Source organism: Lemur catta, chromosome 10 (assembly GCF_020740605.2).
Source record: "Lemur catta isolate mLemCat1 chromosome 10, mLemCat1.pri, whole genome shotgun sequence".
Classification (NCBI taxonomy): Eukaryota; Metazoa; Chordata; class Mammalia; order Primates; family Lemuridae; genus Lemur; species Lemur catta.
In genome coordinates this window covers 37,609,035-37,835,755 of record NC_059137.1, presented here as the reverse complement: position 1 = coordinate 37,835,755, position 226,721 = coordinate 37,609,035, and the positions used below count along the sequence as shown (strand labels likewise).

At 41.7% G+C, this 226,721-nt stretch overlaps 4 protein-coding genes, 1 long non-coding RNA gene and 6 other non-coding genes across 13 annotated transcripts; 3 read left to right on the top strand and 8 right to left on the bottom strand.

Annotated features, from left to right (window-relative positions):
- Window positions 1-1,427: 1,427 nt before the first annotated feature.
- Window positions 1,428-7,308, bottom strand: AQP3 (aquaporin 3 (Gill blood group)). Its single transcript, XM_045562971.1, has 6 exons — window positions 7,113-7,308; window positions 4,029-4,155; window positions 3,534-3,671; window positions 3,068-3,186; window positions 2,535-2,752; window positions 1,428-2,447 (listed from the first exon to the last, which is right to left on the bottom strand). Exons 1-6 carry the CDS (start codon window positions 7,218-7,220, stop codon window positions 2,279-2,281), a joined length of 879 nt encoding a protein of 292 aa, XP_045418927.1. The 5' UTR covers window positions 7,221-7,308; the 3' UTR covers window positions 1,428-2,278.
- Window positions 4,515-20,665, top strand: LOC123646210. Its single transcript, XR_006737822.1, has 3 exons — window positions 4,515-4,639; window positions 18,599-18,786; window positions 20,650-20,665. It is a non-coding gene; the product is annotated as an uncharacterized LOC123646210 (long non-coding RNA).
- NOL6 (nucleolar protein 6) lies at window positions 16,029-27,978 on the bottom strand. Of its 3 annotated transcripts, XM_045562968.1 has the most exons (26): window positions 27,812-27,975; window positions 26,569-26,775; window positions 26,367-26,483; window positions 25,093-25,272; window positions 24,569-24,737; window positions 24,173-24,307; window positions 23,924-24,087; window positions 23,722-23,842; window positions 23,446-23,504; window positions 23,256-23,357; window positions 22,959-23,074; window positions 22,618-22,795; window positions 22,317-22,439; window positions 22,034-22,182; window positions 21,839-21,914; window positions 21,526-21,666; window positions 21,260-21,377; window positions 21,024-21,178; window positions 20,718-20,881; window positions 20,278-20,430; window positions 19,955-20,052; window positions 19,075-19,199; window positions 18,879-18,968; window positions 18,300-18,494; window positions 18,087-18,188; window positions 16,029-17,876 (listed from the first exon to the last, which is right to left on the bottom strand). In XM_045562968.1, exons 2-26 carry the CDS (start codon window positions 26,770-26,772, stop codon window positions 17,727-17,729), a joined length of 3,384 nt encoding a protein of 1,127 aa, XP_045418924.1. In that variant the 5' UTR covers window positions 26,773-26,775; window positions 27,812-27,975; the 3' UTR covers window positions 16,029-17,726. The 3 variants fall into 3 exon arrangements, with proteins under 3 accessions (XP_045418924.1, XP_045418926.1, XP_045418925.1); XM_045562970.1 differs by lacking the exons at window positions 16,029-17,876; window positions 18,087-18,188 and having other exon boundaries at window positions 18,369-18,490; window positions 27,812-27,978; XM_045562969.1 differs by lacking the exons at window positions 16,029-17,876; window positions 18,087-18,188; window positions 18,300-18,494 and adding an exon at window positions 18,602-18,791 and having other exon boundaries at window positions 27,812-27,978.
- A 7,258-nt stretch (window positions 27,979-35,236) lies between these two features.
- On the top strand, window positions 35,237-127,339 carry UBE2R2 (ubiquitin conjugating enzyme E2 R2). Its single transcript, XM_045562967.1, has 5 exons — window positions 35,237-35,996; window positions 95,061-95,147; window positions 111,282-111,379; window positions 123,266-123,400; window positions 126,206-127,339. The coding sequence occupies exons 1-5, from the start codon at window positions 35,820-35,822 to the stop codon at window positions 126,423-126,425; spliced, it is 717 nt and encodes a 238-aa protein (XP_045418923.1). The 5' UTR covers window positions 35,237-35,819; the 3' UTR covers window positions 126,426-127,339.
- Window positions 74,071-74,177, bottom strand: LOC123646845. Its single transcript, XR_006738076.1, has one exon. It is a non-coding gene; the product is annotated as a U6 spliceosomal RNA (small nuclear RNA).
- Window positions 81,527-81,633, bottom strand: LOC123646718. The gene has a single exon (XR_006737980.1). It is a non-coding gene; the product is annotated as a U6 spliceosomal RNA (small nuclear RNA).
- A 3,402-nt stretch (window positions 127,340-130,741) lies between the features above and the next one.
- UBAP2 (ubiquitin associated protein 2) lies at window positions 130,742-216,198 on the bottom strand. The gene is made up of 29 exons (XM_045562965.1): window positions 216,106-216,198; window positions 193,203-193,342; window positions 186,839-186,916; window positions 184,924-185,034; window positions 183,382-183,538; window positions 181,993-182,070; window positions 171,678-171,732; window positions 170,184-170,290; window positions 166,376-166,441; window positions 161,648-161,700; window positions 160,687-160,754; window positions 158,425-158,614; window positions 154,650-154,863; window positions 150,947-151,221; window positions 150,141-150,310; window positions 147,963-148,176; window positions 144,815-144,854; window positions 142,588-142,744; window positions 141,631-141,700; window positions 137,348-137,543; window positions 136,430-136,521; window positions 136,048-136,095; window positions 133,235-133,313; window positions 132,829-133,034; window positions 132,435-132,534; window positions 132,244-132,351; window positions 132,019-132,086; window positions 131,746-131,937; window positions 130,742-131,661 (listed from the first exon to the last, which is right to left on the bottom strand). The coding sequence occupies exons 2-29, from the start codon at window positions 193,308-193,310 to the stop codon at window positions 131,566-131,568; spliced, it is 3,396 nt and encodes a 1,131-aa protein (XP_045418921.1). The 5' UTR covers window positions 193,311-193,342; window positions 216,106-216,198; the 3' UTR covers window positions 130,742-131,565.
- On the bottom strand, window positions 143,398-143,478 carry LOC123646801. The gene has a single exon (XR_006738049.1). It is a non-coding gene; the product is annotated as a small nucleolar RNA SNORD121A (small nucleolar RNA).
- On the bottom strand, window positions 158,219-158,301 carry LOC123646802. Its single transcript, XR_006738050.1, has one exon. It is a non-coding gene; the product is annotated as a small nucleolar RNA SNORD121A (small nucleolar RNA).
- On the bottom strand, window positions 173,583-173,689 carry LOC123646730. Its single transcript, XR_006737991.1, has one exon. It is a non-coding gene; the product is annotated as a U6 spliceosomal RNA (small nuclear RNA).
- Window positions 216,199-226,447: 10,249 nt separating the features above from the next.
- LOC123646768 lies at window positions 226,448-226,507 on the top strand. The gene has a single exon (XR_006738021.1). It is a non-coding gene; the product is annotated as a U7 small nuclear RNA (small nuclear RNA).
- The last annotated feature ends 214 nt before the right edge of the window (window positions 226,508-226,721 follow it).

Genomic DNA, 226,721 nt, shown 5'->3' with positions numbered 1-226,721 from the left:
GTGTTGCCCACGCCTGGCCTCAAGCGATCCTCCTGGCCCCACCTCCCAAAGTGCTGGGATTACAGGTGAGCCCAGCCTCAATGACCTTTAGAAAACAGCCCTCAGCTTCCCTCCTCTACCCCTACCTCCCCACCCCCATCTCTGGTTATGTAGGAAAAATCAGGAGATAACATTTATTGAGTATTTACCACCCACTGGTCACTGTGTTAAGTCCTTTTCATGAATTATGTTCCATTATTTTCTCCTCTCGGTATCCCCCATTTCACAAATAAGGAAACTGAGGTCCAGGAAAAGAACATGACCACCCCAAGGCCATACGGCTGGAGAGAGGCCCAGCTGGGCCTGGAATCCAGGTCCAATTATCCGTTACTCGCAGTACCAGAAGGCCTACCAACACCCGCTGCGCTGACTGGTCAGGGCCAACAGCAGGATTGGAGAGAAAGGGAGGGCAGCAGGGTGGGGGCACCACAGGTGGGACTGGTGTGGCCAGAATGAAACTCTGCAGCCACATTCTCCTCCCCAGGTTTAGCCTTCCTCCCTCGAGTGCCTGGGAAGGGGACACTCCCTCTGGCTCAAGTCCCTCCCACATTCCAGACACGCCTCTTGGGAGATGGGGACCAGGAAGGGGTAGAGACCTGAGCTGGAATTGCATTTTCCCACCCCCACCTCCCCAGGCGGAGTCCTGGCTATGTGACCCTGTGTTTGCCACCCCACCCTCTCTGGACCATGGTCTCCTCATCTGTGAAGGTTGGGGAACAAGAGCTGGCTCAGCATCTAAGAACCACAATTGTCCTACTGGACTCAGGGATCCAGCGGCTCCCATGGAGTTAACTCTAAGACAGGAACTGGGTAGGGGATGCCTTCCCTTGTATTCCCAGTGAAAGCTGAGGAGGATCTGGTAAGGAAGCAGAAAATGAGAAGAGCTTCCTGGGCTCAGGTGTGCAGAACCGCTTGCTTCCCTACGTGAGTCAGGGGGCCAGAGTCAATCAATCCAATCCCAGCCCAGTGGGCACAGAGGTGCCTCAGACTGAACAAGTGAAGCAAAGGGGAAGATAGGGATGAATGAAACTGTGGTCTCAGGGCTTCGACAACTGACTGTAGAAGATAGTGGGAAAAGCAGGGACGACTTCCTGGAGGAGGAGGCATTAAAGCAGATCAGGAGGACTTTAATGAACAAAGATGTGAGTTGGGACTTTGGAGCAAAGGTTTGAAGTTTGGAACTGCTCAGTTCAAGCTGAGAGGCTTGGTGAAGAGGCTCTCAGTGACTGACCCCTGCCCACCCTGGCAAGGCCAGAGTATGACCCCCAGGGTACGCAGACCACGTTAGACACCCAGCTGGGCACTGACGGTAACTGCGGCCAGACACACTGAAGCTCCTTAACTGGCCCCAGAAAAAGAGCAGAACAAGCAGAAAGATACTTGCACAATTAGCAGTTTCAGGCATACATTTTATTGTTTTTTTATAAAAGGCAAAAGAGTACATTTTTGAGTAGAAGATTAAAGGAGTGAAGACCCTTTTTAAAGAGGGGTCTTCCAACCCCCATCCCTAAGATTGTAACATCTGCTATACATGTTAAAAAACAAAAACAAAACAAAAGCAAACATGAAACTTATGACCTGGACTTCACCCCACTCCCTTATGCCTACACTATGACAGAAACATGTTATGCGGCTCCTACTATGTCCAGCCAGAGCTCCAAACCTGAGCTGCGGCCCCTCCTCCCGGCCCTACACACATCCACCCCACGTCCCCAAAGCCTATAGAAGCCCCTGCTTAGAAAAAAGGGCAGAGACACACACACACACACACACACACACTCAGAAACACATTCATCCAGACCTACTCCATAGGGAGCCCCTGACACATGCGCACTCTGGCACCTTCCTTGTTCACAGAGGGACACGCCATCTTCTCTGTCTCTGGGCTCCCCTTATAGTTAGAATCCTCTCTGCTTGGTCCCTTGCCCTGAATATCTGGGACACCACACACACACACACACACACACACACACACACACACACACACACCCCTGATGCCCATTTTCTCCCTTTGGGAGACAAAAGGATGTATTGACCCTACCTCCTGTTCCACCACAGCTTAAGGGCAGTGGCCTAGGGTCCTATCTGGGCAGGGTCCAGTGGAAATCCTGAAGGGGGCTGTCGGGTGCAGGTAGGTAGGGAGTGTCGTAGCCTGAGGGGGATCGTGAAGGGGGCTTCTAGGGAGTGGCCCCTGCACAGTCAGTGATGCTCAGGGGTCGGGGGATGGCCCCCTGGACACTCAGACCTGCTCCTTGTGCTTCACATGGGCCAGCTTCACATTCTCCTGCTCGGTGGAGGGTGGGGGCTGCTCCAGGTGGCAGCCAATCATAAGCTGGTACACAAAGACGCCCGCGATGGAGCCCAGGAGTGGAGAGACAATGGGCACCCACCACCAGTGCCGGCCGGTCCTGGGGGACAGACACATGTGTTCAGGGGGCGGTGGGGCGGGGCAGGGCAGAGGCAGGCTGGGCTAGGCTGGTGGGGGCTGTACTCACGTGAAGACTTCGGAGCCCCAGCCAGCGATGGCAGTGAAAAGGCGGGGGCCAAAGTCCCGGGCAGGGTTGACAGCATAGCCAGAGTTGAAGCCCATGGAAGTGCCAATGACCAGGACCACCAGGCCCACGGTGAAGGCCTCCAGGCCACGGGGGACGGGGTTGTTGTAGGGGTCAACAATGGCAAGCACACACACGATGAGGGCGGCTGTGCCTATGAACTGGGAGTGGGGAGAACAGGGTAAGCAGCCGCTCCCTCCCCACACTCCCTTCTCTCCTGGCCTCTGCCTTCCCTCTAGCTCTGTCTCCCCTGCTCTGCTCTCTGAAGCAGTGGCGCTAGAATGTTTGTGTGCATAAGAATCTACGGGGGAGCTGGGTGTTTTATGAGCACCTGCCACCGTGTTCTGATGGAGGTGTCCCCATAAATTGAGAAACCCTGCTATCGTCGAGGCGTCCTGTCCCCCACCCAGCCCATGAGCAACCAGGGCAACTTGGTCTCCCTCCCTGCACTCCCCTCACATGTCTCCTGCCCATACCTGGTCGAAGAAGCCATTGACCATGTCCAAGTGTCCAGAGGGGTAGGTGGCAAAGATGCCGGCTGTGCCATTGGGGCCTGAGACTATAAGCTCATTGTTGGCGAAGCTCCAGATTGCATCTAGTGACAGATTGGACCCAGAGTGGGTGGAGGCAGAGGCCTGAGTCCAGCCTCCCCTCTCAGGCTGAGCTCTCCCCCGCTCCCAGGGGTCATGGGCGAATATCTTCACTGCTGTATTACTCTGGAGGCAAATGGGGTGGAGTGGCGTGGGGCGGAGGGCCTGAGACTCTTGTTGCCCAACTTGTTTCTTTCCTCTCGTGCCCCCCACCTTGGGCCTGTGCGTGAATGAGTGAGTCATGAGCCCAGGGCCTGGGCAGGCCCCAACTGCCTGTCATCAAAAGGCCTGGTGCCAGCAGGTCCCGAGCAGAAGCAGGGGGGCAGTGAAGGGCAGGGTGGGAAATACTTACCATAATACAGCCCAAAAATTATCCCAGCACCCAAGAAGGCTCCCAGTGTCTGAGCCAGGGCGTAGATGGGCAGCTTGATCCAAGGCTCACGAGCCAGGAAGCACATGGCAAAGGTCACAGCAGGATTCAAGTGGGCCCCTGGGCAGAGGGGAGACAGGACCTATTAGCTACAGCCTGCCACAATGGGGAGGCCCAGGCCCCCCACATATTGCCCCTCTCTGGCCCCAGTGAGAAGGGTGCAGAGAAGAGTTTCTTGTACAGGATAGTGGTTGGACTATGTAACAGGCCATCTCTGATAATCTCTGATTCTGAGGTGAGAGTCAAAGGTTCTAAGTGTCAAGTTCCTGCTCCACTCTCTTCTCCCAAGGGCCCAAAGCTGAGGCCACAGCTATGACCCGCCCTGGGAAATGTCCCACCACCCCATTCCCCAGTGGGATACCTGGTAGGAACTTCGCTGTTGAGGGGCCAGGACTGGGGGTGGGATTAAGGCCTTACCAGAAACCTGGCCAGCAATGAGGATGCCCAAGGTGACAGCAAAGCCAAAGGCCAGATTGATGGTGAGGAAACCACCATGGGTGCCTCGGCTGAGCACAACCTGGGCCACGGAGCCACAGCCAAACATCTGTGTCAGGAAACAGAACAGGGAAGGGAGGGTGGGGATCAGCAACTCTCTCCAGAAGGAAGGGGTGAAACCAGGAAGGGCAACCTCTGCCTGCCACCGTTGGGAGGACTGGAGGTCCTTCCTGGAATCCAGCCCAAACCCCTTCTGCTGCAATTGCACTCCCCAGAAAAGAGAGACTTGCCCTCCTGCACCCAACGTCCCAACTCTAATATAAAAAGGCCCTGTGGAAGGGCCTGGAAGCTGGGTCTGTGACAAGGAGCCCAGAGGTGGTTGAACCATCTTCACTGATTTTCCTTGAATCCCAGGAGTGGGGTGTAGGGGAACAGCTTTCACCACCTTAACAGAGTTTCTCCACAGCCCTTCAGGCCTGGCCCCTAAAGGAAGGAAGGCTTTCACTCATCCCCCAGCTGTCCCAAGAAGAGCTCAGGTGGTGGTCATGGTGCTGACAGGAAGCGCAAGTAAGCAGAGAGGAGGCCAGAGTGAGGTGAGTCCACTTCTGAATCCAGGACGTCAGAGCCACGTCCCCCTCTCAGCACCCTCACTGCTCCACCCGCCTGCCCTCTGCTGTCCTGGGTCTAGCTTCCCCACTAGGATTTGGAGGTCCCGAAGACAGGGATCTGAGTGGCTCCTCTCACTGCCCCCAGTCTGGGACTCAGGGCAGCGGAAGTGAGGAGATTGGTTCTAAATTTTCTGCCAGGGATGGGGGGACTAAAGGGGACTATGGTCCCTGGTGTTCTGCACGTACAGGACATACTGTGTGCCTGCCTGCCTTGTTCACATGGGAGAACGCTCTGCAGGGGCTGTAAAGAGCTGTTGCCCCGAGTCCCCAGAGTGTCCACCAAAGCTGCTCCAGCCCCTGCCCCAGGTGTCCTCTCCCACCTGCCGGTAACTAAAGGTTTTATGCCAACACAGCAGGTAGTCTCCAGGACCTATGCTAAGGGCCCTGTTCACTCAGATGGGTCAGTGCCTGTTGTACTAGGTTGTTAGGCATCTTGATTATTATCGCTCAGAAAGACCAAGAGATAGGGGGGAAGCCAGCGGCAGTGATGCAGGCAGGTGAGAGCAAAGATCAGAGATTGTGAGTGTGAGGAGGGGTGGTGGGAGGCAGGCACGTGGGGGTCTGGGGCTTGGCAGGCCTTGGCCTCAGCTCCTAGCCTGCCTGCCTGAGGCCCAGACCTGGCTTCATCCCAGGCCGCCCAAGGCGCAGCTGTCAGAGCCAGTTCCACCACCTTGGGGCTAATCTTCCTCTTCCTCCCCCACCCCCCTGCCCCATGTTTTTGGCCAGCCCCTCTCCACCCTACTAGGTACCCCAAAGAAAGGGGCTTTCCTCACCCCAAAGCCAACCCTCCACAGAGGTATGCAGGTGCCCTTCACCTGCCACTCAGGGGTCCCCCAGGCCTGGCCCTCCTGTTCAGGCAGTCCTTGAGGTTCTCCCTTTCACTGATACTCAATGCCTCACATGCACCTGAGCCTGAAAGCCTCCTCCACAACCGTGACACCCTCCTTTTGTGGTCTGGGATAAGCCAAATGGTCCTGAGGCTCAATGTGAGGACTGACTGCTCCTTTGTGGGGGGACGCAAACTGAGACATGGGAGGAAATAAGGAGCCCCCCCTATGAAAATGGAGGACACCCTCCCCTGTCCTGGCTGCTCTGGCAAATCAGGTAGAGAGTGGGGGCTCCAAGGCAGGAGGGTGATAAACACGGCCTCCCATTCCCTTCTTGGCATGGGAGAGCAAGGTGGGGATGACTAGCAGAGCCACTAGTCTTAAGAGGGGCTGTGGATAAAATGCCCCATGTGGCTTCCCCCTTCCTATTGTTGGAAGCCAGAGGTGAGTCTCAGCCTTCCTCTCCCCACAGTCTGCTCCTCCACCACCACCCATTTGGGGTGGGCTTCCCCAGCCCTACTTGCGCCCTGTTAAGCTTCCTATCCGCAGGGGACCAACTGATCTGTATTACCTGGGGCTGGGGCTAGGGCAGGAAGGGAGTTACCCACCCATTGCAATGGAGCGACTGAACTCAGAAGTAACCAAGAGGAAAACAGGTGTAACCACATGAGCGGCTGAAAATGAGACAGTAACTGGGACAGGAAATGAAGAACATAACTGGCGTGTCTGCCAGACCCAAGAAGTGCAAACAGAGTCACCCAGGAACAAACGGGCGAAACTGGTGTAACCAAGGAGTAACTGGGACTGAGAAGTAACCCAAGCAGGGGAAATATCTCACTCAGAGAACCCACAGAGTAACTCAGAGTGCTGGCAGTGTTCTGCACAGCCCCTGACAGCGTCTGTCTGACAGCATCTGTCAGGGTCTGGGAGTCGCTCAGCACGAGGGGAGCAACTTTAGACACCCCACGTCCTCTGTTTGGGGCCCAGCTTCCTCCCGTAGCCTCCTATCTTCAGGCACTTCCTTCTCCCCCCCTTTGCTGTTTGCAGCCCCCTGTGGCCTCCGCCCTCTGCCTCCACCTGTGGCAAACTGTCCTCACTTCACTGCAACTTTTGGACTTTCTGAGGCTTAATTATTCATTAGGAACCAGACACCCAGGACCCAAATAACCTAATGGGGCCCATTTGCCTCTGCCCCCTCTCCTGCCTCCCAGGGCTGGGACTCTGGGAAGCGGGTGGCCGGGGGAGGCAGGAGAGAGGCTGGAGGTCCTCAGACTGCAGGGTGACCACAGCCCCCAGCCTGTGGGGGTCACTGGTGGGAAGGTTAAAGGGTCACAGCTGTCACGGGGGAGTCACAGCTGTCATTCGGGCAAGAGTCAGAGCTGTCAGAGATGGAGTTACAACTATGGGGAAGGGGACTTTGGGGGTCAGCGTGACCCTCCGGGATTAAGCCTGGAGGCAGAGCTGGGGAGGTGGGTCAAGGCTGTCTTGAAAATCACAGTCCCTGGGCCGAACAGAGGGATTGGGGAGGGTGGGGCTGCGGGAGAAGGGCTTCGCGGGCTCCCTCCACTCACCACGAGGATGAGGGTCCCCAGGCACTCCGCCAGCGCCTGGCGGAGCAGCCGGTAGCGGATGTGGAGCATCTCCCCGCAGCGGGACACCAGCTCCTTCTGTCGACCCATGGCGGGGGCAGGCGGCGGCGCTGTCCGGCAGGCGGGGGCGGCGGGCGAGGAGAGCTGTGGCCCCGAGCGCCGGTGCCGCCCTTTATAGGCGCGCGGAGGCTCGGCCCCGCCCGCCCCGCGGTCCCGCCCGCTTAGCCCTGCTCCGGGCGGGGAGGGGACGGCCGCCCCCAACCTGGCCTGGGGAGGCTGGTCGGGACGCTGGGTGGGGGAGCTGATGAGGAAGGTCGAGGGACATGGAGTGTGAGGAGCTTTGAGGGTGGGGTGGCTCTCAGAGGGCACTTAGGTGAAGGGGGCCCAGAGGATTAGGGGGGCCCAAGAGAGGATTACGGGGATCTGCGAGCCGATGGAGGGGGTGGTATAGGCAGTGTACTGGGCCATGGCTGGGGAGAATGGAGCTGCCAAGGAAAGAGACCCCCCTGGGCCCCCTCACAGGGAGCCCTGTGGTCATCCCACCACGGTGGGGGCGGGAGGAGACATGTCCGAAGGACACTGGCCCGGGCTCTCCAGGATGACTGCACCCAGCAGGTCTTCAGTCAGGGGACTGGAGCGAGGGGGCTGTGGGCCCCAGGTGGGATGAGGCCTTCTCACAGTCCAGACCCAGGTGGGCCCACAGAACACATGTGCTGAGTTTCAGCCAGAATTCATGGGCCCTTCTTGTGCTGAGAATGCATGTCACATGTTGCATGTCCTGGCCAGCTGTGTCCACAGCTGTGTCCACGCATGGTGCATATCCTGGATGCCTGACCAAATGGCTGGGCATTCCTCACGGCTGTGCATATGTCTGTTGAACATGGTTAGATCAACTGAGCTTGTCACACGTGTACCTGCGTGCATTGCTCACATGGCTCCAGAGGCTGATCTGCAGTTGTCCTGACATGCCACATGCCACATGCTTGCCAGGAGGGTGAGTCCCAGCTGTTTTTAACCGTCTTTTCTCCCATCTGGCTAATCCTTGGCCAAGGAAGAGTCTGTTTCTTTAAAAAATTAAGCTAGCTAAATTGTAGGGGAGTCAGCCCCATCTGAGGGGGATCATGGGGCATGCTCTTCATGCTGCATTTAATAATAGGGAAAGTTGGCCAGGCACACTGGCTCACCCCTGTAATCCTTGCACTCTGGAAGGCCAAGGCGGGAGGATCGCTGGAGGTCAGGAGTTCGAGACCAACCTGAGCAAGAGCGAGACCCCCGTCTCTACTAAAAATAGAAAGAAATGATTTGGATAGCTAAAAATCTATATAGAAAAAAATTAGCCAGGCATGGTGACTCATGCCTGTATTCCCAGCTACTCGGGAGGCTGAGGCAGGAGGATAGCTTGAGCCCAGGACTTTGAGGTTGCTGTGAGCTAGACTGATACCATGGCACTCTAGTCCGGGCAACAGAGTGAGATTCTGTCTCAAAAATAATAATAATAGGGAAAGTGAGATCTGGTGGCCTGGGCCCTGCTCCCATGGGACTGGCAGCAAAGAAATGCCCTCACCCCAAGTCTCTATGGCAGCATTTCTAGAGGAGATCGAAGAAAATACATTTTCCAGAGGGACTTAATCCAGGTGTTCTAAGGACACTGGAGACTTGTCCCTTGAGGAATGGCTGTCAGAAATAAGGACTTCCTAATCCCAGAGGTGGTTCATGCCCAAAGAGATGAGGTTTAGCAATCACATAGAGCAGATTCACATGTGCTAATGTGTCCCCCGACACACACACACACACACACACACACACACACACACCATACAGCTTGCAGTGACACACTCACCTGTAGACACTGAGCTCATGGGATCCCATTCACATGGGAGCCTGGCCATGGACTCACACACATATAGAACCCACACGCGAGGCCTCTCTTGGCCCTTGGCCCAGAGTGATGCACCCCACCCCCGAGGCCCCCATGGGCTGGGAGGCCCCATGGTGAATCAGGGAGCCATCACTGAGTACCTGCCCACTGGCCTCACTGCCTGCTTGTGACTCAAGACAGAACCACAGACTCCTGCTGCCAGAGCCCAGACCGAAGGCTGTGGGAGAGGGGAGCACCCCTGATCATGCTGCTTGCTCTTCTCCCCACCCTACAGTGTGCTTCTCAGGCCCCTCACTGCCTCAGGTGGGGCTGCAGAGGCAGTATGGGGTAGGAACTGGCAAGGGACTTCACAACACTGAAATAAAATGGGGAACCCCAGCCCACATTCCCCCGTCCTGGACCTGCTGGCAGCCAAATTTGGCCTGGGAACCAGAGCAGGGGAGAAAAACAGGGGCAGCTCTACTGCCAGCAGGCATAAGCAAGGCCCTTGCACACAGATCTGTTTGTACTCGGCTCACATAAGTGTTCACGTGGGTTGCACCAGGAGGGAGAAGGTCACACACACAACCGCATATTTTTATATCTTGTTTATATTAAGCAACATTTATTTACACATGTGCAGCTACATGCACTCACCCATCTGTGCATGCATGTATGTGCCTATCTGTAATCCTGGAGCTGCAGCTCACTGTGGAGCATCTTTGGGACTCCTTCCAGTCAATGCAGCCCCACAACAAGGCCCATGGTTTGGCTAGTGGGACAAGGGCCGGGTGTCAATGCCCTTTGTCCCCTTGCCTTCTGGGTTGGGACCCAACCTTCACACCTGACCCCATGTACTCCCATCACACTCGTTCATATTCGTAACTGGTGTGTGCACACGTTTGTACATTGCAAAGGTTAGGGTCGGAGCTGAGAAGATATAGGTAGGTGTTCACGCTGCTTAGTGGATGTGAGAGGACCCTGCCTGGAGGCGGGGAAGGATGCAGTGCCTTCCAAGGGCCCCTTATTCCTGTCAGCCCTCCTTGGGTCACCTGGGGATGGAGAGGAGTCAAGGGCTGAGGATGTCTGTGCAGATGTGCCAGGCTGGCCTGAGTGTGGGGGACAGAAGCTGACTGCCTCACTGTGAAACTCAGGGGCATCATTCTCATTGTAGTCAGTGTGATTGGTGCCACCGAGAGCAGATGGCAGAAGAAAGAGTGGCTTCAGAGAAGAGAAGAGACCGAGCTTGGTGAGGCCATTACCCTCTGAGTCATACCTTATCCAGAACCCTCTGGGTTTCCTCTTGTGCTTTGGGAAGGAAGCCAGGGCTGAATGCCAGCCCTCCTGGGCGCTCTGGGAGGAGGCAGGTGGGGAGGTCCCACCTCGTGCCAGGGCATCTTGAGCAAGCTCTGTGTCTCACCTGGGCGGGGGGGCTGAGCCAGGGAAGGGGCCTGAACAGCCCATCCACCCTGTGGGAGGCCATGACTTCTTTAAGGTCAGAGCTGGGGGAGTGGGTTCCCAGGCAAGGGAAGGGCTAAAGATGCAAGTCCCAGCCTGCTGGACCAGAGGGGCTGGCTGGGGCCCTTAAGGGGTGGGGGTGCCACACCTTTCATTTCCTGACCCCAGACTTTCTGCCTGAATGGGAACAGCCTGAACCAGCAAAGGAGACATGGGCCTTCCTTGCTGTTCGTGAGTCAGAGGTAGGGGTGGAGACCTAGAAAGCTACTCACTCTAGAGTACTCCCACCTCCCCAACCCCCCTCTTCCAGATCATTGGAGTGGGGTAGGGAAGGCGGGTAGCAAAACAGACATGCAGACATTTTCAAGTTTGGAAAGCATTTTGCCCCAATTTCTAAAACAACCCCTAGAAGTGGGTGTATTTTCCCCATTTCACAGATGGCAAAACTGAGGTTTGGAGAGAAGTCGCCTGCTACGGCCACTCAGCCACTGAGTGTTGAGCTGCAATTCATACCCCGTGGGCATGAGCAGGACAGGTGAAGCAGGTAGACCAGGGTGCCACAGGGGAGCAGGGAGCAAGGGCGCAGGGACCCACTGAGTCCCTCCACACTTGACCCCTCTTTCCAGAGTGTGCCTCCACTCTCAGGCCACTGTGGAACACTCTTCCTGCTTTTAGGCTTCAAGGGTGGGGGTCCAGCTCTGGACTGGAATGCGGAGTGGAGAACAGATGGGTCACCCTATCATGAGCATCCCCAGATGCACCTGTGCCAACGCAGTCCCCCCCCCCCCCCCGTCTCCAGACAGGCGACATGGCGGAGAGCCTATAAATACAAACTGCCCTCCTTGGGCACCTCCAGCCAGCTGTCCAGATGGACTTTGAGAAAATCTACCTTTTGATCCATCTCCTGGGCACTCTGGGTGTCTCTGAGCTGCCCTCAGGGACACCAGAGGGTCATACTGAGGATGCAGCAGGTGGGATGGAGGCCCAGACCCCTCGCTGGGGAAAGGGCCAGAGCAGCCGGGATGAGGCTGCTGGGAACAAAGCCCTCCTGCAGACACAGAATCTGACTGGTCAGGTGACCTAGACAGCTCTCTTCCCTCACCCCTAAGGGTCTCAGTTTCTTCATCAGTCACCTGGAGGTTTTGGTTGGAGGAGGCCCTCCAGGAACTTTGTAAGAATCTAAGAAGTTGCAGACGTTTCAGGCTTTGAAAACTGTATTACACAGTCAACAGGAGAAGAAAGGTTCTTGCCAAAAGCTGTTTCCTTAATCAGAGGCACCTTCCCTCATGTGTAAATGTCCATGTGCATCCATGTGCATTTTTAGCTGTGTGTGTGCATGTGTGTGTCCACAGGGGCCTGTGTGCATATCTGTGTGTGGCCCTGTCTGGGCCTGGCTGTGGGTGTGGGTCGAGTGTTTATAAAAGCCAGAGATAGGAGATGAGGATCTGTTGAGAGTTCTGGAGATAAATTGCTGGACATCTGGGCCTGCCCCATGCCAGCCATGGGAGGTGGGGGGAGTTAGTGACATGGAGTTGACACAGACCAGGCCATCACTGTGAACAGGCCTAGGGTATCTGGAGGGCTCTGATTCACACCTCAGGGACCAGATCCCTGGAGCACCTAAATTTTCTGATTTCCCATCTCCCTCTTCACTGGCAAGAAAGCTTCTGGAACCAGGATAAGGTTGCCTCAGAGGATGAGGGGTCAGGACCAGTGGTCACAGAGGGAAAGAAAGTTCACAGAAATCCTGGGGAGCCTAAACCAGGGTCCAGTGTTAGCCTCACCCCTGCAGCCAGGAAGGGAACATGGAGCATCCTTCAGGCTGGGGCAACCAGAGGGCTTTCTGGAGGGGGAAACATTTGGCTGGGGATTTTGTGGGGGGTTTTCCAAGTGAATGACTTCCAGACCAGGCTGTCGCAGGGATGAGTGCCTGCCTGATCATGAAGAGAGCAGCAGCAGTGAGGCCAGGGAAAAAGACCGGCAGTATAGGAAGGGCCTTAGGTTCTATGCCTGGACCTATTCTAGGGGCCAGAGGTATTCGAGCTATACTTCTCTAACGCTCATGGCTCTGAGGAAGCTTTATGGAGACTGCTGCAGCTGGAGGTAGGGAGAAGAGAGCCAAGGGGGCAGAGCCCTGGCCCCACCTCCTGCTTCAACCGAAACATTTTAATCATTTTGTATCAGTGTTCTGGTTTTTTGTTTGTTTATTTCTTTGTTTTTTGAGACAGAGTCTCACTCTGCTGCCCGGGCTAGAGTGCCGTGGCGTCAGCCTAGCTCACAGCAACCTCAAACTCCTGGGCTCAAGCAATCCTCCTGCCTCAGCCTCCCGAGTAGCTGGGACTACAGGCATGCGCCACCATGCCCGGCTAATTTTTTATATATATTTTTAGTTGTCCAGCTAATTTCTTTCTATTTTGTTTAGTAGAGACAGGATCGCACTCTTGCTCAGGCTGGTCTCAAACTCCTGACCTCAAGCGATCCTCCCACCTCGGCCTCCCAGAGTGCTGGGATTACAGGCGTGAGCCACCGTGCCCGGCCTGTATTGGTGTTCTGAATAAGATTACAGTTGCCAAATGTGCCACCACTTAGAACAGTGGCTGATGGGAGCCCTGAAGGTTTTAAGCAGGGGAGTGATGTGGTCTCCATTTACCATTTAGAAGTGTCCCTCCAGCTGCTGAGTGGAGGATGGGTTGGAAGAGAGAGACCGAGGCTCGAGGCCTGGGAGGAAGCCATGGGGGAGGAAAAGAGGGCAGACACTGGGCAATGGCTGGAGGGAAGAAAGTGTGAATTTGGAATTTAGGAGGTAGAGTGAGGAGGGCAAGTCAGCAAGAAGCTGAAAGTGGGCAGAATTGGGTGGACAGGAGCCTGAGGTGGGGCCCAGGGGCCAGCAGGACAACTGCTCTCTGAAGGGCCTGTGGTCCAAGGGCAGGGGACAGGTGGCAGGGTCGGGGGAGGTGGCAGAAGGAGGCTCTGTATTTGGCATTCCAGAAAGGTGAAGGGTGTGCATAAGCCCCAGTATACTCTACCTTCATGCCACCCAGTCTGACAGCTAATTACAGTGCAGCCACCAGCTGCTGCCCTAGAGGAGAGGTGTCATGGGGAAGGTTGAGGGCGGGGACATGCTGCAGCAGGAGACTCTCCAAACCTCAGGAATAACTTCCTGAGGGTCTCTAGTCCTGGCATAAGTGGGAACTGGGCTCTGGGGGGACACCGTAGGTTGGGAGATGGGGCCAGGTTTTGTGGAGGGAGACTGGGGAAAGGCCAGGATGCCATAACTGTCTTTTTCATGCACACTGTTGGTTGTCAAGTGGAACAAGAACTGGATCTCGTACTGTCTTCCCCATTGATCAGGATCCAAGCTGGGCCTCCTGTCTTTAGGAGACCCAAGCCCTGTCCTGTGGAGGCTTTCCTGTCTGGGAGACTAGAGGAGAGCTGGGCACTGCTTTTGAGGAGCTCCCAGGTTGGGCAGCAGAGGAGACTCAGGATTGGGCTGAGGTGGACCAGAGTGCTCGTCATCCACCCTACTCCTCCCCTTGACCCTGCCCTCCGGGCCGCTGTAAACAGCTGCATTCAAGGCCGTGGCAGGGGAGGCAGGGAGACTAGCTGGCAGCCCAGAACAGGGGAGGCCGAGCTTCTCCCTCCTCCCCTGCCCATTGCAGCGATCTGCAGCTCAGGCCCCTCTACTCCTTTATTCCTCCACGCCCCACCCTTTGGCCCCACAAAGCCAGGCTCAGCAGCAGGTGGCTTGCCTGGAGCCAGGACGCCTAGATCCTCTGTAGCTCTGCTCTCCCACTCCCTGTCTGACCCCAGACAAGTTCCTACAACTCTTTGGGCCTCATATAAACCAGAAAAACTATCCTCCCCATCCACCTCCCAGAAACTGAAATGGGAAAGGAAGTCTCCCTGTGGGTTTGAAACACCCCTCTTCTTGGTCCCCCTTAGTTCCCTGAGGCAGTCTGAGATACCTCCTTTTCCTCCTTCTGGTAGGGAGCAGGTGTAGGAAGGGCAGACTGGCCTTTCCTGTGCAGAGTAGGGGTGACTCACGTGCCCCGGGCCTCCCCTCCCCCTTATCACTCACCTGGATTAATCTGTGACTCACAAAGCAAGCACCGGATGTTGCGGGGGGTTACATGTATGTTTAGGGGAGGGGGGCTGGCTAGCCCAAATCTCACTTCACAGGTCAGCGATTAAGCAGCCCTCAGGACTTCACTGAATGTAGCCTGCTGCATGGACCCCTAGGTTTTGGGGTCTTGCTCTTTTTCCCCAAAGTAAGGAGCCAGGCAGAGGAAAAGTCTTCAGCTAAAAGAATTCTGGATTAGAGGAGGTTGTCAGATACCACACCCAGAAAGGAGGACCCTTTGAGAGTTCACTAAATGAAATTACATAGAAAGACTTAGGTCAGTCAGAACTGGGGAAACTGAAACCCCAAGAAAGGGAAAGATTTATTTTATTTTAACAAAAGACCTAATAAGTTGAAAGGGAAAGCTTTATTTAAAGCCGCAAGAAGAAATCCAGGGTTCCTGCCTCCTACTTGAGAGCTTTTTCTGACCTGCTCTCCAAAAACAGAGATTTCCCCTTTTGCAGCAAACCAGAGCTGGAAGTGAAGACACACATAAAGACTAGCGCATACAGATGTGTGCATTCAACACACAGAGCAGACAAGTCATGCCACACATCAGATACAGACTCCCACTCATCCACATCCACCTGCAAAGTTAATTGCAGAGGCAGGCATGCCCATGTGATTGCATAACCTGCATCATCCCGTGCACACTTGCTCACACATAAGGCTTCCTGCTAGGCTGTTCTCCTTCCCTTCCCTTGAGGTTCCAGCTCACAACCACACATCCCCAAATCCCCTCCCTGGCCCCTCAGCTAGAGCCTGAGCACCTCCCTACTCTGGGCCCCAGCCTGAGTGGCCAGACAAGCACCATCCTGGGCTGGAGCACAGGAGCCTCCTCAGCTGCTTCCCAGAAAACAGGTTGGAGCTGCAATGTGAGGGACTGAAACTAAAGCCTGGGCTTCCTCCCCTCCCACCCCCAGTTAAGCTGGAGTGCAGGGATGGTGCAGTTCCTTAGGTTTCTGAGTTCTCAACCCTCTTCTCTGGACGCATGGGACACTGGGTCCCTGACAAGGCTGTTATCATGCCCATTCTCTAAGTGGGGAGACTGAGCCCAGCCAGGGGAGGTGAACTGCCCAGGATCCCATGAGGCAGCAGAACCGGGGCCCATTCCTGATTGGGGCTGGTAACTGCTGTAGTCTTGCTTAGGGGAACCCCCCCACCCCACCCCACTCCAGAGCTGGGTTGGTAAGGGCCTGAAGCTCCAGGCCTGCAATTGACCTTGGGATGCAACAGAATGGTTTGAAACCAGCCAGCAATCCTGGCCCTCCCCAGAGGCCATGGAGACTGTGGAGAAACCGTCCAAGGGATCAGGGAAAGGGAAGACAGAGGCAGAGCCAAGGACAACTCATGACCATGGATCCGGGGATGGGATGACATTTCATTCTGTGCAAATAAAGCCCGGCATGCTGATGGTTGAAGTTGATGAATAGACAGCACACAGAGAAATGTAGACTCCAGCTCACACAGCTAACCAATTTATTCCCTGTTTTAATTTCAGCCCTGGGCTGAGCTGTCCCATGAGAGACAGCAGGGACAGGCAGAGATTCACAAAGACCAAGAGCTGAGACAAAATTGGAGATGACAGTTCCCACACATGGTTTCTCATCATCTTAAGGATGGGGCTTGCTAGCCAGGCATCAAAGACCCTCCACAGGAGGCCCCTCCACCGAGCCTGTTCCCTCATTCAGAAAATGAAGGCAACTAATAAAAGTACCCACTCCATAGGGCTAAGATCCAATTTCCATACATAAGATATGGAAAACAACACGTGACACCTATTATCTCCTAGGCTTTCTTTCACTGTCACCACCTACCTGTTCTAGGCAGAGTTCACAAACTCTGATTCGGCTTTCCTCAGTCTTCTGGTGGCCTTCCCTGCCCTCCATCTCCCTGGGCTGGGTGCCCCTTGAGCACAGCAACATACCAGGTGCCATGAAGGACACCAAACAATCTATGTTCAAACATACTCCCTGCCCTCAAGAAGCTTACATACAGACCAGGTCAAAACCAGTAGAAAGGGACAAGCCAAGAACATGGGGGGAATTAAACAATTTAAATCAGAGTTCAAGACAATAGAAGAATTCACACCACCGTGTGTGCCTGCCAAGTGAACTGAACAGGCAGTAATTGCTTTAATAGTTCAGAGGAGGGAAAGAGCACCTCAGGCTGGGGGCGAGGGATAGGCTTAAGGAGGGGCACGATTTGAGCTGAGTCTGGAAAAACAGCCAGGATTAGGGGAGGCAGAGATTCGGCAGAGGCTGCCAGGAAGGGGGCGTGGACCAAACCGAAAGGAGGCAGCATCCCCCGCCCCCACCCTGGGGCCCTGGGAGCTCCTGGAGAGCTGGACTTGGGTCTTGCTCAGCTCTGCAACCCTGCAGGGGTGCAGAGGTGGTAGTTTGTGGCACAAATGGGCAGCCAGGGCAAATGCACAGAGCTGGTGGGACTCAGAGAGGCCAGGGGACTGCACGAAGTGCTTTTTGCATCTGTCCTGGACTGGGGGACCACCAGCCCCTCTGACCCCTTCACCCATCCAGCCCCTTCCTGTGCTCTGTCCTTTTCCACTATCTCCACCCTGGGAAATAGCACCAACAGAGGAGGGCATTGTGCTCCTTCAGTGTGGTGTATTCATACACACAGCCCCTTTCCACTGCTCAGTGCCGGTGCTGTGACCCTCAGGAAGTGCCACACCTTTGCTGGTTCCCATCCAAAGGGCTGATGCTGCAGTGAAGGGCACACTGAGACCTAGGCACACATCCTGGCAGTGGAAGGGGACAGAACTTCCACCTCAGACACATGCCCCCTTCTCCAACTGCTTCTGGGAGAAGCCTAACAGGGGAAAAAACTCCCAAACGTCCAGGCCCAGGGAAGAAAGACGGATGGATCTCCTGGATTCGGTTCTCTGCACTGGCTCCCACTCCTCTTCTGGGAATTCAGACAGGCCCAGGAGACTCTACAACACACCATGTCCTTGCCCCAGTGCTAGAGCATCAGACAGAAAACTGGGGCAGGGCTTTTGTTAGGGACAATTCCGTGTTTTCAGCCAGCAGGCTCTCCATGGAGGGTCCATATGCAATGAGGATGGAGATCATCCCACTGATGTCTTGCTCCCGAGGTCAAAAGTCCTCCTGTCCATCTACAGCTTGCTCCGGGGCTGGGATCACACAGTCCACCTCTCACTTCGGGGTTCCACAGCCTGCACCAGGCCTTCACCCAGCACGGCAAAGTCCTCCAGGATTGCTTCTACATTGGGCACCATCACCAGCTCCCTGCCTTTGGACACTACCATGCGTCCCTTTGCACTGGAGGCCTAAGGAAATAAGAAAAGAAATGTGGGTTGAGACATCACAAAAGCACACCCAGAGACACCAGGGTGGGGCAGTAGAGATAGACACACAAGCCCACACACTCCACACCTGACACAGGGTCACTCACGGAGTAGACTACACAAAGACACACACACCCACGTGGAACCACATGTACACACTCAGGAACACACAGCTGACACCAGCCAGCGCACCTTGAAGGACTGAGGCTGGAAGCTGGTGGGCTTCCAGAGGACGCCAATCACCTCTCCGCCGTGCTGGTCGTAGAAGAAAAGGGCCAGATCCCCAAAGGCCTCCTAGGAAGGGACAGAACAAAGATTACACATGGGCACCTGAGAGCCTCCTCCATGGCCCCAGCTTCACCTGAAAGTCCCCTCCCCAGGCTCAATCAGCTGTTTAGGACCTACCCTGAGCTGTGCCAGGTAGAGCTGAGGAGGATCGTAGCCCAGCACAGGCATTAGCGACGAGGGCCCTGGCTCATTGAGCAGGCCACGGCAAAAGGAGGCAGGTGGCCAGTCCACAGCCTGGCGGTGCCGGGGGATATGGCGGGGAGACAGGTGGATCAGCACATCGTACATGTCCAAGGGTGGCCGGAACACTGTCTGAGGAAGGCGGGAGGAGTTGGGAGCTGGACAACAAACCTCTCCACGTGCCCACCTTGGTTCCCCACTTCCCCTTCATCTGACCACCCATTATGGACCTGCAGGCCCATTTGAAGCCGGGAACACCAAGATGGACACAGGAAGCAGCTGGTGTCAGCTCAAGTCCAGCAGCAGGAGCACAGGCTAGAAGCATGAGGCCTAGAGCACAGGTTCTCCAGGCTGCATCACTTCCAGGCACCATGGCAGCTTCAATGCCTTCTCTGGATTCAGTCTCACCAGACAAGTGGACCAGGTATCCTGTGAGGGGCCCTTGTATGCTAAACTTCCACGGTTCAAAGACAGAACCCCCAGAGCCACTGGAGTTGCTGGGGGTCAGAGGCTTACCCTGATATCCCCAGGCCCCTGGGGATCCATTAGCTGCTTCTCTAGGACAGGCAGGGCTTCGGCTGCCAGGACCACAAGTTGCTGTAGGATCTGGGGAGTAGAGATACTTCAAACTAGGGCGTCTCCTAACTCAGGCTGGCCTTGCTTTTTCCTTAAGGAAGAAAACCACACATTTGGGGGCAGGTGGGGGGTTGACCTGGGCTGAGGGTCCATCCTGTGTCCACACAGAGTTTTTGCGGTCCTGAGGAGTAATGATGACCATGACGGGGAGTTGTGTCCGAGCTGCCAGGAAGCCACTGCGTATCTCCACCTGTTCCTCCACTAGAGAAAAGAGGGGGTCCTGGGTCAGCCTGCACCTCCCCAAAGACCCCTCTACTGCCCCAGGTCCTCCTACTGTGGCCCCGACAGCTGCTTATCATAGGCATTTTCCAACATCCAACCCCCAACTGGCAAAGGCAACAAAAGGGACACTGCATTTGCCTCAACTGGGTGGGTTGTTAATCTCCCAACCCTAGCTCAGAGGTGGAATTTTTCCACTGCCTGGCACCCCCAGTCTGGTTTCTGGGCCTGCACAAGCTGGGGCTTGCCCCTGGCCCCCTCCCACGCTGGGCTCTTACACACCTGGGGAATTAGGAATCTGATACCCTACTCTCTGCTGAGACCAGAAGCTCCTCACGTTACAACCAGAAATCACCATTCCCACTCCAAGACGTCTGGGCATCTATTCTAAACTCCCTAGCTCTTCACCACAAGACTTCTCACCTGGCGTTCAGGATCCCCTTTCTACTCTCCTTTCCCCTCCCCCTTCCACAGCCCCCAGGTAGCTTGCTTACCACCCCCAGTGACTGTGTCTCTGACCATGACATGGACAAACCACATCTCTAGTCAGCCTTCACATGGACCTCTTCCTCCTGACAATTCTCTACCCCAAGGTAGTCAGCATCAGGCTTAGCTATCTGGGATGGAGGAAGCACAGAGAAAACCTAATAGACTGACAGGGAAAACCCTTGCCTGACCTACTCTGCAATCCATAAAGGGTAGTTTTCCAGCACTCTGGCCCCAGTCCTGCCACTTACCAGTGAGCTCATTGTTGAGGTTGACAATGAGGGGGTTGTTCTTCCAATCAAAGGTTGATACCAGGAAAAGGAACCGAAGAAAGCCAACCTGGGGGGAGCTGAAGGGCAGGAGTGAACAAAGAATCTAGAGCCCAGCCCTGGGCTTCCCACAATCTGGGGAGCCCAGACCCCTTAGTGTGGATGGGTGGGGGAGGGGGACGTCTTAGAATCCCTTTGTCACTTGCTCAAACACCCTCTCCCATTTAGACTGAGGGTGCAGCATGAAGGTTAAAAGCTGGTGCCCCCGGGAACTTCCTGGATAGGGAAAAAGCAGAGGGAATCACCTGGGAGGGGTGAAGGGCTCAGGGTGCAGGAAAAGGGCAGCAGCCACCAGGTCCAGGCTCTCGTCGGTGAACCCCTCACCCAGAAGCTGGGCACGCACCCACCGCTTGGCCAGCCGAGCCACACCCGAGAAGGCTGGGTGCTGTTGTTGAAGTCTGGGGGAAGGAGGGTAGTGGCAGTGAGACTCAGGCACCCTGGGCCCAAGAACAGTGTCTCAGCCCCACTGCCACTGTTTATCCAGCCCGTACCCAATGGCAGCCTCTGTGCCAATGTGTTACACGGGATGCAGTCAGTAAGTGGAAAGGCCAAGATTCCAGAAGCTGCCTGGCTCCAGAACTCTAGCCCTAACTACCACGCCATCTGGCCTCCCACAGACAGACAGCCAGGAGAGCAAAATGGGGGCAGGGAAGGGCCTAGCAACAGGAAGACCAGGTGGCCTTACCCATGCAGGGAACTGGTGAGTAGGGGCAACTGCCTTGTATCTCTTTCAAGGCGGAGGGAGGCAGGTGTGTCTCTCAGTGAGATCATCCCCTCGGGGCTCCGCATCTCCCTCAGGATCTGGGGCTCCCGCTGATAGGCCACACGAACCCGGAACACAAATCCATCCTGTTGGAAAAGGTATGGGATGGGACCCTGGGGGTGCTCTGCTGTCTATACCCCTGGTCCCCAACCCGGTGCCCACGGGGTATTCTCTTCCACACCCCGACACCCCTCCCCAGGGGATATACCTGTCCTGCCCCAGCCTAACCTTGAGGACGTCAGTGTGCGTGGTGGTGGCACGGCACTGCAGCCCATGCTGTTGCGACAGCAGCTCTGCCAGGCGCAGCTGGAAGGCGGCTCGGACCCGCCGCACGGCCTCAGCATCCTGTGGCCACTGACCGCTGCCCTCCAGGTGACAGACCACTGAGGGAGCACAGGAAATGTCTCGCACTGTGGCCTGAAGCAGGAACCGTCCCTCCCACTCTCTCCCAAGGGCCCTCTTACCAGTCATGGGCTCCACGTAGGCCGGGCAGGGCTTACTGAGCCGGGGCAACAGTGAGGCTCGCTCTCGCAGGTGCTCATAGAAGGAGTAGGCTGGTCGGACCGGGGTTGGCGGGAACACCTGTGGAAGAAGGGGGGCTGAGGAAGGGGCCTAGCACTGGCAGGGAGTGCCCGGGGTCAGGAGTTGGAAGTGGAAAACACTGGGTGACTGGAACAGAGGTGGGGGGGTCACCGGGCAGAAAGGGTTCCCTGCCCCCCGTGCACCTCACCTCTGTGTAGCGCAGCACTGGGTGAGCCCCCTGAACAGCAGACACAGTCAGCGGGAGACCCTCCAGCCCCCACAGCAGGTGGCTGAGGTCATCATAGCAACGCACTGCCACTGCCAGGGCCTCCTCACCTGTGCTGGAGGTCTGAGAGGGAGAAGACAGTCAGAACCACCTGGGATTCTGCCTGGCTCAGGCTGCAGCAAGGCCAGCTCGCCCCCTGCTGGACACGCCAGGAAGTGCAGTCTGGCTGGGCTGAGAGGGCTCTCGCCCCTACAGGTCACTGCACAGTTGCTACCCTTGACCCCAAGGTCCTTACCTCTTTCAGGCCTTGTATCAGGACATCCACGAGGCCCCCCACATAGTGGACACAGGTTTCTGGGATGTCAGCATGTCTGGAGAGGCACACACACAGGGCATTATGGGCTATGCTCACCCGACAGCCTGGGCCTGATCCTCCTAAAAGGCTCCCCAGCCCACAGCTGACTCCTGGCCTTCAGATGCTAACACTCACAGTGCCAAGAGGTGGGTGACCACCTGGTGGGGAATAAGGCGCTTCTGGGACATAGAGGCTGCCTCCCAGACCACAGCTTCCCGAATGGCTCCGTCCTGGAAACGCCGAAGCTCTGAGCGGGATCCCCAGAAGTGGCGGAAGTCAGCGGCCTAAGGAGAGGCAAGGAGTGCTGGGAGAGATCAGGACAGAAGCGTTCTCCTAAAGTCTCCCTCCCAGGATTCAATCCAGGGGGCATGAGGATGGTCGACCCCATGCTTTCCAACACGCATGCTGGGGTTCTCACCTCGGGCTGGTCGGCCTCTGGACCCAGCTCAAGGACACCGGTCAGTCCCTCAGGCCGGAGGAGAAATCCCAGGCTCAGGGTCCCACAGTCTTTGTGCTTTGGTGGATCTTGGCTGATGTCCCACTGTAGGGTGTAAAAAGGCTGGGCTGAACCCAAGAATCCCTCAGCCTGGCCTGGAAACTATTTTCTAGCTAGCTAGAAAGGTCTAGCTAGAGGGATGGTATGCCCTTTCTGTCCCTTGGGACCCAGGATCCACCCCCCCCACTCAGAGCCCCAAACACTCCAACCTGCTCCACCTCACCTCTGGGACCGGAGGCCGAGAGTGGGCCAGCAGGTGCAGCCGGGCCCCGAGGCCCTGCTCCAGGAGGGTGGTCAGTGGGCCCAAAGCAGCTGAGACATAATCCCCACCATTGTCTTGCAGCTCTGCCCAGAGCTTCAGCTGGTGACACGCTGCCTGCAGGCGACTCAATGGACGGAGACTGGGGGTAAAGAGGGCCAAAGAGGGGGAATGAGGGTCTGCTGGCTCCCCGTATCACCTCCTCCCTGGAAGGGAGCACCTGCCTAAAGACCTTTGCCCCAACACTGTAGCCCCAGGAAGACAGGACCTGTACCCACCAACATACCCTGTTACCCCAAACTCACTGCAGGACGTGGTCAAAAGCCCGGATCATGGGTTTCGGAGTCATCAACAGCAGCTGGAACCCATCGTCAGCTTTGCTGTCCAGCAGCGCCATAGACAGCCGTGCCTCATGCTGCACCTGGAGCCAGAGGGTAAGAAGGGACCACCTCAGCACCCTTTATTGGCCCGAGGGCTCAGACCAAGAGACATGCCTGACCTTAGCTCTCTGGAGAGGAGTGTCTGCAGTTCTGGTGTTTCCTGAAGGGACAGAGTTTAGGCTGGGACACCAGGGGAATCCAGGAGTAGAGGCCCATTGATACCTGGTGGTAAGTGGAGGCAGTGACATCAGCACAGAGGTTGAGACGGCCCGAGGAGTCCAGGAAGACAACAGGGAAGGCCTGGTGGAAGTCGGCCAGGGCCGGCTTGGGGGGCATAGAGAAAAGCCAGTCAGGATTGGGGCCTTACCTTCAGGCTCCCTCCTGGCACAGACCCGGCCGTTCCCCAACTCACCAAGGAGGGATCAGAACTGAGACATAAACTGATCCCGTTGACTGTCAGATCCGTGGTGGCTGGAGTGAACGAGAGGAATGTGTCAGAAGGTATCCCACCTCTCTGGGGACCCAACCCTAACAACATCCTCCTTTGGCCTGGGTGGCTGCAACTGCCTGCCTCTGGGATTCAGTTTGCTCATCTGTCTAATGGCAAGGAAGCAAAGGACCCGTGAGGGGGTGACAAGATTCCTGGGATGAGTGGAACTCCTGGCCTTTCCCCATCTAGTTGCCTCACCCAGAAACTGCAAGATGCTTCTCAGGACCTGGTAGCCGCTCATGGTGGTGTGGATTTTGCGTGTGGACACGAGGAAGGCAACCAGCATGGAGACATGGAACCCAGTAAACCCACCCAGACCCTGAAAGAGAATAAAGGGAGAGGCCTGAGCTCAGAGCCAGCCCACTCATCGAGGCAGGGAAGCTGGGCCACCCTAACTCACCTTATCCAGCTCCCGCTGCCGCAGCCAGACCTTCAGAAGTGCCACACCATCCTTCAGCCCTGGGGCTGAACCGAGCATGGTTGACAGGAGCTGCAAATGGGACTCAAGAGCTATATCCTGCAGGACCCATGTGTTGTAGTGGGGGGTAGGGGGCTCTGGACTACCTGTGGGAAAAAAAGGGAAGCCATGAGAGAAGTCTCCAGAATACCCCTTCCCTTCAGCTCCACCTCAACACCAGTGCCTGCTCACCATTCCCTGGAGAACTTCGCCCTCGGTACCAGGCAGAGCGCACATTGTTCTTGGTTGGCAGCAAGCGGCATGGGCGGAAGAAGTCAGGGGGAGGGCAGGGATGCAGACGTACGGTGACCAAACTCTTGTCCTTCCCTAGCAGACAAAGAGGGTGTTGAGACTCTACAGCCCCTGGAGCCAGAGGGGCCCCCACACCACCTTCCTCATACTTGAGGGTCCCATGCCTTCTCACTTTAGAATTTGAGGTCTCTATACCTTTCCCTCAAACTTGAGGCCCATGCCTCTCACCTTGGACTTGAGATCCCTGTCCCTATTCCCCAAGACTTGAGGCCCTTGTGCACCCCCTCCAGATTTGTCACCCCATACTACGTCCTCAGCCCAGTGTGTGCTTCCCACCATTTGGCCGCAGCAACAGCAAGGGTTTCAGGTGGCAGCCATTGGAGTAGGAGAAGCGGACACTGCCAAAGAGGGGATCTTGAGCCAGGTGGTGAGCCAAGTGAGCCAGGTAGAGAGCACGCTTGCGGAAGTAGCGCTGGTTCAGCCCATCCTTGTCCTGTAGGATTTCCTGGAGAGGACAGGGGACAAGAGAGATGACCAGGCATGTAAGTGCTTGTAGAGCTTGTGGGCCAAGATGAAGCCTAGGTGAGAGTCCCAGGGCATCTCTACAGACAGAAGTGCCTGAGCCAGGGCTAGCAACACCATACTCAATTCTCAGATGAGAAAGGCAAAGCTCCAGAAGGACAACAACTGGCCCAAGGGCCCATGTAAGCTGCCTCAGGATGAATGCAGTGGTCTTCTGCTCTTTTGACTTTGAATTCAGATTTCAACCCACTGTCAAGTGGCAGGTAAGAGAGAGGGATCCAGAGACTTATAGATGTTTAAGTAAGGGGCCCCTCTATTCACCAAACCCTGGCCCTTACCCTGGGCATGGTCAGTGCCACATCCACATTGATGTCTGGCCGGATGCAGGTGCCCAAAAGGTAGCTGCCCACAACAGTGACCTGGGCTGGAGGCAGGAAGCGGAAACAGCCTTTCACGGTATAGGGTACTTGATGAAGGGGCACTCGAACCCCAGCTGGGAGCCATGCCTGGTCAGTGAGCTGTAGGAGCAGAGGCAGTGACACATACTGATTCAGCTACCTTCCTCCCATGGCCCCTTGGCGTCTAGCAGACATCTAACATCAGTATGTTTGAAACCAAACTCCCAATCTTCCCGTAAACATGTCTTTCCCACTAAGGCAACTCCATACTAGTTGTTCAAGCCAAAAACATTTAAGACACCTTAATTCATCTCTGTTAAGAACAACCATTTTACTATTGAAATGTATCCAGAAATGGATCCTTCTCTACTTTACACCCTAGTTTAGGGAACCACCATTTTTCAGCACACAATAGGTTCCTAACTAGTCTCCCTGATTTCACCTTTGTCTCCTTCATTTTACTTTCAATATAACAGCCAGAGTAAACATTTTAAGACTGAAAAAGTAACTTTTAGAAGTTAGAAGGCATCACTGCTCTGCAACATGAACCCAGCAGTGGCTCCCCATTTCACCCACAGCAACAGCCAAAGTCCCTATTTGGGTGTACAAGACCCTGCATGATATGCCACCTTCCCCAGTACCTTTCTGAATGCATCTCCTTCTATCTTCTGCTCATTCATTCCAAGGAATGTAACAGGAACATTCCTGCCTTTGAGCCTTTGTACTGGCTGTTTCCCCTTTCCTGGAATGCTCTTGTTCCCTTATGTAGTCATTTGGTTGACTCACCTACTTCAAACCTTTACACAAATGTCACTTCAGTAATGCCCACCCTGAATACCCTGTTTAAAATTATAAATCATTCCCATCCCCTAATATTCCCAATGCCTTACCTCGTCCTATTTTTTCCTTTTCCATAACGTTTACCATCTTTTAATATTGCCATACAGTTTACCTGCCGTGCTTATTATTTGTTATTCACACCCCAACATTAGAATATAGGTTATTTTGTTTACTGATGCTTCCTAAGAGCACAAACACTGCAAGGCACATAAGTACTACCCGAGTACATGAATGACTGTACTCCCAGCTGAACTTCCTTGCAGTGAAAATGAGCTCCCTATAATCCCCTCAAGAGAAAAGCAAGGCCCCTGTTGGAAATGCCCTCACTGAAGGCTTCTCCTGGGCTTCCCAGTTCCCCAGGCCACCTGCCTTACCTCTGCCTCAGGGATTGAGGGAACCCTCATGACCCGCTGGTTAACGTCCCGGAGGAAGGTATCAATCCGATCCTTCTTCTTCTCTGACAGCCTTACTTCCTTTAGTAGCTCCTCTACCTGTAAAAGGGAGTAGGGGAGAGTCCATCACCCTGCAGGTCCCAGGTCTGCCCCTCTAACCCAAGCCCGAGCCACCCAACAGTACCTGTAAACGGAGCAAGCTGGAGTGGAACAGGATCTCAGTCTCCCGAAGGCGATTCAGCTCCTCATTGGTAGGCTCCTTGTACAGTTCTGCCCTGCTGAGCTTGACTGGCTGCAGCAGGCCCTCCGCTGGAGACCTAGTCACTGTTCGCTTCCTTGAAGATGCTTTCTTCCCCCCCTCACCTGTGCCTTCCAGGGCTGGTTCCATCACCTGTGACCAGAGAGGGAGAAGCCAATGTGGGGTCATAGGTATCTAGCATCTGCTGTCTTAAGTGTCACCACTATAGATTGTGGGTAAAGGCTTCACCTGCTTGTTTCCTCTTTTGATGGGAGTCATGTTATGTAAAATTCGTGATAATCATTACTTGGAGGAACACTACTAAGCTCTAGATTAAAAATTGCTTGAGTTGAGGGCTCCCCGTGTACCTGATGGAACAAGCATAGAGCTCTCCTTGGAACTGGTAGGGGCAGAACCTGACCACGCCCTGCTCTAAGTAACTCCCAAGCCCCTTATAGTTTCAGGTACCGTGAATCCAGGAGTTTCCTCTTCTGCTGTTATAGGCCTGGGACTTCTCAAATGGCTTTATCTGCTGCTCTATCCAAATCATGCCAGGTTCCACGTCCTCTAGCAAGCCCTGACTGTATCAGTACACATTAAGTGCTCACTGATGGGAAGAGTTAGAACCTACGTGCCCCTAGAGACTATATTCAGTATATATTCCATCGCTTCAACAATTCTTTTTAGACACTCGAAGGAAGTCCCATCATTCACTGTAGGTTCCATAGTTGTAGATTCCATCAGTACAATGAGCAGGCTTCAAACCCAGGTCAGCAGGATCACAAACCTCTTCCCCTACAGCCCTGCGGAAAGCCTTACTGGAGTGCTCCAGGAGAGCTACCGTGTGCCCTCGCTCACAGCGGGGAAAACAGAACTAGATACAAGTTCTGTGGAGGGAGGAAGATACCGCTCAATGGCAAGGTGGAGGTCCCGGTCAAGAAAATGACCCAAGCTATGGGTCGCTCAACAGGCTTTACTGCTTCTATCCAAATACTACCCGGTTCCATTGTCCCCAGCAAGCCCTGACTGTCTCAGCGCGACAGAGTGGAAGCATCGCGGGAACGGACTTCCTCCAAAGAGAGCTGACCTCGTGTGCCTCACCGGTGAGTGGTAAGGCCCTGCCATCTCGTGCCCTGTAACCAAGGGAGCGCCCATTGAGCCTCTCTTCCTCCCAGATGGCTCAACTCACCTCTGGCTCCCCAGCTGCTCCGCGCAGGTGCTCTCCAGCAGGTGCCGGCCCCACCACTCCGCACCCAGGTGTCGCTCCCGCACTTCGAACTCAAGCCGGGCCCACACACTGTAGCTCCCCATGTGGGCGGAAATGCCGAAATTCAGGGCGCGAGTTCGAGCAAGCCCAATTCCTCAGGACTCCACCCATTCCAGAGCCATTGGGTTATTGCTACACGAGTCTCTCCCCATTGGCCTGTCACTCTACGGGACCGCCCACTGGGGCGGGGCCAAACGGCGTTCTCGATTTACGACCTCTTCACGACGCTACACCGGAAGTCTGCCGGTAGCTTGACCGTCGTTTCTTTCTCCTCACTTCCTCCGTTTGAGACGAAACGGGAAGGGCGGAGCTAGTTTGGACTGTCTGGTCGGGGATTGTTTATTTACACCAGTGATTTGTTTTTCCTCATGCATTAAGTCTTGTCAATGAACAAATCCTGTCCGTCCTACCTCCAAAATATATTTTGAATTTATTCATTTTTCTCTGTCTTTACTGCCAGCTTTAGTCTTCATATTATGTTGGGTTTAGGTTATTCTAATGGCTTTTCTCCAGCTTTTACTTAGATTACTAAAATTTAAAACACAAAAACGTTATAAAAAGAATATCATGAACGCCCACATACCCTTCACCTAGATTCACTTAGTGTTATGCCAAGTTTATCTTTCCCTATGTATTTTCATATTATTTTGCAAGCCTTTTGAAAATCAATTGCACACATCTCTAAATACTTTGACATGTATTTACTAAGATCAAGGACTACTTCTTACATAATCATAGTCCAATTGTAACACTCAGGAAATTTGACCTTGATTCAATACTATTATATAAGTTGCACATTCAAATTTTGCCAATTATCCCACTTTTATTTTATTTCCTGACACAGAATCATCTAAATTCAACTAGCAAATTTGTTGGTCATGTTTATCTCTTCTCTTAATCTGGAACATTTACTGAGCTCTCCCTTTTTTGGTGTTTTATGATGACATTTTTGGAGAATACAGAACAGTTTCATTCAACAGCTTTTTTTCTTTTTAAAAATTTTTATTGAAGTAGAATACACATAAGGAAAAATTCACATAAGGATACAGCTTGAATACTCACAAACCAGACATATCCATGTAACCATCTCCCAGAAAAGAAAACATTTTCTGCACCTTCAGTATCTCCCTTCATGCTGCCTTTTAGTAATTACCCTTGAACGATAATCACTATCCTGACTTCAAACAGCATAGATTAGTTTATGGAATAGCTTTTTAAGAAACTTTCTCTCAAGAATGGTCTTGTCCATCTTCAATCCATTTTCCACACAGCTGCCAGAATTTTTTCTGAAACAGAAATTCTATCATGCCATTTCCTTTTTAAAAACTCCTCAATTGGGCCAGGCATGGTGGCTCATGCCTGTAATCCTAGCACTCTGAGAGGCTGAGGCGGGAGGATTGCTTGAGCTCAGGGGTTCAAAACCAGCCTGAGCAAAAGTGAGAGCCTGTCTTTTTTTTTAATTAAAAATTAAAACTAAATAAATAAAAAATCCTCAGTTGGCCAGTGCAGTGGCTCATGTGTGTAATCCTAGCACTCTGGGAGGTGGCCAAGGTGGGAGGATCACTTGGGGTCAGGATTTTGATACGAGCCTGACCAAGAGTTGGATCCCATCTTTACAAAAAAACAGAAAAATTAGCCGGATATGGTGGTGCATGCCGGTAGTATCAGCTGCTTGGGAGGCTGAGGCAAGAGGATTGTTAGAACCCAGAAGTTTGAGGTTACAGTGAGCTATGATGATGCCCCCACTTCACTCTAACCTGGGCAGCAGAGTGAGGCCCTGTCTCGAGGGAAAAAAATCTCTTCTTTAGTTAGGCCTTCACTAAAGCCTTAAAATATGTTTTCTATTTAATAAAATGTTTTATCTTTTCTCATCCTCCAATTTATTTACCCTTTAGCACTTTTTCCAATTTTAGATTATCAATTGTCTCTCTTTGCCCTTGACTGTGAATCCATGGAAGCAAGGACCCAAGGCCTACATTGGCATGCTCAATGCCTAGAACATTGTAGGTACTCGATAAATGTTTACTGAATGAATAAATGTGAGCACAATCTTCCAGCCTTTTCTCTAACCATTGTCTCCTTCAAATTTTATGCCCAAGTTTATTGAACTACTTGGGAGTCTCCCTACTCTGTCTTCTTTTCTTGTCCTGGGCCTTTGACCTTGCTGCCATCTTTGTTCAGAATGTTTTGATTGAGGCCGGTATAGTGGCCCATGCTTATAATCTCAGCTACTTGGAAGGCTGAGGTGGGAGGATGAGGATCGCTTCAGACCAGGAGTTTGAGGCCAGCCTGAGCAACATACTGGAACCCCATCTCAAAAAAAAAAAAAAAATATATATATATATATATATATATATATATATATATATATATATATATATATATAAATTAGCTGGGTTAGCTGAGAGTGGTGACTCCCAGCTACTCAGGAGGCTGAGGCGGGAAGATCACTTGAGCCTAAGAGTTTGAGGCTGCAGTGAGCTATGATCTTGCCACTGCACTCCAGCCTGGGCAATAGAGTGACACCCTGTCTCTTAAAAATAAAAAAAAGTTTTAAGTAACATTTCTTGGAGGAGATGGGATTGTGCTAAATCTGGAAGCATGATTTGAATTTGAATTGACAAAGAAGAGGAACTAGCATCACTGAAGTCTGAGAAAGACCAAAGAGGTGAGAGATGAGTTGACCATTCTTTCGACTCCTGAGAATGGTCAAGCCCTGCGCTTGGTGTCCATGATAGATAAATAAGACATGATGATCACAAGCCAGAAGCTTGGAAGAACACTCTTACTCTCCTCACATTTCACAGATTAATTCCCTGTATCTATTTAAATGTAACCTCACAGAGGCTTCTCCTGAACCCCATTTAAAATTGCATCCTGCTGAGAGGCTGAGGCGGGAAGATTACTGGAGGTCAGGAGTTCGAGAAAGAGCGAGACCCTGTCTCTACTAAAAATAAAAAGAAATTATCTGGACAACTAAAAATTTATATTAAAAAATTAGGTGGGCATGGTGGCGCATGCCTGTAGTCCCAGCTACTTGGGAGGCTGAGGCAGGAGGATTGCTTGAGCCCAGGAGTTTGAGGTTGCTGTGAGCTAGGCTGACACCACGGCACTCTAGCCAGGGCAACAGAGTGAGGCTCTGTCTCAAAAAAAAAAAAAAAATTGCATCCTGCCCCTACATTTTCAGTCTTATGCACCCTTTCAGTCACCTTCATTGGTACACACCAAAACTTTTAACAATATTTTTTCATTTATTTTTTTTTCTTTATTTTATTTTATTTTATTTTTTGAGACAGAGTCTCGCTCTGTTGCCCGGGCTAGAGTGAGTGCCGTGTCGTCAGCCTAGCTCACAGCAACCTCAAACTCCTGAGCTCAAGCGATCCTCCTGCCTCAGCCTCCCGAGTAGCTGGGACTACAGGCATGCGCCACCATGCCCAGCTAATTTTTTCTACATATATTTTTAGCTGTCCACATAATTTCTTTCTATTTTTAGTAGAGACAGGGTCTCACTCTTGCTTAGGCTGGTCTTGAACTCCTCAGCTCAAACAATCCGCCTGCCTTGGCCTCCCAGAGTGCTAGGATTACAGGCTGAGCCACCAGCCAGCCCACTTCTTGTTATTTTAATGTAAATTCTTGGCAACAATGTGGAAACTGTTTCTTCTTTTTTCCTTTAAAAATTCACTTGTTACTGTTGCTAGTGGAGTATATATTCAGGGAAACTCGAATCTATACTCCTGGGTTGCAGTCTTCAAACTTAGCCCAAATAAACTCTGTACTTATATTAATTTGGCCTCAGTTTTTTTCCCTTTAGGTTGACAACAGGTTGATGGTTAAGAGGAGTCGCACTGCGTGGGATGGTTGAGGTGAACTCCAGGTTCTGCCATTTGCAAACTGACTTTGGGTAACTTTTTAAACCTCTCTAAGCCTTAGTTTACTCAGTAAAATGGATATTCTAGTAATGACCATGTCATGGATTTTTGTGAGGATTAAATGAGAGGCTGCATGTAAAGAGCCTGTCAAAGAGTGATGCTCAGCAAATGTTAGCTATTAATTTTAGAGGAAGATTGTGGCTCCTTAAGAGCAGTGTCTTACATATATGTTAACATGCTGAATGAAAAAATATTGGCACCTTAAAAACAGTCATTCTTTAAGGTCAGAATTAACCTTCCTAAACCAAATACCTCTCCCTCTGTTTATCTTACCAAGACTTCCATATCTTTTCTCTTTGGAAGAAAGATAATCTGTTCTTCAGAAGTGCCCTGGTTGGAGAGTATCAGGTGACGCCTTGGAGACAGAGAGGGTAGCTGTTCTGTTTTCTTTACCACCAGAGGGCACTAATTAGTCGACCTGCCATTATGAAACAGTATGAGAAAGCTCTAGGAAGCTGTTTCTGCCATTCATTCTTTAGTCGAGTATGTTTTGAAAACCTAATACGTGCCAAACATTGGAGTAGCTGGTATATGGTTTTGGAATTTATGGTCTTGAGCACCTACTGTGTGCTTGAGAGAACCTATTAGACATGAGGGTGGAGGGTAGGGTTCAACTTGTGACTTTGTGATTACTGCTTGTCTTCCTGCCCTTGGCTGTGAGGCTCTGAGAACAATTACTTAGTGTCTATTTTGTGTCAGATGGTGCGCTGGATACTGAGGATTCAGGGATGAATAAGACACAGTTGCAGCCTACTAATAAAAGATGTCTTACTGGCTGGAATAAAAAGACATAAGCTAGTTCTATGGAATTCCAGTTCCTCTGACCTGAGAATGAAGAGCCTCGAGTACAAAACCCATCCTCCTAGCTTACAGCCAAGCCCACAGTGGATACTTAGAGTGAGTTTGTGAACTGTTTTGAGCCCAGGGAACACCTTCTGGCCTGGGTGCCAGGTGTATGTTCCAGTGGGTAGGCTAGGGATCTATTATCCTCTAGGTCAGGGTGGAGCTGTGATGAGTTTTACGTGGGTGAAATGCTTTGAAGATGAACTTTCTGCCTATTTGTCTACTCATAGGCTTGCTATTAAAGGTGTCAACATCATCTCCCACGTTTCCAGGTCAACAATCTTCTTGTCGCAAAATTGAGTGGTGGAGGAGGGAAAGAAAGATTCAGGCATAAGCCATCATATTGGGAGGAGGTGGGGCATCGATTAGGATACTCCCTCTCTTCTGAGGGAAGCTCTAATTCCTCTGGATTTTGGTCTCAAGACCTTCATCTTTGAGAAAAAGAGGACTAAAAAATGAAGGGGCTCCTTAAGTGTGGATTGTGCATAGTGGTTTCCAAACAGTACAGTAAAGAAAGGTGGGAGGGGAAGAGTAACTTTAAAGTGGAGAGACCTGGCATACTACCTCACCCAGGTGATCAAGGTCAACATCAACATTGCCAAGTCATATTGCTATTATGTGCTCTTGATATGATGTGATGAAAATGGCATTTTATCTCTGTGATCTTCTCAAAAACCCATAACCCCAGTCTAATCATGAGAAAAACATCACAAATCCCAATTGAGGGACATTCTATAAACTACTTGAGTAGTGCTTTTCAAAAGTATCAAGGTCATCAAAAACAAGAAGTCTAAGAAATTATCACAGTGAAGAGGAGCCTAAGGAAATATGAAAATGAAATGTAGGTCTGGTATCCTGGATGGGATCCTCGAAGAGAAAAAGGACATTAGGTGAAAACTAAGGAAATGTGAATAAAGTATGAACTTTAGTGAACAGTAATGTATCAATATTGGCTTATTGCCAGGCACAATGGCTGAAACCTGTAATCCTAGCACTTTGGGAGGCCAAGGCAGGAGGACCGCTTGAGGCCAGGAGTTCCAGACCAGCTTGGGCACCATAGCAAGGCCTTGTCTCCATAAAAAATTTAAAAATTAGCCGTGTATGGTAGGATGATCCTGTAGTCCCAGCTACTCAGGAGGCTGAGGCAGGAAGATCCTTGAGCTAGGAGTTGGAGTTTGCAGTGAGTTATGATCTGTACTTCAGCCTGGACGACAGAGCAAGAAAACTATTGTAAAAATAAGAGAAAACTATTGTAAAAATAAAGTCTTAAAAATGAGGGTTGTCATCCAGAATACAGCTATGTCTTAAATCTTTTTCTTTCTTTAAAGTTCCTATTCATGGATTATTTACTGTGTGCCAGTCACTATGCTAAATGCTGTATATCGATGATTTCATTTAATCATTACAATTGCTTGTGTTAAGTATAATTAATCTCCTTTTACAGAAGCTTATGAAACAGGGAGAGGTAATATAAATGACAGAGCCACGGTTGAACCAACATCCTGATTCCAAAATTGTGTGTGTAGAACTCTTATGGATTCCTGGCTTTTCTAGGAAAAAGTTTAGGCAGTTATCATAGGACATGCCTTCCAAAGAGAAAGGAGTACTGTGTTCTATTTTTTTTCTTTTTTTTGCCCTACTCTCCTTCTTCCTCCTTCTCCTGCCCAGGAGTACTGTATTCTCAATTATGGGGACTGTAGGCTGTCTCCATGTCTTACTTCAGTCATGATTATCTAAAAAGTCCCTCAGTTCCAGGTTGGACATTCAAGCTGAAAGGACCTCTAGGGAGTCAAAGTCCAGCCACGGTACTTTATTTTACAAATGGGTAAGCTGATGGTTAGCCAGAGCACTTGGCTCAAATCACGCTGAGAAGGAACTGACTCAGGTTCAGTTTGTTATTTTATTTCTCTGTCTTTCCCCATAACTTCCTCTTTGTAGTTAGGAAGGGAAGTAGGGAGCTGTCCTAGCTACCTTCCCCAATTTCTTGTATGGGAAACTGCGCCCCCCCCCCCCGCCGCTCCCGTGGGTGACTTGCCCAAGGGCACACTGGCCTGAGGGGAGATGTCGGGAAGGCTAGTTGCCCCGTAAGACCCACATTCTCAGCACATCCTAATCAAGCACCTATTAGGTGCAGGGCCCTCAGGCTGGGTGTCACAGAGAGGGGCCTGCAGACGACCAGGGCTCCTCTGCGGACGGCTGCAGAGGCCCTTGGATGTGCATAGGGGGAAGGCGCCGAGAGGTGTGGGACCTGAGGTCCCTTCCGGTGCACGCCTTTGGAACTGCAGCGTCCAGCCGCACAACCGTCACTTTGGGGCCCAGGTGATCCCGGCAGCCCGCCCAGGGCCCCACTGCCGCTTGGCCCTTTAAGGGCGGGGGACACGCGCTGGCGTCACAAAGCGCCACCACAGCTGGGGCGGGAGGAGAGGAGGCGGGGAAGGAGGAGGAGGAGGAGGAGGAGGGCGAGGCGGGCGGGGGAGGGAGGGGCGCGCGCACGCGCGTCGGGCAGCCAGCCGCCGAGAGCCGCCCCGCTCCCGGCGTGCGCCCCTCCTCCCTCCCTCCCTCCCTCCCTTCTTCTCGGCTCCGTCGCTCCCGCGGTGCGAGGCGCTCTCGCTCTCCTCCTCCTCCTCCTCTGCCGTCGCCCCTCCCCCCGCGCAGCCGCCGCCGCCGCGAGACCCCAGCGCGCCGCGCTCCCCCCTCCCTCTCTGGCCCCGCGCGCCCTCCGGCCCCTGCGGCCCCCGAGGAGAACAAGAGGGCGAGCGAGCGCGGCGCTCCCGGGCCGGCCCGGCCCCCTCCCTTCACCATCGCCGGCCCTCCGCCGCCTTCCGCCGCTTCCACCTTCTCTCCCCCCCCCCCAAGTTGAGGCCCCCTCCGGGGGGGGGAGGCCCGGGACCGGGAGCGAATTCCCCTAACTCCCTCAACCCCTTCCCCCGCCCGGCCGGAGTGTGACGAGCAGGGCCCGGCCCGGCCCGGCCCGCGTCGTGTGTGAGGAGGACCCCGGGCGGGCCCACGGGCCGTCTGGGGCCTGGTCCGGCCCGCCGGCTGTGTCGAGACAGGCGCCCGGGGCGGCCCGGCCCGAGGGCGAGCGGAGGGGAGGGGCCTGGTCCGGCCCGGCCGGCGCGTGAGGACTGGGGCCCCGGCCCGGCGCCGTCACCGCCGCGATGGCCCAGCAGCAGATGACCAGCTCTCAAAAGGCCCTGATGCTCGAGCTGAAATCCCTGCAGGAGGAACCGGTGGAGGGCTTCCGGATCACCCTGGTGGATGAGTCCGACCTCTACAACTGGGAGGTGGCCATCTTCGGACCCCCTAACACCCTCTACGAAGGCGGCTACTTCAAGGTACCCCCACCCCCATTCCGGACCTGGCTTCCCGGCCGAGGCCTCTGCTTCCCTTCGCTTTCGGCTGCTTTGGGGCCAGGAGTGTGAGCACGGGTGAATGGAGGGGGCTTCTCCCCTAGGCAGCCCCCTCCCCCATACGTGGAGGCAGGAAGGCCTTGCTCACCAAGTCCCTTTTCTTTGTCATGGGGGCGGGGGCGGGGGCGGGGGCGGGGGCGGGAGGGCAGACTGCACCGAGAAATGGGAAAGCCTCTTAGGTTAGGGTAGTGGCTGCTGGAGGAGGGCTGTCTTTGTTTCCCCAGCTGTGGGAGAATGGAAAGAGAGGTGGTCTGTCTTTCATTTCTCGTCTTCCTTTCCGAACCCTCCCTGCGCAGGCTGGAACTGCCCCAGAGGGCAGGGTGACCTGCACTTACGGGATTGGACTTTTGTTTTTGGGGGGCTGAGGATCGGGGACAGGCATTAGTGTCATTCCAGAAGCTGCCTAGTGCCCTGACATTTTGAGGATTTGTTGGGCTTCCTGGTTGTTGGTATTGCCAACTTTGCATTCCAATGGGCGGTAGTGAAGAATAGGACCCTAGGGGTGGTTAAAAAAAAAAGAAAAGAAAAAAAAAAGGGTGCCAGCGTCTCCTTGCCATTATCCACTGGAGGGAACTTTATTTTAGCCCTCTTTCTGTCCTCATTCTCCATTTACCTCTGTCAGTGCTTCTTTCAAAATGCCCTTTGTCCTCACCCAGCTACCAACTTTACTAGCCTTTTTTTCCTACGTGTAGAAATATCCAAACAGGGTGGAACGTGTCATGTGGAGAGATTGATAGTTTCCCACTTGAGGGAGACAAAATTGAACCCTTTGGCTCAGGTGGTTAACTCTAGCAAATGGGGTGGTCTTACAGGTGAAAAGTATCATCTGAGGTGAGGTGGCTTCTCAGTGTGGGATGGCCCCTTAGCGACCACAGACATTGTTTCTATTGATTTCCATGATTTTAGAACAGTGGTTATCATTACAGAATACAGTGTTTTGTTTTTGTTGTTTTGTTTTAATTCCAAAGTAGATAACTTGGAGATGGATTTTTTTGTTTTGTTTTTGCTTTGGTGTTTTTGTAGGGAGGAATCATACAGATTGAAGACTCGAATGTTTTAAATGGTGGGGGCAGAGAGAAAAGAAATGAATGCCTAGGAATCCATTTAATTTTATTTTTTTTGTTTTCAAAATTAAGTAAAATAGGCCAGTGAGTCAATTTTAGTTTGTTTTGAAGGGAGGGGTTGTCTTGGCACAAGTTTTAAATGAGTATCTTAGTCATGTAGTTGTGATGTGTATTTTTAGGATTACCCAATTACTTAACTCTTGTTTTCTACCCTTCTAAAGGTAGAAACCTTAGTTTCAGGCTTGAAATTGGGTCAGCTTTGTAGAAAATGGGATTGATACAGGAATGTTTAATATTCATGCCTGTGATAGTCACTGACTACCTAGTAAAAGCAAATTTTTAGAATGTTATGTAAGAGCAATACCCTTACCAACTGTTAAACTTCATCTTTTATATTAATAGTTAGCAAACACTATACTTTTCCCATGTAGATATTTAAAATTATTAAGTAAACAGACAAGTTATTAGTGACAAACTGCAAAAGGTATTGTGTGTCCATGTTGAGGCAAATTCATATGTCAAATACAAATTTTCAGTTGTAGATACTGGGAAAATTAGTTGTACAAAATAGAATTTATGTGGTAACTTTTCTAGCAAAGCATTGTTTAGCAAAATTTACCGGGTAACTTTAGTGGAATGAAGTTTAATTTCCAAAAAGTATCATTGTTTGGTACAACTGATAGTTAAGGTAAATGGATATTAGTTAGAATAATCTCACTCCAAGATTTGTTAAAAAAAAAAATACAAACTGTATATGAAAGAAAATAATGGTTGCAAATTGTAATATTTTTGTCTAACTGGGAGAGGAGTGTGGAGAACCCTCTGTTTGGAATAGGTAGTATTTATTGAAGGATTCCCTGTAGTATACACTGATTAAATTAAATGCTTTTTAACTTCAGTCCTGTTTGAAAGAATGATTTTAATTTCCAATTTCGTTGTATGTGTAGATTTCTTCATTTTTGAGTGTTTTTACCTTAAATTCTGTATGAAAATTCGTAAACAGGTTTTATGTTTCAGTCTTGTGTGAGAAGTTTGTTCAATTGCATTTTCTTCTACTTTTTCCCTTATTGTATGGCCTTTTGTCCCATTAATCCGTCATTGGAAAAAGGCAAATTTATGGTCATGAGCAGTTAGCACTGGGGATAAGTCTAAAACCATTGTTTTTTATTTCACTGCTTTTGTCTTAAAACAAGGCTTTTAGTGTGTTCCACTACAGCTGGAGTTAAAAGTTGGCACAGAGCTTTCTCTACCACTCTTCTCCCTTTTCAAATGTTAGTCCTTGAACATTTAGTAAAATTTATTTTAAAGTTAAACTCTTTTCTCTATTTGGCATAATCATTTCTGAAGGCAGTGGGACTGCCAGTCATTCTTTAAATGTTTTATAATATAACACCTTTAACTTTTTACATACTGATAGGTTTTTAACATCTTTTTCTCCCTGGATTAATTGGCTCCAGAATGTTTTAACCACAGGATCTGCGTTGGAGACATGAGACCTGTATTTCACAAATTTTTTTTTTTTTTTTTGCTTTGTCCTGCTTTTGCTTATTTAACATCTGTAATCTGTGGGATTGTTAGCTTTGGGGAGTATGGATGTAGGAGTGGCAAAGGTAGTTTTTTCCTGTTACATGTATTATAGAATCTGTTTTGGCCTTGCTATCTTTTTGTTCAGTTTATTGATCTGATTGACATACTATCTGAATTTCCTTGCTTCTTTGAATTTTTCCTCTAGGGGTCAATCGCTCACAAGAGACAAAGTAGGAGATGACTTAGAACACTGAGAATACCTCTGAACTTATTTTGCTATTGTGTCAATTTTATATTACAGTAAAAATAAATTGTTGATCAAGTCAGCAGTTAATGAAGACTTTTTAACAAATTTACTTCCTTTCCATTAATAGGAACTGTCTTTTCAAATAACTCCTGATAATGACCATAACTTAGTGTGGGTGTTTTGGTCCTTGGAACTGCAGTATTTATCTAAAACCATCATAGCAGTGAGTATATATAGAGTCAGAAACCGGGAGTGCCTGTTTCATGATATGCGTAATGTAAAAATTTAAATGGTATAGAAAGCTTAAGCTATTTCAGTTAACTTTTTGTAGTTTTGATTTTATTCTGATTAAGGTAATGAAGTATAGGTGTGTTCCATTTTTTAGTGAACCCCAAACTGATAATTCAGAAAGTATTTGTTATACACTCAAAAGTATTCCTTATTAGAACACTTCTTTATTAGACTTAACCCTGACTTATATTAAAGAAATTCTTAATTTTTTTAAAATAAGGAAATATGCATGATTTCTTAAGCTTCATTTGTTCAGGAAAAAAAAAAATTAATCTATTTTCTGTCGTCTGACCTCCTCAAAAAGACCCACACCAGACTTAACCTACCTGCCAATGTCATTTAGATTTTAGTATACTCTATTTTATGGCTCTTTAATTCTTTTTTTTTTTTTTTTTTGGAGACAGAGTCTAACTCTGTTTCCTGGACTACAGTGCCATGGCGTCAGCCTAGCGCATAGCAACCTCAAACTCCTGGGCTCAAGCGATCCTCCTGCCTCAGCCTCCCAAGTAGCTGGGACTATGGGCCTGTGCCACCATGCCTGGCTAATTTTTTTTTCCTTCTATTTTTAGTTGCCTGGCTAATTTCTTTCTGTTTTTAGTAGCGATGGGGTCTCACTCTTGCTGAGGCTGGTCTCAACTCCTGAGCTCAAGTGATCTTCCTGCCTCAGCCTCCCAGAGTGCTGGGATTACAGTATGAGCCACCATGCTGGCCAGTAATTTTTTTTTTTTTATAACACTAGCATCACTGTCTTAGATTTGATAAAATAAGGGTTATTTCTTGCTGGAATAAGGATTATTTCTTACTGGAATAAAGGATTTGAGCCCTAATTAATACTTTACAGCATGTTGAGTCCCCTTTCTTCAGATTTGTTGTTAGAAAACAGTATCTATTGAGCACTTATTAACAGCAAAGCATTTATAGGAAAATTGCTCCCTTACAGATAGTGAGGTAACATATTAGGACACTGATAACCTTAGAGCTTTTATGAATGATATTTATAAAAATCTCTGAAGACTTTAAAATATAGAAATGTGAGGTGTAGGTGTTATTGATGCAATTGTAAATGGTAATTAAAAGCAAAGCTTTTAAAGCTTTAAGGGTGGTTAGAACATTGGTCAACATAACCACTATTCAGCATGATGAAGTGTTCTGCTCCATCTTTCCAACTTACTGTTAGTGATCCTAGTCTAAGGTTCCATGTCTATTGAAGACAGGTAAGATAAAGGAGGCCATCCAGCAAATTGGTCCACCTTTGTCAATTTAGTTATAGGAAAATAACAGTGAGGAAGAGTTATAAATTCAGGGTTTAGGACTACAGAACTCTAACTTGCTTAAAGATAATTTTCAAAAGGTTTAATTCTTTATATTCTTGGACTTCTTTTGGACTGTTTTACATACAGCTACCTAGATGTCTGAGTATGCTTGAGCCTCCTTGGTTGTGTTTTGTCAACACAGGACTAATTTATTTCAACTTTATTCAGTGAGAAATTGTTATTCAGAGATTATGCTTACATGTCTCTGAGTTGATAGTGAATGAAATGGTAGATATTAAATTGAAGAAGTAAATTTAATTCAGATTGCCCAGGTTTGGTATTGTTTAAAAGATCTTCCAGCCAGGCGTGGTGGCTCATGCCTTTAACCCTAGCACTCTGGGAGGCCCAAGCAGGAGGATCACTTGAGCTCAAGAGTTCAAGACCAGCCTCAGCAAGAGCAAGACCACATCTGTACTAAAAATAGAAAGAAATTAGCCGGACAACTAAAACTGGAAAAAATTAGCTGGGTGTGGTGGCACAGGCCTGTCGTCCCAGCTACTTGGAAGGCTGAGGCAGGAGGATCGCTTGAGCCCAGGAGTTTGAGGTTGCTGTGAGATAGGCTGATGCTACGGCACTGTAGCCTGGGCAACAGAGTGAGACCCTGTCTCAAAAGAAAAAAAAAAGATCTTCCATATGAGAATTGGAAAATCCAGATGTTGGAATATATATTTAAGATGGAGAGTGAATAGTCCACTTTAAATATCTTTATTTGATTTGTTTTAGTAACAAATACGTATAAAAATATTTTGGTTATTGTCTTAGTTTAGGCTCTTATAAAAAACTACCATAGACTGGGTGACTTGTAAACAATAGAAATTTATTTCTCAAAAGTTCTGGAGGCTAGAAGCCAGAGATCATGATTGGGGCCCTCTTCTGGGTTGCAGATAACTTTTCCTTGGTGGAAGAGGGGTACCTGGTTCTCTTCCTCTTCCTACATAAGTACACTAATCTCATGAGGAGGCTTCACCCTCATGACCAAATTACCTCCCAAAGGCCTCACCTCCTACCATCCTGTTGGGGGATGGGGCACAAATATGCAGTCCATAACAGTTATAATACAAATAATAAGTTAAATTTCTGTTGTGAACTTACTAGCAAGGTAAATAGAATGAGCACTTAAAAAATGCTAAAACTTAGAATGCCATATCTATAGTGGATATATGGTACTACCTTTAGGATAGTAATGTAGGTGTCGATAGCCAACATTTATTAACTCCTTACCATGTGCCACATTGTTTACTGAGAATATCTTATGTAATCCTCCTGTGAGGTGGTTACTTTTACTCTGATTTTATATTTAGGGAGCTCCTTTGGCCTGCCCTTGGGTCTTCAGCTAGAAAGTTGCACAGGTAAATCAAGTTTTTACACCAGACTGTTTGAGTGCCAGTGCTATTAACTGAGACCTTTGACCATTTAGGATGATGTTTGAGGTTACAAAAGTGGAGCTTTAAGAAACTCAAATTCATGGAGTGTTTAATAAAATGCTGTTTTAAATTTTACTTAAGTTTAAAGGTCACAAGGGTAATTCTCTGCCCCTTCAAATTATGGGGAGAGACCGTTTTGATGACTTTGGTTCATGTCTCTTAAATCTAGAAAAATTGGATTTTTAAAGTCTTGAAATGGAAAAAATTTAAAAATCTTGGACTACTTGAGTAAGAGAATGATAAATCACATTACAGAAGGATTTTTTTATTAACAAATTGATTTCTTTCTTTCTTTTTTTTTTTTTGAGACAGAGACTTACTCTGTTGCCCAGGCTAGAGTGCCGTGGCAGCATCCTAGCTCACAGCAACCTCAAACACCTGGGCTCAAGCGATCATCCTGCCCCAGCCTCCCAAGTAGCTGGGACTGCAGGGATGCGCCACCATGCCTGGCTGATTTTTTCTATATATATTTTTAGTTGTCCATATAATTTCTTTCTATTTTTAGTAGAAACGAGGTCTTGCTCTTGCTCAGGCTGGTCTTGAACTCCTGAGCTCAAACTATGCACCTGCCTCGGCCTCCCAGAATGCTAGGATTACAGGCGTGAGCCACCGCACTGGCCCAAATTGACTTCTTTAATAGCAACATTCCTGTTACTTTAAGGGGAGAGTGGGGATGGTGCTAGTGTTCAGAAATATAAGTCTAAGAAATTGGTTTGGGATTAAAAAGGATGATAAAATACCTTTGAAGTGAAAGGATGATAAAGGGAGTTACATTTCTGAATACAGTATTGGTTTATGCTTTCAAAATAATAATGGCTTGATACTTTTCTAAATATATTTAAGCACCATAGGGGAAACCTGAGCACAGGAAAATGTTTCTTGGTATTATTTCAGTTGAATCTAGTGAGTGGTATTTTTTACCTCTATTATAGCATCCTTAGATCAGTGCCATAGTTTTAATCTAGTTTGTATTTTGATTTCCAGATTTCATAATTCTTTAGTTATCTGTTTCGCTTATTTGCTGCATGGGCAGCTGATGTTTAATTTGAGGGATAAATCTCATAAAATAATTCAGATTGTGTGGCTTCTTTAATGACATGCGTAGTTAGACTTTGAACATTGAGTGATTATTACCTGGTTGAAAATAACCATGGTTCCATTTACAAGATAATATTTAGAATTGGCAAAGTTATAAAAACTTGGAAAATATGTAGTAGTGTTCTATAGAAATAGAATGGCTTAGGAAAACAGATTCCATACCCCCGCCTGCCGCAGGGTCTCACTCTGTTGCCTAGGCTAGAGTTAAGTGGCATCATCATAGCTCACTGCAACCTCCAACTCTCTGGGCTCAAGTGATCCTTTTTGCCTCAGCCTCCTAAGTAGCTGGGACTATAGACACGTGACCATACCTGGTTGATTTTTGTTTATTTTTTTAGAGGTGGGGTCTCCCCATGTTGCTCAGGCTGGTCTTGAACTCTGGCCTCAAGTGATCTTCCTGCTTCAGCTTCCCAAAGTGCTAGGATTACAGGTGTGAGCCACCTTGCCTGGCCAGAAAACAGATTTTTAAGTTTGCTCATAACCATATCTGATACATAATAAGGCAAAACAAAAAAAGGTTGGTTACTGAAAAGAATGTTTTCCTCCATATAGTTTAAAACTTTTCTTTCGAAATTGTTGTCAGAGGCATAGGTAAACTTTGTCTAATACTTTATATGCATGTGTCATTTTTGACTAAATAATAGTATTAATCAGATTATTAACTTTATTCACAAGAATTGAATCTGAATCACTTTCAGATGATAAAAAACAAAACAGAGTCCAAACTAAAGCAATAAGGATTTGCCACTAATTAAAACATTAAGAAGAATGTGGGTCGGGCACGGTGGCTCATGCCTGTGATTCTAACACTCTGGGAGGCTGAGGCGGGTGGATTGTTTGAGCTCAGGAGTTTGAGACCAGCCTGAGCAAGAACGAGACCCTGTCTCTAGTAAAAATAGAAGGAAATTATATGGACAACTAAAAAAAGTATACAGGAAAATATTAGCCGGGCATGGTGGCGCATGCCTGTAGTCCCAGCTACTCGAGAGACTGAGGCAGGAGGATTGCTTGAGGCCAGGAGTTTGAGGTTGCTGTGAGCTAGGCTGATGCCACGGCACTCTAGCCCGGGCAACAGTGTGAGACTCTGTCTCAAAAAAAAAGAAGAATGTGCAATATGCTCTGATGGCAGTTCTCAAAACAGGAATACTGAGTTGTATTGAACAATGGCAGTGCGGCACTTGTTGAAGGGAGTGTATAGCCAGCCTTCTGAGGTGTGTACTTGAAAGGGGGCAAAGGTCATGTGAGTTCTGGTAGTTGGGTTTAAAAAAACAAAACAGACTAGGGAGGATTGCTTGAGCCTAGGAGTTTGAATCTAGACAAGGCGACATTGTGGGACCTCATCTTTAAAAGAAAAATTAAAAAACAGAACACTTATTACTTAAGAAGGCTCATCTTAGTCTTGCCACTTAAATGCTCTTTACTCTGTTGGCTGAACTGGGATAAGAATAATGATATATTTAAGCCATTGAGAACTAACCACTGAGGAAAAATTTCAGTGTTTGTTTTTTTTGAGACAGAGTCTCACTCTGTTGCCCAGGCTAGAGTGCCATGGCGTCAGCCTCACTCACAGCAACCTCAAACTCCTGGGCTCAAGCAATCCTCCTGCCTTCAGTGTTGACATTGAAAAAATAATGCTGGGCACAGTGGTGAGCACCTGTAGTCCTAGCTCGAGTTTGAGAATAGCCTGAGCAAGAGTGAGACCCCATATCTACAAAAAATAGAAAAATTACCTGGGCGTGGTGGCACACACCTGTAGTCTCAACTACCTGGGTGGCTGAAGTAGAAGGATTGCTTGAGCCCAGGTGTTTGAGGCCAGCCTAGGCAACATGGTGAGACTCCAGTCTCTACAAAAAGTTAAAAAAAAAACTAGCCGGGCGTGATGGTACACGCCTGTAGTCCTAGCTACTTAGGAGGCTGAGGTGGGAAGATCTGTTGAGTCTAGGAGTTCAGGGCTGCAGTGTGCAGTGAGCTGATTGTGTCACTGCACTCCAGCCCTCCAGACTGGGTGACAGAGTGAGATCCTGTCTCTCAAAAAAAAATCCGCCCCCCCCCCCCCCCCCCCCCCCGCGAGATGGAGTCTCACTCTGTCACCCTGGCTAGAGTGCAGTGGTGTCATCAGAGCTCACTGCAGTCTCTCACTTCTGGGCTCAAGTGATCCTCCTGCCTCAGCCACCCAGGTAGTTGGGACTACAGGTGTGTGCCACCATGCCCAGGTAATTTTTCTATTTTTTGTAGAGATAGGGTCTGGCTCTTGCTCAGGCTATTCTCAAACTCTTGACCTCAAAGGATCCTCCTGCCATGGCCTCCCAGAGTGCTAGGATTATAGGTGTGAGCTTTTAAAAATTTTTTTAAAAAGGAAAAAAGTATAATAACTATGCCCTCAGGGCTCCTAAGCTGAACTTATTGGAATTTGTTAATTGTTTTAACATTTATTTTAAATACAAATGACAAAAAATTTGCTAGACAAAGAAAGTAAAGTTTTGAAAATACGAAAATTCTGTAGAACTTACATTAATTTAAGTAATCATGTGTTAACAGGGCCTTAAAATAAGAAGAGCACTTCCTGAGTTTTAAACTGATGTCTCAATCTTTTTATGCAAACATTTTTTCTGAAGTTGCTCTCTTATTGGTAAATTGTGGCATAAGTTATGTATGGAGAGATTCCCTAGATAAAAACAGTACAAGTGAGTGGGAAACTGGAAAAGAAGTTACATGAGGATATGTAAGTACTGTATTAAGGAAACTGATTGTATATAGCTCAGAAATTTTTTTTTATTGTGACTGAACCTAGTAGTTTGTGTTTTTTGTTTTACAGTTCATACGGAAGAAACAAAATGTGAGTTTATATAAACTTTCAGAAATGAGCTCTTTAAAAAATACTGATGGGTCTTATCTTTGAAGTACTTTAGCATTTGGGTATAGGACCTAAAGTAGTTGATACTTAATCTTTTTTTTGGTCACATCCTTTGAGACTAAACTCTCCTTTTTCGACATTCTGCATGCAATTTCAAGGAATTACTAATGTCTGAATTTTCTCTACAGACCTCAGATGATTTCGCCCCCAGTCTAGAATATAGCAGTAGACTAGTGACTAAATATTTACTGTTCAGTTCCTTCAGTTGTGCTATCCCTTTGCAGAAGAAATTGGATTTTATTTGGGGGTTTTCTATTAGTGACATTTTATCTAGTTGCCAGGTTCCCTCAAGTAGAACGAATGTTCCTGGTGACTGAAGGTTTAGCTAAAAATTAATTATGACTGAAATCTTGGTTATATAGTTAATATAGAAAATTAAGATCTTTATGTAGGGCTCTTCCTGTAATTAAACTTATTTAGGGGAAGGTTGAAATTCTAGAGCAGTGATAATGAGAAACATTAACAGAACCTGCCAGCAGTAGCAACCTTGACTTGTTGTAGTCCCATGAAGATAAAGATTGCTTAACCTCATTTGGAATATCTAATGAACAAAACATTGGACAAGTCTTAACCCAACAAAAAAAGAAAAACCACTCGGGTGGTTGAGGAGGGAGGATGGATCCCTTGAGCTCAGGAGCCTGAGCCACATAGCAAGATAGCGAGACCCATCTCTTAAAAAACTTATTTATTTATTTTTTTTTTTGGAGACAAGGTCTTACTCTGTTGCCAGGGCTAGAGTGCAGTGACGTCGTCATAGCTCACTGTAGCCTCAAACTCCTGGGCTCAAGATCCTGCTGCCTCAGCCTTCCAGAAGCTGGAACTACAGACATGTGACACCATGACCAGCTAATTTTTTCTGTTTTTCTTAGAAATGGGTCTCCATCTTGATCAGGCTGGTCTTAGTCTCCTCACTTGAAGCACTTCTGACCTCAAGTGATCCTCCCACCTCTGCCTCCTGAAGTGCTAGGATTACAGGTGTTAGCCACCTTGCCCAGCGCCGCCCCCCCCCCCCCCCCCCCCCGCAAAAAACAAAAAACAACTTAAAAAGTATACTAGAAGTGCATTTTAGAAGGTAAGTGCAGAATGTCTTACAAAGCAGAGAATTTTAAAATAGTGATTGTAAGTATTATGAATATTCTACTGGTTCTTCATATGTTAAATGAATTATAATGGTTAGAAAAGTACTTTTTTTTTTTTTAGCACCATGCATTGTGCATTCAAGAAAAGGACATTTTTATAGCTGTACTTGGGCTTTGATAATACTCTGCAGGCATTCATTTTGTTAAAGAAGATTCTTGGTGAAGTTCATCTAAATGTGTTTTTCTTCCATCTGTAATGTATATATAAAGTCTCGGTAATTATAGAAGTTAACTATATCTTGCCCATTCCTTTTACCTATTTCCATTGGGTGAATTAATTGTTATTAATAAAACTGTAATCTGACCTATCCATGTCAAAAATTTAAAAAAAAGAAAAAAGCTATCAGTTCATCATCTTCTGCAATATTAAGTACAAATTCCTTTGTGTGGCATAGAATGCCGTTTATGATCTGTTCTTGCTTACTTTTCCAACTCTATTTGGTTATTGCCTCATAGGTAGTCTTTGAAGGTGCCATTGCCTAAGCTATTTTCTGTCTGGAATGCTTTTTCCAATTTTTCTCATGCTCCCTTTAGTCTGGTGAATGCCATCTTATATTTTAAGACCTGATTCACTGTGAATGACCTCTTGAAAACTTCTTGGGTTCTTCTCTACTATTCCCCCTCCCCATTAGATTGTTTTAAAACAAACCCCAGACATCATATCCTTTCATCCCTAAATACTTCAGTCCCTAAAGATAAGGACTCTTTTTAAAAAACATTGTATTATTCTTAACACTTACTAAAAGAAACTGTAATTACTTAATATAATCTAATATCCAGTCAGTGCTTAGACTCCTCCAGTTGTCTCATAGATATACTTTTAAGTTCATTTGTTTGAATTAGGATGCAAAATAAGATCACAATTGCATTAGGTTGATATGCCTCTTAAGACTTTCTTGCTCTGAAAATTTCCCTTCCCTCTTTTTCTTTTTTAAATAACTGGTTAATATATAATTCACATACCATACAATTCACCTATGTAAATGTATAATTCAGTGGTTTTTAGTGTACTCCCAGAGTTCTATGACCATCACCACAATACATTTTAAAACATTTTCATTACCCAAAAAAGAAACTTAATACCCATTAATAGTCACTCCCTATTTCTCCTCAAGCCCTAGGCAACTACTATTTTTTTTTTTTTTTAAGAGATGAGGTCTTGCTATGTTGCCCATGCTGCAGTACAGTGGCTGTTTGCAGGTGTGATCATGGTCCACTATACCTGAAACTCCTGGGCTCAAATGAGACTCCTGCCTCATGCTCCTGAGTAAGCTGAGAGCACAGGCACGCACTGCTGCACCCTGCTCTGCCAGTCTGCTTCCTGTGACTATAGATTTGCCTGTTCTGGTTATTTCCTATAATTGGAATCAGATAATATGCTCTTTGTGATTGGCTTCTTCTACTAAGCATAATGTTTTGGAGGTTCATTCATATTGTAGCATGAATCAGTACTTAATTTTTATTAAATTTCCATTATGTGGACATTTTATCCATTCATCAGTTGGACAGTTGAGTTGTTTTCCATGTATATAGGTATTAGTGGGGACGTATGTTTTCATTTCTCTTGGGTATTTACCTAGAAATAGAATTGCTGGGTCAAATGATAAGTCTGTTTAGCCATTTGAGGAACTGCCAGACTCTTTTTTTTTTTTTTTTTTTTGAGACAGAGTCTTGCTCTGTCACTTTGGCTGGAGTGCCGTGGCGTCAGCCTAGCTAACAGCAACCTCAAACTCCTGCCTCAGCCTCCACGAGTAGCTGGAACTACAGGCATGTGCCACCACACCCAGCTAATTTTTTCTATTTTTAGTTGTCTGGCTAATGTATTTCTATTTTTAGTAGAGAGGGGGTCTTGCTCTTCCTGAGGCTGGTTTTGAATTCCTGACCTCAAGCGGTCCTCCCCCCTTGGCCTCCCAGAGTACAAAGATTACAGGTGTGAATGTGTGAGCCACCACACTCAGCCCAGACTCTTTTCTATAATAGCTCTATGATTTTACATTTCCATCAGCAGTATATGAGGGTTCTAATTTCTCTACATTCTCACCAACATATCCTCTTTTTTTAAAAAATTAATTAATGTGTTGGCAATTTAATGTATTTAACTGCTGAACTGCTGTTTTCAGTTTTAAGGAATTCACTGTTGGACTGGTCATCATTTTTTTTTTTTTTTTTTTTTTTTTGGAGACAGAGTTTCACTCTGTTGCCCGGGCTAGAGTGCCGTGGCATCAGCCTCGCTCACAGCAACCTCAAACTCCTGGGCTTAAGCCATCCTTCTGCCTCAGCCTCCCGAGTAGCTGGGACTACAGGCATGCACCACCATGCCCGGCTAATTTTTTTTCCTATATGTTTTTAGTTGTCCAGATAATTTCTTTCCATTTTTTAGTAGAGACGGGGTCTCACTCTTGCTCAGGCTGGTCTCGAACTCCTGACCTCGAGCAATCCTCCCTCCCCGGCCTCCCAGAGTGCTAGGATTACAGGCCTGAGCCACCATGCCTGACCTCAATTCTTTTTTTTTTTTATAATTTATTTCTTTAATTTAGAAATAGTTGTCCAGCGAATTTTTTTCTGTTTTTAGTAGACACTGGGTCTCTCTGAGGCTGATCTCGAACTCCTGACCTCAAGCCATGCTTCCCGCCTCACCCTCCCAGAGTGCTAGGATTACAGGCCTGAGACACCAGCTTTAGAATAGAGCTATTTAAATTTAGGTTAGTAGATTTGGTGAGGAAAACTACCAAGATCATGATGAAGTTGATCTGTCATGCAGCTTTACATAGAAATTTCGGTTTTATAATATTAAAAATGGAGCCAGATACAGTGGCTGACCGTTGTAATCTCAGCAACTTGGGAGGCAGAGGTAGGAGCATTGCTTGAGCCCAAGAGTTTGAGGCTGCAGTTTGCTTTGATTGTTAAACTGCACTCCAGCCTGGATGACAGGAGACCCTGTCTCTTTAAAAAAAAAAAGCAATCTGAGGACGTTTATTATATGGATATTCATTATTCATTTATTGTTGTTCTTTAAACTAGTTTAGAAAAAAAATTCCAGCTGTATGAAAGTCTCCCTTTCCCCTGAAAATCACTTCACGGTTTAGTATGTAATCCTCCAAAAATGTTATATGCATACACAAATATCTAAGTACTTAAAAAATATAAATGTGATTACCATACAGGTATTTTTCTGTATTTTGCATTTTTTTCTCAGCAATTTTATCTTGATCTTTCTGTTATCAATATTTATGGATTACCTCATATTTGTGACTTCTGCACAGTATTCTAGTTGTCAAGGATATACTTAATATATTTATAATAATTATTCCCATATTGATGGAAAATTGTTTACAGTTTTTTACTCTTACAAGCAAACCTGAAGGGACATACTTTTACATATCTTTTTATACTTTAGTGGATTTACTGGATTAAAGTGTATGTGTATTTAAATTTTATTAGTCAAATTCTCTTTCAAAAATTATTAATTTATATTCCATAATGTAACATATGTAGGTATTCTCAAACTATGGTTTTACAAGTTTGATAAATCAGCCTTTATGATGATGTTTTTAATAGTAAATGAAATTTCTTTATTTGATTGTTTTTAAAAGTTTTATAGAAACAGGGTCTTGCCATGTTGCCCAGGCTGGTCTTTTTTTTTTTTTTTTTTTTTGAGACAGAGCCTCCTCTGTTGCCTGGGCTAGAGTGCCATGGCATCAGCCTAGCTCACAGCAACCTCAAACTCCTGGGCTTAAGCAATCCTCCTGCCTCAGCCTCCCGAGTACCTGGGACTACAGGCATGCGCCACCATGCCTGGCTAATTTTTTCCATATATACTTTTAGCTGTTCACATAATTTCTTTCTATTTTTAGTAGAGACGGGGTCTCTCTCTTGCTCAGGCTGGTCTTGAACTCCTGAGCTCAAATGATCCACCCGCTTCGGGCTCCCAGAGTGCTAGGATTACAGACGTAGCCACTGCGCCCGGCCCCAAGGCTGGTCTTGAGCTCCTGGGCTCAAGTGATCCTCTCGCCTCAGCCTACCAATGTGCTGGTATTACAAGCATGAGCCACCATGCCTGGCCTTAATTGTGAATGAAATTTAATTGTGAGTGAAATTTAGCTTCCTTTAATGTTATCAGCCATTTATAGTACTTATACGAGTTTTCCACACTTATGCCTTGCCCATTTTTCTTTTGGTTGCGTTTTATATTTTTAGACTAGATTAAAGGCTCCTTGTATAGAGGAGTTAGTCATTTGTCATAGTATCACATGTTGCAAATACCTTTTCCCTATGTATCACTCATTAATGATATAATTTAAAATATTAACTTGTGCTTGCAATTCTGTTCAAACTTAAACACAAAGACAAACATAGAAAAAATTGTGTTATTGTCATGACAGAATAGAAGAGTTTGTAGGCTTCAGAGTAAGCCCTCCTAAAACATTGTCACATGGGTTATTTGTATCCTTTGAACAAACTTAATGTGCAAGCTGATACAGAGGTACCTATATTGTTCTGTATAAGTGGTAATAACAGTTTTTTTTAATAAAATAAAATGTTGATCCTCAGTTATAAGCTCACACATCTGTTGTAGAAAATTCTAAAAGTTCTTAAAGCTATGAGGGAAAAAAGTTATTTATGATGATGCTATCCAGGCTGGCTGCGGCGGCTCACATCTGTAATCTAAACATTCTGGGAAGCTGACGTGGGAGGATTGTTTGAGGTCAGGATTTCAAGACCAACCTGAGCAAGAGCGAGACCCCATCTCTACTAAAAATAGAAAAAATAAGCCAGGCATTGTGGTGCGCGCCTGTAGTCCAGCTACTCAGGAGGCTGAGGCAGGAGGATTGCTTGAGCCCAGGAGTTAGAGGTTACAGTGAATTATGGTGACAATACTGCACTCTAGCCTGGGTGAGACAGCAAGACTCTGTCTCAGAAAAAAAAAACAAAAAAAAATGCTATCCAGAAATACTTTAAATATTCTGAAGTAGGTTATATTTCGTCAAAAAAATTTGACGTGATAATCCATTTTTAAAGTTAACAGCTTTTTCAGTATTTTTCCAAATATCTATACTTTAACCATTTCTCTTGTGTTCGACTCTGGAGATTATTTATTTATTTATTTATTTGAGACAGAGTCTCGCTTTGTTGCCCAGGCTAGAGTGCCATGGAGTCAGCCTAGCTCACAGCAACCTCAAATTCCTGGCTCAAGCAATCCTCCTGCCTCAGCCACCTGAGTAGCTGGGACTACAGGCATGCACCACCGTGCCCGGCTAATTTTTTCTGTATATAGTTTTAGTTGTCCATGTAATTTCTTTCTATTTTTAGTAGAGACGGGGTCTCGCTCTTGCTCAGGCTGGTCTCGAACTCCTGAGTTCAAACGATCCACCTGCCTTGGCCTCCCAGAGTGCTAGGATTATAGGCATAACCCACTGTGCCCGGCCGAAATTATTTATTAAGTTTACTGTTTTTTTTTTTGAGACAGAGTCTCGCTCTGTCACCCAGGCTAGAGTACCATGGCAACAGCTTAGCTCACAGCAGCCTCAAACTCCTGGGCTCAAGTGATCCTCCTGCCTCAGCCTCCTGAATACCTGGGACTACAGGCGTGTGCCTTCACACCTGGCTAATTTTTTCTATTTTTAGTAGAGATGGGGTCTTGTTCTTGCTCAGGCTGGTCTTGAACGCCTGAGTTCAAGTCATCCTCCCACCTCAGCCTCCCAGAGTGCTGGAATTACAGGGGTGAGCCACCATGCCTGGCCTTGTTTTGCTTTCTAAACAATGCTATGGTGAACATATTTTTGTATGTGTAGTTATGTGTTTCTTACATAAGTTTCTCATGCTAGGTCAAGGGTTATGAACGTCTGCATGTTATGTTTAGAGAACTGTTGTTGACAAGGTAAAGTGCAACATTAAAAATGCTCATTTTCTGGAGAGCGAGGAAACCACTAAAGAGGTGGCTACTATGGACAGACAGCTAAAGGAACTAGCATAGCCAAAACAGTTTTGAAAATGAACAACAAAGTTGGAAGACTCAAAGTACCCAATTTTAAGATGTACTGTCTCATGCCTGTAATCCTAGCACTCTGGGAGGCCGAGGAGGGCGGATTGTTTGAGCTCAGGAGTTCGAGACCAGCCTGAGCAAGAGTGAGACCCTGTCTCTACTGAAAATAGAAAGAAAATTATATGGATAGCTAAAAATATTTATAGAAAAATTAGCCAGGCATGGTGGCGCACGCCTGTAGTCCCAGCTACTTGGGAGGCTGAGGCAGGAGGATCGCTTCAGCCCAGGAGTTTGAGGTTGCTGTGAGCTAGGCTGACTCCACAGTACTCTAGCCTGGGCAGCAACAGCATGAGACTCTGTCTCCAAAAAAAAAAAAAAAAAAAAGACAGTGTGGTCTTGGCTAAAGGAACAGAACAGAATAGAGAATCCAGAAATACAGTTACCCAAAGTCAGCTGATTTTTTTTTTTTTTTTTTTTTTTGACAAAGGTCCAAATGTAATTCAATGGAGAAAAGAGAATTGGTGTTGGAAGAGCTAGACATCCATATGTAGAAAAGTGAGCTTCATTAGCTGGGTGGGTAGTGCACAATTGTAGTCTCAACTACTCTTGAGACTGAGGTGGGAGGATAGCCGGAGTCCAGGAGTTTGAGTCTGTAGTGTGCAATGATCACACCTGTAAATAGCTGCTGCACTGTAAGCCTGGGCAATATAACAACAAGACTTCCTCTCTTAAAAGAGTGAAAGATTTAAATAGATGCTTCACTAAAGAAGGTGTTTAGATGGCCAATAAGTATATGCAGAGACGATCAACATTAGTCATTAGGGAAATGTAAATCAAAACTACAATCAATGAAGGACAATTTACATACTTATTGGAATGGCAGAAATAAAAAATGCCATACTGACTGCCACATGTTGATGAGGTTGTGAATTAACAGGAACTCATACTACTGGTGGGAATGCAGAATGGTACCAGGTAATCTGGAAAAGTCTGGCAGTTTATTACAGAGCTAAATGTACAATTGCCATATATCCCAACAATCCCACTTCTAGGAATTTATTTTAGAGCAACTTAAACTTAATGTTCACACAAAAATCTGTACCCAAATGTTCATAGTGGCACTATTCATAATTGCTAGAAACTGGAAGCAACCTTAATTTTTTTTCGGTTGGTGAATGGATAAGCAAACTAGTATATCCATGTTGTAGAATACTATTCAGCAATAAAAAGGAACCAAGTATTGATACCTCAGTAACATGGATAAGTATTCAGAGGCATTATGGCAATCTCATAAAGTTACATTCTGAGTGATTCCATTTACTTAACATTCTGAAAAAGACAAAACTGTAGGGACAGATAACGGATCAGTGATTGCTAGGCCTTAGGAGTTGTGGGAAGAGTTTTACTGCAAAGGGGCAGTGCCAGGGGATTCTTTGGGTTGTTGGAATTGTTTTGTATCCTATTTATGGTGGTTACAAAAATCTGTGTACATGTTAAAACTTGCAAAAGTATACCCCAAGAAAATGAATACTGCTATAAGTAACTATTAAAAGTAAAAGAAATTGCAGAATGGTTTTGTTATATTTTCTGAGGGCTTACATAGCTGCACCAGTTTCAGAGATTGAACAAAAAGTTTAATGTTGGGGACTATTTAAGGAAGCTACTATCTAGGCTACTGCTAGGATCAGCATTCATTCAGTCATGTGTCCTGTGTTTACATCTACGATTACTCTCTGTCAGGATCAGCATTATGAATATCATGAAGAGGTGAAATTTTATTAAACCCTTGGTTTTCAGTTAAGAAAAAGATTCTGGGATTTTAAACATTGATAATGCTTATTAGCTAACTAGAAAATAAACAAAATGCAAAGAATACAGTGCTGAGGTTTTATTGTGTTTTAAAAGTGCCTTGCAGTCTAACCTTATGTAAGAACCAAAATTAGTTTATGGTGTTTCATATAGTGTTTATAGTTTGAAGAGACCATAGTGATCATCTAATTTTACAAATAAGGACATTAAAGCCTAGGGAAGGAATAAGGGCAGAGGCATTGTTGTAGAGCTAACCATACAACTCAGAAATTTCTAAATTCCTGTATAAAAATTAGAAAATGTCAGGTTTCCTTATGCTTGATTCATTGAATCAGTGATAGTAATCACTGATCAGAAATTATTTAATACCCTTTGGTTGAACTTTAAATTCTTTTGTAGTTTTTTAAAAGGCAAGTTCATGGAGATATAGTTTACATACAATAAAATTAATCATTTTTAGGTGTACACTTGTATGAATTTTGATAGATGCATGGTCATACCCAGTTTTTTTGTTTGTGGGGAAGAAAAAGTGACTGAAATAGGCTGGGCAACAGGGGGGCTCACACCTGTAATCCTAGCAATTTGGGAGGCTGAGGCAGGAGGTTGTCTTGAGGCCAGGAATTTCAGACCAGGCTGAGCAAGAGTGAGACCCTATCTCTATTAAAAATAGAAAAAAATAGCCAGGCGTGGTAGTTCGTGCCTGTAGTCCCAGCTCCTGGGGAGGCTGAGGCAGGAGGATTGCTTCAGCCCAGGAGTTTGAGGTTGTAGTGAGCTAGGCTGACACCTGGGCACTCTAGCAGGATGACAGAGTGAGACTCTCTCTCAAAAAAAGGACTGAACCAGTAGGGCAATTTTTATATCATACTTGTGTGTGTGTGAAAACAAAGCCAGATTGTTTTTTTCTCCTCAAAATAGGAGGAAAAGGCTCTGAGGATTATTTAAAAGTTATTAGTTGTGTAGTACAGTGAATCCACATTAATTTGAATTTTACATACATGAAATTTATGACAGTTTCTAACAAGAGCTCAATGGTTCACTTCAGCATTACTTATAATAAAAATGTTTTCTAAGAATGGAAGATTATGGGAGAAAAGATATTTACACTTCATTTATCACTTTTCAGATACCTTTAAAAAATTATTTATTTATTTTTATTTTTTTGAGACAGAGTCTTGCTCTGTTGCCCAGGCTAGAGTGCCCTGGTGTCAGCCTAGGTCATGGCAACCTCAAACTCCTGGGCTCAAGGGATCCTCTTGTCTCTGCCTCCCGAGTAGCTGGAACTATAGACACGTGCCACCATGCCAAGCTAATTTTTTCTATTTTTAGTTGCCTGGCTAATTTGTTTTCTATTTTTAGTAGAAATGGGGTCTCATTCTTGCTCAGGCCGGTCTCATTCTTGCTCAGGCTGGTCTCGAATTCCTGAACTCAAGCAATCCTCTGGCCTTGGCCTCCCAGAGTGTTAGGGTTACAGACATGAGCCACCTTGCTCAGCCTCCTTTCAGACACATATAATGACATAATAGCTTTTTATTTTGATTGTGGTAAAATGTAACATTTACCATTTTAACCATTTTTAAAAGTACAATTTAATGACATGAAATAGTACATCTGCAGCATAGTGTAATCAACATCATTATCCGTTTCCTGAACTTTTTCAGCATTCCAAACTGAAACACTGAACCGATTAAACAGTAACTCCCAGGCCGGCGCAGTGGCTTGTGCCTGTAATCCTAGCACTCTGGGAGGCCAAGGCTGGGGGATCATTTGAGCTCAGGAGTTCAAGACCAGCCTGAGCAAGAGCGAGACCCCATCTCTACTAAAAAAAATAGAAAGAAATTAGCCGGCCAACTAAAAATATATAGAAAAAATTAGCCGGGCATGGTGGCACATGCCTGTAGTCTCAGCTACTCGGGAGTCTGAGGCAGTAGGATCGCTTGAGCCCAGGAGTTTGAGGTTGCTGTGAGCTAGGCTGATGCCAGGGCACTCTAGCCCAGGCAACAGAGTGAGACTGTCTCAGAAACAAAACAAACAAAACAGTAACTCCCTATTTTCCCTTTGTGTATTCTAGGAACCTCATACAAGTGGAATCATGTATTTGTCCTTTCATGTCTGGGTTATTTCACTTAGTATAGTGATTTCAAGATTGATCCCCTGTTGTATCATATCACAGAATTTCATTCCTTTTTATGGCTTAATAACATTCAATTGATTGTATAATTCATTTGTAGATGGATGTGTGGGTTGTTTCCACCTTTTTTTTTTTTATGGTGAATAATGTTTTTCTCTCTTAGATGTTGCAAGTGTTTGATTAGACTCCAGAGTTCCAAAATAGTTACTTCAGAGAGATCCTAACAGCTTAATAGTACAATATTTAATAGTTTGGGTGGAGGGTCAGATTCCTGGAGCTGCTTATTCCACCATCTTCCATGACATCGTCATCATATTAGTTATTAAATAGTTACTATTTAACATTTAATTATACTTATGATACATGTTCATTATGAAAAGTTAGAAAATGTACATAAGCAAATAGAAAAAGAGAAATTACCCATGATCCCATTTTCCAGAGTAATGTTTCCAAATATATATTGGGATCATACTACAGAAACTATTTTGTAATATGGTTTTTAACTTACTACGTTGTGCCCGGGTGCAGTGGTTCACACCTGTAATCCTAGGACTCTGGGAGACCAAGGCAGGATGATCGCTTGAGCTCAAGAGTTTAGGACCAGCCTGAGCAAGAGTGAGACTCCATTGCTACTAAAAATAGTAAAAAAAAAAAAAAAAAAATTAGCCAGATGTGGTGGTGTGTGCCTGTAGGCCCAGCTACTTGGGAGGCTGAGGCAAGAGGATCCCTTGAGCCCAGGAGTTTGAGGTTGCTGTGAGCTAGGTTGAGTAGTGTAGGTATTTAATGCCAATATCTTTCAGGTGAATCTTCAGTTATGTAGAAATTAGAGGCAGGAGAAAAAGTAAAGGGAGGCAGATTTCATTCAGTTTAAGTAGGGATGCCCAATATTTAGTGCTTTCCATAAAGATTAAAATATTAATATTTTTGGGAAGTTATGAATTTTTTGTCCCTAGTGATGGTCAAATGCATTTTGGATGACACTTAGGGGCAGTGTTCTGAGAATGTATTAAGCATCTGATGAGTGGTTACACGACTTTAGAATTATGTGTGAACTTTTAAAAAATACAGGTTCCTGGGCTTCACCTCACATTTTATAGAGTCAGAATCTTATGGTGGTAGACTGGGAATCTCTAGGTGATTCTTAAGTTCATGAAGCAAGGTTCCTATTCCTGGGATTCAGTATTATTCTATGATTTGCTTTATTTTGTGAATAGAATGCCTTGTGTTCCAAAGATGTGTACTGTACCTGTAAGTTCTTTTCTAGTTTTGTTTTTTTTTTAAAGACAGGGTTTTGCTCTGTCACCCAGTTTGGAGTACAACGGGCTGATCATAGCGCCCTGTAATGTCTAACTCCTGGGCTCAAGCAATCCTTCCACGTCAGCCTCCTGAGTAGTTTGGGACTACAGGTGTGCTCCACCACATTTGGCTAATATTATTATTATTATTATTTTTTTAAACAGTCTAGCTCTGTTGCCCTGGCTAGAGTGCCGTGGCCTCAGCCTAGCTCACAGCAACCTCAAACTCCTGGGCTTAAGCGATCCTGCTGCCTCAGCCTCCCGAGTAGCTGGGACTACAGGCATGTGCCACCATGCCCGGCTAATTTTTCTATATATATTTTTAGCTGTCCATATAATTTCTTTCTATTTTTAGTAGAGACAGAGTCTTGCTCTTGCTCAGGCTGATCTTGAACTCCTGAGCTCAAATAATCCGCCCACCTCAGCCTCCCAGAGTGCTAGGATTACAGGCGTGAGCCACCGCGCCTGGCCTTGGCTAATTTTTAAATGTTTTGTAGAGACGAAGTCTTGCTGTATTGTACAGGCTGACACCATAGTTTAGTTTTATCTATTTTTCAAGTGCATATAAGTGAAATTACTTCATTTCCTTCTTTATTAGTTTGTTATAATTCCTGTAATTATTTTAGTGATTTCAGGGTTCCTCATACTAAGCACATTTGTGGCAGATAATTCTTTGTTGTGCAGGGCTGTCCTGTGCGTTGTAGGATGTTTAGCAGCATCCTTTGCCTCTACCCATTTGATACTGCCAGCACCCCCTACCAAAAATGTCTTGAGATATTGACAAATGTCCCCTGAGGGAGCAAAATCACACCTGTTTTGGGATCACTGCTCTTGATATTTCATTTCTTTACGTTTTCTTTTTCTATTTTTTTTTTTTTTTTTTTTGAGACACAGTCTCGCTCTGTTGCCCGGCTAGAGTGAGTACCGTGGCGTCAGCCTAGCTCACAGCAACCTCAAACTCCTGGGCTTAAGGGATCCTACTGCCTCAGCCTCCCAAGTAGCTGGGACTACAGGCATGCGCCACCATGCCTGGCTAATTTTTTGTATATATATTTTTAGTTGTCCAGATAATTTCTTTCTATTTTTAGTGGAGACGGAGTCTCGCTCTTGCTCAGACTGGTCTCGAACTCCTGAGCTCAAACAATCTGCCCGCCTTGGCCTCCCAGAGTGCTAGGATTACAGGCGTGAGCCACCGCGCCCGGCCCTTTTTCTATTTTCTTTAAAGAGACAAAAAGTCTTGCTTTGTTGCCCAGGCTGGACTTGAACTCCTGGGCTCAAGTGATCTTTCTGCCTCAGCCTCTTGAGTAGCTAGGACTATAGGTGCATACTGTCACGCCCAGCTACTTTTTAAGTTTTTATTTATTTTTGTAAAGGACAGGATCTTGTGTTGCTCAGGCTAGCCTCCAACTCCTGGCTTCAAGTGAGCTTCCCGCCCCAGCCCTGCAAAGCTCTCTGATTATAGGCATGATCCTCAGCACTAAACCTTTTTTTTTTTTTTAAAAAAAAACATCCTTAGCAAACATCCACACTCCCAGGTCAAGAAATAGAACTTTTGCTGGGTGCAGTGGCTCACACCTGTAGTCCCAACACTTAGAGAGGCTGAGGTGGGAGCCTCACTTGAGGCCAGTCTGGGCAACATAGCAAGACCCACAAAAAAACAAAAAAATTAACCAGGCAGGGGTTGCACACCTGCATTCCCAGCTGCTCAGGAGGCTGAGGCAGGAGGATCACTTGAGCACAGGTGTTTGAGGTTATAGTGAACTCTGATTATGCTATGGCACTCCAGCCATAGCATAGGGCAACAGAGTGAGACCTGTCTCTAAAAAAAAAAAAGGAAAAAAAAATTCTCATTAATTTCTCCCATATTACACAATAGTCTCAGAATAGTGGTGCTAATGTTACCACTAACAGTATGATTACTAAGAATAGTTGCATAAATTCTTTGCATATGCTGTCCCCATCCCCCTTATATCTGTACTGTATCTATATTGTCAGATTCTATGGTGACTACATACCATTTTCTCTTTTAACCTTTTTTTTTTTTTAGTTCTGTAGGCAATTATATGGTTCAGTGATTGGCATATTTTTTTCTGCAAAAGGCTAGGTGGCCGATGCTTTTAAGTTTTGTGGACTGGCCAGGCGCGGTGGCTCACGCCTGCAATCCCAGCACTCTGTGAGGCCAAGGTGGGCAGATTGTTTGAGCTCAGGAGTTCGAGACCAGCCTGAGTAAGAGTGAGACCCCGTCTCTACTAAAAATAGAAAGAAATTATATGGACAGCTAAAAAAAAATATATATATATGTGTGTGTGTATATGTTATATATATATATGTATATACACACACACACACACACACACATATATATATAGAAAAATTAGCCAGGCATGGTGGCCCATGCCTATAGTCCCAGCTGCTCGGGAGTCTGAGGCAGGAGGATAGCTTGAGCCCAGGAGTTTGAGGTTGCTGTGAGCTGGGCTGACACCACGGCGCTCTAGCCCGGGCAACAGAGTGAGACTGTCTCAAAATAAAGAAAAAAAAAAAAGTTTTGTGGACTAAGAGGCAAAATGAAATATGTTTTAATATTACAAGTGAGAACAAATTTCCACAAATCGTTAGTGACAAAATTGAGAATACAGATAATTGAATATATATTCTTTGTAATGCAGGTTTACTAATGAGAATAATTAATTTTGGGGTGATGGATAATGTTGCACTTAATAAAGTTATCTATTTTCATTAAAATGGATTGCTAATGTCGATTTCTGATGAGATTTCCTTTTTGGAAATGTTTTTTTACACATATTTTGTACTGCCAAATACAGATACTAGTACATGGGCCTATGGTTTTCTTTGGGATATTTATTGCTTGGAAGGCAGCTATAGAATTCTGGTACATTTTCCCCTTGATATTTGCCTTTTAGCATGTCATTATGATATAGATTAATCACTTCCTATTGAAGGTTAGATGGAAGCTCCTTAATTGCACAGTTAACTGGATTTTGGTGTATGTAAATTGGCTGTGTACTTGGCTAAAGATCCGGAAAACACGGTTGAAATTGCAGTTTGAGCTCAGAAAATACATCCCTAGTAAATTTAGGTGGCAATGGACACTTCTTGATTTAACCTTTGTTTAACACAGGAAGTGTATGAAGCTGTTTGACATTACTTATGATTCAAACAATGTTGGTTGTCATCCAGATATTTTAGGGTTTACCGTAGTACAAGTTTTGTATGCAGGGCTATTTTGCCTTAAAATTTTTGTTTTAAATTTGTTAAGAAACATTATCAAGTTGGCAGCAAAAGCTAATTTCCAAAGCCATTTAATGTTCTGTTAGAGGTTAATGAGAGTGGTTCTTCTCCTTTAGAAAAATTTACCTTGGCCCTGAGCTCAGAAAAATCTCTATTAAAACATTTTCCCTTGTCAAACCATTGAACCTGCTATGTGATGGGGCATGTCAGGATATTGTTTCCACTTGGGAACTACTGATGGCTAAATCCACAGAAGTGAATGAAATTCACCTTTTGGCACCACTAATCAGTAACACATAGATGCAGATTTTCTGCAGAGTACCTGCTGATGAATAATACAATGAAGAGCTTGAAACACTTCATTATGTTTTACATTTTCACAAATTTTGTTAATTTGTCCAAATAATAAGCCCTTTCCTGTTCCACACATATTTTTTACCACCATCAGTTGTAATGTTTCTTTAGCAGATTCCACTTAAGGTTGTACTGAATTAGTGTTTTCTTAAGTTTGAAAATATTCTTGCCTGTAGTTGTTCCAAACAGATATTCATTAGGGAGGCTAATTATTCACTCACTTCAAACTCTGTATTGACTGCTCAAATAAACAACTGAGCATTATCAGTAACATATGCTGACTCATCTAGAGCCAAGGAAAACCACTCAATCATTTGCCTTGTTTTTTAATTGACTATTGATGTTGCTTTCAGTATCCTGAACTTGCTGAACAAGTGTTCTCACTAAAAAGCTAATCTTAAACGAGTTTATTTTTTCGGGACACATTTCCTTGACCACTACATAATCAATCAAGTATGATTTAATTAACTTACTGTCAGTAAACAGCTCTCCTTACTAGGCTAACAGATGAGCTACTCACTAACCTAGTTTGGTTGCAGTTTCATTTTCATTATTTTATGAAGAAATTTTGCTGGGATGAGATCCTCAATATTTAAAATTTTTGGCCGGGCAAGGTGGCTCACACCTGTAATCCCAGCACTTTGGGAGGCTGAGCTGGGAGGAACAATTGAGGCCAGGAGTTCGAGACCAGCCTGAGCAAGAGCGAGACCCCATTTCTACTAAAAATAGGAAAATTAGCCCGATGTGGTAGCGCATGCCTGTAGTCCCAGCTACTTAGGAGGACTGAGGCAAGAGGATCACTTAATCGCAGGCCTTTGAGGTTGCAGTGAGCTATGATGATGCCACTACACTCTAAGCTCTTTGAGACAGAGCAAGACCCTGTGTCAAAAAAAATTCTTTTTTTCTGACTATTTTCCTGTGTATTAGGTACTGTCGTGATGAGTACAATCTGGTAATGTCTATATATAGTATATTCTTTCTGCATAATTATAGTGTCATTGCATAATAAAGACAATGCTTTGTCATCTAATTTGATGACAAAAAACACTGCCCTATGCCTAAAAGTGTCACATTTGAAGTCCGTTTTTCTCTTTAGACTTTTCTTGTTTTTACATAATGTGGTGTTTAATCACAGTAAAAATAAATTAAAAACATCCCAGTACAACAATATGTGTTGCACTCAAAACATGGTAGAATGTAAGTATATCACTGTAATTTGTAGTATACCATGCAGCAGTGTGAAGCCGTGAGAACAGAGAACATATGGTCTCTGTTACAGCTACTAAACTCTGACATTCTAGCATTAAAGCAGCCACAGGTAAATTATAAATGAATGAATGTGGCTGTGTTCCAGTAAAACTTCATTTTTGGACACTGAAATGTGAATTTTGTATAATTTTTTGTGTGTCACAAGTATTATTCTTTTGTAATTAACCACATATTTCCCTTCGCATTATTTATTCCTTCCTGCAGTTGTACTTTTATCTGAGATATTTTCCTTTAGCCTAATGAACCTTTTTTTGTTTGTTTTAATTTTTTTGTAGAGACAGAGTCTTGCTATGTTGCCTAGGTGGGTCTGGAACTCCTGGCCTCAAGTGATCCTCCCACCTCTGCCACCCAAAGTTCTGGGATTACAGGTGTGAGCCACCACAGCTGACCAGGAGTCTAATCTTAACATGAGAAAATTGTTTACTTCAGAGAACTACAAAGATAAGAATAGCTCCTGTTACTGAGCGACTAACATGTGCTAAGGGTGGGGAAATAGCTTTATATATATTTTTATTTATTTTTATTTTTTAATACCTTTATACATATATTTTAGATGTCTATATTGAGAGAAAGAGATATCTATTTTATGTAGGTATTAATAATATCCAGCCACCATTAATTACTTAGCTGTGTGACCCCTGTCCAAGTTTCTGAAACTCTTTGTATTCATTTTCCTCATTTGTAATGCAGGTTTTGATGATACTAACTGCCTCATGGTTGTTTTAAGAATTAGAGTTACCACATGTAAAGAATTTAGAACAGTGCTTAGCACATAGTAAGCACTCAGCGAATGAGAGCTGCTACTCCTGTTATGAATACAGCAACCCAATGAAATAAGTATCACTGACCCAGTTCTATGTATGTGGGGAAACTAAGGCTCACAGGGAGTTAAAGAGACTTGTCCAAGGTTACAGAGATTAATTTTCATTCATGGTTTTTCAGCTTATTAAGTTTGCCTTCACTGTATTTTGCCCTGCTTCCCAGAGCACATCATAGATACTTGGATGTTCAAATAGGGAGATTTAGCAGGTAGTTGTCTGGTAAGAGAACAGACAGACCCTTGATGCTGGGTTAGAGTTTCGGACAGAGTACATCCTTCAGGAAGAGACATTGGCCATGACAAGGAGAAACTAAATACACTTTTAGAACAAGAACTTTGGAATTATAGTTAGGGCACACAGTGGTATTAAGCTCAAGGAAAGAGGTTGGAATCCAGTAATTAGACCACTCAGGATGGAATTGAGGCTGAGGATCTAGAACTTTAAAAATCAATTCAGAATTTCTCCTGGGAATTAGGGGTGCACTGAATCTATGGGTGTGTTTAAAGTGCCAGTAGCTACAAAGAGGATTGCTACAGAGACGAGGAATGAGGATATCATTAGTTGCTTCATTTCTCAATCATCTGTAACCACTCTGCATCCCATGATACTAGACCAGCTGCGCCCTGATGCATCAGTTGAACTCATGAGGTACTGAACTCATGGTTTAATATCCTTTGCAATACCAAGTTTCATCTATGTTCTGATGACGAATAACTGACCTGCCTGTGTGGCTTCCTGACTTCTGGCTTAATCTTAACTTCTTCAAATTTGCCTGCCCATCCAAATCCTGCCACTCCAGATTCTTGACTGCCTTTATATGACTAATTTGATACTTCTTTCCTCTTTATTAAATGTAATTTTTTATTTATAAAAATTAGTTCATTAGCTGAGCATGGTGGCTCATAGCTGTAAGCCTAGAACTCTGGGAGGCTGAAGTGGGAGGATCACTTGAGCTTAGAAGTTTGAGACCAGCCCGAGTAAGAGCAAGACCCCGTCTTTCCTAAAAAGAAAAATTAGCCAAGCGTTGTGGCACACACCTGTAGTCCCAGCTACTCAGGAGGCTGAGGCAGGAGGATCGCTTGAGCCCAGGAGTTTGAGGTCACTGTGATACCACGGCACTCTACCCAGGGCAACAGAGTGAGACTCTGTCTCAAAAAAAAAAAAAAAAAAGTTTTAAAAGTTAAATGTACTGTAAGATTTATAAGGAACATTAGTCCCCACTGTCCAGTAGCAACCTCTTTCAGCTCTTTTAGAAATGGAGAGAAAGTGAGTCTTGTTACTTTCTGTGGTTACCTGCAGCATAAAGCCACAGCTAAGGTGAGCCCTGTGCCCAGACTCAATCACGTGCCAATATTTACTTAAACCAGTTTTTTTGTTATGATTTCTAGGGTTGGGTTAATAATCATACTAATCAATTTATGGTTCCTTATCATTATTTTGGCCATTCCAGGCCTTTTCTTGTTTCTGTGTGTGTGTGTGTGTGTGTGTGTGTGTGTGTGTAGGTATGTCTGTATATTCATTTCTTTTTATTCCCATTCCCACTTTTATTCCAATTAGGCAACCATTGTAATATGTTTGTTTATATCCTTTGGTACTCTTTTTAAAATAATTAAACTTTTTTTTAAACAATCATAATCTTAGAGACAAGTTCAAAGAACATTTCCTGAACTGTTTGAGGATGAGTTCCCAACTTTTCCTACCATTCGTCTGAATATATTAGAGTGTATTTCCTGCAAACAGGGGGATTCTACATGATCACAATTATTATCAACAATCAGGAAATTAAAGTTGAAATGTTAGTACTATCTAATTCTCACACCCATTCAATTTTGCCATTTATCTTAATGTTCTTGGTAGCAGAAGAATCCAGTTCAGAATCAATTGCTTTTAGTTCACTCTTCCTGTCTGTAATTGTTCCTTGGTTTTGTCCTAGACTTTCATGACCTTTATAGGTTTGGCAGTTACAAGTCACTTATTTTGTAGAATGTCCCTCAATTTGGGTTTGTAAAATTTCCTTATGTTCCCCTTACTCATTTCAGGTGGCACATGATTTTGATTTGTCTCATTACTTTTTTTTTTGAACATCACTCAGACAATGAGACTTGTCTCATTACTGGTATTCACTTCATCACTTAGGAGGTGTTTGCCAGCGTTCTGCCCTATAAAGTTACTCTTTAGTAATTTATGAGTATTTTCTGGGGAGGTATTTTGAAACTTAAGCATTCTATTCCTATTCTACTTTCAATCTATTCATTTCTGTATAGACTTGTTTCCTGTTTCATTAAATGGGTGATATGCATTCAAATAAAATGTATTATTCTATATGCATGTATAGTACATTGGCATAAATGGTATTAATTTTATTTTAATATTTAACAGTATATATTAAAGTACTGAATATGATCTAAATCCAGAAAGTCAAATTCTAGAATATTCAGGGTGATTGTCTGATTGGTAGTAAGTAAAACTCTACCATAAAGAGATAAGTGCGGTTCAAAAAATATAATCAGGCAAAATAGGAGCTCCTGTTATTTCTACCTGGCCTGGAGTCTCGGGAATCCAGTTGCTTGATCCAAATCTGACCTGGTCCAGGCTGCAGTTTGCTGCCATCTTGTGGCAGTTGTTCACTGCAGTATAAATATAAATAGGGACAAATCCGGCTAAGAGTTCCAGACATTGGCAGCATTGGGCGTGATTAGTTAATGCCAGCATCTTTGGCACAATCCTGGGAGATTGGGCCAGCAGAATACTGGGAACAAGAAAGACCCATTCTTTACCTTCTTGCTTTCTAAGACAGGTGGCCTGCTTTTTTATTTCAGGCCTTGCCCTTGCCTCTGTGAGGGTGGAATGAATAATATGGGTAGAGTGTTTACTGTTCTACTGTCCTGTTGATGACTTTGTTTTTTCTCTCTAAAAATCTGTGTTTTGGCCGTGTGCAATGGCTCACGCCTGTAATCCTAGCACTCTGGGAGGCCAAGGCGGGTGGATCATTTGAGCTCAGGAGTTCGAGACCAGCCTGAGCAAGAGCGAGACCCCATCTCTACTAAAAATAGAAAGAAATTAGCTGGACAACTAAAAATATATATAGAAAAAATTAGCCGGGCATGGTGGCACATGCCTGTAGTCCCAGCTACTTGAGAGGCTGAGGCAGAAGGATTTCTTGAGCCGCAGGAGTTTGAGGTTGCTGTGAGCTAGGCTGACACCACGGCACTCTAGCCTGGCCAACAGAGTGAGACTCTATCTTAAAAAAACAAAAAACTCTGTGTTTTTGGTTTTCTTCAAATAAGTATGAATAAAAATTATGATTAATTTTTAATAACAAAAATGAGTTAAGATGGCAGACCCAGGTGTCTTGGGAATAATTTATATAGGAACTATTATCTAGCACTTAAATAAATATTTCTTTAAAAAAATTTTTTTAAGGCCTACTATCAGTACTTAGTTCTGACTGTGTAAAAATTCTCTATTCCAAAGCAAGACTTATCTGGCTTCACCTTTTCTATTTAAGTTCTATTATGTATTACCATTTTAAAATTTTTGCTAATTCACTTATCTACCCACAGACATTTTAATTCTGTTTTAGATTTCAGGTGGAGAGGGTTAAGTTAATCATAGTCCTCAGTTTATGGCTGATATTGTTATTAGTCTATGCAAGCCACCTTTCTTATGTTCCTTCATTCCTTTCATCCCCAAACCCCTCTTTCATTTCTCTCCTCTTGCCATAGGCAACTCTGATGTGTATTTTTTTACTTGTACTTGTTCCTACAAAATTTATTGTTGGTCTGTATTTATGTAATTGAGGTGTTTTTCATATTTCATTCCATTTTTTCCCCACTGAGCAGTATAAAAGTATATATTAAAGATCCATCCATGTTGTTAATGTGTACATCTTTTCTATTTCTTATAACTATTTTATAATATATGGTGTGCTTACCTGACAATTTACCTGTCCATTCTCTGTGATAACCAACAACAGTGTCTTCAGCTTCACTTCGTGATGATCAGTGCTCTAGTGAACATCCAGCTATGGCTCCTCCTATGTACTTTTGTGAGAATTTGTTTGGAATATAGACTCAGGAGCAGAATTGCTAGATTGTAAATGATATAGGTTTAATTTGACTAAATAGTGTAGGGTTGCTCTCTAGAATCTTAAAGTGCTTATTTCCTTTATCTTTACATTCCAGCCAACACTTGGCAAGATGTACCTTCTTGTTTTTAACCAATTTAATAAGTACAAAGTATCTCAATTTTTAAAATGTTGTCTTTGTCTAATAGTAACTGGTTTGAGCATATTTTCACATGATTGTTGGTAAATTTCTTCTTTAATGAAGTTCCCCTTTTTTGGCCCATTTTTTGGAATGTGATTATTATTGTGTTTTCTTGTTGATCTGTAGGAGGTTCTTTGTATATGAAATATCTTTTTGTAATCTCTTTATCTGAAATATCCTTTGCAAAGAATCCCTTTAATTTGACTAATCCATTTCATCAAATTAAGAAATTCTTTACCTTATAGTAATGTGCTTTTTTTTTTTTAATCGAAGTTCTTCTTTTAACTTTTTTTTTTTTTGGAGACAGAGTCTTACTCTGTCCCTCCAGCTAGAGTGCAGTGGCGTGATCATAGCTCACTGCAACCTTGAACTCCTGGGTTCGAGGGATCCTCCTGCCTCAGCCTCCCAAGTAACTGGGACTAGAGGCATGGGCTATGATGCCTGGTTAATTTTTCTATTTTTAGTAGAGATGGGGTCTTGCTCTTGCTCAGGCTGGTCTGGAACTCCTGAGCTCAGTCTTCCCGCCCCAGCCTCCCAGAGTGTTAAGATTATAGGTGTGAACCATTGTGCTGGCCTTCTTTTAACTTTATTGTTTTAGCTTTTACATTTAGGTCTTTAATCCTTCTTGAATCCGTCTATGCAGGTTTGACAGGGATCCAGTGTTACCTTGTTATAGAGAACTAGTTTTCCTAGTGCCATTTATCAGACTCTCCTTCCTAAGATGATTTGTAGTCCCACCATATTAAGTTCCCAGTTGGGTCTGAATTCTCTATTATATTTCATTGTCTGTTTTTGAGCCAGTATCAAATCATGCTGCTTTTATTTACGTTTTATTATTTGGTGGGACAGTGTTATCTCCTACCCCTTATTCTCCACTCCCTGATACCCCTAAGGTAACCTTAGTCTCTTTTCTTCAATAAAATTTTTAGAGTAAATTTGCTGAACTAAAAGGACCCAAAAAAAAAAAGAAACACAAAAAAGTAAAACAAAACAAAACTTGAATCCTTAATGAGATTATATATTGAATTCATAGATTAATTTGGAGAGAATAGACTTTTCTCTATATCCTTTATTCAAGTTTTACATTTTGTCTGTAGAATTATTAAATTAACCAAGAGTATTTAATTTTTAGCTACTTTATAGTTTGTGTTGCTATTGTGAATATCATCTTGATCATTTTGTTATATTTTCTAATTGGTTATTGCTTGGGTAGTCATCTGATTGTGATGTTTATAGTGTGATCGTGTATTTGTTAATCTGGTTATACTCTTTGTTCTAATGATATACTGATTTTTATTTTTATTTTTTGATATATATATTTTTGAGACAGGTTATTGCTATTTTGCCCAGGCTAGAGTGCAGTGGCATCATCATAGTTAACTACAGTCTCAAACTCGTGAGCTAGCTTACTGTGTATCTAGGGCTACAGACGTGCACCACCAGACCTGGCTAATTTTTCTATTTTTTTGTAGAGATGGTGTCTCACTATATTGCCCAGCCAGGTCTCAAATGAACTCCTGACCTCAACCGATCCTCCTGCCTCAGCCTCCAAAAGTGCTGGGATTACAGAAGTGAGCCACCCCACCCATGCCGACTTTTGTTCTTTTGTTGTTTTGGAAACAACTTGTATAAAGTAGGACTCGGCTAGCTAGCTGTTCCTTGAAACTTGGGTAAAACTTTCTCAGGTAAAATCATCTAGGCCTGGAGTTTTTTGAGGGGGAAGATGAGAAGTTTCTACCACATTAATTTCTTTCATTCTGTTTGTTTATTTAAACTCTCTCTCTCTCTTTTTTTTTTTTTATTACCAGTTTTGGCATATTGTATTTCTCTGAATAGTCCTCCCCTTCCTCCACATCTTTTTTCTTTTTTTTTCTTTTAAAAGAAATGGAGTCTTGCTCTGTTGCCCAGACTGCAGTCTAGCCTATTTCTTCACTTTTACCTAGGTTTTCAGGTAATTACTATAAAGTTATTCATAGTAGTCTTGTTTTTAATTATTCTAGTTATATGTTTATATCTGTACTTATTTTTATTTCCCCCTTATTCTGGTTCTTTTAAGTGTGCTTCTCCCCCCAAATCCATTTTCATTACTCTCAATTGAGGTGTGCTTATTTGATCTCTTCTCAAATCACCTTTTGATTTTGTTAACTTTATTTTTTGTTGTTGATTTCTATTTCTTTGATTTCTGCCCTTTATTATTTTCTTCCCTTTTATTTCTTTCAGTTTGTTATGTTCTTTTTCAGGTCTTTCAAATTCAGTACTTTTCTTGGTTTTTGGTGCATGTATTTAAAGCTGTAACTTTTTTATGTATTGTTTTAACTGTGTCCCAGAAAATGTAGTATTTTAACATTCAAAGTATTTATTAATTTCCTATATTTTTCTTTTTAACACAAGTGTTTTAGTTTCTAAATATATTGGATTTTTAAAAACTCCCCTTTTGATGTTACTATCTAATTTTATTAAATTGTTGTTAAGGAACATAATCTCTGTGACATCGATCCTGTGGATTTTAAGGAAGCTTCCTTTATGGCCCCAAACATATGCTTCAAAAGACTTTATTGTCTTTCTTTGTGTATAGAGTTCTATATACTGTCTATTTGATTGCTCAAGCTTGTTAATTGTACTGTTCAGGTCTTCAATATTAATACCTTTTTTACGTGATCTATCAGTTTCTCAAAATGGGGTGTTAAAATCTCCAAATTCAATTTTTTTTTTTTTTTTGAGACAGAGTCTCGCTCTGTTGCCCAGCTAGAGTGAGTGCCGTGGCGTCAGCCTAGCCCACAGCAACCTCAAACTCCTGGGCTTAAGCGATCCTACTGCCTCAGCCTCCCAAGTAGCTGGGACTACAGGCATGCGCCACCGTGCCCGGCTAATTTTTTCTATATATATTTTAGTTGGCCACATAATTTCTTTCTATTTTTAGTAAGACGGGGTCTTGCTCTTGCGCAGGCTGGTCTCGAACTCCTGAGCTCAAACGATCCGCCCGCCTCGGCCTCCCAGAGTGCTAGGATTACAGATGTGAGCCACCGTGCCCGGCCTCAATTGTTAATTTTTATATTTCTGTCTGACTTTCTCCCATTTGTTACTTGATATATTTCGTGGCTGCATTTTTAGGTGCATACATGTGGTGATGGTTATATCGTTTTGTTCTATTATTCCTTTTTTTTTTTTTTTTTTTTTTTTTTTTTTTTTTTGAGACAGAGTCTCACTTTGTTACCCGGGCTAGAGTGAGTGCCGTGGCATCAGCCTAGCTCACAGCAACCTCAAACTCCTGGGCTTAAGCGATCCTACTGCCTCAGCCTCCCGAGTAGCTGGGACTACAGGCATGAGCCACCATGCCCGGCTAATTTTTTTGTATATATATTTTTAGTTGGCCAGATAATTTCTTTCTATTTTTAGTAGAGACGGGGTCTCACTCTTGCTCAGGCTGGTCTCGAACTCCTGACCTCGAGCGATCCACCCGCCTCGGCCTCCCAGAGCTAGGATTACAGGCGTGAGCCACCGCGCCCGGCCTTCTATTATTCCTTTTATCAGTACATACTGTCCCTCGTTGTCCCTTATGGCATTTTTTTGTCTTGAGTTCTGTTTTATCAGATTGCCTCTCCAGCTTTCTTTTAGTTTATTTTTTTTTTCCTGTTATATTTTCCTCTCCATCTATTTTTTTCGGTCTTTTTTGTATCTTATAGATGACATACTGTTGGATTTTGGAACAGATGGACCAGGAACTTAAAATTAGCATGAGAACATATTAATATTTAAGAAAATAAGGGATTCAGAATGATATATGTTATCTAGTTTTTGTCTCTCTTACTACAGTTATATGGACTCTTCATGCAATTAATTATTTTGGTTCATAGTTTCTTTTCCCTGGGGTTTTCAGCTATTAATGCTATGGTTTGGTAATGTGTTATTGGGAAATAATGGAAATCCATGTTCAAGTCTTTGTCCCTTTCCTGGAGGAGGATGATCCCCGTCTAACACAAAATCAGCGGTGATCATTTTTGTTTGCTGCCACTTCACCATTGCAGCAACACTGGACAAAATTTTACATAGAGACTCACAGGCAGAAGGAGGAGGCCTTCTTTTTAAATTTATAATCTAAGAAGATTAGACCTGGGACTTGGATGGGGAAAGACTGGAAGAATGAATGCTCAACACCTTAAGTAGCAGAACTGTTGCACAGGCCTGGTTTTTACACTGCAACCTGCAGTGTGGCTGTTGATTTATTTGGAGGAAGAGACAGGTGATGATTTTCCTAAAGCATAAGTGGGTGAGAACCAAGAACAGAGTGTAAAAGCTTTTCTTCACCCTATCCTTTCACGCCTTCTCTCCCAGGTAGCTCATCTCCTCCCAGGCAGCCTAAAGTTTTTCGTTTTACTTTTATCAGAGTAATACTTAACTGAATATGTTCATAGTTTTAAAGATCAAAAAATACTTCTAGGATTATGTTGTTGAACAGTAGTTCCTAGCTTTACTTATTCCCTCCCCCTTTTCTTCTCTTCAGTCCTGTTTGTTTTCTGGTAATTACTTACTACTAGATTTGTAAATAGTGTGCCTGTACTGCTACTTAATGATTTTTGAATTTTTAGCACTTTCTATTGACATGTTATTATGGGACATTAGTTTAGTCCTCTTATACCACTTCCTCTTGCCACCATTTCCCCTTCCTTTGTCTTTCCCAACATAGTTATAGCAATACCTAGTGTTTACCTTATTTTGAATATATATAAATATATATAAATATTGTGTTGACCCTGTCCCAAGTTGCGTACTATGATTATGTTTCCTTCTTGGAAAATCTTTTGTTTTTCCTGGAGTTGTCTTGTTCTTATTTTTCTTTCTTTCTTTTTTTCTTATTTTTCTTTGTTTTTCTATTTTAGTTGGTTTCCATGACTCTTGTGTATGATTCTAAAATTTTTGACAGAATTATAAGAATACTATTTTCCATATGGTCAAATAGATTAGGTATTCTCATTTTCATTTTAGGTCTTTTATCATTTATTATACTTTGAGGCTTCTTACAGTCTTGAAACTCCAGTCCTTTAGTTGTGGGAAATTATTTCTTTTCTTTTTTTTCTTTTTTGTCACCTAGGCTAGAGTACAGTGGTGTCATCATAGTTTATGCAACCTCTCAACACTTGGGCTCAAGTGATCCTCCTGCCTCAGCCTCCCAAGTAGTTGGGACTGCAGGCATATGCCACAATACCCAGCTCATTTTTTTATTTTTTGTAGATACGGGGTCTCACTCTTGCTCAGGCTGGTCTCAGACTTCTGGGCTCAAGAGATCCTTCCTTTGGCCTCCCAAAGGAAATTATTTCTCTAATTCTCATTCTTCTGTTTTCTCCCCCTCCCCCCGTTTTTGGAACTCCTGTTATTTGGATAATGAATCAGGTTGATTCTCTAATTTTCATGTTTGCTTTTTTCTTGTATCTTCTATATTTTTGTCTTTTTCTTCTACTCACTAAGATAATTTTCTGAAGTTTATTCTTTGCAATCTTTTTTTTTTGTTTTTGGAGATAGAGTCTCAATCTGTCATCCTGGGTAGAGTGCAGTGGCATCATCGTAGATCACTACAACCTCAAACTCCTGAGCTCAAGTGATCCTCCCACCTCAGCCTCCCAGAGTGCTAGGATTACAGGCTTGAGCCAGCACTCCTGGCCTCTCCCCAGTTTCTTAAAGCAAATTTAGACATCATGTCATTTTATCCATAAATAATTCATTATGCTTTTCTAATTGTCATTATCTTATAATATTAATTGGGATACATTGTTTTTATTTTTATTTTTTTATTTTATTTTTTTTAAATTTTATTTATATGGAACGCTTCACGAATTTGTGTGTCATCCTTGCGCAGGGACCATGCTAATCTTCTCTGTATTGTTCCAATTTTAGTATATGTGCTGCCGAAGCAAGCACGGGATACATTGTTTTCCTATTAGTTTTTCCTTTCATAACTTACTCTTGTTTTATGAAATCTCTCTCTGAGGATATTAGTAAGTTATAGTGTTTTCCTTGCATTTGTCTCTATTTTTTTCAGGTTGCTTTTTACTTTTTTTCGTCTACATTTGTCTTTTTTGGAAGTTGTCATCAAATTTCTGGCTTTCTTTGGCCCTTGATTCATATTTGAGTGAGTCACTAGAAGTAGCAACTGGGAAAATGTGAATACAGCTTGTTATTAGTGGATCTCAGCAAGTGTAGAACAAATTGAGGCTTAGGCCTTTTATGGGGAGCCCCCAAATATCAGTATATGTAGACATTTTCTCTTTTTTGGTATGTATAGTATATATATTAAATATATATTTAATTAATAAATATATATTTATTGATTTTTAGAGCAATTTTAGGTTCAAAGCAAAATTGAGTGGAAATACTGAGTTTTCATACTCCCTGTCCTGCCCCCGCAACAACACAGCCTCCCCACTGTTGACATCCCATACTACAGTGGAACCTTTGTTGTAGTTGAACCTGCATCAACACATTATTATCACCCAGAATCCACAGTTTACATTAGGGTTTACTGTTGGTGTTGTACATTCAATGGGTTTTGACAAATAATGACATGTATCCACCACTGTACTATATTATACAAATAGTTTCACTGCCCTAAAAATCTACTGTACTCTGCCATTTTCTCTTGAGTGAGCAGTTGCCTGGAAAAGAATCCTCTAATCTTCCATTTGAGGGATAAAAGATTGGGTAGACGAGTGAGACAGGCCTGTGGTTTTAGCATTCATTCGGGTACAGGCTTAATCACCCTGTTTTCATTACGTATATCTCATGTCTGTTCATAGCTAGAAGTTCTCTTGTTTAACCTTTCCATAGTATAAAACCTTTAGTCTTCTGCAGTGTGGGAGTAACCACCTGACTGAAGGGCTGGAGGAAAGATTTGGTTGCTTAATTGTTGTTAACTTTATTTAAACATCTTTCATCCTTTTATTTTTCAGCCCCACTTCACACCTTGACTTTCAGAAGTACCATCTGTTCAGTGCCTAAGCCTTTCCAGGTTTCTCTATACACATGAACTTGCTTCAACCTCTCTTTTCCCACCTCCCATACACTTAGGTTTCAGCCTTCTGAGGTATGCTAAATTCATATTTCATATTGCAAAATTCTCTTTATCTCATCTACTGTCTTGTCCTATTTTCTTTTTCGTTATGAGTTTTTTTATTCCTTATGCTGTCATTTTCAGCAAAGAGTAGAGATGGATACTTATGTTCATTGTTCTGTGTTTAAACCAAAATTAATACTGACTTTTAAATGATTTTAGACTAGAAAGTGTTACTTTGATAACGTATACTTAAAAGCCATATTTAGTTATTTAATTTGCTGGGCAATGATGTTTAGCTCTTGTGTGTGTGTGTGAAACAATTAAGCTAGCTGATCAGACTGGCGAGATTTTTAACCTTTTGTGCTTTAATTGTTGAATGGCATGTCAGCTGTTTTGCCTGTAATAATATACAGTGCCTTGACAATTAGTTGTTCTTCACTTGTTCCTTAATAATGGCTAAAGCCCTGAGGAAATAAATTATGTTATTTCATTTATTACACATAAATTAGGAAGTATTAGGTCATATTCTGTTTTATACTACTATAAGGCCAAGGTGCTGCTTTCATTGGCACTAATTCCTCCTCATTTACAGTTTTTTTCTCCCACCCACGTGATAATTGCATGTAGTAAAAGCTAAGTTATCCATTCTAGAAAAAAAAACTTATTCACTTTTTACATATTTACATATAGTACGTTATTGAGTGATATAAATAACAGTTTTGATGTAGTTTTTGGAAATATTTTCAGAATCCTCTCAGGAAGTTTGTTAGAATCTTAAGGGTAGTTTGCCGTTATCACAAGATAGTACTCCTTACTCTCCTAGATGATGTCTTACCTTTACATTCTAATAGGAGAGTAAGAAAATTTGACGTTGTTTACCAGGGGAACAGGTGAGTTCAATTAATTTTGTTAGGCTTAGTTCTTTGTTTTTTTTTTTGAGACAGTCTCACTCCGTTGCCCGGGCCAGAGTGAGTGCTGTGGCGTCAGCCTAGCGCACAGCAACCTCAAACTCCTGGGCTTAAGCAATCCTGCTGCCTCAGCCTCCTGAGTAGCTGGGACTACAGGCATGCGCCACCATGCCCGGCTAATTTTTTGTATATATATTTTTAGTTGTCCATATAATTTCTTTCTATTTTTAGTAGAGACGGGGTCTCACTCTTGCTCAGGCTGGTCTTGAACTCCTGACCTCGAGCGATCCACCCGCCTCGGCCTCCCAGAGTGCTAGGATTATAGGCGTGAGCCACCACGCCCGGCCAAGCTTAGTTTTTTGAAAATTGGTGATCTATAATCTGGTACAGATGTATATTTTTTTTTAATTAGAATCATTGCTAAAATATTGCATTCCACTCTAGGACTATGCCTAGTAATAATCTAATTTCTTCACATTTCAGTTTATGGAAGAGCTCATTTTAATATTTTTAAAAAATTGGCCAGACATTGCCCACGCCTGTAATTTCAATACTTTGGGAGGCTGAGGCAGGAGGATTGCTTGAGGCCAGGATTTCTCGACCAGCCTGGGCAGCATAGTGAGACACCTATCTCTATAAAAAAAGTTTAAAAATTATCTGAGCATGGTGGCTTTCACCTGTTGTGCTAGTAGCTACTTGGGAGGCTGAGGCGGGAGGATCGCTTGAGCCCAGGAATTCAAGGCTGCAGTGAGCTGTGATTGTGCCACTGTACTCCAGCCTGGGCAACAGAGTGAGACCCTGTCTCTTAAAAATATATATATGTATTATCAATTATGGTTTCTGTATTTGGAGCAGTAATGCAAATATTTTGAAATCCGTTAAACCTTTACACAATTTTAGTTTCAAAATTGTTCATTATCTCATCCATATTTGCTACCAGAAAATGCTACCATAGTTTCTGTTGATGTATTTTATCTTTGGTAGATTAAGAATGCTCTGGAAAAATAAACAGACACATTGAAGTTGGGCATAGTGGTCCATGCCTGTAGTCCTAGCCACTTGGCAGGCTGAGGCTGGAGGATCATTTGAGCCCAGGCATTCAGGTCCAGGCTGAGCAACATAGTGATTGTGAGAACCCGGTCTCTTTAAAACAAAACAAAACTCTGATATCTGCCCAAAGCTGACACATTCAGATACTCATGAAAACTAAGCTGAGCTAGGAAGGATGGTTTATATTTAAATTTATTTAGGCTCATTCCCCAAGTTTCGTTTAGAATCCCTGCCTGAAAGTTTTAGACCCCAGAGAATATCCGTTTTAACATGGCAGGTTATATTTTCACAATACCCACAAGAATGATTTATGTAAAGTATTAAAATAGACTTGTAAAATCTTCAGACTGGGATGGACTATTAGATACTATTTTTCTTTCTTACATCTTTATTTTGCAAAACTTATTAGAAATAGGATTATTTACCCTTAAGTAGCTAAGGTAAAATTTTAAATATGTCTTTGTTTGACATCAGGAACCTTGAGACATTTAAGGTTATTTATTTATTTTTCTGAGCCCATCCCCAACCCCTTTCCTGTTCTGTTTTTCAGAATAATTTTGGACTTAATAAAATATGATTTATTTAAATGTAGGTTTAATGTTTAGTATGTCATCACTGTGGATGTCTAAGCTTTTTTTCTTTAAAAAAATTTTGATATGATTGCATTTTAAGAAGGCACATTTCCCAAGTAATTCTATAAAAGGAAATTTTTATGATTGGGAATAAAACTTTCCCAATATGTCAAATATTGGTAAAGAAGTGTCTTTTTCTCCTGACATCTTAGCCTTTGGTGTAGCTCAGGTGACCTCTGCCCTCAACCTGCCAAGTAGCTGGAACTACAGGTGCGCACTAGAGGGCCCAGCTAGTGTACAGGTCTTTTGCTTTTAAATTCATTCCTAAATTTTTTATTCTTTCCGATACTATTATAGATAGAATTGCTTTCTCAGTTTCTTTTTAGAATAAGTTCATGTATAGAAAGGCAGTTGATTTTTTTTTACATTAATTTGAGTGTTTTATCTCCTGTCACTTTGTTGAATTTATTATTTCCAGCAGTTTGTGTGTATAATCTTTTCAGGGTTTTCTATGAATAACATGTCTTCTGAAAACAGATAATTTCACTTCTGTCTTTCCAATTCATATGCCTTTTCTTTTTCTTGCCTAATTACTCTGGCCAGGACTTCTAGGATAAAGATACTCTTTTGTTTTCTTCTAGAAACTTTATAGTTTCAGTTTTACATTTTGGTCTATGATCCATTTGTAAATATGTGAGACCAGGGTCAGGTTATTTTTTTCTGTGTGGATATCCAGTTGCTACAGAGGCATTTATTGAAAAGGCTATCTCCCAATGAATTAGAGTGGTGCTTTTGTTGTAAAATGGTGACCTTATTTATGTGTGTCTATTTCTGGATGCTTTCTTCTGATCCATCTGGCTGTTAGTTTATCTTTGCACCAATTACACAGTCTTAATTACTATGGTCTATGATAAATCTTGAAATCTAGTAGTGTGTGTCCAATTTTGTTCTTTTTCAAGTCTTTTTTGGCTATTCTATGTCCTTTACATTTCCATGAAATAAATACATATTTATAAATTTTAGTATCAGCTTGTCAGTTTTTATAAAGAAAACCTAGAATTTTTATTAGAATTGTCTTCAGTCTACAGTTCAATTTGGTAACAATGGATATCTTAATATGGAGTCTTTCAGTCTATGAATACGTTATGTATCTCTCTACCTATTTGGGTCTTTTTAATTTTTCTTATCAGTATTGTTTTCAGTGTAGCGATCACACACATATCCCTGAAGATTTATTCCTAGTTATTGTTTTATGCTACTGTAAATGATATTATTTTAATTTTTAAAATTTTCTAAATATTTGTTGTTAGAATATACATATACAATTATTTTTGTATATTTAGCTTGAATTTAGTGACTTTGTTGAATTATTTATTAATCTAATAGTTTATATATTCTTTCGAGTTTCTTACATAATTATGGCTTTTTTGTGTGTCCATGCGTATGTGTGTGCATGTTAAGTATTTGTTACAGTAGCTCACAGGAAAGGATGCCATTAGGAAGCAATATTGAGACCTGATGTGTTTGAAAATACTCTTACTTGCTCTTTATAACTGAATGATAGTTTTGCTGACTATAAAGTCAGTTGAGGTTGAAGTAATTTTTGTTCAGAATTTTAAAAGCATTGTCTTCTTGCTTCCAGTGTTGGTATTGAGAAGTCTCATTTGATAAGGTTTTTTTCTCTGTGGAATCTTAGAGACCCTTCCCTTTGTTCCAAAGTTCTGAAATTTCACAAGGATATGCTCTGGTATGGTGTTTTTTTTTGTTTGTTTGCTTTGTTTTTTACCCATTGCAATTGGCATTAATGGGTTCTGTCTGCTTGGGTCCTTCAATTAAAGGAATTTTTCTTGAATTATTTTCTTGATAATTTCCTCCCCTTGGTTTTGTCATTTTTGAACTCCAGTTATATGAATGTTGACCCTCCTGAACTGGTCTTCTAATTAAAAAATTTTTTTTTCTCATTTTTCATCTTTGCTTTTATTGTTGTTTTCGTATTGTCAGTTCTGTCTTACAGATGGTACATTTGTATGTGTACGTGCATGTGTGTATGTCCTCTTTGCTATCATTCTTTTAATTTTTTAAAGTCTCGTCTTTTTGTAATTTGAATGCCTCCTCTCCTTGGCCTCCTGTTCATATTTTTTGGATTCCATATCTTTCCTTAACATTCTGAGAATATTAATTATATTTTTTGAGGTTTTCTTTTGCTACAAGATGTTTTGTTTTCCCTTTGTGTTTGCCTGTAGGCTTTTCCCAAATGTCTGGAAATCTATCCTGTCTGCTCATGTTTAACAGTGATGTCCTAAAAAGCTGATTGAAAGCTCAGCTCCATGTGCGAGGGCAAAATTTGTGTGAACTCTTTGGTGTTACTGTATGATGATCTGGCTAGCCTTATCTGATTGGAGAATCCTCACCTATTATATCTTTTAAGTTTTCCCAGTAGGGGATGGTCAGCTACCTCAGAGAGGAATCATTTTTTCTACCTGGCATGTATAGGCTTGGTTGCCAGCATTCTTTGAATCTGGTGAGAAAAAGTTCAGGATTTTACCATTCAGTGGGTAGATTTTATTTTCCCTTGAGTTTGCCCACACTCAGCTCTGTCTGATGACCCCAGTGCCTCTGGGTCAACCATGACAAAGAGTAAACCTCCAATCTTCTGGTAGTGTGGTGTGGACTGACTACTGATCAACATGGCGTAGACCCTCTGGGGATCTGACTACTCTTTGTAAGTCCTTTGACCAGTCCTCTTATTTTCAGCATCAATTGCTGTCAGCACCTCCAGTTTACTATTAGTTTTTCTGTGGTTGTACGTAAACATGCTCCTGAGTTTCTTCATCACCGGACTGGGTTTAAATTTTCTCTGGTCTTCTAAATTAGTTGCTACTTATTCTTGTGTTTTCTAGCCTCCAAAATTTTGTGTCCTCCCATTTGTGCTTATGGGTTTATGACTTTACAGAAAACCCCTTTTCTGTAAATTTAGTAAACTTAGCTTGTGAGCAAGCAGTAAATGTGTGTTGACGCATTTTAAACCAAAAGACCAGTTGTTTTCTTCTACTATTCTATTACCCTGCTGATGGTATTCCTCTACCATTTGTTTTGGGGGGAAATGGCTTTACATGTCCCAAGCTGAAAGAAACATTTTAAAATTATTGCATTTAAAAAAATACAGAGGACCATTAGTATTAATATTGAGAACACAATAAAGACTCCTGTAAGGTCTGAAGTTTACTTTTTTTTTTTTTTTTTTTTGGAGATGGAGTCTCAACTCTGTCGCCCAGGCTGCAGTGCAGTGGCCTCATCATAGCTTACCGTAACCTCAAACTCCTAGACTCAAGCAATCCTCCTGCCTCTGCCTCCCCAGTAGCTGGGGCCATAGGTGCACACCACCACACCAGGCCTATTTTTCTATTTTTTGTAGAGACGGGTCTCACTCTTGCTCAGGCTGGTCTTGAACTCCTGGCCTCAAGCAATCCTCCTGCTTTAGCCTCCCAAAGTGCTAGGATTACAGGTGTAAGCCACCGTGCCTGGCCTGAAGTTTACTTTTTAGAATCTAGTTAAGAACACAGGAATTTCCTGTTATTTATATCTCATCTTTATTTTAGGATAATTATATTAAGTATTATAGTAGTTGTAAATTAAACCTTTTAGATTGGGATTTTATTTTTAATTTCAGCTTATTATGGGGGTACAAAGAATACGGAACGCTTCACGAATTTGCGTGTCATCCTTGCACAGGAGCCATGCTAATCTTCTCTGTATCATTCCAATTTTAGTGTATGTGCTGCTGAAGTGAGCACTAGATTGGGATTTTTAATCAATAAAGACTTAATTTGAGTGTAAAGCCTGTAGCACATTATATAGCACCGTTGGGTATAACCACTTACTTTGTTCCTCACGCCCTATTAATGAACAATTTATAAATTTGTAGTGGTGATTGGCAAACTTTTGAAACTTTCAACAGGTTAATAAGAAAACATTTGATTACTTTTGCTGATGTCATGTTGTAAACATATCTTATGGCAGATGTGAGCTGATGACATAGCATAAAAATTTAGCAGTTGGGAGTGTCCTAATTTTACACTAGATCCAGGCAAATCCAAAAACAACAGTAAACACTCTACATTTGCTATCAACTGAGCTGTTTATTACCAAGTACAGTGTGTTTAGGACTGTGAAACTTTTTCTCTACCAATTTAATAGTATCTTAGTAAACAAGGAGCAGGAATAATAGGGATAAATTTCTTTATTCATAAGTAATTGTTTTTGTCCTTGCTGAAATCCCACATGAAAATAGTAGGATAACAAAATTACTTTAATACTGCACATTAGGGGTTATCAAAATTTTGCTCTAAGCCAATGTATACTTGAGTTTACGATTTTCATACATCAGTTTTTTTTTAATGACTTTCGGTTATACATTTTAGCGTATATCTTTCTTTGCCCAGGTATTTTTGGTTTTTATAATGTATCACATCTGGGGAAGAATAGGGAAGGAACCTAGGAAATTTATGGTGAAAGCACATTAAGTTAAAAAATGGTTCTTGGGAGAAGCGATGGAGTATGGGAAAGAGTAGGCAGAAAAGTTAGAGCACAAGGAGACAATTAAATTGGAAAAACCTAGGAAATAGCAGTTCAGGAAGACAAAATAATGAATGGGAAAATGCTTTTTGGTAGTCAAAGTTGACTAGAAAATAATCTATTCCTCAATAGGTCATACACATTCTGTGTCTATACTGTCTCACCTATTAATTTCAGAACTGAATAATGAAATGATGCCGTTAGCCCAATGCCTGACACATAGTAAGCATTTTTTATAGGTATTACTTAATACCACTTTCATCTGTCATTGTTCACCTATTTCCTCAATACAGAAAACTGAGAGGTGTCCTTGAATTGTCCTTTCCCCTTAATCCCAGTATCAGATCAATTACTAGGTCTCATTGATTATACTTTCTATATGTCTCAAAATAAGTCTTCTCATGTACATTCCTGTTGTCTCTGCTTTTGCTTCTCTGTGTAAGCCTTTCTGCACATCTTGAGAGTCTCTTTTCACCTTGGCCTCAATTACCCTTTTCAAAATCTTCTCTATCTCAGCCAGAATTAGACCTTTCTTTTCCAGTGCTCTCTTAGCACCTAGTAGATATCTACTTTAAGGCACTTAAGTTGTAATTATTTATTTGCATGCCTGTCTTTTCAGTTAGTTCATAGCCATTCAGGGATAGGGAGGGAGAATGTTCTCAATATCTTTGTTTCCTACCTCCTGTATTGGTATGTTGCAACATAATTGGTTTTCAGTAACAATATAATGAATGACTGAATAAATGAAAATATTTACATAAATGCTCAGTATTTATATAACTAAAAATAGATGTCTAGTCAGTTCAGTGATATCATTAAGGGTACACTTACGAGTGAGCTAAGTGTACCCTTAACCTCCCTAATCCCTAAGTGATTTAGGGGGGGATATGTATGGTAATGGTTCAGAAATTACTTTGGAGGTATTTGTTCTTACGAGTTTGCAAACTAGTCAGAAAAGATTTAAGGAGTTGATTGAAAAAGAGCCTCTCAGGTTCTAAATTACTTCTATAATAATTGTGTGGTATTAGGTATGACTTCTTAGATTTAGTTTTTGATAAAGCTTTACAGGAATACAGGTCAAATTCAAAATTATACCTTATGAATTTTTTTTTTATTTGCATGAGGAAAGAGAAAAGAAGAAACAAGAGAAAAATGAGAGGTGAGAGAGTAAAGAAGGAATCTTTTTTCTTTTTTTTTACTGAAGACTTTATTAGAGAACTTTTTAGGTTAACCATAAAATTGAGAGGAAGGTACACAATAATTTTTTAAATGGTGACCTTCAGATATTTAAATTTGATTTTGTGTATATGTGAATTTAGTTAGCAGTTATACTCTAGTACACTTAAAAGTTTCAGAAATACCTAGCACTCTGGGAGGCCGAGGCGGGAGGATCGTTCGAGGTCAGGAGTTCGAGACCAGCCTGAGGAAAAGCGAGACCCCGTCTCTACTAAAACTAGAAAGAAATTATCTGGACAACTAAAAATATATAGAAAAAATCAGCTGGGCCATGGTGGCGCATGCCTGTAGTCCCAGCTACTTGGGAGACTGAGGCAGATGGATTGCTTAAGCCCAGGAGTTTGAGGTTGCTGTGAGCTAGGCTGACGCCACAGCACTCTAGCCAGGGCAAAAGAGTGAGACTCTGTCTCCAAAAAAAAAAGTTTCAGAAATAAATGGATAAGATCTAATATTATAGACACTGCTTTCATTTAGCTGGACCCACAGATAAAGGAAAGTAATTTTTCTCCTTAATTGTATCTTGTTGTTTGTGTTCTCCCCTCCCCTTAGTCCCTTAGTACAAGAGTGGTGAGCTGTGTGTCTCCTAGGTCATTTAGAGCTGGATAACCAACTGTAGTTTCTAGATATAATGAACTGTTACTAACATATTATTTTTACAGTTTATTCACAGATGGCACAGACAGAACCAATGCTTATGTATATGCAGTGTATAATGGCAAAGTAAAGATGGTAATTCCACTTGGTGACCCACACATACAAGATTGTGAGGATATCAGACTTCCTAAGGAAGTTAGTTATGGCTCATAGATTTCATGTACACATGATTTGGAATGCAAAATACTGTATTTTTCTATTATAGTAAAAATTTTATTTGTAAAAAATTACTGGATTCTCCCTATTTCTTGAAGATTTAGAAGACCCACTGTACTTCAGTCATTTTAACTTAAATATTTTATACATTTATTCACAAACCTAAAGCTTTTGCATATATCATTACAAATGTCAATTTTCATTGTAAAGTAGGTATACAGGATTGTATAGAAGATTCATGAGTGAAAATCTTCAGTTTCTTTTTTCAGTTTATGAAAAATTATACATGTTCATTGTATCAGTCATGTAGAAGTTCTTGTAATGATCCATTCTCACTCCCCCCCTCCCTCTCACCACTACTGTGTTCCCCAGAGATACTCATTTTTAATGGTTAGGAATGTATCTTTTCAATCTTTTAAAAAATATATACACTAATGTATATGAAAATACATATACACACATTGTTTTATATATAATTATTTTTATTTATTTTTTTGAAAGACAGGGTCTCACTCTGTGTCTAGGCTGGAGTGCAATTGTCTATCACAGCTCACTGCAGACTTCAATTCCTATGCTTAAGTGATCCTCCTGCCTCAGCCTCCCAAAGTGCTGGAATTAGAGTCATGAGCCACCATACCCAGCCTATAATTATTTTTAAATAGTAACAACCTACATACTGCTTTCCCATTTTCACTTAACATGTCTTAGATATATTTGTGCTGGCATGTATTAGTCTAGCACATCTTTTATAAAGGCTATGGAGTGTCAGGAGGTAAGACCACTACTTAACATTTGAAAAGCAATGCTGAGTTTGCTACTTAAGTAGAGAGAGCTTTGCTGGTCAGTTGGTCTCTCTAAGTAGACCCAGACTGCTGATCTTACATAGGGTTTTTAAGAAGCATGAAGTTCAGGGATTGGTGGATTTTTTTTTTTTAAAGACACATGAAGTTCAGAGATTGATGGATTACAGGCATCGTAGATTGGCATCAGTTGTGGAAGCATAGTTACTTGGGTGAGACAGTTATTGATTGGTTGGCATTCAGAAGTAGTATATGTTTATTGAAGGGAGTGTGTTTCCAGTTGGCTAGCTTTCAGAAACGAGGTACTATCACTGATAGGTTGGTTTGCAAAAACATGTTTACTGAGGCAAGCTATTTTTTTTAAGTGGATTTAAAGTTGATTCTTGTTCTGTAGCTATAGAGCTGTCAGGTATTGATTAGGCAATTTTAAACTGGTTCTGATTGGTTATATGTTACTGTGGCTGTGGAAGAATTTCTATGCAGTATACTAGTTTATTCTTGGAGAGATCAAGAATTGTTCAGATCTTTACCCCGTTAATTCTCCTTGAAGATGAGGTTTGATATTTTTGTTGTTGAAAGTGAGGTCTGATTTGTCAATTCATGTGTCCATAAGCATCTTGATCCCTTCACTGAAAGTGAGAATAATTTTTGCCTACATTATTTGAATCCTTTCCCTGCTTATTTGAAATGTCATTTTTATTGTTTTCTAAATAAACATGTTTTGTTATGTAGCATTCATCTGCCTGTCACTTCCTTGTTATAGGATGCTTTTCTTTTTTTTTCTTTTTTTGAGACAGAGTCTTGCTCTCTTGCCAGGGCTAGAGTGCCATGGCATCAGCCTAGCTCACAGCAACCTCAAACTCCTGGGCTCAAGCAATGCTTCTGCCTCATCCTCCCAAGTAGGTGGGACTACAAGCATGTGCCACCATGCCTGGCTAATTTTTTCTATATATTTTTAGTTGTCTGGCTAATTTCTTTCTTTCTTTTTTTTTTTTTTTTTTTTGAGACAGAGTCTCACTCTGTTGCCCGGGCTAGAGTGAGTGCCCTGGCGTCAGCCTAGCTCACAGCAACCTCAAACTCCTGGGCTTCAGCGATCCTACTGCCTCAGCCTCCCAAGTAGCTGGGACTACAGGCATGCGCCACCATGCCCGGCTAATTTTTTTCCTGTATATATTTTAGTTGGCCAGATAATTTCTTTCTATTTTTAGTAGAGACGGGGTCTCGCTCTTGCTCAGGCTGGTCTCGAACTCCTGACCTCAAGCGATCCACCCGCCTCGGCCTCCCAGAGTGCTAGGATTACAGGCGTGAGCCACCGCGCCCGGCTAGATATTTTTGTTCTCACATGAACTTTATAATTGCCTTATCAGGTTTCCATCATGATTGCTTGGTTAATAGTGACACCTATTGCATCATAATGCTATGATTATGCTGGTTATGCAGAACACCCTAAACTTTATAAAATAATTGTGTATTGGTCGTGTTTTTAAGCTTGTTATATCTTTGAAATTTTCCATAATATGAAAGGAAAAATAGGACTATAATAAATTCCTGTGTACTTATCACTCAGCTTCCATAATTAACTCATGGTAAATCTTGTTTTACCTTTATCCTACCAGCCGCCCTTTATTATGAAACTAATTTTAGGTATCCTATCATTTCATTTGTGACTATTTCAGAATGTATTTTTTATTGATTGATTGATTGATTGATTGACAGACAGAGTCTCGTTCTGTTGCCCGGGTTGTAGTGAGTGCTGTGGCGTCAGCCTGGCTCACAGCTACCTCAAACTCCTGGGCTTAAGCGATCCTACTGCCTCAGCCTCCCGAGTAGCTGGGACTACAGGCATGTGCCACCATGCCCGGCTAATTTTTTGTATATATATTTTTAGTTGTCCAGATAATTTCTTTCTATTTTTAGTAGAGACGGGGTCTCACTCTTGCTCAGGCTGGTCTCGAACTCCTGACCTGGAGTGATCCACCCGCCTCGGCCTCCCAGAGTGCTAGGATTACAGGCGTGAGCCACCGCGCCCAGCCCAGAATGTATTTTTTAAATATATTTTTGAAGACGAACTGTAATACTTTTATCACAGCTGAAAAAGTTAGTAATTCCTTAATATCTAGTCAGTGCTTACATTGCCCTTGTTCTCATAAATTTAGTTTGTTCACATCATACCTTGAGATTACTAGGATTGGGAATGGATAAGAGCAAGTTTTCTAATTTTTTAAATTTTAATTTTTTCACCTTTTACTTCTTTTGTAAAATACATAAAAATTTTTTAATGCTCCTGAATACAATGAAAATAGCGTAACTTTGATTTGATGATTTAAGATAATGTGTCTTGAAGCCGGGCACATTGACATGCAGCTGTAGTGTGGCTACTTGGAAGGATTGCTTAATGCCAGGGGCTCGAATCCGGCCCAGGCAACAAGGACACCATCTTTAAAAAATTAAAAAAGATCATCTATCTTGAGATGGGTTTTTGAAGGTTCTTTTAAAATTTGTGTATAATCCTCATGATAATTGTGCATGGTCGGTGTTTTTTCACCATTTTATACAAAAAGGAAATTGAAATCTAGAGATTTAAATAAATTTTATTTTTTATGATTTATTTATTTTTCTTTCTTTTTTTTTTTTGAGACAGCGTCTCACCCTGTTGCCCAGGCTAGAGTGCTATGGCATCAGCCTAGCTCACAGCAACCTCAAACTCCTGGGCTCAAGCGATCCTCCTGCCTCAGCCTCCCAAGTAGCTGGGACTACAGGCATGCACCACCATGCCCAGCTAATTTTTTCTATATATATTTTTAGTTGGCCAGATAATTTGTTTCTATTTTTAGTAGAGATGGGGTCTCGTTGTTGGTCAGGCTGGTCTCGAACTCCTGACCTCGAGCGATCCACCCGCCTCGGCCTCCCAGAGTGCTAGGATTACAGGCGTGAGCCACTGCGCCCGGCCAATAAATTTTATTTATTTAAAAATGAATAGTGCTGGAGCTAGAACCCAGGACTAGTCATTCCAGTATCTTCTTTTCCTTTTCTTCTTTCTTCTGTGGTTATATAGTTTTGTGAATATAATTGAAATGGTATGAGATCTCATATTCAAATGTTTACAGCAAATTATGTCTTATACTTTGCTTTATTTAATAAAATTTCAAGCAGGAAATAAAATTCAGTGACAAGTTGCATTTTGTTTCCTGATACTTGATTTTATTTAGGAGGAGAGGATTATGTCATATATATGTTACTCTATAGTTTTTGTTTTTTTTTTTTTAATCTTCTCTGTATCGTTCCAATTTTAGTATATGTGCTGCCGAAGCGAGCACTCTATAGTTATTTAGATTATCCATTATGTGCAGTTGCTAATTGTGTAATACATAACATAATTTAGATAACTGTAGATAAGCATATACATATGAAATAATATATTGAAATTATTAGGTTCTGAAAAATAAGTAAAGCAATAGAGATAAAACTGCATCATCTCAAGTAAGCACTATAGCAGGATATTCCCTTGGATTTTAACTTTAGATAAATAATTGAGAATTACAAATTGCATTCAGGGAGTTCTTATGGGAATTTAAATAGTCTTACCAAGGGCACACCACCCAATATTACCTCTTTCTGTTGTAATATAAACACAATTTTAGTATGACACTTAAAAATTAATCAGAAGTAGTTATAACTTTATCTTTGACTTTATTCTGGGGGTATTTTAAAAAATTATGTGGTAGATAAGTAGTGTTCAAGGTACAGATTGTTAAAGCTGAAAGTTCAAGAATAAATAATTCAAGTATTTATTAATTAATATTTCTGTAGAAAATAATTAGGTTTGGTAAGGCTCTAAGAGAATTGGTCCGTAAGATTCAGGTTCTTCAGGTTGGTAAGAATCTCTCCGGTTGTCTTTTCTTTTTTCTTTTTCTTTTTCTTTTTTTTTTTTTTTGTTTTTTGAGACAGAGTCTCGCTCTTTTGCCCTGGCTAGAGTGCCATGGCGTCAGCCTAACTCACAGCAACCTCAAACTCCTGAGCTCAAGCGATCCTCCTGCCTCAGCCTCCCAGGTAGCTAGGACTTACAGGCATGTGCCACCATGGCCCAGCTAATTTTTTCTATATATTTTTAGTTGTCCAGATAATTTCTTTCTATTTTTTTAGTAGAGACGGGGTCTCGCTCTTGCTCAGGCTGGTCTCGAACTCCTGAGCTCAGACGATCCACCCGCCCCGGCCTCCCAGAGTGCTAGGATTACAGGCGTGAGCCACCGTGCCCGGCCCAGTTGTCTTTTCTAAAGCTGGTAAAATAATCTAATCTACAGACAGGTAGGTAAAAGATAAAACGGTGAAAATTAACAATCTATAAGAGGGGCTTTATGACTCCTGCCTATTTAACTTATATTTTTAAACAAAATCTTACGTCTTTTATTTGTTGTGTACAGTGCTAAGCATTTTACAAGCATTAACTCATATAGTCATTCAATCAAGCCATTTAAGAAGTACTTGTAGCCCCATTTTACTGATGAGGAAACTTGAGGTACAAGTTAGGTAAAATTGCTTAAAGTAACAGCTATCATGAGTAGCAGAGTCAGGATTTAAACCTAGGCAGTCCTGGCTTGTCCACCCCCCACCCCGTGTATCCAATAGAAGTCCTGGCTTCTTGCTTCAGTGTTCTTTGCTATAATACTATCCCATGTTACCTTTTACGTTCATGCGTATCATACATTCTATATAAATTTTTGTGCAGCTGTTCCTAGTTACTCTGCAAAGATTTCTCTTAATATCTTAATCTTCAAGCAAAACATTTTTTTGGACCTAAAGATTTGACTATACAGAGATCACTAAAATTTATTGGTTATTTCTGTTTCTAAAGGACAATGTCATTTCCCCATAGAAATGTGATATAGCAGGACCAGATTCCCAACATTTTTTTTTTTTTTTTTTTGAGACAGAGTCTTGCTCTGTCGTCCTGGCTAGAGTGCACTGGCATCACCATAGCTCATTGAAACCTCAAACTCCTGGGCTAAAGCAATCCTCCTGCCTCAGCCTCCCGAGTAGCTGGGACTACAGGCATGCACCATGTCACCCAGCTAAATTTTCTGTGTTTAGTAGAGAATGGGGTGTGACTTTTGCTCACGCTGGTCTTGAATGCCTGAGCTCAACAATCTCCCATGTTGGCCTCCCAGGGTGCTAGGATTATAGGCGTGAGCCACCGCACCCGTCCAGGATGTCCTTTTTCAAGTTAAGGAATTTCACTTGTATTCCTAGTTTGTTGAGTTTTTATCACAGAGATATGTTGAAATTTTGATTCATTTTTTTAGTGGTTTCTTAGTTATTACCCTGGGGCTTACAGTCAACATCTTAATTTACAACCAGTTAGTTCAAATTAATACCAACTTTATTTTAATAGTATACAAAAATTTTGCTCCTATATTGCTCTGTTCCCTCTCCCTTGACTTCTATTACTGTCATGCTTAGGGTGTCTTTATATATTTTGTGCGTGTAAACACAGATTTATAATGATTTCTTTGTGTTTATCTTTTAAGTCAGATAGGAGGAAAAGAGCTAACGGCCAAAAAAACTTTCTTGTGTTACTATGTCTTCATTATTATTATTTCTGAGACAGAATCTCACTCTGTGCCCCTAGCTAGAGTGCAGTAGCACCATCATAGCTCACTGCAACCTCAGGCTCCTGGGCTCAAGCAATCCTCCTGCCTCATTCTCCCAAGTAGATGGAACTACAGGCATGCACCACCATGGGAGGCTAACTTTTTTCTGTTTTTAGTAGAGATGGGGGTCTCGCTCTTTCTCAGGCTGGTCTCAAACTCCTAGCCTCAAGTGATCCTCCCACCTCGGCCTCCCAGGGTGCTAGGATTACAGGTGTGAGCCACCTAACCCAGCCATATTTTTAATGGTGTTCTTTCGTCATATTTTAATGATGTCTATTGTCCTTTCATTTCAGTGGCATTTCACTGAAGAAATCCCTTTAGTATTTTTTGTAGGGAAGGTCTGCTAGTCATAGATCCTCAGTTTTTGTTTATCTAGGAATGTCTTAATTTGCCTTTGTCTTTGAAAAATGGCTTTTCTGGACACAGAATTCTTGGTTAACAAGTGTTTTCTTTTAGTACTTAAAATATGTCACTGCACTGCATTCTGGCTTCCTGTTTTCTGATGAGAAATCAGCTATTTATCTTAGGAAGGATCCCTTGAATGTAATGAATTGCTTCTCTTGCTGCTTTCAACAGTATGATTATGTGTGCTTAGTTGTGGATCTCTGAGTTTATTCTACTTGGAGTTTGTTGAGCTTCTTGGATGTGAAGGTTAATGGTTTTTCATTGAATTTGGGAAGTTTTCAGCCATTGTTTCTTCAGGTATCCTTTCTGCCCCTTATTTCTCTCATCACATTATTGGTGTGAGTGATAATGTCCCATGGGTCTCAGAGTCTGTTAATTGTTTTTTATTTGTGTTCCTCAAACTGGATAATCTAAATTGACCCATCTTCTAGTTCACTAATTGTTTCTTCCACCTGCTCAAATCTGTTACTTAACCTGTTTAGCAAGTTTTCATTTCAGTTTTTTGGAGACAGAGTCTCACTCTGTTGCCCGGGCTAGAGTGCTGTGGCGTCAGCCTTGCTCACAGCAACCTCAGACTCCTGGGCTCAGGCAATCCTCCTGCCTCAGCCTCGCGAGTAGCTGGTACTACAGGCATGCGCCACCATGCCTGGCTAATTTTTCTATATATATTTTTAGCTGTCCATATAATTTCTTTCTATGTTTAGTAGAGACGGGGTCTTGCTCTTGCTCGAGCTGGTCTGGAACTCCTGAGCTCAAACGATCCGCCCGCCTCGGCCTCCCAGAGTGCTAGGATTATAGGCGTGAGCCACCACGCCTGGCCTCATTTCAGTTTTTAAAAAATATTTTTTTTTCAGTCATCAAAGGGAATGAATGGTTTTTGTACTTTGCAACTCCAGAATTTCTATGTGGGTGTTTTAAAAAATAATTTATCTCTTTTCTCATACTCACTATTTGGTGAGAAACTGTTCTCATGCTTTCCTTTAGTCTTTTGAAATGTTTAAAATAGCTGATTGAAAGTCTTTGTCTAGTAAATTCAGCACCTCGGCTTCTACTTCCTATTTATCTCCCCCACCTTATGGGCCATAGTTACAATATTTTGTCAAAAACTGAATATTTAAGTAATACATAATGGCAATTTTGGAAATCAAATTCTCCCCTTCCCCAGGTTTTGTTGTTGCGGCTGCTACTTGTTGTAATTATTATTTGCTTACTTAGGACCTTTCTTACCTAATTTTGTAATTTCTGTATTCTTTGTTACATGTGGCCATTGAATTCTCCACTCGGTTTGTGGTCAGGTAATGATGGGACAGAGATTTTCTTTTTTCTTTTTCTTTTCTTTTTTTTTTTTTTGAGACAGAGTCTTGCTCTGTTGCCCAGGCTAGAGTGAGTGCCATGGCGTCAGCCTAGCTCACAGCAACCTCAGTCTCCTGGGCTTGAGCGATCCTACTGCCTCAGCTTCCCGAGTAGCTGGGACTACAGGCATGCGCCACCATGCCCGGCTAATTTTTTGTATATATATTTTTAGTTGTCCAGATAATTTCTTTCTATTTTTAGTAGAGACGGGGTCTCACTCTTGCTCAGGCTGGTCTTGAACTCCTGACCTCGAGTGATCCACCTGCCTTGGCCTCCCAGAGTGCTAGGATTACAGGCGTGAGCCACCGCTTCCGGCCGACACAGATTTTCTTGATGGAATCAGTGAGCCACTTGGATTTTGTAGAGGGCTTCTGTGTGAATGTTGGGGCATGCCTTTAACACTCAGCCAGCCAGTTACAGTCTCTTAGTCTTCACTTCCTGTCTACACAGATCCTCGGGCTAAGCCAGAGATGTGAGTTTAGGGCCTTCTCAGGTCTTTCCTGAGCATGCACATAGCCCTGGGCATGTACACAACCCTGCATATTGGCCTGGTCTTCTAGACTGATGGCCATTTGTCAGAGCTCTTCAAAACCGTAATGTTGTGGTCCCCAACACTGGGACCAGGAATGGGTACCTGTCCGTGGCCTGTCAGTAACCAGGCCACACAGCAAGAGGTGAACTGTGGGAGCCAGCGAAGCTTCATCTGTATTTGCAGCTACTCCCCATCATTTGCATCACTGCATAAATTCTGCCTCCTGTCAGATCAGCGGCAGCATTAGATTCTCACAGGAGTACAGACCCTACTGTAAACTGAGCATGCGAGAGATGTAGGTTGCAAGCTCCTTATGAGAATCTAATGTCTGATGATGAGCTGAGGTGGAGCTGAGGCGGTGATGCTAGCTCTGGGCACTGGCTGGAAATACAGATTATCATTATTGGAGAGGTTTGACTGCACAATAAATGTAATGCGCTTGAATCATCCCAAAGCCGGCTCCCCCCTGCCCCCCAGAAAAATTGTCTTCCATGAAACTGGTCCCTGGTGCCAAAAAGGTTGGGGACTGTTGCCCTATTGGACATCTCTTACCCCAGCTTTTCCTTGTAAATTTTCTTGTCAGTCTGTTATTTTATCTGTTTTCAACTTTTTCAGGCAGCTTTGAAGTTAAATAATTGTACTTTCATTGTTTTCAACCATTGCTGCCAAGGAAAATGTTTTTACATGGGCCAAACTCCAAATCAGATTACATACAGACATCCTTGCAAGTGGGGTCTTCCAGAGAACCACCAGAAAGGTCAAGTATTGACAATTCTCTGGGAGTAGGGCTTTGAAGAAGTTCCAGTCCATTCTGTCCCTTCTAATGCCTGCCAGGTTCCTTGGCTTTTACTTCAAATGTGAGCTATTGTTTAAGGCAGCTGCAGCACTGGAAGTGTAGGAGATTAAATTAGAGTAAGTTAAAACTGCAAGTTTGCTGTTCTTATTGAGGTGCCACTATTTTTCTTGAATACATGCTCCCTGAATTACAAGCCCTTGATTATTTTCTATAATTCTGAAAAAGTTGATATTCACAATTTTTGGCAATTTTCTCATTGCTTTTATGGATGAGAGAATGTTTGAGAGTCCGTTTTGTTTTCTGGATTTTTTCATATTTGAAACATTGGATAATACCAAGGACATTCACTGCAGCAGTATTTGTAATAGCAAAAGAGTGAGAAAATGCCCAAAAACAGGGAAGTAGTTTTTTAAAATGGTTGATCTGTGTGTGTGTGTGTATATATATTGTGGAATATTATGCAGATACTATCATACATGTAGAGAACACTTTATGACATGAGAAAATGTTTATGATATGACAAACAGGTGAAAAAAGTACAAAATGCAGTATATTCAACTTTTAAAAAATAAGTTTTGTAAGGAAATAAGCAATATTAGCATTTCTTATTTTTGAGTGATAAGATGATAAATTATGTGAATAAAAAGGAAAAACTGTTTTGTACAAGGTTATGTTAATTTTTTGTCATAAAAATAAAATATACCTGTGTATAGTACTGTTTTTCACTCACATGAGTTAAATTAAAAATTATGTGTATAAAAAAATGATGTGTCTGTGAGAGAGAAAGTGTGTTTTGGTGCTTAAACAGAGAGTAGGTATGTGTCAGAGAGTATGTGTGTTTTGGTGCTTTAACATAGCCTTTTATAAATTTTTGAAGGGATGCTATAAGAACATGCTAATAACCCTGGCACTGGGGATAACAAAGTATGTATGAGCTATTTTAATCTCAAGAGTCTACTCTATAGAAAGGATCTTTGTTTTTCTAAAGTGTAATAGGGTGAATTATTAGACAGATGAGTAAGTTGTAGTCTCATTTATTAGTGTTTCATTTTTTTTTTCTTTCCAGGCGCATATTAAATTTCCTATTGACTACCCATATTCACCACCTACCTTCAGATTCTTGACCAAAATGTGGCACCCCAACATTTATGAGGTAAGAGACATGTATCATAAATTTCTCTGAAGAATTATTTTTCACATCAATACTTTAAAATAGCCTATATATCTACACTTTGATAGTTATTCCTTAGCCACAGAGAAAATATTCATGGTTTTGTATAATACTTAGCAGTCTCTGGTTTAATTATTTAAAATCAAGAGTGTTGTATAATACCGTGTGTATATTCTTGTTAAAGATTGAGGCTTTACATTCTTAATGCTCATTGCTAAGATTATAATGCACATGTATTAACATTTGCATTTTAAAAATTTAGTAGATAGTGTCATAAATTTGTGTACCTATCTAACTTTACAGCAAGAGTCACTGTTGGCTATGATCAGAGATTCTACTTTTTGGAGGGGATTTATCCCAGTACATTTGGAGTGGCCTCCTTTTAGGAGTTGCTGAGCGTTTGAGAACCTTTTTTGGAATAAATCCAAGGTGAGGTTCTAATGTACAAGTCCAGGTGCCTGGAGAAAGCATTTTTAGTTTTGTTGATGAAACAGACTAATGCTTATCTTTGGGCTAATCCATAAGGATGCTAGCCAGAATAATGCATTATGTTTGTCAGGGTGATATGTGTTACATCAGTGCCCAGTCCTTACTATTCTGTAATTTTTTGTTTTATAGACTTGATTTTTAAAAAAACAGTTTTAGATTAATAGCAAAATTGAGCAAAAGGTAAAGAGATTTTCCATATACTTCCTGCCCCCACACATGTATAGCTTCCTCCCTGATTATAGCTCCCACCAGAATGGTACACGTGTTATAACTGAAGAACCTCACATTGATACATGATCATCACCTAAAATACGTAGTTTACATTTTGGTCCACTCTTGGTATTGTAAATTCTATGGGTTTAGACCAATGTTTAATGACATGTATCTCCAATTATAGTATTATACAGAGTAGTTTCACCACCCTAATGATCTTCTGTCTCTGCCTGTTAATCATCTCTTTTTTTCTCCACAATCCCTGACAACCACTGATCTTTCTACTGCCTTGATAGTTTTGCCTTTTTCAGAATGTCATAAAGTTGGAATCATTCAGTATGTAGCTGTCATAATTTTTTTCCTTGTTGCTTATGACAGAATCTCTGAACCTGGGTAATTTATAAAGAATAGAAATTTATTTCTTACATTTATGGATGCTAAGAAGTCCAAGGTCAAGGGATCACATCCAGTGAGGGCCTTTTTGCTTATGGGGACTCTGCAGGGCAGAATGTTGTAAGACATTACATGACAAGTGGATTGAGTATGCTAGCTTAGGTCTCTTTTCTTCTGTATTTTTATTTTTTTTATTTTTTTATTTTTTTTTTGAGACAGAGTGTCACTCTGTTGCCCGGGCTAGAGTGAGTGCCGTGGCGTCAGCCTAGCTCACAGCAACCTCAAACTCCTGGGCTTAAGCGATCCTACTGACTCAGCCTCCCGAGTAGCTGGGACTACAGGCATGTGCCACCATGCCCGGCTAATTTTTTTTCTATATATATATATATTTTTAGCTGTCCATATAGTTTCTTTCTATTTTTTAGTAGAGACGGGGTCTCGCTCTTGCTCATGCTGGTCTCGAACTCCTGAGCTCACACAATCCGCCCGCCTCGGCCTCCCAAGTGCTAGGATTACAGGCTTGAGCCACCTCGCCCGGCCTTCTTCTGTATTTTTAAATTTTTTTTTTTTAGAGACAGGGTCTCCCTCTGTCACCCGGACTGGAGCTCAGTGGGGCGATCATAGCTCACTACAACTTCAAAACTCCTGGCCTCCAGTGATACTCCCCCCTTAGCCTCCCAAAGTGCTAGAATTACAGGGATGAGCCACTGTGCCCGGCCTCTTCCTCTTTTTATAAAGCTGCTAGTTCTACTCCCATGATAACCCATTAATCTTTTAACCCATTAATCCAGAAATGAATCCATTCATCAGGGCAGAGCCCTCATTACTCAGTCACCTCTTAAAGGCTCTACCTCTCAATTACCACCACATTGGAAATTAAATTTCAACATGAGTTTTAAGGGGGACAAATAGTTCAAACCATAGAAGTAGCCTTTCCAGATTGCCTTCTTTCAGTTAGTAATATTTAAGTTTTCTCCATGTCCTTTCTTGGCTTGATAGCTCATTTCTTTTTAGTGCTGAATAATATACCATTGTCTGGATTTACCCCAATTTATCCATTCATCTGAAGGACATGTTGGTCTTTCAAAGTGGTTGTACCATTTTGCAGTTCCACTAGCAATGAATGAGAGTTCCTGTTATTCTGCATTCTTGCCAAGATTTGGTATTGTCAGTGTTCTGGATTTGGGCCACTCTAATAAGTATGCAGTGGTATTTCATTGTTTAAATTTGCATTTCCCTAATGACATATTATATGAAGCATTTTTCATACGCTCATTTGTCATCTGTGACAACTCTTTGGTGAGATGTCTATCTACTAAGGTCTTTGGCCCATTTTTTAGTCAGTTTCTTAATTTTCTTATTGTTGAATTTTAAGAGTTCTTCGGTTATTTTGGACATTCTTTATCAGCTGTGTCTTCTACATATATTTTCTCCCAGTCTGTGGCTTGTCTTTTTTTTTGTTTTGAAACAGAGTGTTGTTCTGTCACCCTGAGTTCAGTGGTGTCATCGCAGCTCACTGCAACATCAAACTCCTGAGCTCAAGTGATCCTCCTGTCTCAGCCTCCTGAGTAGCTAGGACTACAGGTGCACGCCTTGATGCCTGGCTAATTTTCTCTTTCCTTTTCCTTTTCTTTTTTTTCCTTTTTTTTTTGAGACAGTGTCTTGCTCTATCGCCTGGGCTAGAGTGCCATGGCGTCAGCCTAGCTCACAGCAACCCCAAACTCCTGGGCTCAAGCGATCCTCCTACCTCAACCTCCTGAGTAAATGGGAGTACAGGCACGTACCATCATGCCTAGCTAATTTTTTCTATTTTTAATAGAGATGACTCTCGCTCTTGCTGAGGCTGGTCTTGAACTCCTGGCCTCAAGCCATCCTCCTACCTCGGCCTCCCAGAGTGCTAGGATTATGGGCATGAGCCACCGTGTCTTTTCCTTTCTTGACATTGTCTTCTGCAAAGTCAATATATGTATTTTTTTTCCCTCTGCTGCTTCTCCTCCCACAGTAGAAGTTTTTAATTTTGTCAAAGTCCAGCTTATTGGTTGCTTCTGTCATGGATTGTGCCTTTCGTGTTATCTCCAAAAAGTCACCACCAAACCAAGGTCATCTAGATTTTTTTTCTGTGTTGTTAACTAAGAACTTTATAGTATTGTGTTTTTACATTTAGGTCTGTGATCCATTTTGAGTTAATTTGTGTCAAGGGTGTAAGATTTGTGTCTAGATTTATATTTTTGCAGGTGGATTTTCTTAGTCTGAGCACCATGTATTACAGGGACTGTCTTTGCACCATTGTGTTGCCTTTGCTGTTTTGTCTCAGATCAGTTGACTCTATTTATGTGAGGCTATTTCTGGGCTCTTTCTATTGTCCTGCATCCCTGTTATAACTGCTTATTAATTTCTGGATTATTTTCCCCAAACTTGGCCAAAAAAGAAGGGAAAAAAAAAAAAAAGAAAAAAGAATTCCTGGAATGTTTTTGTCTATTCTTTCAGATTTTCTGTGTAGCTAATCATGTCATCCATGAAAAAAGTTTTATTTCTTCCTTCACAAATGATATACCTTTACTTTCCTTTTCTTGTCTTTGTTGACTTACCTAGGTTGGAAAGAAACAATGAGAGGGGACATCCTTGCCTTTTTCCTGATCGTAGTGGGAAAGCTTCTGTTTCCCACCCTTTAGCATGATGTTAGGTGTAGGTTTTTTGCAGATGTTCATTATTAAATTAAGGAAGTGCCCCACTATTCCTAATTTGCTGAAATTTTTTTTAAAAAATCATGAATGGATATTGGATTATTGTCGGTGGCCTTTTCTGCATCTGTAGATGTGATCATGTGATTTTTCCTTCTTTAGCCTATCCATGTAATGGATTACCTGAATTGATTTTCAAAGGTTTAACCAGTCTTGCATACCTGAAGAAATCTAACTTGGTTGTGGTATTATGGTTCTTTTGTATACATTGTTGGCTTCTATCTGCTAATATTTGGTTGGGGAGTTTTTGCATCTATGTACTTTAGATATATTGGTCTGTAGTTTTCTTGTAATGTCCTTGTCTGGTTGTCTGTCTGTATTAGGGTATTGCTGGCCTCATAGAATGTTAGGAAGTATTCCATCATGTTCTGTCATCTGGAAGAGAGTGTTGAGAATTGGTATAATTTCTTCTTTAAGTGTTTGGTAAAATTCACCAATGACCAATGAACCCATCTGGGCCTGGTGAGTTTTGTTTTGGAAGGTTATTCGTTTTCTGTGTTGATTTCTTGTTTTCCATTCATTTCTGCTTTTTTATTATTTCTTTTCTCCCCTCCCCTCTCCTCTTCTCTCCTCCCCTCCTCTTCCCTCCCCTCCCCTCTCCTCTTTTTCCTTCCTCCCTTCCTCCCTCCCTCCCTCCTTTCCTTTTCTTTCCTTCCTTCCTTCCTTCCTTCCTTCCTTCCTTCCTTCCTTCCTTCCTTCCTTCCTTCCTTCCTTCCTTCCTTCCTTTTCTTCCTTCCTTTCTTTTCTTCCTTTCTTTCTTTCTTTCTTTTCTTTCCTTTCTCTTTATTATAGGGTCTCACTCTGTCATCCTGGGTAGAGTGTAGTGGTACCATCGTAGCTCACTGCAGCCTCAAACTCCTGGGTTCAAGCAATCCTCCTGCCTCAGCCCCCTGAGTAGCTGAGACTACATGGGAACACCATGACACCTGGCCAATTTTTCTTTTCTTTTTCTTTTCTTTTCTTTTCTTTTTTTTTTTTTTTTTTTGAGTCAGAGTCTCACTCTGTTGCCCAGGCTAGAGTGCCATGGCGTCAGCCTAGCTCACAGAAACCTCAAACTCCTGGGCTCAAGCAACCCTCCTGCCTCAGCCTCCTGAGTAGCTGGGACTACAGGCATGCGCCACCATGCCCGGCTTATTTTTTCTCTATATATTTTTAGTTGTCCATATAATTTCTTTCTATTTTTAGTAGAGACGGGGTCTTGCTCTTGCTCAGGCTGGTTTATTATTTCTTTTCTTTGGCTCTTTGGACTGACTTTGTTCTTTTTCTAGTTTCCAAAAGCAGAAGCTTAGATTACTGATTTTATATCTTTCTCTGTAATATATATATATATATATATGCATTCAGTGTTATACATAGCCCTGTAAACACTGCTTTTGCTACATCTCACAAATTTGATGTTATATTTTCATTTAGTTCAAATTATTTTTTAACTTCTCTTGAGATTTCTTCTTTGCTCCATGTTATTTAGAAGTGTGTTTTAAAATCTCCAGGTGTTTTGTGATTTTCTAACTATGTCTTTTATTAATTTCTAGTTTAATTCCATTGTGATCTAAGGGTAGACTTTGTATGATTTCCATTTTTAACAATTTATTAATGGGTGTTTCATGGCCCAGAATGTGGTCTGTCTTGGTGAATGTTCATTTGAGTTTGAGAAGAATGTGTAACCTGCTATTGGTGGATGAACTGGTCTATAGAAATCCATTATATCCACTTAGTGAATGATGTTATTGAGTTCAGCTATGTCTTAACTGATTTTTCTGCCTGCAGGATCTATCCATTTCTGGATGGCTCATGGGGGCTCTAGTTGGGTGTTTTACTTCCCCCAGATTAGTTAAGCTCTGATAAAACCTGTGCAGGATAGGCTCTGCTTAAGTAACTCCTCCTGAGGGCAGACCTTTAACAAGAACATAATACTCTGACTTACTTTAAAATGATTTCTTTTCCCCTCTTCCTGCCAGAAAAACAAGGGGATTTTTCATTGGTAATCACTGAAAGAACTTGGTAGAACTCCAGGAGGTAAAACTCACAAAAAATGTGGAGAGACCTAGTCACTGAAGGATATGGAGTTTTACTTTGAAATTTGTCTACACTGGGCCTCCAGCAATTTGTAAATTACAGTTTAGGTTTTTTTGTACCTCAGAACTGATTCCTGTGGAATTTTCTCCTCTTCAGTTTTTGCTCTGGTAAGTTGTGATTCAATATATCTGCCTGTGTCTCCAATTTTGCAGGTAATAGTTTACTCTATGATCTCACTTCTCTTATTGATCTAAGAGGAGTTGCCAATTTTTCAGTTTGTTCAGCTTTTTACTTGTTGATAAGATAGCCATTTTGTAATCTTCTTCATTGCAGTATGACTCTGCAGTTGTCTCATTTTCCTGTGGTAGGATCCCAGGCATTGAAGGTGCTTTTGATTCTTGTCACTTTGGTCGTGCACCAGTCTTTTTTTTGGCTTGGTATATGTTGGGAAACTACCTTTGCTCCAGAAACAGAGCTACATTACTTCTTGGCAAGAAATGGAGAACCTACTCTAAGGTTCTGAATTTGGGGCTCATTCTGTATAAATTAGCACCTTGGGGCAGCTTTATCATTTTTTACAATCTGCTTTTTGTGTAAGACATGTTCATTTGCCTTTTTCAAACAGGATTAACTGGTGCTGAAAAGGTGATATGTCCTTTCCTTTTTAGAAATAAGTTCTCAGGGCCAGGTGTGGTGGTGGCTCACACCTGTGTTCCCAGTACTTTGCAAGGCCAAGGTGGGAGTATTACTTGAGGCCAGGAGTTGGAGACCAGCCTGAGCAACATAGGAAGATCCCATCTGTACAAAAAAAAAATTTTTTTTTAAATTTCAGCTCATTATGGGGGTACAAAAGTTCAGGTTATATATGTTGCCCATTCCCCCCCCCACCCCCAGTCTGAGCTTCAAGCGTGTCCATTCCCTAGACAGTGCTCATCGCACTCATCACATAGGTATGCACCCATCCCCTCCCCCCTCCCCTCCCCCATCCCCTCCAGTCAGAACTTCAAGTGTGTCCATTCCCCAGACAGTGCGCATTGCACTCATCAAGTAGGTATACACCCATCCCTTCCCCTCAGCCCCCACCTCTGACCGATACCCAATTGGTGTTATTCCCAAATGTGCACTTAGGTGATGATCAGGGAAACCAGTTTGCTGGTGAGTACATGTGGTGCTTATTTTTCCATTTTTGGGATACCTCACTTAAGAGAATTCTACAAAAAAATTTTAAAAGTTAGCTGGGCATGGTGGTTCACACCTGTAGTCCCAGCCACTTGGGAGGCTGAGGCAGGAAGGTTGTTTGAGGCCAGGAGTTGTAGGTTGCAGTGAGCTGTGATGAAGGCACTGTACTCTAGCCCTTTCTCCAGAAGAAAAGAAAGAAAGAAAAAGTTTTCAGAATATTTTTTTAATATTCTATATAATAGTAATATAAATATACATTAGTAAATACACTGTTCTCTATAACAAAGTTATCTTGTGGGAGAGTTTCTGTGACAATAATTCATGGTTTCATAAATTCAAACTGAGTTCAGTACTCATAGAAGTATTTTAGTCTGTCTTAGTAACAAAAAATCTTAGACTGGGTAATTTATAAACAACAGAAATTGATTGCTCACAGTTCTGGAGGCTGGGAAGTCTGTGATGGAGGCACCAGCAGATTCCGTGTCTATTGTGGGCTTGTTTTGTTTTTAGTAGATGGCACCTTGTTGCTGCATCCTCATGTGGCAGAAGAGGCAAGGCATTTCTCTCGTCTCTTTTATAAGGGTACTAATCCCATTCATGGGGGGGCACAGCCAAAAGGCCCCTTTCAACGGTCCTACCTCTTAATACCATCGCCTTGGAAGTTAGGATTTCAACATACAAATTTGGGGGGACACCAACATTCAGACCATAACAGTGTCCTGTAGATTTTAGATAGCAAGGAAGAAGTGAGAAGGATCAAGGTTTTGTCTTGCTATTGAGAACTAAATACCAAAAAGCTATATAGTCACGTATTTTGCATCTGTTACCTAATTTCCAAACCTCTCTCAAAAAAGAAAAAAAAACAATAAAAATAGGATAAAGGAGTCAGATCTTTAAAGGGAGAGAGTGTCAGTAGATAATTAAACTCCCCTTTCTACTGTTTTTTCACTACTTTAGCTATTTAGAGTTCTTTCTCTCAAGATTTAGCATTAGATTATGATTTAAATTTTTTTTTCATATAGTAAATTTTTCTACAATAAAATGCATGCACATCCTGTAAATGTGCAGTTGTTTTCCATGCCATAAATGCTTTGTTTTTAAAGAAATGGTAAATCAGGGGGAGGGGCGAGAAAAAAATAAAAAGAAAGAAAGAAAAAGAAAAAAAAAAGAATATAAAAAATAAAAAAATAATAAATGGTAAATCATAGTTAGGAGTTAAATTTGATGTAGTCAAAGGGGTCATAAGAGACTCTTCTCACATGTTTGTTTACTTTGACTGCACTATGGAAATGATATCAAAACTGAACTTTTTGAGGGCCAGTGTCAGTATTTGTGCCTCTAGAGATCTGAGGCTAATGGTCTGGCCAGAGGGATGCTATTGAGATTTGCTCTCTCCTTACCCATATGTATTATCACCAGTGATAGAAACAAAGTGTACCTCAACATCAAATTGTTCTGGTCACAAAATTGTTTACTGCAGGCTTATTTATAGTAGAACTGGGGAGGAGAGGGGAAACAATGACAACAAGAAAACAAAAATACAAAAACAAAACCCTACCCAAACTTCATGAGCTTTTAAAAAGAAATATTATGAAGACTGTTACAGATAGGAAGTAGTTTTTTATGTCAAGTTTTTAAAAAGACAGGAACTTTGGTAATAGTTTAGTAAATACATACACAGACACATTGAGGCAACCCCCCAAAAGCTGTAAATAACTGCTGTGTTATGAGTGATTTTAATTATTTAAAAATTTCCTGCATCATTACCATGTTTGTGAAATTCATAAAAAAACAGGAGGAAACTGGGAGAACAAAAGAAATGTAATATGAATTTATCATTGGTGATTGTGCTACACAATCTGTTCCTTTCTGTTTTGCACTATATTGAGTGACCTTAAAAATACAGTTTACTGGTTACATATTATTGCTCCAAAGTAGACAACCAATGAACACCATATGTTTTGCAAACTCTCTGTTAACATGTAGTGATCATACGTACTTTCTGGACTACAAACTTTACAGATAATGGCAACTAAAGTAAAATCTCGCTGCTCGTTAGTATTTTTAAATATTATATTAATAATATAGACTTTAATTTTTAGAGCAGTTTTAGGTTCACCCCAAAATTGAGTAGAAAGTTGAGTATTTAAAATTTGATGATCCTTTTAGTTACTAGTGTGTTATAGAACACCGTATGGCGCTTTACTTCAAAAAATAATGAAGATTTTGGAATTTTTTTTGAAGTAATATACAAAGCATTTTTCAGTGCTTATAAATGTCATCAATGCAATTGTGAAATAATGATTATAACAAGGCCCAGCATGGTGGCTCATGCCTAAAATCCCAGTACTTTGGGAGACCAAGAAGGGAGGATCACTTGAGGCCAGAATTTCAAGACTAACCTGGGTAACATATCGAGACCTTGTATCTACAAAAAAATAAGGAAAAATTAGTTATGCATACCTATAGTTCCAGCTACTTGAGAGGCTGAGGTGGGAGGATCACTTGAGCCCAGGAGTTTACGGCTGCAGGGAGCTATGATCATACCAGCTCACTCCAGCCTGGGTGACAGAGTGAGACCCTGTCTCTTAAAAAAAGAAAAATTACAGAGGTGGTGGGGCAGTGGAGGCAGGAGAAAAAAAAAAAAAATTACAGCATGATGGTGTATTTTAGGCCACTTGCTAGCCTTTATGAAAATATTTTACTATATACTTTAGCTTCTAGTTCTGGAGAGTTTTTTGTTTTTTTTTTTTTTTTTTTTTTTTTGAGACAGAGTGTCACTTTGTTGCCCTGGCTAGAGTGAGTGCCGTGGCGTCAGCCTAGCTCACAGCAACCTCAAACTCCTGGGCTCAAGCAATCCTACTGCCTCAGCCTCCTGAGTAGCTGGGAGTACAGGCATGCGCCACCATGCCCGGCTAATTTTTTTTTTCTATATATATTTTAGTTGGCCAGCTAATTTGTTTCTATTTTTCGTAGAGACGAGGTCTCGCTCTTGCTCAGAGCTGGTCTGGAACTCCTGACCTCAAGCGATCCACCCGCCTCGGCCTCCCAGAGTGCTAGGATTATAGGCGTGAGCCACCGCGCCCGGCCTTGGAGAGTTATTTTTGATTCTCTACCCAGTTGATTCTCAAAACACACCAATCTCTATGGCCACTAACATTGTCAGGATGTATGAATCTGACTATTCCAGTAGTATTAGGGGATAGAATTTTAAAATGTTTTTGTTTGTTTTTGTTTGCTTGTTTTGAGGCAGAGTCTCACTCTGTTGCCCAGGCTAGAGTGCTGTGGCATCAGCCTAGCTCACAGCAACCTCAAACTCCTGGGCTCAAGCAATCCTCCTGCCTCCGCCTCCCAAGTAGCGGGGACTACAAGTGCTCAATGCCATACTGGACTAATTTTTTCTATTTTTAGTAGAGACAGAATCTCACTCTTGCTGAGGCTGGTCTCAAACTAAAAATAGAAAAAATAGATGGGTGTGGTGGTGTGCACCTGTATTCGCAGCTATTTGAGAGGCTGAGGTGGGAGGATTGCTTGAGCCCAGGAGTTTGAAGTTGCTGTGATCTAGGCTGACATCACGGCACTCTAGCCCAGACAACAGAGTAAGACTCTGTCTGAAAACACAAACAAAAAAAATGTTAATATTTAGACCACCAAATCTGTACTTTTTAGAGCTGAGCTCTAAAATAATTTGTGAGAAGGATTTCATGCATATTTATATAATTTATGGATTTTAAGGTATTGGGAAGAGGTTTACTATGCATTGATTTGCTCAGATTTGGCTGCCTATCAGAATGATATGGAGAGGTTATTAAAAATAATACCAAAGATTTTAGTTTAATTGGATTTTGATGAGTGGGGGCCTGGCTAGATAATTCTTCATTTTGCATTTTAGAACCACCATTCTAGAGGGCAAGAACTGCCTCACATCTTCTCTTAAAAAAATAATTTATTGAGGTGAAATTCACATACATGAAATTAACCATTTAAAGTGAGCAATTCAGTAACATTTAGTGTATTTCAAATATTGTACAACTACACAGCACTATCTAGTTGCAAAGCATTCCCATCATGCTTGCTTAAAATACCTATTATCCCCTCAATCTCTGGCAACCACTGGTCTGCTTTTTGTCTCTATAGATTTATATAGATATTTAATATAAATGGAATCATAAAATATGTGACCTTTTGTGTGGCTTCTTTCACTCAGCACAGTATTCTGAAGATTCATCCACCTCATACATGTATCAGTACTTAATTCTTCTTTATGGCTGAATACTATTCCTTTGTATGGATATGTCATAATTTGTTTTTACATTCATCTGTTAAAGGAAATTGGGATTGTGCCTGCCTTTTGCATATGTGAATAGTGCTCCTATGGACATGGATATATATGTACTTGTTTGAGTATCTGTTTTCAGTTCTTTGGGTTATAAACCTAGGAATGGAATTGTGGGGTTAAATGGGGATTTTATGTATAACTGTTTAAAGAACTGCCAAACTTCTTTTCCACAGCAGCTGAACCATTTTACATTCCCACCAGCAATGTATGAAGTTTCTGATTTTTTCCATATCCTTACCAACACTTGTCCCTCTCCCTCTCTTTATCCAATTATAGCCGTCCTTAAGAGGGGGTGTGAAGTGATGTCTCCTTGTGGTTTTGATTCCATTTCCCTAATGACTAATGACGTTCAGCATCCTTTCTGTGCTTATGGGCCATCTGTACATATTCTTTGGAGAAATGTCTGGCCTTGCCTGCTTTTAAAATTGGGTTTTCTGTTATTGAATTTTTGGAATTCATTGTAGATGTTAAACCCATATCAGATATGTGATTTGCAAATATTTTTTCTCATTCTTTATGGTGACTTTTCACTTTCTTGATACTGTCCTTTGGCTGCACAAAAGTTTTCAATTTGAATACAGTTCAATTTATATTTTTTGTTTGTTGCTTATGATTTTGTTTTCATATCTAAAATTTATTGCCAAATCTTTGATCCATTTTTAGTTAATTTTTCTTCATGGCATGAGGTAAGAATCCAATTTTATGGTTTTGTTTGTAGAAATCCAGTAGTCCTAGTACCATTTATTGAAGAAACTATTCTTTCTTCATTCATTGGACTTAGCCTCCTTGTTAAAAATCAGTTGGCCATAGATGTATGAGATTATTTCTGGACTCTCAGTTCTGTTCAGTTGATATAAATGTCTGTCATTATGCCAGTTACTAGACTGTCCTTGTTGACTGTAGCTTTGTATAATAGTAAGTTTTGAAATTGGGACATGTGAGTCTTCCAACTTTGTTCTTTTTCAAAATTGTTTTTGTTACCTGGCTCCCTTAATTTCCATATAAATTCTAGGATCACATTGTCAATTTGTGCAAAAAAGGAAGGTAAGATTTTGTCAGGGATTGTGTTGAATCTGTACATCAAATTTGGGAATAGCACTTTCTTAACTTTAAGTCTTCACATTTATTTAGTTCTTTTAAAATTTCTTTGAGCAATGATTTGTTGTTGTCAGTGTACAAGTCTTATACTTCCTTGGTCAGATTTATTCATTGCTGGTGTATAGAAATAAAACTGATTGAGTGTTCACTGTGTATCTTATAACTTTGCTGAATTTATTAACTAGAATAGCTTTCTTTTAGATTCTTTGGGATTTTCTATATATAGGATCATGCCTTCTGTCAATAAAGATGGTTTTACTTCTCCCTTTCAATTCAGTTCCTTTTTTTCCTTTTTCTTGTCTAATTCCTCTGGCTAGAAACTTCTACTACAATGTTAAATAGTCATGAAAGTGAGTATCCTTGTCTTCTTCCTGATCTTAGGAGGACAACTTTCAGTCTTTCACTATTGAATATGATGTTAGCTTTGGGTTTTTCATAAATTTCCTTTATCATAGTAGGATAGTTCCCTTCTATTTATGGTTTTTTGAGTGTTTTTATCATGAAAGTGTTTGATTTTGTCAAATGCATTGTCTGCATCGATTAAGATGCCCATCTTTTAATATGTCATTTCTTTTTTTTTTTTTGAGACAGTCTCACTCTGTTGCCAGGGCTAGAGTGCCGTGGCATTAGCCTAGCTCACAGCAACCTCAAACTCCTGGGCTCAAGTGATCCTTCTGCCTTAGCCTTCTGAGTAGCTGGGACTACAGGCATGCGCCACCATGCCTGGCTAATTTTTTCTATAGTTTTTAGTTGTCCAGCTAATTTCTTTCTATTTTTAGTAGAGACGGGGTCTCGTGCTTGCTCAGGCTGGTCTCAAACTCCTGAGCTCAAACCATCCACCCGCCTCAGCCTCCCAGAGTGTTAGGATTAGAGGCGTGAGCCACCATACCCGGCCTAATATGTCATTTCTAAATGCACATCTGTTCATGTTATTCCACTACTCTGAATTTTTATTTATAAACACATTAAACTCTGAACCAAATAACTTACTCCTGGCCTAATTTTTGTGCTCTATTCCTCATCAAAATTGGGTTGTTCACTATTGGGGTAGGTAGAATGATGGTCCCTCAAAATGTCCATATCCTAATTTCTGGAACTTGTGAATATGTTAGGTTCCATGGCAAAGGGGAATTGAGGTTGCTAAACAGCTGATTTCTTAAAAAGGAGATTGTTCTGGATTATCCAGATAGATAATCACAAGGGTCCTTATAAAAGTGCAAGAGGGAGACATAAAATTAACTTAAAGGAGATTGTGACATTAGAAGAAAGGCTGAAGGAAATGAAACATTGCTTTGAATATAGAGGATGGAGGCCAAGGGCAAAGGATGGCTTTTAGTATCTTGAAAGGGCAAAGAAAGGGATTTTTCTGTAGAGTCTTAGGAAAGAAATGCAGTGCTGCAACACAATGATTTTAGTCCTGTGAGAGACATGATGGACTTTGACTTACAGAAAGATAAAATAATAAATTTGTCTTATACCACTAAGTTTGTGGTAATCTGTTATCATAGCAACAGAAAACAAATACAAGTACCCAACCATATTTTATTCTACTGTTTATGATGTTGGTTTATTTCTCCAGATAAACTCATGTCTGAATTTCACAGTGGTTATTAAAATTTACTCATTATTTAAGGCCCATCTCAAAGCTTCCTCAACCACAAATCCTTTCATTTTTTCCCCCACCTCACCTCCTGTGTATTCTCTGCCCAAATATCTTCTTTCTTCTTCTTTTTTTTTTTTTTGTAGTGCCTTTTTATGGTCCTTTTGATACCAAACTATAATACAGAGGTTTGGTTTATAGTATTTGGTGTTCATTTTATTAAAACTTAATTCTTTTAAAAATGTTTTATCTTGATAATGGTTATTTACATAAATATATATTTCCATTCATACATACTTGTGTGTGTCTAAATTTGGGTTATACATGTAAGATTTTTACGATTTAGTTATACCTCCAATTTTGTTGTTTTGTTTTTTTGAGACAGTCTCGCTCTGTTGCCTTGGCTAGAGTGCAGTAATGTCATCATAGCTCACTGTACCCTCAAAGTCCTGGGCTCTAGCGATCCTCCTGCCTCAGCCTCCCGAGTAGCTGGGGCTACAGGCATGTACCACTGGCTGATTTTTTCTATTTTTAGTAGAGATGGGGTCTCACTCTTGGTCAGGTTGGTCTCCAGCTCCTGACCTCAAGTGATCCTCCTGCCTGAGGAGGATTCCAGAGTGCTAAGATTACATGTGTGAGCCACGTTTTTTTTTTTTTTTTTTTTTGAGACAGAGTCTCACTCTGTTGCCCAGGCTAGAGTGCCATGATGGCAGCCTAGCTCACAGCAACCTCGATCTCCTGGGCTCAAGCCATCCTTCTGCCTCCGCCTCTTGAGTAGCTGGGACTATAGGCATGGGTCACCATGTCCGGCTAATTTTTTCCATATATTCTTCATTGTCCAGCTAATTTCTTTCTATTTTTTTTTAGTAGATATGGCGTCTTGCTCCTGCTCAGGCTGGTCTCTAACTCCTGAGCTCAAACGATCCACCCGCCTCGGCCTCCCAGAGTGCTAGGATTACAGGCGTGAGCCACTGCGCCTGGCCCCAATTTTTAAAAAATATAACTCTTACCTTCCATTTTAGACAAAGGCCCAAGAGATAAGTGACTATTTTACTCACCTTGTTTTTCCTGTTGAATAGCGTTCTGTATTACATTTGGTTGCAATCTGTATGTGTTTCAATTAATCCAAGTGTATTTATGAATTAGGTTCTCTAAGTTTATGAAGCAAAATATAATAACCATAGTGAAGAGTTACTCTAATCATATACTGCGAAATTATAGTTTAAGTCGTTGTGAGGCATATTTTTGGTTTATGTAAGAAATAGTTATTGATACCTGTGATTGATATCAAAGACAATTATAGCATCTCTCCGGGCAGATTTAAAGCAAGGTCAGATTTTTTTCTTTCTTTTTATGTACAGATGTGTCTGAAAAACAAAGGGATATTATATTTAGCTGTTTATCAAGATTCTTGAATCTTAATTTGTCATTTTGCCAATTTGTTTTTACGTAAGTTTGAGAAGGATTGTATTATAGGCATAGTGTTTCTTTTTTCACTAAGAAAAATATCTTAGCGATTTCATGATATTAAGAAATGTTTCAGCCAGGCATGATGGCACACGCCTGTAATCCTAGCACTCTGGGAGGCCGAAGCAGGTAGATCGTTTGAGCTCAGGAGTTCGAGACCAGCCTGAGCAAGAGCGAGACCCCATTTCTACTAAAAATAGAAAAAAAATTAGCCAGTCAACTAAAAATAGGAACAAAAAATTAGCCAGGCGTGGTGGCTCATGCCTGTAGTCCCAGCTACTCAGGAGGCTGAGGCAGAAGGATCGCTTGAGCCCAGGAGTTTGAGGTTGCTGTGAGCTAGGCTGACGCCACGGCACTCTGGCCTGGGCAACAGAGTGAGTCTCAAAAAAAAAAAAGAAAGAAAGAAATGTTTAATACTTCTTTAAGTTTGATTTTGAACATGAAGAAAATGCAGAATTGTTTTCTCTCTTAAGGAAAAGAAAGCAAGTTTCAAGGAATAAAGGGACCTTCGGTGGAAATGATATGCCTTTTTCTATATTAATTTTTGAGTATTTATCGAATATGATGTTTGTGTCTCATAGAATGGAGATGTTTGCATTTCGATTCTTCATCCGCCTGTAGATGACCCACAGAGTGGAGAACTGCCCTCTGAACGGTGGAATCCTACACAGAATGTGAGGTAAGGTATCATCATATAAGGAAAAATCTTGATTTTTGGGGTGAGTCTGAGTCTCCTTATTTTCTTTCCCCCTAGTAAAGTAAGATTATATATTGTCTTTTATACATAAGACAATACCTATACATAAGAATCCTTCCAGTGTTTGGTTGTTTTGTCTTTAGCTTTAAGAAATATGTATGCATCATTTTTGTTTTGTCTTTTTTGCTGTACTTATATAAATGAATCTGCAGAGGTATATGCATCATTTCGAAGAGTTGTATTTACTGAACAATAATGCATGTGATTCTCATTTTTCTGTGTTCTCTTCAGAAGAGATTTTCAAGTCTGAATTCTTCCTCTTACATCGTCTAAGTTCCAGCCTGCTTCTTTGGGATGTCGTGACTTCTGTGTTTGTTGCTTGCTTCCTTATATTAGGATTCCTATTACTTTTTGCAGAAAAACCTTAGTCTTTACAAACTTAAAATTGACCTTTAAAAAAATTTATTTTTATTTTTTTATTTTGAAACAGCCCTACTCTGTCACCCCAACTAGAGTGCAGTGAAGTCATCATAATTTACTGCAACCTCAAACTCCTGGGCTCAAGTGATCCTCCTGCCTCATCCTCCCTAGTAGCTGGGAAGGCATGCACCACCACTCCTGGCTAATTTTTTCTATTTTTAGTAGAACTGAGGTCTTGCTCTTGCTCAGGCTGGTCTCAAACTCCTGGGCTCAAGTGATCCTCCTACCCCCGGCCTCCCAGAGTGCTAGGATTACAGGCATGAGCCACTGCACCCATCCTCCACTTTTTGCCTATTATGAATAATGCTGCTGTAAACCATGTGTACAACTTTTTGAGTGGTCATATATTTTCATTTTTGTGGATATAGTTAAGTGTGGAATTGCTGGGTCATATAGTAAGTGTATGTTTAACTTCTTGAGGAGCTGCCAGGCTGTTCTCAAATGTGGCTGTACCATGTCACATTCCCACCAGTATTAGTGTTCTAATTTTTCCATATCTTCTTTAACACTAGTTATTGTCTGTGGGTTTTTTTGGTTTTTTTTTTTTTTTTGAGACAGGGTCTCACTCTGTTATCTGGGCTAGAGTGCCATGGCGTCAGCCTAGCTCACAGCAACCTCAGACTCCTGGGCTTAAGTGATCCTTCTGTCTCAGCCTCCTGAGTAGCTGGGACTACAGGCATGTGCCACCATGCCCAGCTAATTTTTTCTATTTTTTTGTAGAGACGGGGTCCCACTGTGTTGCTCAGACTGGTCTTGAACTATTGTCCTCAGTCTGCCTGCCTTCTGCTCCAGAAGTGCTAAGATTACTGGCGTGAGCCACTGCATCTGGCCAATTGCATATTCTTTGGTGTTTTTATCATTAACATTTAACATTAATACCATTTGATATAATTAATGGACCAATATAAATACATTATTACAAACTAAAGTCCATACTCTTTCACATTTTCTTAGTTTTCACCTATCATTTTTCCATTCCAGGATCCCATGCCTGATAACCACATATTTAATAGTCACATCTCCTTAGGCAACTCTTGACTGTGACTTGTTTTAAAGAACTTGATAGCTTTTACGGGTACTGATAAAGTATTTTGTACAGTGTCCCCTGGTTGGAATTTTTCTGATATTTTTCTTATGATTAGACTGGAGGTATAGTTTTGAGGAAGAAAGATCACAGAGGTAAAGTGCCATTTTCATCACATCATATCTGGGGTAATTGCTATCCACATGGCTTATTAACTTCCATTATCTGGCTGAGATAACGTTATAGGTTTTCTTCACTGTAAAATTACTGTGCCCTACATTTCATTCTGTACTCATTAGAAGGAAGTCTCATGCACAGCCCACACTTAAGGAGTGGAGAATTATACCTCCTTGAGGTCAGGATATCTATATAAATTATTTTGAATTCTTCTGTACAGGTTGATCTGTTCTTCCCCATTTGTCTGTTTATTTCATCATTTGTTAATAATTTTTACTGGTCTGAAAGCCAGTTTCCAATTTTATCAAAAGCAAAGAATTGGAAGCTTCTTGACTTAAAAAAGTGGCCCTTCAAGACATCAGATAGCCAAAGAGGTTCTTGAGGGTATACCAAATGACTGTTGATTATGCTGGTTACTCATTCCTTTAGGTAACTTGTTCAATCCAATATATTTTGAGATAGTTGCGAAAATATATATATTTTGGATTTCAGCACATCTTGCCAGTATATTGTTTAAATCAGAAAAAACGTGACTTCCTTTTTTAATTCAAATAAATGTGTTGCTACACTGCACCGTGACAACCATCATTCCTCTGAATTCTAATTCTCATGTAGATATATAAAGCATAGGGCCTTGCCATAGTTTATTACTTCTGTGAAATAAGGAATCACCACATAATTTCTACACTTTCTACTTAACGTCTTTTTTCTTCTTTTTTTAAGAGACATAGTCTTGCTATGTTGCCCAGTTCCTGGGATTACAGGCATTCACCCCTGCATCCAGCTGCTTAACTTTAAGGGGACTCTCCCTCAGGGATGATGTATTTCTTAGCAATAAACAAAGGATGGAATTAGTTTACTATAATGAAAATATAATTCAGGCAGTCCCAATCTATACATATCTGAACTTATTATACCCTACCATGTACCAAATTGCTCCTTTTAAAAACACTACTCTGTGCTTTTAACAAAATTATTCATGAGATAGGAAAAACTGGGATGGATATTTGTAAATTTCTGTGTTTTTGCACTCTTAATGTTTCATCACCACTGGGTAGTGGACCATAAGAATATTTACCATGGGTGAAAGATATGCATTTCTTTTGAAAGAGCAACTGTGAGAAGGGAGGGGGGAAAAAGGAGAATTGATATATTTTATACACCCCAGTAGTATGTGTATATTAGTTTTAAGACTATTGCTTTACATAAAGATATCTTTCATGATCATTAACAAAATTAGTATATTTTCTCCTTCCACAACTCTCATACCCCTTACGTCACACAATTTTAGCTGATGATTTATACCTTCAAATTTACTTACATCTATTACTTATTTTTTTAGCATCAAATTATAATGACATTCAGTTATAAAAGAAAAGGAAATCAGCATACTCACTCTATTTCCTATTCTCTCTCCCCCCTTTCCACTAACTTTTTGTGTTTTTTTTTGTTTGTTTTATCGAGCCATGGTCTTGCTGTGTTGCCGAGGCTCTAGAGTGCAGTGGAGCAATCATAGTTCACTGCAACCTCAAGCTCCTGGGCTCCAGTGATCCTTCTGCCTCAGCCTCCCGAGTAACTGGGATGCCAGGTGTGCACCACCATGCCTGGCTGATTTTTTTGTTTTTTTGTAGAGAAGGGGTCTCGGTCTTGTTTGGGCTGGTCTTGAACTCCTGACCTTAAGCCATCCTCCCTCCTCAGCCTCTCAAAGTGTTAGGATTACAGGCATCAGCCAGCTAGCCTGGCTTCCTTTTAACTTTTAAGAATTGTTTATTGTTAGGGTTGTAAGGTTTATAGTCTGTACTGTTCTATAACATAATCCCAGTTTCTTTTATTTTTATTCCTACTGTTAAATGGATTGTTCGCTGCCCATTCTCTTACTCTGTCTGATCTATTTATTGGCTGTAATTTGTCCTCTAGTAATTTCTCTAAGAATTGCTCATAGGAACCAATATTATATTCCCTGAATTTTTACATATTCAAATGGTATGTGCTCATGTATGTGTATGTGTTGCCATTACAATTTAAATGAAAATTTGGCTGAGCATAAGGTTTCAGGATCAAAACTTCTTTCCTTGAGGATATCTGCATTTCTCTGCTGTGTTCATTGTTGCAGTGGAAAAGTTTGGCTACCCAGTTTTTCTCTCTTCCACCCCACTTAGGTGACTTGATTTTATCTCTTCTTGTTTCATTTTCTGAGATCTTTTCTCAACCCTATTTGTGGATTCAGTTTTTCCCTAGAAAACGGTTGCATTGTACCCCATTAAAAGATATTTTGAAATCTTAACTCCCAGTAGAGATTCAAAGCCAAGGAATATCAAGTATTGCTGACAAACACCAGTATCTAGGGGGAAAAAAAAGGAACGATTCTCCCGTACTAGTTTCAGGGGGAACATTAAGCTACTCACTTTGTAGTGCTACGTTATGGCAGCCCTGGGAAAACTAATACAGACCAGGGGTTTACTTTCCAGCTTTCTAATTTGAACAGGCCGAAGCCCATGTCTCCTATCTCTGTGTGGATTTTAAAATCCCAGCACCTAACCATTAGGCCCTATTTCTAAAGTTTAATAAATCTTTAATGTGCCAGAGTATCAGTTGGAATACACTTTTCTGGCTGTGAGCCATCTCTTAATTTTTGGCACCCTGTCTTTCTTGTTTAGTTCTATTAAATACATATTTTAAAATTTTTATCCTGGCTGGGCATGGTGGCTCACAACTGTAATCCCAGCACTTGAGGCCAGGAGTTCGAGACCAGCCTGAGCAACAGAGAGAGACCCCATCTCTTTAAAAAAAAAATGTAGCCAGGCATAGTGGCATGCACCTGCAGTCCTAGTTGGGAAGTTGAGGCAAGAAGATCACTTGAGCCCAGGAGTTTGAGGTTGCAGTGAGCTGTGATGATTCCACTGTATTCTAGCCAGATGACAGAGCAAGACCCTTTCTCAAAAAAACAAAAGTTCTGCTTCTCTTTGTGTAGCAGGAAGAGGGTAGATAAGTTTTCATTCCACCATGTTGTCTCCTCCTTCCCCTGTTTTTATTAATGTTCAGTTTCCCCAACTCAATTTTTGGTTCACTTGATGTAGTACTTTGTGTCAGTAGTTTGGGTTTAGGCATTTCTCGATGCTTTGTTCATTTGTGGACTCCTTAATAAAATCCTAAACCTCATTTCTCCTTTACCTTTCTCTGTAGCTTGGATTGGTCTGTTCAGACATTTAGCAACATTATGTGTGTAGCCAAGATTTTGCCTTATCGTGATCCAGGTTTCTCAAGTCTGATTTTAAGTCTGGTATAGTCCTATAAATATAAATGATTGAGGAATTTTGTAGTATTTTCCATTATTTCTCTGAATGGCATTAAAGCAGTTTTGAAGTTTTAGACTTGGCTTCTCTTTTATGAGCTGAATTTGTTTAAAGGAATTTAAGTTTAGGGCTGGGCATGGTCGCTCACACCTGTAATCCTAGCACTCTGGGAGGCTGAGGCAGGAGGATCTCTTGAGCCCAGGAGTCTGAGGTTGCAGTGAGCTATGATGACGCCACTGCACTCTACCAGGGGCGACAGAGCGAGACTCAGTCTCAAAAAAAGAAGGCCGGGCACGGTAGCTCACGCCTGTAATCCTAGCCCTCTGGGAGGCCAAGGTGGGTGGATCGCTTGAGGTCAGGAGTTCGAGACCAGCCTGAGCAAGAGCGAGACCCTGTCTCTACTAAAAATAGAAAGAAATTATATGGCCAGCTAAAAATATATATAGAAAAAATTAGCCGGGCATGGTGGCGCATGCCTGTAGTCCCAGCTACTCGGGAGGCTGAGGCAGTAGGATCGCTTAAGCCCAGGAGTTTGAGGTTGCTGTGAGCTAGGCTGACGCCATGGCACTCACTCTAGCCCGGGCAACAAACTGAGACTCTGTCTCAAAAAAAAAAAAAAAAAAAGAAGAAGAAGAAGAAAAGGAATTTAAGGTTAACTATATTCTATCTGTTATATTAACAGATTTCTTTTCTTTTCTTTTTTTTTTTGTATTAACAGATTTCTGGATGAGGCATGAAAATTAATCTTACACTATAATTAATGAGCCCTGTTCTAGATTAGTTTTGAAGACCTCAGTTTCATACTTGTTTGTTATTTTGGGTCCCAGTAAAGTGTATATTATAATAATGTTCCACTTGTCTGAATATTGTTTTTAGAATTTCTTTTACATCTCATTTTTTTTATCCTAGATTCTTACATGATTTTAATTTTTTTTCCTAATGAGGAAATCAGGATAGAGTTTTTGCTGAAGTAAGAGATAACTAGGTAATTTTGGTATGTCAAAGCTGTATATTTTTAAAATTTAAGACATCAGGTTTTATTAGTAGTGTAAACAAGGATAATACCTACCTCGGTTGTTGGAAGAATTAAATGAATAACGTATGTAAAGCTACTAAAATAGTGCAAATTACCTCGTTGACTTGGGTCACTGCTATTATTTTCAAATATTTTTATGGAATTTTTTTTGGGGGGGTCAAATGTGAAGTAATCATTTGCTATTAGCAAAGGAATCTAATTTTTAGTTCCTCATGTTTATTTCATTTAGCTGCAGGGAGACGTAATTGCTAGATGCCTATATCATAACCAGTTTATTTTAAGTAGCACAGAATTTATCTTGGTTGCTAAACACATGAAAATAGATAATTGTTTTGACCATTTTTATTTTAGATATTTTATAATGTACCTTTTTGGGGGGGAACATGTCATATGTAGCAAATGGTGCATTTATGAACTATCTTAATAGACTTTAAGAACTGTTTTATATTAATAATAAGTATTAAACGCTCTGAGTTTTCTTTTTCACTTTTAAGTATGACTTAAGGACATGTTTGAGGCTGCCGTGCCTTCAGAAATAATTGTATCACATTATTTTGACAAAATAATTAGATAATGTATATGAAAGGTTTTTAAAAAGTGTTTTGGAAGATTTGTCGAAAAATTGGACCAAAAAAATGCCAGGTTGTCCTGTTAGTATGATACCGGTGCTTGTTTTTCAGCACTAGTAGTAACCCTAGAATAGAGGAAGTGGTAACTTTAAGATACTGGTAATTCTTGTTGAATGTTAAATGTTTACACTCCCTCTCTCTTTGAGGAAACAAGCTTCTCCTTTCCTCACATACAAAGCCTTGGACAAGATTGTTCTCATTGCATTCTTGTGCTACCTGGCTAAATCTATTGCCACTACCCATGGGAATTTAAGATTTTTATCCTTTACTTCTCTTACATTAAATACACACAGACTCTATCATTTGCCTTACTTCAGCTTAAAATATTACGAACATTTTTTGTTTTAAGATAGGCCTACTCAGGATGATCAGTTGAGCCCAGGAGTGTGGGGTTGCAGTGAGCTATGATCATACCACTGTACTGTAGAGTACAGTGAGCTCTGTCTCAAAAACAAACAAACAAACAAATAAAAAAAAAAAACCCTCTACTTCTCAGTTAACCCAATCCTTTGTGGCAGAGGATTCCTTTCATACTTACCTGCCCATCTAAAACCGCCTTTGGTACTTTGGGTACCAGAATCATTTTTTCTCACTCTGGGTCCCCAGGCCACCTAATCCCTGATTTAGGGACATTCCCCAAACTCAAAATCAGAATTGCTTTCCCTGCTTTTGTACTTCTTTGTTTAGAGGCTTCAGAACCACAACTAATTATCTTTGAATTGTACCAAAGATCTTCATACACAGCTTTATAGTGTGTTTGCATTGGAAATCATTCACTGCTCTCTTGCATTTTTTTCTTTTAGTTCTGTGTAATCTTTGGATATTCCTTCCATGTGGCGATCTTTTGGTGTTTCCAGGGGCAATAGGGGTGTTTTGTATGCTAAACCTCATCTGCTTAGAATACCTAGTGGTGCTCAGAACTCAGGAAAGCACTACCTAATGAGTAAATGTGGATTACTTTTCCTTGTCCCTTTTGTTCCCGTGTTATTTGTCCTGAGGCAAGGGCAAAGGGGGTTTTAAGTAGTAAATTGTATTTTCTCACAGATCACAGTTATGGCACTGAAATATTAAGACCTAAGATACAAGATGTAGTGAAGATGGGCAACCTTTTCTCTTTTGCTCCTTTGCTGCTAAATTCTCTAGGGTGAGCCACTGTCTAAGGGTTCTGGGCTCCACATCCAATTTATGGGTGGCTGTAGGAAAACATCAGTAGAGGTGACATTAGGGGTCAGCTCATCCTGTTGTGGAATCTTGGCTGCTGCATAGCACTAGTATCTGAAAGCAGTTCCATAGTCACATGTGTTTGGACAATTTCTTCATGGCCAGCTGTACTCAAGTACATTGTTTATTACCTCAGTGGACCTATTCATAAAATAGAGTAGCACATGGAGGGCTTTTGTGACCTGAAGAAGAGTGAGGGACTCAAATTACTTTTAAGACCTTGATCCTATCTGTATCATAATATCTGGTGAGTAGTAAGAGTTAGCCCAAAGAGAAAAGCAAGAAAAACATACTAGAATTATAGGGATCCAGAGCATCAGCCAACTAGTGTCCACTAAAGACCCAGTAGTTTGCTACCTCTTAGGGGAAGCCAGCATATTTCTTTTGGAAGAAGAGATCCTCAGGCCTCCCATTCCCAGGGGCCCAGGATTAAGTTCATGGAGCTGGGGGTAGTGGTGGTGTGAGGGTTTTTTACAGAATTGGCAAATTTTAAGGAGTGGGCTATGTTGGCAAAACAGTAGAGTTGGGAGGGTAGAGGCCTGTTCTTTCCACAAGTCTTTGGTTAGGATGTACCTAGTGGATGCCTCTTCCTGGTGGATGTATTGAGATCCATGTTCTATCCAGAACCAAGTGGGAGCTTTTGGCAGGGGAATGGGGGACAGGAGTGTCCCTCCTTTGCTTGCAGACTTTGCTATAGAGTTCATAACTGCTTTCTCTGAGTTATGTACCATCCCCAGAAATACCTGTCATACCTGCTGTATGCTCTGGGGTAGGGAAGTGGTCTTGGAGGGGATTTGCTTCATGTTGAAACATTAATACGTAGTGTTTTCTTTGCCACTGTGAAAAGATACAGCAGGGGCCTAAACTGATGAACCCAATCCAAAGAGGCCATTGTTTAGTATGAAGGGTCTCTTCTCATGAGTAGGGGAGGATATTTTCCTGCCTAGTTGTCTCCATAATCCACCGAAAGGGCAGAGAATCAAGGACACTGCCCCTAGCATTAGGGGGCAAAGTAGGCAAGATCAGGGGGAATAGCTGTAATCCTGCTATTCCTAGGGCTCTTTTAAGCCCCATTCTGGGCTAGTGTGGTTTTATTTATTTGCTCCCTTGATTTCAGCACATTGGGTCACAGTGCCCTCAACCTACCAGTTTCGTTCTGTGCAAAGGATAAATTTTTTTGTGTATTTAAAATTTCCACTGTTTAAGCTAATATGTGCTAATTTTTGTGCATTTTAATCTGAGACCCTCATTCCTACCTTGCATTCTCAGGGATATACCAGTCAGCAGCAGTTTCAGCACTGCCACAGAAGGAAGTGTTATATTTGTTATAAGAAAAACTGTGTAATATGTGAACCCATTAAGCTACTATATTTTACCATTTGTTGCCCCTTTTTCCCAGTGATAACAGGCTTAATTGCTGTAATGTCCTCTTTAAATCCCTCCCCCACAACGAAACATGTAATAACTGGTTTATCTTCTAGTGTTACTGGTCTATGCATTGTCTCTCCCTCTGTAGGTAGGGGTGTGTATGTGTTTTAAGAGTAAGGTAAGCTTAAGTTTTTTAGAATGAGCCCTTTCTACCTCTCACATGCTGATTGGAGAGATATATACGGCAGGGGGAGGGTGAAATGCCAGTATTTAATCATTCAAAATTCTGAACTTTTCTTGGTTTCCAGGCAGACCCTTGAGCTAGGTCTTGTTTGTGGTGCTAAGGCTGGTTCTGTCCTGTTAAAGTTTCTAGAAACAGGCAAAGAGTTGTCTGTATGTTGAAAATTGGCAAATAAATTACCTATTGAGTTATATGTGTCTAATCCTGCCTTTTTTTTTTTTTTACCACCCCCACCCCCAATCCTGCTTTCTGATCTCCTTTAAATACTACCTTAATTTGGTTTTGTTTTTTAAACGTGTCTGAGTTCCATAGAACTTGAGAACTTGCTGGTTTTCTGTTTGCTAGTCTGTATATATAGACAGATATGAATGATGTCTTGGTCTTCATTTTCTTTTGGTGTATTTGTTTACAAACTTATTTTTTATTCAAAAGAACATAGCTAAATCAACTCTGACAAAGATTCTGAAGCAGGCAAAAGGATGTGAAATAAAACCTGAAGACTCTGTAAAGTGAGGTGCTTTTGTCTATCCTTTTTTCTATGCTTCCTGTCTCTTAGCGTTTTTCTATTTTGGCCGAGATCCTGTCTTGAATTGCCTTGCTGTGCAGAGGGAGCACGTTTATTTCTAGGAGTATGTCTAACTCCAGAAATGCTGGTGTGGTGATGGGAATTTGTACAATAAACCAAAGATAGTAAAACTCTCATCTCTCATTCTTATCCCAAACTCTTTCTGGATTAGGTCTGTTCTTTGTTGTAGTACATATTAAACACATAAAAAACACTGGATTGGGATAGACCAGACCTGTTCCTCAAAACCTAAAGTAGAAAAGGGCAGTGGAGTTATTCTTTATATAGGAACTAAAAGTCAGGGGATGGCCCCTCAGTGTCTGTTGTGCTAGTCCAAGAAATTTGTCCAAGTTCCAAGTTACATGGACAGAAGAAGAATAATAAAGGCTCTCTTGTTTTCCTGATTCTTCTCCCTTGTTTCTTGACCTGCAAAAAAACCGATCCCTTTAGAGGGCTTTATTTGACCCCATCATTGGGGTATAATAATTTGATAGTTTCATTATTGGGTCATTCCTTCCCTTCCTCTACTTGTTGTCAAACCTATCTTCCCTTTTTTCTCCTGAGAAAATACAATAAATTAATAAGGATTTTAAACACACTAACAACAAAAACAAAAATATGTTATGACAAGCAGAAAACAAGGTAACAGTTGGAATAGTTCGTACATTCAAATTGTTTTGTATGTTCTAGCAGTGTTGTCTCAGCAGCTTAGTTTTCCCATTCCATAAAAATAGGATTAATAATACTTACCTTGCAGAGTTGTTTACAGGTGTAATGCCTTTGCTATATTATTTTAGTAGAAGTGATAGACAATTTAAACTATGTATGACATTGTTTCCTGATCTTTTCCAGTCATGGAACGTAGAGAAAATGATAATGATGGTATAGTCATGCATCACTTAATAATGGAGATACCTTCTGAGAAATGCACCATTAGGCGATTTTGTCATGCAAACATCCTAGAATGTACTTACATAAATCTAGATGGCACAGCCTACTATACACCTAGGTTATATGGCATAGCCTATTGCTCCTAGGCTACAAACCTGTACAGCATGTTACTGTACGGAATACCATAGGCAAATGTAACACAATGGAAAGTATGTATCTAAACATAGAAAAGGTACAGTACAAATATAGTACAATGATTCTATGGAACTGCCATCATAATCCATTGACTGAAACATTGTTATGGAGCATATGACTATTTGTAGATCACAATAGGGTAAACTGAAGATGGTTCTTTGGCTAGAAATTACCGTTCCAGGGGCTCAGGCTGTCCTAGTTCTCACCCACCCAACTACCTGAGGAGACCAATAATATAATTTACCCATAACCCTTTTATAACGTACTGCTTGGGAAATTCTGATTAGGCTGTTGCATATAAATTATATCTAGAATATTTTTTTAGAGGGGGGCGGAAATCTCAGTTCTACTTTATTCTATTTTGACTTTGTTATTAAGCAGGCTCTCACCACATGTGACAGATATGGCCACCCAGGCTGGCCTTGAACCCCTGGGCTCAAGTGATCCTTCTGCCTCACCCTCCCGAGTAGCTGGGACTATAGGCGTTCACCTGGGTTGAAAAGAATACCTGTGCTGGGCATGGTGGCACATGCCTATAGTCCCACCTGTTGGAGGTTGAGGTGGGACTACAGACGCTTGAACTCTGGAGTTTGAGGTTGCAGTGAGCTATGATAACCCCACTGCATTCTAGCCCAGGGAGTAGAATGAGACCCTGTCTCAAAAAAATGAAAGAAAATGAAAAAGGCAGAATGATTTTGAACACTGTGAATATGGGTATTCATAGTTGACCCCTTTTTCCTGTTTCTAGGACTATCCTATTAAGTGTAATATCACTGCTTAATGAGCCCAACACCTTCTCCCCGGCCAATGTGGATGCTTCAGTTATGTTCAGGAAATGGAGAGACAGTAAAGGAAAAGACAAAGAATATGCTGAAATCATTAGGTAAGGTGCTTTTGTCTTCTATTTGATTACTTTAAGTCTTCACACAAAACCGAAGTCTCTGGAACCAAAGGTTTAGATCAAACTTAAACATCCTGTCCACTCCAGGATAATTTCTCTCAATTAGATTTATAGTGTGGGAAGAGAAGATTTCTGCCTGGGACTAATGAGCTTCATTATTTTTTGAGAGAGTTCCCACTAGAAGATACTGTGCAGGAGATCTGGTTTTCTAGGAACCAGAACTTTCGTGTTCTTAACTAGTCAAGTTTGCAAACTCTTTGAATCATTTTAGGGACCCCATTCCAAATATTCCAGGTATATGAGACAATAATTTTGTTTTCAACCTTTCAATTAATGAAGCCCTATAGTTTATTGGTATTTTTTACCATAGCAGCAAGTATTTTCCTGATATGCTCATTCTCAGCAACACTAATATATGGTGTAACAGAGAGCCCTGGAATAAGAAGCTGGAGACCTAGAGTCTACTGCTGGCTCTGCTACTACTTGTCAGTTATCTTTCTGAGTCATTAGTTTCTCCCTCTCTGTAAAAAGGGGAAAGAAAGTTCAACCTTTCACTTCTTGATCATATCTTAAATAGGACATTAGATTTTCATAATAGTACCCAAGAATTTTGCAATAAATTCAACTTCCTTTAATATTACATTTTTATTGCTTAAAATAGATCCACCAAGTATGGTTCCAGCTCATTCTGTGCATAGGAGTTTAGTAAGAACTGTAATTTATACAAATAAGAATCTCTATAAATCTAGTTGGGATACCATGTGATGTGCAAAAATTGAAACAATGCTGGGAAAGCATGTCATTTGAACTCTGAGTAATACAAAACAAGCAGTTGTCAAAGATTTCTGTCTGTTGGGATTGATCATCTTTAGACTTCCCCTAAACTATAGCTATTTAATGAGATTCCAAGGATAGAGTCTGGGCATCTGTATTTTTTTTTTTCACCAGCCACCCAGGTGACTGATATGTACCAAAGATTGAAGATAATTAGTATAAATAGTAAGAGCCTGTAGAAATTTAGAGGAGCAGGAGTGGACTGAGAATTGAAGGATGGGAATGCTTCACAAAGCAGTCAGGATTGGAGCCTGATATTCAAGGACAGGTAGGATTTAGTAAGTGAATAATGTATGAATGTTCCCAAGGTACTTCCTCTATGCTTTATATTTCTTAGTTTAAGAGTCTCTTTATCTGATTGTTTAATTTTTTCAAAATGTATTATGTATCAGCTTTGTGTCAATGAAGTCATGATAGTAGAGTAGGGTTCTTAGAAATGTAAAAGGTAATGGGGTATCACTTAAGGATTTTAGGGAGGGAAAGGATGATCCCATTTGAGTTCTGAAAAAACACAGTTTACCAGGGGACCAACATGGACTCAAGTGAGGCAGTGGTAATTGGGATGAGAAGATAGATATAAAAATATTTAGGCTGTAAAAGAGGTTGGACTTTGGAGTGAGATTTATGATTTTAGGAACTGATACTCTTTTAGTGAGAGAAATATAAAGGGAGAAACTGGTCACAGAGGTAGAAAATGACAGATGCAGTCTCGGTGAGTTAGCATTTCTGTGGAATATCAGGATGGGGATATCCAAAAGGCATTTGATTAAATAATTGTCTAGAGCTCAGAAGAAATGTATGAGGTGGAGGCTAATAATTTGAGAGCTGTCAGCATAAAGGGAGTGATGGTTAAAACCATGGGAACAGATAAGATGTCCCAGGGAGAGTGCTGAGAATGTGAAGAGATTTAAGCCTAGAAGCCTCAGGATCATCAGTATGTAGGGCATTGCAACGTAATTAAAGCTTTAGGAGCAATTAAAGAAGTCTAATTGAAAGAGGTAGACAGAAGGAAGATCAGGAGAGTGGAGTTCTGATGTATTTTAAGTTCAGTTTCTCTAATCTTGATGACTCAAATTTTTATAATTGTCAAAGGAAACTGTTTACTCTAAACTCATTCATTCATGCTGTCAATATTTTTTCTACACGTGTTATGTGCCAGGTACATATGTCCTAGGCCCTGGGGAACTAGAAGTGACTAAGACAAGGCCTCTATTCTAATTAAGCACACATTCTAGTAGGGCAAGACAGAAGAATAAACAAATGAGAAAGATCATAGAAAAGAAAAAAAAAAAATTCTAGAAAATGGTAAGTAGAATAATGTGAAAGAGTGACCAGATGGCTACCTTAATTTGGGTTCAGGCCTCCTGAGGGTAATATTTAAGCTGAGATCTGAGTGACGAGGAGCCAGGCATATGTAGATCAGGGGAAGAGTAACTGGTTCAGATGGAAAAATCAGCTAGGTGTGTTCAAGTTGCTAAAGACGACCTGGGGTGGCCTGAATGTGGGGAAATTGGAGAAAGGCTGTGAGAACACATAAGAGTAGATCTTAACAAGACTTTGGAATTTGACATAAAAGGTTATTTGGATTTTACTGTAAATGTAAATTAGGTGGAGTTGTTGGGTGTTTGGTGGGGAGAAGACTAGGTAAAACGTCATTTGAGATGATTTCTGGCTGACCAGCATTTGAGACCCACTGCTTTAAACTCCCTTCATGTAATGGTATATTCCCCCCCCCCCCAAAAAAAAAGGTCATAATTAAAAGTTCCCTTCACAGTGGTACCCAATGGGCTGAAAGAATTTAGTACAGTACAGCATATATCCATTGATGCTTTCAGGCAGGTACTGAAGTTTGGAAAGCAGTCATAAGTAATCTTGATTATTTAAGGACAGTTATAAATCCATCTTCAAAACATAGAATTACCATAAAATATTTTTGTGTCGTTCACTCTTCAGGAAACAGGTTTCAGCCACTAAGGCCGAAGCAGAAAAGGATGGAGTAAAGGTCCCCACGACCCTGGCGGAATACTGCATCAAAACTAAAGTGCCTTCCAATGACAACAGCTCAGATTTGCTTTATGACGACTTGTATGACGACGACATTGATGATGAAGATGAGGAGGAGGAAGATGCCGACTGTTATGATGATGATGATTCTGGGAATGAGGAGTCGTGACATGCTCTTTCAATGCCCCTGTACTGCCCTGCCATCTCAGGCCAAAGGGAGGGGAGCAAGAGGGGACCTAGCAACGGCCCCTCAGCAAAAACCTATTCACAGGGGGTGGGGAAAACAAACACAGCTCCTGCTGACTCCCCTTATGGATCTCAGTTTGCTCCTTTTTATGGACCTTAAATGGAGAGAGAGTAACCCTACACAGAATGTCTGAATTCTTGCATTCTTTACCCTTCCATCACTGTATTGATTCTTTTTTTTTTTAAAACAACGACAACATCATCAACCCAAACTCCCGCCTCACTTCGTCTCTACAGAATGTTCACAGCAAAACATGTTTGGTCTGTTTTTAGATCTTGAGGAATTAAGTAGTCTTTCAAGACATTTAATGTGTTTAAAGCTGGGAACCTCTTGGGAGTTCACAAGTGCTGCATATACTGGGTAGCAAAAGAAAATGGAAAAAAAAAACCTACAAAACAAAGTTCAAAAAAAAAAAAAAAGCAAATTTGCCAAGGTTTAGCTGCTCATTTACATTAGTGTGTGCACATTCATTCAGCCCCATGGTGGTGAATTTTGTTTCTTTCCTTTCCTAAGGCTGAGATACAGTGAGCGTCAGGGACTTTGTGCTAAGCCTGATGAGATGTGCTCCTTCAGCCTCCATGAAATCATCCTAACATGGAGCCCTCGGCTACTTTGAGGAGAGAAATCAGATTTTGCTTTTTGAAATCGATTGGGATCTGAAGCCTGAAATAAATATTCATACTTTACATAGAACTGAGCACTTGGTTGCCATTTATTTTAAAATGTAAAGGCAGGGTTGTTATTTTTCCCCCCAGGGAGTGGGACGTGTGGGGAAGAAGTGGGGATTAGTGTATGTGTGACTCTTAGGGATGGAAATAAAGAGTTAAAAATCACGACGCCAATTTTGGTTGATGCTGCTGGGGGGAAAAATTCAAAACTACTGGTGACCACTGTTGGGAGAGGAAATAGCTGTTTTGTATATTTAACATGGCCTTGCCCTCAAAGATAGATACACTCTCACCATGAGGTTTTTTCAAAAAGTAGTCACTGTTAATTACTCAGTATTAATCCTAGGTGCATGTATTAAGATTTTGGTTTTCATCAAGCTGCTTATACTGACAAACATGGATGTGTGAGAGACATGAGTGACCGGTTCTCACGTTCTTCACTGGAAATGATCTGGACTTTTTTCTCCTTTCAATGTAGTTTGGTTGTGGAGCACAAGCAGAAATGGTGCGTTGAGCTCCTCATGGGTGTGTCTCTTCTGGAAGGGCCAAGGGAGTTGACTGCAGGCAGTTTCCAGTCTCCAGGCAGGCAAGGCTCAGAGATCTTCTTGCCATACAATCACTGCAGCTTTGATTTCCCAGGTCTCAATCATGTGTTGCTTCAATCAAATACTGAGATCCAGCAGCCTTCAGCATCCAGGAACTTCAAACTTGAAGGTGATTTTTGGTTGTTATGGGGGTGTGTCAGTTCATAGGAGGGCACATTGTTCTTTGGGGAAAACAGCTATAATGTAAAATCAGATTTCAGAAAGAAAATACAGCAAGGACTACAGTCCTACTTAAGATCCCTGTGCACTAGTGTCAACTCCTTTTTCTTCAGATCATAGCTCAGAAAGTACCAAAGGGCAGATTAGGGACAGGGGTAGGATGGATCCTAGGATGGTCAGAGTAAATGATGCTTACTTCCTTAGCTCCTCCTTCCTTTCTGATCTCAGGGTTTTCATTCGCTCTTTAAACTTACCCAAACATATGCTGACTACTTCCCAGCAGCCCTCTCTGGCCTCTAAAGTTTGGTATTAAATGGGAATATTTAACACGCTAAGGTTCTTAAGGGACACTGTTGAGCCTGGTCCCAGAATCTCTACATAATCTCTATGGGGTCAGGGCTGCTACTTGCACCCTGAATCTTTTAATTCCAGTCAGATTCATAGGACAGAGCAGATCTGTAATATGCTCTTAAGTTGTCTGACTATAAACTTTCATAGAAGGATGTTGTAACAACCTTTTTACTCCCCACCCTTCTCAAGTAATGCTTCCAGATAGACAGCCGGCAAAATCTTCTGGAGCCAAAGCCTCTCACAGTACTGATTTACCTCCTTACCCCCTACCCCTCCACACACATACACACATGTGCACGCAAGTTTACAGCCAGTAGCTTGGTCTTGTTCTCTTGGAGCCCTAAAAATTAAACCTTTCGTTCCCCTCACTAACGCATCTCACACCCAGGGCAGGCCAGGCCAGGCACCATGGCATTGTGGGAGGTGCTGTGTTGCTCAGTTCTGTCACATTAGGCCCTGTTGGCCTCTGTTGCATGTTGACTCAGGGAGCCAGAGCGCCAAGTGGAGGTTGTACCTCTCAGCCCTTTAGAGTGTTACTATTGAGGGCTGGGTTTGCCTCTGATGAGTACAATCAGTTCCAGAAAACTGGGGTGTGTTGGCTTGGTAGCAGGTAGACATTCTGATAGTTTAGACTTAAAAAACCCAGATGCTGGTTCCAGAGCTATGTCCCTGAGAACACATCCTGTGGAAAAATACTTGAGTATGTAATTTTTATTTTCGGGAGTGAGGTCTCAGGCTTGAGGCAGAACCTTATGAGTACAGTTGTGCTGATTACATTTGGTGTGACGTGAACTCAAAATCTTGCATTCTTAGGTTCCTTTTAATTCTGATTGAGGCCTCACTGGATGTGCTTCAGTTCTGTGTATTTTGAGGCTGGGTGGAGAAAGTATAATATCACGATTCCGTTGTTGTTTCTCTGAACGTCTTCCCTCTGCCCTTTTTCTTATCATTCCGGAGTTCTTTTCTATTAGTCAAATTTTTTGTAGTCCGTTCAACCCTGCCCTGGCAATTTGCTTCTTTTCTTGCTGGTTTCCTTATGTTTGGGGCATATACAGTAAGAGATTGAACGAGGAAAGTGTGTAGTTCTCCACGGAAAATTAACTCTCCACCCCTCCCACCCTGATAAACAAGGTTTACATTTACAACTAAAAAGATTCAGAGATGCAATTTTCAACTATTCTGAAACCAGCAGGACACACCTGACTTTAATAGTTTTCTTAGCTGAAATCGTAGATGTTTTTCTTCAGTTTAACTTATGAGAAAAGATTATCTGATGCATTTTGTGTTGACTTCTTCCCTTTTAGTGGTTTATTTTGTCTTTTTCTGCCCATCTGTCTACTAATAAAATGTGAAATAAAATATACCTGTATTGCTATTTCCCCACGGGATGACCCTCTTCATTTTTTTCCTGTGTTAAAGAAAACTAAAAGGTGGTCTCGATATTTTCACTGTTATCTCACAGATTGATGATGCCCAGGACTCAGCATAAACTAAAACCCAAACTGGCTGACCTGCCTTTTGTAACATTCTGTCCAACTCGCCTCCCTGGAGAATCATCCTCAACTTACATGTTTTTAAGGAAGGTTCCTTCAAAGGAAGCTTTAACAAGTGGGCATGTTTTAAAACTTCTGAAATAGGGCACAGCCAGCTGAAGAGATGGATGGGTACTCTGCTGCCTTCCTTAGGCAAAGATTTTATTTTCATTGTCATTTGTGTTCCTAACTTCCTGTTAATAGCAATCAGGCAAGAGAACAGTTTTTTTTCCTAGCCCAGATCCCAAGCTCTGTGTTAGCGGGAGCATGCGCCTCATCTGATGAAGTGGCCACAGCTCTGGACTGTAGATGCCAAAAGCAGAAAAGGAAAAGACTGACCCCCAGGTTGGTACTGACATACTGACTTGCAGCTGCACGCACTCATTTTGTTGGCTTTAGCCTGGTCTGAAGTAGCGATGTAGGAAATGAGAGGCTGTAGCACCTTGGGCAACACTGCCTGCTAGGTAGGAGCAGAGTTGCGGAAAACCAAGTGGATCTGCCTAATGACTGACTCTTGTCTCCTCTCTGGCTTCTGGCCTACCTGCTAACAGCGTAACTAACTCACTAGTCATCTGTTCCACCTTAGCCCTTGCCTGCCAGTCAAGGTTGTGTTTGGTTTATGAAGAACAAAGGATACACAGGTATGCCTGCTCATACTTGGCCTAGAACTCTGCTCTCAGTTCTTGGCTTTGCTCCAGATTTTAAAGTCAGTTGGGACGTGGAAAAGAAATTACCTTGCCCCATGAGAAGGTTTAGCTGTCTTTTCATTTATCATATCAGCCTAGAGAAGGGTCCAGTGAAGAGAAATAACCAGTTCAAGCCTTTATAAGCCTGATGGCAATAAGCCTGATGGCAGTGGACTGCAGCCATGTCAGGTCTACTTCAGCCCTGAGCTGTCCCTCAAATCACACCACACAAGAGACTGCATGCTCTCACAACTTTATTAGGTGGAGTTTGGGCAAGAGGAAACCCTGAAACTGTTGCCCACCTGCTGCAGGACAACTGGAATAGAGGAGCCTTTGCTTGGAGATTTTTTTCAAGGGGGGGAGCTAACTGGTTGAACATCTCTGAGCCCCAGTTCAGACAAATTTTTCAAGGTCAGCGAGAGGAAGGCAAATGTTGGGACAATACCAGAAGCAGAAGCCCCTGCTCTGTATGAAGACAAACAGGTACCCAGATTTATTCTGGGTGGAGGGATATCTCTGCTATTCCCAGATCAAGATTTGACAAAAGAGGACCATGAAAAATAATGACAAAAGGACCAGTTTCTTTAAAACAGAGGTATAAAGTAATTACACAGGACAGAAAACTCTAATAATGGTTTACAAAGGAGTAGGAGAAGTGAGATAAGTCGTGATTCTTCATTGGTACCTGACCCCAATACCCAAACTGCCTTGAACCAGCCCTTCCAGAAACTGTCCCTAGTAGCCCACTGAGCAGGCACGGGGCTATGCAGAAGGTCTGAAGGCAGAACAGGGTGGGGGGCTTATTTTGCTACAAAGAGGAAAAGGGGCTTGAATGGGGAGAGCAGACCTAGTGTGCAGCTGCACCCCCAACTCCCCGCGCTTGTCACATTTACAAATACATACATAAATACATTACATACAAGAGCCACTCTGGGAGGCAGGCTCCCCACAAAGGCTTGGCTGATGAATGGTACATGTCTCCAGGGCAATGGGCTCTCAGAAATGTGCTCCGTGGTGTTCTTTCCTGCCAAGGGTAAGCCCTGCCCCACTCTCTTCGGGGTTTAGTTTGTCCAGTATGGAGAGTTGCCGTAGGCAGGTTTGGAAGCTTGAGATTTGGGCTGCAGGGAGCTAGGCTGGCTTCGGGGACCTGAGCCGCTCTGAGGAGGAGAGAAGGCTGTCAAGACTGGAGGAGCAGAACCCCTGGCCCCGGGCAGGGTGGCCACCCCCATCACTGCGCTCACCTGGGCATCCTGCGGAAGGTGATGGTGCAGCAGCTGTGAGTGGGGCTGCTGGTGGGCTGGCAAGATGTGCAGGAAGGGTGGGGGCGCATAGCCAGGGGCCGCTCCAGGGGCCAGGGGCCCAGCAGAGCCCAAGGCTGAGGGCAGGCTGAAAGGTGGAGGCGTCCCTGCATGAAATCCCTGCTTGTCAAAACTCTAAAGGCAAAGAAGATAATAGTGAGGGTCAGTTTTTGCTGTACCCCAATGACCTACACACCCAGCTCTGTCCTCCCTCACCTGATTTTTGTTGTAGACAGAACCAGTCATATCAGGTAGGCCAGTGGTGCTTGAAGACACTGATGCTCCTAGGAGGAAAAGCAGTTGGTCCCCATAGCTGTTGGTACCATCTCCAGGGTCCCCCAATTCCAGGGGCACTCAGGGGTAGCCCTGCCTGAGAGGGGGTCAGGTAGAAGGAAACAACTACTCCGGGCCGCAATCCTGGATAGGAGAGATGAACACTACCTTTGCCAGGCCCAGAACCTGCAGACTTGGTTGGTGTCTGTGATGATCCACCATAGCCACCTTTGGTGTAGTCTCCCGCTGCTGTCCCCTGAGTCAGGTCATCATAACCTAGCACAGCACGGTACAAGAGGTATGTGTGAGCCAGAAAAGCCTGTCTTACCCTGCGTCTCAGTGCAGGGAGCACCCTTCACCTGTGCCGTAGCTGTGCTGGCCGTAACCACCGGCCTGCTGGAAGGGGGTGGTCGGGGTGCTGAGGTTCACACCATGCTGCTTAGCTGAGGCTGGAGAGACCTGGCGGGACAAGCAGATGAGGCATCAGTGTAGGAACAAGGCAACATGGAGCAGATCAGATATTCCCTGCCTTAGCCTCAGGCAAGAGATTAAGGAGACCTGTGCTTCCTTATTAGTGCAACACATGCAGGATCCAAATACAGAGAGGGGCACTCAAGGCCGGATGAGACCGAGTGGGGCCATGATTCTCCCTCCCTGCTTCTGCTCCCAGGAGCTGGAAGGTAGGTCCCAGGTTTCAACCTTCCAGTGACCCAAGGCCAGGAGGAAGAATCACACCCCCCCACAAATACTCACAAACATGGTAGGCCCATATTGGAAGCCACTGGGCATGCCTGTATAGTAGGGAAGGCCAGCGTAGCTGTAGCCAGGTGGCAGTGCAGGATTCAGAAAGGGCTGCTGGCCTGTGTGGTGGGTCTGGGATTGGCTCTGCTGTGGCTGAGCAAGTGTAGTAGAGGGTGCAGGGGATGCAGAGTCACCACGGCCAAACTTTGTAACATCGCCTAGAAGAAAAGCATTGCCTTGGGTCACCACTCCTTACCCAACCAGGAAAAAGTCGTACTTGGCTCCTGCAAATAATAGGTCTGGCTTCCAGCTCAGTATGGGCAGCTAAGTGGCCTCTCTCAGCTCTTCTGCTTCTGTTTTCTAGACTCCTGGGATTAGCTACAGGCCATCCCCATAGCCACCCACTGAATTGACTCACCTGAATATGGATTATTAGCTAGGCTCCCGTCTCGGGTGGCAAGGGCTGTTGGTGCAGCGAAGGGAATTCCATAATAATCCTAGGAGGGACCAGGGAGGCTCAATCAGCAAGTGGCCTGGCCCCACTCCTAAGAAAGTAGACCCAGCACATGAAACTCTAGGTGATGCCATACTTCTGAGACGGGCCACACACCTAAAAGGCAGCACTCACGGAAAACTCCAAGTACGTGGTGCCCACTGGAGGTGAGCAACAAGGCAGCCTGCTTAGCTGGCTAGCACACAGACTGACCAACCCTGCAGTCTTCGCCAGCAGAGCCATTGGAAGCCCAACCTTACACATCCATTTTATATCACAGACAGATGTTTGTGAATGACACAAACTGAATCAACTTTGCTGGCTTTTCCTGTGTGAGACTAACCAGCAGCTAGGAACACTGACCAAACAGAACAAACCTGAAAAAGGACACAAAAGGAGAGGAGGTACCTAAAAGGTTCAAAAGTGGATAAGAAGCAGTGCCAGGTAGGCACAGGTACACGCAGGACTCAGGTGAGACTTCAAACTGGCCCATCACTCCCCACCTCTGCCCTAGCAATGCTGACACTACACACCACCCAGGGGGAAGTTGACAGATCCAACAGTGTGGAGAAAAAGAGAGCGAGACACGGTAGAGCTCTGTGGACAGGGGAGGCCTGCCCTGACCCTTACTTACACCTCCAGGGCCTCCCAGTCCCAGACATATCTGGCTTCTGAGCAAAGGAAAAGCCCCTGGGTTGCCCCAAATCCATGGCCAACAATGCTGGGTCACAGCCAGACAAGGCCATCCTGGCTAGGAATGGCGCTCACATCCTCCTTTGGACATACCTCCTGCTAACCTCCAGGAAACGACAGCACCCAGAGCATCCCCAGGAGGACACAGGGCTGGGAAAGCGCAGAGCAGGGAGGATCACAACTGGGAACAGGCACAGAGAAGCCCAGAACGGGAGCTCTTTCATCCAAGAGGAGAAAATCTGAAGGCGGGAACTAGGCACTATAGTAAAAGAGGCTGAGGGGCACGGTCGGTCGCAGTACCTGCAGTCCCAGCCACTCAGGAGGATTGCTGAGCCCAGGAATTGGGGGCTGTGGTGAGCTATGATTGTGCCACTGTACCACTGCACCACAGCCTGGGCAACAAAGTGAGACCTTGCTTAAAAAAAAATTAGCAGATGTTAACAAATGACCCAAGGGACAGTAAAAAAACAATGTATCTGAAAAGGTGGGCTTTGGAAGGGATTTCCTCTAAGACATAAAATCATGAAAGCATAAGAGGTCTCATGAATAGGGGTGGAGAGCCCCTGAAGCAGAATCAATCCCAGGGCTGGTATCCCCTGTACAGACTCCCTCAGGACCAGCTGCTGCTCCAGGAATATCTCAGATCCTGCTAGGCCTTGGCCTTCAACCAGCACATCGATGGGCTGCTGGTCTGCAAGTGAGGGAATAAGATGCTCAGCTCTCAGCCTCTGGAAATACTTCCAGCAAATGGAAAAGAACATCTCTCCTGAGATGAGCAGCTCCATAAGCTCTTTGTGGTCTCTCAGAGAAGGGGAAACACCAATGATGAAGAGTCTGAGGAAGGACAGGTGACACCTCAATGGGGAGGAAGCCTCTTCCTCTGGGATCAGGAAAGACCACATCCAGCATGGGTGAACACCACTGTCCAAACTCTCTAACAGGCACCCTGGGACATGTCAGACCAAGAGGAGAGTAGGTACCCAGAAGGAAATCCTGCCAGCTGGCAAGGCAAGAAACAGGCCTGCTTCCCAGCAGTCTTCCCCCGCAGTCCTGTTAATGTGGCTATGTCTGGGAGGGCCCAGCGCCTTATCCTGGCACCAAAGATCAGAATAAAGAAACCACCTGGGCCTCAGAGTGAGGGTGCAACCACCAGGGAGATCCCAGGGCAGGCATTCTTGCAAATAAAGACGGGAGGCCAAACCCAGAAGAGACCTTAGAGACCGTCAGCTCCACCATTCATTCGGCTGGTATCACAACTGGAACCTTTGGCTACCTCAGCCCAAAAGACACTATATGGTACTCCAAGGCCGAGCAGACAACCTCCATGTCACTCTGTTGCCTGAGCTGAAATGCAGTGGCATGATCACAGCTCACTGCAACCCTGAACTCCTGGACTCACGTGATCAGCCTCCTGAATAGCTGGGACTACAGGCGTGCATCACCATACCCCATTAATTTTTTCTATGTTTAGTAAAGACAGGGTCCTACTCTTGCTCAGGCTGGTCTCGAACTCCTGATCTCAAGTGATCCTCCTGCCTCAGCCACCCAAAGTGGTGGGATTACAGGCATAAGCCACTGCGCTCAGCCTAGTTTTTCTTTTTTAAAGAGAGAGATGAGGAAGGAAAATAAGGCCATTTAGTAGGGGACATAGTCCAGGTCCCAAAGGATGTCCTCAAGGATGAGCATAGTACACTGACATGCCAAAGCTATGGTTGTACCAGGCACAACCAACAGACGGTAACAGCTTGCTTGGTGGTGGTGCTGAGGGGTTCCTTACGCCAAGGATTCTAAGGGCCAGGGCCAGACAGGGCAGCAGTCAAGACTAAGGGAGGAGCTTGCCCTTCCACCTTCTGCTATGTGAGGACAAAACAGGAAGACCCTCACCAAACCAAAAGTCAGTACCTTGATCCAAGACTCAACAGCCTCCAGAACCGTGGGGAATAAATTTCTATTTAAAAAAAAAAAAAAAAAAAAAAGACCAAGGGAGGAGGGACATGTAAGAGTCTAAACCCTACTGCTCCCACCATGCCACATCCCACACTCACCACTGGCAGCCGTGACTGCAGCATCTGGAGCTCGTCATAGCCATAGATCTGTGGGAGGACCGGAAAGGGCATTTTAGAGACCACACACTATCCCCTTGGAGGACTGGGCCTTCATAGGGGCTCAAACAAGGTTGGAAGGCTAGGACACACCCAGGAATGGGACCTGGATCAGGTGCTGTGGGAACAAATCCTGCCCTGATGGAGTCTAGATGGAGGAAGACACATCAGGGATCAGAGGGGCAGAGACAAGGGGTTCTGGGGGTAAGAGCAGCCTGAGGGGGGCACCTTGGCCCAACCTAAGGCTCCCCTCACCAGGTCTGGCCAGGTGGCAGCCCGAGGCCAGGGGAGCGGGAGCTGGCCAGCAGCTCCACTGTGTGCTCACCGGGTAGGCAGAAAGCAGTCCTCCGGGGCCCATGAGGTACTGGTTGTGCAGCAGGGGAGGTACACCCTGTGGCAAGTTTGGGGGTGCTTTGCCTGCAGAGGGAAAAATCAAATGGAATGGAGTGGTCACCACAAAGAGTGAGATTCCCTTGCTGCTTTGGGAGGAGGAGGCAGCGTCACTGAGCTATCCCAGATGAGGCCACAGACGAGGGGAGCGCAGTGACCGAGAGACGCAGAGGGCCAGGCTATGAAGGAGCTTGGGGGAGACAGAGGGCACGCGCCACCTTATTTAGGCTTTTTCAATATCTGAGAGTTCTGTGCTCAGACAGAAGCACCCTCCTTCCCCCCAATCCTAAAAGTCACACAGCACTGAGCAAATATGAACAAAAGAAACAATCTGCCTCTTCAGAACAAGAGAAGGAAGCCACACAGTGCCAGGAGGGGGACAGCTGTGTCAGTGGTGGGTTGTTGCAGTTTCCACCAAAATACAGTCTGCCTGGCCAATGGACAGCCTAGGTCTGGTTGACAATCAGTCACATAAAGTGTCTAGGAGGAGCCCATGATAGGACACCCCTGACCCCTCCAATCACCATGTCAGCTCCACTCCAGGGCTAAAAAGAGACAGAAAAAACTAGGGAGCTAAAAGCACAAAGCTGGCAGGAATCCTGCCCAGGCGGAGTGCCTCCGCAAGACTCAGGTTCTACTCATCCCACACCAGGGCTGGAAGGATCAGGCCTCAAGAGGGAAATGGAACACAACAGCAAAATCTAGCAACAGCAGGGCCAAGTGAGAATATAATCTGATACTTGTGGCTACCCTCCACACCCTGGCAGCCACCTCTGGGCCCCTTTCCTGGCAAGCCAAGGGTGCACATTTGAGAGGGACAGGGGCAGGCAGCAAAGGCCTCTGGAGCACATACCTGAAGTCGCCAAGGGGGCAGCCCTGGTACTGCTACTGGGTGCACTCGCAGTGGTCCCACCCGGGCAAAGGCTGTTCACTGTGTTCATGCTGCTGGGCAGGCTGGCACCTGAGGACACGGAACTCGAGGCGGAGGTTGCTGCTGTTGAGAAGTTGGCTGAGGACTGGAGGGAAGGGGTGCTCTCCACACTGGCGTGCTGGCAAAACAAAAACCAGGACACGTGGATCTAGAGGCAAAGGAAGAGGCTGCTGGGAGAGCCTGGTCTGGCATCTAGGCCTGCAGTCTCAAGGTTCAATGGGCAGGCGACAATGCAACCACCAAGGGACTGTAAGAGGAGGGGAGGGGCTCAGGGATCACTGTGGCCCCTCACACAGCAGCTAGCGTCAGCCATTAGGATATAACTCAAGATAATTAAAATTAAGCTCTCTGACCAAAACCCTCTGAAAAAATCCTTCAAGTTACTCATGCTTTGATATCTGAAATAAAGCATAGAAACCCCAACATAACTTCAGATCATACGTCAACACAGACCATTTGAATATGGGGTGAGTATCCACCTCACGGAAAAGCAAACAGTACCAGAAGAGCTGACCAAAAGGCCCCAGGCAGCCCAGTACAAGTCTGAGTGTTTTGAGAATTTCCTTCTATTGGGCTTCTTAGCTGCTCTGGTCTGGAAGACATGGAGTGTGAGAGAGGCCTTTGCTCCAAAACCTGGTGACACCCTGTAATCCACCAGTGCCTTTTATGGCCAGCCACTGTGCCTGCTCAAGATCCATCTAGGGAGGAAGAGGGAGACCCTGAGTTCCAGGAATCCTACCCAGCTGTTCAACCCTAGTGATAGGGTTCCATGAAAAGCTTCATGTGCGGAGGAGGATAGGTGGGAGAGATACACTTGGTTGGGCAAAACAAGTGCCAAAAAGGTAGGAAATAGCTAAGAGTGAGACCAGTCTCCAAACCAGAAATAATGTAAAGCACAGAAACTCCTGGAGGAGAAGCGGAAGAGTAAGAAGTGCCCGGGAGAAAGGGGACCACCACATGCTTTACCTCCACAGACACAAACTCTCTGTCAAGTCCCATGCCCACAGCCATCGCTATACATTTGAGCACTGGCTGTAAGGATCTAACATCCAAAACAGATTCACCAAAGTGAAGACAGCTGAAAACATGATTTCCTAGGACTACCAGGCACTCCTGCTCTTTCAGCATAGAGGGGATGGAACCAGACTGGAGAAGCAGCCCCACCAGGAGGCAGGGCACAGGGTATGCTGCCAGCCTGGCACCTATGCTACAGTCCTCTGTAAGGAGCCAGACTTCCTACCCGGGACCACCCGCCACAGAACTCAGAACAGCTCTGACCAACGCATGACCAGTTATACCATACTTGGAAGCAACTTTTCAACCTTTAACCACAGAAGAAAAAAATGAACATTCTCTAACCATATAAGAGATGCTTGCTAGAGAATTAGTCTCTGACGTATTGAAAGGAACAAGAGTCACCCAGCAAGCCTTTCCTCCTTCAGCTGCCCCTGCCAGGGCTCCTGTCTCTGCCCCGACCTCCCAGAAGTGTGAGTGCGCCAGACTGCTGGCTTAAGAGGCCAACAGCACATTGAAAAGGTCCATCCAATGGGGCCTGTGCAGTCAGCTCCCCAGAATTGGCCCAGAGAGGAAAGGACAGAAGAAAACATTGGGATTTCCTTTATACTCTTGGAGTGGGAAAGATCTAACTCTGAGAGACTACGAAAGAAAAGACATTTATCTGAATGACTATTAAAAAAAATTGTATTTATAAAATGAGAAATCCAGGAAAAATATTGGCACCTTCCATCACAAAGAGCTACTAGTCTCCCTAATATAGTGAGTGCCTAGAAACAGAGACCAAGGACCTAAGAGGAAATGGAAGCAAGAATGGAAATAACGCAAAGAAAAGGAAATTCAATGGCTTTCAAATAAAGTACAAATACCCCATAACATTTTGAGAAATAAGACATTTTGTTCATTGTCAGTGGGAGGTAAACAGGTTAAAATCACTGTGCAGGGCAATTTGGCAACTTGTATAAAATGACAAATTGCCTAGCAGTTCCACCTCCATTTACCCTCTAGACGTAGCTGTACACATAAACATGTGTACAAGGTTCTCAAATGCAACACTCTCTGTAGCGTCAAGACTGGAAATAGGCCTCCATAGGGGACTGCTCAAATAAACTAATACAGTAGGATATGAAAACAGAACAAAAACTCCATGTTTCAGCATGGAAACACCTCTAGGATACGCTGTTCAGGGGGGAAAAGTTGAAGGCCACTCTCTATAGAATACTTTTCTTTATGCAACAGGAAAAGGAACAAAAAGGGCAGGAGACAAGGGGAAGAACAGGAGGTGGAGGGGTAGGAACAAGCAGACCAGACACAGAGAACCTTCTCAGTAGGTGTCTTTTTATATCTTTTAATACTAAATGTTATGAATATTCAGTTGATCCTTGAACAACACAGGTTTGAACTGCACAGCTCCACTTAAATGCAAATTTTTTCCTGAACCTAACACAGCATGAAAATATAGCATTCGCCAGATGTGAAAACCTATGGATACAGAGGGCTGACTTCGTCAAAATGGGTTCCGCACACTCTGGGACCTGAGTCTCCACGGATTTGGGTATCCTCGGGGGTCCAGGAACCAATCTCCTGCATATACTAAGGGACCACCATATTCGCAATATGCAAATTCTGTCACACTGACAAAGTGTGGAACTAACTGGATGAGACAATTCTGGGATGGAAGTTTGGATTCTATTATCTATTTTCTTGAGACAAGGAGCACAGCTACCCATGTGTGCAAGAGCTCCCCAGCACAGCCAGCTCTACGGTGCTCATGATGATGACAAGCCATAAAGGACAGAAGCAGGTAGAGGTGTCCACAGTGCTCTCCTTTGAAGGTGGTGGTTTAAGTGTTTTATGACAAAAGACTATGCACAAAATTTCACTTGGAACACTAGAATTTGAAAGCTACGCGTCAACCAGATCCGAATGGAAGGACACATCTTCCCCTTTTCCACCACACCTCACGTCAGGTGAGCTGATCCCTTCCTCAGAGGAAACAAATTTCACCAACTTCGTGACTCCCCCACCCAAGGTGACTGCCTGTACCCAAATCCTTCCTCCCTGCTTGTGGACCCACCCATTCCAACCTTGCCTAGGCCTCCTGCAGCCCAAGAGCAAGGACGTTTTGTTGCTTCTAGGCACCTTTCTATTCACCTAACCTTACGCACAAGTTTCTGTTAGCTTTTCCTGAAGCACTGTCCAATAACCCACCCCTCTCCATTTTACTACCGTTCAGTCCTCCACCCACCACCATCTGGCCTAACCCCTATCACATAAAACCATGCTCCCAATTTCACAACCTCCACTGAGCCACTTCAATAAGCATAATCTAGGGTTATTCTTAGGCACATGAGGACACTTGCCAGCCACCACTCCCATGTGGACCCTCTCCCAGCCTGGCTTCCTCCACAGCATGCTGCTGCACCACTCTTGCCTCCGCAGCCTCCAGACTTCTTCCTTCAGTGTCCCTCTTCCCAAAGTCTCTGCCTTGGAGCCAGGGAAGACGGCACAAGGAAAGACCAAACAGGACACCTAATGGCTACTACTAGGAAGTCCCCACAGTGACCAGCAGAGTGGAATACAATTACACTGACCGAACTAATGGCCAGGACTGGCAGTCTCAGAGAAATGAAGGTGCACGTACGTGCATGTGGCAAAAAACGGGTGCTCCTCACACAAGCACCGCCTTTTCCCTCCAAGCACTGTCTTTACAGTGGTCATCACAAAGTGACAGAGGAAACGATACTCTTCATTAAACTTGATCAGTTCAGTGGAACCCAAGGTGGAGTTAGCAATTGAGACTATTTTCCTCCAAAAAGCCTTCAAATGCCTCAACATAACAAGCCCCAGAAAATAAAACCTCTGCTGCAGGGTAGAAACATCTCCTGTTACGCTTAGCAAATTCCTGGGAGCAAGATCACTATATGATTACTACGTGGCAGCCTCATCAATGACGTATTAGGTCTACAGAAGCAATTCCTCCCACGAGCCACTAACTTAGAAAGGAAGGTGTTCTCCACAGTGCCCAGGAAATCAGAAACTCGAGCCAGATAACTCAGTCCAGCCATTTCAGCCACACAACTCTAGATCATCTCGGATGCTGAAAATCAACAAACTGAAGCCTCAGCTGCATGTGATTAGTCCCCAAGCTCGCTAAGCAGGGCGGTGGAGGAAATGGCGTGGACACTTACTGTGTGTGAAGTGCTCGAGGAGAGTGCTCCATGCGCAGAGGAGAGGCTGCTCTGATGACTGGAGAGGGAACTAGAAGACAAAACAGAGCACCACATGTCCACCCAAAAAAGTCACTCCACACGCCCGAGTCCCCCTCAGCTCAGTGGGCTAGATTCAACCTTGTCCCTAATCCCTACGGAAGTCCCAGCTTCAGACCCGCCATTCTTTATCACCGCGGAACCAGTGATAGGATCCTGGTGGTTAGAAATGACCTAAGGGATCATTTGCCATGAAATCTGGTGCATCCTAGCCTGGGAAAGCTCTAGAGCCACCTTCAGTCAACTATACCCACTAGCTCTTTAGACTAAAAAAAGTAAAAACAGAATTGCACTAAGAAAACTGCCATCCTTGGAGACCCCATTAAATCTCTGAATGAGGAGAACAGGTCCTATGTTCAGAGTCAGAGCCTGAACTCCCATCAAATCCAGAGTTCAAATCAAATACTTCTGCTCCTGGCTAAAGAGAGATGGGGGGGAACTCTACTCAGGAGACATAGGTAATAGACAAACCCACTTTCCTGCACCCTGTTCTAATAACTCTGAAGCCATGACAAGTGCAAGCCAGACACTTGCAGGAAATACAACATCATTCTCACTCCACCTCATAGTGACATGGGCCCAGAGCTGGGAGGACAGGTGCATGGCACCCTCCTAGGGTCCAAGAATAGTAGCAGGGAGCTACTGGCCCCACCCTATTCCCAGGGGACCCAGTGCTCTATGCCAGCAGAAGCATTAAAAGCAGGCAAAGTTTTCATATCTGGTAGTTTTGAGACTCACCAAAACCTAAGCTAGAGTTTTAATGCCAAAGCAAAGGACATCAAGCCAGAGTCAAGAGTATTTTGTTCACAGAACAACATTCTTTAGGGGCTCCAGGACTTTGTTCCGATGTACTTTTCTGGGCCCACATTTCCCCCATACCTGCTAAGCTGGGAGAGGGGGCTGCTGGGCAGGGCCCCAGTGTGCTGGGACGCAGAGGGTAGAAGCGCAGTGCAAGAGGTGGTGCTGGGCAGGGAGCCCGCAGATGGGAGGGTGGAGAGAGAGTCTGTTGTCTTTGGAGCTGGAACGGATGAAGTAGCTGTAAGAAACAGATCTGTTTAGCTCCAGAACCATTCCTGAGTATCTGAAATAAGCTCAAGATCTTGTGACATGTCAGGCTCATCTGAGACATACATAAAGTTACATACACTGGGGAAATGCCAAGTGTGTCACCAGATAGCCCCGTCTCTCTCACATAGCACTATCAAAAGGACTCACGATAGTCAACCAGGCAAGACTCAGGCAAAGAGCAGGACATCACGCTCTCTAATTAAATCTGTCCTATGGTGTGGACATAATTCTCCCACTGAAAGCAAACTGAAACTTAGATGCACCCAGGAAGAAAAGAGGTGCCGAGATTTGTATGTATAATTACAAAATGAGGCAAACTTTCCTCAAAAGACCCAGCAAAGGAAAATGAAAAGCTGATAGGTAAGACAACCCAAGAGTGTGTCTACCAAATCAGGCTGACACTGCCAAAGCTCATGGCCAATTTAGGGCAGGTGAGGGTTACGAACCTAAAATGCACACCTTGTGGAGAGATACATATGCCTAAAATCTGCAGAATGAATAGACACCTATTTTTAAAGCATAGTGAGAATTTCCTTGGTATGTGCTTGAACACATTAATCCCAGAGCATACAAATGAGCTTATTAGGCTTCAGACATGACACAGATACAATCAATCCTAGCTTGGAAAAGACTCAGTTTTCATGCTGTCCACACATAAACTCAGATATGTGCTTGGATATAACACATCATTGTCTTTTCCAGTTAGGAAGGTAGGAGCAACCTTGAGCCTCCTGCAGGATTCCCTCAAAGGCCAGTGGCAAGCACTCGAGTCTCTAAAAGGAAAGTGAGTCGAAAGCAAACACAGGCAGTAACAGGGTCAACACACAGCTAGGTCAATTCTTACAAAGGCTTTTACATTCATGAATCCTTTTTACTGACAGTCTATTCCAGGTATGAAACCTGTTCTTAGAGAAACCGGATGACGCCACAGATATACCACACTAAAAACTGAGACCCCAAAGGGTGCCTCCCTAAGTCTTGGATGACAATAACAGGTTTGCAGCAAGCCTCCCTTTTTCTCAAACAACAAATGGGGAAGAGAGGTGGAAATGGAAGAAGAGAGGATGAGACTTAAATGCAGTCTACGTTTTCCAGATACTTTAATTCTCGACCCCATGCCTGGATAAAAGAAACCTGCAACAACTGCTGCTAGAATAAGCAGCTCAGTCATCCAATAAAGCTCAGAGCTACCACTGTATCTCCAAACAGCCCCCCCAAACCAAATCCTGATGTGCCCCAAATCTGTCATTGCAATTACAACTGAGGTTCACCTCTGGTCTGCTGAAGCTCCATATCCACAATCCCAAAAAATTCCAATTAAAAAAAGTCTTTCTGGCTCCCACACCCAATTGACAAACTGAATGAAGAAAGCAAACCACTATAAATAATCACAGAAAAGCTACCAAGCACAAGGGAAAGAAACAAATAAAATGCATTCACCTGCACTATCATTAGTGATCACTGAGCTGGGGACACTGCTGGAACTCATTTTTTTCCCCCAAACATCCACAGTGAACATTTTATCTTTCTTCCTAAGCAACAGTCCTTCAAGTCCTGAAGACAATGAGCATGTCTTTCCTGAACTAGGACAAGAATTTTTTGCTTTAAAAGTTCTTCATAATATTAGTTTGACAGCCCTTCCACCAACCTGGAACCCTGTGTCATCTTTTAAATGCATACTCCACACTGCACTTGTGATACAGCCTGACTAGGGGAAGAATATGAGACTATCACCTCCCTTCTTGCTGTAGCTTTGACATTTCTGCTAACACTACCAGCTACCACCTACTTACATAGGAATCTCTAATCGACCCTCTTAACCCTGACAAGGAAATAGGAGTTGGTTTCTTTTAACCAATGAATGTGGCTTCTCTCTGTTCCAATGATGGATAAGAAGCAGTTACCAGAAAACATGTAAAAGGGCTGTTTTGGAGAATTAGCCATTTGCCAATTGGTGTTATCTATATCACATTAGCTGTGTCCTTTCTCTCTTTGGTTTCCACCAGCCATGGTGAGAATAGTGAACTGATATACTTACTGTCTAGTGTCTGATGACTTCGACCATCACCATGTCCATTCTATAAGGAACAGAAGAGAAAGTAAGAAAACCCACAAAATCAAATGATTACCTAGAAGACTTTCTACTGGGATTCAGCAACAAACATATAAAATAGAGATAATCATGGAATAACGATCTGTTTTACTCTATTTCTTAATAAAGGGAGGCAATAAAACATATAAATGCCATGTAACAGACATTTTTTGAAAACCAGATTTGGTATTTGGAGAAATAACACGGGAGCAACGTAAGACTCAAATCACAGGAAGCAATAAAACATTCCTAAAACAATTACTAAAACGTCCAAATATACAAAGAACTCAAAGTCCTATGAGAGTTAAATACACCATCATGTCTCATGTAAGTTGTCTCCTGAGTGCTACTCAAGCAAGAAAGAAAATGTTTCCAAATTATTTAAAAAATAAAAAAGGTAACTCCTATAACAAGAGTTGTCATATTTTATATTATTAGCAAAATGATTCTCAGAGAATAAAAGGTGCTTCCTTGAAACATGGCTTCTCTGATGTAGGTGAATAGAGAGTAGGTTAGGACACTTGTGGTAGCTATAAAAAGTGCAAAAACTGAAAATAACCAGTTGAAGCTAACGTAAGATATTTCAATGGAATTAACATGCAAAAAAAAAAGAATCCTCAGAAAAATGACTTTTGCCTCCACAGCATAAGCAGGGGAGCCATGGCATGGAGCAATCAAAAGTAGAAACTGGCCAGGTGCAGTGGCTCGCGCCTGTAATCCCAGCAGTTTGGGAGGCTGAGGCAGGAAGATTGCTTTGGCCCAGGAGTTTGAGGTTGCAATAAGCTACGATCATGACACTGCACTCTAGCCTGGGCAACACAGTGAGAGAGAGAGAGAGAGAAAGAGAGAAAGGAAAGGAAAGGAGAAAAGAAAAAGAGGGAGGGAAGGGAGGAAGAAAGGAAGGGAGGGAGAAAGAAAAGAAAAGGAAAGTAGAAAGAAAAGGAAAGGAGAGGAGAGAAGAGGAAGAGGAAGAGGGAAATACAGACAATAAAACAGAACTACCCAGGGGCAAAATCTCTGAAGTTAGAAAAAAGATTTCAGCCAAGAAAAAAGGGAGACACAACATACCTCACTAAATATAGAAATATAGGTATAATCAATGTTCTAGTCTTTACCTCAGTCTAAACTAAGGTCCACTCCCTACTAAATATTACAATAAGCTATGATCACTCCAGCCTGGGTGACAGAGCAAATTTGCCTCTTATACCCCAAAACAAACAAACAAAAAAAAAAAAAACACCAAAAAGAAAAAGCACCAAACAGCATAGGAAAGGGGCCAGGCAACAGCAATCATCATACATGAAGAATATTCCATTCCACCTTGAAAATCATTTCAAATGATGGACATTCCAACACAGCAGAGGGGCCATATTATTTGGGTTGGGGAAAATTCCAGACAAAGGAATAGCAGTAGCAAAAGCAAAGAACTATCAAGGGTCAAGAGAGAACATAAATCTAGAGAAGAAATGGAAATCAATTAACTAAGCAAGGAAGGAGGTGAGAAATGTGGCAGCAAGGAGAGTAAGAGGTCAAGTTGGAAGAGGAACTGAGGTGTCCTGCAGGTGACCGGGATTGACATGTGGATAGAACATGGTCTGATTTATCTTGCAGAAAAGGACAGACCAACACTGTCCAAGAAAACTTTCTGTAATAATGGAAATATTCTATGTCTACATGGTCCCAGGCTATAGCCATTAACCATATCTAGCTAATAATAAGCATTTAAAATGTGGCTAGTGTTTCTAAAGAACTGAATGTTTATTTAATTTTAATTAATTTAAGTTTAAATAGCCACATGTGGCTAGTGGTTGCCATATTGGCAAGTACAGAAATATATTTCATATTAAAGATGAGAAATCAAGAATATATGGCTTTTTTAAAAAAATGAGTAAACTCAGAAAAATAAACAGGTGAAAAAATGATAGCAAAAAAATTTTCTGTATGTAGAAAGCATATAGAGGATGGTAACTGACTCAGCTGACCTGGAAAAGCCAAATCCTAAGCCAGTAGTAGGGAAGATCAGAGAACAACCCAACTTACGTCATCAAAGAACCATACCAAACACCTCAGTGCTGATTTACACTAGCTAACTCTGGAAGTGCGAGTGGAGGTGAGGCTAAATGTAGGAGGATTGGCTTAAAATCTGCAGAGACCTAGATCCCCTTGTCTTCTGGAGGATGATTTCTCTCCTTCCAGCTTCCCCCACAGGCTCTACACATCACTGGGAGGGCAACATATGGCTCGGCTAAGGTACTATAAAAAAACAGATGGATCCAGTCAATGTGGACAAAGTGAATAATGTAATGCCAGCCTTCTCTTACCATTAGGGTCTCAGGACTCTAATGGACAGAGGTGTGCCCTACAAGAAAGAGACTGGAAGAATCCTCCCCGGGAATCCACACGAGCTCAGTTACCCTATGCCCCTCCACACTGACTGACGATAGTCAGTCAATTTACCAGTATTAAGAATAAGAAAAGGAAGCCAGGTGTGGTGGCTCATGCCTGTAGTCCCAGCTACTTGGGAGGTGGAAATGGGAGGATCGCTTGAGCCCAGGGGTTCAAGATCAGCCTGGGCAGTACAGTGAAACTCTTGTCTCTACAAAAAATAATAGAAAAGGAGAAAAAATATGACAAAGAGATCTGGCTTCTTTATTTATAAGGTGATATTTTTAACAAAAGTTGGGTGGAAAATATGTAACTTTAACACAACAACATCTAATGGTGATGCAGCAGCAAGTACAGTCACAGAAAATGAGTCAATTATGGAAGAGAGGAGTTCAGGAAATACTCAGAGAGATGGGCAAGGTCAAATCATGTAAAAGTACCCAGTACCACAGCCAAAATGCTTATGCTACACTGAGACTTGGATTTCTCACCCGAGTTTATGTGCCTGCAGATCCAGCCACATACCCGAGTGCACAGGTGCTACTATAGAGAAGCCCACTATGCCCACATTCAAGGAATTACAATGACTCTACTCAAAAAATCAGCCAATTTCTAAAGTAAACTCTTATCCAAAAAGCATAATTTACCAAACTAAACACTAACTTCCAAATAAGACATCCTAAGAGAAGAAAACTGAAACACCATTTACCATGGTGGTTCCTGGAGCTGCCTCCGATGGACTCACAGGGCTTTGGTATGCGATCCTGTTGTGCACAGAACTCTGGTCATAGGAGGAAGACGTTGTTACTGGACTCGTGGAGCTGAGGGACGAGCTGGTCAGACTGGAGGAGGTAATGACGGAAGTTGTATAGGTGGAGTTCTGTACTGCACTGGTCACTGGTAAAGAGGTATTCAAAGCCTCACTAAAAAGAGTAAAAGGTATTATACATAAATTTATGTCACTTTACATAGCTTCATGAAATAGAACTAGTTCATCAATTTATTGTCATATGCTTTATTTATTATTTATTTTAAGCACTGACTATGCAGAGTGAGGTAATTTTATTTACATATTTATTTATCGAGACAGGCTCACTCTGTCACTCAGGCTAGTGTGCAAGTGGCATCATAATTGCTCACTGCAACCTAAAACTCCTGAGCTCAAGCAATGCTCCTTCCTCAGCCTCCCAAGTAGCAGGGACTACACCACCATGCCCGGCTAATTTTCCTATTTTTTGTAGAGACAGGGTCTCGCTCTTGCTCAGGCTGCTATCATGTTATATATTAAATAAGCATGTAACTACAAATTTACAGCTCTCCGTTCTTTATTAAAAGAAAAGCAATTCCCACCCACTCCACAAAATGAGACTCACCTAATTTAACTGTCAGCCAGGAGGATATCTTTAAAAATACTGAAGATTCTTTAAGGAATCCAGGCGTATGAGACCAACTTTAAAACAAGAATGCAGCCAGGCATGGTTGCTCAAGGCCAGCAGTTTCAGACCAGCCTGAGCAACATAGAGAGACTCTGTCTCTACAAAAAATACAAAAATTAGCTGGGTGTGGTGGCACACACCTGAGGTCCCAGCTACTTGGGAGGGTGAGGCGGGAGGATCACTTCAGCCCAGGAATTTGAGGTGGCAGTGAGCAATTATGACGCCACTGCATTATAGCGCAGGTGACAGAACAAGTTCCTGTCTCAATTAATCAATCATAAAATAAGAACACAGTATCAAGTTTTGCCTCTGGAATGTGGAAAAATTAACTAATAAAAAAATCTGAAATCTGAGATTTTCTATTGATAAAACATTTCACCAAAGGTAAATTAGTGTTGCTAAGATGTCAAGAAATTGGACCCCTCATAGATTATTGGTAGGGATTTAAAATGCTGCAGCCACCATGGAAACTGTTTGGCAATTCCTCAAATGGTTCAGAGTTACAGTATAATCCAGCAATTCTATTCCTAGATATGCATCCAAAGAACTGAAACCACATAAACCTTGAATCCAAATATCCAAAGCAGCATGATTCATTATGGTCAAAAAGAGGAAACAGGCTAGGCTCACGCATGTAATCCTAGCACTCTGGGAGGCTGAGGTGGGTGGATCGTTTGAGCTCAGGAGTTAGAGACCAGCCTGAGCAACAGCAAGACCCCATCTCTACTAAAAAAAATATAGAAAGAAATTAGCTGGACAACTAAAAATATATACAGAAAAAATTAGCCGGGCATGGTGGCGCATGCCTGTAGTCCCAGCTACTCGGGAGGCTGAGGTAGGAAGATCGCTTGAGCCCAGGAGTTTGAGGTTGCTGTGAGCTGGGCTGATGCCACAGCACTCACTACTCTAGCCTGGGCAACAGAGTGAGACTCTGTCTCAAAAAAAAAAAAAAAAAAAGAAGAAGAAGAAGAAGAAGAAGAAACAATCCAAATGTCCACCAACTAATGAATGGATAAGGAAAACATGTATGAGCACAATGAAATAAATGGCAATAAAATGGATACAGACAACATGAATGAACCTCGAAAAGCTTCTGCTAAATGAAAGAAGCCAGACACAGAAGGCCACATATTGCATGATTATAGTTACACAAACAAAATGTCCAGGATAGACAAACCCAGAGAGGGATTATTGGTTGCCAAGGGACAGGGAAAGGAAGAAATTGGGGGTTCTCTGCTACAGGTATGGGGTTTCTTTTGGGAATGATGTTAGACAGGTCTGGAATTAAACAGTGGTGATACCTGCACAAACCTATTAGCATAGGGTATATTCTCTCCACCATTTCTTAGGCTCTGATTTTTGAAGGTTGTTGTTTTCTTGGGGTTTTGGGGGTTTTTTTGGTAAGAAAGGACTAAATTCAGTCAAAACCGTAGGAGTGGGAAGTTGTGTACCTTAAAGCCTTAGAATACAAGCTGATGGGAATCTGATTACTATTTTCACTGGTTGGAGTGGATCCAAATTCAGAGAAAGAGGGTTCTGATCCAAATTCCAGAGCTCCAAACTGAACATTTAATCCTGTGACATCTGCTGAACCAGGCATTTCCACTGCAGAAACTGGGATCTGAAAAAGCAAAGCTGTCATCTCAGGAACAAAGATCAAGGACTCCAAGTCACAAAAGCCTATAAACAACAGAGCCAAACAAGCAACTAGGTTCCCTGGGCAACACTGGCAGGAACAAGGAGTGAGAGACAGAAGGGAAGAAAAAAGGAGTAAGACATTTTAAAAAAGAGAGTAAAGGAAAAAGAGCAAAGTTAAAAGTTAACAGAGGATTGGTCAGTGTTAATGTCACCACCTGCTTCTTGGACCACTAGAGACAGAGCTGTGATGGCGAGTGGGTGACGAGGGAGAGTGTACACTGAGCCGACTGCTCTATTTTCAGGGACACACCACGACGAAAGCATAACCTGGCCAAGGAACCACGCTTTCTCCAACTTTGGGATACAACAAAATATACAAGAACAGATTCTCTGAGCCAGATCTTGAAATCTGTATTTGAATTAAGGTTTTTGGCTCTCAGCACAAATGTATTCTCTCTAATATTAGTCCAGTCACTCAGAAATGGCCAAATCCTCATAAAACATTAAGCTATGTGCTTGAAAAATACTGAATCACAGTTTCTGAGACTTAATATCTCACAACTTGAGCTGTTAAAATAAATCCACCTTTGGGACCATGACTTCATGTTGGAATGCCCACCTTAGACGCTGGAGGTATCCGCCGCTTGGAAAGTTTCATGTGCTTGGGCTGTGGTGGGTGGGCAGACACAGTGATATTTTCAACGGTCATGCTGGGAAGCTGCAGAAGTTTGTTCACAGTGGAGGTTCTGTCTCCAGGCGCTGATTCTCGGAGTTTTGCCTGGGAAGGAAAGGACTCCAAACCAGGAGGAGGTACAGTGACTGCCCGGGTCTGATGCTGCTGTCGCTGGCTCAACTGGCTAAGAACTGGAGACGGCTCAGGCTGAGATTTGAAGTCTATGATATATGCAAACAAACAAACAAAAGTAATCAACAATTATTTGGGAACAAGAGCTTGAAACTTCCTCTGCCATTATCACTGATCATGATGGGTCCCATCACCTTCAGTTTCTCCAAAATCATCATCTAAATTTCTTAAGTGACATGCATTAAAAAAAAAGATAATATCTGATATGGGAATATGATATGATAAAGGGAAAAGGATGCCCCAATAGGTCTGTACCTTGTTTGCTATGAAGAGAGGTGATGTGGTACACGCTAAAGCCAATGGGGTGGGTAAGCACAGTACTGAGGTGCTATACACACCTGGCTGTTAGCTAACAGAAGTATGTTCTTATTGTTTTATGCATTTTATACATAATTAAGGAATATATGAGATGTTACAAAATCCGAAAGGCACAAAAATATGTATGAAGAATATAAATCACCCTTCCACCCCATCCCAATACTTGATCCACAGAGGCAAACAATGTAGTTTCTTATGCATCTTTAAAGATACTGTAGCAAAATACAGACATATACATACAAACACACATACACACCATACATACACATACACACACACACACACACACACACACACACACACACACACACACCTTACTTTCTCACAAACCACTTAATTTTCAGAGACTGTTCCACATTAACATGCAAACAGCTACTTCACACTCATCTTTATGACTACATAGAAATCCAGGGTACAAAACCAATACTGCATTAATGGACTTGTAGGTTTTCTAATCTCTTGCTATACAAAAATCCAGTAAAGAATGCATTTGTGGCCAGGCGGGGTGGCTCACGCCTGTAATCCTAGCACTCTGGGGAAGCCAAGGTGGGTGGATCGTTTGAGCTCAGGAGTTCAAGACCAGCTTGAGCAAGAGTGAGACTCTGTCTCTACTAAAAAAAAAAAAAAAAAAAAAAATTAGATGGACAACTAAAAAATATATATATATTTATAAATATAAAAATTAGCCAGGCATGGTGGTGCATGCTTGCAGGCCCAGCTACTTGGGAGGCTGAAGCAGAAGGATCGCTTGAGCCCAGGAGTTTGAGGTTGCTGTGAGCTAGGCTGATGCCACGGCACTCTAGCCTGGGCAACAGAGTGAGACTCTGTCTCAAAAAAAACAAACAAACAAACAAAAAAAACCAAAAAAGAATATTTGTATGTAAGACATTTTGTACAAGTACAAATACATTTGTAGTATCAATTGCTAGAATAGAATTGCTGGTTCACAGGGTAAATAAATGTTTTAAATTTTGACAAATACTATAAAATCACTACCCAGATAGAACATATCCTATTTAACATGCTCTAATATCAAACTTTATCTTTCCTTGTCTGATTGGTAAAAATGATATAAAAGAAATGCAATCTAAAGTGATATAAATGCGCTTAAGCATTATTTCTTATACTTAAGCGTGCTTTTCTTATGGACTATATTCATATCTCTGTGGTCATTTTTTTTTAACCTGATTGTTGATCTGCTTTATGTTTAGTTACTCCTTTTATATTAAGGAAATCAATTCTTTTGTTTATGATACAATTTTCAAAAATTTTTCAGTTTGTCTGCATTCTGATTTGGTCATGGCATTTTCTGTCATACCTAGAAAGGACCCCTTCACACAGAATATACAAAAATTCTCCTAGGTTTTTCTACTACTGTTCTAAATTCACTATTTATGTTTAACTATTTGACCAGTTGGCATTTTGGCACTAGGATACAACCTAATTTTCCAACCATATATCCAATTGCAATGAACCATTTTCTCACAGAAGTCCTACCATAGGACAGAGGTCAGAAATCTTTCTCTGTACAGGGCCGGAGAGTATATATTCTAGTCTTTGAAGGCCAACTGTTAACAACTAGTCAACTCTGCCTTTGTAGATTGAATGTAGCCAGACTTTGGCATCTCTGGCTGAGTTCCAATACAACTTAATTTATAAAAAACAGGCAGCAGATCCAGTTTAGATAAATCCATTTTTGAACTTGATTATTAGAGGCATGTACCATAAAGACAGGCTTCATAAAGAAGGTGGGAATAGCATGTTTATATCTAAAAACCCCTATCATTCATTAGTAAATGAAGAAAAAATTAAGATAGGCACAACTGCTATCAAAAAGACCTGTGTAAACCTTGGACCGTGGGCTGATCCATTATACACAAAGGGTGCCAAAACACTAACTAGTAAGAGTGGTTTACTGTGCCTAGAATGTCTAGACAAACAATGTGGTTTTTGCTCAAAATCTGTTTTCCAACCATCCTGGGACAACATAGCAAGACTCCATTCTATACAAAAACAAAAAACCTTGGGCACTGAGTCTCTAATGAATTTTCTTGGTAGATACTACCTCAAACCTCAGAACAGCCTCAGGTACTTCCAAGACAGTAGGCTATCTCACTGAGCAGAGAAACTTGCTCTCCTGTCTCGAAAAATGTGCTAAACATAAACCACACAACCAAGTCTATGATTAAATAGAACTGCTATTCCTTAATACAGAGCAGCATATGAGCACTGATAGGGAATGGTGGTTTAATGTCACAATTTCTGTGAGAGTTTAGTTTAGAGAAAACATCCACCTTAGACAGGGTGCCTTTAAAATACAACAACAGAAGGTAAAGCTTCACCAAATCATGGCGGATACATACAACGTTAGAATAAGATAGCATCACAGAAGGTGTGATTTAAAATGTCTACATTCCACCTGCTGTCACAACCCTATTCTAATAGAGCTCAGAAAATTCTGTTGATACATTTACTCAAAGTGTTAGATACTCATAATTGCATGCTTCTACCATGCTTTTGTACATCTCTTCAAGGCATGTACTACCACTGCTCTTACTACTAATAATATCACCAAAAACAAATAAGTGCAGGATACACAACAAAAGGAAGACGTTTAATTTAGAAACTCTGCAAGACTTCTACTAAGAAAAAACATCTCTAAGGCCAGGCAGCACAGTGGCTCACACGCCTGTAATCCTAGCACTCTGGGAGGCCGAGGCAGGAGGATCACCTGAGAGCAGGAGTTCAAGACCAGCCTGAGCAAGAGTGAGACCCCATCTACTAAAAATAGAAAAAATTAGCTGGGTGCATGCTTGTAGTCCCAGCTACTTGGGAGGCTGAGACAGGAGGATTGCTTGAGCCCATGAGTTTAAGGTTGCTGTGAGCTAGGCTGATGCCACAGCACTCTAGCCTGGGCAACAGGGTAAGACTCTGTCTCAAAAAAAAAAAAAAAAATTAAATAAACAAACATCTTTGTGGTCAGGATCCACATCCCAATGTCAACTTGTTTTGTCTTTTATGGTCCCCACACTGTAGTCAACTTCCACATCTTTGTGGTCAAGTTCACAAGTCAACATATTCTTCTTATGTTTAGCATGCTTTCCATAGGGGCAAACCAGCACCGAAAATATATACTTACCAAAATGACTGAGCACTGAGGACTGGGATGCTGAGGGCTTGAGGTCCCAAGAAGTAGTAGTTATAGGGGGACTCGTACTATTCTGCTGTGAACTTGGGGTAGTAGTAAATTGGCTCAAACTTGGGGCTTTCAACTGGTCCAAAATCTGGGAACTGGTGATGTTCGCCATTTTTGATGGCGTAAGCTCTCCGAATCCTGATCCAAGTACAGATGACTTTAAAGGGAAATAAAAGAACAAATCCTCAGCAATACAGAATTTCTACCCCAGGCTTTAAAACACACCAAGTGTTTTCACAAGTATTTTAAAACCTGTAACTGAGAACATAAGAATTAGTAAGATTGTCCTTAGAAAATACTCCATGAAAATATCACTCTGTGTTAAGAACTGACTAAATAAATCCACCAATCTTTCTGGATGCTGACATAAGAGATTAATGGGAAGGGTGAATATTTGCCATGAATTGATTTTTTTTTAAATGGTATTAGTGACTAATGTCTGTAATCCCAGTATTTTGGCAGGACGAGGAGAGAAGATTGCTTGATGCCAGGAGTTCGTGACCAGCCTGAGCAACACGGTGAGAATTCATCTCTACAGAAAATAAAAAAGAATTAGCCAGACGTGGTGGCATGGGCCTGCAGACTCAGCTACTTGGGAGGCTGAGGCAGGACGACTGCTTGAGCCTAGCAGTTCAAGGGTTCAGCAAGCTATGATTGCACCACTGCACTCCAGCCTGGGCGACAACACAAGACCCTGTTTTAAAAAAAAAAAAAGCGATGTCACAAGTTCACAATTAGATACTACTCCTGTCTCAGCCTCCCATGTAGCTTCGACTGCAGGCACATGCTACTGCGCCTGGCTACTTTTTCTATTTTTAGTAGAGACAGGGTCTTGCTCTTGTGCTCAGGCTGTAAATACTACTTTTTTTTTTTTTTTTAACTAAAGAGCAATATTATTTAGTAAATCAAAAGGTATGTTTAACAAGTAAAACCACAATTATTTGCTTCATCTGTGAACCACAACAATCATCTTTAATGATTAGAACACATTTGGTCACAGAACAGTTCAACTGTGAGGTCACCCTGCAAGATCAAACACAGGTTATAAAACTTAAGCACTTAATATTCCAAAATCTGACACTGAAATACACAGGCATTTGAGGTTGAGCAAATACCCTGGACACTGCTGTGTTCAAGTTGTTTAGATGACTAAGAACACTAAACACACTCCAAAAATAAGTACACTAAAAACAATGTCACTCCTTCCCCTTCCCTATCTGTCTTGTCAGGTCATATATCAAGATCCAAAGAGAAGGAAAACCTATGACTACAAAATACAGTGCAAGATCAACTGCACTTTTACATATAAATATCATTCTGGAAGATTAGTGCTTTGTCAAAAATAACATTTCAAATCCATCTAAGGTCAAAAACAGAAATACTTTGCATTCCTCCCAAAAGGATAGATCAAGTAAGTTGAAATGATTATTTCTGTCATCAGTATTAAAAAACGGAGAATAGCCCAGTTTTTGTAAGGAAATGTAAAATTTTACCACTGCTCCCGATTCTTTGTTCATGCTGACCATTGCACCTCTCTTACGTTACTACCAATCCGCCAAAACCCAGCTCAAACCCACATGTTCAGTGAATGCTTCCCACATGATTCCTTTCTTCTTCCTCTCTTTTGCTGAGATTATGCACCAGCTAGTTTTATCAAAGGTACTATCTGTGTGCTTAGAACACAATGAAATCACTGAGTCAATGACTACTCCCTTGCCCTAGGTAACACTTAGCACAGGGCCTCTCAAGTCCACCTGCAAATTTAAACCCATTGGTGGACTTTTAAAATGTGTACGTTAATACACACACAGCCATGCATGTACATATAAACAAACATACACATTACCCAAATCCCAATCTCAAAGATGCCAACTTGTTTTGTCTTGTGTGGCCTCTGGCATTGTTATCATCATCATCATCATTATGGTTGTTGATGCTATTTATTAAGTTCCCCAATGACTGTAAAGGGCAGTAGGGTTGAGAACCACTGCTCTAATACAATGCTAAACAAACAATTCTTACTCCACTTTCTCAAGGTGTTGGTCATGACACAAAGGTCATGACCTGAAGATCAACATAAAATTTCAAGTCCTATCTATTAACATAGTGGCCAGGCAAAGATTTCAACAAGTCAGCAAGGACATGACATCATTATACCAATAGCAGATGAAAAGAAAGAAGAGGTGCGTGGTGATGTCTAGGGAGCCAAAGATAGATAAAATGAAAAGAAAGAAAGAAAGAGGAGGAAAGGACATTAGTGGTTCAATGAAAATTGAGGGATTTCATTAGGCATTCTCAAAAGAGAGATGGGGCCATGCCTTGGGCTGTCCCACTACAAACACTGACACCATCTCGGATATCAGTGACACTAAAAGTGCCAAGTCCCCAAACCAACAGCATGACATGATTATGCCGAGTAGAAGATAGCAATGAAAAGCTTGCATATTCAATTCTCAATTTTATCAGCATCCTGGAAATGATCTGACGCAGGTAGGGGAGAAAATTCTGTTTCTCACCAATAGATTTCAGGTAAATCACAGCAAAGAACGATCTAAACTAATGATCACTAGTGAAAGCTGTAGGTCTGTGTTCATATTTCTTTCAACCTTCCCACAGCAGGCTCAGAACTTCCTACCCTTGGGCCAGGCCTTTAGTTTCCCATTCTGCAGCAACACTCTTTTTCACAAGCTATGCTTTAAAAGCTTCCACTCCCAGCAGCCTATCTTCATATCCTTCACTAACAGTTCCTGGAGTTCTTTCTGATGGGAGCTTAACTCTCACAGGAAGTCAGAGTAGTACATGCAACACTGTATGACACAATTTCAGTGAAAACACATCCAAACTATAAGGGCCTCTATTACATCAGTTGGCATTTTAAGAAAACATAGCATTACTTTATGGAATACAAAAACAAAACAAAATGCAAAGAATATAAGCACATAGGCAGACTTAGAACTGTTTTGCATGACTTCATAGCAAGCCAATAGTTAACAATTGCATTCAAGTAAACTAAAAAACAAATGAGAAATTTAAAATAGTAAGTATAGATACAAACTTTGTTTTTTTTTTTTTTTTTTTGAGACAGTCTCACTTTGTTGCCCGGGCTAGAGTGAGTGCCGTGGCATCAGCCTAGCTCACAGCAACCTCAGACTCCCGGGCTTAAGCGATCCTACTGCCTCAACCTCCCGAGTAGCTGGGACTACAGGCATGAGCCACCATGCCCGGCTAATTTTTTTGTATATATATTTTTAGTTGGCCAGATAATTTCTTTCTATTTTTGGTAGAGACGGGGTCTCACTCTTGCTCAGGCTGGTCTCGAACTCCTGACCTCGAGCGATCCACCCGCCTCGGCCTCCCAGAGCTAGGATTACAGGCGTGAGCCACCGCGCCCGGCCCAAACTTTGAAACAAAATCCAAGAAAAATATCATTAATAAGAAGAAAAGGATGCTTCTGGCTGACAGAGTGATCATTAGTTTAAAAGAACAAATCATAAAGGAAAGTTTTCATATTCGTCCAGGAAAACTCAAGAGTAGTTAAATTCGACGATGGAGTCATCAGATATGTGCTTGGAAATTACCACATCGTTTTCTGGACTGAAATATACTCCAGAAATTTTTACATTTAGAAAGAAATTGTAAGACATGTGTCATATTCTAGAAAATGTTTGCTAATCGGTACATTGCTTAAAGTCTCATACTGAAATTAAAAGTGAGTTACCAGGCTCTGAGGAGTATAGGAGTTGACAGCAGCGGAGCTTCCCGTCCCTGGTGCTATCTGATTATTGTGTTGCGAATTTGTGAAGACAAGGGCTTGGCCAAAGCCCTGCTGTTGGGAGGTTTCAAAGGAGTTGATGCCTGAGGCTTGACTGGGAGGAACAGGCTTCTGGAGCAAGGCTACCACATCAATGCTAAGCAGACAAAAAGCAAATGAGGAACCCATCATAAGCAAATCTTACCAACAAATGAATTTGAGAAGTGAATCAATATAAAATTATACTAAAAATCATCTAAGTGAGAACCTTTGGAAAATGGGGTTTCAGGGAACAAAAAAGAGGGCATCGATCAAAAACCAAAGTAAATGAAGCCACAGAGACTGAAGCGGGACTTTGCAGAAAAGAAAAATGAAAAGGGGTAATGAGAAATTTTCACAGAAATGACAATGATGACTCATATGAAAACCTGGAGCAATAAAGTAAACTTAAATGATTTTCTGAAGTTTGGCTCATTTTTTTTAGAATATTTTACTCCATTTATTACTTGGAACCAGAGTTTCCAGTAGATCCATATTTTAGGGAATGAAGATCTCAGCCAAAGTAGACAATTCAGTAAGTGTCACATTTATCTTAAATATTCATACATGTTTTGCATTCTATCTCATAATAAATTTATGTTTATGCATACACCAAATAATTTCCTATCTTAAATACTGAGGAATAAATGCACATTTATGAATATATATATATAAGCATAATACTATAATAATATATGTGTATGTTAATAAATACACCATTAACTAGAACTCTTTTAATGTCCCCAGAAGGACAGATATTCCAATATGAGAAGCATGGACTAAAACCTGAAAGCATCAGGAATAAATCATGTTCCAGATAAAGACTACCTGACATGAATGAGCTTCTAACTTACAATACCAACTCTTATCCAAACTTACCTAGTATAGCAGAACTTGCAAGAAAGATGCATGAGATTTCCGAACATGATAATACACTCCATTAAACCGATTCAAAAGGCCAGTTCCCATTAGTTCAACTAACTGAAACTTTCACCATGCCAATGAAGACAGGCAGATTCTAGGAGAATTCAAGACTCACTTCTGATACACAGCAAAGTTCCTAGCCCTGAGTTCCTCTCCTTAAATACTGCCATTCTCTTACTCCCAGAGTCAAACTTCAATTTCCAGACTAGTATTTTGGACCCCAACATAACGTTCCAGTTTATAATATCCTAATGTCAGGAATACAAATCCAGGATAGTTGTATTACATATGACCAATCACAAAAGTTTATTACTACCAATAAACAGAGCAACTTCTATTCCAAAAGGTTGACAAGACACATGTATAAAAAACAGTACTGCACTATCTTCTGAAGAATAAATAGAAGAGACACTAAAAAGTTGAATTGTTTTTTTAAAAAATGAAAATGTTGCAAATGCACCACCTATACTAGCGGAACAAATGAAAAATGATACTACAAAATTCATTCATAAATACAATGGAGAAGGTACATGTATTTAATAAGAAATTCTAAGAAATTCACAAAATATATTGTAAGACATAACCATTAATCATTTTTATTTCTCTATAATGAAGTCTCATAACCATCTCATTTAGCATGAGAGGTTCAAAACTGTCTTCATTTCTAAGGTGTCATACATATCCAGGCTTTCATCTTTCCAGATCATTGCATTTTAAAATGCATTTTCAAAGGTGGTTAGAGTTATTGTGAAAACTAGAATATAAATAAATGCTATTCAGTAATTCAGTTCAGTGCATATTCTGAGAATATTGCGATTACTCCAAAGCTCCTTCCTTTTCTGTAACCTAGCAGATTAAAACTAGTAGAGCCCAAATAAAATAATTCTGTATTAGCTTGAGAAGATGTAAATAAACGGTATTATATGAAGAAACTAAATGATATAATGTATTAAAGTTCATTGTCAAAAAAAAATAGGTCAACAAAAGTGAAAAGAGCAACCATTAAATAGGCTTAACATAATAATCTCTGCTACAAGTGCTAATAGGGGAATCACAAAAATAATTGCTATTTTCTTTCTTCAGTGGATACGAACAATTAGGAAATGATTGAAGCTCTGTCAGCACACCAAGTAGGGGTAAAATAAAGGTTAATCTTAGATAAAAGAGAAAAAACAGAAAGACACCCCAAGATGAAAACTCTTTTCCAGAGGCAAAAAATTTCAATTATGCTTTGGAATAACAAATATAAGATGGCAAAGTGATTACCTTTGCCCGGGTGTGATGTGATTCTCTGCAGGAACAGACGAGGCAGTGAAGACCTTTGTTTCAGAAAGCTGTGAGATGTGTGGGGAAAAAAATTTTAATCTTATTCCATATAATATAAAACCCAAAACAGGCCAGACACAGTGGCTCAAGTCTGTAATCCCAACACTCTGGGAGGCTGAGGCAGGAGAATCACCCAGAAGTTAAAGACCAGCGTGCACAACATAGAGAGATCCTATCTCTACAAAAAACATTTTTAAATAGCCAGGAAAGATGGTGCATGCCTGTAGTCCTAGCAACATGGGAGGATAGGGTGGGAGGCAGGACTGCTTGAGCCCAGGAGTTACACTGAGCTATGATCATGCCACTGCACTGCAGACTAGGCAACAGAGTGAGACTCCATCTCTTTTAAAAAAAAAAAAAACAAAAAACTTCAGTCCTACATGAAACTGGTCTTCTTTTTTTTTTTTTGAGACAGAGTCTCACTTTGTTGCCCGGGCTAGAGTGAGTGCCGTGGCCTCAGCCTAGCTCACAGCAACCTCAAACTCCTGGGCTTAAGGATCCTACTGCCTCAGCCTCCCGAGTAGCTGGGACTACAGGCATGCGCCGTCATGCCCAGCTAATTTTTTCTATATATATATTTTTAGTTATCCATATAATTTCTTTCTATTTTTAGTAGAGATGGGGTCTCGCTCAGGCTGGTCTCGAACTCCTGACCTCAAGCGATCCACCCGCCTTGGCCTCCCAGAGGGCTAGGATTACAGGCGTGAGCCACCGCGCCCGGCCGAAACTGGTCATTTTTAAGGGGACACTTTTAAAAAAGCCAACTCTCTAAGAACCTGCCTAGGGTACATGCCAGAAAAGGAGTCAAAATGAGATACGATGTCTCAGGCTTTCTTCCACGCACAGATGCCCAACCATAAACCAAAAGAAAGATGGATGTGGTCTCACCCCAAACACTTACATCTTCAGTCCAGTCTTCTGTTGTCCACTCTTCTACAGAATTCTTCCAGGCCCCTGTTGGGAAATGACAACAATCACAATCCAAGTTCACATCCCAAAGTCAAATACCATCATAGTCAAAGTGTTTCCTTTTTTGCACAATGTAAGAAAAAAAGTATCAGATACTAATGAGCAATTTAGTTTATAATCTAAGAAATATGAGGTTCTTAATCTCTTCTCCATTAAATCATAATGTTCTCAAATACAACTTGTCTCGTACTACCTAAACTCAAATCAATGTCTGAAAAATAACTTTGCTTCAATGTAGAGTGTATCTCCAAACAATTCTGCTATGAGTAAAAAAGTAGGGGCACAGTATAAATGCATTTAACGGTAGGTTAATTTTAAAACAGAACAAATTTAATTTAAAGACAAATTTGCCTTAGACCCTATTACAGGTGGGTTGCTGAATTACCAAATTTAGACAAGCACCTTTTTTATAAAATATCAGCACTACTACACAGTTCCCTAATAGGTAGTCCGGCAAAGTTTATCATACTAAGTTGGCTGCTATAAGTCCTGAGGAGCAGGTACAGAGGATGTACTAGAATAGTTCTTACACAATAATCACCGACAGAACATTTATGTGCTTTAATGCAGCAATCCCCAACCTTTTTGGCACCAGGGACTATTTTGATGGAAGACAATTTTCCACGGACTGGGAGGTAGGGATGATGGTTTTGGGATGATTCAAGCATATTACATTTATTGTGCACTTTATTTCTATTATTATTACACTGCAATATATAATGAAATAATTATACAACTCACCACAGGTTGGGGACCCCTGCTTTAAAGAGAAGTGTTGGTATTCAAAAATGTTAACTTAGTATGTACAAATCCTGTAGAAAATGTTTTTAAAGACATTCAGGATAACCACCTCCAGAATTCTGGGATTCTGGATGTGTTTTCAGGTCAGTCATTGGAAGAAAAGACTTAAGCATCTGATATGCAAAATCCCATTCCTCTCCAAAAGTTTCTGTGTATTCTGGGAGAAGGGAAAAGGAGGAGGGCACAGTCCTGAGAAAAAAGAAGGTAGGCGACCAGGTCTAACGTCCTTAGAATCGTGTTAACCTAATAACCAACTTGCTCATAAATAAAATGACTGTTTCCTAGGAAAAGAGTCCTTATCTATGGAATGTCTGTAACAGCATGTCCCTGACTTAGGACTGGGATGGCTCTCTGTAAAATGTTACGTAAGTTATGCTAATATATGGGTATAAAATGAAGATGTTTCAAAACTAAAAACATTTCCTGCTGTGTGAGAAACCGACACATCAACTATAGACCTCATCTATTACTCTGAACCACAGATTGTATGTGTTGCAGGAAGGAAAACCATGGGTAGAGGCAATGGAGACCCCAGACCCTCTCCCTGTTTCTTCTGTGCCTTCTGATTGCTGGTGTCCTTGAATTATTAGTAAAATTTGATATTAAGAAAAATTTCACCAGCCTGAGCAAGAGCGACACCCCATCTCTACTAAAAATAGAAAGAAATTATATGGATAGTTAAAAATATATATATAGAAAAGGTAGCCAGGCACGATGGCGCATGCCTGTAGTCCCAGCTACTCGGGAGGCTGAGGCAGGAGGATTGCCTGAGCTCAGGAGTTTGAGGTTGCTGTGAGCTAGGCTGATGCCACGGCACTCACTCTAGCCCAGGCAACAAAGGGAGACTCTGTCTCAAAAAAAAAAAAAAAAAAAAAAAATTCAATATTTAACAATCTGATCCTTGGTGTTGACTTATTCATCATACCTTTAAATGGTTTCCATAATTTCTCCAGAAATGTCATAAAACAAATATAAATCTATGTACCTTTATGACATCTCTTTGAATTAAGATATTTTCTTAAAGGTAGAAAGAAGTAATAGTTGAAGTGCAAAACACAAGTTGCAACTAGACCAGTAGAAAATCAGTACTGGAAGCTTGTTCTCTAGACCCCTGCACAAGGCCCTTAGGAAACACGCTGTACACAAAGCTAAATGAATCTAAAGCGATCCATCCACCTACACTTCACTCTTATTCTTCTACAGTATGACTTTAAGTATTAATACAAAATCTCCAATCTTTTAATATATTTCCTTCCAGTCTTTTCTCTAAGTATAATTTCACTAAGTACAGTTTTATATGCTCGTAACTGGACTCATGTGAAAGATGTCTTACTTACAGTACAGTGTCTTACTGCCACCCCATCAGCCTTACCCTGTACTCATGCTCTCGTATTCATCACAAAAGATAGCACTCCAGTCTACACATTTGCAACTTCTACTCAAAAGCTAAGGCTGAACCTAAGCAATTTTGAGAAGACTCTAACCAAGAAATGGAAAACAATTTCATGGACTGAAAAATCAATCCTAAAACTTGCACCTTTGAGACACGTAAGATTATAATAGGAAACAATTTATGCTGGGATTTTACACAGAAACTGTTCATCAGAAATCACCAACTAATCAATACTGGCTTTAAAGCCAGTATATATGTTAAGCATGATACTAAGTATCATTGGAAAGTTGATTAAAATTTTTGCATGTGATTAAGTGATAAATTACATGAGGGTGGTTAATACATTAGAAACTGTGGAGGATGAAAAAGTTAATGAAAGCTGGAATGGTAAGAGAAAGCTTCATGGGTAAAATGAAGCACATTAGGTCGGGCCCAGTGGCTCACACCTATAATCCTACCATACTGGGAGGCCCAGGCAGGAGGACTGCTTAAGCTCAGAGTTCGAGACCAGCCTGAGCAAGAGAGAGACCCCATCTATACAAAAATAGAAAAATTAGCCAGGTATGGTGGCACTCCCCTATTGTCACAGCTACTTGGGAGGCTCAGGCAAGAGGATCACTTGAGCCCAGGAGTTTGAGGCTGCAGTAAGCTACAATGACACCACTGTACTCTGGCTAGGGAGACAGAGTGAAACTCTGTCTCAAAAAAATTAAAAATAAGAAAATTTTAAAAAAAGATCTACCTCTTTCTTCCTGGTGGTAAAATACAAAAAGAAAAAAGAAAAAACAAAACATGAAGCACACCAAAAATCTTGAAGGAAAAGAGCTTATCAGACAGGGATATGAAGAAGAAATATTTCCGGGAGAAAAACAATGATGAGGCATTACACAAATCGATTGTATATAAAACATTAAAAGTTTTCTAAAGTTTCAAATACACATTTTCTTCCATTTTTAAAAATTATATTAAAACAGACAAAAATAAGATGCTAAAAACATAAATTTTAGCATCTTAACCATTACGTTTACAGTTAATAATATTAAGCTAAAACATGCCTTCTAAAACATGATATATAAAAGATGGGTCTACCACCTAGAGAGCAGTATTTTGAAAATAATTGAACACAAATTTGGACTGCATAACAGTGTGAGAATCTGAGTACATTTAAAAGCAGGCAGGAGTTGGTATGTAGTCTATACAACAACAAGCCAATACAGATAGTTATAAGCAGAAATGCAACATGATAGAGTGGTGTGTCAGGAAATACAGGGAAAACTCCCATGTCAGGAACAAGGGCCAAGATGTTGCGGTGACCTGCCATACATACACAAACTATTAAAAATGTCAGACATTGGCCGGGCACAGTGGCTCACGCCTGTAATCCTAGCACTCTGGGAGGCCGAGGCGGGTAGATCACTCGAGGTCAGGAGTTCGAGACCAGCCTGAGCAAGAGCGAGACCCTGTCTCTACTAAAAATAGAAAGAAATTAGCTGGCCAACTAAAATACATATAGAAAAAAAAAATTAGCCAGGCATGGTGGCACATGCCTGTAGTCCCAGCTACTCGGAAGGCTGAGGCAGGAGGATCGCTTAGCCCAAGAGCTTGAGGTTGCTGTGAGCTAGGCTGACGCCACGGCACTCACTCTAGCCCCGGCAACAAAGCGACACACTGTCTCAAAAAAAAAAAAAAAAAAAAAAAAAAAAAAAAAAGCCAGACATTAAATATAGAAGTGTACACGCTCGGGTCCTCATCCTATTTTGGAACATACATCCCAAAATATGGGACAATTTCAACATTAAATTACTTTCAGATTAAAACAATAAATTTGGCTGGGCGCGGTGGCTCATGCCTGTAATTCTAGCACTCTGGGAGGCCGAGGCGGGAGGATGGCTCAAGGTCAGAGTTCAAGACCAGCCTGAGCAAGAGCAAGACCCTGTCTCTACTAAAAATAGAAAAAAATGAGCTGGACAGCTAAAAAATATATATATAGAAAAAAATTAGCCGGGCATGGTGGCGCATGCCTATAGTCCCAGCTACTCGGGAGGCTGAGGCAGAAGGATCGCTTAAGCCCAGGAGTTTGAGGTTGCTGTGAGCTTGACGCCACAGGGAAACAGAGCGAGACTCTGTCACAAAAAAAAAAAAAAAAAAAAACAAACAATAAATTTGAGATGAGTGCTTTATGTTCAGTTTAACTTGATGTTAGCCCTCTAATGAAAGCACATAAAAGAAGGCCACTTAGGAAATAGGAAAATGATGAAAATTCTGTGGCACCTTGAAGGCCAATCAATAAAACACTTCCATTAGCAAAAGCTGAAAACTAGATTATCAAGTGGTCGTAAATACATAGTTTAGAAACATTATCAGATAAATTTTTATTAGCTAGCCTTGATAAAAATGGAAGCTATTATAAATGTTTTAAAGATTTTCAACTAAATAAGTTTTTATTTTAAAGTAAAACATTCATACCTTTGAATCCATAAGAACTTTTGTTTGACAAATCCTGAGCTATGCTGTGAGCATTTGATGCCAGTTCTGTGGACCAATGTAAACGGAAGGGTTTAACACATCAAAACAGTGAAAGTATTCAACAGAGGAGAAACTGGTCAGCAAATGAAACAGAAGCTAAGAATATGCTGTGTAAACTGTCCAAGGAGAGGGAAACTTACTGAAATCTATAGTATGACAGGCCACTGTGACTCAAACTATGAATCTTGTGCCTGATGGCTCTTGAACACCCAAATCACATCAACTATACTCATTCTCATTCCCAGGTTTACCAAGTCTCCTTTCCTACTTGTCAAAGAGGACATGGCATATTCCAGTCTGTTTGACAGGTAGTATTTTTTTTAGCAAGTTTATAAATTAGCATTCTGAGCACACACCAGTCTGTCTACTTTGGTTGATGTGAGTTTTCCTCTCACTGGGAATGGATTTTTTATGATTACACTGTCAAAAGGTCAGGTTTCTGAGCCTATAAGGCTGAGCACTGGATGCAGCACTCTGTCTTACCAACAAGACAACACGACTCCATCAGCTGATGACACCTTTTAACTGTATTCTGTTAAGAGTGAGAAGGAGAATAAGAGGGGGCAGAGGAGAGGAGCTAAATGACTAATTCAACATTCTGCACTTTGTATTGTCAGTTTTCTTTTAAAGCCATTTTAATAAATGAATGGGTCCGGTGTAGTAGCTCCCTCCTATAATCACTTTAGGAGGCCGGGAGAATCGCTTGAAGCCAGGAGTTCCAGACCAGCCTGAGCAAGAGCGAGAACCCGTCTCTACAAAAAAATTAGAAAAATTAGCCAGGCATGGTGGCACACGCCTTTAGTTTCAGCTACGCAGGAGCCGGAGGCCCAAGCAGGAGGATCACTTGAGTCCAGGAGTTTGAAGTTGCAGTGAGCTATGATGATGTCAATGCACTCTAGCCCAGGAGACAGAGCAAGAAGACCCTTTCTCAAATTTAACAACAACAAAAAAATTGATGAGTGGTGGTAATTTATTGTGGCTTTAATTTGTATTTCGTCAATACTAATGATGATGAGTTCATTTTTGTGAACTCACTGGCTATCCATATATCTTCCTTGGTGAAGCATCTGTTCAAATCTTTTACTCAATTTTTATTAACTTTTTATGTTGAAATAATTATAGATTCATAGGAAGTTATCCTTCAATCTCCTCCAATGGTTATATCTCACAAGCCAGACAACTGACACGTTTAATGTGTCTAGCTCTATGCCATTTTTAATTGTGATAAAATAGACATTACATAAAATTTCATTTATACTTTTATATATTTTGTATCCAAGTCCTTTATCAAATATAGGTTTTATAAATATTTTGTCCCAGGCTATGGCTTATTCTTTCACTTCATTATTGTCTTCAGAAGAGCAGAATTTTACAATTTTTAATAAAATCTATTCTGTCAAGTTTTTCTTTTATCACTCCTGTTTATTGGATCCTATATGAGGAATCTTTGCCTAAAGTCACAAAGATTTGTCACTATAATTTTTTTGTAAATTGTACTCTGTGGTTGCACATTTAGGTCTATCATCAACTTGGAGCTGTTTTTCTGTATACAGCATTAATATATTGATTTGCCTCATAACCTTTGCCAAAATCAATTAGCCTGTTATCTATAGGAGCAGTCAGGGGAAAAAACAAGAAAGAAAACAAAATCAATTAGCCATATAGGTCTGTGTTAATTTCTAGACTTTGTTACTGATCTGTTTCAGTAACAGCTTTTGTCAATTCCACAGTCTTCATTACGGCAGCTTTAGAGTAAGTTCTTCAAATCAGGGAGTGTTGAGTTTCTTAACAACATCAGTGGGGACAGTTTTCATGTGACGGACTACTACTTTGGATTAATAAATTCAAAGACTGAGTCGGTAAACCCTAAACTTCACAACATTGAGATTTAAAATATATTAAAATGTTATCTCTCTCAATTTATTATGTCTTCTAAAATTTCTATCAATATGCTTTGGTATTCTGATAATTTGTCTTTAAATTCTTTTATAGCATCACCAAAAAATGACAAAGATTTTTCTCCCTTTCCAATCTTGATGACTTTTTTTCCTTTTTGCACTGATTAGGACCTCCAATACAGTGGTGAATAGAAGCAGAGATCAAGCACCTTTATCTTGTTTCAGAGGGAAAATATTCAATATATCACCATTAACTGTATGTAATATTTGCTGTAAGTGTTATAGATATCCTTTATCTGATTAAGAAAATTTCCTTATATTCTGGATTATCAGATATTTTTAAAAATCATGAATGGATATATTTTCTTAAATGCTTTTCCTTATTAAAATAATCATATGAATTTTCTCTTCAATTCTGTTAAATGGGTGAATAATATCCGTTTAACAAAATTTATATGTTCCTATGTTTTTCCCATATAATGCACAAAGATAGCTGGGACTACATGCATGCATCACCATACCTGGCTAATTTTTCTATTTTTTGGTAGAGATGGTGTCTCCCTCCTGATAAGGCTGGTCTTCAATTCCTGACCTCAAGAGATCTTCCCGCTTCGGCCCCTCACAGTGCCAGGATTACAGGCATGAGACACCACGTCTGGCCCATTCATCTATTAAAGTGGCTTTAAAAGAAAACTGAAAATACCAAGTGCTGGTGAGCATTATGGAATCTTATATATTCCTGGTGGGAAAGCAGTTCAAAGACTGAGTAGTGCCTACTCAGGGGCTACTTATAACTTCTGTTGATCCTCTCTACAATTTCTCTATTTCTAGTTCATTAACTGTGATTCTAAGACAGTGCTGATGTTATATGGGTATTTGCTTTTTTATAATTTATTGAGCTATGCTTCCATATTTTGGGATATATTTCAGTGCGTTAAAAAATTATGGTTTTATAGCCGGGTGTGGTGGCTCACGCCTGTAATCCTAGCACTTTGGGAGGATTGCTTGAGGCCAGGAAGGAGTTCAAGACTAGCCTGAGCAAGAGCGAGACCCTGTCTCTATAAACAAACAAACAAACAAACAAAACAGCCAGGCGTGGTGGCACATGCCTATGGTCCCAGCTACTTGGGAACACAAGGCAGGAGGATCACTTGAGCCCAGGAGTTTGAGGTTGGAGTGAGCTATGCTGATGGCACTACACCCTAGCCTGGGCAACAGAGCAAGAGACCCTGTCTAAAATACAGAACAAAACAAAATTTTAAAAAATAAATTATGGTTTTATAAATATAATCTCAATAGCTAGTTTATATAACCATGAATAAATCCTCTGAATAACTTTATATAAACAACAAATATTTACCCATTAATCTCAGAAAATAAAGGATCCCAAAACAGGAGTACCTTGTTTTGGGGAACAAAAAGAAAAACCTGCAGAAACAATGTTGCTCAAACCCATTCATTTGTCTACCCCATCATCTCACATTAATTATCTGGCGAAATGTTAGCATCCATCATTAGCAATGGAAAGTATTTTCAGTAAAAAGTGTTCTCCTATGAAATTCTATGTATCTGTGAACATTGCAAATTGAGTGTGTGGATTTGTGCTGATTCATGCAGATTACCTTACACAGCCCTACCTCAGAGTGCACAAGGAAAATCAAATGCCTTGTCATCAATGTTTGTAAGTGATAGACTTTGGAGGTAAACATTAACTAAGAGTTCTGGGGATAAGACAGTAGCCTGTTTTTCATTGTTTTCAATCTACTTAGACTTAATCTTTCTATGACAACATAAAACTCTTAATAGCTCAAACATTTAAAATCCATCTCTGACAAAAATAGAACACTTACCAGCAGTTCCCTCAGCGGCACCATTCTGCGCAGCTTCTGAAACTACCAGTGTTGTCCCACACCCATTTGTAGATGTAGAATCTGAATAGTCCGCAGGATTAAATGTACTGGGGTTTAAGAAAGAATAAAGACAAATGAAGCAGCACCAAAGTCACAAAATTAACTGTACATACATAATATTCCTCCAAACAAGCACAGTCCCTTCTAGTGGTCACTGTAAAAGACTTTACTCTCCTTCCCTTACATCAGGATGCAGATCTGAAAAGCCATAGGTTGACTAGGGACACTCCATACTCTCTTGTATGGTGGCCTTATTGTCCTAAAATACTGTTCTCTGCATCCTAAATCAGATGTGGAAACCGAGAATCTTTCAAAGCAGAGTAAGGGCTCTAACAGAAAACTAAGGCACAAATAGGCAACAAGCTTTTTCTTCCATTGTCAGAATCCAAGTTTGGCTTTGAACCTTTTACAAAAGAATTATATGCTCCTTTATGTACAGAAACACTGGATACAGCTAAGAAGAAAGTATTTTGTTCAGCACCTCTCTTTTCATTAAAATCCTAAACTAAGCACTAATAAGGAATCATGATTCAGAGGTCTAATACAGGCCAAAATAAATGCTACCTTTAAAATTTTCAAAAGCAAATACTAAGCAAACAGAAAAATCCACAAAACAGTTTAAAACTAATGGGTTAGGCTTATATCTTTCAGTGTTCCTGTCAGTTTTCTCTGTGTTTTCGTCCCTCCTTTTTCCACAAGAAAACGAGGCAGAAAATAGTAATGGTAGGAGGCACCACCGTCTGTAGAAGGCACTGACTCTAAGAGTGCTGCCCTGAAGCTATAGAGCAACAAATGGATTTTCCTTGAGCCAATTCCCTTCCTTCCTTCACTACATATGGCTTCCTTAAGATGTTTTAAAAACTTAATTTTCTAAAAATCCAGGGGGAGCTAGTATTTTAGAAGCAAACAAAAAGTAAAAGAACACCCAGAAAAAAGGAATAAACTACTGATTTGAGCAACTATGTAGTATTACAGATCAGGAAAAAATTATCACTTTTACATAAATAAGCATTGCATTTACTTGGCATTCAGGGAAAACTGCTGGATTTACCAACACAGCTATTATGCAGTGGTTTTCAACTAGGGGTGATTATGTACCCCCTACCTCAGGGAATATTTAGCTAAATCTATAGGCATTTTGATTGTCACACTATCAGGTGAGATGCTATTGGCACCTAGTAGGGAGAGAAGAGGAATGCTGCTAAACATCTTACAATGCACAGGACACCCCACCACCCTTATAAGTATTCTCAAACCCTGCCTATTGAAAAATCAATTTTATTTAGGCTATTTCACTTGTTAGTAAAATCTTTTTAAGTGTAGAAAACATCTGACCCACCAGGATAAGTAAATTAATTATAGAATAGAATAAGGGAAACTAGAATAACAACCAGGGAAGAAAATTACTACAAAAATAGGATGGATCTGACTTACCCCATGCCTTGGGTTGAGAACCTTCCTGCCCCTTTCCCTCTGCCACGTCCAAATCCTAAAAAAAAAAAAAAAAAGGCAAAAAATAATGCCTGTGTCCTACACAATTAGACGTCTTTCAACTTCTTCATTCTATACTAATTACCCAAGCAATATTATCATTGTGTCAAGCAGCACCAGCATTCCCATCTAGAGCACCCAGTTTGCTGGTCCCTGCTGACACAATTACATACCCAGTTAGTGACTTCAAAGGCTAGAAAAGGATTCAATTCTGCTTGTATAATATTTGAGGTATCTGACAGTTTAACATTGGCAGGTTACGTGCTAAGGCTGCATCTTTGCATCTTTTAAAATCAGGTAGAGCAAAGACCATGATATCATAAGCCACTACTATTAAATGAATTAAGAACCAGAAAGAAACTGCAAAGCAGGCTGAAGGCACTGTTAAAACTGTTTTTAATACCAGGATTTTGATCAATGACCAAAACGGCAGCAAGCATGAGAAAAAGCAAGCAAGAAGAGAAAATTCTGTTTAGCACCTCTCCACTTACTCTTCATTAAAATCCTAAACTGAGGATCAAAGACCTAAGCTTAAGAGCTAAAACTATAAAACTGTTAGAGGAAATCATAGGGCAAATCCCTTCCAACAGTGGATCTGTCAATGTGGATTTGGCAATGATTTCTTGGATATGACACCACAGGCATAAAAAAATATATATAGACAAACTGGACTTCATAAAATTTAAAAATTTTTGTGTATCAGAAGACACTATTAACAGAGTAAAAGGGCTATCCATATAATGGGTGAAAATATCTGCAAATCATGTATCTGATCACAAAGTAACATCTGGAATACACAGAGAATTTCAAAAACTAAACAAATAAGCAACCTGATTCAAAAATGGCAAAGAACCTGAACAGATATTTCTCCAGAGAAGATACACACATAGCCAATAAGCACATGAAAGATACTCAACATCACTGATCACTAGGGAAATACAAAACAAAACCACAATAAAATCCCACCTCACACCCATCAGGATTGCTATTATCAATACAAAAACAAAGCAAAACAGAAAGTAAGTGTTGGAGAGGATGTGGAGCACACCCTTGTGCACTGGTGGAAATGTGAAACGGTGGAGCTGCTTTGGATAAAAATATGGCGCTTCCTCAAAAATACAATGATCATATATCAAGCAATTCTGGTTCAGTGTACTATCCATATGTACAATAGAAAGCAAGGTCTCAAAGAGGAACTTGTACACCCATGTTCATAACAGCATTATTCACAATAGCCAAGAGGTGGAAGCAACCCATGTATTCGTTGAAAGATGAAAGGATAAACAAAACGTCGTATACATATACAATGGATTACTATTCAGCCTTAAAAAGGAAAGAAATTCTGACACATGTTACATGGATGAGCCCTGTGGACATTACGCTTAGCAAAATAAGTCAGTCACAAAATGTACCTAGAGGTACCTAGAATAGACAAATTCAGAGTGAGAAAGTAGAATCATGGTTGCCAGACACTAAGGGGAGGAAAGAAAAGGGATTACTGTTTAAAGAGTTTCAGTTTTGCAAGATGAAGTAAGTTCTGAAGCTGAATAGTGATGATGGCTGCACAATAATATGAATGTCCTTAATACCACTGAAGTGTACAATTAAAATTGGTTAAGATGGTAAATTGTATCTTATGTGTATTTTACAATTTAAAAAAAATTTTTTTTCCAAACATCACAAAGTGAACCCCTAAAACAATCATGATTTAGAGGTCTAATAAGGGACAAAAACTAGACGGTGGGATGAGAAGAACAAACGAGTTCCTATGGCTACAGAAGTGGCCATTTCTGCATAAACGGGGAACTCCCCATACCTTTCAAGTGGGTAAAAAAATCTATTTCTTCTTTTACTATTTTAATTTATTTTTTAATTTTTATCATACTTGCGCAGGGGCCATGCTAATCTTCTCTGTATCATTCCAATTTTAGTATATGTGCTGCCGAAGCGAGCACTTCTTTTACTATTTTAAAGAGCTATCTTAGGCACAAAAATCACTAAGACTATCAGTTTTTCTTCACTTTTAAGGAACCAAGATTGTCCACAGCTAAATCACTATGAAGTATTCTTGATGAACCCAACTAAAGCCTTGGCAGTAATAATCACAGTGATCGAATACTAAAAGGAACTATAATACACTTAGGCAAAACAATGTGCAAGTTGCCCTTATCCTGAACTTCCTCACTCCTAACACTTGATTCAATAAAATTTTGTTAATAAATGACATATTTCCACTAAAAAACAAAGCAATAAAATCAACATATAGAAGACTCATAAAGGTACAGTTTATATTATTTTGAATAGTTTATATTACCTTGTTTTTTATCATGTACAGCTGACTTAATTGTTCAATTCAAACTTAAAACTTTTAACTGTAAAAAAAAAAAAAATGCAGCATATTCATGCAATGGATTATTGTTTGGCCATGAAAAGGAATGAAGTACTGATGAATGTTAAACATTAACCCAAGAGAAAGAAGCCAGTCACAAAAGACCACATATTATATGATTCTATTTATTAGAAATGTCCAAAATAAAAAAATCTATAGAGATAGAAAGTAGATTAAATTACTGGTTGCTGGGGGTTGGAGTGGAAGAACGGAAGGGTTTCCTTTTGAGTTGATTACAATGTTCTAAAATTGATTGCGGTAATGGTTGCACAACTCTATAAACACACTAAAAACCACTGAAGTATATATACTTTAAATCAGCAGCCCTCAACCTTTTTGGCACCAGGAACCATTTTCATGGAAGACAATTTTTCCACAGATTGAGGGGTGGAATTGATTCAGGATCATTCATGTGCATTACATTTATTGTGTACTTTACTTCTGTTATTATTACCACTGTAATATATAACAAAATAATAATACAACTTACCATAGGTTGGGGACCCCTGCATGAATGAAATGTACAGGTTATGAATTTTATCTAAAGAATATTTTCTTTATTGCTTATATAAAGAATTCTTGTCCCCCACCCCCAGAAAAAAAGTAAAAAAACTTAACTGGGTTCACGTGCACCCATTGTGACATAAGAGAATTCATTTCAGTGGCATATGTGTGACAAATGGCATTAACAGTTGTTAAATATTATGAAAATAGTGGCAAATTTTATAGGTGAGATTCTGCTAAGAAAAATCTAAAATACTCGGGAAGCAAGCAAAATGTGCAAGAAAGATAAGACAGAAAAGGAAAGGCCAAAAAGTTGAAGAATTCCTCCAAGTTACCTGAAAGAAGTCAGCATCAACTACATATATCTGTCACTAAAGAGCAGCAGCTGCACCCAAGTATTAACCACAAATCAGTATTTTTTTTTTAAACTAACCCACCTTTCCCAGTAATTTTACCAAGATAACAAAATTGGTTTTTCCTACTCAGCTGGTTAGTAACACTACCATTAACATTATTTTGTGTATATATCATTTGCCTACATTGTTAGCTGGAACAAACATTGATCTAACAGCGCAGAATAAAAGATCCAGAGTCTTATTTGAGAAAACCAAGTTCAATATTTCTGAAGATTATCATAATGAATAAACCAGTGCTATGGCAAACATCATACCTTTTCTTCTAGAGGACTGGGACTCTGTACTACATCTATGTTGAAGGACTGTTCAAGTTTTAATTAAGTAATATTAACATCTTTTACACTGAAAGCCAGAAAGGAAAGTTGCTCATTACCCTTAAAAATGCCAAAACTCAAGAGCAACCAACTGCCCCTAGCAGAGCAGATCCTAACTGCAGACATGCCCCTGGACCCAAATGTGTATGTAACCTAAAGGGAAAGAAATAGAGAATGGGACCCTAATCTAAGATAAAAAGCAATCCCCTCCCTCATTCCCAAGAGATGAGAGAAGGGAGAGCTTTGATAAAAGCCAGCTGTGCCAGAAACTGTGCAGACTTGAATTTTTATCACTTCCCACTCTGGGTCATGACATGAAAGAACTTTAAGGACCTGGCTAGTTATAAAGTTCCTGAATGTTCAAGACTAGTTCAACAATATGGATGGTGCTACTCCCATGTCCAGAGACTCATGAAGGCCACACACAGAGCGCAAAATCTCTGGGCCTTCCATGGCTCAGGAACTGATGCTTACAAGCAATGCCTCTGTGCCCCTGGGCCAGGGTGTACTCCCAGAGAAACAGGAGTACTCCCACTTCCAAACCCCAAAGCAACCTAAATGAAAACAGCAAAATTCCCCTGGGATTCAGTGAGGACAAAAACTTAGAAACACCTCTTTTATCACCTATATTAGCTTTTCCTTAGCAAAGAAGTCTGATGAATGAACTTGCCACTATAATTGTTTCAGGGACAGGGAAAAACTAATGGATTCTAATACTAGTGAATGAAAAGTCTGATTTAAAAAAAGGATATTTAATAGTTTCAGAGTACATCCCTCAAAATATTTATCAATTTGGGGAGAGGAGGAGTAAGGTTACAAAGGAGAAACAAATGGCAGAAACCATTGTCCTTAACAAAGTAAGCAACATTAACATCACCAGTAATGGTAAAAACCTGTATCACGAGCCCTCTAATAGGATATATGAGGTCAGTTACTATCACTTTACGATGTTCCCCGCCAAAAAATATAGCCTGAACCAAATCATGAGGAACTCTTCAGACTGATATTGAAGGGCATTCTACAACATAAAAATTCCATACACTTTAAAACTGTCAAGGTCATGAACAACAAAGACAGATTGATAAACTGTTCCACACTGAAGGAGACTAAAGACACAAAGCAACTAAATGCACTGTGCTGTCCTAGACTGGATCCTGGACCAGAAATTTTTCTGTTTTACTATAAAGAACATCAGCAGGATAACTAGCAAAATTTGAATAAAGCCTAGAGATGGCATCAATAGTAATTTCCTGATTTTATCATTTTAACGTAGTTCTACATGGGAATATCTTTTTTAAAGGATATACACATGTGATCTAATACTAACAGACTGGGGGAAAAAAAGAAAATTTAGGAGTAAATGTCATTATGTCTGCAATTTACACTCAAAATAGTTCAGAAAAAATATCTGGCCGGGCGCTGTGGCTCACGCCTGTAATCCTAACACTCTGGGAGGCCGAGGCGGGTGGATCGCTCGAGGTCAGGAGTTCGAGACCAGCTTGAGCAAGAGCGAGACCCTGTCTCTACTAAAAATAGAAAGAAATTATCTGGCCAACTAAAAATCTATATAGAAAAAAAATTAGCCGGGCATAGTGGCGCATGCCTGTAGTCCCAGCTACTCAGGAGGCTGAGGCAGTAGGATCACTTAAGCTGAGGAGTCTGAGGTTGCTGTGAGCTAGGCTGACACCATGGCACTCATTGTAGCCTGGGCAACAAAGCAAGACTCTGTCTCAAAAAAATAAAAAAAGAAAGAAAAAATAACATGTACATATACAGAGAATAAAGCAAACATAAAAAGATATTAAAATTTGGGAAATCTGGGTGAATGGTATGCAAAATTGTGCTTTTTAACTTAAAATGTTAAAGCCGCACTGCTGAGCACTTTGGTGCACATTTTATATAAACAAGGGTATTTTAATTCTCTGAAAAATCCAAGTTTCCCATTTTAGGACCTTTGTACTAGTTCTTCTCTTCTGAGTTTAAACAGCACCTCCTCAGAGACTTCCCCGGCCCACCCAATCTAAAGGAGACCCTACTAACACTTGATCACACCACTCATCAGTTTCTTAAGATGAATATTGCTTTTGTCTTCCCTCCTTGCCAACCCAGGATGGGAGGGCCCATATATCTTGTTCACAGCAATATCTTCAACAACATAATAGGTACATAAATATTAGTTGCAGCATTTAAGACTGATATGTTCCTTTTTCATGGTCATGTCCAAAAAAAGAGAAACAAAGTAAATTTAAAAAAGAAATAAAAAAAGAAAGAAAGAAAAAGAAAAAAAAAGACAAAGAAAAAAGTAAAAGAAAAAAAAGACTGATATGTAACCTCAATTTCATAAACATGAAGTCTTTCATGGATTGAGTTAACTGTTACATTTAGAAGCACAATAATGGCACTATATAATTACAGGAAGTACTCAAGCTGTTCAGCAAATGATTTTAGAACACTGCATTTTTGTCAAATGCCATGTGGCACCAGGACTCAAGAAGGTACTGCAGAGGATTCAAAAACTAAAAGTAAAATGTTAACAAAGAACGGTAGGTGCCCAAAATTACTTTTCACTTGTATTATGTAGACCCTATTCATGCAATAATTAGTTTTAAAAATACAAGAACCAATTTGAGCTGCTAAGTACAAAACAGTGAGGTTAAGCTCGGTAAAATAAAGCAGTTAGTCTGGGAGTAAACTATTGTTGCTTTTTTCACAGCTTTACTTTTCTCCCACCCAGAAGGAAACCAACCTCCTGCAACCTCAAGTATAATTCATTACTTTCCTTGTCTCAGCCTCACCAAAAGACAGACAAGAACTATACACACAAGCCACCAAACCACATATCAATACACAAAATGGAGAAACATATAGGAGTAGAGGAGTAACTCAACTGTGCAGCTGACACTTCAACACGGGTTTGAACTGCATAGGTGCAATCACTGAGGGGGGTCAATCCAAACAAAGATTGACAATAGTATGGTTGGGATGCAAACCCCAGGGAGGACTAACATTTCCTCCACGTGGGTTCCATAGGGCCCACATTGGAACTTGAGTATATGTGGATTTTGGTATATTCGGGGGTCCTGGAATCAATCCCGTGTATAATTTCTTTCACTTATTTACATAACATAAAAATAGATGTCTACCATATTGTCTAATCTTCAAGCTGAGAATGTCATTTCTAATAAAAAACACACTCTGCTCCAATACATAAAAAACGCTTGATCAATGCCACGAAGTCCATATGAAAAGCATTTTAATCGTTTTCTGTTCAAAGCACATTCAACACAAAGTTAAATAAAACAGTAAATAAGAGCAGTGAGTCACATTAAGCTTTACATTATTTTGGAGCTTCTAAATTATACCAATACCATGGGTTTATTTACTTTTAGAAAAAATATATACCCAGAAATACAAAAGATGACAAAAGATAAGCCAGGAAATAAAAGGCCTATGTGATATATAGTCTGAAACTCTGAAATATCTGAAGGCAAGAACTCCTAAAATTATTTTTTAAATACACCGATGTAGACTACAAAAAATACCTTCAGCATCATAGCAATTTTCACACTATCTCCATGGAACAGTAAATTTCTCTCTGCTTATCTCTTTCCTCTCTTCAGAATATTGGTTGAAGGAACCCAGATTTAGTTGCTCCTAACCCTGTGATCATCTCACACATAGCAATTCCCAATACGGACCCTACTACTTACAGTAGGTTTCACAACCCTGGAGCTAAGCTTCAGGAAGGTCTTAGAAAAGCTCAGCAGGACTGCCAGCAGCCCCTTTCTCCACAGGACAAGTTATCAAAGGGCCCACTGGCAAACATACTTACCCCAGCTTCTAATAAAATTCAGTCTTAACCCAAATCCTCTGCAAAATCTTCAATTTCATTCCACTAGCCAAAAAGTTTATAGAAATGATTTTCCATGTGGTTTCAGCATAAATCTAGCTCCTCTCCACACTAGTGAAAATTATCTGCTGAAACCAACTGATCAAGCCAAGAATGAAGGGCAAAACAGATATTTCAACTTGACCACATTTCTGATTGTTTCCATTCTGTTCCTATTCGCGGTTACATCTACCAATGAGGAAATTATATGCAGTCACCATACAGTCCAGGAAAGAACATGAAGAAGTCGAATAGGCTGGGCGTGGTGACCCACGACTGTAATCCTAGCACTCTGGGAGGCTGAGTTGGGAGGATCGTTTGAGCTCAGGAGTTCGAGACCAGCCTGAGCAAGAGTGAGACCCCGTTCTCTCTACTAAAAAAAAAAAAAAAAAAATAGAAAGAAATTAGCTGGGCAACTAAAAATATATAGAAAAAATTAGCTGGGCACGGTGGTGCATGCCTGTAGTCCCAGCTACTCAGGAGGCTGAGGCAGAAGGATCTCTTGAGCCCAGGAGTTTGAGGTTGCTATGAGCTAGGCTGATGCCACGGCACTCTAGCCTGGGCAACAGAGTGAGACTCTGTCTCAAAAAAAATAAATACATAAAAAAGAAATCGAATAATGCACACATCCCTTGCAGAATTGACCTGTGACATTTGTTAAGAAAAACTCTATGGTGATTTTACATGGCCTCTTAAGTTTATTTTGGCTTCATATTTGCCTAAATAAAACCAAAGTAAATATATCAACTCTACTCAATAACACTACCCATGCTAACTCCCACATATACTTGTTCTCCAACTCACCAGCCATATCCTATAATGCATTCTTTTAACAATGACTCTATTCAATTTTTGACATGGGTCAGTCTTTAATATTTACATGTATCTCTAAGCAACCAATCCAAATGCATATAATGACTAGATTCTTACTCTAAAAGGGCTAAATTGAAGAGTTCAATAATGCAGTAGTGGGAATTCAGTCTGAACTCAAATTCAGATTTGACTATTTCTCTAAGAAGCCCATTAAGATCAGGAGAAGCATGTGAAGGCTCAAATACCCTAGAAAAGAAAATCTTTTCCATACAATTATGGAAAACAGTACCGAGGTTTCTCAAAAAACTAAAAAGAGAATTACCATACAATACAGCAATCCCACTACTGGGTATCTACCCAAAGGAAAGGAAATCAATATATCAAAGAGATACATGCTCTCCCATGTTTACTGCAGCACTATTCATAATACCAAAGGTAGGGAATCAACCTAAGTGTCCTTCAATGCATAAATGGATAAAGATAATGTGGTCTATATACACAATAGAATAGTGTTTGGCCATAAAAATGAATGAAATCATGTCATTTGCAGCAACATGGATGGAACAGGACGTCATTATGTTAAGCAAAATAAACCAGACACAGAAAAAGAAATGTCACCCGTACTCATTCGTATGTGGGAGCTTAAAAACTTGATCTCATGGAGGTAGAGAGTAGAGTGATAGTTACCAGAGGCTGGGAAGGTGGTGGGAGGTAGGAGGCAGTGGGGAAGGAAGTGGGAAGAGAGGCTGGTTAATGGGTACAAATATACAATTAGAAGAAGTTGTAATGTTCAATAGTAGGGTAAGACAACTATAGTTAATGATGTATTGTACATTTCAAAATAGCTACATGAAAGGCCTTGAAATGTTCTCAAGACATGGAAATGATAAATGCTTGAGGTGACAGATATCCTAAACACCCTGACTTGATCCTTAGGTATCATCTATGTATGTAACAAAATATCACATGTATCCAATGTATAATTATGTATCAATAAAAAAATTTTAACATAAAATTGCAATCAGTTCCATTTTCTTCACCTCTAACAGGAAAAAAAAAGGCAGAAAAATCTACTTTTCATTTCCATAGCCACCCCAACCTTCAGCAACCACCAACCTGATCAGTCAGCAGCCACTAAGTATCGAGGCAAGACCCTCCACCAGCAAAGACACTCACTGAAGGTTCAGCTGATCGTTAGCATTTTTTAGCAATAAAAGTATTTTTTAATTAAGTTTTAAGAATCACACTGTACTGTAAGTATAATACAATTATAATTTGTCAATTAAAAATAATATTATTAAAATTTTTTAAAGGCGGTATCATGTAGGTAAGACACATCTGTTAAACTAGAACGTAGGCAATTTATTTATTTTTAAACAGGGTCTTGCTCTATTGCCCAGGCTGGAATACAGTGGCATCATCACCACTCACTGCAACTTCAAACGCCTAGGCTCAAGAGATCCTCCCACCTGAGCCTTCTAAGGAGCTGGGACTACAGGCACCCACCACCACACCCGGCTAATTTTTTTTTTTTTTTGGGAGATGGGGGTCTCACTATGTTGCTCAGGCTGGTCTCAAACTCCTGGCCTCAAGCAATACTCCTGCCTCAGACTCCCAAAGTGCTAGGATTACAGGCATAAAAAGCCACCACACTCAGCCTTAACATAGGTGAACTGAATAATGACTTTTGGTCACAGCTTTTAAATTACTCATGAAAAGGGCTATCTAAGCTCATCTGAAAACAACCAACAGGTTTCTTCAAAACTACATAATCCAAACAGTTCATTCACAGGCATCAGGAAACAAATGAGATTTTAGAAGACCAATCATTCTTTCACAGCACACTGCCATTCCTAGTCAGAGCCCAGTAAAACCACCACCTGTTTCTTCCCTCTGATTGAAAGCATTTCCTTTCCTTCTTATTCTGGCTTACCTCTACCTCGGGCTCGCTTGCCACGGTCTGAAGGTTTGTCCCCTTGATTGCTATCAATTCCATTTTCTTCACCTCTAACTAAGAGAAAAAAAAAGAGCAGAAAAATCTACTTTTCATTTCTAAATCTCCTGGACATAAGCTTACCAGACACCTATTAAAAGTAAGGAATAAGTGACCAAAGAAAATCCTGAAAACTGGCTAAAATTTAAACATTGGGTTCAGAAGGATTAAGAACAAAAGTGGCTAAAAAATAAATGATAGCACATCATGCTTAATTCACAGGTGACAATTCTGAAAAGAAATTAAAATAACGAATCAAATTTTTTCCTCTTATATAGATTTGCCCTCCCAAAAAAGCACCTTCATTATATAACTATGTAATACATCACAGAATTTGCTCATAAGTTAAGTTCAAAGCCTGGAAAGGCACAGAATAGCAAACCAGTAATACCAAAGAAACACTAAATCATTAGAAAAATTAAAATGTTAGAGAAGAGTTTTCCTAGGATGCTGTCCAGAAAATGCCAGCACAATCTTTTCTTTTCCACATCCCTATATTGGCATTAAATTAATGACTCAATATCATAAAGAAATTTTACAGGAGATATTGGCATGTTTTGCCCCCTCATTTGTTTAAGGGCTTAATTCACATGTTTTTCCCCATACCGTAGTTTCTAAATAACATTATTAAAGTATTATGTTAATGTAAAATATTTTGCTTCTCGTTTATACTGTTACACCCCACTCCATCTTCATTAAAAAGTGTTTCAGGAGGGCAAAGATTCTTATCTGCTTTACTCACTGCTATATGCCTATAAAGATCCCACTACATAGCAGGTGCTCAAAATGAGCTAGCAAAAGTCTCTCAGCTGATATGTTAAATATTTATTTTATTCATTCAAAACGTAGCTACTTTGATGTTATCTCCACAGCAGGCAGGGTTGTTTTTTGGTAAATAGTACCAAAACCTGGGTCTAATGGAAAGTACTGAGAAAATCTTGCTTATGCAACAACTTTCCTCTTATGTCTAACCCTTGCCTATATACTGTAAGTATCCATAAATGGGGAAAACAAAACAGGTACATCTTTGAATGACCCCACAACAAGCACACACACACCCTTTAGAGAATGCACTTGATTCATAAGAGAAAGTAATCTTAAGACACACTACACAACTACCTACCTACAGCCCAGGTCAGTGCTGACATGAAACCGCATCAGAGGTTCTAATGAACTACTCAGTTGCAGCTCATTTCTAGTGCTACATGTAGAACAAATTTTGTATTGAGGAAGTTGTTGATTTATGGGCATTCTTTGGACTAGTCTTTCAGCTTTTCAAAATGCATGAAAACTCATAAGAAAACGTTGAGGAGAAAACTCCGCACTTACATTCTCTGCCACGATTGCCACCTCCTCTTCCTTTCCGGTTGTTGTTTCCACGTGCACGACTTGCTTCTCTCTCACTTCTCTTCTCTCTATTCTCTTTGTTTTCTGAGTTCTCCTTTCCAAAATTTCTCTTCTTTCCTCCTACAGTCTCCCATGAAGTCTATCAAAGAGGATAGTTGTTACTCAGACTTGTCATTCATTCAAAATGTGTACGATGATCAAGAGCACAGGCATGTATCTTTCAAACCTAACTACCCACAGCTTGTAGCTCACTTGCCTATCATTTTAATTCTTTTCCATGTAGTTCTACTTGCTTGATGATAAAGGTGACAAACCTCTTCCTAAGCTCCTGTTGCTAAATAATTAGACCCTTCAGCTTCCCTGACAACATACTGTGTGTTTTCCTACCACAGCCCTCTTCTATGCAGATTTAGAAATAATGTTATTTCCCCAAACTCTTATTCCATGCCACCCCTCCTATCCATGTAGGAGGCCTCAAACCCACTAATATATAGAGTAATTCAAAGCTACAAAGATACTTAGAATGATGGCCCAAAAGCTCCAGGAATAAAAACTTGCATTTTCAATTATCAAAAGTCATAATTTAGAAAAATTTAATGGTAGAAAAGTGAGATTTAAGGATGGTTTTCTGTTTTTTATAAAGCAAATTCTCAAATTTTCAATCTCAGAAAATTGTTCTAATGAGAAACCAAGTAATTTATATAACCTCCATTCTCTACCCAAACCTATAAAGGTGATACCAAATCTAATCATATCATAAACATATAAATTGTTTCCATCTTAGTTGATAAAGGGGGGGAAAAAAGAAAGAAAAAATATATAACTTGCTGAAAAAAAGAATGAGATACATTCTTAAATATAAGTGAATATAAGAATATTGGCCGGGGGCGGTGGCTCACGCCTGTAATCCTAGCACTCTGGGAGGCCGAGGCAGGTGGATCGCTCGAGGTCAGGAGTTTGAGACCAGCCTGAGCAGGAGTGAGACCCCGTCTCTACTAAAAATAGAAATAAAAATTATCTGGACACCTAAAAATATATATAGAAAAAATTAGCCGGGCATGGTGGCGCATGCCTGTAGTCCCAGCTACTCGGGAGGCTGAGGCAGTAGGCTCACTTAAGCCCAGGAATTTGAGGTTGCTGTGAGCTAGGCTGATGCCACGGCACTCTACCCTGGGCAACAAAGTAAGACTGTCTCAAAACAAACAAACAAAAAAAATTCAGATGAAGAAACATGAGCAGTGGAGCCAAAAGATGTTTTTCAGGTGGTGAAAATATCCACAAACTTAGAGAATTTTGGAAACTATAAGGCTGGAGTAGATCACCAAGTTCTCTTTCAAGTCTTCCAATTCTATGACTTCATCAAGAAACCATACATAACAAAAACAGTCATATGAGGTTAGTGTTCTTTCTAGAACTTAAGACAAATATAGAATGGCACCCATAATCCCCACCACCCTACCCCCCAACCAAGGTGAAAATGAAACAGACAAATCTTGGCAATGCAAATCAATTAATAATACTTACTGTATCTGAATTTCCTTCCAGCAATATATTGATAGCTTTATTCACATCCCCATTACAGTCATGTAGGGCCACTATGCATTCATCTTGATTTTTCCCGGTCACTTCCATAAGCTATTGAACATACCACAAAATGGTTAGAGAGCCAAAAAATGGCACTTGATATAAATTTTGAGATTCTTCTATAAAATACAGAAATTATCTAACTCTTCTATATGAAGATGACCTCTTCCAGATTCTGAGTTTAAAATGAGAATACATTTACAAGTTCGGTTTTTTTTTTTTTCTGTGGCCACTCCATGTTCCTTCATTAATACTGGGAATGTCAAACCATAAATCAGTTGTTCTCCAAGTTAACCAAGTATCAGATTATGAATAAGCAGCACACACACACATATATACCAGCATTTTCAGGGTACCCAGAATCAGGTATCTGACTATTCAAACTTAGGTCAATGTCCAAGGATTCCCACCCTCTGAACTACTATAATATTCAGTGGAACTATATGAGTACGTGGCCACCATTCACAGAAAATCTATTCCAAATATTTTCCACAGGGAAAACATCCCATACATTTGCTATACTGCTTAGAACACTCCACATACATTTTTTTTTTTTGAGACAGAGTCTCACTTTGTTGCCCAGGCTAGAGTGAGTGCCGTGGCTCACAGCAACCTCAAACTCCTGGGCTTAAGCGATCCTACTGCCTCAGCCTCCCGAGTAGCTGGGACTACAGACATGCGCCACCATGCCCGGCTAATTTTTTGCTATATATATTTTTAGTTGGCCAGATAATTTATTTCTATTTTTTAGTAGAGATGGGGTCTCGCTCAGGCTGGTCTCGAACTCCTGACCTCGAGCGATCCACCCGCCTCGGCCTCCCAGAGTGCTAGGATTACAGGCATGAGCCACCGCGCCCGGCCTCCACATACATATAAATTATAACATCCTAAAGTGTCACAAATTCTGTTGCTTTCACAAAACATACTCCTAAACATATTTTCTCAAGGAGTTTTAATAGGATGTTATTTTTAAAATAATTTAAAAAATCTCAGCCCATTTTTATTAACAAGGCAGACTAAACTACTTAGAATTTTCATTACTAGAACAATCACATATTAGGCACAATGCAGGTTTCTTGATTATCAGTGAACAAATCTATTTTTATATATAGATAAACCTCAAACTCCTGGCCTCAAGTGATCCTTCTACCTCGCCCTCTCGAGTAGCTGGGACTACAGGTGAGCACCACCATGCCAGATTCATTTTTCTATTTTTTCTAGAGATGGTGTCTTGCTTTTGCTCAGGCTGGTCTCGAACTCCTGGCCTCAAGCTATCCTCCTGCCTTGGCCTCCCAGCAATGCTAGCAATCTGGGAGGCTGAGGCAGGTGGATCATTTGAGCTCAGGAGTTTGAGACCAGCCTAAGCAAGAGCAAGACCCTGTCTCTACTAAAAAAACAGAAAGAAGTTAGCTGGACAACTAAAAATATATATATAAAAAATTAGCCAGGCATGGTGGCCCATGCCTGTAGTCCCAGCTACTTGGGAGGCTGAGGCAGTAGGATCGCTTGAGCCCAGGAGTTTGAGGTTGCTGTGAGCTAGGCTGACACCACGACACTCTACCCTGGGTAAGAGTGAGAATCTGTCTCAAAAAAAAAAAAAAAAATCTAGCCCAATGTTCACATGTAAACACTAGTAAATCGGAAAGCATCTATTTCCAAGAGGATGAAAATACTCAATTCCTTCACCTACCTACCAACCAGGGTACTTAATCACAAGTCCAAAATCCAATATACAGATATGATTTAAGACAAAGCTAGAAGCATACCTTAAAACTGAAATCTCTAGTGAAATTATCTTTTTAAGCATGATAAGAATAGGTTATAAAAATGATAATATCCTTCACCAGAAACATACCTGTTTAACTTTAGTTTCAAAATCTGAATCATTCTTATCAAAGACCACTTGAGCGAGACGCATCTGTTCAGCTGTTGCCTGGAAAGCACACACAACTGTTAATGATTTGAGCACCAAAAATATTAAGTTAGGGTTCAAACAGATAAAGCTTCCAAGTACTATAGCACTACGGTAATAGAAATACCGATCAACCAGAAAACCAGAAGGATCTTGAATTTGGCCTCTCAACTGCATACAACCTGTTCCTACAGGAGAAATAAGCAAAAAATTAAATAGCAAAAAGGACCCATTCCTTTGGCCAAATGACCTAAAGTTCTTGTTCATTTTAACTGCCCATGTGGTTTATTTGAATTTTCTTTCCTCTGGGGGTTTAGAGAAAATCAGCACAAGAGAAAGTAGAAGAACAAGTTTCCTATGTTTAAAACTATGAAATCACACAACAGAGCTTCTATTTTATTGCTAGAAAGGATCCTAGAGGTAATCCAGTTCAACTCTGTGCTGTGTCCCTATGTATTTTACCCAAGCTTATGCTGCTTTTTAACAGCCCAGGCCTCCTAAGTACCAGGAGTGCAGTGTCTAATATATCAGTCATGCTGCCTCCCAGCTAGGGAGGAAGCCATTTTAACAGTTTAAGAAGGCAGCAATGAGGGTTGAGGCTGGTGTGGTTGCCTTGAGAAGCAAAGAGTGTAAGGGGAAATGGTTCTGTCATTTCACATTTTAAGACTGAGGAAAGTGACTAAACATGTACAAGGACTGGGAAGCTGGCAGAAGAAAATTCACATTAGAGACTTGGGATACGTGCGAAGAGTCTAACGTGAAAAACACACAGAAAGATGAAAATGAGATTTGGAGGCAAAAGACTGACAAGGTGAGAGCAGTCAATAGTACATAAAGAGAAACACCAGAACCCTAAAGCAGGCCGGATGTCTGCACAAAGAAAACAAACTTAAAACAAGTCAGAAGCATTTCTAAGATGAAGGTAATGTTCTATATTTTCATAGGGGATTGGTTTACAAAGTTTATGCATTTGACAAAAACTGATCCAATATACTTATAATGTGTCTGTATGTAAATTTCACCTTAAAAATAGATTGTAAACAAACATTACACTCTAGTTAATGATATGCTGAAGTGCTTACTAGTAAAATACAGATCTATCTCTTTACTTTGAAATGCATTAAAAAACAAGATAGAATGATGACTGGCTTAACAGATGTGATAAAGCAAACACAGTAAAAAGGTAAGTGATACCCAAATGGGTATCCACTGTACAGGTCTTTCAACTTTTCTTTGTTTGACCATTTTCATAATTAAATGTTGGGGAGGACAGTTTCATCAGATCAGAAAAGGCGTCCTAGAGGAAGGCCAAAAGAAAAGGCAAGGGGCTTGCGGGATGAGGGGTAGACATATTAAACAAGAGCTAAAACAAAGAGATTTAAAAAAATCCAAGAGCCTGGGCATCTGTAATTCTAGCACTCTGGGAGGCCTTGAGGCAGGAGGATCGTTTTTGCGCTTAGGAATTGGAGACCAGCCCGAACAAAAGAGCAAGACCCCATCTCTACTAAAAATAAAAGGAAATTAGCCAGACAACTAAAAATAGAAGAAATTAGCCAGGCGTGGTGGCACATGCCTGTAGTCCCAGCTACTCAGGAGGCTGGGGCAGGAGGATTGCTTGAGCCCAGGAGTTTGAGGTTACCTGAGCTAGGCTGATGCCACAGCACTCTAGCCTGGTGAAACAGCAAGACTCTGCTCCCCCCCCCAAAAAAAAACAAATCCAAGAAAGTGAAATTGAGCACTCATTCACTCATAGCATAAGTATTACAAGGACTACAATAATGTCCTTGATTCACAACATTTCAGACAGAAAACACCTCATGTAGAAACGTGACACAGGACAAGATAGATCAAAGCCAGGGACTCTGGCAGAAATCTTTCTGGGAAAAAAAGTATGAGTAAGTAATGGGGCAGGGAGGAAAACAGCAAAAAATGATGGCTTAAAGGCAGCAATATTTAAATTTGAAAACTGCCTGAGAATTGTCCCTATATTGTAAATGTACACAATTTACAAAAACAAAGAAACTCTCCCTTACCCTATTAAAATATTAACCAAAAAAAAAAAAAAAAGCAATCAGTAGACAGAAACTCACTAAAGTATGTAAGCAAAATAGTTATTAATAATAGCATTTTGGCCAGGTGTGGTGAGGGCGTGGTGGTTCATGCCTGTAATCCCAGCACTTTGTGAAGCACAGGTGGGAGGACTGTTTGAAGATTGAGGCCAGGAGTTCGAAACCAGGCTGAGCAACATACCAAAACACCAGGCTCTACAAATACAACAGAGTGAAATCTGGTCTCCAATCAATAAAAGCATTTTGCTATAAGGGACAGTCTGGGGCTTATATGTGTTTATATATTTTCCCTGTGATACTGCTTCACCCATACATTTCTAACTATAAAGTCACTATTAATTAATATGGTAATATGTAAGATAAATGCCAATTACCGATTTATTCAAAGACTTAGCTTTTTCAGCCTAAGTATCATGACTCATATACTCTTTGCATTTCTCTTCAGTGGTATAACACTAGCATATTTATGAAATATAAAGGTTTTTAATCAGGACTTTAAATAAATATTTTTTACCTTTGTAAAATACCCTACCTATCTTAGTCAACAAGAAAATTACTTTGATACACAATCCAATACATATTTGATAAACAAAGCCCCAACATAAATCAGAGTATAATAAGGAAGTTACCAGGCTGAGCTCTAAGAAGTGAAAAGGTCTGTACAGCTTGGGAAAAAAGAGGAAAAAGCAGGATCAACTGGTAAACTCTACATTAAACAAGATTAGTGCACCCACCCCAATGATAAACATTAGTGACATTCACCAGGCCAACTCTCAAGTTGAAGAATATCTTGCCAAGAAAGGAACCATTACCAAAGCTCTTCCTCTGTATCTCTCAACCATTCACAAGGCTTATAATGAGCTAAGCTGCTTTCACAGTGGAAAATGTGCTGACAACATTTCTAATAAAGCCAAATGTTTTTTACTGAATCTGTCACCCAGAAAAATTTGGAAAATGAAGTAGGGTTTTTAAAAATTATTCTTATGCTCCACCAACGATATACATTATTAATGTAGTCTAGTATGTTATATACTATACGCCAGTAGCCTTTTTTCTTCAATGTTCAACAGTTTTGCTATAATTCTGCATATTTTTCAGTTGGTCAGGAACCATGTGTTTCCATGACATTTTATATCATAACTTTCAAATAATGCTACAATCATAATTATAATTTATTTAAGAGTAAAGGTTACCATTTCCTGATCACAACCTCATTTAATTTCTAACTCCTTACAAACATCCTACAAAGTAAATATAATACTCCATTTTATATTTTAAAAAACTGGAGTTTGTATCTCCAAAACACTAGAGATATACCACTTTAATCAAGTGATAAAACTGATCACTAGTATATAGGACAAACTTACATCCTACACATCATGTTATGATACATTATGAACAGATCATCACTTCTATGCATAACCCAATTCTAATCACAAGGAAATACCAAACAAACCCAAATTGGGAGACATTGTACAAAAGAACTGGCCTGTATTCTTCAAATGTGTCAATGTCATGAAATTGATGAATAGTTCCACATTAAAAGTGAGTAAAGAGAACTGACACTTGAAAACAATGTACGATCAAGAATTCAGTTAGGCTGGGCACGGTGGCTCACGCCTGTAATCCCAGTACTCTGGGAGGCCGAGGCAGGTGGATTGCCCAGGAGTTTGAGGTTGCTGTGAGCTAGGGTGATGCCATGACACTCTAGCCCAGGCAACAGAGTGAGACATACAGGAAAGAAAGAGGGAGGGAGGGAGGAAGGAAGGAAGGAAGAATTCAGTTAGCTAAAAAGCAAAAAAAAAAAAAACATTAAAAAAATTAGTTAAAAAGGACATTATTGGGATAATTGGGAAAATATAAATAAGGTCTGTAGGTCAGATAATGAGTTAATTTTCAGACTTTTGATAATTGTACTGTGATTAAGTAAAAGAAGGTGCTCGTTTTTTAAATAATGAAAAATTTAGGAAGCACCTTATCTGCAACTTATTCTCAAAAACTTCAGGGGGATAAACAGTGTGAAATGGACAGAAAAAAGGATAAAGTAAATGTGGTAGAAAGGTTAGCATCTGGGGCATCTATAAGAAGGGTATTCAGTAATTATTCATACTGCTCTTGAAACTTTTCTCGAAGTCTCAAAGTGTATTTCTTTTAAAAACTGGAGGTTCAAGCCTGAGCAATAGTGAGACTGTCTCTACCCAAAAAATTTTTAAATTAAAAAAATTACCCAGGCATGCTGGCACACACCTATAGTCCCAGCTACTCAGGAGGCTGAGGTAGGAGGATCGCTTGAGCCCAGGAGTTTGAGGCTGCAGTGAGCTATCATGACCCCATGGCACTCTAGCCTGGGCAACAGAGTGAGACTCTGTCTCAAAGAAAAAAAAGTAAATTTTCATAATACTTTTATGTAAAGGAAAATTAGGATCTAGGAATCCTTCCCACAGCTCAATGGGCAGTTTTTTATTCTAATTAGGTAAACTGAGCCATCCCCCAAAGGACCCAGGATGACACCATAAGTGACAACCCTCAGGGAAAAAGGGAGTCCTCCCTCCACGAGTCTGGAGAATTTGATTTCCTGGAAATCAGCCTGAGACTTTCGGGTGGGCAGCCAGGTTATACAGTTTACATTTCTAACATTTCATTTGACCCTCCTTCAAAAGCTCATACATTTTTATTTCTACTGATTTGACAAATAAAAAATTAAAATATCTTTGTTTTCATTTATATTTCTTTGATTATTAGTAGGGTTGCACCTGTGATTTCTCGTAACTTATATACTTCTTCTTTGATAAAAGACCATTCATGAGACAAATTTTTTCTTAAATATTCAGACACAGGCCAGGTGTGGTGGCTCATGCTTGTAATCCTAGCACTCTGGGAGGCTGAGGCGGGTAGATCGTTTGAGCTCAGGAATTCGAGATCAGCCTGAGCAAGAGCAAGACCCTGTCTCTACTAAAAATAGAAAGAAATTATATGGACAACTAAAAATATATATAGAAAAAATTAGCCAGGCATGGTGGCGCATGCCTGTAGTCCCAGCTACTCGGGAGGCTGAAGCAGTAGGATTGCTTGATCTCAGGAGTTTGAGGTTGCTGTGAGCTAGGCTGACACCATGGCACTCCAGCCCGGGCAACAGAGTGAGACTCTGTCTCAAAAAAAAAAAAAAAAAAAAAAAATTCAGATATAAAAGGAGGGCCTGGCCCAAAAAGTCCAAATTTCCCAACACCAGACAATCTTTCTTGATCAGTTTGTGAATAAATGTCTACCAAGGTCAGCGTATTTAGCAGTAAGCACGGAATAGCGGACATGTCTGTTAGTTAATACTGGCAAAATACAAGGCTAACCTTACAATGAAGACTTTAATGCAACAATTAAATAGAGTGTACCTACTGTGTCCCTTTAACATCAACAGAGCACTTGGGTACGAATGATTATAAAAAGCACTTGTAATTGACTATGAAAGTATAGTCAAATCATCAATCTGAAATTATGATGGACTGGGTATAGTTTATTTACCTACTTGCACATTACCTCTGAAAAACAGTTTGCTCATCCAGTCAATAAGATGTATAGGATGTTTGGGTCATGATATGAAAAAATGAAAATAAAAAATATAAAAAAAGGCCAGATCTTTGGGTCATAAGAAAAAAACTTTTTAAAATACACACACACACACACACACACACACACACACACACAGTGACATACAGAATGCTTAATGCTGCACCAGATATTGTGCTTAGCACTTAACTTGAATTATCTCACTTCATTTAAAATAATAATATAAACAAATTGAGGGGGGATATTTAACATTAAAAACTTTAAACAAATGGATCTTGATAATTACAAGTTATTCCAAGATTAAAGCACTCTTCCCTGTGCCTGAAAGGCAGCTTTTTAAAGTCTCTGATAATTCAGATACTTCATTACTTCAGACTATATTTTGGATTTTCATATTATATTTTAGGGACACACCTAAATTAATAGTAAGAAAAGGAGATGACTTAGATGCTAACAGGTAGCTTAAAAAGTTCAGGATTAAACAGTTCTCATGGAACAATATCCAACTGTACCTGAATCAATAGTATTATTTCTTTCCTCTTTCTTAACTACCTACTTTTTAAACACAAGGTCTAAAACCTTGAGGTTTCCTGCAAAGGACAACCTTAAATCATGTGTTCGTCCCCTTGATTTCCTTAATTCTAAACAATACAAACAAGAGTTATACAAAAACTTACCTGTACCACTGGTTTCTGTGGTTGTATTGCTTGTGTTCCAGAAATCTGTGTTTTTTCCCGAGCACCTCGGCAACGGTCACTGCTCACTGAACTCATCATATACAGCATATACAAAATAACGTATGTACAAAATAGAAAATCTGCAAGAAAGTAGGGATGGTAAGCAAAACCTCCAAATCATAGTATAAGGCAAGCATATGCATAATTCAGGGGAAAGGAGGACACATGAGATAAAAGACAAAAAAGCTCTCTGAAATACAAATTCTCAAGAAGCAGCCCCTTAGGATTTTAAATTTTGCTGATAGTTTTTTTTTTTCTTCTTTAGAAACAGGCTCTCACTGTCTTGCCCAGACTAGAGTGCAGTGGGGCCATCATAGCTCACTGCAGCCTTGAACTCCTGGGCTCAAGTGATCGATCCTCCCAACTTGAACTCCTGAGTAGCTGGGACTACAGGCTCATGCCACCACATCTGGGTAGCTTTTAAAAAATTTTTTGTAGAGACAAGGTCTCACTATGCTCCCCAAGCTGGTCTCAAACTTCTGGACTCACGCAATCCTCCCACTTTAGCCTCCCAATATGCTGGGATTACAAGCATGGGCCACCACGCTTGGCCTGCTGGTAGTTCTTGAATCAATTTTACTAAAGCATCTAATAAATCTATGGTTTATGATCTTAGCAATTCTAAACAAAAATCTCAAGTACCATCGATTTTACCCAGCAACCATTTTATCACTATATGTAGTTACTGCTACATGTAGTTCTGCCTCTTCCCACCTACAGTTGGTATTTGAACCCAAAGACAACATTACGTACAGCAATGATTTTTCCTGGCAATAACTCAATTTAAAATGTGGTATCAAGAAACAAGCTATACCTAAAAGCAAAAATTACCAGGAAATAATAAATCTTCCAAGGGGATAAAAATAATTGTACATATAATTTTCTTTCAACTATTTAACAAATATTTATTGAATGCCTACCAAATACTATGCATATAACTAAATATGTAATCAAAACATGATTATTGGCCAGGAGCGGTGGCTCATGCCTGTAATCCTAGCACTCTGGGAGGCTGAGGCGGGTGGATCGCTCAAGGTCAGGAGTTCGAGACCAGCCTGAGCAAGAGCGAGACCCTGTCTCTACTAAAAATAGAAAGAAAATTATATGGACAGCTAAAATATATATATAGAAAAAATTAGCTGGGCATGGTGGCACATGCCTGTAGTCCCAGCTACTTGGGAGGCTGAGGCAGAAGGATTGCTTGAGCCAAGGAGTTTGAGGTTGCAGCACGTTGTAATGATGCCACTAGCCTGGGCAACAGAGCAAGACTCTGTCTTTAAAATAAAAACAAAAATGCTGTCTATGACATTCTGGAAAATATAAAACTACACAGATGGAAAACAGATCAGTGGTTGACAGGGACTGGGGGATAACAAAGAGATCTAACACAATAGAAAACGAATTCCCCCAAATGATGAAGAGAGATCAAGATGATATAATAAACCGTGGGGCTGAGCATGGTGGCTGACACCTGGAATCCCAGAACTTTTGGGAGGCTGAGTTGGGAGGATTTCTTGAGACTAGGAGGAGTTAAAGACCATCCTGGACAACACAGTGAAACTCACCTCTACAAAAAGATTAAAAAATTAGCCAGCATTGTAACATGTCCCTGTAGTCCTATTTACTTAGAAGGCTCGGGCGGGAAGATTGCCTGAGCCAAGTAGCTCAAGGCTAGGGGCTGGGGAAGGGGAGATGATAGCTGCGCCAGAGGCCTATAGAGAAACCAAATCTAATTGGTGGAGGTCAAAGGAGGGCTACTAAAAAGATGCCTCCAAGAAAAAGCTGAGGATAAAGTTTTTGACCACCCAAAGAGGTTAATGTACACATATGAAAGAAAGTATTAGTGATGGGTACGTGGAAATCTAAGCAACTGAAAGACAATTGTTAAGTCCATAAAAAGGCAAAAATATATCTATTCATGGCTAAGCTATAAATAACATTTATATGATTATATATTATAATAATACAGTGAATAGTTATCTAACCAAAAATTATGACATAAAGAAACTACGAGGACAAAAAAGAGAAGGATAAATATAAAATAGGGGGAAAAAAGAAACCATAGTATGAACATGTTATTTAGGAACATGAACATAAATAGAAGAAACACTGAAGAACTGAATCTGCTTTTAGAGAGTGAGATTCAGGAATAAGTCAGAATAGGGTAGGGGATGGGATTTCTGTGTACATATAGAACCAGGTTTTTTTAATTTTTTAAATTTAAATTTACCATGTTAGTTAATAAGCATCAAGATAAATGTTTTATATACATATTACTACCTATAATCCTCAACCGCCATTCTATAGTATAGGACCTAATATCCAAAAGTAAATCTTAGAAAAGTTCTACATAGTCTGGTAACAAATAACATAATGAGTCCTAATCTGCTTACTTCCTGGGGTATAAACCCTACAAATCAAATTAGGTACTAAATTATGAAATAACTATTGCCTTCATAATCCTAAACTAGCAAAAGAGTGGCAGTGCCCAGGCTAGAAGACAGAACAATTGATTACCGGAAAACAAGCCACGTAGCACTCAGCTAGAGGCAATGCAGGCTCCCAAAGCACAAGACCTCTGGCTAGGGACACACTATAATTTACAGGCCACCATCACTATATCTCTCTTTTATTATCAGTCATGTACTCAGAAAAATTACAATGCTGAACAACATGAACATTTAAGGTAACATGGAAGGCTTTTTTATTACATATTTAAGAATTTTATATTATGGTTTGAATCAAATATTCATTGGAATTCTGCAACCAGGAGGAAACTGGTGACCCCTACACACTTATGATTTTGGTACAGTGAAAAAGCCAAGGTGAGGGAGGAAAAGAAAATGCAAACTGTATTTGCAAGAGGTGGTAGCTAGAACAGGATGCAGAGCATCAATGTAGAATTTTGCAAAGATGAGCCCAGCAGCTCATGAGCAAGTCTAACACCTTATAAGCCCCCGGACGACTGCAATTATATCTATCCTATGTCACCTATGTTCTTCCAGGGCCTAACACAGGATATGTGGTTAACTTAGTATACATTTACTAAACAAAAGAAAGAAAAGAGATCCATCTTTTGAGCCCAGCAGAATGAAAAGGACTGCAGCTCAATTTTTAGATCAGGAGAGACAAGTCAACAGAGTTTGCTATCTCAAATCTTTACTTTTTCAGTAAAAGACACAAAAACGTCTGCACAGAATGAGTACTAAATGAGTTGAGTGGGGGGCAAGGAGTTAATGTAAGAAAATGGCAAACGTATGTAACAGTTACTATGTGAATATCAGAGGAAAATGACCAAAAACGAGTACAAGTGACTAGGTGCAGTGGCCCACACCTATAATCCCAGCACATAGAGAGGCTGAGGCAGGAGGATTACTTGAAACCAGGAGTTTGAGACCTTCCCGGGCAAGGTACAGACCAGTCTCTACAAAAAATAACAGTTACTCAGGCATGGTGGCAGGCCTGTTAAGTCCTAGCTACTTAGGAGGCTGTGGTTGGGAGGATCGCCTAAGCCCAGGAGTTCAAGGCTGCAGTGAGCTGTGATTGTGCCACTGCACTCTAGCGTGGGCAAGAGTGAAAGTCTGACTCTTAAAGAAAAAAAGCATAGCACATACTTTGGAACATCAGCACTACTATATATGGACATTTAGATACAGAAAGTATAGCACCCACAATTCTGTACCATACATAATACTTAATAACGATAAATGCTACTAATTTATGTATTTACTATACACTTTTTATTGTTAAAGTGTACTTCTTCCACTTACAAAAAAAAGTTAACTGTAAAACAGCTCCTTCAGGCAGATGTTTCAGGAGGTCTTCCAGAAGAAGGTATTGCTACCATAGGAGATGACAGCTCCCTGCCCATTATTGTCCCTGAAGACCTTCCAGTGGTATATAGACGCAGAAGACAGCGATACTGATGATCCTAACCTTGCGTAGACCTAGGTTAGTATGTGTTTGTGTCTTAGTTTTTAACAAAAAACTTTACTAGGGAAAAAAAACAGCTGGCCGGGTGCAGTGGCTCATACCTATAATCCTAACACTCCTAGCACTCTGAGAGGCCCAGGCCGGTGGATCGCTCGAGGTCAGGAGTTCGAGACCAGCCTGAGCAAGAGCGAGACCCCGTCTCCACTAAAAATAGAAAGACATTATATGGACAACTAAAAATATATATAGAAAAAATTAGCCGGGCATGGTGGTGCATGCCTGTAGGCCCAGCTACTCGGGAGGCTGAGGCAGGAGGATTGCTTGAGCCCAGGAGGTGGACGTTGCTGTGAGCTAGACTGACGCCTCGGCACTCTAGGCCAGGCAACAGAGTGAGACTTTGTCTCAAAAAAAAAAAAAAAAAAAAAAAAAAGGCCGGGCACGGTGGCTCACACCTGTAATCCTAGCACTCTGGGAAGCCGAGGCGGGTGGATCGCTTGAAGTCAGGAGTTCGAGACCAGCCTCAGCAAGAGTGAGACCTCGTCTCTACTAAAAATAGAAAGAAATTATCTGGCCAACTAAAAATATATATAGAAAAAATTAGCCGGGCATGGTGGCGCATGCCTGTAGTCCCAGCTACTCGGGAGGCTGAGGCAGTAGGATCGCTTAAGCCCAGGAATTTGAGGTTGCTGTGAGCTAGGCTGACGGCATGGCACTCACTCTAGCCCGGGCAACAGAGCGAGACTCTGTCTCAAAAAAAAAAAAAGCTAAAAATCTTAAAAATAGAAAAAATTATGTAGAATAAAGATATGGAGAAAGAAACTGCTGGCTGCAGTGGCTCAGGCCTGTAATCCTAGCACTTTGGGAGGCCAAGTCCTCCCACCTGAGGTCAGGAGTTCAAGACCAGCCTGAGTAACACAGTAAGACTGCATCTCCACAAAAAATACAAAAATTAGCAAGGCATGGTGACATGTCCCATAGTCCCAGCTATTCGGGAGGTTGAGGCAGAAGGATCACTTGAGCCCAGGAGCTGGAGGCTGCAGTGAGCTATAATGATGTCACTGTACTCCAGGTCTGGGCAACAAAGCAAGACCCTGTCTCAAAAATAAAGAAAGAAATCATTTTTGTATGGCTATACATCTTTGTGTTTTAAGTATTATTGCAAAAGAGTCAAAAAAGTTTCAGTGTACAGTGTTTATATACTCTACACTAGCATAATTTCCTAGGGCTTCACATTCACTCACTGACTCACCTAGAGCAACTTCTAGTCCTGCACTCTCCATTCTTGGTTAAATGCCCTATACAGATGTACCACCTTTTATCTTTTATGTTTTTAATGTACCTTTACTATGTTTAGATATATTTAGACATACACATAATTGTGATATAACTGCCTACAGTATTCCATATAGTAACATGCTATATAGGTTCACAGCCTAGGAGTAATACTTTACCATTGCAATACCATATAACTTAGGTGTGTAGCAGGCTATACCATCTTAGGTTTGTGTATGTATACTCTATGACGTTCACACAATGACAAAATCCCCAAATGACATTTTCAGAACATACCTCCATCATTAAGGAACGCATGACTGTATTTCACAACATCACCAATACTTTGCAAGTACAGTCATATTTGCTAATCCTGGGGATTTTGGATTGGTGTCTCATTGTGGTTAAAATTTATATTTTCTAATTCCTAACAAGGAAAAGCATTTTTTAATATATTAATGGGCTCTTTTGTTTTACTACTCTGAAGTTATGATAAATTCCCATTTTTCTAGTGGGTAATTTTCTGTTTCTTCTTGATTCATAGTAGTTCTTTATATAATCTAAACAACAGTTCTTGTCAAATATATGTAAAGTTCTTTCCAGTTTGTGGCTTGTATTTTCACAGGGCAAGCTGTCTTTTTATGAACAGTTATTTTTAATTTCAAAGTTATTTATTAATGTTTGCAATTTTTTGTACCTTTTAACAGGTTTAAAGGAAACCATTGTTATGAGGTAAAGATTTCTATTTTGGGCCAGGCGTGGTGGCTCACGCCTGTAATCCTAGCACTCTGGGAAGCCGAGGCAGGCGGATTGCTCAAGCTCAGGAGTTTGAGACCAGACTGAGCAAGACCGAGACCCCGTCTCTACTAAAAATAGAAAGAAATTATCCGGCCAACCAAAAACATATATAGAAAAAACTAGCCGGGCATGGTGGCGCATGCCTGTAGTCCCAGCTACTCAGGAGGCTGAGGCAGGAGGATCGCTTAAGCCCAGGAGTTTGAGGTTGCTGTGAGCTAGGCTGACGCCACGGCACTCACTCTAGCCCAGGCAACAGAGTGAGACTCTGTCTCAAAAAAAAAAAATTTCTATTTTGCCCTACAATGCCTATTGGAATTTTTAAATTTTTTTGATTTTTGTATATTGTTAAAATACCTATAAATATAACTATAAATTGACTTTTTAATGTAGGATCTAATTTAAAATATTTTAGAAATACATAGACGACTTGTTCTTTCAACCCCACTTATTTAAAAGTTGTTATTTTCTCACTGATTATACACACCTCTGCTAGAAATCATACCTGAATGTGCACAGGTCTGTATCCAGGCTTCCTATTCTATACTGTGATTCCATACTATACTGTTGTAATTATAGAATAATCTTTGATAACCTGGAAAGTAGTTAAGTCCTCTGCCTTTTTTCTTTTTAGTCTATTTATTTATTTTTGTAGAAAGGGGGTCTCGTTATGTTGCCCAGGATAGTCTCAAAATCCTGGCCTCAAGCAATCCTCCCATCTCAGTCTTCCAAAGTGCTGGGACTACAGGCATCAACTCCCTCACCCGCCGCTTTTTCTGTTGTTTTTTTTTTTTGAGACAGAGTCTAGCTCTGTTGCCTAGGCTGAAGTGCAGTGGCACAATCATAGCTCATCATAACCTCCTACTCCTAGGTTCAAGCGATCCTTCTGCCTCAGCCTCCTGAGTAGCTAGGACTACAGGTGCACACCACCGCATCTGGCTAATTTCAAAATTTCTTGTAGAGTTGGAAGTCTCACTTTGTTGCTCAGGCTGGTCTCAAACTCCTGGCTTCAAGGAATCCTCCCACCTCAGTCTCCCAAAGTGCTGGGATTACAGGCCTGAGCCACCCTGCCTGGCCCTTCCAATCTCTCTATTCACTAACTGTGACATTTCTTTGTGAGGATTTACACATCTAGTCTTTCTTGCTTTCCTTACCTTTATAGTGTAGAAGTCAGTCTGCATGAAACTTATTTCTATTAACTAGGTGATAGTACATGGTTCTTCTGTTTTATTTTTTATACTTATATATATTTCATAAATATCTTACATCATTGATCACACACTTTTTTCATATCATAAAATATCTGAAATCAAAATGTACATTACAATTGGAAGCACCTAAGATTAAATATTCTGTTCTAACTACTCAATATTTAATAAAATTATAAAGCAATGTATACTTGAAAAACATCAATTTATGAAAGAACAATATGTCCTGATAAAATACTCAAACATAAAAAATTAAAATGTAACTAGGAGGCTGGGTGCAGTGGCTCACACCTGTAACCCTAACACTCTGGGAGGCCGAGGCAGGAGGATCACTTGAGGTCAGGAGGTCCAGATCAGCCTGAGCAAGAGCAAGACCTCATCTGTCTCTGCCAAAAATAGAAAAAAATAGCCAGGTATGGTGGTGGGCACCTGTAATCCCAAGTACTTGGGAGGCTATCACTTGAGCCCAGGAGTTTGAGGTTGCATTGAACTATGATGATGCCACTGGATTCTACACAGGGCAACAGAACAAGACCCTGTCTCAAAAAAGAAAAGAAAAATGTAAACAGGAGCAGTGGCTTGTGCCTATAATCCCAGATACTCAGGAGTCTGAGGTGGGAGGACCACTAGAGACCAGGAATTTGAGGCTGCCACTACACTCCAGCCTAGGCTACAGCAAGACCCTGACTCTAAAAAAGGAATTTTTAATAAAATAATAAATTTAAAAAAAAATTTTTTTTTTCGAGACAGAGTCTCGCCCTGTTGCCCAGGCTAGAATGAGTGCCATGGCGTCAGCCTAGCTCAGAGCAACCTCAAACTCCTGGGCTTAAGTGATCTACTGCCTCAGCCTCCCAAGTAGCTGGGACTACAGGCATGCGCCACCATGCCTGGCTAATTTTTTCTATATATATATTTTAGTTGGACAGATAATTTCTTTCTATTTTTTTTTTTAGTAGAGACAGGGTCTCGCTGTTGCTCAGGCTGGTCTCGAACTCCTGACCTCGAGCAATCCACTGGCCTCGGCCTCCCAGAGTGCTAGGATTACAGGCGAGAGCTACCGCGCCCGGCCAATAAATTAAAATTTTTTAAAAAACAAAATTAAAATGCAAAGGTTCTGGACCATTTTAAATCTTGGCAAAATAACCTCAAAGTGTAACAGTTAATGATTCAAATAGGCTACATTATACTAAAAAACTCTTAACTTTCTACCAAATCCATTTAAAATATTCCAGAACAGTCTACAGGTTTCTAGGATTACATTACTTAATACTTTTTATATATCACTTCCTTTGAATTTTACAGTACTGATAAGCAATTTATATTTTAGCTAAACTATTATCCATTCTTTATCTGACTTGCCCTCCTAACCTTAACATCACAAACAAGTTAAGACCAAGTATTCACACCATGTGTAACAACATTCTATTTGTAAATCTTACATATTTCAGGTTAATAAAATGACCTTACACTGACATTTCTGGATATCATTTGGATCTGCATGTCGTAATATTGAAAGAGACTATAATTCATCATACCAATTCAGGTACCACAAAGAAAATTATGTGTCTGAAACCTATTTTAGCTAAAAAAGGTCTAATTTTTTTCTTTATTAGCTGCCCTAATATTATTTACTTATTTTTCCAATATTATTTACTTATTTTTCTGCCAACCTCATTGTTAAAGGCCACAACATATTATTGTACTGTCTTTTACATTATAATAGCAAATAATCAATTAACTAGAATATCTTATATGCTCAATAGGTTGGTCTAAAACTTTTTATTATATTTGAATCTGTCTCTCAATCAGTATGAATACACACTCTGCAACACACACTTTTGTGTTTAACAACTTTAAGATTTTGTTGGTTTATTGTTTTGGTTATATTATAAAGAATAAGGTTAACTGCTTTGCCATGATTACATTACTTTTAGAGCTTACTCTGAGCTTATGTATCTCAGACATGAATAAATGCACATGAACAAATATACTTCGTTAAAACTGTAGGCCAGGTATGGTGGCTCACACCTGTAATCCCAGCACTTTGGGAAGCTGGGGCAAGAGGATCACTTGAGGTTAGGAGTTTGAGATCAGCCTGGACAACATAGCAAGATCCCATCTCTACAAAAGTAAAATTTTAAAAATTAACCCCACATAGTGACCTCTGCCTGTAGTCTCAGTTACTTAGGAAGCTGAGGCAGGAGATCACCTGAGCCCAGGAGTTAGAGGCTGCCGTGAGCTATGATGATGCCACTGCACTCCAGCCTGGGCAACAGAGCAAAGACCCTGTCTCCGAAAAAGTAGGAAAAAAAAAAAAACTATGAAGCATTATACAAATGTAAGGCATATTTGTATTGCTGATGTAAAGAGATCTATTTGATTATTTCTAAAATCACCTTCAGTACTAATACTTTGTAATTCTACCTTATGTGTCTAAAGTTACACATTCAATTAAAACCTGCCTTGATGAGTGGTATTCCTAGGGTAAAACTTTAAAAATAAAATCATCAGTAGTTTACTTCCAGGTTACCAGTTCTAGTGATTGAATTATCTGACTCTTTTTCTCACTCATCTTTTGAATTATTTATTCCTCAGTGCCCCCATTTATGAAAATAATCTAAGTACACTAACAAAATGAGACTCTCCTATAGGGGTGCCATCTGGTGATGAAAATTTGCATGTACAGAAGGAACATACTTAACCTAAGTTGAAGGGATGCTACAACTGAACTTTGGATGTACAAAAAACAACTGTTAATCTTCACAGCCTCAAAATTACAACCAAACATTATTTTGGTGTAATGTACATGAATCCTCACTTGTCAATGAGGAAAACCATAAACTCTTTGTTATATTTCAAACTATTAAAATTTTACTAATTAACTGTTCTCAGTAAAAACATTAAGACTTTATATCTCCATTCTAATCAATTCTCAATATAAAATATTCCATAATGAATATGTAATTAGGCTATAAATAATGGTCCCATTTTCATGATTAAACTAGAATAATTGCTTTGTGAAACATGAAAAGAACATTGCTTACTTTATGTTAAAGTATTATTTGGAAATAACACTTCTCTTTTAATTGAAGTTTACTGCTCTGGGTTATATATCTACAAATTGTTACTATAAAAGGCCTTTGGCTTAAAAATTGCAAACACATTCCTTAAAAAAAAAAAAAAAAAAAAACCTTAAAAATAATAATGATAATGGTCCCAGAGCATGCAAAGATGCATGATTAATCAAATTCAGACTAGCCTGTTTTCTGTCAGTTATGGCTCCCCCATACTAACACAAATGTCAGAATAGCTGATTTCCTACTCATAAATGAATGTCTTAATGTTTCATCTCTGGCAACAAAATGTCCAGAGAAGACACTGAAGTTTTGCAGAACAAACAAAGAGGGGTGGGAAGGGGTAACTAAAGTCCTCTGGAAAAACAGCGCTCAAAAAATATATAAACAGAATGCATAATTCAAGAACCAAATTCTCTTATATTAGTTTTACATAAAACTTCTGAAGACAGTGAATTCTTAAATCAAGGTAAAAGCATAAGTTACCAAAATAATCAACACCCTTAAAAATCGTTACCACCAAGCTGGGTACGGTGGTGCACACCGGTAGTACCAGCTACTCAGGAGGCTGAGGCAGGAGAATCGCTTGACCCCAGGAATTCGAGGCCAGCCTGGGCAACAGAGAGACCCCGTGTCTTTAAAAAAGAAAAACAAATTGTTACCACCACTAAATTGTGAAAATGACTAGGGCATGGAAACTAGACTATAAAAATCAACACCTTCAACTCATATACTGTCATGAGGAAATTCTATGTCATCTTTTTCTAGAAACAGAGCTGCTAAGTGTAATGAATTGGAAGGCTTGTGCAACAAGTACCCAGTTGCCAGATCACAGGAATTCAGTTTACACTTGTGTTCCATCCCCACTCTATCACTGTCCACCCCACAAGAGTTCTACTACCCTTGAACAGGTTCCAAGAGAATGCTTAGAATAGAAACAGACAAGAGCAACAGATTCTAAAAATAATCCAGTAGAAACTCAAACATACATATCTCAGGTTCTTGAGCTGCAGGAAGAAGCACCACGTTATTTCAATCCACCCAACCAAATTTTAAAACCCATATTTACCTCACCTTATTCAAAGTCAATTTAGGATGTAACATATTTTAACAAAGGTAAGAACTGCTACTACATTTTTTAACTTCTTCAAAACAAAATCAGCAAAATCCCATATAAAGCTTCCTAGATTAAAGTGCAAAAACGGTCTAAATTAATTATAATATAAGTGAAGTAAACTAGCAGAATAAACAAACTTGATCAAACTAAATAAAAATTTTCTCTGTAGAAGACATGTTTTTTAAAAAAAGTCTAAAATCCTGCTTTTTTCAAGGACTCTTTTGAGATAAGATACCTCAGTGAAACAGCTGCCTTTTTAAGTGATCTCAGTTAAAGAATAAACTGCAAACAGTTGACTTAACAGCCACCTATATTTCTGCTAAAACTTATATAAGCAAATAACACAAATACATCACGAGGACCCTAACTTTAAGGCATGAAAAAAAAAGCACTGTTGGGTAAAACTTACCTAAAAACCATGTAATATCATACCCTAAAAGAAAAACAAGGGCACATTCCATCATTCTGAAAAGTTACAGAACATGTGTTAACAACATGCTATAAATAAGGAAAATTTCAATAGCCATTTAATAAAATTTTGAACAGATCATTAAATCTCAGATTACAGACACATACCGCACTTAATCAATATGGCATCACCAAGTGTCAGGATCAGAAGATACCTCCAAAACCACGATGTTGGCACCTTTATGTAGAGTATCTCAGCTACTGCATAAAATAAATTTACATTCCAGGAACAGCAAAATGAATGGTGTTTTCCCAAAACTGGATATAATTAATCTAGACATCATGAATTATCTCATGGGCTAAGGGTTCAACCACTAAAAACAGGATGCACAATTTATGTTCAAAAAGCCAAGTCTCCATCAAGAATGCCCACAGGCTTTCAGATACCCATATAAGGTCACTGTGGGTCTATATTGCTGTTTTTGTGACCAGTTTTGTTTTATTATTTTTGTTTAATTTCCAATCTGTGTTCTTGCTTTTTCTACTAAGAAAATAGCTATTATTCTCAACCTTTTTCTGCAGAAGAAATTCATCTATTCATTCCTGCAGAAGACAAAATTGGTTTAGATTAAGAATCTTAGGCCGGGCGCGGTGGCTCACGCCTGTAGTCCCAGCTACTCGGGAGGCTGAGGCAGTAGGATCGTTTAAGCCCAGGAGTAGGCTGACGCCAGGGCACTCAATCTAGCCCGGGCAACAAAGCAAGACTCTGTCTCAAAAAAAAAAAAAAAAAAAAAAAAAGAATCTTAGCCTGCCCTCCTCCCAGGCTGGCGTGAGTGTATGTACGTTCATGCCAAGCTTCTATTTCATATTGCAAATATAAACAAAGGAAGACAGTTTACCCAAAAAAAAAAAAATCTTGGCCAGGCATAGTGACTCACACCTGTAATACTAACATTTAGGGAGGCCAAGGCAGGAGGACTGTTTGAGGCCAGGAGTTCAAGACCAGTCTGAGCAATATAAACATTTTTTTTTTCAAATTAGCCAGGCATGGTGACACATGCTTATAGACCCAGCTGCTCGGGAGGCTGAGACATGAGGATTGCTTCAACCCAGGAGCAGTGAGCTATCATGACACCACTGCACTCTAGCCCAGGCAATAGAGCAAGACTCTGTCTCAAAAAAAAGAAAAAAGAATCTCAAGTGATTTGGGAGGCCCAGACTAGCCAGCAAGAGGAAGTCCACACCCCTAATCCAGGAGAGAATAAGGCAGCCAGGGTGCCAAGGAACTCTCAACTATGAGACCCAATTCCATGCTGTTCAACTGCTTGTGCCCTGCACGCCAACAGCTGACCAAGCTAATACTTTTATTCTCCACAGCCGCTAAGGGCAGAGTCAGGCCTCTAGCAACTAGGGGACAAGGTTGAACTCCCCTACACCCACACTTGGCTCACAGAGGAACCACAATGTTATCTGCTGTCCCATGTACATAACTTGCCCATGGAAAAGATGAGTGCTGGTAAACTTGAACATTACAAGACATCAAAATTTATTTGGTATAGTCACGTTTCTCTTTCAGGTTTACCTAAGGTCAGAGAGGGAAAAGTACTTAATTGCCTATAACTGCTTCCATACATCTGTCCTATTTCTATCCTGCATTTCTCAGCTCTAAACCCTGTCTTTTACCCAGTAGCTACTTGGGATTCCTTGCCCTCCAATCCCTTGAAAAATACCTCAATATTCATAACCAGTCTTCACCACTACTTCTAATGGCCCTCTCTCTCCAAAAACAAAGCCTATACTATACAGCATTTCTCAAGATCCATCAAGTTATAAGAATACTGTACTTTAGATTACATTCAAACAAGTACCTTTCAAATAATACCAGAATGATACCTTCCTTAGAGAGCGTTACTACTCTATAGACAAGGGCTAGTAAAGGGTCTGTATTTAAAAAAAAAAAAAAAAAAAGACTATAACCAAGTCAAAAAAGAATTTCTATAAATCATCCACTTGCCAGAACGTAATATTGCTTCCTCATAAATCCACTAATGATAATTCTTGTTAAACACACACATATTATCTAGTTTTCTTTCCTGCTCCACTTACATCAGATTCTGTTCGCCTTCCTATGCATCATCTTCTGGACTTGCTCCCCCAGAATTTGTATCCACTCACATACACAGTGGCACATTTACAGTTTCCTTTTTGCTTTTAATTTCCATTTCTGAAAGTTTCCAAATTCTTCACAGGCTCTGGCAACAAAGACTTACTAAATAGTTATGCTATTATCTCCTGTCATGTTCTTATCCCATGGTTGCACAGTGGGCTTGAAAAACCAACAGAATTGCAAAACAAGTTAGAAGTCCAGAAAAACCACTCCATGAAACTAGAAAGCCTCAACCCAGGTTTGTCAGCAATTACATTATAGCTAAATGTGTCAGGCTATCCATGTCCAAATGTTAATAGTGACAATATCTCCAGAAGCATCAGGAGTTTCCCATCATCGAATGAAGTTTAATACCCTGGAATAGTGGCTCACTATCCATCACCATCCCTGGATGCAGAGTATAATCACTTAGAAAACTTGTAAAAAAAAAAAAAAATGAATCCAGGTCTCATTAAATTCAGAGTTGCACCCTTTTTTGGCCCTTCCCTCTGCTCTGACAGTGGGTCCAGCTGTCATCTCTGCCGTGAGTATCAAACTCTGTAAACCTATGTCTTGCTCTATAATCCTATCTTTCTCTCCTTAATAAACCTCATTTTTGTGCTTGCCTTAAAAAAAATCAGAATAGGGGCCAGGCGCAGTGGCTCACGTCTGTAATCCTGCCCCTCTGGGAGGCCAAGGCAGGTGGATCGCTCGAGGTCAGGAGTTCAAGACCAGCCTGAGCAAGAGCGAGACGCCGTCTCTACTAAAAATAGAAAGAAATTATCTGGCCAACTAAAAATATACATAGAAAAAAATTAGCTGGGCATGGTGGTGCATGCCTGTAGTCCCAGCTACTCGGGAGGCTGAGGCAGTAGGGTCGCTTAAGCCCAAGAGTTTGAGGTTGCTGTGAGCTGGGCTGACGCCACGGCACTCATTCTAGCCCAGGCAACAAAGGGAGACTCTGTCTGAAAAAAAAAAAAAAAAAAAAAAAAATCAGAATAGGACTCAGCTATCAATGTTGCTTTTAAAAGTTCTCCAAGCAATTGGTAGCTAAAAAGTTAAACATACAGTTATCCTATGACTAAGCAATTCCACTCCTAGGTACATACCCCAGAGAATTGAAAACATGTTCACCCAAAAATGTGTATGGGAATATTCACAGCAGCATGACTCATGAAGTACAAACAACCCAAACGTCCATTAATTGATGAATGGGTAAACAAAATGTGGTATTATCCACATAATGGGGTACTATTCAAGTACTAAAAGGAATGAAGTTCTGATACATGCTACAATATGGATGAACCTTGGAAACATTAAGTGAAAGAATCCAGTCACAAAAGACCACTTCTGTATATTTTATGATTCCATTATATGTAACATCCAGAGTAGGCAAATCCACAGAGACAGCAACACAGTGAGACTGTCTCAAAAAAAAAAAAAAAAAAAAGGACAGGTTTGGAAGTCAGACTTGGACTTCACAAATTACTAGACTCAAAGAAAATGTTTAATGTGGCTGGTCCGATGGTAGTGGGTTACCATAACTTATTAACATTAGTGTCACTAAAGTTGGTATTCAACCCCTCCCCTGCTAAATTTGACTGGCTTCTAAAAAAGAAAGAAAGAAAAAAAGGAGAAAATGTTTAATGTAGCTTACAGTAAGAACAACTTTGGCCAGGCACGGTGGCTCATGCCTGTAATCCTACCATTTTGGGAGGCCAAGGCAGAAGGATCGCTTGAGCCCAGGAGTTTAAGACCAGCCTAGGCCATAGCAAGACCCTGTCTCTACAAAAAATAAAAAAAAAAAATTAGCCAAGCACCTGTAGTGCCAATTTCTCAGGAGGCTGAGGCAAGTGGATAGCTTGAGCCCAGGAGTTCAAGGCTGCAGTGAACTATGATCATGCCACTGCACTCTACCCCAGGTGGCAGAGCTAGACATTGTCTCAAAAAAAAAAAAAAAAAAAAAAAAAACCTTTGCTTCTCTCCTGCTAGCTGCTACAAATAAACTAACAGTCAAGGCCAAAAAAAGATAGAATTATCATATGGTAATCAAAATAACAAATCCTAATAAAATTGAACTATGAATTCAAAATCCAAAGTGTTTTCACAAGAGAAACAATTGTAACTTCAGGAATTTGACCATACTTGATGCTATAGGAAGAACCCAGGAAAAGTAAGGGTCTGCGCCTCCCCACCTGCTCAAAGGAAAAAAAAAAAAAATTAACAGTTCTTTTCTGTCATTGCCAGCAAAATCCTGGAATCCTAATGCACTGGATTTAAACTGTGTCTTCCCACCAGAACGTGAGCACTTAAGGACAAGCACTATGCATTATTCATTTCTATCCTAGCTCCTAACATTGCTGACAACTGGCAGCAATAAATCTCTGTTCAAGCAAACCCCAATAGAGTGGCATGTATCACTGGCACGTGGGACAACTATCATTCAGCCCTAATCTGTAGTATCCTAAACTCTGAGCATTTCACAGAAATAACAGAATATACTACCTTTTTATTAATGTAATAGTTTGGCCTCATTGCCATACATCAAAAGAAACTTTCATCAGTGTTTCAAACCCTGGAGTCTGCACAGCAGTTAACAGAGTATTTATAGGCTTTCCAAAGGCCAAAGAAAGGTTTACCTATCCTACAATAAACCAGAAATTTACCTACCATTGGTGAGAATTATCTGACTAAATGACAACAGTGGTTATATCTTATTAGATGATCTGACTGGCAGTTATGTCCAATAAATAGCTGTGAAAATAATCACTTTAGAAATAGATTATCATTCAAGTGTACTTCAGTGACAGTATATAAATACAGAAACCCTAATTGGACAGGAATAAAGGCTGTAACAAGATAATTTGTATACAATTGGGAAAGTCTGAATGTGGATTTATATCAGATATTACTGATATCATATATTATATATACTACATTATTAGATCATTATCCATATTCCTAGAATGATTATGTACCTGTGGCTTTTTGTAAGAGAAGCTCTTTATTCTGAGGAGATACTTGCTAAGGAAATATTAAGGCATTAATGTCAAGATGCTTGCACTTTACTTTCAAATCATTTAATCTCAGGATAACGTATGTAGTAGATATAGAGAGGAAAGCCAATGTGGTAATATATTAAGCAGTAACTCTCAGGAAAAGGTATGTATACACGTGTTCACTACTCTTCCATTAGCTTTTATAGATTTGAAGAATCTTAAAAAATTGGAGGAAATCGGCCGGGCGCGGTGGCTCATGCCTGTAATCCTAGCACTCTGGGAGGCCGAGGCGGGTGGATCGCTCGAGCTCAGGAGTTCGAGACCAGCCTGAGCAAGAGCGAGACCCCGTCTCTACTAAAAATAGAAAGAAATTAGCTGGCCAACTAAAATATATATATAGAAAAAAATTAGCCGGGCATGGTGGCGCGTGCCTGTAGTCCCAGCTACTCGGGAGGCTGAGGCAGAAGGATTGCTTGAGCCCAGGAGTTTGAGGTTGCTGTGAGCTAGGAGGATGCCACGGCACTCACTCTAGCCTGGGCAACAGAGCAAGACTCTGTCTCAAAAAAAAAAAAAAAAAATTGGAGGAAATCAAACAAAAAAAGAATCAAAATGTAAAAAGGACAGAAAAACACACACACACAAATCAGGCAAGTAGAAGACTAAACATGATGGCAGAAATATATATAAAATATCTGTAATTACAATAGACATGAAAGTTCTCCATGCTCTAGTTAAAAAGTTAACACATTAACAAAGCAAAATTCAGCTATATGGTGTTCATAAAAGATATACCTAAAACATCCCACTACAAACTGGCTAAAACTAAAAATTAAGGCAATATCAAATGTTGGCAGGGATGTGGAAGAACTCTTATCCACTCAGTCTTGATAATTAAGTCCCAAAGCATGGCATATCCACTGCATGTATGAACTGAACTTCTTCCCTAGACATCTAAAATGGTATTAGTTATGTACCATCCTCAAGAGAATTGAGAAAACAGTCACTCAATTTTCTGTGTTCTGTGGTTCAGATGAAGAGACTGACTAAGAACTGTACAACACATGGGAAACAATTTAGCATTATCTAGTAAAGTTACACATACCCTACACACAACCCCAAAATTCCACTCTCAGTTACATGTAGTCTTCAGAAAATGGACTTTGTTGGGGGTTGAGGGGAAATGTCCACAAGAAGACAAGCATAATTTGTAATCACAAAAAATTAGAAATGAGGCCAGGCATGGTAGCTCACGCTTGTAATCCTAGCACTTTGGGAGGCTGAGGCAGGAGGATCGCTTAAGGCCAGGAGTTCAACACAAGCCTGGGCAACATAGTGAGACCGCATCTCTAAAATTAGCAGGCCATGGTGGTGGCACACTTGTAGTCCCAGCAACTCAGGAGGCTAAACCAGGAAGATTGCTTGAGCCCAGGAGTTCGAAGCTGCAGTGAGCTATGCTCTGGACACTGCACTCCAACCTGAGCAAGAGACAGGCCCTGTCTCTAAAAAAGAAAAAAGAGAGAAAGAGAAGGCACAGAAAGGAGAGAACAAAGGAAAGAGAAAAATAGAAAGAGGGAGGCAGAGAGGGAAGGACAGAATTTTAAAAGGTACAGAGGAAGAAAGACATCACTAACAAGAAGAAATTCTGAGCCTGTAAAAGTCTTCATAGGTATAATACCTAGGACCAACCTGATGAAAATACTGAGACATGAAAAAAAAAGTGTAAGTAGTTAAAGTACTAGGGGCAGGTCCAACGCAGTGAGTTATCGCAACTGTTCCAGTCAGTTACAGACTGAACTCTTTGTTCTACTTTCCCCCCTTCTCACTATTACACCTGACTAGTCTTAAAAAAAAAAAAAAAGTAGTAGGTATTTCTGGATTGTGCACATACAATATAACTTTAAAGGAAAAGTTCCTACAGTGACATCTAACTTAATAACAAGCTAGTAACACTAAGCCAACGGCAAGAAACAAAGTTATAGCAAAAAGTCTAAATCCAAATGAAATTTTCTCTTCTACAATCTTTAAATGTATTCTCAATGAAATTTTTTTGATATTAGACCCAATGAAATGTATATTCTATTAACTTATAGAGTTCCAAGTGAAGAAAACCAAGCAACATATTCCTGGCTTTTAAAAGAGCACTGCCAAGTCTAAAATGAAGCGTCTACCCCTTAATGCAAGTCCTACTGCATACTTTAATTCTTTTTTTTGAGAGAGTTTCACTCTGTTGCCCAGGCTAGAGTGCTGTGGCATCAGCCTAGCTCACAGCAACCTCAAACTCCTGGGCTCAAGCAATCCTCCTGTCTCAGCCTCCTGAGTAGCTGGGACTACAGGCATGCGCCACCATGCCCGGCTAATTTTTCTCTATATATTTTTTTTTAGCTGTCCATATAATTTCTTTCTATTTTTTAGTAGAGACGGGGGTCTCGCTCTTGCTCAGGCTGGTCTCGAACTCCTGAGCTCAAACAATCCGCCCTCCTTGGCCTCCCAGAGTGCTAAGATTACAAGCGTGAGCCACCTCACCCAGCCTGCATACTTTAATTCTGAATAGTTAACTGAGTTCCAACTCAAGTGAACTCTTAAGTCCACTATGAAAGTAAGTTATCTGAAATTGAAACTCACTCTAGTACAAGTTACACCAGTCAGAAATTCACAAACCTTACCTTCAACGCTTATACCAAGAAATTGCAAAACTAAAATAATTTTTCTTTAAAAAACTATAAAACAGGCCAGGTGCAGTTGCTCACGCCTATAATCCTAGCACTCTAGGAGGCTGAAGTGGGAGGCGGAGGCGGATCATTTGAGCTCAGGAGTTTGAGACCAGCTTGAACAAGAGTGTCTCTACTAAAAATAGAAAAAATTACCCAGGTGTGGTGGGACACGCCTGTAGTCCCAGCTACTTGGGAGGCTGAGACAGGAGGATCGCTTGAGTGACTTTGAGGTTGCTGTGAACTAGGCTGACAGCCCACAGCATTCTAGTACGTGCAACAGACGTACAACAGAGTGCAACTCTGTCTCAAAAAAAACCTATAAAACATGCAGCATCATCTTTAGGAGAAACACTGTCAAGAAAACTCCAGGCCGGGCAAGGTGGCTCATGCCTGTATTCTTAGCACTTTGGGAGACCCGAGGCAGAAGACTGCTTGAGGTTAGTTGTTTGAGACCAGCCTGAGCAACACGGCCAAAAACTCATCTCTGTTAAAAAAAAAAAAAAAAAATTTAAAAATTAGCCGGGCATGGTGGTATACTCCTTTAGTCCCACCTACTTGGGAAGCTGAAGCAGAAGGATCGCTTGAGCCCAGGCCCTAGAGGTTGCAGTGAGCTAGGATGATGCCAACACTGCACTCTAGCCCAAGCAAGAGTGAGAACCTGTCTTAAAAAAAAAAAAAAAAAAAAAAAAGGAAAGGTACCCCCCCTCCTTCAGACCACTTAAAACCTTCAAGACAGGTCTATACTTTCTGCATCTCTTTTATACTTAAGGGGGTATATACAGACACCAGTTCCCATCAAAACAATCATATGAAATAAACCCATTTTTCTCCATGTTCTACTATTTGTCCTCAAACAATAATTAAGTCACTCAAGCTAATATCAAGAGAGACACTCCTGGCCGGGTGCGGTGGCTCACGCCTGTAATCCTAGCCCTCTGGGAGGCCGAGGCGGGTGGATCGCTCGAGGTCAGGAGTTCGAGACCAGCCTGAGCAAGACCCCGTCTCTACTAAAAATAGAAATAAATTATCTGGACAACTAAAAGTATATATAGAAAAAATTAGCCGGGCATGGTGGTGCATGCCTGTAGTCCCAGCTACTTGGGAGGCTGAGGCAGTAGGATCGCTTAAGCCCAGGAGTTTGAGGTTGCTGTGAGCAAGGCTGACGCCATGGCACTCACTCTAGCCCGGGCAACAAAGTGAGACTCTGTCTCAAAAAAAAAAAAAAGAGAGAGAGACACTCCTGGTGATCACTGCACAAGCTGCACTAGTTACCAGGAAAGGGAAGCAGAGGTGTTAGTGTTGTTCCAACATAGTTCTAAAGACAACTCCATGTGACTACTGCTGGTCCAGCCCACATTTAAACAGAAGCCAGAGGAAACCAGAGCAGCAGGAAACAGGCAGGAGGGGCAATTACCACAACCCTTTCCCATGGCCTCATTCTCTCCCATGCCACCACTTCCAGTCTTATTTCAATCACAACAAAAACCTCCTTTTTCTTAAGTTTCATAATTATTGAGGATCAGAGGCAAAGGAAGCAAACGGGGGATTAAGAGCTGTGGGAAACAAGCAGGACAGGGATGTAAAAAAAAAAAAAAAGAAAAAAAAGACAATCTCTCATCACATGTGTCAACTAGCCATAAGTAGGAAAACCAGGAGGGGTAAACTGACAGCAAATCCAGAGAGCTGTGTGGGAAACTAATTATCTTTGCCTAATGATAAGAGAAGTCTCCACAGCAATGGGAGGATGGCCCTAGCCAAGGTGCTTTGCAGGCAGGTAAGGGATGCTGGTGTACTGGAAGACCCTATCATCTCCAGAGAGTGCAATTTATTCCTTTTCCTGAGATAGATGGGGACCATACCAATGTACCCACTCGATGCCTAGAATACAGGAGAGCTTTAGGTACGATGTTCATCTTCCTTCCACCTTTATTTGACAAAATGACACTAAAAAGGAAGTACAACTCATGGTAAAAAGTGAGGAACACACTAACTAGTGGCATACCCCATGATGAAAAAAGCGCTGTCACAGCAGAAGAGAAAAATATAAGAACTGGATTCACCCAAAAAGTAAATTACATACCCTTCAAGTCAAAGATGATCTTGGATACCTAATGAAGACCTTAAAAAGCTCCTAACTAGCCAGATGTGCTGACACTGAGGCAGAAGAATCTCTTGAGCCCAGGAGTTAGAGGCCAAGCTGGGCAACACAGGAAAATCCCATGTCTTAAAAAAATTTTTAAAAGCTCTCAACTGTTAGGATACACAGGTGCTGGAGAAAGATAGCCTAAATATTAGTAGACCATACACTGAATGTCCAATAGAGGTGGTAGTTAATGACAGCTTATGTCAAACAGGATATGAAAAAAATGATGGGATCAACCCCTAAAGCAAGGTTAAGAGCCCAGAGTGATGACAGTTGAGATGCCGGTGCAACTAATTAGATTAAAAACTGGCGGGGGGGAAGGAAAGTGGAGTGGGAAAGTAATTTAGAGGCAAAGAAACTGAGTTGTACTGCACCAATGAAAGAACACTGTATGTACTCTAACAGCTCTTCAGTTTACAAAAGCACTCTCAAATCTATAGTAAAGAATTGTGACACAAGCATACAACAGGAACCACGAGTGAAGAGGAAAACTGAGTCCCTACTGAGATCAAAGCCCTCCAAATAAAAAGGAGAAGTAGAACTGAACTATGCTTCGGGGTAAGCCGAGAAAGGTTACAGAGCGCAGAAGTTGGCTCTAAGAGGACCAGTCCCAGGACTAGCCATGGGCACGAAAGCTGAAAAGTGGCCAGGATAGGAGCGACAGCGTGGCGGGAGAGCTCCAGCGGACTAGCGGGGACCGAGGTGGGAGAGAAAACCACACCCTCCACGGCAGAAACCCGAAGGGGGGAGGGGAAAGCGCCCCCTGGGGCTGGGTGGGGCCCGAGCGACTAGGATGCCGGAAAGTAGGAAGTAGCACGGAGCAACCCGAGGGGGAGAGGAAGGAGGGAGTCCGGGCCCGGACACACAGAGGGAGCGTGAAACTGGCGCGGGAAGCTTGGCCCGGTCCACACGGCTGGGCGCTGGGGCAGTCCGAAAGACGCTGGGTGTTGAGAAAAGCTGAACCCTGGACTAGAAAGCACACGCTGCAGCACTGAGCGCCCTAGAACGAGGAAGGAGAGGGAGAAGGTGGCCATTACCGCTGCCGCTCTCGCTGGACCCGGGGCCCGCCGCCGCCGCCGCCGCTCGTTACCTGCCAATGTGCCTCTTACAAAGCGGCGGCGGCGGCAGAGGCAGCCCAGCCCGTCACGTGACCTTCGCGTCACGGGGAAGGCGGAGTCACTGCACGTCGCTTGCGCGCGGCTCCCCCGCCCGCCTAGAGAGCGCGTCGCCTCCTCCGGCCGCTGCCCGCACCCCAACCGGGCGAAGCCAACAGCGCGGAAGTTGAAGGAGACAAGGGGAAGGAGCAAATAAGGGAGATTTTGTGGCATTTCTTGTGCTCGAAGATATCGGGAGAGTGTTACCCACCGCATCCAGGGTGCCCGCAACAGCAGCTGCTTGTCGCGCCGTGATGACCTCACAAGGCACCACAGGTTGCTCCCCTGCGGCCGCCCTCCTCCCGTCATGTGATGCAGTCCAACCACTCAAGGCAAGCCTAGCCTCCCTAACGTCGCACCGGGGGGCTCCGACTCCCAACATGCTGCACGGCCAAGCGCCCACTTCCGCATCTTGCCCCCCGCGGGTTCATACACGCACCCCCAGTGACCTCAGCGGACTAGGCTGGCTTCCCGGTCCTAACACCAGTGGATGCTGCCTGCCAGGTGCTCAGCGCGGTTCCTGCTGGGAGGTGTGGTCCTCGCAGCAGCTGGGGCTCCACGACCACGTTTCTGGGCTCGCGCCCCGCCCCGCCCCCTGCGCGGGAAAACGCCAACGGCTCGCCCCGAAATCTGCGGCTCTAGGAACCTCCCCAGGACGGAACGCCCTTGCGACTTCAGTCTCGTTAAATGTTGATCGAGTTTTGCACTTCCAAGCCTCTTCCGCGTGAAAGGACTAACATTTATTGGACGCCGTCTATAGTCATTTTTATATCATATGATCAATCCCTTGAGTCTAAGATTGCCCCGCTTAAGAGGCTAAGAGAGTTGTATATGGCTGCAGAGACCTAAACCGGCATTTCTGTCTTTGCAAATTGAATGATTCACCTTTCAATAGGATCTGACAGGGTGGGCGTGGTGGCTCACACCCATGTAATCCAAGCACTCTTGGGAGGCTGAGGCCTGGAAGATTTCTTGACGCCAAGAGTTTGAGATCTGCCTGGGCAACATGGCGAGACCCCACTACTCTAAAAAAAATTAAAAATTTTTTACATGGAAAAAAAAAATTTGATCGGTTAACTCCAGCAATTAAGCATAAATAAGATAATGGTTTATAATTGTAGCATAGTGTTTTAGAGTTGAAAGTATTTTCTCATTTACCGGCCTATTTGATTCTCACAGGTGGTCTCCCAGGGTAGTTAGATACAAGGACTTTGCAGTCTCAGCAGGCCTTACCTCAACTGAAACTTTCCACTGTGATAAATAACTTCACCGGGTTGTGAAAATTAAATGAAATTATATAAAATACCTGCTTGTCACATTGTAAACCCTCAATAAATATTAGTAATTATGTTCACATTCTGTTTGTACCCTTTGGGCCCAACAGGTTTAAGTATGATAGAAAAGGAATTAGCTTATACTGAAATCTGTGCAGGGAAGTATACTAATAACTAACTTGCTAGTTACTAATAGACTTGTTTTCAGTTAAATTACTTTAACTAAAGCAGTTGAAACCTTAAACAGTCCAGTACAGCTCAAGGGAAGCCTTTGTTACTCATCTAAATTGATCAAAGAATGCTGAGGCTGTGCCTTTAACAAATGGAACTTATTATCATGACCATTCATGTGTAGACTATCTTAGCTCTCCTCTTTTGTCAGGGAGCTAGAATTGTGTCTGGTCAGTTCTGTCTTCCTGTTCTTTGCATTCCTGCATTATAGAAATGTGTGGGAGAGTCAAAGATAGAAACCAATCTTGAGGCAGGGTGAGGTGGCTCAGGCCTGTAATCCTAGCACTCTGGGAGGCCGAGGCAGGCAGATCGTTTGAGCTCAGGAGTTCAAGACCAGCCTGAGCAAGAGCGAGACCCCATCTCTACTAAAAATAGAAAGAAATTATATGGACAGCTAAAAATATATATATAGAAAAAATTAGCCGGGCATGGTGGCACATGCCTGTAATCCCAGCTACTCGGAAGGCTGAGGCAGAAGGATTGCTTGAGCCCAGGAGTTTGAGGTTGCTGTGAGCTAGGCTGACACCAGGGCACTCTAACCCAGGCAAGAGAGTGAGACTTTGTTTAAAAAAAAAAAAAAACCCAACCTTGAAAGTCAGATACTTAATGGACAAAGCAGGATAAAGGATTCTGAAACGATTTATAGAAACTTGATAACAGTGGCTGTCTCTGAGGAGTTGGAAGGAGGTTTATAATAGAGGGTGCTGGCCCAACAGGACTGAAGTTTTAGTTTTTTACATGGAGAAGTTACTAATGTATTACTTAAGTAAACATTAAGAAGGCCCAGGCATGGTGGCTTATGCCTGTAATCGCAGGACTTTGGGATGCTGAGGCAGGAGGATTGCTTGAGGCCAGGAGTTTGAGGTTCCAGTGAACTATGATTAGGCCACTGTACCCCAGCCTGGGCAACAGAGTGAGACCCTGTCTTTAAAAAAAAAAAAAGAAAGAAATGGGAGACCAGAGACCATGTGTTAGCTCTGTGACCTTGTACAAACTGTCACTTCTCCAGGCTCATATTTCTTCTTTTGTTAAATTCATATTCAAAAACATCTGCCTTTTCTGTGCCAGGTATGCTGTGTTGGGGGAGAAGTCCTACCTAGGACCTAGGATCAGAAAAAATAAGGGCATCAAAGCCCTAAAATCTCACCGGTTACAGTTTTTAGGACCTGGATGCAATGCAATACAATTATGCTCTCCCCTTCTCCCCACCTCCCCAAGGGATATCACTCTCCTTTTCCACCCTGCCTGACTCTGAGACATTGACTCTAAAATTAATTTTATATCCTGTGACTGCAAAGGACAACATCATTTCTTTTCCCAGTTTTTGTTTGCTTAAGTCTTCTTGGCTAGACTGAAGTGAGCACACGTCATGGAAAATACTCTGGAGAAATTCTCAGAAGCCTATGCAAATGGTAGCAATAAGATAGGTGGGTGGAACCAGTTATTCTTTTTGGGTTTTGTTTGTTTGTTTAGAGATAGCATCTTCTATGTTGCCCCTGGCTATTCACAGGCATGATCATAGCATACTACAACCGTGAACTCCTGGACTCAAGTAATCCTCCTACCTCAGCTTCCCCAGGAGCTGGGACTACAGGCATGTGCCACTGCATCTGACTCTGAAGTCAGTCATTCAAAGTTGAGGCCCATTCTCAGAAATAATCAGTAATCAATGGCTAAGATTTAGGAAGATACAATCAAGGCATGTAAACTCCAAAGCACAATTTTCACAGCGTAGATAAAGGTAATCACAGTTGAAGTCTAATCTACTCATCTATAGTAAAATATATGATCACAATCAAATGCATTATACCCTGCCTGAAGAATGTGATAACTGAGGGAGAATAGTCTATACAGAATCTTAAAAAAAAAAAGTGAACCTTAAGAAGCAAAAATATAAACTGGCAGGGAAAAAAGATGGCCTAAACCAACACATGAAACATTTTAATCCCCCTGGCAGATTTCTGCCTTTATCAGATAGAGGTAGGTGTTTCATGCCTATTAGCCATAAAGATCACCAAGATTCCCTGACCTGTGTTCCACGTTGCCAAGCAACCTGTTGATTAGAATTTGGCTTCTCATTAAGACTCTTCTCTGGAGAAGTGACTATATTATTAACCAAAGGACCATATGTTATTTTGCTTGGCCGACAATTAGTATACTGACAATGACAATTTGGAATATACCCTCAGTTCATGAGGTACATTTATGCCCAAAGCCAGCTGAGCTGTGGGCATGCTGACCCTTTAATACAGCAACCAAAACAGTTAATGATACTGCCTCTGTGTGATACCTTTTGGAATAGCCAAAAGGACTCCCAAAGTCCCAGCTACTCAGGAGCCTGAGGCAGGAGGATGGCTTGAGCCCAGGAGTTCAAGTCCAGCCTGGACAACATAGTAAGACCTCATCTCTAAAAAAAAATAAAAATAATTGAACAGAAATTTAAGGAGAAATCAAATAGTTGTGTATTCACAAAGCATCTTCCTCAAAATAGTTGTTAATTACTGTGGTGTTTTAGCATATCCCCACAAGTTCTTTGATAATCCTTTCTTTAAGAGGTAGAACTTGGCCGGGCGCGGTGGCTCACGCCTGTAATCCTAGCTCTGGGAGGCCGAGGCGGGTGGATCGCTCGAGGTCAGGAGTTCGAGACCAGCCTGAGCAAGAGTGAGACCCCCATCTCTATTAAAAATAGAAAGAAATTATCTGGCCAACTAAAAATATATATACAAAAAAATTAGCCGGGCATGGTGGCTCATGCCTGTAGTCCCAGCTACTCGGGAGGCTGAGGCAGTAGGATCGCTTAAGCCCAGGAGTCTGAGGTTGCTGTGAGCTAGGCTGATGCCACGGCACTCACTCTAGCCCGGGCAACAAAGTGAGACTCTGTCTCAAGAAAAAAAAAAAAAAAGAGGTAGAACTTACTCCCCATCACCGCAAATGTAGGCTGGACTTAATAACTCATGTCTAACAAATAGAGAATTGAATGGGAAAATGAATAACTTTACAATGGAAAGACTTGGCAGACACCACCTTTACCAAGTGATCAAAGTTAACATCACAGTAAGAAGTCGTGTTGATAACATGTACACCTGCCTGATACGAGGCAATGTGAAAGGCATATCACCTGTGTGGCATTCTCCCCCAAAATTCATATCCTGGGTATAATTGTGAGAAAAAAGCAAAAAACTCAAATTGAGGGACATTATGCAAAATACCTGACCAGTACTCTTCAAAAAGTGTCAAAGTCAGCTGGGCACGGTGGTTTGCACCTCTAGTCCCAGCTACTTATATTTTGTTTTGTTTTGTTTTGTTTTTTAGAGAGATGGGTCTTGGCATGTTGCCAAGCTGGTCTCAAACTCCTGGCCTCAAGCAATCATCCCACCTTGGCCTCCCAAAGTGCTAGAATTACAGTCAGTGAGCCACTGAGCCACCTCACCCAGACCACCTTTTCTATTCAGACTCTCAAGGGATTGGATTATGCCCACCCACATTAACAAGGACAATTTTCTTTACTCAGTCTACTGATTCAAATGTTGACCTCTTCCAGAAACACTCTCACAGGCACACTCAGAAAAAAATGTTTTACCAGCTATTTGGGCATGACTTAGCCCAGTCAAGTTGATACATAAAATTAACTATCACAGCTATCACATCTAAAATATTGGTACTGAGATATCCCAGATTCAAAGTATGTATTTCCTCACATTAAGGTACTAGGAACTGAAGTTTCTTCCTAGTATAAGACCCATAGAGACACAAAAAAAATTAATCAAACAGTCGAAGCTAGGGCTGGTTGCAGAGGCTCACACCTGTGCCTGTAATCCTAGGACTCTGGGAGGCCAAGGCAGGAGGATCGCTTGAGGTCAGGAGTTCAAGACCAGCCTGAGCAAGAGCAAGACCCCGTCTCCACTAAAAATAGAAAAATTAGTCAGGCGTGGTGGCAGGCGCCTGTAGTCCCAGCTACTGGGAAGGCTGAGGCAGGAGAATCACTTGAGCCCAGGAGTTTGAAGTTGCTGTGAGCTAGGCTGACGCCACGGCACTCTTAGCCAGGTGACAGAGCGAGACTCTGTCTCAAAAAAAAAAGAATACATCTAATCAGCAAATAGATGGAAAAATGTTTTACTTCACTAGAAATTGAGTGCAAATTATAACAATAATACACATTTTGCCTACCAAATTAATAAGGAGTAAAAATAATGATGCTATGCAATGCTAATCAATATTTAGTACAAGAGGCACTATCTTATTTGGCTAATAGGAGTACAAATTGGCATAAACTTTTTGGAAAGCAAAATGTCATAATATATTAAAGCATCCAAATCAATTCTGGTACTCTGCCCTAAGGAAGTAACTTTAAATATGGAAAAATTGTTATGCAGAAAAAACATTTCTCACACTTTATTTATAACAGCAAATATTGGAAGTCTTACATATCTGACTGTAGAGGAACAGTTAAGTAAATGATGACATTCATACTAGATCCCATATTATGCAACCTTTATAAATAACATTTACAGAAAACATGCCAGAACATGGGAAAATGCTCGCTATATACTTTTAGGTATAAAAAGCCAAAATCACGTCTATGAGTAAATAAAACTATGTAAGAAGACTAAGCGTAGGAAATAAAATCTATAAAAATACACCAAAAGAATAGTGGTAAAATGGGCCATGTTTAGATAATCAGAAATATAGATGACATCTTCTACATTTTCTAACTGCTTTTTATACTCAGGTCTTACTTTTATGATCTAAATGATGTTTAAACAAATATGTAATGCTGGGGTATTAAAGGCTATATATATACTTTAGAGAGGAATCCAGGATATATAAATATGAACATAATAACTTATCAGAGAAGATCAAATTTCTAGGATATTATGTACTGAATTATGTCCTCTCAAAATTCATATGTTAAAGTACCACAGAATGTGACTATATTTGGAGATAGGGTCTTTAAAGAGGTAATTAAGGTTAAATTAGGTCATTGAGGTATGCTGTAACCCAATATGACTAGTTTCCCTATAAGAATACTTCATTAGGACACAGACACAGAGGAAAGACCCTCTGAAGACAGAGAGAAAAGACAGCCATCCACACGCCAAGGAGAGAGGCCTCACAAGAAACCAAACCTTGATCTTGGACTTCTGTCCTACATAATTGTGAGGAAACAAATTTCTGTTGTTTAAGCCACACAGTCTGTGCTGCTTTGTTATGGTAACCTGGCCAAACTAATAGAGATGGGATGTTAGGATTCTACTAAGCATACTAAGCAGGAAGAATAGGTGGGTGGCAAGTTGTCATCTTCCTTCCCCTTGGAAGAAATTTTTTTTTTTTTTTTGAGATAGGGCCTCGCTCTGTTGCGCAGGCTGGAAGGTAGTGGCATAATCATAGCTCACTGCAACCTCAAACTCCTGGACTTCAGTGATCCTCCTGCTTCAGCCTCCTGAGTAGCTGGAACTACCCAAGTAGCTGGGACAACAGGCAAACACCACAATGCCTGGTTAATTTTTCTATTTTTTTAGAGAGACAGGGTTTTACTCTTGCTTAGGCTAGTCTGGAACTCTTGACCTCAAGCAGTCCTCCCTCCCAAAGTGCTAGAATTATACCTGTGAGCCACTACACCCAGCCTGAGATTCTTTTCATTCTGGTAATTCCACAGTTTGGGAAGTAGAAAGACCTAAGGCCATTAATTGCCTGATAAAGAACAGAATAGAACCTCCAATCAGTAATCAGTGGTCCTCAAGGTCAAAGACATCATTTAACATATATATGGTTTCCTTCAAAGATGATTGCATATCCTTTTTTTTTTTTTTTTTTAGACAGGGTTTTGCTCTGTCACACAGAGCTGGAGTACAGTGGTTCATAGCTCACTGTAACCTGAAACTCCTGGGTTCAAGCAGCATATACATCTTTTACAAAGTGAGTCCTTTTTTAATGTATAGAGAAATTGTATTTTAAAAACATGTCATTCCTCTCTGTTTAAAAATCAACAATTTAGCTGGGTGCATTGGCTCATGCCTGTAATCCCAACACTTTTGGAGGCCAAGGCAGGAGGATTGCTCAAGGCCAGGAGTTCAAGGCCATCCTGGGCAACATAGTGAGATCCCATAAAATTGGGGCTGGGCGTGGTGGCTCACGCCTGTAATCCTAGCACTCTGGGAGGCCAAGGCAGGGTGATCTTTTCTGAGCTCAGGAGTTCGAGACCAGCCTGAGCAAGAGCGAGACCTCATTTCTACTAAAAAAATAGAAAGAAATTAGCTGGACAACTAAAAAAATATATATATAAAATTAGCCAGGCATGGTGCCACATGCCTGTAGTCCCAGCCACTCAGGAGGCTGAGGCAGTAGGATTGCTTGAGCCCAGGAGTTTGAGGTTGCTGTGAGCTAGGCTGACACCATGGCACTCTAGCCTGGGCAACAGAGTGAGACTCCGTCTCAAAAAAAATAAATTAAAAAAAAAAAAAAAAAGAACAAAAAAATTAGCCAGGCATGCTGGTGAGTAGCACATGCCTGTAGCCAAAGCCATCAGGCAGGCTGAGGCAGGAGGATCGCTTGAGCCCAGAAGTTTGAGGTTGCAGTGAGTTACAGATGATGCCACTGCACTGTAGACCAGGTGATAGAAAAAGACCCTGTCTCAAAAAAAACTTTTTTAAAACTACAGCTTAACAATTATTTACATAGTGTTTACAATGTATTAGGTATTATGGTAATATAGAGATGATTTAAAGTTTATGGGAGTATGTACATGGGTTATATGCAAATACTACCCCATTTTATGTAAGAGACTTGAGCATCTGTAGATTTTGGTCTCCTGGGTGAGGGGTGTGTCTTAGAACTAATCCCCCAAGGATAATACCCCTCAGATACCAAGAGACTGGGTGACTAGATTGACTATATTTATTGAGCATGTGTGAAGTGCAAGCCCAGTACAACATGATTTACAAAAATTACTTTACTTTCCCACAGCAATTCTGAAGTAGATACTGTATCATCATACTTACCCCAGAAAGAGTTAATGCAAAGTCATACTGCTACCAAGTGGCAGAATCAGGATTCAAACCCAAGTCTTCCTAATTCCAAACACGGTACTTTATTTTCTCCAACACCATTAGTGTTGATGCTTTTCTCTCCCTACAGCATTAATTTTCTTTTTTTTTTTTTTTTTTTTTTTGAGACAGAGTCTCACTTTGTTGCCCGGGCTAGAGTGAGTGCCGTGGCATCAGCCTAGCTCACAGCAACCTCAGACTCCCGGGCTTAAGCGATCCTACTGCCTCAGCCTCCCGAGTAGCTGGGACTACAGGCATGAGCCACCATGCCCGGCTAATTTTTTTGTATATATATTTTTAGTTGGCCAGATAATTTCTTTCTATTTTTGGTAGAGACAGGGTCTCACTCTTGCTCAGGCTGGTCTCGAACTCCTGACCTCGAGCGATCCACCCGCCTCGGCCTCCCAGAGCTAGGATTACAGGCGTGAGCCACCGCGCCCGGCCAACATTAATTTTCTTAAAGACAAGGACTATGCCTTTCCATGTCTATATTTCTAGCACCTAGCACAGGATCTAGCTCGTAATCAACATACTCAATAGATATTTTAAAACTAAAGAGTGATGTTTTTTTTTTTTTTTTTTTTTTTTTGAGACAGAGTCTCGCTCTGTTGCCCAGGCTAGAGTGAGTGCCGTGGCATCAGCCTAGCTCACAGCAACCTCAGACTCCTGGGCTTAAGCGATCCTACTGCCTCAGCCTCCCGAGTAGCTGGGACTACAGGAATGAGCCACCATGCCCGGCTAATTTTTTTTTGTATATATATTTTTAGTTGGCCAGATAATTTCTTTCTATTTTTGGTAGAGACGGGGTCTCACTCTTGCTCAGGCTGGTCTCGAACTCCTGACCTCGAGCGATCCACCCGCCTCGGCCTCCCAGAGCTAGGATTACAGGCGTGAGCCACCGCGCCCGGCCAAAGAGTGATGTTTTTAAAGAGTTGTAAAATGTCTGTTTGTACTTCCACATTTTGCTTACAAGCAGGAGGTGGAAACCAATATACACCACATGTACCCAAATGAGAACTTAACAAATTTTAGATATGGAAGGAATCTAGGCAAGTTTGACCTCATGTTTATTCCATGTCCACTATGTGCCCAGTTGTGTTCTGGGTGCTGTGAATGAATTTTAAAAATCCTTGACACAATGTTTCACAATGCTAGCACAGTACTGTATGTGCTAAATAAACGTGCTGAGAAAAGGAAGAAACAGACTAGAAGAAGGTGGGTGGGCAGATATTCCAGGAGAGCAGGAATTCCAGGTAGGGGAAATTGTGTGAACAAACAGAGAAGTCCAAGGTAGATTCAAAAACCAATTTGCCTAGCACTCTGGGAGGCCGAGGCAGGAGGATCGCTTGAGGTCAGGAGTTCGAAACCAGCCTGAGCAAGAGCGAGACCCCATCTTTACTAAAAATAGAAAGAAATTATATGGACAACTAAAAATATATACAGAAAAAATTAGCCGGGCATGGTGGCGCATGCCTATAGTCCCAGCTACTCGGGAGGCTGAGGCAGAAGGATCACTTGAGCCCAGGAGTTTGAGGTTGCTGTGAGCTAGGCTGACGCCACGACATTCTAGACTGGGCAACAGAGCGAGACTCTGTCTCAAAAAAAAAAAAAAGCCAATTTGGCTAAAGGGAAGTTTCCTTCAGAGTTGATGTAATAGAAGATAAAACTGTAGAGATCAAATGTTACAACTCTTAGAATTTGTCTAACAGGTTTTCCAGTTTTCACTGGAAGATCCCTTAAAAAAAAAGAAGTTATAGAGGTCAGTAGTATTTGATGGATAGTGTCTTACATGCCAGGCTAAGTAATTTATTTCTCCTGTGTCTAATCTCTGTTAAAATCTTCCTTCCATAAAAATTTGAATGTTAATAGGGGTCTGTAGAAGCAGAAAAACCTGCCTAGAGACACTGAGGAATTAAGTTCTAATAGTGGAATGACAGGTGGTGGGGTTGAT

Bases quoted from the DNA above. Each gene is read 5' to 3' on its own strand.
- UBAP2 (XM_045562965.1), bottom strand. From the start codon at position 193,310: ATGCTGTATATGATGAGTTCAGTGAGCAGTGACCGTTGCCGAGGTGCT. The intron at 186,917-193,202 runs GTAAGTTTTTGT...TGTGCTTTCCAG, and splicing joins CACAGAAACCAGTGGTACAG to GCAACAGCTGAACAGATGCG. The intron at 137,544-141,630 runs GTAAGTGTCCAC...TTGTTTTGCCAG, and splicing joins CCTCGAGCACTTCACACACA to CACGCCAGTGTGGAGAGCAC.
- NOL6 (XM_045562968.1), bottom strand. From the start codon at position 26,772: ATGGAACCAGCCCTGGAAGGCACAGGTGAGGGGGGGAAGAAAGCATCT. The intron at 23,075-23,255 runs GTATCAATGGGC...CTCTGGCTCCAG, and splicing joins CTGCCTCCACTTACCACCAG to GTGCAGCATGAGGCACGGCT. The intron at 18,189-18,299 runs GTAGGTCCTAAA...GTCCCTTCCTAG, and splicing joins TCTACCTGGCACAGCTCAGG to GAGGCCTTTGGGGATCTGGC.
- AQP3 (XM_045562971.1), bottom strand. From the start codon at position 7,220: ATGGGTCGACAGAAGGAGCTGGTGTCCCGCTGCGGGGAGATGCTCCAC. The intron at 3,672-4,028 runs GTAAGGCCTTAA...CCCTCTGCCCAG, and splicing joins CATTGCTGGCCAGGTTTCTG to GGGCCCACTTGAATCCTGCT. The intron at 2,448-2,534 runs GTGAGTACAGCC...TCTGTCCCCCAG, and splicing joins TGGGGCTCCGAAGTCTTCAC to GACCGGCCGGCACTGGTGGT.
- UBE2R2 (XM_045562967.1), top strand. From the start codon at position 35,820: ATGGCCCAGCAGCAGATGACCAGCTCTCAAAAGGCCCTGATGCTCGAG. The intron at 35,997-95,060 runs GTACCCCCACCC...TTTTCTTTCCAG, and splicing joins ACGAAGGCGGCTACTTCAAG to GCGCATATTAAATTTCCTAT. The intron at 111,380-123,265 runs GTAAGGTATCAT...TCCTGTTTCTAG, and splicing joins AATCCTACACAGAATGTGAG to GACTATCCTATTAAGTGTAA.